The sequence below is a fragment of the Culex quinquefasciatus genome, chromosome 1, assembly GCF_015732765.1.
Source record: "Culex quinquefasciatus strain JHB chromosome 1, VPISU_Cqui_1.0_pri_paternal, whole genome shotgun sequence".
In the NCBI taxonomy this organism is placed as follows: domain Eukaryota; kingdom Metazoa; phylum Arthropoda; class Insecta; order Diptera; family Culicidae; genus Culex; species Culex quinquefasciatus.
The window spans coordinates 95,192,424-95,402,186 of NC_051861.1; the positions used below are offsets into that span (position 1 = coordinate 95,192,424).

A 209,763-nucleotide genomic window follows, 5' to 3' on the forward strand; every position below is an offset into this window, starting at 1 on the left:
CGATCAACGATGATAAAAGAAGGACTGAAAAATAAAATATCAAATAAAAGGCTCAGAAAAACACGATGCAAAGTAACCGCGAGGTCCCACTTCTCACAATCGAATCTAAACAGCGATACAACGAAAATGAAATGAAAAATTACAAAAAGACAAAAGCATGAAACGAACTCACCAAATTGCAGCGATGAAGATGACAGCGACGTCGACTTTCGTGGGGCATTGCAACCCTGTGTCGGTGCTTTAAAAGCAGAAAACCGCCCTCCCCCTATGAACTTAACTTTTATTCAAATAAACTCAGCCGCCTTCGAAAATCCATACGCGCAAAATCCACTTGTTTTCCACTCAAATCACATGAACAAACCAAACCAGCCCGTAAATTGTACAATATTCAATATATCGAGACCAAAACTACTTCCGATTGTCTGTGTCATCTCAATCACACTTCACCCCATGCTGAATGGCTGGCTTTCATCTTGCCCCCTTGCCAACCATTCCAAATCCGCTCTCGATTTCTCTTTTGCTCTCCGTTTTTTGTTCCTCTTCGCCAAATATTTCTCAGCCTCTCTCTCCTTTTTCGCTTCTCTTATTTTCTCTTCTGCGAGCATTTTACACTCTCACACCACTCAGCCTACAGATCGAACCCCGAGTCACCATAACTCTCCCTCTATTTTAGTGCTTTCCCGCTCTTTTTTCTCAAACCTCACAAAATACTTGCGTCTTCAACGCTCTCCCGCTCTTTTTAATTTCTCGCCCACATTAATACGGATCTCCCTCTCTTTGAATGCTCTTGCTCTCACGCTCTTCGTTTCTTCTGGCCGTTCGACTTTTTTCCTATGAAGGCTGCCATCTTGGATTTTTGAATGGATTTCACAAAATTACAAATCTAGCATCCATTCTACGTTATCACCACTAAGCACATTAATTTCCCCACACTTCACAGCCCCTTCCTTCCAGCCAGATCTGAAACAGCTCAGGAAACACCGCTAAAATCCGGCTACGGCCGAATAATTGTCGTGGACCTGTGCTCTACGACGCCTCCCTAAAAACTAAAAACTAAAAACTAAAAACTAAAAACTAAAAACTAAAAACTAAAAACTAAAAACTAAAAACTAAAAACTAAAAACTAAAAACTAAAAACTAAAAACTAAAAACTAAAAACTAAAAACTAAAAACTAAAAACTAAAAACTAAAAACTAAAAACTAAAAACTAAAACTAAAAACTAAAAACTAAAAACTAAAAACTAAAAACTAAAAACTAAAAACTAAAAACTAAAAACTAAAAACTAAAAACTAAAAACTAAAAACTAAAAACTAAAAACTAAAAACTAAAAACTAAAAACTAAAAACTAAAAACTAAAAACTAAAAACTAAAAACTAAAAACTAAAAACTAAAAACTAAAAACTAAAAACTAAAAAATTTAAAACTAAAAAATTGAAAACTAAAAACAAAACAACAAAACAACAAAACAACAAAACAACAAAACAACAAAACAACAAAACAACAAAACAACAAAACAACAAAACAACAAAACAACAAAACAACAAAACAACAAAACAACAAAACAACAAAACAACAAAACAACAAAACAACAAAACAACAAAACAACAAAACAACAAAACAACAAAACAACAAAACAACAAAACAACAAAACAACAAAACAATAAAACAACAAAACAACAAAACAACAAAACAACAAAACAACAAAACAACAAAACAACAAAACAACAAAACAACAAAACAACAAAACAGTAAAACAACAAAACAACAAAACAACAAAACAACAAAACAACAAAACAACAAAACAACAAAACAACAAAACAACAAAACAACAAAACAACAAAACAACAAAACAACAAAACAACAAAACAAGGATAAAAAAATAAGAAACAATAATTAATAAACACGGATAAATTAACAAGAAACAAGAAACAAGAAACAAGAAACAAGAAACAAGAAACAAGAAACAAGAAACAAGAAACAAGAAACAAGAAACAAGAAACAAGAAACAAGAAACAAGAAACAAGAAACAAGAAACAAGAAACAAGAAACAAGAAACAAGAAACAAGAAACAAGAAACAAGAAACAAGAAACAAGAAACAAGAAACAAGAAACAAGAAACAAGAAACAAGAAACAAGAAACAAGAAACAAGAAACAAGAAACAAGAAACAAGAAACAAGAAACAAGAAACAAGAAACAAGAAACAAGAAACAAGAAACAAGAAACAAGAAACAAGAAACAAACAGACAGATTTTTCCGTGCAATTTCAGAGCAACCATCTTCCTTGCATCAGGATGAATTTCAGCGATGCGGAAGGTGAGCAGATTTTCACCTCGTGTTTTGAATGAAGAAGGATCCAATTTTGTTGAAAACTTTAACAACAGTTCTTAGAATGTCAAAGTTTCGCAAAGTTTCCAGTAAATAAAACTTTAAATATCTTCGTTTCCACATAATCCTTTAAAATGTACAATTTAATTCGCTACACTAAAAAGCATCCTTTATCGCTCGCAACAACGTACTTCATTGTGCAACAAATGGTTGATTATCTTCGGGCCCTTTCCCACTTCTTTCGAGTTCCAACTCGAACGCTTCTTTTGTTCTCAACTTTTCTACTAGGAAAAGCTCCACTTAAGTTCCGATAATGAGTTTGCTTTGCTCATTTCCGGCCAGATTTATCGCGAAAAATCGCGCTCGGGCCAAAAGTTTATCAACGATTCGCGAGTCTGAAAATCTTTTTTTTATTTTTCTTTGCAGCGAATTGATACGAGTTTTGCAAATTGAGATTTTTTGTTGTTTCTTTGTAATCAATCGGAATTGGCTGTTTTGTTTGACTCGGTTTCTTTGGAATTTTGTAGCAGTTTTTTCAAACTAATTTGTATCTTTTGCGGTTGTTCTCTTGTTCTATTGTTCTGTTGTTCTGTTGTTCTGTTCTTCTGTTGATTTGCTGTTCTATTGTTTTGTTGTTTTCATGTTTTGTTCCTAATTTTGTTCTACTTTTTCTTTTCAACTGATTTTTTTTTCTTTGCTCCTTAATAAAACACATAAACGTACATGAATATAAATATCCAAGAGACCAGCAATCAACGCCAATACAGTATGCATGAAGCAATTTCATCACACGCCGTCATCCCCTTCCCAGTCTAGACCCGCCTCTTCCCCCTGCGGCAACCCGTTGATGAAATTTATTAATAAATATTTATACATCCCCCCCCCTCCAGATTCAAATCAATTTCGATCATCCCGGTTTATTCCGGAGCCGCGCCAAAATCCCGTTCATCAATCCGGAGTGGCCCCCTCGGGCCAGGATTTAACACTCCCACGCACGGCTGGATATCCTAATTTGCCTGCCCAATAGCGGCAAAAAAGTTGCGCCCCAAAATAGGCAACACCGCGTCGCGTCACATTGTTCCGGAGAGCCAATCGCTGGAGGCCATTTTCGGTCACGCGTTCCGGCAGTCGGGGGTTTTTTTTTTCGTAAAGTGGGCCGATAACGAAATTGGCGGGTAATGAAAGGGAAAATTGGAAAATATTTGCATGCTCTGTTACATTACTGGGAGTCCCATCGATTTCCCTGCCTCAGAATGTCTGGGTTATGTGGGAAAGGGGTGGCTGCTCAAAATCATAAAAAATAATTGTTCAAAAATGTTTTCATTGCACGATATTACAACGATCCCTTCAACACAGATCATTCCTTTAGTTTTAGTTTCAAATTTAATACCAACTTTTTAATTGTTTCGATTTCAAGAACTTTGTTGACACCCTGTTACAGGTTTGACAGTTAACATTATCATGTTTTTTCTTCAATTTCACAACTAGCAACCAGAATGAAACCATTTTCGGAGGGTGGAAAACTCACACTCGGTTCCACCCAATTGGAAACTATTGCTTCATTATGGAAATTGAATTGCACCGTTCAAATGAGGGGCTTCCTACCCACAGTGGGGTGATTAGTTTCCATCTGGTGTGCAAAACTCCGGCCAATTCGAGTCCCCGAGCTCGAAATGATAACTTACTGTCTCGGATAATTCACCCACCCTATCGATTACTATCACGACTTCCGGTAGTCCATACTAATGAATTGCAATGCACACTGGCTATTAGGAAGAGCGAAGAAAAGAAGAAGAAAAAAACCTCAGCCTGGGGAAAGGTTACACCATTTTAGAGCAATTTTCCCGTCGTAAGTTCTGGCACCAAGAAAAAAGAGAGCTCCACATTATCCTGGCACGTTCGAGGTCCCCACATGGTCGTACGTGCGACAACTGACAAAATAGTTGGGTTCCACCGGGTCATTTTTGACCGAATTGTTTGGGAGTATGTTTTGTGTTCCGCTTTGTTCAACCCCGAGGGAGGAAAGCTTCTTCATGTTTTGCAAACAAGCTTTCCTGGATTATGCTGAGAAATGCCTGTTTTGGACCGTTTTCAGATTGGGGCTTGATTTGGAACAGCATAAATCATTGCAAAGAAGGGTGTTTTTATATTGGGATGATTTGAATAATGAGGTTGTACTGAACTGGTGAGTTGTTTGTTTAAGTCTTGAATCTTGAAGAATCTTGAAGAATCTTGAAGAATCTTGAAGAATCTTGAAGAATCTTGAAGAATCTTGAAGAATCTTGAAGAATCTTGAAGAATCTTGAAGAATCTTGAAGAATCTTGAAGAATCTTGAAGAATCTTGAAGAATCTTGAAGAATCTTGAAGAATCTTGAAGAATCTTGAAGAATCTTGAAGAATCTTGAAGAATCTTGAAGAATCTTGAAGAATCTTGAAGAATCTTGAAGTATCTTGAAGAATCTTGAAGAATCTTGAAGAATCTTGAAGAATCTTGAATTTTGAATCTTGAATTTTGAATCTTGAATCTTGAATCTTGAATCTTGAATCTTGAATCTTGAATCTTGAATCTTGAATCTTGAATCTTGAATCTTGAATCTTGAATCTTGAATCTTGAATCTTGAATCTTGAATCTTGAATCTTGAATCTTGAATCTTGAATCTTGAATCTTGAATCTTGAATCTTGAATCTTGAATCTTGAATCTTGAATCTTGAATCTTGAATCTTGAATCTTGAATCTTGAATCTTGAATCTTGAATCTTGAATCTTGAATCTTGAATCTTGAATCTTGAATCTTGAATCTTGAATCTTGAATCTTGAATCCACCTTCATATATACATATCGACTCAGAATCGAAAAATGAACAAATGTCTGTGTGTGCGTATGTGTGTGTGTGTGTGTATGTGTGTGTGTGTGTATGTATGTATGTGTTCAAAAATCTTGCCAAGTTTTCTCAGCACTGGCTGAACCGATTTTGATCGAACCAATTGCATTCGACTTGGTTCAGGGTCCCATACATCGCTATTGAATTGTTTGAAGTTTCGATAAGTAGTTCAAAAGTTATGTATAAAAATGTGTTTTTACATATATCCGGATCTCAATTATATGCATGTAAACGATGTCCGGATCCATCATCCAACCCATCGTTGGTTAGGTAATCAAGAGAACTTTTCAACAAGTCCACAACATCGAAGATCTGGCAACCCTGTCTCGAGTTATGACCACTTAAGTGATATTTATGTACTTTTTTGAAGCCGGATCTCACTTAAATGCATGTAAACGATGTCCGGATCCATCATCCGACCCATCGTTGGTTAGATAATCGAGAGACCTTTCCAACGAGTCCACAACATTGAAGATCTGGCAACCCTGTCTCGAGTTATGACCACTTAAGTGATATTTATGTACTTTTTTGAAGCCGGATCTCACTTAAATGCATGTAAACGATGTCCGGATCCATCATCCGACCCATCGTTGGTTAGATAATCGAGAGACCTTTCCAACGAGTCCACAACATTGAAGATCTGGCAACCCTGTCTCGAGTTATGACCACTTAAGTGATATTTATGTACTTTTTTGAAGCCGGATCTCACTTAAATGCATGTAAACGATGTCCGGATCCATCATCCGACCCATCGTTGGTTAGGTAATCGAGAGACCTTTCCAACGAGACCACAACATTGAAGATCTGGCAACCCTGTCTCGAGTCATGACCACTTAAGTGATATTGATGTACTATTTTGAAGCCGGATCTCACTTAAATGCATGTAAACGATGTCCGGATCCATAATCCGACCCATCGTTGATTAGATTATCGAGAGACCTTTCCAACGAGTCTACAACATCGAAGATCTGGCAACCCTGTCTCGAGTTATGACCACTTAAGTGATATTTATGTACTTTTTTGAAGCCGGATCTCACTTAAATGCATGTAAACGATGTCCGGATCCATCATCCGACCCTTAGTTGGTTAGATAATCGAGAGACCTTTCCAAAGAGTCCACAACATTGAAGACCTGGCAACCCTGTCTCGAGTTATGACCACTTAAGTGATATTTATGTACTTTTTTGAAGCCGGATCTCACTTAAATGTATGTAAACGATGTCCGGAACCATCATCCGACCCATCGTTGGTTAGGTAATCAAGAGACCTTTCCAACGAGTCCACATAATTGAAAATCTGGCAACCCTGTCTCGAGTTATGACAACTTAAGTTATATCTGTGTACTTATTTTTCTGGACCTAAAAAAAATAGCTGAAATATGTGTCCAAACCACTCATATTACCCATTGTTGGTAAAAGTGAGGAAGGCATCAACCACATAGGTGGATTAAGTTAGTTTTTTTAATCAATACTGATTTTTTCAAAAAATCGAAATATTGGTCGCAAAATTTTTTCAACTTCATTTTTCGATGTAAAATCATATTTGCAATCAAAAAGTACTTCAGTAAAATTTTGATAAAGTGCACCGTTTTCAAGTTAAATCCATGTTTAGGTGACTTTTTTGAAAATAGTCGCAGTTTTTCATTTTTTTAAATTAGTGCACATGTTTGCACACTTTTGGAAAAAATATTTTTGAAAAGCTGAGAAAATTCTCTATATTTTGCTTCTAAGGACTTTGTTGATACCACCTTTAGTCGCTGAGATATTGCAATGCAAAGGTTTAAAAACAGGAAAATTGATGTTTTTTAAGTCTCACCCAAACAGCCCACCATTTTTTAATGTCGATATCTCAGCAACTAATGGTCCGATTTTCAGTGTTAGTATATGAAACATTTGTGAAATTTTGCGATCATTTCGAAAACATTATTTTCAAAATTTTCAAATCAAGACTAACATTTCAAAAGGGCCAAACATTCAATATTACGCCCTTTTAAAATGTTAGTCTTGATTTGAAAATTTTGAAAATAATGTTTTCGAAAAAATCGGAAAATTTCACAAATGTTTCATATATTAACATTGAAAATCAGACCATTAGTTGCTGAGATATCGACATTAAAAAATGGTGGGCTGTTTGGGTGAGACTTGAAAAACATCAATTTTCCTGTTTTTAAACCTTTGCATTGCAATATCTCAGCAACTAAAGGTCGTATCAACAAAGTCCTTAGAAGCAAAATATAGAGCTCAGCTTTTCAAAAATATTTTTTCCAAAAGTGTGCAAACATGTGCACTTATTTAAAAAAAAATTAAAAACTACGACTATTTTCAAAAAAGTAACCTAAACATGGATTTAACTTGAAAACGGTGCACTTTATCAAAATTTTACTGAAGTACTTTTTGATTGCAAATATGATTTTACATCGAAAAATGAAGTTGAAAAAATTTTGCGACCAATATTTCGATTTTTTGAAAAAATCAGTATTGATTAAAAAAATCATAACTCGGACAATGATTTTTTGCACAACCTGGAAATTTCTGAAAAGTTGGCATTTGATGTCCTCTAAAACATATCAAAAAATAAAAAAAATTAAAAATATCGTTTTTTTGCAAATCAAATTTTAGTGATAAAAAGTTAAATAAAAAAATCACCAATTTTTTTTTACCGTTTATCATTTTTTTCCAGTGTAGTCCGTATCCATATCTACAACTTTGCCGAAGACACCAAATCGATCAACAAATTCCTTCAAAAGAAACAGATTTTTGAAGTTTTCATACATCATTTTTGTATGGCCAGCTGCCAAATTTGTATAGAAAATTATATGGACAAACTAATGATGCAAAATGGCTTCTTTGGGCATACCGAAGGCACTAAAAGAGTTTCAGTCAGATTAAAAAATATAAAAATTAAAATTGAAGATAAAAGACCGATTTCGTAGATAATTGCTCATTTATTTCGGTCTATGATTGATTCTCAAACATATTTTTATGCTGATGATTAGTCGGCAACTATTGGATTGATTTTAATGAAATATTTTTGAAATTTGTCAATCGAAAAAACATATTTTCATAATTTCTTAATCAAGGCTTGCATTTCAAAAGAAGCAGCATTTTTGTTTGGAATCGCTTAGAAAATTGCATTTGATTTTAATTACACTCTTTGCAATGGTTTTTCTCAGCAATTAGTTGGCAGTTTTTTTTATGTTTTTAGAATAAAATGAACGAAATTAATGTTCACTACATTTACCCAAAATTAAAAGATTATAATTTGATAACGGTTGTTTCATTTTGGTACTTATATTTCAAATATTTCAAAAATACGGAATTTATGGTTCCGTAGACCGGGGTAGTGCGTCCATCCCGGGAATTTCCGGAACAAAATTCCCGGGATTTTTCCAAAACCGGGAATTTCCGGATCCCGGGATTTTTAAAAATTTGTCCCGGGAATTCCCGAAATTGAAAAAAAATATAATCAAATTTTGGTCTGGAAATTCAGATTTTGTCGTGGAAAAAGATGACAAGGTGAATAATCGATATTTAAAGCATAACAAAATTGTGTTTGGCATGTATCAACATTAATTTGACTTTTTATAGAAAATTGTTAAAATTTTAGTTGTATATCACAAAATGCCAAACGCTTTCAATATTTTCTATTTAAATTTTCTTTATTTTTTAAAAACTGTACTTTGTTTACGTAAATTCATAATTTTTAATTTTGAAAAAAACATATTAAATTATGCTTCTTCAAACACCGGAATCTGAGGCCAATCACGGCAAATGTAACGAAATAAGCCATTTTTTTGCATAATCTTTTGAATGATTTTGGTAAAAACAGGAACAGAACAAAACTATTAGTACACCAATTTTCAAACTTATAGATAATTTGTAAAATATGTTCAATACAAAACGTGAAATTTAAAAATTATCTAAAACTTAACATTGCCTGGTATCATTTTATTTGTTGTCGTTTCTTGTTTTTAAATTATTAAAAAAATCAAGCTTTTCTAGTCATGTCATTAAAAAATTATATAAAATAAACATACTTATAAAAGAGTTATTACATTTCAATCACATTGTATTTTTTTTTTCATTTAAAATCTAAAAAAAAGATCAATTTTTAATTTGTTTTAAGTTTGAAAAACATAACAAATAAAATAAAAACATAGATTTTATGACTGTTTCAAAAAAATCCCGGGATCCCGGGAATTCCCGGGATTTGAAAAAAAGTAGTATACTATAATTAAGAAAATGTTTGTTAATAGCATTATTTTAATATTTTCAAAGTGTTCAAAGTGAGGGTAAAATAAATTTGTATATAATAAATATTATGTCTTTTTGAAACTTGATTTAAATAAAATTATTTATTAATAGGCATTTTCAGCAGAACAAATTTAATATAAAATGTGAAAACTTTTGATAAGTGCTTCGAACTCAGTTCAAAATTTAATATAAATTGATATTTTCGTAAACACAACAAATTTTGAAATTTTTTTTTTAAAATTCGGAAAAAAATATTTAGAATTCCGGAAATCGTTTAAATTTGTATTCATAACTTTGGATCAGACTACGTGGAGCCATCCCTATGATCAAAGAAGTCGTTTTGTGTCATTGGTTCGCCCATACACGTCTCTATGCAATTTGATATTTTGGAAAATCTCAAGAGAAACCCCCTTGCTCGATTGTTTAGGTAAATATAAGTAACTGTGCCAATTTTGAGCCAAATCGGTTAAGGTGTAAGGGTCGCTAATGATCAGTCAGTGAAATCGAACCCTGGTGACGAGTTCGCTGGCACACTTGGTTTGCTTTCGAATCTTCTTTCGTGTTTGACCATTTGTCATTTGAACATTAATGAGCCATTACACTACCGCAAACAAACAAACAAACTTGCACTTTTTCGTGTTTGACAATTTGCCAAACTCGCAAACAAGGGAAAATGTATGCAGGCTGACGTTTGAACAAACAAATCCAGGCAAACTGTCAATAAGAGCGAGTTTGTTTGTTTGCCGTAGTGTAATAGCTCCTTTAGCCTTAAACAAAAAGTTTAAGCAAAACATGAGGTTTTACAAACGATAGTTAGTTATTTTATTAGAATTTATGTCATTTTTGAGACCAAAAATCATTTTCAGCAAGGAAAACCAAACAAAAAGCAAACCCAAGTTTGAAACTCAGCGTGCACTTGGATTTGTGTTCAAACATCCGCACAAAACGGAACCTGAAAAACGTAGCAGTTTGGACGCGGGTGACAAAATGTGGACAGAATTGTTGTTGTTAATTAGTTTATTTCCGACAGTTTCAACCTCTCGGTCATTCTCTGCCCATTTGGACAGAGGCTCAAACAATTAACGGTTCGGCCCAAGGTTCGGCCAATGACTGCTAACGAATTCCCGGAGGCTTCGAAACTCGTACACTTCATCTTGTTTTATCAAATATTTGGATATATGTTCGCAGTATGGACCTTGAGGTTATTTGATGAATTCATTAAACATCATTTGGGTGAGACTTGGAAAACATCAATTTTCCTGTTTTAAAACCTTAGCATGGCAATTTCTCAGCAGCTAGGGGACATATCAACAAAGTTCAAAAAAGCAAAACATACAGAATTTTCTCAGCTTTTCAAAAATATTTTTTCAAGAGTGGGTAAACACGGGCACAAATTATTAAAAATAAATAACTGCGACTATTTCCAAAGAAGTTACCATAAAATGGCTATAACTTGAAAACGGTGCACATTATCAAAATATTACTCAAGTACTTTTTGATTTTACATCAAAAAATGAAATTGAAACATTTCTGCGACCAATATTTAGATTTTTTGAAAAAATCTGTATTGATTCAAAAATGTAAAACTCGGTCAAAGATTTTTTGCACAACCTGGAAATTTCAGAAAAGTTGGCATTTGATGTACTCTAAAACATATCAAAATACGAAATAGTGTTTTTTTTGCAAATAAAGGTTTAATTACAAAAAGTTTAATAAAAAATCACCAAAAAAATTTTACCGCGTATCATTTTTTTCAGTGTAGTCCATATGAAGTCCAAACACCAAATCGATCAAAAAATTCCCTCAAAAGAAACAGATTTTTGAATTTTCAAACATCATTTTTGTATGGACAGCTGCCAAATTTGTATGGAAAATTATATGGACAAACTAATGATGCAAAATGGCTTCTTTGGGCATACCGAAGGCACCAAAAAAGTTTCAGCCGGATTAAAGAATACAAAAAGACGTTACTTAATCCACCTTTAGGTGGTAGGTGCCTACCTCACATTAATAAAGTCAATACATTCAGTAAAAATAACAACATTTCCCCTTAACATGTTTAACAAATCAACTTTATCACTAATTTCTTTTGATAGGGTTTGCAGACCTTCAATATTTCTGGCTCATCGGCAAGATCTGATAAAAAACGTTACTTAATCCACCCTCAGGTGGTTGGCGCCTTCCTCACATTTAAAGGGTGCCATCCAAAATGCAAAAAGTGCGTAAATAACAATTAAGTGCTTATAACTTTTTATGTTTTGGACGCGTTAGAAAGGTCTTTTGAATACCTATCCAACGATAGGTTGCATGAGAGATCCGGACAACGTTTTCATCAACATATCTGAGATCCGGCCTCCAAAAAGCGTATAAATAACACTTAAGTGCTTATAACTTTTGATAGAATTATCAGATCTTCAATGTCTTAGACGCGTTGGAAAGGTCTTTTAAATACCTTTCTGAAAATGTATAACATGACGGGTTTTCTTACAAAAACCACCCTTTTTACAATCTTCCGGACTTTTGTTAAAATCATTTTTTAAGCATAACTTTTGAAGTACTTAACTAAGCTGCATAATTTTTGATAGCGACTTATGGGACCCCAAGACGGATCGAATGACGCCAAAACGGCCAAAATCGGTTCAGCCAATGTTGAGATAATCGAGTGACAATTTTTTTTATCAACATCCCACCACACACACAGACATTTGCTCAGAATTTGATTCTGAGTCGATAGGTATACATGAAGGTGGGTCTAGGAGGTCTAATTGAGAAGTTCATTTTTCGAGTGATTTTATAGCCTTTACTCAGTAACGTGAGGAAGGCAAAACCTATCCAACGATACTTCGCATGGAAGATTCAGACAAAATTTCTATCACAATATCTGAAATCCGTCCTCCAAAGAGTGTATAAACAACACTGAAGTGCTAATAACTTTTGATAGGGTTGTCAGATCCTCGATGTTTTAGGCTCATTTGGAAGGTCTTTTGATTATCCAACTAACGACAGGTCGTATGATGAACCCGGACATCATTTTTATTGAAATATCTGAGATCCGCCCTCCAAAAAGTGTATAAGTAACACTTAAGTGCTGATAACTTTTGATAGGGTTGTCAGATCTTCAATGTTTTGGGCTCGTTGGAAACGTATTTTTAATACCTTTCTGAAAATGTATAACATGATAGGTTTTCTTGCAAAACCACCCTTTTTACAATCTTCCGGACATACGCCAAAATCGTTTTTTTACCATAACTTTTGAAGTACTTAACTAAACTTGCTGATTTTAAATAGAGACCTATGGGACCCCAAGACGGATCGAATGAGACTAATACGGTCAAAATCCGTTCATCCAGTCCGGAGATAATCGAGTGACAATTTTTTGTCCACCCACCTACACACATCCACACAGACATTTGCTCACAACATGATTCTGAGTCGATATGTATACGTGAAGGTGGGTCTACAAGGTCAAATTAATAAGTTCATTTTTTGAGTGGCAAAATTCGAATGACCGAAATCTGAGAGAACTGCTCAGATCTGTTAAACCTAGCAAAATTAAGAGCACTCGACTTGTAGTCTGATCACAATGTTTACCGGTTTTGGCAGGTATTGTTTATCAGATTTTCGAATTTTTATTTACCATTTTGACAAGGAGACTTGTGTGGACAATTCAACGATGAGGAATTCCCTTTTTTGCTTAAATCGAATCTCCCGGAAAATTTGCAGCTTCATACAAAAATACAATTTATGTCTGGTTATTTTTGAGAATTGAGTTCTATAAGATTTTTTTTTGAAAAAAATGATATTTTACAGAATAAAGAGAAATATAATCAGTTTTTTTTTCCGAATTCCGAAAATTAATTTCACAGGTATTCACTAAAGAAAACAAAAAAATACGTATATTATAAAAAGCGGTAAAAAATTAAGCAAAATTATAAAATTATGCTCTCTTTTTAGGCCGAGTGCCATCAATATTTATAAACGTGGATACATGTTTTGAAAGAAACAAACTGAGGTTTTATTTTGTTTCTCGTTTTGCCTTTCTCAATGAAAATGAACTTCTCTATTAGAGCTTCTTGACCCATCTTACGAAAACAGACGGAGATTCGAAAACCAAACCATTCTGTGTTTGTGTGACAGTTGCACTTGATTTTCCAAGCACAATTTGAGCTTATGGTTGATAAAAATATATATATTCGCATCAAACTTATGACTCATCGTTGGATTTGTTATCGAAAGCCCTTCATGGTGGGTTGCACAGTGCAATATATGGAAAATTTGAAGGCCAAGTTTTAATATTTTGGATTAATAAATGTGAAAAAAACCATGTTAATGAAGAACCTTTGGTATCAAGTCATCAACCAGCTGATACTCAACAACACTCACTCCAGCAAATCGTCGCCATCGTGCTAACTTGTCGTACGTGCATTTTGGGCCAAATTGAGTTAAGAACGCCATTTTGTGCAGCTCACAATGCCTCACCTTTTGACCTTCATAGATCCCCAAAATTCGATTTCAATCCTGAGATATTCAACAAAAACCGAAAAAACTCCGTGCATTTTTGTCACATTACATATGAAAGTAGTTTCAATCTTGTCGTGCTATCTTGTCACTCCATGAAAATTGATGTAAGTGCGAAAAAAGGCCAAAGGCATTTCAGGCCAGGAAAGTCAGGATGCGTTTGTCGCACGTACAAGCTAGACTACCGTAAACATTTGTAATTATAACTCGGGACTCCAGCAACCAACTTCAACCAAACTTTGGGACAATGCCAATGCACGTGTTTGTTATTGTTTACATGCGTGCTCTCGTTTTTGAATATTCAAGGTCAAACATTAAAACGCGTTTTTATCGGAACGTCAAAATGGCGGGTGCGACAAGATAACACGACGACGTCGAAATCCAACCTAAAAGCATGGTTATGTCATTCGAGGATTGCTTGCGTCAACTTGTGTGTAAATCTGCTTGTGAAAGTGGTATGTGCATGTGTGTGCGTGTGCTGTTGACCCAATCGTAATGAAACAATAATCGTATTCACTGGTACTGTTCGCAACCAGCTGTCGCCCATTCCAGCAGTGCAACAACCCTTCGCCCTTGTTGTTGCACCATACACTCGCTGTCTTAGCGATGTACAAACATGTGACTCCATGCAGCTTTCACTGAGCATGGTTCCTTCCTTCACGTTGGCAGCTATCGGAGTTGCCCGGCCGCAATGTCAAGTTGTGTTTCGTGTGGTCAATTCATATGACCTAAAATGTGTGTGTGTGTGTGTGCCCTCTCCATTTGGCATCCATCTTCAACACAGGACTAAAAGACCGACAATCTGCCATCGTCAGACACTCGGCATGCAGTTGGGGAAATGTCAATGTAATGCGCTTTGGATTGGTGGTCCTCGGCTCGGAGGAACCTTAGGCTTAGGTCCTTACTGCCAGCTGTCGGTACAGCTTCCTAGGAGGATGCACTAACGATTTTCGCACCTTTTTTTTCCTACGATTATGCTTTTCAGACACGTTTTCCGATGTGGCACAGTTTCAGAGCCGACAGGGAACAAATAGGGTGGAAGGTTAGATTAAGGACCTCGCAAATTTTTGGGTTTTTCAATCATTGAAGATTTGTACAAAATAATTTATTTATTTTATATTTTTTAAAAAACTTTCTTTTAAAGGCTACTGTAAACATAACCTCGAAAAACGAAGGAACCAAGGTACACTTCCTTACTCTATCATACGGACACCCAGAATAAAATATGTCATCCGTTCCGTAGGGTTTCCCACCAACAGCAACAAACGTCAAAAGTCGACACCGAAAGTGATTTCGAGGCTGTAGAGTGTGGCTCCAGCACTAGGTATATGTACGATGGTGGTGAAGAGTGTCCCTAAGAGCAAGTTGGTCCCCGTGCACGGGAACCGAAAAAAGGTAACAGTCATGTTGTGTAAGGACCTTGGCATGGCTTCTCATGGAACGCGACGACGACACGATGATGGGGCTAGGTCATGGCAGCTTATCGTGAGCAGGGTATTTAATGTCCTCATGATGGCCTTGAGGAAAAGTAAGTAGTGGACACAGTTTCCACTGAAAACAGTTTTGTTAAAATGTTTATTTTTTGAAGGAATTTCGTGTGTCAAATTTGATGAAATTGTTTCAAAAATCATTCTGTGCATCGTTTGACAGCTGATCTAGCTACAAATTTGGGTTTGGGTTTGGGTTTGGTTTTGGATTTGGACTTGTTTTTCGCGAACTCTAGATCCCAAGCGTCTGAATAAACTTGTTGCATTGCCAATTGTAAATATCAACAGATTTTCACCTTAAACTCCACCCAATCCATAATCATAACAGTCATCCACATAGTACGTGTCCCGTTGAACAATTTTGCAGCATTTATTGGAACTCTAAATCCCCAAGTGATAACAAACAGCGATACGCACTCACAAGTGGGACTACCACCCACAACTCTGTCATCATCATCTACATTCAGGCGGGCGCGCGCTCGCCAATGTTCCGTAATGTTCCGCAAATAGCTTCGGGAGCAAATTAAACATGCACTGCGACGAAAAGTGGTTGGCTGGTTATATTCAGAGGTGCTGAAGGTGGTGCAAGTGCATTTTCAAACTCCCAGAGGAAAGGTGACGATGCTTTGGTGCAGGATTAGGATCGCCGGGTAGCTTCCGGGCAATCTGGACGAATTTGTTGTTCGCGTCAGAGCTCGATTGCTTTCCCTGGCGAATTGATGGCAAGAAGCACAGACAAGTGGTTTTAGGAGTTTGCAGAATTTACATTTATTTTTAGCTGACTTACTAACTGTTTAAAATAAAAAAAAATAATTCGAATTAACATTGAAAATCGGACCATTAGTTGCTGAGATATCGACATTAGAAAATAATGCCTCTTACACAATTTTATAAAAAAAAATCTGAACTTTAAAAAAAAAATTAGAAATGGTCATTCATGGTCACTATTTTTAAAAATCAAAAAACTGCAAATATTTCGCTAAAATTGAACTTTCGGTGGCTATATCTTGAAAACGGAGCCCTTTATCAAAAATCTGTAAAGTACTTTTCGATTGCATATTTAAATTTGCTTCAAAAAATAAGATCAAATTTGTTTTTGCATAAAACTTCGATTTTTTTCCAAAAATCACTTTTTTTTCAAAAAATCATAACTCGGCAGCAGATTTTTTGACCATGTTTCTCTATGGCTCAAAAGTTGCGGATTTTTGTCCCCTAAAACATATCAAAAAATCTCGAAAATCAAAAAATATGTATTTTGGGAAATTGAGTTTTAGTGAAAAAAAAAGTTGATTAAAAAATCTGCAAATTTTACCTATTTACCGTGTACCTATTTTTTTTCTCAAAAGTCCTCAACAATACCTACAACTTTGCCTAAGACACCAATTTGATCAGAAAATTCACTCAAAAGTTACAGTTGTTTGAATATTTACATACAGTTTTTGCATGGACAGCAGCCAAAATTGTATGGAGACTTGTATCGGTGAACCAATGACGCAAAATAGCTTATTTGGTCATAGGGAAGGCCCCCACAAAGTTTGAGCCAAATCAAAAAATACAAAAAATTAAAATGGTCGAAAACGCCCGACTTCGTAGAGAGTTGCTCATATGGGACATTTATGCTTTGTGTAAAAGTGACCCGATTGGATGGCGTACTCAAAATTCGAAATTATTTTTTGAATCGGAAATAATCCAGAAGGGTAATTATTTCATTTAGAACAAAATTTTTCATTTGGAAATCACGTGTTTTTTTTAACTGTGCATGGCTATGTTTTAGAATGTAACAATATTCTACAAAGTTGTAAAGCAGATAAAAACAGATAAATATACACATGGAATTTGTAAGTATATTCCACGAGTTATCAAAATTTTACAAAAAAGTTTTTTGGAGAAATGAAGATTTTGACCATTGTTTTCAAGTTTTTCGAATTTTTAACTGATAAAATTCAATTGTCTGCTTTTGAAAGCATTTTTTTAGAAAATTTCAGGTAATTTTGTATAAAAATGACCGACGATAATTGGACGATTGTTGTGACCCGTGTGACTTTTAAAAAAAATATGATGAGCGGCAGTATCCACTTTGGTTATTTTATTTTAAGAAAAAAAAATCCCTCATCAAGCAACATGTACTTTTTCAGAGCAATTTCAATTTTTTTAAGGTTCATTGTAAAACTTAGCAACATTTTGATTTCGTCTATCATCCATACCTACAACTTTGCCGATGGCACCAAATCGATTAATTTTTTTCATGAGGTACAGATTTTTGAATTTTACATACCATTTTGTATGTATAGCTGCCAAATTTGTATGGAGAATGATATGTACGAAATTATTCTGCAAAATGGGTTCCTTTCAGCCGGTTTAAGAATAACCAAAAATATAATTTGACTCCAACTCCACAGCTCTGATTAACCCTGGACCAAGAACCTTGAACAAGTTCCTGTGAACCTGGACCTGGGACATGCTGAAGATAAACGTGAAAAATTGACAATAGGGTGAAATGTCTTAAAAGTCCAAGTGTGTAACATTAGAATCAAGCAGGGCTGTGGAGTCGGAGTCGGAGTCGGAATAATAAAAAAATATTGGTTATGTAGTCAGACTATATTTATGTTCCCTTTCAATTCAAATTTGACCAAATTTCATCCAGTTATTTCTGAAAAAAGTACACACAAAGTCATCTTTTACCCCGATAGCGAATGTCTTAGAGGTTTTCAGCTTAATTATTTTTTTTGCAGATCGAAAAAGAGTCACTGACAGTTTAACTTTTGTAACAAATAATCAACGATAATAACAATCTCTTACTTGGAACTCAACATGCGCATTTTGTTCATAACTGAGTACAAGAAAATCAAAGTGTTAACAAAAAATGTCAAAAGAAGTTGCAACAAATTTGAAATAATCATTAATTGTTGATATTGATGTTGATTTTAGGTAAACTATTTTGATATCGTTGCAAATTATCGTTGAACAAATCTCAAGAATTCAGTACAAAAATTAACTAATAAAAAAATGTATAGAACAAATTATAGGATTTTAATTTATTTGCCAAATATTATAAATAAAAAACACAGAATCAAAAATATTATCAACTGGTACGAATTTTCTCACACTGTATGTCTTACGCCAATATGACGGAAGGGGACTATCCATAAACCACGTGGACACTTTGTGGGGGGGGGGGGGTATGTCGATTGTCCACGCTCCATACAAAAAGTCCACAAGCGGGGGAGGGGGTTGAGATATCCAAAAAGTGTCCACTTGTTTTTGAATGGTCCCAAGGTCATTGCAAATCAATGTACCTAGAAAATATTTTACTTGTGGATATTTGTTTTTTATTTTATTTTAAGTTTTTTCATATATTTTGATGGAAGCGCATGATCATCCATAAAGCTTCGTTTTAGGTGAAGATTCACAAAGTATCGTGCTCCTCCTTTTTAAAGTATATAACATTTTAAAATTAAAATAAATTAAGAATTTCCAGGTTAAAATATTTTCCATGTCACAGATATTTGAAAAGGACATCTTAAGCGTCCTTTCCACGAAGAATTTGTTTAGGTACATTGATTTGCAATAATAATCTACTTCAGCCATGGCGTGATGTCCATGTACGTCTTAACAAAAAAAAAAAAAACAAAAAAAGTTTCGTTTAAAATTGTCATTTAAAAAACAAGGTGCCTGTCACTGTGCTTCTTACAAATGTCAACCTGCAAGTGAGCAAATTGAATTTTTATGTTCAATAGACCGATTCTTCGGCAAAAATTCCCAAGTTTTTTTCAGCGTTTTGGCTGCAGTGGCACAATTAAAGAAGAAACCCCCCAATGTTATTACACGCAGAAAAATAAGGCATATTTGAATCAACAAACCGTTTTGTTGATTTGAAAATCATAATTTTTGTTGAATCAACGCTAAACGTCAAAGCAGCTTTTTCAAAACAACAAAAGACTTTCGTGGAATCGAGAAAATCAAGGTTTGTTTCAACGCAAAATCAGCGTTGATTATATTCAACAAAAATTTTGTTGATTCAAACCTCGTACAGGCTGATTCTACAAAACTTTTTTCTGCGTGTACATATTTGAAAAGATAATTGATTTTCCAACATAGAAATGACATGCATAATGAACAATAGTATACCTGTGCTTCTCCTGAAATGAAAATGTAGCGTGACGGGACAACATCGTAAAACTGGAATTTTAAAAGGCACACCAAAAAAATCGACACAGTTTTGCCAGATTGATTTTTTAAAACTTTTGCTCTTCTACACATTATCACAAATTGAAAAACGAATCTTTTGCTCCTTGAACTGAAAGATTTGGTTGAGATTTGAGTTTTTGCCAGCCATTTCTTCTCGTGACGGGACAACGAAAGGAGCAGATTTATGAAAAAACTCCTCTCCCATTCAATGACTTGCAGACCTTATTTGGTCAATATTTTTGGCATTTCAGATAAGAAAACGCATTTAAAGCATATTGCAATTATTAGATCATAATTAAAATGAAATTTTTCATATAAAAAATCACATTGAAAATTGAAAAAAGTGACATTTTAGTGTAGCTTCGCTAAGAATCGGTCAATAGATCATTAAGGCCAGATTTCTTTTAGTTATTCATTCAAAAATGACAATTTAATATTTAAAATTATTAGCTTTGAAAAAAATATTTTCAAATTTTAGGTTAAGCAAGTAAATCCAACTTTACTTACAAAACTGTTCTTCTCAAAATGCCTCTAAAACTGAAGATATTTTTTGATTTCTGTTTCCATAACGTATAAAACTTGTTACCTAGAAACTTTTTTCCGTTTATTTACTTTATTTTACTTTTACTTAACTTATTTTTCTTGAGAAAAACTTGACGCTTAGAGAGTATTTAACACTTGTAGCCCCAACGGGGTCAAAAAAGTTGGAAATGCATTTTCACCGGCTCATACAACCATCGAAAAAAAAGTTAGAAATGCCTTTTTTATTATAACTTAAGATAGGCGCATCTGTTTGGGATCTACCTTGTTGGAAGTGATTCTTGACATTCTTCCGGATCGAATGCAATAAGAATAATCCAAATCGGTTGAGTTTTCGCCGAGATACAGCCGGATGAAGTTGCATTTCCAACTTTTTTGACCTCCTTGGTGCTTCGCGTAAGTTTTGACCCCGTTGATGCTACAAGTGTTAAATAATCCTATTTATCAATTCTTTTAAAAATCATTAACTATTAATAGTTAACTAACTTTTGAAACATTTAAAACATGTGGAGTCGGAGTCGGAGCCAACCATTTGTTGAAAGCTGGAGTCGGAGTCGGATTCGGAGTCGGCTAGAGTTGATAGGCCGGAGTCGGAGTCGGAGTCGGAGCCAACCATTTGTTCAAAGCCGGAGCCGGAGTCGGAGTCGGAGGCAGCTAATCTGAGAAAGCCGGAGTCGGAGTCGGAGTCGTTTGAAATATGACCCGACTCCGCAGCCCTGGAATAAAGAACCTCGGCTTTGAACGTTAAGATAAAAGGTCCTTCTGTTGGTTATTAAGATAATGAACTCTAGTCATGAATATTAGGATAAAGGAGGGTAAAGGTTCATGTGTTGGAAATCAGGATGACGAACCCTGGTTAGGACTCTAGTTCGATTTCGAACCAAGTTTTAGTTTTTTTATTGAAATTATTTTAACTTAAATTTCAATGTTACAAAAACATCCCCTTATCTCTGTCCGCTCGACCCCGTGAACCCAGGTCACGCATGAAGGATTTGCATGTCGGACTGGTCGTTGTGCTCGATGTTCCCTCTCTCGCACTCCAGAATGTCGAGCATTTCTGCGAACCAAACATTCCACGCCCACGCTCCACGCCGTGCGTCCATTATGTCATCGGGACGTGGCCTAATTGTTATTGAATCAGTTCGCTTTTGGACTTCGGACAGTCAAGTCAAGTTCTCGAAGTGCGCGCGAAGAAGCTGTAAACGTTTTGTCGCACTCTGTGCGACCCACAGCTAGCTTTATTTTTTTCAAGCGGAATCTAATCTACGGATAGATAAAAAATGGAAACCCGAAAGAACACGTTGAAGCTGCAGTTTGTGACCAGTGCCAAAGTTCCGTCGCATCTAGATGTGCTAAAGTTTATGGCCAAGGGAGTGAAAATTCCAGCAGCCGACGTCCATTCCGTTTACAAGGACGAAAATGACCAGAAATTTTACGTGAAGTTCATCGATGAAACCAGCTACAACCGATTCTGTAACACCGTGGAAGACCAGTACTGGTTTCATTACGAGGATGGTTCGAGGACACCGGTTCAACTCGAGTTGGCAAGCCGGCAGTTCAAGTATGTCCGTTTGTTCAACTTGCCACCGGAGACGGAGGAGAAAGAAATCGCAGCAGCGTTGGCGAAATTTGGGAAAATCCGACAGCACGTGCGGGAAAAGTACCCCGCGGACCTAGGCTACCACGTGTTCAGCGGCATCCGCGGCGTGTACATGGAGGTGGAAAAGGAGATACCGGCCAACTTGTACATCGCTCATTTCCGTGCCCGGGTGTATTACGAAGGACTGAAGAATAAATGCTTCTTCTGCAAAGCAGAAGGGCACATGAAGGTCGATTGCCCCAAGCTGGCCAGTCTCAGGAGCAGTGCTGAAACTGGTGGTCAGCCTTCGTACAGCAGCGTTACAGCGAATCTGAAGATTGCCACCGGCAGTGCGAAAGAGACAGCAAGCCCGTTACTCAACATGACCTTGATCCCAGTTCCAGCTCAACGCACCAAGACCAAAGAACAAGCTCAGCAAGAAGAAGCCGGCGTGGTACCAAGTACGAGCACTGTGCAGCCGCCAGTACAAGCGAACCCGGATCTGGCGTTGCCTCAAGCGAAACCAGCGGAGGGACAAGGAGAGGAGCAGAAGGAAGCTTCGCCGATCGACGCGATCGTCGCGAACGACCCGAGCGACCCGAGCGCCGAGCAGACCGACGCCGAAACGGATGACGAAACCGAGAAGTGCAACGATGGGCAAGGCGAGGCGGGGGGATCCGCCAGCGACGCGATGATCGTCGACGGAGATCAGCAGAACGCGAATGATACGAAGCAGGAGGAGGCGATAGATCGGGAGGAGTGGAGACTTCAACAGAAGCAGCAGTTGAAACGGCCGATTGCGGAATCGCTGTCGACTGATTCGAACGCAGGGCAAGGTAAGGGACTTTTGAAAAAGAAACCACGTGGCGGTAAGGGAAAGCGAGGTAGTAAGGGCAAGTAGAAACCAATTGAAGTTTTTTTTTCTCTTTTCTTTCTAATTTTCTTCTAAATTTTATTTCTAATTTTATTTTATTATTTATTCATTTTATTTTGATTCCATTTTTATTCAATTTTTTTTTTGTTCTCAAACTTTAGTTTCAAGAAATGTTTTTTTTTAATAACTCGATATGGAATTGTTGAATATTATATTCGTGACTTTGGCTTTGATTTCTTTGATATTCTAAAGGTATAATGGCATACATACGCAAGTGTTCGACAGTTAATCTTAATGCAATCAGCTCAACTTTAAAACTCTCGTTACTAAAGGACTATGTGTGGAACAACGATTTAGATTTTGTGTTTTTGCAAGAAGTTGCAACCGAAAATTTTCGTTTTTTACCGTCTCATAATGCTTTAATCAACATTAGCAGTGATGGAAAAGGAACTGGTGTTTTGATAAGGAACTCTATTGAATTTTCAAACGTTTGCATGAATCCTAATGGAAGAATTATCTCAGTTGTAATTGATGACATAAATTTCATTAATATTTATGCACATTCTGGTTCAAAATATAAAAAAGAAAGAGATCTGCTTTTTTCGGAAGATCTGCTTATCCATTTGTCAGAACATAAGGAAAACGTTATTTTAGGTGATTTTAACTGCATAATTGATAAAAATGATTCGAACGGATTGAATAAAAATATAAGTAACGGATTGAAAACTTTAGTAACATCATTAGGACTGATTGATATTGAATTAAGGAAAAATAACACAAGAACTTTCACTTTTATGAGATGTAATTCAAAATCCAGGCTGGATAGAGTGTACAGCTCAATTGATTTTTTAGAAAAAGTTAGATCTTTAGAAACGATACCCGTACCGTTTTCGGATCATCATAGTATTATTATAAAATTTGAAATAAATCGACAGTTTATGTTTTTCACGGAAGAGGTTATTGGAAGATGAATTCATCACTTTTATATGATCTAGACATTTTAAATAAATTCAAAAACTTGTATAGTAATTTAAAACAAAGAAATTCGTTCCAAAACTTAAGTTATTGGTGGAACAATGATGTGAAAACCAGCATCAAAAAATTTTTCAAAACGGAAAACTTTTTAACCAACCAGCAGTCGCACCGTGAAAAAAGTTTTTATTACAACTGTCTAAAAGAGATTATTGAAAAACAAAGAGCTAATATTGATTGCTCTCAGGAATTAGCGTTAGTCAAATCAAAGTTAATTGAACTAGAACAACAAAGATTGAATAAAATCAAATGTAGAATCAAACCAGAATCACTTCAAAATGACGAGAAACTATCACTTTATCAAATAACATCTTTTATCAATCGCAATACATCCTCCAAGCAATTGAAACTTCGAATTGACGGCAGAGAAACATCAGATTATAACTTACTTAGAAATGAAATATTCAATAATTTTTCTCAGAAGTTCAAAAACAGCCAGTAAATAACGATAACACCGATGAAATTTTAAACACTTTAACTGCGCATTTAGATGATCACGAAAAACATAATTTAGCTAAACCGATAGAAATGTCTGAATTAGAAACTGCTTTAAGATTTTCATCCAAACGTTCCTCTCCAGGACCAGACGGAATTAGTTATGAGTTTTATACTCATTGTTTTGATATTATTAAAAATGACTTACTGAAATTATTTAACACTTATTACATCAACGAAGAGTACCCTCCAGGATTATTTACGTCGGGAATTATTACATTAATTCCTAAGAAAGGTGATAAATTAGACTTGCAAAATAAAAGACCAATTAGTATGCTTAACACAGATTATAAATTATTCACAAAAATTCTATGGAATCGTATACAACCCATTCTAGAAAAGTTAATTGGGCCAGGCCAAGCAGCATGTGTTAAAGATAGTTCTTGTATTCATAATTTAAAATTATTGAGAAATGTTTTGATAAAAGCAAATAAATCGAAAAAGTTTAAAGGAGCGATTTTAAGTCTTGATTTGGAAAAAGCCTTTGATCGTGTTGATCATGAGTTCCTGTGGAAAATTTTGAAAAAATTCAATTTTCCTGACAATTTTATTAGTTGTTTACGCAAACTGTATAAAAACGCGACATCATCCGTATTATTTAATGGTTTCCTGACTTCACCCTTTGCTATTCTTAGTTCTGTAAGGCAAGGTTGTCCCCTTAGCATGGTTTTATTTATCTTATATTTAGAACCACTTATTCGATTAATTGATAGAAATTTAAAAGGTGTTTTAATTGATAACAATTTTGTTAAAGTAGTAGCTTTTGCGGATGATATAAACATTTTTATAAGAGATGATAGTGAATTTGATATGACTTTACAGTTAATACACTACTACAGTGTATATTCTAAAATTAAATTAAATTCTAAGAAATCACAGTTTTAAGATTTAACAGCTGTCGGTTGGGTCCCCAACAAGTTAAAGAGGTGGAAGAAATGAAAATTTTAGGAATAACTTTTAAAAGGACTATGTTGAAACCATTGAAAAAAATTATAAAGATTTGATTCAAAGCATCATTGTAAGTTTAATTCTACAACAATCTCGACGGTTAAATTTATTTCAAAAAGTAACAATTTTAAACACTTTTATTCTTTCAAAGTTGTGGTATGTAGCTCAGATTTTTCCACCGGAAAATAAACATATTTGCACATTACGATCTATTTGTGGAAAATTCATTTGGAAAGGACAATTTTATAAAGTAGAAAGGAAGGAACTCTACCTTCCAGTATTGGAGGGAGGGCTATCGCTTATAGACGTTGAAGCAAAATGTAAAGCTCTTTTTGTAAAAATATTTTATTTTCGCGTAGTAATGATGTTGTTAATATCGATAAATTTATGCTGGAGCAAATTCATACTAAAACTATCTCAAGAAATACTAGGAATGGTTGAAGGATGCAGATTTATTTATGAATGAAACTCATTTAAATACCTGCAAAAAATTTATGATACAATTTTGTCAAGAATGAAAATAACAGTTAAAAAGCGAATTGAGTTACCGAATAAGAACTGGCAAAACCTTTTGAAAATACGAACAAAAATTTTCTTACATCTGATAGCAAATCTGTTTTATTCATGATTCTCCGGGACATTATTCCATGCAATGCTAAAATGTTTCGACACGGTGTAAGGGGAGTTGAATCTCCGAACTGTGACTGCTGCGGTGTGCCAGACAGTGTGGAACACAGAATTAAGAGTTGTTGCTCCTCGAACAAAGTTTGGTCCTGGCTTAACGAAATTTTGAAAACAAGATTCAAATTAACTTTATGTGACGCTGATGAGCTTTTATCTTGTAATATAAGCGAAACGAATAGTAAAGAAAAAGCAGCATTGTGGTTGACTATCGAATCGATGTGTTATTGTTTGCAAAATAGTAAAAGCGGAAGTATTGAAGAATTGAAAAGTCACATTCGCGAATCGCGGTGGAATAAAAGAAAATTGTTTAAAAAACATTTCAAACATTTCTTGAATCTATGGTGAAGAGGTTTTGTTGGAGGATTAGGATTTGTTAGGAGGTTTTGTTTTTTTCTTTGCTTTCTGTACAGTAAATTAAAGTAAAGTGCCACGTGGTTAGGAGTTGGAAGTAAATTGTATTTCTAGTTTGATTAGACGTCAATAAAATGTTTATTAAATTAAAAAATGCGTTGATTGTGTGCGTTGCGTGTGTGTCTGCTGGTATTGAGTGCAGTGATGAAGAAAATACACTTTGCCAAAGTGGATAAGCGAGCATTCTCCGTTGTGGGCCCCTAAGATGATAATCCTCCAGAGAACGCATGATTATTGCGAAAATGGACTAGATTGGATTATGATTACGTCGGCGGACCTAAATGTTGGTCGGCTGATCGGCTTTTGTGAGTTATCCCATGGGGATTAGGTATATTGGAAATTGCATGTTCTGATTATGGAATTTAGCTTGATGCAAGATTTGAATCCTGAACAAATTGATTGAACATTTCTCGGGAATAACTTGAACATAACCTCCTTCAAAACACAACAACCAGCAAGTTGAACTTCACCATCAATCTCATTTGATTAGTGGCTGTTCACAGTGTTGCTGTCACGTCCACTCCGAGCCCCTGGACCAATGACGACGACAGATTATTACGGTGCGGTGTCCCACGGGGGAGAAAAGGTCAACGAAGTCGTGCTGATGGACCATAAAATCCTTCCGGTTAAATCCGGTGCCCGGCACACGAAGGCCATCAAATATCGCACAACCGACACGGTGCAGGGATCCGAACCTGGATTGCGATTACGGACGGTCCCCAGTCACACAGCGACTGCATACTTCGGACTTGACGAAAGCTTTCATCATCCCAGTGACACGTGGATTGGGTGTGGATGGGCTTTTGCTCGGGGAGAAGAGGATTGATGGGATGGGAAAGTGAAGCCCATCAATATCGTTAAATGGATATCAAACTTACTAGGCTTGACTGAGCGACCGCTGTGATTCCGTTCAAAGTGCTTTGAGATCAGTTGCAGCTATATTTATGAGAGTGATTGAACTACCATTGGCCATTGGGTGGGATTTTCAAACATGGTATGTTTTTGACAACAACAAAATACGGAAGTGTATGCTATATTTTTACCTTCCCCTTGGTTAGTGCCTTCCTCAGTAATTACAAATAATTAGTGGAATAATGGGTTCGGAGACAAATTTCACCATGGGATGAAAGTAGTGGGGAACAATGAGACAGCCCTGAATTCTGAGTATATTTGTAATTTTGGTCAAACCTAATGAAAAGACATTGTAGCCCAACTCATTCCCTACGGGATGTCGAAAGAAATCTGAAGAAATATTAATTTTGGTGTCAATGGCAGCCTACGAGCGAAAATAGTAGTTTATGTAACAAGTTGCAAAAAGAGGATTTTTTCAGCACGAGTCGTACATTTATCCAACGAGGTTCACCGAGTTGGATAAATACGAAGAATGCTGAAAAAATCAAGTTTTGCAACGAGTTCCATACAACATTTTTTGCAATTTCGAAAACACCTATTGAGTGAAATTTTATGTCAAATTTTCATGTATTTTGTCAATAAATCGTTTAAATCAAAAAAATGTTGAAAAGTGTTACTTTTCGAAACAAGTGCTGAAAATTTCAACTTTTCAGCACCCATTTTAGTGCTGAAAAGTAGAACTTTTCAGCATTTATTTTGAAAAGTGTTTCTATTCGATTCTGTTATTTTTGGTACAGAAAAGTAGGCTATTTCGTCATTCAAGAATGACAGGAAAAGTAAGTAGTTTCACGACGGAATTGCAAAAAGTAATTTTTGTTCATAAATTACTTTTACACCCCAGAATCAAACAGTTATGAATAACTTTTCAAGGGAGCGTCCATAACCAAAGCCCCTACTATGGCAGACGTGTATCCAGTAGATATACCTTTTCCCCAAATAACGTCAGGATTCGAATTCCCGGACGCTTCGAAACCTGGTCACTTCAACTTGTTTTATCATTTATTTGGATATAAGTTCGCATTATGAATGTCAAAACTGTGTTATTTGATGAATAATAACATCAACTTTCATTCAAAGTTTGTTTGAACGCAGTAGTTAATGCCAAAACAATAAAATAAAATTATAGGTTTACCATAAATGCGAAACATTTCAATTGAAATATTTCATAGGCGTCCGAAGCATCGAGAAGGCAAAGCAGAAATTTATGTTTTTGATTTCCTTAAATTCTAGCAAATTTTCATATAAACTATCGATTGTTTTGATGTAAACAGCTTATTTGAGACCTAAAGAATGCCATTCAGTAACATTTCAGTCCAAATTTGAGCGATTCATATGCAAAATCGAGTGTCCGGAATTCGAAGCAAAAGTGTCCGGATTTCGAATGAGCTTTTAATAGTGTCCGGGATTCGAAGCACAACAAGTCATTTTAATTTTCAAATTCTGATGAAAAATTGTAAGAAAAGACATATTTTGCATGCATTCACTTAAAACTGACTGTTTATACTAAATCCTTATGATATTTCTACATTTCCAACTTATTACATGATTTTTTGCCAGCTTTAACAAAAATAATATGGTACTAAGTGTCCAGATTTCGAATCATGGTGTTATGAGCTACGATTTGTGAGAGCCATTTTATCATTATTCCCCGTGTCTCATTGAAAATTTTCACAAAATACGTTTCCTGTATTTTGGAAAAAAAATTACACTAAAAAAACTCAAACTATTAGTTATTGCAAAATGGGAATCAAATGATCGTGTTTTTGTCATACATTTCGAATGTCTTACATTTTTTTTTTTTTGAAAATTCTGAACATTTTCACACATTTCGAATGTAATAACAACATTTTCTGAAAATACTCAACATTTTTACAAAACACGTATTTTCGAAAAAGTGCTCAAAGTTTCAGTTTGGGTAACAAAGGATCGATACTTATTCATACATTTGGAATGTAATAACAACATTTTTTGAAAACACTAAAAATTTTCACAAAACTACGTAAGTTAAAATACTCAAAATTTAGGTTTTTCACAACATGGGTATCAGATGATTGGAATTTTTTCATACATTTTAACAAACCTGTTTTGAAAATACTCAAAATTTTCACAAAACTACGTATTTTTAATAAAAAAACACTCAAAATTTAAGTTGGGAGACAAATGATCGGAATTTTTTCAATTATTTTGAATGTAATTCGATACTTAAAATTTTTGAGTTTTTTTTTTAAACGTAGTTTTGATTTTTTTGAGTATATTAAAAAAAAAATGCTAAAACTTTCGAAATATATTAAAATATCTCGTTCATTTGATACCCATATTGTGTAGCCGGGAACGTGGTGTAGGGGTAAGCGTGATTGCCTCTCACCCAGTCGGCCTGGGTTTGATCCCAGAAGGTCCCGGTGTCAAATTTTGAGACGAGATTTGTCTGATCACGCCTTCCGTCGGACAGGGAAGTAAAAGTCAGTCCAGGTGTAGGAGTCGTCTCCCTGGGTCCTGCTTCGGTGGAGTCGCTGGTAGGCAGTTGGACTCACAATCCAAAGGTCTTTGGTGTAAAAGGAGATTTGCAATTGCCTCAACAATCAAGCCTTCGGACACCTAGTTTCGAGAAGGAATCTCGTGATCGAGAATGCCAGGGCAATGCTGTAGAGCGAATAATTTGATTTGATTGTGTAAAACTGAAATTTTGAGCATTTTTTCGAAAATATATAGTTTTGTGAAAATTTTCAGTACCTTCAAAAAGTTGTGTTACAACTTTTGAAATATATGAAAAATCCCGATCATTTGATATACAATATCCATATTGTAAAAAAAAAAATTGAGTGCTTTCAAAAAAATTATACTGTATTCGAAATGTATGGATATTACAAATAATTTGATATCCAAATTGAAAAAAATAATACTTTGTGTATTTTTTCGAAACTAGGGGAATTATACCCATTTTAATCACCCTAAGCCGTTCGACCAATTCTCATCACTTTTGCAGTTTTCCGCTATTGAATCAACATTTTTTGAAACATCAACAATGGAGAGTTGCTTGCTCACTTTTATTCGAGTTATTTGTTTCTTTGGAACAGTCCAAAACATCTTATGAAAGCTGTAATTCATGATTAAAGTGCTGATAAGCCGATAATAGAAATAGGCTGAGAAAGGGCATATTTCCCTTACGTTACTTTGTGATTTTTTCGATCATTTGATTCCCATATTGTAAAAAAAAAGAAATTTTGTTTTTTTTAATTACGTAGTTTTGTGAAAAGAATTGAGTAATTTCAAAAAATATGTTATAAATTTCGAAATGAATGTTTTGTGATTTTTTTGTATTTTCAAAAAATAAATTATCACATTCGAAATGTATGAAAAATGTCGATCATTTGATACCCATATGCAATAACAATAATGTTGAGTATTTTATCGAGAATCATTGCATTTTCAAAATAATGTTGTGAAAGTTTTCATGTAATTATAAGAGAAATTGATAGGTGGCATCATCCCGATTCTAAAACACTTTAATTTTTTGATGTTAGTATGATTTTTCATACGATTATTGCCAATGTCTCCCATTTAGCCCAAATCCCATAAGCTTTGTGCTTCAGTTAAGCACTGGGCCATTATTAACCAAAGCAGCTGAATGGATCAAAACCGGGGCATGACTGTATTCCGAAAGTGGCCCAAGGCAACCAGTAACCGGTTCTAGATTGGCCAGGATGGGTCAGCGAACAACGGCATGACCGTAGATTGACATATTTTTCAACTTCATGATGGGTTTACACCAAAAAAGCCAAGTTGGCCGTTCATCGGGTACCCGGGAACCGGTTCCAGGTTATCCGGAAGAAGTCATTAACACTCCAGAGTGGTTCTGGCAATTGTGCTTTTAATAAGTTTTAAGGGTCAATTTCAACTATCATGAGTGTAACACGGAGAAAAAAGAGTTCTCAAAATCGTGAACAAGCGCTCATGAAAATGGGAACCACGAACAAAATGTTCAAATCCCATGATACGATTTTGAAAAACGTACCATGGAATTTGAATACCATATCACATATACGTGAAAAACAGTAAAACATGAACTTTTCGGATGTTCCGGTTATCCTGTCGAATGCAACTCGGAGCATCCTAATTGGTTGAAATTTGCCGAAGATACAGGTCGTCAAAGTTGGGGTCTCAAAAAGGTCTTTTTTGGTTGTATCAGATTTCCGATGGCCACAGTGACCAAATCCGGTAACAGCTTTTGAAAAGAGGATATCCTAAATTTTCATTTCAGATCAGGAGAATTGGTCAAAACTGGATTTTTTGCGATTTTTTAAAGTTTGAGGTCGAAAAGGACCCCTACACCTTTAATGCAACTTTTTAATGGACGCTCCCCTAGGGGTCGTCCAAGGTTTATTTGTTTTGTAAAATGTGTATTTATACTATAAATTTAATGTCAATACCGTAGGATGGTTAATTCAACAATTTGAATAATTTAGAATAGAAAATGAGCCAATGGATTAAATAAGATTCGATAATTTTTTTTTTATTTAAAAACAGATTGTTGAATAAAACCTTAGCAACTATTTCAATATTGTTTTATGATTCGATCTCTTACGTTTTTAATTAACAATTTGTTCAGATTTATTTATCAAAGTTTAAAGAAGATCAATGTATTGAAAAAAATATAAATAATTATTTTTTCCATAAATTTAAGATTCAATTAAAGTATTTGTCAACTCATGGCTCTGTTATGTTATGGTTTGTATTAATTTGAATAATGTTATTCAATCAAATTGAAATCCATTAATTTCTAGACTTCTAATCGTACATCCCGCAGTCGAATGTAGGCCAATAAATCCATCATTTAGCACCTAATCAATTGCCACGCTTCACAAAACGCACCCGAACAAACTGCCTCATTACATAATAATTAACCACGTTGGTTGAAGCTGCTGCTGCTGCTGCTGCAAACCCCCAAAATCCGCAACAGTTTAGCGGGTGCGGCTCAAATTATACGGGGATTAGCACCTCAACCCTTTCCTACCACCCCCACCCCCCCTCTCCCCCCCAAATCGAAGAGCTTTCAGCCTCAAATCAAGCTCTCTATCTAGCTAGAGCTGCGAGTCTGCACACCTAAGCTATGCCAAATATTTGCCTAATGAACCGCTTGCGAAAGCCAAAGTCAGACCTCAAATTGAACTCATTATCCTCATTCCTCCGTGAGAGGGAGTTTGGCGGGATGGGGGGGGAGTCGATAATGTACCTCCACCCCCTCGTACCAGTTGGTCGAATCCTTTACCCTAATTCCCCACCAAATGAACGCCAATTATTGTAAAGGCTTTTCAATTTGGACCAACTGGAGCGTTAAATTTCCAGCAGACACTGCTGTGGAGGTCTTCACGCAAATCGTTAAATAATTAAAATTAATCCAAAATTTACGTACACTGATGAACTAAAAGCCTCCCCATAAAAATCAATCATCAAAAGCTCCTTCGAGGTCCTTCCGAGAATCGCACTTCAAAGGAAGGCCCCGGCCCGAGAAAATCGATAAGGAAATTGTTATCCCACCAAAGAGCCCTGCTTTAAAGTGCGGAAATCATTTCCTTCGAAAGCTTCCCTTGCGGTGCGAGGGATAATAGAAGAAAAGCTCTCATCTCCACGAGAAAAGACGCTGCATAATGAAGCATGAGAAATGCATTTGAAGTGAGATTGACGGCGGGATTTGAGAGACATTTAGATCAAACTCAGCACTCTTATGGGCTCAAAAACATGGAAATATATTTAAAACAACAAAAAGAAACTTTAACTACGAAAAAACGGTTGTCATTACAGCTTTTTGAAATTGCTTACAAAAATTGTTTGACATATTTAGTGCTTCGCGTAAGTTCCGACCCCGTTGGTGCAGCAATTGTTAATTTAAAATTGAGTTATTCTCTGTGCCTTAGGTAAGACTGATTTTCAATTAAAAAACATAGGGGAGAGTGGGGAGACTTGATCCCAAGCCTGTATCTCGTCAGCATGTGGGTAAAACAATTAGCTTTGTTCTAGAAAGATGTGCGAAATTAACTAAAACTCACTGTAGAAAACAAAGAAAAAAATGTGTAGATTGAGTTACACACATTTTTCTAAAACGAGCTGCAAAAAACTTCCAAGATATCTTTTTTTCTTTGTTTTGATTTGTATAGAAAATACTCAAAAATTATTCAAAAAAATATTTTTATACATGAATTGTTTGATAAACTTATCAACTCCAAAACCCTTACGCATTTGATGTTAAATTTATCGTCATACTATTTTTACAATCAATTGTTTAAACAATTGCGTTTAGGGAGACTTGATCCCTGCATTTTTACAGTCACTGGAATCAGCCTCAAGATTAATTAATTGGGCTGGGTTTTCATACATAGTTTCCTTTAGTATACTTGTACATAACTTCCTGCTGTTTGAACATTTTTTCAAAAGTTTTGTAAACAAGAATTTCCAGCTTTTGTAAACATGCTTAATTTTGGTCTAAAAAACAATATTTTTAGTGTAACTTATAGAAAATTAAAAGTTTGAATGAATAAGAAACATTTTGCTTAAGAATTTTTCAAAATGTTGCGATCAAGTTACCCCTAACATTTTTAAAATGCCGGTTTAAAATATATTTTTAAAACGCTTGGCATGATTCGAAGAGTTCATCTGATGAAATACCCTTATAAGCCAAACATAGATGAATGTTTTGTTTAAGCTTTCAATTCATGCAAAAAGTTTATAACGTCATGATTCGAATTCCCGGACGCTTCGAAACCCGGACACTTCAACTTGTTTTATCAATTATTTTGATATAAGTTCGCATTATGAATGTCAAAACTGTGTTATTTGATGAATTCTAACATCAAGTTTCATTTAAAGTTTGTTTGAACGCTGTAGTTAATGCCAAAACAATTAAATAAAATAAATTATAAGTTTACCAAAAATGCGAAACATTTCAACGGAAATATTTCATAGGCGTCCGTAGCACCGGGAAGGCAAAGCACAAATTTATGTTTTTGATTTTCTTAAATTCTAGCCATTTTTGATATAAACTATCGATTGTTTTGATGTTAATAGCTTATTTGAGACCTAAAAAATGCCATTCACTAACATTTCAGTCCAAATTTGTGCGATTTATAAGCAAAATCGAGTGTCCGGAATTCGAAGCAAAAGTGTCCGGATTTCGAATCAGCTTTTAACAGTGTCCGGGATTCGAAGCACAACAATTCATTTTAATATTCAAATTCTGATGAAAAACTGTTAGAAAAAACATATTTTGCATGCATTCTCTTAAAACTGACTGTTTATACTAAATCCTGATGATATTTATACATTTCCAACTTTGAATACAAAGAGACGAGTTGTTCCTTTTAATTCCGCTATATATTTTTAATATCTTGACAGATACGTATTTCGTCTACTACTTGCAGACTTCATCAGTGTTCTGTTCTCGTTCTCGGAGTCGAGAACAGAACACTGATGAAGTCTGCAAGTAGTAGACGAAATACGTATCTGTCAAGATATTAAAAATATATAGCGGAATTAAAAGGAACAACTCGTCTCTTTGTATTCATAGTAATGCATTCTGCTAAAACGCTCAACCAAACCACAATTTCCAACTTATTACGTGATTTTTTGCCACACCCAGAACTGGGCATCGGCATACGAGAGGATAAAGAGCACGATTCGGTAGTAAAATGGTACTGTGTGCGGACGGAGAGGATAAATCCCGAAATTACCGAAAGTACTTTACTCATGGTTCATTTTCCAAAAAAGTTCATCTATCAAAAAAAAAAGTACCGGTACCGAGACTCGAACCCAAGACCTTCGGCATATTGAACCGTGCCTTTGCCGTATAGGCCACCATGGTTTGGTGACTAAGTGGCGATCGTTTGTTCATAGAAGCCACTCATAGGATGAACTGTTCCAATGAACGAATGAACACGCGAGAGGACTATACTCTCGCAATATAGCACTTTCCTCACGTTTCTTTTCGTGAGGACTATCCCCTCGTTCTTTAACTTTGGGTGCAGCTATAACAAAAATAATATGGTACTAAGTGTCCGGATTTCGAATCATGACGTTAATTTTTGTGAGAAATTGACAGAGTTATGTGCGATACAAAAAAGGGGATCAAGTCTCCCCACTCTCCCCTAAGTGGTGATCTTTCGACCAAAGTTATAGCCGATTCAGAGAAAAATGTCCGCACTCTGCTAAGAAATCAAGGGTTGACTTGAGACATTTTGCTCTGAAATGGCAGTAACATTTGATTGGACCATTTAAAATGTTAACTTAACTGTTAACACTCTTTTATAACTTTTTAATTGTTTTATTTGGTTTGCATTGAGCATTTATCTGAGTCATCTGAGAACGCTTTTGTCTTTCTCACTGAGGTAAGGCTATAATCCTGCCCGAAAAATGAACTTTTCATATGAAGTTCGTAGACCCACCTTCATGTATACTTATCGACTCAGAATCGAAAACGAATGTGCGACAAAAGGTCGAAAGACATAAGGTCGAATGTGAAAAATGAAACAAATAATTTTAATTAAAAACTTCTTGATAAAATCACATTTTTTTCTGATCTGATTTTTTCTGTGAATTTATCTTTGATTTATCCATCCATTAAGTTATGATCTGAGTGAGTTTTTTCCATTCTTTCAAACATGAGCAGTTCTTCAAAAAAAAGTTTGACTTCTAAAATAATTTGAAAGTTTATTTTTATTTTTAACAACACCCTATTTTTGATTCTTTTTTAATGTTTTTGTGAATGTTTCCATTCTTTCAAATATTAGCGGTTATGTTTTTAAATACTACATCTTAAATATTGTTGCAAGTTTTCTGTTCTTTTTAACCTCTCCTCTACTGGCATTCTTTAAGTCTTAAATTTGCTGTTAACATCAAAACAATCGATATTTTATATTAAAAATTTGCTAGAATTAAAGGAAATCAAAACCATGAATTTCTGCCTTGCCTTCCCGGTGCTTCGGATGTCTATGAAATATTTAAAGTGAAATGTTTCGCATTTTTGGTTATCTTAAAATTTTAATTATTGAATTGTTTTGACATTTACTATAGCGTTCAAACAAGCTTTAAATGCAAGTTGATATAAGAAATCATCAAATAACACAGTTTTGGCATTCATACTGCGAACTTATATCCAAATAATTGATAAAACAAGATGAGGTGTCCAGGTATCGAAGCGTCAAGGAATTCGAATCATGACGTTATAAACGGGAATATATTACTCCGTGGTTCGCAAATTCATGAACACAATTCACGATTTTCGGAAATTACTTTTTTCCGTGTAAAAAAAAATACAGAAATAAAATTATAGGATGCGTTCAAATCACGTTTTCAGAGCTGCTTTTCAATATTTGTGTATTTAGGCTCACATAAAAAGTCGACCTTTTGTCCACTTTCGACCTTTTGTACATTCGACCATTTTTCCATTCGACCTTTTGGCAAACATTCCAGGCTGAACCGATTTGACTCAAACAAGTTGCATTCGACTTGGTTTAGGGTCCCATAGATCGAATTTCATACAAATTGAAGTTTCGATAAGTAGTTCAAAAGTTATTTATAAAAATGTGTTTTTTAATATATCCGAAAGTTAAATAAATGGCCAGAAGTTGATTCAGATACCATCATGTTATACAATATTGGTTAGGCAATCAAAAGACCTTTCCAACGCACAGTGTTCTGAAACCGAAATCTAGCGTGACAAAATTGATAGCGGCCACACATTAGGATTTGGAGCTTTGGTGTCTTCGGGACAAATGATCAGAGTTAAAAGGGGCATCTTTTGGTATGGTCATTAGGGTGGTCCAAATTTTAGAGTGGTTCAGAATTTTTAATTTAGAGAGATGACGAGATAACGCTTTGGTGTCTTCAGACAAGTTGTAGGGAACATCATTTTGAGCAACTTTGCTAAAAAGCACAAAGCTCTATCTTAAAACGGGAAGTTTCAAGAGCCATTTTTGTAATTAAGGTTGAGGTGTTAATGAAAAACCGAGATTTTTGAATTTATCAACTCAAGCTTATCGAAATGGTGTCTTCTATACATTTGTAGAGCTTATTAAAACACACATTTATCTTCCAAAAGAGCGAAAATCGGACCTTCTAAGCGAAAGTTATAGCCAAAATACGACGGAAAAGACGCCATTTTGAAATGTGAAAAACTTGAAAAGGTGGTCGAGTTTGACCTCGCTCTTAGAAGCATCTGAAAGTACACATTCTAGAGTACATTTGCTGAAAATGTCTTGGAGGTATTTTTTGTTTAACTCATTTAATGTCAATTTGAAAATGAACATTTTTAAAACGTTTTTTGCTTATAACTTTTGATAGATTTGACCAAAATTCGTTTTTCAAGAATAAAAATGTTCGTTTTGACAAGCTCTACATTTGTCTAGCAGGGACCAAAAATATACAAAATGATCTGGTGGTTGTAAAATAAGAAACAAGTTTTAGCTGAAATATTTCAGGAATAAATTTAATTATTTTGTGGATTCCTGAAATATTTCTGCTACGAAAAAACAGTTTTCTGCTTGTGGAGCAGGTAGGCACCATAACATGTATTCGCTAAAACAAAATTCTTGGTACAAAATTGGTTTCAAACATTGCACTGTTTTCCACTTTAATTTTTGTTTTTTGATTGTTAACAAGCCTTTTTTTACTTGTAAAAATCATGACCATCTTTGGAAAAAAATATTTTCGAAAAATTTCCAGCATTTGATGAATCAAAATTTGAATGTTCATTCTAAAAGCAATATCAAATTTTTAAACGAAAATAACTCAACAATTTGTTCAACAAAGTCCAAAGAACTTTCGAAAATACTCATGTTTATGCAACTTAGAAATATTTAATGAAGAAAATTCTTCTTAAAAAAAGGATTTTAGTAAAGCTAAAAAAAAATCTAAAAAATCAGTTTGCTGATTGTTGAGAAAAAGCCTCTTAAATTAAGTAAAAAAATTATACAGTCGACTCTCTGGCTGTCGATCTTCTCGATAGCAATATTGCTCCATCTATCGATGAATTCTTCAGTCCCTTCAAACTGCATAGTTCGATTGGCTTTATTCCTCGATATTTTCTCTTGCTTGAAGGATCTCTTTCTCGACGGTCCCTTGGATTCTGTTTGGTTTAAAAATCTCTTCCGGTTGTCAATATTGTCACTATCTCATGGCTTGCATAGACATTTTTCTTTGCGAAACGAAGCATTGAAGGGTGTTTGACATTAGTTTGTTTTTGTTTGCTGGACGTTGCCATGATTCTCTCCCATAGCTGGGTACCAAGAAAAACATATTTTCAATCGAGTTTCTCTTGATGATTCTCTTCCTCGACGTCCCTTGGATATTGACAACCAGAGAGTCAATGTATTCTCAATGTCATCTTGGATATTGTTTCAAGCATAACATTTGAAATGTGCTGGAAACCCGTATTTTGGACTTATTTTGAAAGAAATTTTGAGTTCAATCGCCAGTAAACTATTTCAAAAGCATTCCTTTAGGTTTATTATCATTTTTAACCTTTTTTTGCTTTGTTAATTAAAAATAAAATTGCTTGTAATTATTTTTTGTGATTTATTTCGAAAAATGTACATATTTTCGTCAATACTTAGATTTTTTGAAGACTAATGATTGCAAACCAACTGAACTAGTCTGAAATGCATTTGCCATTAACTTTTTTATTGAAATGTTAAAAATCTGGTTTGTTATTTCAATTTATTTATTTCGATTAAGTTTGCCTTAATTTTTCTTTTTTTTTATTTACAATTAGTAACTACTTTCTTTTTTGCTTGTTATCAATCCTCAATGTTGATATTACACTCTATTTGTTAAGTAACATGAACCTTGTTTCACTAGAAAGCTTCACAAAATGAGCTTTCAGCACAACAAACAACATTTAATAATCCAACTCAGCAAACGATGCCGACGACAACCGGCAAACACGATCCACCAATTTAAAAAAAATCTAATTCAAGTTTCTTAGAACGCGCAATACCATACTGTCGCTGAAGGCCTCCCTCCTTCAGATAGTCTGGTTGCGAAAAAAAAGCCCACCCCGAAAATGTATTCCCAGCGGCACCAAAAGATGAATGTGAAGCGAAAAAAAAGAGACTTTTCCGATTTTCATCCTTCAGAGAGGGGTGAATTTATTTGCCTTCATCCTGCGTCGCAGTGTAAATGTCTGTCTGTCTGTGTGTGTGTGTTTAGTGCCGCCAATTTGGCGCCAAAAAATCTGGAGTAAATATCGGAAATGGAAAATGGGGGGAACGTGCTTTGTTGAATGAACGGTGGGAAACTGGCTTCCAAGCACGTGTGTGTTATTATTTCATGAATAGAAACGTGAGTTGTTTTTTTTACTGAAGTCTAACTAGAGTAGACAATGTTTGCTTTTTCTATGATTGGTATTATGGATTGTTTTCAATAATTGAAGATAATTTGGTAACGAGAAATATCGTTACTTAGTAATTGGAAGCATACCCAATTCATCAACCAAGCATATCGGGCCGACTAGCATCATAAAAGCATTATATCCAATTAGTGCCACTCCCAACAAGCCTGTGTTAAGCTTAAAAATAACCTTTAAACATAGCAACAACAAACCGGCCAATAAGATTGATTTTTCCCCGGCAAACTACAGTCAGTCAGTCAGGCAGTGTAACTTGAGAGTTTGGCCCACAAAAAAGGCAAAAGGAAAATAATTGGTCACGAGACGTGACAGGACACCGGAAGAAAACAGCAGCAGCAGCGTGTTTGCAAACATTTTCCTTTGAGCACTAAGAACGGTTGGAGTTTCCTCACCGAGGCGAAACACGAGGTGACGTCATGCGAGAGGAGTGAAAAGTGAGTGAAATGAAGTGAGTGAGATGGAAAAGATGGTGAGAGAGAATAAAAAAAATGAGAGCGAAGTGAAATTGAGAGCACTCTAACGTTTGCTATAAAATTCTTTTTGATTTCTCTCTGGGATAGGAAATGAACTTTTTTCTACCTCCCAGCTGATTTGAAATGGTTTGTTGTTTTTCTTAATAATATGGGAATATGATTTAGATAAACCTAATTAGGCCGATGCAAATATTTAAAAAAGTTTTTGTCCCTCGGCCCTGGCCGAGGTCAAGAGGGGGCAAAAAATAAAAAAATATAAAAATTTAAATAACAAGCCATAATCTTCACATTTAAATGAAAAAAGTGTTTTAAAATGCATTTTACACTAGTTCAGTTGTTTTGCAATCATTAGTTTTCAAAAAATCTAAGATCTGACAAAAACAAAAATTGTACTGAAAAAAAAAAGATTTTGCATCGAAAATTTTCAAAAAATCTGAAGATTTTTCAATTAACCCAAACATGCTAAAAATGATTTTAATCGCAGGAGAATGTATTTTAATTTGATTTCAGCTGGTTGCACTTGAATTTTCATTGAAATTTTGAAGTTTATTGTAAAAATATTTTTTTGCCCCCTGATTTTTCGGGCCAATTTTGAAGGGGGGGGAGGGGGTGACAAAAATTTTTAAAAATATTTGTACCAGCCTTATTGAAAAAGATAAACATAATTAAGTTTAATAAAATGAGATTTTATTGTTTCTTGTTTCTTGTTTCTTGTTTCTTGTTTCTTGTTTCTTGTTTCTTGTTTCTTGTTTCTTGTTTTTTGTTTCTTGTTTCTTGTTTCTTGTTTCTTGTTTCTTGTTTCTTGTTTCTTGTTTCTTGTTTCTTGTTTCTTGTTTCTTGTTTCTTGTTTCTTGTTTCTTGTTTCTTGTTTCTTGTTTCTTGTTTCTTGTTTCTTGTTTCTTGTTTCTTGTTTCTTGTTTCTTGTTTCTTGTTTCTTGTTTCTTGTTTCTTGTTTCTTGTTTCTTGTTTCTTGTTTCTTGTTTCTTGTTTCTTGTTTCTTGTTTCTTGTTTCTTGTTTCTTGTTTCTTGTTTCTTGTTTCTTGTTTCTTGTTTCTTGTTTCTTGTTTCCTGTTTTTCTTTTTAAATCCCATTGTTTGTATTTACTACTTCCCTTTGACTGTGGTTAGAGTCGAGGGATATAAACTATAAAAAACATGTTTGCAACGGCCTTAGTAGTGAAAAAAGAGGCGAAATTACATCAAAAGTTCTTATATTGAATTATTTGAATAAAATTCCTTAAAATCGTTCACATTGCCCTTCCAACACTTTACATATTTCGCAAGGCAGCAAATAAAACCTTCCAGATAATTAAGACTGCATTTCAAAGTCTGGAAAAGTTCATCACCTCATGAATGCAGAATGCTTGCTCCTTTCCTAGATTGTTCCCGATAAGCTGCAGCAGATCCAGTTGTGAACAAGTGAAGAGGATTTAAAATCCTAAGTTAACCAGAGCTCGCTTTACAACTGTTAGAATCCATTCTGGGGATTACATTTCAGTTAGCAGTAAAATTTAGTAAACGCCACTCGACCGACGGGATTCTAGCCAAATCAAAGCAATTACGAACCGTCCTGACTGATTTGTGAATCGTTTACCTTTTGAAAGCTGCTTGTAAAAGATTTCGCGAAAAGCTCCCCGAAAATCCGATGCCAATTCCCACAACCTCAGCTCTCTTAAAGTTCGCCGTTTAATCTCCCCCTCTCCTAATTTCCACACCAAAGGAACTGCTGGGGGGTTTCCACTTCTTGGGAAAGCGCTGGCATCACCATCTCTTCATGCAACATTAATCAGCAAATTGCATAACTAATGCACTGAAATAATCTTGCTTCCGAAATCATCACCCCACTCCCGCACGAATGTCGTCGTCACCGTTTTCTACAAATGTGTTCCCGATCAGACACTCAGTTGCATTTTTTTAATATGCTGGTTCTGTCCCTACTTTATCAAAAAAAGTTCTCAAAAAAAAACTTTTATTTCAAAAAAATCTAATATTGTCATAACAAATAAAAGTTCAAAATTTAAATTTGCCTTCATCTTAATCTTCAAACTGAATGTAGCAAAAGATTAGCTCCTTCCGATAACTCTCCCACCACGAGCACTAAGTACCCGTTCCAACTTGCTGAAAGCTAATTGCCACAAGTGCATGTAACCGGTTTGCCAAAATGCTTCTGCCACCCTTTTCTAGTTCTAGTCCCTCGACACCATCCACACGAACGGAACTGCACCCTTTTGGCTGCTAATCTCTTCCCAATAATCTTCACTTCCCATGCTTGCTTTCGGCGCAAAATTTACTCTTTTCAAATGTTTAATCACCGTCCTCTTTTCCGGACTGGGGAATCGATTGAACCCGAGGTGGATTGAATAACAAGATTTTATTGATATTTTCCAAACATTTTAATAAATAAAAAGATCAGGAAGAGACATAATTTTCTTTCTCTCCTCCAAAATTTGGTATGTGATAGACGTGTTAGCAATTCTCTGAGATTTCAATCGTTCGATTATTTTTTTGTATTTTTTAATCCGACTGAAACTTTTTTGGTGCCTTCGGTATGCCCAAAGAAGCCATTTTGCATCATTAGTTTGTCCATATAATTTTCCATAAAAATTTGGCAGCTGGCCATACAAAAATGATGTATGAAAATTCAAAAATCTGTATCTTTTGAAGGAATTTTTTGATTGATTTGGTGTCTTCGACAAAGTTGAAGGTACGGATATGGACTACACTGAAAAAAAATTATACAAGGTAAAAAATTTTGGTGTTTTTTTATTCACTCTTTTAGTCACTAAAACTTGATTTGCAAAAAAAAACACAATTTTTATTATTTTTTTATATGTTTTAGAGGACATCAAATGCCAATTTTTCAAAAATTTTCAGATTGTGCAAAAAATCTTTGACCAAGTTAAGAGGCAGTATTTGTAAATATTGCTCGGTTTGTTCTAGAGGTCGTATCGAGGTGCTCCGATTTGGATGAAACTTTCAGCGTCTGTTTGTCTTTACATGAGATGAACTCATGCCAAATATGAGCCCTCTACGACAAAGGAAAGTGGGGTAAAACGGGCATTGAAGTTTATGGTCCAAAAAACATAAAAAATCTTAAAATTGCTCGCATTTCAGTAAAACTTCATCATTTCCAACTCTCTTAGAAGCATACTTAAACTAACGTGAAATTTTCCGAGTATTCCGATTATGACAAAATTGAGACCAAAAAGTGCAGTTATTGGAGCCTACAGGGCAAAAACTAACGTTGTAAAAAGTTTGTTATAGAAAAATCGAAAAACTATGAGAAAAACTGCGATTGGCCAAAAAGTTAATACCGTAGGCTCATATTCCATGAAATTTCCTAACTTTTGACCTATAAGAGTATGGGTGTTGGAGGCTGTTGCAAAAAGATATTAAGGTTTTAAAAAAATCCATTTTTAACAAAAGCTATGAGAAAAAGTTAAACCAATCCTGGATGTCTATGGCTCATTTTGAAGTGCTTCAAAAGACCTTTCGAATGCATCTAAGAGAGTTGGAAATTATGAAGTTTTACTGAATTGCGAGCAATTTTAAGATTTTTTTTAATGTTTTTTGGACCACAAACTTCAATGCCCCTTTACCCCACGTCTCTCTGTCGTAGAAGGCTCATATTTGGCATGAGTTCATCTCATGTATAGACAAATAAACGCTGAAAGTTTCATCCAAATCAGAGCACCTCGATACGACCTGTTACACATTGGTGAAAAACTCACTCTTAAACATTTTTGAATCCATACAGATTTTTTCAAAAGATCTAAATATTGGTCGCAAACATGTTTTAACTTAATTTTTCAATGTAAAATCAAATTTGAAATCAAAACGTGCTTAAGTAAAATTTTGATAAAGAGCACCGTTTTCAATTTATAGCAATTTTTAGGTAACTTTTTGGAAATAGTCGCAGTTATTTATTTTTATAATTGGTGCCCATTTCAAGAGTAGGTAAAACTTCTGAAAAAAATATTTTTGAAAAACTGAGCAAATTCTCTACATTTTGCTTCTTTGAACTTTATTGATACGACCCATAATTGCTGAGATATTGCCATGCAAAGATTAAAAAACAGGAAAATTGATGCCAACTTTGCCGAAGACGCCAAATAGATCAAAAAATTCTTTCAAAAGATACAGATTTTTGAACTTTCATATATGGGTAATTCTCTACCAACTCACACGAAATCGGGAAAAGTTGCCCCGACCCCTCTTCGATTTGCGTGAAACTTTGTCCTAAGGGGTAACTTTTGTCCCTGATCACGAATCCGAGGTCCGTTTTTTGATATCTCGTGACGGAGGGGCGACCCCTTCCATTTTGAACATGCGAAAAAGAGGTGTTTTTCAATAATTTGCAGCCTGAAACGGTGATGAGATAGAAATTTGGCATCAAAGGGACTTTTATGTAAAATTAGACGCCCGATTTGATGACGTACTCAGAATTCCGAAAAAACGTATTTTCATCGAAAAACAATAAAAGTTTTAAAATTCTCCCATTTTCCGTTACTCGACTGTAAAAAATTTTGGAACATGTCATTTTATGGGAAATTTAATGTACTTCTCGAATCTACATTGACCCAGAAGGGTCATTTTTTCATAAAGAACAAAATTTTTCATTTTAAAATTTCGTGTTTTTTCTGACAGGGTTATTTTTTAGGAGAGTTACAAGCGTCTACAAAGTTGTAGAGCAGACAATTCCAAAAATTTGGATTTATGAACACAAGGGGTTTGCTTATGAATATCACGAGTTATCGTGAATTTTAAAAAAAATGTTTTGAAAATGTTACATTTTGAATTTCTCTTTGTTTCGCCGTCCGTGCCTGTCGCGAGTGACGATGAACGGCCATGATCGATGACGACCAACTTTTTTAAAACTTTTTTTCGTAAAATCGTGATAACTTGTGATGTTTATAAGCAAACCCCTTATGTATATATATCAAAATTTTTGTAATTGTCTGCTCTACAACTTTGTAGAACATTGTTACACTCTAAAAAATAACCCTGCAAAGTTAGAAAAAACACGAAATTTAAAATGAAAAATTTTGTTCTAAATGAAAAAATGACCCTTCTGGGACAATGTAGATTCGAAAAGTACATTAAATTTCCCATAAAATGACATGTTCCAAAATTTTTTACAGTCGAGTAACGGAAAATGGGAGAATTTTTAAACTTTTTTAGTGTTTTTTCGATGAAAATACGTTTTTCGGAATTTGATTACGCCATCAAATCGGGCGTCTAATTTTACATAAAAGTCCCTTTGACACCAAATTTCTATCTCATCACCGTTTCAGGCTGCAAATTATTGAAAACACCTTTTTTTCGCATGTGCAAAATGGAAGGGTCGTACCGCCCCTCCGTCACGAGATATCAAAAAACGGACCTCGGATTCGTGATCAGGGACAAAAGTTACCCCTTAGGACAAAGTTTCACGCAAATCGAAGAGGGGTCGGGGCAACTGCTGTGTGAGTTGGCGGAGAATTACCCATATCATTTTGGTATGAACAGCTGCAAAATTTGTGTGGAAAAGTATATGGACAAACTAATGATGCAAGATGGCTCCTTTGGGCATACCGAAGGCACCAAAAAAGTTTCAGCCGGATTAAAAAATAAATTAAAAAAAATCGAATGACCGAAATCTCAGAGAATTGCTCTATAGCAAAGTATGGTGTTCTTTGACATATATTGCAAGATTTTTCATTTTATGCCCATTTTGAACAACTTTTTGATTAAATTGTTAGATTTTCTTCTGCCAGATTTTTGCAGATTTGTATTCAATACTTTGCACGGTTTTTTTCAAATTTTGACCTGGTAACCCTGCATGTTGGCCACTTCGGAACCCTTGCAATGTGAAAAATGTCATAATCTCAATTGGTAAATTTAATTTTCAAGATGGCCGAAAAGGACCCCAATACCGTAGGAAGGTTAAATATTTTCTGAAGCTTCCATATTTTTTTCTAGAATACGGTTTACCTATCCTTAATTTGAACAATTAGAAAGTTTCCCCTTTATTTTGTTCATTTTCTTAGCACGTTTGTCCGTTTTGAATTTTGAAATTTTTTTTGATAATATTTTAGGTACAGATCTTCAAAAATCATGGAAACACAATTATCTTTTAAGTATGCAACTATATTCAAATTGTGTTGTTTAAAACTCGGAAACAGAGGAAATGTGCAACAACTACTGTATTGTGGCTAGCCGAAGATTGCCGGGACAACTAGTTTTTCATAATTTTGTGAATTCCTCTTGAACCAAAAAAAAAACAATCTTTAAAAATCGTTTAAAAGCTTGTTTTTTAAATTAATTTTTAAAAGTTGAAAAACACGAGTAATCACGACAAATCAGGAAGTTACCAAACGTAACGGCTTAACATTTTTTTTTTGCTGAAGTAGGGTATCATGTGAAACTGTTTCGTTATCCAAGGGACGCAAATTTGAAAAATGAATGAAAACTTATTATTCCATAATAATCCGAAGGCCTCGAAAATTTTACTAAGGATAATCGAACCATGAAAAAACCATTTTTTTCTTTGTCTGATTTTTTATTGTCGAGCTTACGCATGACCCCTAACCAACTCTAAAATAGTTCAGAATTTTTCAATCCAAGATGGCGGCCACAAAGACGTCGATGAAATACTGAAAAATGCCTAATTTATAAGGCAATCAACAACTCAATGTTGACTTAAATTGGGTTGAAGAACTCGAATTTGGTGTACAGGAAGGAAATAAAAAAAATTAGGAAAAATAAATGTTCATAATTCGATTATCGGAAGTCCCATACAAACCTTTGAATAATCGAACATAAGATAAACGAAACTTTTGATAAATTTTCATCAGGTTCACATTTTTCACATTTTTAAGTAAAATTAATCATAAAAAGAGGTAATAACCAGGGCTGCGAAGTCGGGTCATATTTCAAGCGACTCCGACTCCAAATCCTACTCTGGCTTTCGGAGCTTAGCTGACTCCGACTCCGACTCCGGCTCTGGCTTTCAGCTTCAACCAACTCCGACTCTGACTCCAACTCCGGCCTACCAATTCTAGCCGACTTCGACTCCAGCTTTCAACAAATGGTTGGCTCCGACTCCGCCTTTTTTTTAATAGTTTCAAAAATTAGTTAAGTAATATTATGGTAATTACTCTCTAAATGTCAAGTTTTTCTTAAGGAAAATAAGTTCGAATCACAAAACGGAAAAAAAGTTTCTAGGTTTCACGTTGTATACGTTATTAAAACAGAAATTCAAAAATAATCCAGTTTTGAAGGCATTTATAATAATATTTACATTTAGTTCAATTAAAAGTTCGAAAATTAAGTTAAGATAAATTTTATGTGAAATTTCCAGAGTTATATAAACTTTTATACTAAGTAGTTAGTAAACTTTATATTCAATCCAAATTATTTTTCAATCAGTCAAGGATGCTTATTTGGAGTTGGAAGACTGGATTCATCGTGATTTGTATATAAAATAAAATAAAAGTTTGTACACCTTTCGAAAAATTAACATTAACAAAGTTATGTTAATGTTAATTTTTCGAAAGGTGTACAAACTTTTATTGCACCTTTTTTATTTTTGTGGTAGAGCAATTCTCTACCAAAACCGGAAATGGATTTTATTTGTATTTTTTGATTTGGCTCAAATTTTGTGGGGGCCTTTCCTATACCCAAATATGCTATTTTGTGTCATTGGTTCACCCATACAAGTCTCCATACAATTTTGGCAGCTGTCCATACAAAAATGGTATGTAAATATTCAAACAGCTGTAACTTTTGAGTGAATTTTCTGATCAATTTGGTGTCTTCGGCAAAGTTGTAGGTATTGTTGAGGACTTTTGAGAAAAAAATAGGTACACGGAAAAAAAAATTTGAGGATTTTTTTATCAACTTTTTTTTTACTAAAACTCAATTTCCCAAAATACTTTTTTTTTTATTTTCGAGATTTTTTGATATGTTTTAGAAGACAAAAATCCGCAACTTTTAAGCCATATAGAAACATGGTCAAAAAATCTGCCGCTGAGTTATGAATTTTTGAAAAAATAGTGATTTTTGGAAAAAATCGAAGTTTCATGCAAAAACAAGTTTGACATTATTTTTTAATGCAAAATTGAATTTGCAATCGAAAAGTACTTCATATTTTTGATAAAGGGCTCCGTTTTCTTGATTTAGCGAAATATTTGCAGTTTTTCAATTTTTTAAAATAGTGACCATGAGTGACCATTTCTAAAAATATATTTTTTGAAAAGTTCAGAAAATTTGCTATAAAATTGTCTGAGAGACATTGAAGATTGGACCTCTGGTTGTTGAGATACAGCGGCTAAAGAAACACGAAAATTGATGTTTTCTAAGTCTCACCCAAACAGCCCACCATTTTCTAATGACGATATCTCAGCAATTAATGGTCCGATTTTCAATGTTAATACATGAAACAATCGTGAAATTTTCCGATCTCTTCGAAAAAAATATTTTGAAAATTTTAAAATCAAGACTAACATTTTAAAAGGGCCAAACATTGAATATTACGCCCATTTAAAATGCTAGTCTTGATTTAAAAATTTTCATAATATTTTTTTCGAAAAGATCGGAAAATTTCACGAATGTTTCATATATTAACATTGAAAATTGAACCATTAATTGCTGAGATATCGTCATTTGAAAATCGTGGGCTGTTTGGGTGAGACTTAGAAAACATCAATTTTCGTGTTTCTTTTTCTTTAAGCCGCTGTATCTCAACAACCAGAGGTCCAATCTTCAATGTCTCTCAGACAATTTTATAGCAAATTTTCTGAACTTTTCAAAAAATATATTTTTGAAATGGTCACTCTTGGTCACTATTTTTAAAAATTGAAAAACTGCAAATATTTCGCTAAAATCAAACTTTCGGTGGCTATATCTAGAAAACGGAGCCCTTTATCAAAAAATATGAAAAGTACTTTTCGATTGCAAATTCAATTTTGCATTGAAAAATAATGTCAAACTTGTTTTTGCATGAAACTTCGATTTTTTCCAAAAATCACTATTTTTTCAAAAATTCATAACTCAGCGGCAGATTTTTTGACCATGTTTCTATATGGCTCAAAAGTTGCGGATTTTTGTCTCCTAAAACATATCAAAAAATCTCGAAAATCAAAAAATACGTATTTTGGGAAATTGAGTTTTAGTGAAAAAAGTTGATAAAAAAATCCTCAAATTTTTTTTTCCGTGTACCTACAACTTTGCCGAAGACACCAAATTGATCAGAAAATTCACTCAAAAGTTACAGCTGTTTGAATATTTACATACCATTTTTGTATGGACAGCTGCCAAAATTGTATGGAGACTTGTATGGGTGAACCAATGACACAAAATAGCATATTTGGTCATAGGGAAGGCCCCCACAAAGTTTGAGTCAAATAAAAAAATACAAAAAATAAAAATGGTCGAAATCGGCCGATTTCGTAGAGAGTTGCTCAGTAGTATTTGTTTTATATCTTTTTATAGGAATTATCTTTTCATGAGCTTTTTGTAGCAAGATGTTCGGCATGAGTTTCTGAACAAAACGTAGTACTAGGTTTTTGCCAAACTTTAAATTGTTTACATGTTTCATCACAAAATGTGCATTGTGCTCAAGGGGTGTAAATACTTTTTTTACATACTGTACCTGAAAAATTTCTTTGTGGAAAGGACGCTTTAAAGTCCTTTTCATATATTTTTGACTTATAAAATATTTTACCAGGATTTTTTTTTATTTATTTTAATTTTATTTTTTTTTTTTGATATATTTTAAAGGAGGCGCGCGATACTTCTTGAATCTTCTCCTCAAACGAAGCTTTATGAATGGTTGTGTGCCTCCGGTAAAATATTTTCTAAGTCATTGAATATAATATTTTACCGGAGGCGCACGATCATTCATAAAGCTTCGTTTGAGGTGAAGAAGGAATTTTAGGTACATTGATTTGCAACGATTAAAACGAACCGTCATATTTGCCGACCATATAAATTTCGAAAAAAATCTTACCGGTTGAATAATAATTGGAAAATAAATTAAAATCCTATGATTTTCATTATACTTTTTTTTATTATGTCCTTTGGAACAGAAATCTTGACATTCGTTCAACGATAATTTGCACTGATATTAAAATATTTTGCCCAAGGATCGACACTTTCAGATTTCAGTAGAGAAATAGTGAACATTGAATTAATGAATATATTTATCATATTCAATGAGAATTTCAAAATTAGTTGCAAAACAGTTTCAAAAATTTAAACGTGAAACTTTGTTTTTTTGTGCTCAGGTATAAACAAAATGCGCATGTTTAGTTCCAAGTAATAGATTGTTATAAACGTTGGAAGAGTTCAGATTGCCAAAAACAGTGATTATTATTTTTTAATGTTTTTATGTACCTCGTTACTTATTTTCCTGAAAAATGATTTACATAAAACCTCCAAGACATTCGCTATCGGGGTAAAAAAGACATGATCTGTGTGCTTTTTTCAGAATGAACTGGATTAAATTTGGTCAAATTTGAATTGAAAAGGTACATAAATATAGGCAAAAGGATGCACAATATTGTCTATTATTTTTAAAGTTATGATACTACATACTTGGGTTAGAGAGGGTTAAAAGGTTATACTTTAGTGATAATAACGAAATTAAACAATTAGAGCATTCAAATCATACTAAATACGCTTCAAAATATAATGGCATCTGATAAATCTCTTTAAAAAAAATGAAAAAAAGCAACGTAGTGCATGCGACTTAAAACAATAAAAATATAAGAAGTTTTGTGAATAAACCTTTATTGTAATAAACTATGAACAATAATAAAACAAATTTTTTTTGTTGAATTTTAGATAACTCCGACTCCGACTCCAGGTTATCTAAAATTGTCGGCTCCGACTCCAGCTCATAAAATTTAGTCGACTCCGGCTCCGACTCCGACTCCAGCTGTTTGAGGTTAGACGACTCCAACTCCGACTCCGACTCCGGGTCCCCAAAAAGACCCGACTCCACCGACACCGGCTCCAACTCCGACTCCGACTCCTCAGCCCTGGTAATAACCACCCAACCAAAATTTCAACCTTTTTTCATAAAATTAAATTTATTATCTCATTTTCGGTACTGGGACATGGTAAGAACCGAATCGGCTTTTGTAATTCCAGTTTTCTTAAAGCTAAGAATAATTACAGAGGATCCTGTGTGTAAATGTTAGTGGGAGGAAAGTAAAATTTCAACTTTCCAAAGTTATACTTTTTTTGTAATTTACATTTGTCACTAACTCGGAAAAATCTTTCGCAATTCGACATCTGGAAGTAAACTGGCAGATTCCCGTATCCAGAAGAATTCCTGAATTTTACACACACACACACACACACACACACACACACACACACACACACACACTTAATTACCGCACTTGAGAGTGCCTTCCTTCCCTCATCCAAGCCCAGCCCTATGGGATGGATTTACCTTCAAAGTTGGCAGCTTATTGAGGAAGCGTCCTGGACTGCAATAGGGTTGTTTTCACAACTTCATCCCGCTCCGGTTTGACTTATCCCGGGGAGGGGCTGCCTTGTCAGGAGTAACTTCTCGAGGAGTGAAATAATTTTCCGCCTCGGCGAGCAAATCCCTTAAACAAATCTGGACCCAGGGTCAGGGTTTGCCGCATTACGGTTTAATAGATTTCGGCTCGGCCCGGACTGACGGATGACAAAGAGCCTCCCCCAAAACCGAAAGACCGTTGAAGGGTCACGAAAAAGCGGAGGGGAAAGTAAGGACTAATTTTCTTTGGAGCATATTTTCCTTTTTCTCGAATTTCTTTTTCTGCTTCTTGGATGGTGAGGTGATTTCATGGCGTGGTGGGTGACCTTCAACCTACCGGAAAGTGCCAAGTGAAATTTAATGAGAACATCGGAGATGAGAAGGTTGGTGCTGGTGAGAACTTTTTGGAATTTGGATAATATCATGCAATTTTTTGATTTCGTTTTCAACATTACTCCAGATTCCTGTCGTTTAAATTCTTCATTTCATTATGATTTCTAATCTGAACCCCCTAACGAAACCAAAACTCCCAACACTTCTAAGTGCCTTCTGGCTCGGTCCAGGAAATCCCTACTGACGAAATATTTTGCCTCCATTGAAAATAATTCATCCAAAAGGCAAAGTCCGTAAAGATTCCCACAAAAGATTCTCCCCGACCCAGGTCGATTCCCGGGGTGCATCCAGGAGGAAAACTTTACGATTTTATAAAAAAAAGCTTATCGCCCAACTGTGAGGAATCATCATCAGCATTTGAAACGAACAGCTTCACCCCCTCACTCCAAAGGAGAAAAGCTCTGTGGGCCACTTTACGGTGTGCTCCCTTTTTTGCCGGGAGTAGGTAAATGCGGGTGCCTCCAACTCTCCTAAGGGAATCACTATCCGTTTGCATATTTTACCATGCCAAAGTTCCATTTGCGTAAGGATTCCTTTGAATATTTATTGATTCTTGCGAGCGAGTTAACAATAGCCTCGATGATTGAGAAATTTCCACTCTAATTGATTTCTGAATGATTTAACATCGCTGCAGCACCCACCTTCACCATTCATAGTTTAGTTTTAGTACCTTCTACACTACCAGTGAAAAGCAGTGAGAGAGAGATAGATATTAAATTTGCCAACATGGGAAACTTGCTCTCGGTGATGAGGGCAAACTGAAAGTTTTTCATTGAATTCCCGGGTCTCTTGAAACGGAAAAGCAGCTCTTCAAGTTGCAAGAGGGGAAAGTTTAGTATCACCGGAAAGTATGCGAGCACTGTACCAGCTTAGATGCCGCTCTAATGCCGATGAGAACTTCTGATTCAAAAGTGCAGCTTTTACTGCAGGAGCAAGTTTTGCAAGCCATACACGAGGGCCACGTAACTGCTTGGGAATTTTGAAAGCTTATACCGTTTGGCCGCTGTCATTAGAGGGATTGGGTGACACCACATCATAAAAGTGTGCAATTTAATCTGTTGATTGACTAGCAATACTGTTTAAGCCACTTAAAAAACTTATTTAATAAAAAACTTGAATAAATCACATGAAATTAGATAAAGTTCCTCCGACCCCTCAGCGATTTGTGTGAAACTATCTGGGGTCCATTTTCCATATCTCGTGTCGAGGGCGCAGTTTAACTATTCCAAACTGCTTAGGTTTTCTTTGAATCATTCTATGAAACATGCGACACTCGAAACCGGCAAGAGACTGTTGGTGCTAAAAACCAGGTAAAGGACCATCCACAAACCACGTTGACACTTTTTTGGAAATCTCCACTCCCCCCGCGGATTTGGGTTTTATTTCTAATGACTTCGACTCTGGCTTTCTGGAGTTAGCCGACACCGGCTCCGGCCATCAGCTCCAAACGACTTCGACTCTAACCCTCCAGCTCTGGCCGACTCAGTATTAAGAATATCTAAGAATTGAAAAATGAAAATCTGCGTGACATTTGCGTGAATATATTTTTTTACCATCAGATTTACTTCAAAGAAATCAAATTAATGTGTCCAAGGATCACTTACACATTTTTGTAGAGCAATAGTATACAATAAATTTCAAATTTATTGTTTTTTGACTGTTTTAACAAGTGTTATTTAAATTATTTTCATATTATTTTATTGCTGCCTACCTGGGTGTAGAATAGTGGTCCGCAAAGCGGCCTTAATTTAGAACTGTCAAAGCGGAACCAATTTACTGTTTGAAAAATGTTGCCAAGAAGTGGCAAGTATTGTAATCGATCTATAGATTATTTTGTCAAAAAAGTCAATGGCGAGAAAGGGATGAAATCGAGATTGTCATAATTCGTCGCTAGCATTTCAATAAGCGCCATGTCTCACGCAAAACCTATGTTTACGAATTGTTTACGACGAATTATCAGTAACTGTGGATGACACTTGCGAAAAAACATTGAATAATCTTACTCCTGTATTATCGCTGCGCTTCAAAGATCCATAATCTCGTAACTTCCATCTGGTTGCTCTTCTGATTCACAAAATTCCCCCAATTCTGACGTAATTTTTCATCACGTTGAAAACAAAGAAGGCCTCTTTTGGCCACCCATTGTTTAGTCTACGAACAAAAAAAGCACGAAGAACTTAATTTTTCAGCGTAAACTATTAAAGTTTCATCAGATCCAAAATGTTTCAAAACGAGTCACTGCAGCAGCAAAAATATGTCACGCTTGAGCTTGAACAAAGCCTTCTACTTTGTTTATGATTACAGCTGTAGTGCAGTTGTATTAGTGAGGAGCAGAGGGGATCATTCGGAAATCACGTTACGCATTCTGTCTTTTCAGCACCCAGCTGCCTACTATGCTGAATCTTTACACAAGTTTTTTTTTTGCTATTCTAGCTAGTCTTCATACTTTAAGAATCTATTTTGAGGTAATGAACTTATTATTCAAAGACCCACCTTAATGTACACTTATCGATTCAGAATCGAAAACTGAACAAATGTCTTGTGTGTATATGTGTGTATGTGTGTTTGTATGTGACCAAAATTGTTACTCACTTTTCTCAATACTGACTGCACCAACTTTGCTTAAATTTTGGAATTCGATTCTGTTTAGGTTCTCATACGTACCTATTGATTTTTTGAAGTAAGTAGTAGTTATGTATAAAAATGTGTTTTTCGCATAAATCCGGATCTCAATTACATGTATGTAAAACGATGTCTGGATCTATCATTCGACCCATCGTTAGTTAGGTTATCAGAAGACCTTTCTAAAAAGTCCAAAACATTGGAGATCTGGCAACCCTGTCTTAAGTTATGACCACTTATGTGATATTTATGTACTTTTTAAAGCCGGATCTCACTTCAATGTATGTGAACTATGTCCGGATCCATCATCCGATCCATCGTTGGTTGGATAATCGAAAGACCTTTAAAATGAGCCCAAAACGTTGAAGATCTGGCAACCCTGTCTAAAGATATGGCCACTTAAGTGATATTTGTGAACTTTTTTATTCCGGATTTTAAAAAAATAGATGATTTTTTTGTCCAAACCAAGGTAAGGCGAAAAGAAGGGTCCAACCACATAGGTGGATTAAGTTGGTTTTTATTTATTTTATTTCGACAATTTTTTTCAATGCTGGTTCTGTTGATTCTGCCTTCGGTCGTATTTAATTTGATTTCAAGTTGTTTTTTCTAGGTTTTATATATTAGTCCAGTTAGTTTTTCAATCATTTCAGAAAGTTTTGCTAATCTTGTTTTTTTAGCTGTTTTTGCTGAGTAAATTTTATGGTTACTTTACCATTATTCCAAAAATATAATAGAATAAAGTTAAAAAACAAATATACAACAATTACAATAAAACAAAACAAAATCATCGAAGAATCACCTGAATGCCATATTTTGTGCCAGAAAAAATGTGCATTGTGAACGTCATAAATAATATCCATAAAGAGTTAAGAGAGTTTGAGAAAACTTTCAATCAAAGCGGAACTAATCCACCTGGGAGAAGCCAAAAGCTAAATTTATAACGCCCTTTTAAAATGTTAGTCTTGATTTGAAAATTTTGAAAATATTGTTTTCGAAAAGATCGGAAAATTTTCCAAATATGTCATATTTTAACATTGAAAATCGGACCATTAGTTGCTGAGATATCGACATTGAAAAATTGTGGGCTGTTTGGGTGAGACTTAGAAAACATCAATTTTCCTGTTTTTAAATTCAGCAACTAAAGGTCGTATCAACAAAGTCCGAATAAGCAAAATATAGAGAATTTTTTCAGCTTTTCAAATTTTTTTTTATTCCAGAGGTGGGCAAACATGTACACTAATTTTAAAAAATGGAAAACTTCGACTATTTTCAAAAAAGTCACCTAAATATGGATTTATTTTGAAAACGGCGCAATTTATCAAAATTTCAGTAAGGTACTTTTTGATTGCAAATTTGATTTTACATCGAAAAATGAAGTTGAAAAATTTTTGCGACCAGAATTTCGATTTTTTGAACAAATCTGTATTGATTCAAAAAATCATAACTTGGTTAATGATTTTTTGCACAACCTGGAAATTTCTGAAAAGTTGGCATTTTATGTCTTCTAAAACATATCAAAAAATAAAAATAGTGTTTTTTTGCAAATTAAGTTTTGGTGATAAAAAGTTAAATAAAAAAATCACCAATTTTTTTACCGTGTATTATTTTTTTTCAGTGTAGTCCGTATCCATACCTACAACTCTGCCGAAGACACCAAATCGATCAAAAAATTTCTTCAAAAGATACAGATTTTTGAATTTTCATACATCATTTTTTTATGGACAGCTGCCAAATTTGTATGGAAAATTATATGGACAAACTAATGATGCAAAATGGCTTCTTTGGGCATACCGAAGGCACCAAAAAAGTTTCAGTTGGATTAAAAAATAAAAAAATTAAAATTGAAGAAAAAAGACCGATTTCGTAGAGAATTGCTCTATGGTCAAATAATAATACACTTAAACCCCGATAGTTTGACACCAAAACGAAACTATTGGCACTACGCCCCCCGGGGCATGGCCTTCCTCTAACGTGGGATTTCTGCTCCAGCGCCTCTGACGAGACAGGAGAAACCGGGACCGACGTTTTACTTCACCATCCGATAGAAGCTCAGTGGATAAGGCGGGAATCGAACCCGCGTCTCATAGCATCATCGGGATCGGCAGCCGAAGCCGCTACCCCTGCGCCACGAGACCCACCAATTGGTGTCGAATGAACGAGTCACTTTTTAGTTTGAGCTTACACCTACTATCAAACGGTTGGCTTTATAGTAAGTGCCACGTGTAAAAAGTGATAGTTCGTCAGTTATGCCTTTCTTACAAAAGGTTTGCTTTTGAAAAAACGCTTTTTTCAGAAATCTTAGAAAAAATCGTGCACGGTTACTAATTTGAAGGTTATGATGCGCACTTTCGATTGAAATCCACAATTTTTATATTACAGAATTGTAGCCGTGGGGTCGGAGACGAACATTTTTTTCGATTCACAATTTTCGACCAGGAAATGTGGTCAAAGACATTTTCAGAGGTATTTTTTGGAGTATTTTACAGATAACACTATAAAATTTAAAGAATTCAGTTTCAAACAAAAAGCCATTCGAAAACATGCGCCATAAACCACTTGGGCCAAAAATTTGAAGCATTACCAAAATGTAATTCCAGAGATATAGCAATATTAGTGTTTTTCGTATTTTTTTCCTATTAATTTCTTGGTTTTATACAGAATTATGAACTGAACATCATATTTGAAGTCCCGGCTCGTTCTCGCTCGAAAGATCGATAAGTCGTCAAGTCGAAGCATGAACGCCAGCACATTTACGCTTGCGCGTTTTACGCTGCACGTGAAAGTGTTCTTTCTAGCTTCTCATAATAGATCGACAAAGTGCAATATCGATACATATGTTTTTAAGTTAATCATAGACTAACATTTAAGACTGAGTAGTTTTCAGTGAGTACCCTTTATTTTTTCTAATATTGTTAATCCAATAAGTTTTTCTTAGAGCAATTCCATGTCAAATAGGGAATCGGTTGTACCCGACCCTCTCCGATTTCAATGAAACTTTGTAGACATGTTATCCTAGGCATATACAAGACATTTTTGTGTATATGGAGCCAGTTACACTCGATAATGACATTTGAGAAGAGCGTAAGTGTTTTAAATATTTTTGTATTTCGTAATTTAAATATTTCTGTATCTCAAAGCCGTTGCATCGTATCAAAAAGTGGTCAAAGACAAACTTGTAGGAAATTTGACGGGTTTTCCGAAAAAAATACACTGAAATAAAAATACCCAATTTTTTTCGTTCAATTTTTTTGTGAAAATAGCCTAAGATGTTACAAAAAGACTCACGAAAAATGCAGGATGGAGCAACTCACCTAAAAAAATACAAAAATCATTAACTGAAACTGTTTTTTTTTTTTTCAAAAGTGCTCTGAACATCAAAATTTGCAAAAACCGATAATGGGAATCGATTCTCCAGACTGAAAAATCAAGTCTGTCATATAGAAATTTCCAGAAACCATCAAAAAACCTATTTTTTCAACATTTTTATTTTAAAAACCGCTTTAACTTCACAAGAATTGGACTTAGAACCATGGTCAATATGGAGACTTTTATGTAAAATTGTCTGGAAAATCGACTCTCGAGTTCGGTTTTTGAAAATTTTGACGTTTAGAGTACTTTTCAAAAAAAAACAGTAAAGGATTTTTGTAATTTTTTAGGTGAATTGCTCCATCCTGCATTTTACGTGAGTCTTTTTGTTACATCTTAGGCTATTTTCACAAAAAATTTGAACGAAAAAAAATCGTGGGCTCACCTTCAAATTTGACTTTTATACTAAAAAATTAAAAAATCTCATAAAAATGGCGTGTATTTATCTTTCAGTGTGTTTTTTTCGGAAAGCCCGTCAAATTTCCTACAAGTTTGTCTTTGACCACTTTTTGATACGAAGCAACGACTTCGAGATACAGAAATATTTATATTACGAAATACAAACTATTTAAAACACTTACGCTCTTCTCAAATGTCATTATCGAGTGTAACTGGCTCCATATACACAAAAATGGCTTATATATGCCTAGGATAACATGTCTACAAAGTTTCATTGAAATCAGAGAGGGTCAAGAAAAAAGTACCTAAAAAATTCCTGTTTTGGGCTGGAATTGCTCCTTAATTAAATATAATTATCTTGCGACCCAATGTACCTCTGAAATTCAAAAAATGCATTCGAGGTTTAGTCTAAAACGATTCGAAGGTTTTGTTCAAATTCTCACTGGGTGGTATCATTATGTTTCTGAAAAATTAATTGCACCAATATATTTTTTCGGAGTTTCATCATTTTGTAGGAAAGGCTCTATTTCACATTTGGTGATATTGAATAGGGTTTTAAGTTTGACTTTGTCCAACCACCGGGGATTGAGTGAAGTGTATCTTAATCTATGTACAAAAATCGATCCCTTAAAACAAAAAAAAAATACAGTTTGCGTATCGATTTGAGGAAATTTGTTTTAAAAAGTTAGGGGGTGTGAGAAAGTATTTTGTTATTGTTTTGTGAGTAAGGAAATATTATTCTTAACATGATAATTTATCATTTGAGAAGTAAACGCTGCCGTGCTAACTAGTTGCAAGTGCATTTTAGGTAAAATTAAGATATTTAATAAAACCCGAAAAAACTCCTTGCATTTTTGTCACTTTTCATATGAAAGAAGTTTCAATCTTGGGCTCTAAAGCTCTAAGTCAGTGTTTATGCACATCAGTATAAACCACTGTTTAAAACCATGTGTGATCACTTTTTTCATTTTAATGTAAAAAATAAATTGACAAGACATTTTTTTTATTGATCACCATAGTCCCCTTGATTTGGTCTCTTGGGAAAGGTTGTAGGTTTGGATACGGACTACACTGAAAAAATGATACTCGGTAGAATTTTTTTTGGTGATTTTTAATTAACTTTTTGTCACTAAAACTTGATTTGCAAAAAAAAAACACTATTTTTATTTTTTGATATGTTTTAGAGGGCATCAAATGCCAACTTTTCAGAAATTTACAGGTTGTGCAAAAAATCTTTGACCGAGTTATACATTTTTGAATCCATATTGTTTTTTTTCATAAAATCGAAAAATTGGATGCAAAAAAAATTTCAACTTCATTTTTTGATAATATATCAAATTTGCAATCAAAAAGTACTTTAGTGAATTTTTGATGAAAGGCACCATTTTCAAGTAAAGGTTATTTTTAGGTGACTTTTTTTGAAAATAGTCGCTGTTTTTCATTTTTACAAATTAGTGCACATGTCTGCCCACCTATGAAAAAAATATTTTTGAAAAGCTGAGAAAATTCTCTATATTTTGTTTATTTTTAAATTTTTTTGATACGACCCTTAGTTACTGAGATATTGCCATGCAAAGTTTGAAAAAACAGAAAAATTGATGTTTTCCCAGTCTCACTCAAAAAAAATCGAAAAAATCATTCGTAAAATTTTCCGATTTTTTCGAAAACATTTTTTTTTAAATTTTAAATCAGGATTAACATTTCAAAAGGGCCAAATATTCAATATTACGCAGTGTAGTCCGTACCCATACCTACAACTTTGCCGAAGACACCAAATCGATCAAAAAATTCCTTCAAAAGATACAGATTTTTGAATTTTCATACATCATTTTTGTATGGACAGCTGCCAAATTTGTATGGAAAATAATATGGACAAACTAATGATGCAAAATGGCTTCTTTGGGCATACCGAGGGCACCAAAAAAGTTTCAGTCGGATTAAAAATTACAAAAAAAAATCGAATGACCGAAATCTGAGAGAACTGCTCCGCAATTAAATAAACATTTTTAGACACATCATGGAGAGTTGCTTGCTCACTTTTATTTGAGATATTTGTTATTTTTAAAACAGTCAAAAAAACCTTATGAAAGTAATTCATGATCAAAGTGTTGATAGGCTGATAATATAAATAGCCAAAATATCTTGAAACAAGTCAGAAAAAGCAAAGTGCAACTTCCACTACCCTCTCGTTTACATTACCAACATGGGGTGACAATGCTGTGCCAACTCTCTGCCCCCATAACCACCCAAAAAACGGACCACCTCCGGAAGCAGCAGCAATGTTGTGAATAATTTACGAACGAAAGTTCTCCGTTTCAACATCTTCATCTTCCATCTTCCGAGATGCAATGTGGCCTTATTGCTTGCGCAAGGCGGTTTTTCCTGATGTTTCGAGCTGGAACTAGGAACTCCCAGGAGGAAAAAGCACTAACAATCCAGTACGTCGGGATGTCTGTTTGCTGGAAGACGTTCTCAGCAAAAATAAATAAAATAAAAAAGGATTACCTTCTGGGCATCACCGTCTGTTGTGGGACGGAGCATTTCTTGGTGTCTTAGGTCACAACAGAACTTCAAAGAGCATGAAACTTCCCATACAGAACTCGAAAGGGAAGCCGGAGCACCACTTCCCACCCCAGAAATGAAGCAATAAACGTCATAAATCGCTTGATTAAGTGTCCCTTGAAGTCACGCATCGTACCTTTGACACAGAACCAGCGCCAGGAGCCAGCAGTGTGTGGTGAATCGTAAATCAGGCCCGCCACAAACGGCACTGGACACGAGAGAAAGCGATTGTTCCACGTGGTAACACGTGGCCAGATTTTGGCACGTGGTACTGTGACATGTTGGAGGAGGGTGTCTAAGGAGAGGACTCAATTTGACGCCAAAGAGTAAAGAGTAAAGAGTAAAGAGTAAAGAGTAAAGAGTAAAGAGTAAAGAGTAAAGAGTAAAGAGTAAAGAGTAAAGAGTAAAGAGTAAAGAGTAAAGAGTAAAGAGTAAAGTAAAGTAAAGAGTAAAGAGTAAAGGTAAAGGTAAAGGTAAAGAGTAAAGAGTAAAGGTAAAGAGTAAAGAGTAAAGAGTAAAGGTAAAGAAAAGGTAAAGAGTAAAGTAAAGAGTAAAGTAGAAAAGGTAAAGAGTAAAGGTAAAGAGTAAAGGTAAAAGTAAAGTAAAGAGTAAAGAGTAAGGAGTAAAATTAAAGAGTAAAGAAAAGGTAAAAATAAAGGTAAAGAGTAAAAGAAAAAAGTAAAGAGTAAAGGTAAAGAGTAAAAAAGTAAAGTAAAGTAAAAGTAAAGAGTAAAGTAAAGTAAAGAGTAAAGTAAAGTAAAGAGTAAAGAGTAAAGAGTAAAGAGTAAAGAGTAAAGAGTAAAGAGTAAATTCTCTATATGAAAAAAAAATCAAATTACATTTTTCAAAGAAGAACGTGTAATCTGATTAACCCACAACAGGATCAACTAGTAGATTCGACGGATCTATTCTGCGACTACCATAGCAAATTACGTGCTCCAGTGAGTCCACGAAGCACCATCAAAGGAATTTCTCCACCGTTTTGAAACCAATTTAATCTGCAGTACGCGTTCCAGAAATATCACCTTCCATCGAGTCGTAAAACCGCGCCTTTCCCGGTTCTGTCGCAAACTCTCGATAGCTTGTACCGGACCTAGCTAATCGACTGGAAAATCATACCTTCCTGAGGTTCGGTTAGTCCTAAATCAGCCCCATTATACACACTCGACTAAACGGACGAAATACTCCACTCTAACCTACTTTCAAGCTAATCAAGTCGAAGCTGACCCTAAACTTGTGGAATGTTTCCGCGGTTCGATTGTTTGACATTCCACGTGGACAGTGATTATCCCGGGTTATAAACTTCCACCGTGTAGAGTTGGCGATGCATAACGGTGAAATTTTTTGCTCCATTCAAATCGCCTGCAACGCGGCAACCTGTAGCGCACAAGTTCCCATCATGTTCAAACAAACTGCACAAATTTGCCCTCACCGTGCGCCGTTCATCAGTCCTTCAACGGGATTCTAGTGAAGTTGATGGTGTGTGCACCCAAAATTGCCATCCGACCCGTCAAACGAAAGTTTCTTCCAATCAAGCCCCAGCCGGGATGCTGCTTGTTCTGTCATTTTGGCATTAGGCTAACGAGCAGGAAATGCATCACACGGTTGTGGGTGAACGGATGAGATGCTAGAACCATAACTTGGAACATGGATTTTTTTGATAGTTTTTTACAGAAATTTGATAGAACTTTAAAATACCATATTCCAACCCTTGAATTTGTTTTTTTTTTTCAACAAGATTCCCAGAGTGCTTTTACTTGAAATTGAGTGATTTCTTCGTAGCAAAAAAAAAAACAAAGAACCAACAAGAGTTTGATGGAATAACTGATAAGGTACCACAAGCAGCTGTTAAGGTGTGGTGTATCAGAACGGGACAATCTTGTCCGGACAACACCCCGGTGAATTCAGGAAGCTTGATGAGTTCTGTTCCTCACTTATCACGTCGTGTTCTCGAGGAGGGTGATTTTTATTTGAAACAGTGTTGAGGGTAGCATTATAGTGCTAAATTTTTGAATAAAGTTTACGTAGGTACATTATAAAACGCGTTTTTGAAAGAACGATTTAATAAAAACGGCCTGAAAAAAGAAAAAAAAAACAAATAATATTTTTTCCAAGAACTTCAAAATCTTCATGCGAATAGAAGTCTAGAATCAACAAAAACAATCAAAACTGCATTTGCGATGAAGATCATGTTTAGCGTGTTTGGATTCGTTAAAAATTTGTTTTTTTTTTTGTAAAATTCCGATGCACCTTTTCAGGATTTTTTTCATCAAAACTGGAACACTAGTAATTGAAACATAAAACATAAAACATAAAACATAAAACATAAAACATAAAACATAAAACATAAAACATAAAACATAAAACATAAAACATAAAACATAAGACATAACAACATAAACATAAAGACATAAAACATAAAACATAAAACATAAAACATAAAACATAAAACATAAAACATAAGACATAAAACATAAAACATAAGACATAAGACATAAAGACATAAAGCATAAAACATAAGACATAAAACATAAAACATAAAACATAAGACATAAGACATAAGACATAAAGACATAAGACATAAAGCATAAGACATAAAGCATAAAGACATAAGACATAAGACATAAGACATAAAGACATAAGACATAAAACATAAGACATAAAGCATAAGACATAAAACATAAAACATAAAACATAAGACATAAAACATAAAACATAAAACATAAAACATAAAACATAAAACATAAAACATAAAACATAAAACATAAAACATAAAACATAAAACATAAAACATAAAACATAAAACATAAAACATAAAACATAAAACATAAAACATAAAACATAAAACATACCATTTTAATTAAGTTTTTTATTTAATTTAAATTTTTGTATTTTTGTGTTTTTATATTTTTGTATTTTTGTATTTTTGTATTTTTGTATTTTTGTATTTTTGTATTTTTGTATTTTTGTATTTTTGTATTTTTGTATTTTTGTATTTTTGTATTTTTGTATTTTTGTATTTTTTTGTATTTTTTGTATTTTTGTATTTTTGTATTTTTGTATTTTTGTATTTTGTATTTTTGTATTTTTGTATTTTTGTATTTTTGTTTTTGTATTTTTGTATTTTGTATTTTGTATTTTGTATTTTGTATTTTGTATTTTTGTATTTTGTATTTTTGTATTTTTGTATTTTTGTATTTTTGTATTTTTGTATTTTTGTATTTTTGTATTTTTGTATTTTTGTATTTTTGTATTTTTGTATTTTTGTATTTTTGTATTTTTGTATTTTGTATTTTTGTATTTTTGTATTTTTGTATTTTTGTATTTTTGTATTTTTGTATTTTGTATTTTTGTATTTTGTATTTTTATTTTTGTATTTTTGTATTTTTGTATTTTGTATTTTTGTATTTTTGTATTTTTGTATTTTTGTATTTTTGTATTTTGTATATTTTGTATTTTTGTATTTTTGTATTTTTATTTTTGTATTTTTGTATTTTTGTATTTTTGTATTTTTGTATTTTTGTATTTTTGTATTTTTGTATTTTTGTATTTTTGTATTTTTGTATTTTTGTATTTTTGTATTTTTGTATTTTGTATTTTTGTATTTTTGTATTTTTGTATTTTTGTATTTTTGTATTTTTGTATTTTTGTATTTTTGTATTTTTGTATTTTTGTATTTTTGTTTTTCATTTTGTATTTTTGTATTTTTGTATTTTTGTATTTTTGTATTTTTGTATTTTTGTATTTTTGTATTTTGTATTTTTATTTTTGTATTTTGTATTTTTGTATTTTTGTATTTTTGTATTTTTGTATTTTTGTATTTTTGTATTTTTGTATTTTTGTATTTTTGTATTTTTGTATTTTTGTATTTTTGTATTTTTGTATTTTTGTATTTTTGTATTTTTGTATTTTTGTATTTTGTATTTTTGTATTTTTGTATTTTTGTATTTTTGTATTTTTGTATTTTTGTATTTTTGTATTTTTGTATTTTTGTATTTTTGTATTTTTGTATTTTTGTATTTTTGTATTTTTGTATTTTTGTATTTTTGTATTTTTGTATTTTTGTATTTTAGTATTTTTGTATTTTTGTATTTTTGTATTTTTGTATTTTTGTATTTTTGTATTTTTGTATTTTTGTATGTTTGGATTTTAACATTATTGTGTGTTTTTGTAATTTCGTAATTTTTAGCTTCTTCCCAACTCTCAAGCTCTTACCAGTAGTTGATCGAATTCTGCCAAAATTGGCAGTGTGATTTTCGCACATTAAGGAGTAAATTCCTCCCGGTCTAACAAGTGAGTACAAAGTTTGCATTTCAATGATTCCTTGTATGTACACCCGAACAAAAATAAACAGTCAAACCCCCGCCACGTGCTCCAGCTGCAAACCACGTTCACCTCGTTCCGACGCAGCTGCGATGCTGCTTTCAGAAGTTCTTGCGGAGTGGAATGCATTTTGGCACGGTGAAAAATCGTGAATTGATTGTGCAATTTTCGAACCGGAATCAATTACCTCGAAAATCATGTTCGACAAATATCGAACGAATAAGTTGAACACTTTTGCTCGTGAACTTTCCGCCTTTTTTTTTGAAGCATTCCCAGTTTTCGGGGAAGTTTATAAAGATTTTCCAAGAAGCATCTGCTGCGGGAAATTGAAAATAAATCCAATTGCTGCCGCTGGAGGAGCTGGAAAATAAACAGCATTTTCGGTCGGAGGTTCTTCTATAGGGTGAAGCTTTTTGTCGAAAGTGAAAATTCGTAACTTGCTCGAGCGCAGACCGAGCAGAATGGTTCGACGGAACGTGTTTATTGGCCATTGAGGTGGTATTTGGTGAGTAAAGATGGTGAATTCCTAGTGGATGGTGAGAATGTAAGGGGGGAAGTGTCCGGATGATGGTCATCAAACTTTGACATCGTTGTGGGACATCAAGATGGGATGATGTTAGACCACTAATTGCAGCAAATTGATTGGGGCTTTAGGCACGTACTTTGGATGAGGAGGGATTATAGTTTTATCTTTAAATTGATTTGCCGTTATTGAGGTGAGATGGAACTGGTTTTACTTTGGAGTCTTTGGAAAGGTGTTCGCCAAAGGATTTTTGAGTCTCCCTACAAGCACTTGTGCCAAAATTTCTATAAAGATTTCGATGCTGTCGTCGCGTGTCGTTTCAACGTTTGACCTTGAATTAACGTGAAGACTTCCATCATTGTCATGATTTTTCCTTCAAAGATATAAATTTTGCGTCGCATTCAATATTTTGACAAAATTCCTTCAACAAGTTGTTTAGAAAAGTGCCCTACACATGCTGATTCCGATTCCGATTATCCCATTCCTTGTTAAGTTATGGAAATCGTCATTAATCAATGATTGCCAACTAGGACGTCAATGACCGTGCCACAAAATTATATAAATTTTGAAGCACAATTGATTTAGATCAAAAATTCCTTCAGTGGCTTCAAGAAGGCAACAACCGGCACATGCTGATTCCTTTTGGTGCTGAAATTCGTAAAATTGAATTTAATACACAATTTTTTATAGTGATGATTAATTTTCTTTGAAAATGATCAACGGCTTCACCTTAACAAATAAAATAGAACACGGTAAACATTAACAAACAAGTTTTGTTCGGTGGACCGTTCAGTGCAATGTCCCGAAGTTTGGTTGATTTTGGTTGCCAGAGTCCCGAGTTATAATTACAAATATTTACGGTAGTCGGGCATGTACGTGTGTCAAACGCGTTTGACCTGAAATCCCTTTGGAAATTTGTCGCACTTACATCAATTTTCAGAGTGTGTCAAGACAGCACGAAATGATTGAAGCTTCTGCAAAAAAAATGACGTTCTTAACTCAATTTGGCTTAAAATGCACGTGATAGCACGACTGCTCCAGGAATTCGCCACTATGACGCTTTCACGGGAACGTTCCCTGTTGTGAATGTTTTGATAAATGATAACAATACTTATCTAGATTGGCACGAGTAGCGGACCCCCATCGATTGCAGTCGTTTGGGTTTTCACGACCCCCTACGGCAGGGGTGACCAAAGTATGGCCCGCGGGCCAAACGTGGCCCGCGAGGTGATATTTTATGGCCCGCGGACTCATTTTGAATGATCCAGTAAAATGGCTCGTTGGCCATTTGTAAAATGTTTTTTTTAAATGAAACTTTATTTTAAAATTTTAATTGTTAATATAAAACTAATAATTTATTCTTTTTTTTTTGTTTTTATTTAACGATACAAATATGTTGTTCAAAAATCTTTCTAATTGAAACATTTTCACACGTTTCAATGTGTGTGAAACTAGTAAATATTGTCAAAATGCTCAAACATTTTGGAAATGTTTATGAAACTTTCAAATTTGACTTAGGTATAAAACTGTAATAAAAGAAAAAATATAAGCGTTCCATATTAATTTCAAAGTTATTATGACCAATAATCTGGGCCTCAAACTCACTTTGCACTTAGAAACATTCCACCTTGGGATTCGAACTCATGACAGTTGGATAACGAATCTTATTGACTACCATCTCATTCAGACAGACTAAATTTTGAAATCGGAGGAATAAAGCGGTTGCAAATATAGTTCAAAGCTTTTGTTATTTAAGTGCAATCAGCTGAAATCCATTTTAAATACATTCCTCTGCGTTTTTTAATAATTTTGGGCATGCTTAGGGTTTATTGAAAAAAGCTGTGAATTTAATGAACTCTGAATGAACAACAAAAAGTGTTTTTCGCTAAAATGTTTTTTTTTCGTCGAATCTTACATATTTTAAAAATTATGGTTGCAAATCAAAATGTTTTTTTTTTTTTCATTTTTCAACAACTTTTTTCATTGAAATATTGAATATCCTGGCATACATAATCAATTTTATGTATTTCTTTTATTTTTTTGCCTCTCCTCGACCATGGCCAGAGTTGAGGAACAGAATCTTTTTTTAAATGTTTGCATCGGCCTAATTGTTAAATAAAAATCTAACAAATTTCTTTTGTTACAGTCAATTTAAAGATAAAATTATGCCTTAACATAAATTGTTCCAATTTGATGTTCCCATTTTCAAAATATAGAAAAGAAAACATTAAATTTCAATGAAAACACAAGTATATTCAAATAAATACCTTTTTTCAAATACCGAAAACAATAATAATATCAACAAAACTGGAGGAAAACTGTCATTTTCCGTTTTCTATTATTTTTCAATTACGAAAATGTTAAAAAAAGATAAATTTTAAGAATAAATGTAACATTAGTCTTTTAAATTTATAAATCTTTTTTTTTTTCATTATTTAAAAAACAAATTTTGTACATATGGCCCGCAAGCTCATTTGAGCTTCAAATTTGGCCCGGCATCCAAAAACTTTGAGCACCCCTGCCCTACGGGGTATCGAAATATAAATATCAGGCTCAGGAAAACCCAACGCAATCGACACGGATCAGGTGATTAGCTTTAGTTAGAGTATAAATACAGCAAACGAGACCTCAAACTGCAGTTTCTGTCGAAGATCCAACCATGAAGAAGTTCGCAGCCGTGCTCGCAATCGCCCTGGCCTCGTTGTCCACCGTGTCGGCCCAGTGCCCACGGATCATTACCCGTGCCGGATGGGGTGCCCGTGCCGCCAACACGGCCATTCTGCCAACTCAGCCTGCCCCGTGGGTCGTGATGCACCACACCGCCGGAGCTCACTGCACTACGGATGCCGCTTGTGCCCAGCAGATGAGGAACATCCAGAACATGCACATGGACACCAACGGATGGGCTGACATCGGGTACAACTGGTGCGTCGGAGAGAACGGAGCCGCGTACGAGGGCCGTGGCTGGGGACGTCAGGGCGCGCATGCCCCGAACCACAACAGCCGCTCAGTCGGAATGTGTATCTTCGGTAACTTTACCAACGTGCTCCCCAATCTGGCTGCCCGTAACGCCGCCCAGGCGCTGATCAACTGCGGAGTCTCGCTGGGACACATTGCCAGCAACTACTGGCTCATTGGACACCGTCAGTCGAACGCCACCGCTTGCCCCGGAAATGCGTTCTTCGAGAACCTGCGTACCTGGCCGCGTTTCAACCCGAACCCTTAAGTGGTTTACTTGTTGGTTCTTACGAGTTTGTTTAATAAAGTCTGATATTTGTTTTTGATACAATGGAACCTCTTTTCATGCCCATCTAAGTATCAACATCAAAATTCAAATCTATTTAATTTTATCAAACATAACCTCAAAATGTTTTGTTCTGAAAACTTTGTTAAAGCAAGGGCATAAAATGAGGCTCCACTGTATCTGCTGGTGATTTTTATCTACAGTAGAAACCCAATGTCTCGACAGGGCTCACACAAACGACTTGAGAATTGTTATTAAAGTGACTTTTTTTTGTAAACAATCAGCGCTCGTCGAGCTCGGGGCTCGAACTCATGGCCAAAATGCTCAATTCAAACTAACACCATAATTTGTATGAGTAAGCAAAATAATGTAGACACATTGACCAGACAACCCAGAGACGAAATGTAAACAAACAGTGCATCTTGCATATCATCAACTGACGTGGAAAGGATGCAATGTTTTTTTACAGGTCCCTGCAATGGCGGCCATCTTTTTGTAACCAAAGCTTCTGACGAGTACGAGAAGATAAAGAAGACAACAACAACAAAAACAGGTTGTCAAATTGTATCAACAAACCTAACCGCGTGCATTGATCCACTTGGAAAAATGACAATTTTGATTGAAATGAGAATTTCGAAGAACGGGGTCTCCTCGGAGCCAATCCGTCACCGAATCTGGATCACCGCAAAAAAACGGCTTACCAACACCTCACCGAGGAATTCGTTTCAGCAAGCTTACTGCAGCGGATGGCGGAACCGTACTGCTCCAAACAGCTCCACTGAATGCAACGTTGATTAGCTCAAACCCGGCCATTCCGGTGCAAACAGTCGGGCAGGTGCATATTGAGCAGGTTGAGGTTTTATGTTTGCTTTCAAAAAAATCCAGGGTGCTCCTTTTTCAACAGAAAAACGAAACTATTGGCACTACGCCCCCCGGGGCATGGCCTTCCTCTAACGTGGGATTTCTGCTCCAGCGCCTCTGACGAGACAGGAGAAACCGGGACCGACGTTTTACTTCACGCTTCACGATAGAAGCTCAGTGGATAAGGCGGGAATCGAACCCGCGTCTCATAGCATCATCGGGATCGGCAGCCGAAGCCGCTACCCCTGCGCCACGAGACCCCTTTTTCAACAGGTCCACCGTTATTTTTCGGCCAGTGATTTAGACCACGACGGATATTCGGTGGTAGCCGCAACACTTAATTACGAAAGTTACTCTCTGATAACGCAAACATCAAAATAACATATTTTAAAGCCACATTTTCGCGAAAAAAAATTGTGGGGTTCGATCGCTTTGAATGTAAACAGTAGACGCCATCTACCACTACATCAGCAGCCGATTTCAGATAGGGGCTACTCACAAACACTTATGCGTGGGCTAGTTTTCAGACAGGGGCTACTCACTAATACTAATGCAAGATTATGGTGATGGACGAGTAGAGTATCCCTTTACTCTGATACCACCCCCTTGTTTTTTTAACATTTCGTTTTTCGCCACGTGCTCGGAAGTTGAAACGTCAACCTCAGATTGACAGCTGAATGACAACCGCGTGAACTGTCACTCAAGGTTGGCTTTGCTGAATATAAGTGCGTGCAATGCAAATAAATAAGATAGTATGGGATAATCGGTGTTTACACTGACACCCCGATGGTTTGACATCAACTGGTGTCAGACTAACGCGCTCACTTTTTAGTTTGACACACTCTTTACACAGAGCTCACAATTACTACCAAACGTTTGGCTTGATAGCTAGTGTGAGTCCCATGTAAAAATGACAGTTCGTCCCTTTTAAGTCTGACTTTGTCAAAGCACGGGTTACACACTAAAAAGTGTCAAACCGCCCAGAGTTTGCTGTATTTTTAAAGTAAATCTGGTCATCTTTCATTAAAAATTATTAACAAAACAATTTTCTAAACAAAAATCAGCCTTTAATACAACACAATCATCCTATCCGTCAACAACTTAAGGGTTCGGGTTGAAGCGCGGCCAGGTACGCAGATTCTCGAAGAACGCATTTCCGGGGCAAGCGGTGGCGTTCGACTGACGGTGTCCAATGAGCCAGTAGTTGCTGGCAATGTGTCCCAACGACACTCCACAGTTGATCAGCGCCTGGGCGGCGTTACGGGCGGCCAGATTCGGGAGCACGCTGGTGAAGTTACCGAAGATGCACACTCCGACCGACCGGCTGTTGTGGTTCGGGGCATGCGCTCCCTGACGTCCCCAGCCACGGCCCTCGTACGCGGCTCCGTTCTCTCCGACGCACCAGTTGTACCCGATGTCAGCCCATCCGTTGGTGTCCATGTGCATGTTCTGGATGTTACGCATCTGCTGGGCACAAGCAGCGTCCGTAGTGCAGTGAGCTCCGGCGGTGTGGTGCATCACGACCCACGGGGCAGGTCGGGTCGGCAGGACGGCCGTGTTGGCGGCACGGGCACCCCATCCGGCACGGGTGATGATCCGTGGGCACTGGGCCGACACGGTCGACAGCGAGGCCAGGGCAATTGCGAGCACAGCTGCGAACTTCTTCATGGTTGGATCTTCGACAGAAACTGCCGACTGAACTCCGGTCAGCCCTACTTATACCACTCGGGGTGAAGCTTATCACCTCAGTTCCTAAATACACTTATCGACTAATTGTGTTCAGTTCTTTTTTTTTACAGAAATTGATAATCAGAATTCGGTAGCACGGGTAGGCCCACGCAGGAGGTCGTAAATAACCCAAACAACCGATTCTTGCGCGGCGGACCCCGATAAGGTTCCAAAACATTGATCAGTGACGATGTTGGGTGCCAATGTTCAACCGGTGTTGTCTGATATGGTATTATCAGAGCGCGAAATCTTGTCATACCAGAAAAAAACTCCAGAATACAGCTGATGCAAATGCTGTTGAGGTTCTTTGAAGAGGTAAGAAATGTTGTGTTTGTTTTCTTTTGGCAAAAATTGTTTTATTTGGTCAAACATAATCAGTTTTGTTCTAACTTATATTTACGGATCTTGGTGAATTTGACAGTTAAAAGCTGGTATGCAGATCGAAAGGAAAGGGGTCAATAAACAGCTTTAAGAACAGCAGAACAAAGGAGAGGGAACGATTTCTTGGGGATTTTCTTCACCCTCTCTGGCTTGCTGTCGCAGCCGCTGCTGCCCATTTGAATTTTTTTTTCTTGACCGATTCCTTCCGAAGTGCGTATACCGCTTAAAGAGGCAAACTTACAGCGTTTGTTATTGGATTTACGTTTGGCATATGTACTGATGCACGAAGTGATTTGTTTACCTTTTTTATACCCTCCGCAAACGTCAAACCATACAAAATTGTTTCCAAATCTTTTCCGGAAGAGATCCGGAAAATAATCCGGCAGCAATTTGTATTGATTTGACGTTTGCTGAGGGTGCCGAAAAGTTTGGTTATGTTTTGCAACAATAGATGCGTAAAATTAACACCTAAACCAGGCATTTAAAAGGTTATCGAAATGCCTGCCCTTATCTCCACTGCAAAAACAAACCAAACAAATATAAACTCCATCTTTCGGTTTGAATAATCTACTCATTGTTTACTTCAACGAATTTATTCGCGTACTTCCCCAGAGTCTTGAGCAGCCCTCAATCTTAAGGTATCGATTACCGAATTTAGCACTGTCTTATCAGAGATTGACGTCAAACGCAAACATGCGTTTGTTCCACCGCACTAGTTAGACAATCAACGAATTACGTTAGAAAAAAAAAATACTATTTTAGATAAGACCCGTAGACTACCATTCACGTACATCCATTAACTGAGTAATGTTTTATGAGCTCCATAAATTGTCAACGGTGTGTTATCTTGACCACTCGATCATATAAATTTTCGTAAACGTGCTGCAAGATAGCATACCGGCTACGAAACACCATCATCATTAACCAATCTGATAACCCTATCGTAATGTTGGAGCATTTAAGTATATTATACACAAATCAATCAAACATGACATTGTGGGAAATTTATTTGAAAAATGTTTACAAGTACCTAGTGCAAAATAATATTGAAATCAGAAAGATTTCAACCAAATATTTTGGGTTTAGCTTTTGGCGAAAAGAGAAATAATACTTTTTTTTTCGAGATCAATAAAAAAACTAATCACCCTGTAATACATTCAAATGTTTATGATGTACCCGAAAACATGCACAACAGATAATTGCACTAAATAAAACAAAGCCAGTTAAATGGCTCGCAGTGTTTACGATAGCTTCTCGTCCGTTAAAATCCCACCTGTTGCGACTAATGTTAGTCATTCAGGCGCCATTACCGGGCTGATGTTTGGTGTTTTGGCCGTGGTGGTACTTGAACGAACTATCACACAAGGTTCAGGTGGTTCCCGCTATTTCTGAAAGCCACTCGAAACTGTCGATGGGTGGATTCCCTCTGGAAAGAGCTTTGGCAATTAGCCCACAGGCATTCTCCATTAATTCTTTAAGGGGATACGCACCTACTCAAATACTCAATTTGTTTGAGTTCAATTTTGCGGAATTGATTTTTTTAAGTTTACTTCTACTGACGTTATGATTCAACTATCGCAATTTTAAGAGATTTTGAGAAATTAAAATTTAAGAATAATTTGCTGAACGATCACATAGTTTTGAGAATGGAAATTGAGTATTTCGTAAATACGTAAGTTTTGGCAACTCGACTGCTTCTTAAAAAGAAATTGAACGCTGAATTGATCAGCTTCATCAGATTTTCGATTGGAATCAAACTTTTATGCATTTTGCGCTATTGATTGCGAATCAATTTTTTCTTGTTATGCGAATTTAAATCTCTTTGGATAATGAATTTTTAAACTTGCAGGTGCAGAATTTTTGGCAAAGGCCGATCTACAAAAAGTTTATTTTAATATAATGGCATCATCCATAAAGTATGTCACGCTAAAATCGGCCAAAATTAATCGCCGCCTGATCATTCTTAAGTTACAGAATCCCAAAATTCCAAAATTCCAGTCGTCTAAAATTGGTCAATTTGGAAACTTTTTAATTCCAATATTTGAATACAGTGGGCTCTCTGGCTGACCATCTTCTCAATATCAATATTGCTCGAGCTGTCAATAAATTTTCCAGTCCCTTCAAATAGATTGCTTTGATTTTGCGTTCTATAATTTGATAACTCTCGTTCTTTGCCGTCCCTTCAATATCGACAACGAGAGAGTCCACTGTACTCCTCTAACATCATAATTTCAATACACATAAACTTTAAAATTATTATTTTTTTAATCCAAAAAATTTTAATCTTCATAATTGCTAACTTCCAAAACTGCATTACACCAATTCTAATCTAATCTAGTCTAATCGAACACTGGAAGCACGGGAGTTAACAAATTATAGAACGAAAAATCAAAGCAATCTTTTTGAAGGGACTGAAAAATTTATTGACAGCTGGAGCAATATTGATATCGAGAAGATCGACAACCAGAGAATAATTGCAGTACATCCGAGTCACCCCGAAAATGTACATCAAAAATTGAAGCGGCCAGGCCTACTGCGTTGCATTTGCAGATATAAATTCTGTGAAAGGATCACATTTCACAGAATCAACTGGGGAGGAAGGTTACGTGGACATACCGTACCGAACGCTCCGAATCAGTTAGGTGTGGGATGTTAATGGCGTTACATTGTGCTGCCATCTGTTTTTTTATGTGGAAAAGTGGAAAAGTGCTGAGTCATCGTCTAAAAATAGACGGCGTCCTATCGCGCCCTGCAAAATGAAGTCGATTAAGTAGTTGGTTTCGATGGAGAAAGAGTGGAAAACGTGGTCTAAATATAACGGCGCCGTCCCTCTACTATAGAGTTATCTAAGTGCGCATGTATTGCGTGTACGTACACGAAACAGATTGAGGTTAAATTTTTAACAGCCCAGCAAAACAAATGGTGTGCTAGTGTGCGTGAACTCGGCCTTAGATAACTCTATATGTGTTGTTGAGAACTGCCGATCGCTGACATGTTTACACATGGGCAAAAGTCAAGGCTTAAAACCCAAATATAGCATGTCTAACGGCAAATCGTGTAACAGGCCAGATTTTGATGGATCTAAACTAAATCGACCCTGCGAGTCCGAATATCGCGGACACGAAGCCGGAATTCTTAAAGGACGCGAGATATTCAAGATGGCGGCTATATAGAGAAGACAACAATATCACAGTATGAAGGTTGTTGACGTGTCGATTTTAACTAACTTCGGGCCAAACAAAAATCAAACCATCCACATTAACGACCCCCGGGTCTTTTCTGCCCATCATTGAAAAAGTGGCTAATATGCCATTTTTTCAAAATTGAGATTTTTGCGCCAACATGTAGATAATTAACGAATTAGTACGCTGAAACTCGTTTTTTCAAAAAAAAATGTATGCAGCCTTCTGCGGATTCAAAAAACAAAACGGCTATTATGCCAAATAAATGAAAATTTGGCTATTATCCATTTATTGGCTGTTATCTTTATTTTAACCCTTTATAACGCTTATATTTTAAAGTGGGTTTAGTTGGACATGACTTAAGGTCATCTGGGGTAAATTGTGTTTCATGGGGCATGTAGGGACATCTGTTTTATACTTAGTTTTGCATAATGTTTTGATTTACATATTTTTTGGTTTCGTTAAATCGAGAACAGAAACAGAACAACAAAATTAAACTTTTAGTGCTCTCGAACTGCTTTCACTACTCAGTTTGTAGTCCCAATTCACCCTAGTTGACGGTAATAACTTGTGATTTTGATAAACTTATATCATTGCTTTAAAAGCTTGATATTTAAATCAATTTAAAATTTGAATGCATATTTAAAACGCATAGAAAAATTTACTTATTTAAAACAAGCTTTAAATGATTGAATTTTGAAAAAGTGTAACGGATGAAGGAACATTTTTAGAAATAGATCATATAAAAACACATAAATATAAGTGTAATTCAGGAATAGGTTTTTATTAATGAACAAAATAACAGAATCATAACAGAATTCAGAACAAAATTAACTTAGTTCGACGTACGCTCGGGCAACGTGTACCAGAACATTTTCTTCTCTGGAGGGAGCAGAGGAACAATTTTTTCCTTAATGGCTTGCAGTCGGGTCGATTCAATTCCACACGGTGTCGAACGGTAATGAAGTTTCTCAGCAAAATCAAAGTTCGGTGACTTAATCGTTCGGAGCTGATCGCGCGTAAACAGATTGCAGGTAGCAGTTTGGCCGGAAAAGTCTTCGCCGTAGATGAAATCGTATGACCCTCTAACGAACTTCACGTATTTGACCGTGTTCAGCAACGGACGCGGACGCTTCTTCGTTGGTTGCTTGCATTCCAATTCGCAAAAGCAAAAGTCGGCAGGATCCATCCGCACGGCAACCGCGTTCTGCTGGGCTGTGTTCACACATTCAAAGAAATCGTCCGTCGTCAGCACGTGTCCTCGCTCCGCCGCCTTCATCCGTCGTTCCACCGAATGATGGAAAGAGTCGGCGGACATGAAGGTGTGCCCTGGTTCAAAGAACTTGAATTCAACGACGTTCGTTTGAACCAGGGCAGAGTTCACGAGCAGTATCATGACTAAGAACAATGTCCAGTTCTTATTTTGACTAGAACAGTTGTCTAGCCACAACACGACATGCTTCTTCTCTTTTTCCATCCGAAGGTAGCGGATGTAACAGCTCATAATGTCCTCCGACTTACGGCCGCACGTAGCATCGTCCCAAATGAATCCATAAACCGAGCCGTTTATGGCACCGCCGACTGGAGCAAACGTTTGGTTGAACACATTCATCCGCGTCGTGAAAAGCACAGCTTTGAAACCCTCCATCCTTGGAATTTGAATGACCTGTTCGAGTAAATTTCAAAATAAATATATAATCAAAGGAGTGGGTAATATATATACCTTCTGCAGATCAACGGACATGACATGTGCCTTCTGGTTGGTCTTGTCGCGGTTGTACTCTTCACGAGACGTCCGAGAGCGCACTTTGTGCAGGATCCACGAACGGCACTTGATACACTCGATCGTATTCGCTTCTGTCGACTCGTCACATTCGTGGCCAGACTCGGTTTCGTGTTGGGACTGCTCTTCACAAACCTCGCATTCTTCTTGCCCCAGTTTGGTGAACTTGATGTGCATTGCTTTCAGTTTTGCGCAATAGAACTGGTACGTGCACCTGCCGGACTCGTCCGTTGTTTGAGCGATGTAGGAAGTGTACATTGACTTGGCAGATAAATCCGATGGCAAGTATTTCACGTTGGGCGCATGTTCCCGGCGATGGTGGGACACATCCGGATTGTACGCTGCAATATCAGCCTCTACCAACTCGTGAAGCTTCGTGTACTTGCTGCGTCTCCAGGTTCCTCGCTGTTCCAGAGTCTCCTCAGCTGTTACATCTTTGGAGAGAGCTCGAGTTATGATGTTACTGTAAGTTTAAAAAAAAAATGTGATACGCTGCACACGGTGTATTATTCCATAAATTACCTGCTCTGCTTACCATACCCAATGGTGTTCAAGAAAAATCCCGCACAGACCTGCTGCTCGGTGAACTGGGAGTCGCTCAACATATATTTGTAAGAAAAAATCTTACGGGGAGCAGCATCATGCACCCTTCGGCGTTTAGTGTCGAGACGTGTAACGCATTTTTTGATAAAATGCTTCTGCCCACTCGGCGTCAGAGCCCAGAAACTCTCGTTCAAAAGCTGCCGCCGCTCGAGATCGATCTTGGTCCGGCAACTGTAGAGGCAATCATCGCAGCTGTTTTGGATTACATGATGCTTCTTCCGCTTCCTGTCTTTGGAATCCGCTGTCGCCCGCTGCCGCTTTGTCAACTTGCTCCCTTCTGCCACGTTTGGAGGGCCGCGGGGAACCTCTTCTTCAGAATCCGGATCCGATCCTGAACCGTACTGCTGAAGCTGCTGCAACGCGTTGGCCATCGCTCACAAACTGTCACACATTAGCCAAAATGTTTTGCCAACTGGCAGATTTGAACGAAGGAATAAACGAAAAACCGGCTACTATGATTAAATAGCGTTTTTAACAACACACACCTCAAATAAACAAAATCTTTGTCATCGGCCAAACATACGAGTACTACACGAATGGTTTTACGTGATTACTTCTTAAATTTATGTGAATTTGAAGTAATTATACACCAAAACACTAAACCGTGTTTTTCTCGAAACAGCAGTCATGGCATAATAGCCAAATTTTCAATGATGGGCAGTTTTGTGGTCTCTATTGCAAGTTTCTGCTCGAACCTAGGAGTCCGAAGGCTTGAATGGGGAGAGCACCCAAACCTCTTTCTACTCCTAAGAACCTTCCACCCCAGTGTTTGAACTGACGACCTTTGGATTGCGAGTCCAACCGCCGCCAGCGATTCCACCGGAGTAGGCTTGGTTTGGTGTGTTGTTTGTACTTATGGCATGGAGACGACTCCTACACCTGGAATGACTTAACGGCCTAACAACAACCAAGGCCGGGACCGACATTTTACTTCCTCATCCGATGGAAGGTTGCAGCAGATGGGAATCGAACCCAAAATCATCCGCTTACAAAGCGGACAGCGAAACCATTCGGCCACGCACTGCCACAACTTCGGGCCGCTGAACCCGAATATGACCATGAAAATCGGTCACGGCGACCCAGGAGCGTGTTATCCAAGATGGCGTCCAATATGGCGAAGAGAGAATCTTCAAGTATTCAAAAAAAACTGTAACAGGCTTGGATCCTTAGTTGAATTGTTAACAGCAGAATAAAGTATTAAACTTCATTGCCCTACAATTTAAGCAATTGTTCCCAAAAGGACTGACTAACAAAACGAACAAACCTACTCCTGTAACATCTGCGTGCAGTGGTGCACTCACTGATGAGCGCAAACAAGTGTGTTTAATCAAGCCCAGCTGCAAAAGTGGAGCATACACTGCTACGGCTGCGGTGACGTTTTGTGTTTCCAGAAAGCCAGGAAGAGTTATGAGTTAGTCACCAGTTCGGGAGATTCTCAACCCAATTCACCACACTCTACTATAGAAAACACTCTCATGAATAAATCCTTCTAGACGAAAGCTCGGGTTGATATTTACACATTTGCAGATGATTTTGGTCCCCATAAAGCTTCCAGTGGTTGATGTTATGATCTCTTGACAAAATGAAGATAATTTGACTCCTAAATTTTTCAAAAATCGAACTATAAAGCCAATTGCGTCAAGAGAGCACATCACCGACGCAGTACCCACCACGTCTGTCCCTTTTTCGGGTAATAAGTCATGTGCAGCATATTTCTGTGGCTTTGATATGTTTTTGGGTGGCTCAGCGGCAGAGGTTGCTCACAGCCGCCCCAGTCGACCGAAATGAAAATGGAGACAAATGGGAAATTTGCAGAATTTAGACAATTGTTTGCCTCTCGAGACGGTTGACACACGCGCGGAGCCTAAGTTGAACGTCGTCACAGCGGATTAGAATTTATGTTGAGTTTGGCAGCACAAAAAACGTGGAAATTTCAAAACTATTTCCACACAGTAAAAAATAATGTAAATTTGGAAGCTGTAATTTTGGATGGTTAAATATTACCACTTTTATGATGTAATTTTACCTCAATTTAGATTGAAAAAGTGACATTACACCAGAAAAGTGGTAAAATTACACATTTCCAGAGGTAAAATTACACCTTTTTGTGACAGATACCATAATGCGAGAATTATTTAAAATTGGTGTTCTTTTCATTTGAATTCGTATTGCTTTGTAATGTTTAAACTCTGAAATTCTGCTATTTTCGAATTGCCATTTGGAAATCAATCTGAAATGGAATTACCACTGTTTTCGGAGCAACCCATCACTTGAGAGGTGCGAGTTTTATAATTAAACTTTAATTAATTGCAACAATCATCACCACTTTTGACAGTATCACGTCGGCACACACACACACCGCACACACGTGAACACCGTTTAATTACAATCACGTAAAACTTATCAATCACACTCGTCTGACTGACGATGAGCACTCACTGACCGGGACGAGGGAAAAACTGGAAAACTCAATTAGGGACAGTACACACATACACACACACACCGAGATGCACAGTGGGGATGAATGCAAATGATTGGGTTTCCGTCCGCCCTTTGCTTTTCGGAGGTAAATTTGTCCACTTTAGCTTAATTAGCGTTATTATAGACACCACGAGTATAGTGTGGGTGGGGCTCACCAGTGGTCAGAAGGAGAGGTTCTTTTTCCTGGTTCACCGGATGATGGATCCGAATAAAGTGTTGAAGGATTGTGTCCAAATTGATTCAACGTTGCAATTTCCTGTCGTATAACTGTGACTGGCGCGAAATCATGGGGTTTGCATGGGCTGCAACGTGATTGACTTTTTCTTTTAAAAGTCGGATGAAATAATTCGACGCTAACTACTCATACTGTGCTATGTTTCACACAAAGCCTATGAACATGAGACTTTTTTAAAAGGTTTGGTTGGGTTGATGAAATCGTTGCATTTTTTTTTTGAGAGGAATACACATCAAAACATGTTCGTAGGGCCGTCTGGGCCATGGCAAAAACTATTATTTAATTTAAAAATGAATAAATCCCCATTACAGTGTACTAATGCTAACAAAGATCAAACTCGAGCTGTCACAATCCCTGTGAAATATTAACATCGGGCGAACATCATCTAGGAGTCGCAATTCAAAATCCAAAAATCATAATTTAAAATTTTGTTTAAGGTTTTCAAACTTTTCCTAAATCCTTCTTATGACGTATTTTCGGTTATTTTCATTGCATTTATTCATGAAAATCCTGCAAATAGGCATGACAACTTGTAAGGAAAACTCACTTATGCAAAATTGCTTGTTTAGAAACAAAGAATCAATGGACACAGCTTCTAATAAAATAAACAATGAAAAGCCGATTTGAGAATGAGCATGAGCATGGTTGACTGCCAATGAGCTGCTACTCCGTTATTGACAGATCAGCTGAAGTTAAACAATGAATCAAAAATGATCAGTGGGAGCCAACCATCCGTTCACTGTTTAACCTCTGAAGATCTCTACTTTATTAGTCAATACCGGCGCCCTCCCAAGAAGCATGCAGTTCAACGAAAGGGAGGAATGTTAGTCCGATAGTTGAAGTTGCAGACTCATCAAGCACACAGTTTTTCGCTATATACTTGTTGATACCGCTTGAGACCGTTGAATCCACAGCATCTCCTTCAAGCATCACGTGATTATAATTTTTTTGGGTTAGTAGGATAAGGTATTGGCTTTTCGATGCCTCCCGAGCTACGATGCTGTGGGGAGGACTTTCATAACAGACCCGTCGGCGAGCCTTCCGAGCAACGATGCTATGGGAAGGTCTTTTTGGTTAACACACAAAGTCACTCACACACAATTATTTCACTCCACTATTAATTAATCCATAATGTCAGTGCATCTTTCGATCATTATATAGAAATGGCTTTTTTACAATAAAAAATAAAACCTTATTCAAAACATTATACACAATTTACCCGACGCCGTGCCTTCCGATCAACGATGATATAGGAAGGGCTTTGAAAATCACAAAACAATTAATTAAGGTCTCAAAAAAAATCACAAGAAAACACCAATTACTCAACGAAAATTACGCTCAAGACACAAATAATTCAGTAAGTCATGCTATTATTCGATCACCACAATCACTCACCCCTAACGAACAGCGACACAAAAGCACACAAAAAAAATGAACCTGCATAATCACGATTTCGCGTCCCCACTTCCAGCGCAACAATGATGCTATTATTCGATTACCACAATCACTCACTCCATACGAATTACAGCGACACAAAAGAAATGAAAATGAGCATGTTAAAACAAGACAACGCGTCCCCGTGGTCAGTGCACTAATGATGCCATTAGGCTGGTACAAATATTTTTAAAAGTTTTTGTCACCCCCCCCCCCCCCCCCTTCAAAATTAGCCCGAAAAATCAGGGGGCAAAAAAAATATTTTTACAATAAACTTCAAAATTTCAAAGAAAATTCAAGGGCAACCAGCTGAAATCAAATCAAAATACATTCTCCTGCGTTTAAAATCATTTTTAGCATGTTTGGGTTTATAAAAAAATCTTAAGATTTTTTGAAAATTTTCGATGCAAAATCTTTTTTTTCGATACAATTTTTGTTTTTGTCAGATCTTAGATTTTTTGAAAACTAATGATTGTAAAACAACTGAACTAGTGTAAAATGCATTTTAAAACACTTTTTTCATTTAAATGTGAAGATTTTGGCTTGTTATTTAAATTTTTATATTTTTTTATTTTTTTGCCCCCCCCCCTTGACCTCGGCCAGGGCCGAGGGACAAAAACTTTTTTAAATATTTGCATCGGCCTTATTTAATTATAATAACCACTAACCCAAGCACACAAACAGCGACACAAAAAAAATGAAAATGAGCATGTAAAAACAAAACAAAGCGTCCCCGTGGTCAGCGCACTAATGATCATGAAAAGCCGATTTGAGAATACGTTGAAAACTACTCTAGTGCAGTTTTTTATTTCCAGTTGCTTTTCTCATTTAGGGGAAATCTACCCATTTTAATCCTAATAAGCGGTCGTGTTTGTATGATGCTGGATAATCTAGAGTCTCCCTTGAATTTTACTAAAACCAAGTACACCAACGAGTAGAGCAAGTTTTTGTGAACATTTCTGTTTATTTTCACTTTCACTAAAAGTTATTCTATTTCTTTACCAAGCATTTAACAAAAAAATCCCAAGGGTATTCTAATCGAGGCGAATGCATTGGGCCACGCCCATTTTTCTAATATCGGCTTAGTTCTTTTTCTTCCAACACTCTGTCGAGTGTTGCCATTTGCGCTGACAGTTCAAACGAACACTCACGAAAAGTGGCATTTATAGGGAAAGTTTCCTGGCATCGCTGGCTGTGCTGCTGGTGGTGTTGACGGCCAGCCTTTGTTCTTTTTTGCCTTCGTCTCTCGCTCGGTTTTCTTCAGCCTTCGTTTGGAATGCAAAGTGAAAATTGAAACGTCAAACGACTTGGCGCGTTTGTTTTTTGGTGGCGCTTGCTAATTTATTACATTTTCGGGATTATTCTTCAAGTGAGTGCCTTACTAATGATCAAAAGAACATGTTGCCGGTAGTTGGAAGCAATTTCATATCTTAAGCGCCGTGAAAAAGTAAGCGAAAGTGAAAAGTTAATTTTGGCGATATTCATTAAGCGTTTGAGGGATTCTCGTGTGTGTCACTGTGTGTGCCAACAAAATGATGAGAAGTGGTCTCGCAAAATACAAATTATGATCAAAAGTGCATTAAATGTGATCTTTTTGGCCAGTGAGTGGCATACATTTGCGTGCTTACTCGAGGCGGTGCTGTTGCTGGTAAGTTTAAAGCCCAAATAGTATTTTTGGAGCTTTAATCGAGCATCAAACTCTCCATATGACGAAGATAGGTGTTTGATTGGAAAGGGTAGATTTCCCCTATAATCGCATTTAAAATGTAAATGGCTTATGCTGTTCTAGTTTTCGTCCAATTGACCTCATATTCGTGGTTTTAAATAACTTTTCTGCCAATAAGGCTTTCTAGTCAGAAATTTGCTTACACTTTTAAAGTATGTTTACATGGCAGCTGGACGTTTATTTGCATAAGATTTCCTATCTCTTTCTAGCAAAAGTTTTTTTTTGTCAGGCGACTTCTAGCTAGTTTTTTTGACTGACCGCCCTATATGTCAGCCAACATACTGCGCAGGGCTGTGACAGCTCGAGCTCGATCATTCACGGTCAAAATCAAGTTCGATTCACTCATTTTGGACCTTGCGTGGAGGAATTCATTTATGAGATCAATGTTGAAACTTATAAATAAGTTTAGCAGGGAAAAAGATGACTGAACAGCGAGCAAGCAACCGCTTTTTTTTTTCGCCAAGTCCAAACTACTCAAACGCCAGTTCAGCTTTTGAACTGTCGTTTGAGTGAAAAATCCACTCAAAATTAAGTTCAGAAAACCACTCATTATCAGTTCGAGATCCGAACTTGATTTTGAGTGGATTTGAACTTGATTTTGAGTACCTCCAGCTGACCGTGTTGTTTGCATCTGGGCACTGTGACGAGAAGCTCGTCATTTTTGGGTTATACATATTATATTTTTTTCAATGGCTATAGAAAGCCTTATTAGATCTAAAATTGGTTATATTCATCTAAAAACTTGAAACATGAATAATGGTATAGTTTTCATTGAAAAAACTGGTTGTTTGTTCTAATCTTTAAGACATGTCAAGGTAGATTCTTAAATCCAATTTTAGAGGGAAATGGATTTTAAACTGGTTTTTTTTCTGATTGATACATACTATAATTTAACGATCTATCCTGAATTTTTTTTGTTTTTCTTTTGATTGACTAAAACTATTTTTTTATAATTACATTTTTCTGATTCAGGAGCGAAGTGTAAAATAGTTTCAATCACTTTAATTTTTTAAATAGTTTTCCTTCAGACATGGTCATCTTTTTATCGAGCTGTCAAATCCTCAACATGGAGTTAAACTTTCTGTGAAGTTGCTGTAAAATTTCACATGAGCAGTTCTCTCCGATATCGGTCATTTTTTGTATTTTTTAAATCGACTGAAACTTTTTTGGTGCCTTCAGTATGCCCAAAGAAGCCATTTTGCATCATTAGTTTGTCCATAAAATTTTCCATACAAATTTGGCAGCTGTCCATGCAAAAATGATGCATGAAAATTCAAAAATCTTTATCTTTTGAAGGACTTTTTTGATCGATTTGGTATCTTCGGCAAAGTTGTAGGTATGGATATTGGATAAGGACTACAATGGAAAAAAATGATACACGGTAAAAAAAATTTTTTGGTGATTTTTTATTTAACTTTTTGTCACTTAAACTTGATTTGTAAAAAACACAATATTTATTTAATGATATATTTTAGAGGAGGGGAACAGCATCTAATTCCAGCGTGCCTCTAATGTTGGCAGGTCAGAACTTTTACATTCAATTAAAGCTAATTAAAAGCGTTTTCAACTGAAATCAAGAGATAAATAGCTCAATGAGAAGTGAAGTTGAGAAGTGAAGCAAGTTTTTTTAAAAGTTTTGCAAAAATAATTGTTTAAATAGTGAAAAATTTTCACTATTTAAACAATTATTTTAATCAGCAAATTGGATGGAGTTAGGAGCGAGTAATTAACCTGCCAAACATACTAGAATTTCCCCGACATCAAATGCCAACTTTTTAGAAATTTGCACACCCAAAGGAAAAATATAGCTCAAAATCTGCAACAGTGGATTTGCTGCAGAAAATGTCACAATTTATAACATTTTTTGCAGCAAGCCCGTAGATCATTTTTGCCCGCGTGTACACATTACAGCGATCTCCAGTTCTCACCAACACATATAATGCTGGCCCGTCCCCGAGCAACACTCCAAAGAGAAGAATATGTTGATGCTCTTTCACTCTCATTTCATCGAGCGTTCATGGCGCGGTGGTAGCGTGTCGGATCATTAATCAAGAAGTGTGTGGTTCAATCCTCGTTCTGATAAGAGTTTTTTTTTGTGAAATACAACCAAAAAGCCGTCGGTAATGTCGATAATTGTCGGTAACGGGCAAAAATGTCATACTCCTATATCGCAAAAAATGCATGAGGACAGATTTCATGCAGAATCTGATATACTTTCATGCCACCATGCATCACAATCATGCGACCGCCGGTTGGGTGCAGAATGGACAAAAAATCTTCGACCGAGTTATGAATTTTTGAATCAACACTAATTTTTGAAAAATCGAATTACTGATCGCAAAAAAAAATTCAGCCTAATTTTTCCATGTAAAAAGGAATGTTAGCCCACCATTGAAAAAATATTATTGAAAAGCTCAGAAAATTCTGAACATTTTGCTTGCATCTAAAAAAAAAGCTGTCTCAACTATCCCAAAACGGGTGTTCAAATTACTTCACAAAGTATTAGAAAAAAATTTATGAGAGTCATTTGGTCAGCTTTAAAAAATTTAGTTTAAAAATGAGTTTCATCAAACTTCTTCCATTAATTTTGATAATGAGATGATAGTACATTAAATTTACAAATTTTGTTCATCGAACTAGGCATGTCATATTCATATTTATTTTTTTCTTCACTAGAAAAATAAAAAAAAAGAGTGTTTAAATTAATTACCACACACTCTCCTGTATGTATAATATAAACTGAGAATATATCATTATCTCGTCGCTGTCGTGCTAGCTTCAATGTAAACCGGAAAAACTCCGTGCATTGTTGTCACTTTACATATGAAAGTAGTTTCAATCTTGTCGTGCTATCTTGATACAGATTGAAAATTGATGTAAGTGCGACACCTGGCCAAAGGGATTTTAGGTAAGAACGCGTTTGACGCACGTACAAGTTATTCAAGATCAAACATAAGAACGACGTACGACAAGTTAGCACGACGGCGTCGATCTGTAAACTCACACGAAATGGGAGAAAAAGTTGCACCGACCCAACCAAATAAATAAAATAAAGAGAATGAAAATTTCAAGAAAGAACCAAGGATTCAACACGTTAATGAACTAATTGTTATTTTGCTATCACTAGTTTTCAAAAATCTAAGTTTATAGAACAAAAACTTTTGGCGGTGAAAAACTAAAATTTTTGGAATTTAAGTATGTATTTTTTTTAAATTGAAAATTTTGAGATCTAGAAATTCAGTGTTTAAGGGTTTGGTAGTTCTCGGAATAATGAATATATTGAGTTTTGAAAATTGGAATAAAAAAATGGATTTTTGGAGTTCCGATCTTCTGAAATAAGAAAAATGTCAGTATGAAATTTCAGAATATTGGAATTATATAATTTAAATTTGAGTTGTGTGTGTGGTTCTACACAAATTTGAATCAGACGCAAAACACACAGTATAGAAGAATAATTGTAAAATTGTTTGATACTTGAACACACATTTTGTGTTAAATTTTCTTTAAAAATTTTAAAGTTGAGCAAAAAATTAAAAAAACATATATTTTTCATCTTAAAGATATCGAGCAGATCCCGATTTGATGACGTACAGCAAATTTATAAAATTGTTGGTTTCATTCAAAACTGTTAGAAAGTTGTCTTAAAAACTTAGCCAATTTTCATAACTCAACTGTAAACAAATTTCATGATTTTTTTTTAAATTGGCAGCATATCGAAATTTATTTTGAAAAAGGTGACACTGATGATAATTGAAACATTTTAGAAAATTATTATTATGTGTGTGAAAAAAGCAAAAATAACAATCGTTGAGCAAACCTTTCTTAGCATTTTCATAAATTTTGTTACATGAACAGCTATCAGAATTGATAAAAAAGTTTTATGGACGAAATAAGAATATCACGTTGCTATTGTGGCCAAAGAGATAGTGCTTTCGGATATAGATTAAATCAAAACACGCTCACATTAATTTGTCTTAAATATTTTATTTTATTTTTCCACAGTTTCGCAAACATATTCAGCGTTGCTTGTTTCTTTTGTGATGATGGGCTAGGCGATGAAGGATGAAATAAAGCTTCACTACGGAGGAAAAATTACACCTTTTTTATGGTTGTATGTCGTTCCGCTCAATCAAGCCGAAAAGTGATCACAATGGTCAAGGTTCTTCTTTTTTAATCTAATTTTGCAATAATTTAGAAGCTTTTCTAGCGACTTTTCGAGGCAGTGTGTTTCTTTCAACGTTAAAATTCAAATGGTACGCGCAGTGATGAATACATTTTCTTTTGTTTTCTTTCTCTTGGTTTCCTTGTTCTTCTTCTTCTCTATCATAGTTTACAATGAAATTAACCAACTAATTAAAAGTGTTGCTTTTTTTGTTGATGTTTTGTTTAAAAGTAAAAGTTTGTTTTTTTCTGTTTGATTTAAAAGTTAGAATATTCGTTTATATACGTATAAATAAAAGAGTTTAGGTAATCATCGTGTGTGTGTGTTTGTGTTTGAATTTTTTTTTCGTCCTCTCAATAAACATCTTAAATGGTAAGCATTCTTCTTCACTAAACACTAATAGGGAGGGGGCGCATTTGATAAACTAAAATAAACGTGTGTTTGTGAGGTTTGATCCGCCCCAAATCGTTGTTCGAATCTGCGCTGGCTTGGCTCAGGCGGGAACAAAGTCTCTTTTTGTTTAAATAAAATAATAACAAAAAATAAAAAGAAAAAAATACTCGTCTGTCAAATGTGTGATAAAATTATTCAATACTCTCTCTTCTTCTTTTTTCTCTTTCTCTTGCTGCACTGGGACACAAAAAGCACCGATTTTTTTTACTTTGCTAGAAATATGTCCTGCGTGTGTGTGTGTGAGTGTGTGATGGTTGCCAGCTTACGTTTTTACCTAGCCACGGATGAATCCGCCAGTGTTGCCACCACGGCCGGTGCGACGCTCACGGCAATCTGCGATTTGAGGGAAAACAAAAAAAAAATAGAAAGATTTGATTAGTTTTAAAATCTCTGTTGACAGTGAAGGTGAACAGAAACCGATTAGAGTGTACCGTGAGCATTGTGCAAACTGCGTTGAAAAAAGGAAGAGTGTTGTTTGGTGTGTAAATAATCGTTTGTCAATAAAAGTTTTTGCTGTCAATTTTTCAAACCGATTTAAAATGCGCTCAACAAAAAGGTCAATTTATTGAAACGAGCCTGCGTTTCAACACTTCAGGAAGAGAAAGAAGGATTTGGTTATTTGTTGAACGTGTGCGTTGATGGTTCATGCAAAATGCATGAAGCAAAAATATAGCTATCGAATAGCTCTAGAGAAACCTGTTGCGTTGTGCAGAAAAAATATCAAAAATCAATAAAATATGCAACTTGCATGGTTTGATGCAGAATTGCACTGCCTTCTTTTTTTGTTTTACAGATAAAAAAACGTCAAGTTTCTAGTCTTGACAGAGGTTTGAACACAACATTACATGAATTTATCAAAACAATTTTTTTTCAGCGTGTGATGATTTCGAATTGAAAACATCACCGAAACCAAAGTTTACTTGTGATGGAAATTATTGAAGCTATCCTCAAGAATATTTTATGAAATTGTGGTACTTTCCTCTTTACAGTTATTTCATCGGAAATATTAATTTTACGATTTCATTGCAGACTTTTTTTAAAAGAAGTACAGACATAGTCTTTCGAGAAAATGGCAACCCTTTCCACAGCTCAGTTATTTTGAAAATCATATTTTTTTGTGATCGTGTACCACAGTAAAGAAAAAGACGAAAAACTTTAATGATGTTTGAAGTAGGAACTTACATAGGGAAATTAAATGTTTTGGGAGAAATTTCAAACACCCAAAGTCATTCAAATATAAGGTTGAAAAACTTGTAGTTTTTCTTTGGTGCTGGCACTTTTCTTGTACCGAACTAGCACAAACATAACAAAAACTACCAGATTATTATCAACGACAGTTTTACAATACTTGTGATTGTTATAAGTCTCGTTTTTGCCAAAATTATTTGATTCCAACCTTGTTCTTGCATAATCTTGTTGCTCGATTGGAACCCCGATTGACAGTTCGATTGGAACCCTGAGAGTGACATTTCGCCTCTCCATATAGGCTCTCTAGTTTGAAGCTTTTTGTGATACTATTTGTTTCAAAATTTTGAAAATCTGGCATAAAATTTGCAATTATAAAATTGAAATAAAGCATCAAAGTCTTAATGATTTAAGAATAATATAGTTTTAAAATTATGAAAACTATCATTATCAGTATTTCGGGATTTTGAACAGTTGGGAAAAATTTAGAGTTTTGAAATTTTTGAGTTCGAAAGCATAAAAATTACGAACTTCTGGAAATAATTTAAAAATTTCGTAGTTCTGAAATTTCTGAATATTAAAAATTTTGAGTTTAAGAGAATTGGAGTTTGAGTGTTTTGGAATAATGCTTTGACAATTTCGAACGTTGAGTTTTTTTATTATGGTATTTTGGAATTTAATAGTTTTGGATCGATGAATATTGGAGTTTCAGTATTTTTGATTTTTTGAGTGAATTTGAATAAACTCCATGTTTTGAAATTTAAGCATTTGAGAGACTTTTCTTAGAGTTTAGGAATTGGAGCTCTTAAAGTTTAGAAATTAAAAAAATATATTTTGGATTTTTGAAATTTATGTTTTGGAATTTTTGAATTTGTAAGATTTGGAATTTTAAATTTGAAGTGATCGAAATAGTGAGTTAAAAAACATAAAAGTTTTCTAATTTTGCAATTTGCTTAACTTTAAATTAGAAATTTAGAATTTGTATTTTGGAATTCAAAATTAAGGTGTTTTGCAATTTCAAAATTTAAATTTTATAAGTTTAAAATTTTGAAATTTCAGAATTTAAATATTTTGTAATTTGATTGCATTCAAATTTTAAAATTATGGAACTGGAGATATAGCCTTATGCTGCATACAAGTAATTGATTTTAGGAATATTAGAGTATTCACATTATGGATAACAATATTAGAATCTCGGAATTTTGAAATTTTGGAATATGAAACATTAAAATTTAAGAGTTTTTAGAATTTTGGAGTAAAAAAGTTTTAGAATTATGAAATTTAAGAGAGATTTGGATTTTGAGTGTTTAGGAATAATGATGCTTTGACATTTTGAGTTTTACAATTACAGATTTTTTTTTAAATTTTGTTATTTAAAATTTGAAGGTTTGGAACATTAAATATTGGAGTTTTAATATTTTGGAAATTTTGAGTTATCAAGTTTTGAAATTTTAGCATTTGAGAGATCTGTCTTGAAATTTTGAAATTAGAATTTAAAATTTGAGTGTTTTGAAATTTTAAAATTTGATTTTAAATGTTTTAAATTTTGAACTTCGGAGTTTTAGTATTTTGGAATTTTTGAATAATGGAATTGAAGTTAGAGAGTTTTGATTTTGCATGTTATACCTGGGATTAAACATTTTAATTGTAAAAATAAAGCATTCTATTTCTGCAATTCATGAGATAAGAATGGTTGACTATTAATTTTAAATAAAAAAAATAAGGGTGTTTAGGGGTTTTACAAATTTGAGATTTTGAAGTTGTGCAATTAAAAATTTCGGTGTTAATCCATTTTTAAATCACTCTTTTAAAAAAATTTATACTACAAAATTGGGTGTTTTCTTATTTCGAAATTTAAGTTTCAAATGTTTTGAATTATAAAATATCAGATATTTTTATATTCTGGATTTTGTTTTTTTTTTTATTTGCTAGGTTTGGAATTTAAAAATTTAAAGTTTTGGAAATAGCGAGTTATTTTTTTTATTTTCATGATTTTAAGACTGTTTAATTAAAAATTTACAAATCCGGAGTTTTTTTTTTTGAAAAGGTCCAATAAACCAAATTTCCAGTTTTTGATTTTTGGGTGTTTTTGAAACCGCCTTGAGTCACCCAAAAAGCAAAAACTGAAAATTTGGTTTATTGGACCTTTTAAAAAAAACTCCAGAAATGTTCGCATTTGATAGTCCTAGATTATTCTTAATTGTTGGACTTCTGTAAATTTTGGTTATCTTAAATTTTAAGAATATTGAAATGTTCAAGTTGGGACTTTCGAATTGGATGTTTTTTAATTTGGAAGTTTTGGAGTTTGAGTGATTTAGATTTATGATACTTTAGATATATGTTTTGAATAAGTTGGTTATAAATTTAAACAGATTTAAAATTTAGAAATTTTGATTTTTTTATTAATTAAGAATTTTGGATTTGCATCTGTGTTTCTTTGCGATTTCCGAATCGATCATTATTGTATTTTTTTAAATTTTGATTAAACTTAGTCCAATCATTTCCTATGTCAAAAAAAGCCATGCAACTATCCAGGTCATCCCATTTCAAAATTCAATAGAACTACTTTTCACCTTTTTGCATAAATGTCCTATCACTTTTGAGTAATTAATGCAGTTTGGTTCAAAATCAAGTGCTCTTTCAGAAGACCGAAAATATCCAGTAATTTGTTTTGGAATTCTGGAAGAAATCCAGTTTTTTCGTGAAAACTTAACACGTACTCTCAACTTGCTGTTTTTGCATATTAGACATTTATGCAAACGTTGGCAGTATTCTAGTTTAAACTTCAATTGAGTTTCGATGAAACTCCTTCCAAACTGTTGTTGATGCGATCAAAACAATTTCGTAAATAGATTTAGTTTTGACGAAATCTGAGTTAAAAATTTTAAATGGGAAAAAAAACACTGGCAACACTGGCAAATGTCATACACGAAAAAAAGTCCATTCCCGAAATCGTGAATTGTGCAAATGCACTATACTCAATCATTGATTCCTGTGTGGTTCTTAAATTCACGAGCACAATTCACGATTTTTCTGTGCCTTTGACATCTCGAAAATCTCCTTTTAAACCCCTTTCAAGTATCCACCCTATTCTGCGTCAAATTGTGTGCGTGTTGTGAAGACCCACTGAGAATTTTGGCTCGAGCCTCGACTCGATTCAGGCTCGATCTCGAGCCAGATCGACTCGAGGCTCGAGCCAAAATTCTTAGTGGGGAGTTATTTGTTTACCAAAAACCATAGAAAAGAGAGTAAATAAAAGCCCCCTTACACACACACACTTACTTCTCAACGCCAACTACGATTTCCGTTGCTCCAAACGACGACGACGACGACGATAAACAATAGCAGCGTAGCGACGATTGCGGTTTTTTTTTTGGTGACAGGATTTGACAGGAGAGTAGGAGTGTGGAGTGGTTGTGTAAGTGTTTGTTGTTGTTGTTTACATTCCACACTCGCTCACAGCTGGTGTCACACACACACATTCGTACAGGATGCAGGACAAACTTACGTACGCGCACACACATACAAGCAAATTTTGTTGTTTTCGTACGAGCAGGGCAAACAATGTGTGAGTGTTTTGTTTTTGTATGAATTAGCTTTGTTTTTGTTTTTTTTTTTTTTTTTTTTTTTTTGTTAATTTAAAGTTTGAACAAAGTCGGCGGCGCGTCGCCGCTCCGTCGACGGCAGTGTGGCCAGATTTACTTGCGCTGGTTCAGACGAGACTGACGTACTGTGGAGAGAGAAACGTAGGATGCATTAGTGACGGCGGCGTTTGACAGCTCGCTGATTTATGGTTAGCCTGGGAGGGTGAGTACTCAAATTCCACAATCATTTCGCTGTTAGGTGTTAGAATCATCATTCCAATCGATCAAATCAAAGGTTAGTGGAGGCACAAATCATCAAAACATGTTAAATTCTTTTTGAGGTTATTTGTCAAAAGAAACTGCAGCAAACGTCATTAGACAACGAGAAACGTCAAACAAGGAACGGGAGGGGATCCGCAGTTAGTTGCTACTTTCGGTTTATCATACACAGTATGTTCAACAAGAGTTTTACTTAGGTTACGAACTTTCTTCTGCAACCTTTGTGAAACTAAGAAATGCAACTACGATTCTACAAGCGCAGTTCGTAGAAACAAACGGACCACTCGCGGCAGGGGGGAAAACAAAGCGAAACGTCAAAACAAACAAGACTTTCGAGAGAAAGGTACCAACTTTTTGCGGGTTCTGTTGAGTTCGGCGTCGCTGGCAACACTGACACATTTTGACAGCTCCGATGATTGCCTAAACTCTATCATTTCGCGCCAACACAGAAAACAGGACAAGATGTATGTGTATATGTTTACAAAACAAACTTGAGAACGAGATTAGCTGATCCGGACGAAACAAAATGGCGGCGGTCGAAATGGTCACGTCGCTCCTCCAGCAGTAGATTGATGCGATGGTTGAGATTCAGTGATGACTTCTTAACCTAACAATTTTTAAGCTCCGTTCTCCCTCCTCTTTTGGCTAACTAACTCTTTTACAACTCTGGTAGTGTGTTTTTGTAACGCAAATAAAAAAAAGAAAGTTTTAATTGCAGCAATTTTTTACTCCTCGTTGTTTGACTTTTATTACTTCTACACTGTGTTTACACGCACACAAAGAAGGTATCAACATTGAAATTAAAGAAACACTTTTTTTTCTTCCTTCCTCCTTCGATCAATTAATAAAACTTCTGTCTCGCCCTACCTCTCAACAAAACTCTAGAAAATATTTATCCTCTCTCGTACTTCCTCCGTAAAACTTTTGCTGCACGGGCTCAAAAAAAGTACGGCTTCAGAAATACGTAGAAAAAAAACTCTTCACCCAACGCATTTCTTCTTTTATTTTACACTTAGTTTATATTTAAACCGTCTTCCTTTTTTAATCTGTTCCTCCCAAGATAGAAAAGAGTTCAGCCCTAAAAACAATTACTTTCAACACTGCTGCTGTGACTTTACAAAGTTAGTTTAAAGTGATATCATAGTTTAAAAAAAACACGACCTCTTTTTTTTCTCTCCTTAAATAACGTTCTTAGCCACTCGGTAAGGTGATCTACGAGCTGCGAGTTGGTGGTGATCGTGGGTAGAAAAGGATGAAAGAAAAGATAAACAAAAATTACCGTGTAAGATTGACAGCTGGATGTCAACGGAGCAGTTAATGCAAAGAAGAAAAAACAAATTAATACACGTTCGGTTGGAATTGTTCTTTTTTTTGGGGATTCTTGTTTCTTCAAGAATTTGTGAATTTGATTCAAAGTTTGACAGAAGATGTTTTAAACAAAAATAAACATTTAGATTCACAATGGAGCAGTCGAGCAGTTTTTGACAGTTCGCTCCATAAGAAATACATTGTAAAAAAAGCAAAAACTACTCGAATGAAAATGATCCATTGTTGATTTTTTTTGAAAATGCTCCATTGTCATTTCGGTACTGTTAGGAATTTATTTTTCTATTTTTTTTTCAAATTACTTGCATGGAGAATTTAAATTTTTAATTGTTTCTAATTTAAATACATTTGTTTTACTATTCAGTGAGTTTTACGCAATGTAATTTTTGTAATTTTTGTAATTTTTGTAATTTTTGTAATTTTTGTAATTTTTGTAATTTTTGTAATTTTTGTAATTTTTGTAATTTTTGTAATTTTTGTAATTTTTGTAATTTTTGTAATTTTTGTAATTTTGTAATTTTGTAATTTTGTAATTTTGTAATTTTTGTAATTTTTGTAATTTTTGTAATTTTTGTAATTTTTGTAATTTTTGTAATTTTTGTAATTTTTGTAATTTTTGTAATTTTTGTAATTTTTGTAATTTTTGTAATTTTTGTAATTTTTGTTATTTTTGTAATTTTTGTAATTTTTGTAATTTTTGTAATTTTTGTAATTTTTGTAATTTTTGTAATTTTGTAATTTTGTAATTTTGTAATTTTGTAATTTTGTAATTTTTGTAATTTTTGTAATTTTTGTAATTTTTGTAATTTTTGTAATTTTTGTAATTTTTGTAATTTTTGTAATTTTTGTAATTTTTGTAATTTTTGTAATTTTTGTAATTTTAGTAATTTTTGTAATTTTTGTAATTTTTGTAATTTTGTAATTTTGTAATTTTGTAATTTTGTAATTTTTGTAATTTTGTAATTTTTGTAATTTTTGTAATTTTGTAATTTTGTAATTTTTGTAATTTTTGTAATTTTGTAATTTTGTAATTTTTGTAATTTTGTAATTTTGTAATTTTGTAATTTTTGTAATTTTTGTAATTTTTGTAATTTTTGTAATTTTTGTAATTTTTGTAATTTTTGTAATTTTTGTAATTTTTGTAATTTTTGTAATTTTTGTAATTTTTGTAATTTTTGTAATTTTTGTTCATTTTTTCATTGTTGTTCAGCATTGTTAATTTTTTAAAGGTTTTATTGAACAAACTCCAACCGACCTTAAAACTAAACAAAAGCAAATAAAAAACGGGAAAATAATTAAGGTAAGAAGGGAACAAACGAAGGATAAAGACAACACACATAGAATCAGACTCACTTATGAAATCGATAGAGCGGAAAAAAAAAGATTCACAAAAGAGAGTAGAAGAGGAAATCAAAACACTAGTTGGCTGACAGAAAGGATGAAATCGCGGCAAAGATGGATCGATCCAAGGGCAACGCAACTTGACACTCTTTGCACAATGGGTTTCCCATTGTCACAGCAAGATAAACAAAACATTTTGACAGCTCGCTTACACTGTTTGGTGAATTTGGGGACAAATCGGTTTATGTCAAACTCATGTTCTTTTTGGAAAACTGATTTGAGGCAAACTTACACGCAAATTGCAAATTACTCAGATTGCGTCAGAACCTCAGAAATGAGTAAGTGTGGCAGACGTCAAATTTGAGTGAATTTTACTCAATTTTGAGTAAACTTTACTTCAATAAAATTTGGTATTTACCACACCGACTCATTTCTGAGTAGGATCGGTTTCGAAAAAATCCGCGCGATTTTGACGATTTGTGCAAGTTTGTTTTTGTCAAACAGGGCGAGCAAGCTGTCAAAATGATTTACACACAATTTGTGACTATGGATAACCTTTGATTGTTTATGGAATGAACGAAACAAAAGTCTGTTGAAGGATTAGGAGAATTTTTGCTTTCTGTAAACTGTCAGAAGTCTGATGTGAGGATGTTGTCATTGTTTGGTGTGAATTTAACACAATTAACACTACGTGACAAGTGTAAAACTTACACAGAGTTATGTTGTGAATGACAGTTAGTTTATACATTCAGTGAAATGTGTGTAAATCGTGTTATTTGAGATACCTTAATCAAAGTTGTTAAATTTTCGGTGATGAAACACTCTATTTATAAAATATTTACAAAACAACTCAAAGAGACAGATTTAGGTGATTAAGGAAAGTTAAACGATTCGGAAAAGAAATTAACTTTGCCATCGAATTTTGTTTACTGCAAAAGGTCCTGGGCAAAAATTGAACAATTATTAAAAATAGTTTTTTTTTTTTGCATAGAGAAAGAAAGAGAGAGAAAGTCAAACTAGAGAGCGTAGGAAATTAGTTCAACAAAATTTAATTGATTTAAACTGGCATTAGAGTTTGCATTAAAGTTCGATCAAAGTGCACAGCGTCAAAGCGAACTCAGTACCTTTCGCGCGATTCACTGTATCATAGTCGCTTGCTTTCTGTGAATATTTTGGAAAAATCTAAACTGCAGACGCTGCGTCAAATCTTTTCTTACTGCGCGCGCCAACAAAAAGTAAACAAAAGAAACAAAATAAACAGAGAAGATTCGTTTAAAGTGTGTTTGTTTTTGGGGGTGAACATATTCGTTGTTTTTTTTATTGTGGGGTGTTGGTGTAGTTATTGACATATGTGGTCAAATGATTTTTTGAGAAATAATGAATTTCTGGCAGCACTGGTGCTTAACACTACTGGATTAAATTGATCTGTTTGATGTTTTGGTTAAACTTCTTTCAAATTTCAATGATTTTAGTAATCATATTTAACCTCATTACAAATCATTAATCTTCGCCAAAACCGCACCTACTCAAAAATGAGTAACCTGAGGTGTGTCCTCACTTCAGAGAAAACTTCATTCAAAGCTGGATAAATTTCACTTTTTTTATTTGAGTGAAGTTCATCCTACTTTGACAGAAACCCCATTTACTCATTTCTGAGTAGGTGTGGTATTGACAAAAAACAATCTGTCAAAAGCCAAAAGTAGACCTACCCAAAAGTGGGTAGCTTTGAAAAAATTGTTTTTTTGTAACACTAAAATGATCAAAAACGTCAAAATAATAAAACAGTGCTGCCAAAAATATCCTTCTTCCTTTCACTAATATCATTCGATTAGTTACCAATTATTCGACATTCCCAAAATGAACAAGTTTTCTCAAAACAATGAAAAATACACAATAATTACAGGCACGGAGCGGTGTGTTGCATTTCACAGAGAGAGACGGCGAGGTAAAACGTGGCAGACATTTATAAACAATCAGTGTGTAAGTTGAAGTGTACGCCATCTTGTTTTTTTATGTCAACAATGAGCAGCCATTTTGTGGACCTTTTGACATTTGTCTAGAAACAAGCGACAGTTGGGAGTACGTGTGTGTGTTTGTGTTCTGACGACAAGCGCGTTGATGATGGGAGAAAACGTAAACAAACCACAAACACGAAAGAAAAATAAATACAAACGTCACCGCAGGTGACTAGATTGACTCTAAATCGGCCAGATTTTGGTCTTGTAAGTGACGTTGGTGCTGATTTAGTGCCACGCAGTCACGCAGAGGTGATGGAATGATCTTGCATTTTGATGGTAAACAGTGTTTACATGTGTTTGAGTGTATGTTTTGAAACGTCGCCGTACGGAGTGTGGTTTACTTCTTGTGGACAACAAAGGGAGGACAGGGGTGGACGATTTTGACGATGTCTATCTGTATATGTTTCATCGGGTGTTATTGTTTGTGTTAAAAGAAAGAGTGTTGACAAGTTAGGAAGCGAACGCATGCGGGCCGATCGCCTTCTTGTTGTACTCTCTGTTGTTGTTGATGTGGTTGTTGTCGCCGACGACGCGTCGTGATGGTTGTATTGGTGAGATGTCGGGCTCGTTTTTTTTTGACAGGCGGGCAAAATGGCGGGCAAACGCTTGCAAAATTTACACAAACAAAGCAGACTGGTTTGGCGGCTAAACATATTAACAACTCACTATATCAATGCTAAATTACAGAACTCCGGATTGCTATCAGCCTTGCTTCTTCTTTGGTATTGATTTTTGTTAGAGTCTAGTGTTTTAGTGGTGAGCAAACTGCCAGGCCTTAATCATGTGTGTGTGTGTGCGTGTTTTTGTAAGTGTGTGAGCTTGGCGCGCAGCGGCTAAGCGGCAGATCGATTGATTATTTTGTTTGTAGTGGTGGTGGCAAAATCAAAACAAGGCTTGTGTGGTTGTGGCAAAGGGGGTGTGGCCAACATCATTACATATCCTCGTCGTCGGACGGCGGCGGGCGGATCACGATGTTGTCCGGATCTTCCTCCACGTCGTAGTCCTGCGGGACCTCGTGGATCTCCTCCTCTTCCTCTTCCTCTTCCTCCTCCTCGACCTCGTCCAGTTCCTCCATCCGTTCCTCAACGCGTGACGTCGGCCGGTAGAAGCTGCCACGTGACGATCGACCGTCCTTCTTGTCGACACGGACTGCGATTGGTTGCGAGTTGCGCGTGTGTTTGGTGTTAAAATGTGCGTGAGTTTCGTTTTATTTACGTGTTTTTTTGGTTGTGTAAGTGTAAACAAACGCGGGCACGCGCGCGGATGAGAGCGTAACAGAATGGGTTACCAAAAAGAAAAGAAAGAGGTAAAACACATATACAGATAGATGCACATGAGGGAAGAGACGCGCGTCGTTTTGACAGAGAGGGAGGACGGGGTAGATGAGAACAATAGGGCTATCTGCGAGGGTGAGAGCGAAGAGATGACACTCAAATGCGCTGAGACGGCGATGGAGCGGGGTTTGAAACGTCAAATTTTGTTTATTTTAACAACTGTAACATTCTAAAACTTATTTGTTGACACTTCAATAAAAGTCAGATAGGTCAAAAGCAAAACAATCACATTTACTAGTAGGTTTTTCATTCTTTTCGTCTTGTAATCTGATCATAATATTTACTGTTTTTGACAGCCATTGTTTTTTGCAAGCAATTGCATAACCAAACATTCCGGCAACCTCAGCAAACGTCAAATCAGTACAAATTGAAGCCGGATATTTTTCCGAATCTTTTAAATTAAAAAAACAACAAACAGTGGTCGTGATAGCTGTCAAACTGTTTAAGTCACTCAAATAATGAACAGTTTGACAGCTGTCACAAGCTCTTTTTCGGTGTCAAAGTAAAGATGAGATCACCTGTCAGAATTCATACCCTACAAACATGTTCAGTGAGTTGGCATAACATGAGAAAGATTTGTTTATTTTGACAGTTGATAGTGCCCACTGGTAGCTGTCAAATTTCCTAACCTCTTCGATTGTTTATTTCTTACTTTTTTGAAATCTAGTTTGACAGTTTTCGAAACAGAATTCCCACAGATAGCCTCAACACGGAACGATAAAAGGGTAACATTTGAGTGAACACTTCAGGGGGTCCGCGAACACCGCGAACGCTCCTACAAAAAGAGGAGTTACCACCGTTTTGACACGTAGGTTTAGCAACCTCAAACTTGCGCGAGGACAACGAAGAAAACATGAAGACCTTAGTGTGGACAACGAACCTTAACCTGAGGTAAAACAACCTTACGACTCAACCACCGTGGAGTTGCTGTCAATTTCCAGATAGATTTCCGACTTTTGAATGACCTGCTCGTCGTCGTCCTGCGTCGCCGAGTCGACGCCATTCTTGGGTGACGACTCTTGCGAGGCAAGACCGACGACGCGTTCCTTGGACTTGGACCGTGACTTGTCGCGCACCGGCAATGGGACGTGCAGCCAGCGGAAGTAAGGCATCGGGTGACACTTTTGGGGATCATCTGCGGACGGGGGAGTTGCGTCAGATTATCGCGCCGCTGAAAAGAGGATTAGAAGCCCGACCCCCGAAACCTACAGAGGAATGCCGAAACCTGCCACCGTGAACCCGGAACGGGCGGAAATTTTGATAAATCCGGCTTCGCCGGCGTAAGACCTGAAAAGAGACCACTCACTTCTGTCGATGTTGCGCTGCAGATGGGCGGCCACCCGATGGCGGGCGTCGTTGAACTCCAGATGCAGACCTAGCCGCAGCAGAGTGGTGTTCTTCTCCACCAGGTCCGTGATCTCCATCTCGATCTTGTTGCCCAGCACTTGTGATCGCTGAAAAGTTTGAGGTTATATGACTTCACGATCTGCAAGCTGCAGCTCAAGTTCAAGTTCTATACCTGATTCGAGGCCCGGAACTCCTCGATCGTCATCTGGGTGAGCAGGGACTTGACCAGCGTCACGATCACCGGCGGGCTGATGAAGTTCGTCTCGACGTTCAGCACGCGCAGCGTGTGGTTGCGCTCGATGGCGGCCGCGAGCAGCAGAGCGGTCCGGTCGGTGAGGTTCACGTTGGTCAGCGAGAGCACCTCCAGGTGGGTGTTGGCGGCGAGCGCGTCGAACAGCTTCTCAAAGTTCTCGTCGGAGATGTTCTGCGGGGAAGGGGGATGGGAAGCGAAATTAGTCTTGAGTTGTGCAAAGACCCTGTGGGTCTACCGTTGTAACAAGCAAGAGGTTGGCGGTTTTTGACCCCGGATCGTACCCGCATAGCTTCAGTGAGTACGGTAGATTACTTTGCTGTCATGTTTGGGTATCCTGAAGTCTCTCAAGTTAAGATCTGCACGTCTACCGACGTAACAAGCAAGAGGTCACCGGTTTTTGACCCCAGATCATACCCGCAAAGGTTCTTTGAGCATAAGAGACTACTTTACTGTTATGTTTGGATATCCTGGAGTCTCTTGGATTAAGATCTGTAAGTCTACCGCCGTAATAAGTAAGAGGTTGACGGTTTTCAACCCCGGATCATACCCGCAAAGCTTCAGTTAGTATGACTGATTATTTTGCCGTTATGTTTGGGTGTCCCGGAGTGTCTAGAGTACGTCTACCGACGTAACAAGCAAGAGGTCTACGGGTTTTGACCCCGGATCATACTCGCATAGCTTCAGTTAGTATGGTAGATGACTTTTGCTGTTATGTTTGGGTATCCTGGATTCTCTCAAGTTAAGATCTGTAGGTCTACCGCCGTAACAAGGTAGAGGTTGGCGGGTTTTGACCCCGCATCATACCCACAAAGCTTTGGTTATTATGACTGATTACTTTGCCGTTATGTTTGGGTGTTCTGGAGTCTCTAGAATGAAGATCTGTAGATCTACCGACGTTACAAGGCAGAGTTCTACGGTTTTTGACCCCGGATTTTACTCGCATAGCTTCAGTAAGTATGGTAGATTACTTTTGCTGTTATGTTTGGGTATCCTGGGGTCTCTCAAGTTAAGATCTGTGCGTCTACCGACGTAACAAGCAAGAGTTCGACGGTTTTTGACCCCAGATCATACCCGCAAAGTTTCAGTGAGTATAAGAGACTACTTTGCTGTTACGTTAGGGTTTTCTAGAGTCTCTGGGGCTGAGATCTGTAGGTCTACCGCCGTAACAAACAAGAGGTCGACGGTTTCTGAGCCAGGATCAAACCCGCATAGCTTCAGTGAGTATGGTAGATTACTTTTCTGTCATAATTGGATATCCTGGAGTCTCTGAAGTTAAGATCAGTGCGTCTACCGACGTAACAAGCAAGAGGTTGGCCGATTTTTACCCCAGATCATACCCGCATACCTTCGGTTAATATGATTTATTACTTTGCCGTTATGTTTGGGTGTCCTGGAGTCTCTAGAGTGAAATAACAAGCAAGAGGTCGACGGTATTTGACCCCGGGTCATACCCGCATAGCATCAGTGAGTGTAGTATATTACTTTGCTGTTATGTTTAGGTCTACTGGAGTCTCTGAAGTTAAGATCTGTGAGTCTACCGCCGTAACAAGCAAGAGATCGACAGTTTACGACCTCGGATCAAACCGCCCCGCTTCCCCAAGAACGCCAGCGTACCCACCTTAATATTGTTCAGGTTCACATCGACCAGCTTGCTGTCGTCGTCCTTGATCCGCTTGATCATCTCCTCCGGGTTCGTCTGGTTGGGCGCCTCCGCCGGGAACACCTTCTGGATCGACGACTTGGTGATGCCGTCCCAGCCGAGCCCCACCGGCTGGCCCTTGTTCAGCAGCGACGCGTGGTACTGGTCCTGATTCATCATCGAGTGGAAGCCCAGGATGGCGGCCAGATCGATGATCTCCTCCTGGGTGGCGTCCGACAGCGCCTGCTCGTACTCGTCGCCCATGTCGATCGCGATCTGATCCTCCGCCTCCTGCATGCGCTTCTCCTGCGGCGGCGGAATCCACTGAAATTTGATCGAATGGTTAGCTTGAAACTTCTAGGTTAGGTTAGGCGTCCGACGTTACCTTCTTGCCGCGCACCAAACCAGGCACGTACGGTTCCAGCTCGGGCCTATCCGGCGTCTCCATGGCCTGTTTGTTGATGTGTTCGATCAGCTTCTTCCGGTCCAGCGGTCCGGTTGGCTCTTTCTCGCACTCGTAGTTGGTGCGCTGGCTCGGTGGCAGGAAGGAATCCTGGAAAGGCGTTTGTTTTGGTTAGTTTGACAGTTGAAGGTCGCCAAAAAAGCGCGCCTTTTATGGCAAAGCTACTCACATCCGGATCGACCTCCTTGGCCAGCATGGTGATCTCCTCCGGCGACAGCTGCGCCAGCAGCTCGTCCACGTCGACATCGTCGTACGCGCCGATGTCTTTGCCGTACAGCTTGGCGGGTGTGGTGATGGTTTTGGTAGTGGTCGAGGAGGAAGTCTGTGAAGTGGGAAAAAAAGTGAGATTATGAGTGATTTTGGTTTGCATCAGATTAGATCATTAGAGCGTGTGCCTCGAAAAAGTCACGAGGCGTTACATAACGGAAGGGCCCTCCAAGTAGGCACTGGACCGTTAAAAACACACCGAGTAGCAGTGTTACCACATGCTCGTCTGTATCAGAGGGTCCAAAAATCTGTCTTATCTGCACCAAGCATGGCGAATATCTGTACCATTATCTGTACGGTACATTTTTGTAAAAAACTTTTTTACATGCATTTTGAACAATCTTATGACAACACTAAACGCTGATATGCAGCTCGGAAGGAACGCAAAACTCCATGTAAAAAACACCCAAGAAACGGCCAAGGAAAGACGTTTCTTCGCGTGACGTTACTTCGCGCGATGTTTGTTTGCAAAAGTTCTAGTGAAAAAACTTAAATATTCAGAATTTGTTTATTTTATTGCAACTGAAAGTCATAAATGTATCAATAATTTTGTAATCGATATTATAATATTGAAAATTCCGAATTGCCTTTTGATGCCGAATCTCACAAAGCAGAATCTTGAAATTAAAAGGAATGATTTTGTATTTTGCGTGAAAAGAAGTAAACCAAAGAGAAAATCCATAAACACACAGATTCAAAAATACAAATATTAAAACTAAAAAAATCTAAGATTAAAAAAATAAAAAGAAATATATATACAAAACAAAATTTAAAAATAACAAATTCAAAGCTTTAAAATTCTAATAATTAAAAATTAATAAAATTAAAATAATATAATTCAATAATTCATATATTCATAATCCTTCAAATTCAAAATTATAATCCAAAAAATTTAAAATTCTAAATTAAAATCTAGAATTTCAAATCATACCCAGATTTAAAATTTAAAAAATATCAAAGAATTTAAGAATTCAAGAATAAAAGCATTTATGACTTTAAGAACTTAAGAACTTAAGAATTTAAGAATTTAAGAATTTAAGAATTTAAGAATTTAAAAATTTTAGAATTCAAGAATTCAAGAATTTAAGAATTTAAGAATTTAAGAATTTAAGAATTTAAGAATTTAATAATTTAAGAATTTAAGAATTTAAGAATTTAAGAATTTAAGAATTTAAGAATTTAAGAATTTAAGAATTTAAGAATTTAAGAATTTAAGAATTTAAGAATTTAAGAATTTAAGAATTTAAGAATTTAAGAATTTAAGAATTTAAGAATTTAAGAATTTAAGAATTTAGGAATTTAAGAATTTAGGAATTTAAGAATTTAAGAATTTAAGAACTTAAGAATTTAAGAATTTAAGAATTTAAGAATTTAAGAATTTAAGAATTTAAGAATTTAAGAATTTAAGAATTTAAGAATTTAAGAATTTAAGAATTTAAGAATTTAAGAATTTAAGAATTTAAGAATTTAAGAATTTAAGAATTTAAGAATTTAAGAATTTAAGAATTTAGGAATTTAAGAATTTAAGAATTTAAGAATTTAAGAACTTAAGAATTTAAGAATTTAAGAATTTAAGAATTTAAGAATTTAAGAATTCAAGAATTTAGGAATTTAGGAATTTAAGAATTTAAGAATTTAAGAATTTAAGAATTTAAGAATTTAAGAATTTAAGAATTTAAGAATTTAAGAATTTAAGAATTTAAGAATTTAAGAATTTAAGAATTTAAGAATTTAAGAATTTAAGAATTTAAGAATTTAAGAATTTAAGAATTTAAGAATTTAAGAATTCAAGAATTTAGGAATTTAGGAATTTAAGAATTTAAGAATTTAAGAATTTAAGAATTTAAGAATTTAAGAATTTAAGAATTTAAGAATTTAAGAATTTAAGAATTTAAGAATTTAAGAATTTAAGAATTTAAGAATTTAAGAATTTAAGAATTTAAGAATTTAAGAATTTAAGAATTTAAGAATTTAAGAATTTAAGAATTTAAGAATTTAAGAATTTAAGAATTTAAGAATTTAAGAATTTAAGAATTTAAGAATTTAAGAATTTAAGAATTTAAGAATTTAAGAATTTAAGAATTTAAGAATTTAAGAATTTAAGAATTTAAGAATTTGAGAATTTTAGAATTTTAGAATTTTAGAATTTTAGAATTTTAGAATTTCAGAATTTCAGAATTTCAGAATTTCAGAATTTCAGAATTCAGTTAGGTCCTTGTCGGGACTGAAACCTGGTTAGCAATGAGTCTGCTTTTGTAAATGCAGTTTTCTTAAACCTAAGAAAAACCTAAAACTACAGAGGATCTTGTGTGTAAATGTTAGTGGGAGGGAGCCAATTACCCGCGGCGTACTGGGGTTAGTATTAAGAGAAAATATTCTAGCATAAATGGATCTAAGATCGTTAAAAAATATAAGCTTGATCCATTTCTAAATGTTTCAAAAGTTAAACTAGATTTAATCAATGAAAAGTTTTTAAATGTTGAGATAATTGCAATAACTTAACTATTCAATAAAATCATTTTGAGAAAGAATCTGTTTTATCTGAAAATCTGTACAAATCAGTACGGTGACCCAAATATCTGTCATCTGTACGTACAGATTCTGCACTCAAATCTTTGCTGAAAATCTGTACCATGACAGATAAATCTGTACATGTGGCAACGCTGCCGAGTAGGGTTGCTTTGTTCACGCCTTACGGCGCAAGGCACCCCAAGTGCGCGCAAATCGAAGAAATGGGCGGTTGCTTAAAACCCTAATCGAAGCATGCGGGTTCAATTTATTTTAATTAAAACATATCGCAACATTGAGGTTATGTCACGCGGCATTGAAGGTGTGATACGCCATAAATGCAGAAACGTCAAGAATTTTTTTTCTCATGCCATAAAAAAAAACCCGAAACCGGTCGGATATTAACAAAACGGCAATTAATTTTAAACAAAAACGCCTTAAATAGTCATAACGCCATCGTGCCGCAATTTCCTTATACAATTTCCACCAAATGCAACCCAACTGTCAGAGAGCTGCAAACCGAAACGAGAAGAGGTAAACAAAAATGGCAACGGCCTTCAGAGTGGCCATTCACACGGCGAGAGGCACTTTTTTGCTGCCATTTTTTTTACAACTACACACGATTTAAAATCCAGCTGGGCCAGCAAACGGTATCGGTTGTGTGGAGAGTTATCTGCGGAAGTGGTTGCAGGAAAATGAAATAATTTATGGGAAGAGCACTTACAAACAATACGGAATTTATAAATTTTAAGTTTGTGTTGGAAATTTAGCTTAAACTTAAAATTGGGTAAGATTTCTTAAGCGTGCAGCTTTGACAGTTCAACCAAACCAAACCAACTTGTAACACAAAACTAGATTAATCTTCGCGAACGTGTAGTTTTGACAGTTCACTGTCACACTTTCAAAAATGCTTTTGCTGCATGGGATTAGAAAGTCGCGACCTATTGTTTACATTTTCAACCACCATCATTGCAGTTCAAACAACTTTCATCATCGTGCACATTAATTAAGATGATCACAATCAGTGCAAGAAACTCCAAAGTCCCCTCCCATTTCTTAACACAGCATGAGAAATTCACACCAATCATAATTAGTGCCATAATGTTGTGGCTATCACCGCCAGGTGAAAACAACAACAGAAACAAACACCGACCTCTCAAGACACACTCACGCAACCGCGGCCAAAACAAATGAACGCTTCCGTTTCTGGTACAGGTCTTCTTAGCTGATGCGAGGGTCTTTGGGAAATTTTGCCCCCTGCAGCTAAAACAAATCCCATTTGAGTGAAACGAGCACCCAAATTATCACGCAGCTTGATAATTATCAGTTTTAGTAATGAAGTGAGATTTAATTTTGATAACAAACAGAAATAAGGGATTTAAGTTTATCCCATGCAGCAAAAAGGTGGGATTGAACTCAACATTGGGTTCGTTTTTGTCAGCGTGTAGTTGAGTGTCAACAAATTTCTGACAGAGTTCTAATTTGACAACTTGGAAAGCATTGCTGCCAGTTGTGGAATACAAATCAAGCTCGTCTCAACTTCCTGCACTAATTTCTGCTTGTAAGTGTTGTTGTTGTTATTGCCGGTGTGCTCGCCGAAATCGCACCTGTAACACACGTTAACAGCTGTCTTGCGCACACTCGCGCGCAATGCTTTTCACTTTCATCTCGTCGAACAAGGTGTGTGTGCGTGAGAGGTGCCGTTTTGGGGCACACCTGTAAGTATAGCTTGACCAATCCAGGCAAGTGCGCGCGCGCGTGCGGGTTTTGTTTACATCTGCGATTACGAAATCGGAACGCGCACGTGGCGAGCTTGAAGTGTTGGGAGCACTGTTAGAATTACACTCTTCAGGTAGGTTAGTCACCTTTTGCAGGATGGAAATCTGCCCAGGGCAGCTGTCAAAATTACACACTCAATTAAGGTTAGTCACTTTGCGCAAAGATAAATTCTTATCCAAACCACGTTACTTGTGTAATTTATGGCATCCTGGGTGCCCAATGAAACCAGTTACCGATCCCAAGCTCGAATCTAACCTCCTCTTAATTAACATAATGGCAGCTACAAGTTACCACTTTCGATTTCGGTAGCACTAAACGGGCTCTTTATCCGCGACGGGAGTGCCAATTACGGCGGGCTCTCTTAAATGTCAACGTTACAGCGCAGCCAGGCCTGCGAGGGGCCGTCATTAGCCGGCGTTACTGGATGGCTTAAGTGGTAGCGTGGTACGACAAGATCTAGTTAAAACGGCAAAACTAGATTAAGACATTTGAAGTAGACGGCGTCACCATTTTTTTCCCCTCTCCTCTTGCTTCGCTGCAAAACTGGATCGTGTGACTTACAGTGGAATTCAGCACACCTCTTTTTTATTGGATCAGATTGTTTACCACCTGTAAAATGGTATGACAGCTAGTGCATTGCACGTTGAACAAATCGCACCCAATTTTGAGTACAAACAGATACTTTTTGCTGCATGGGCTTTGCTATGCTTCGCATCTCAATCGCCAAATGTCAACAAACATCAACAAACACTTGCAACATCTGTCACGCTTCAGCTCGCACGTCACCGAGCAAACATAACCTCTTCGCGTCTGGACCTGATGACGCAACGCTCGACGAGCGATGTAGCAGACACAGTTTATGTTTCGAGAAGCGCACGCATTAAACAAGGCGCTATTTTTACCCACGTGACCTTGACACTTCTTTGCGCAGGAGGGTTAAAAATAAAAACTCCGAAGGCGTGACGTCATCGACCTAACCTCACAAACTACTCGGATTGAGCCGAAGTGGTATTCATTACATCCGGAGTTGCGCTCGGGGGGTAATTGAATATGCGGCGCTCAAAGATCCATAAATCGGAAGCAGATCATTGCCAAACTCATAATTTCCACTTTGATGAACGCGTTTTGAGTGACCTTGGGCACTTTGCGGGCAGCATCCGCAGAAGCGGATGACGTTTCTCTTTCAAATGACTCTAATTAAGCAGATGGTCAATGTCGGAGAAACGTCCAGCAGATCGTGTAAGGTTGCTTTCTGCTTCGAAATTGCCCAGTTGAAGCAATGGGCTCAGGAAAACAAATTTTCTTTGTGAGTTTACTTACACGTAAACAAAAGCATTTCGTAAATAAATCGCCAAGAATATCGACAATTCCATGCAGCAAAAGCTATTTAAACCAAGGGCTTGCTGAATCGATGGAATGCACGCGATCGGTATAGAAAACGTCAAAGTTGTTTTCTTCTTTTTTTGCTCTTGTTCAACTGGTTCAACTGCTTTGTTTTGTTTATCGCAGGCGCCCGGTGCGCGAACATGCTGTATTTTTCTATCGTTTTTTTGTTTTTTGGGAATATTTTTACAAAAAATGAGGTGTTGTGTACCAAATTGCCGGATTCCGCTTCACACATCGGGTTTGAAAAAGGGCATTTCTTCACACAGGTAAATACAAAAAAATACACGACCATCTAAATTGAACATTACAACGTTTTGCAGACTGCCAGGGTCTAAAACCCGACTAAATCTGTGGGCAAACGCCATCGTCGCCTACGGTGGCGGTGATATTTGGAAGGTCCTCAGGGAAGATCCGAATCAAAACCTGAGAATATGTTCCCGGCATTTCATGTCGACGGATTTTTACATAATCAACAGCACACGTCGCGTACACCGAGAGGCATGTCCTTCTATTTTCTCGTACGACCCCGGCGGTACGCTGCATTCCGGAAATCCTCCGAGCTACGATCCGGGTGAAGGTTTCTCTGGCGGCTCGCGGCGCTCTGGAAGTAGTGCTGGCTTCCGGCAAAACCTCGTGGGTTGCGTTGCTGGTGAAGGTCACCCCAGCGGTTCGCTGCATTCCGGAAATCCTCCGAGCTACGATCCGGGTGAAGGTTTCTCTGGCGGCTCGCGGCGCTCTGGAAGTAGTGCTGGCTTCCGGCAAAACCTCGTGGGTTGCGTTGCTGGTGAAGGTCACACCGGCGGTTCGCTGCATTCCGGAAATCCTCCGAGCTACGATCCGGGTGAAGGATTCTCTGGCGCCCGCGGCGCTCTGGAAGTAGTGCTGGCTTCCGGCAAAACCTCGTGGGTTGCGTTGCTGGTGAAGGTCACCCCAGCGGTTCGCTGCATTCCGGAAATCCTCCGAGCTACGATCCGGGTGAAGGTTTCTCTGGCGGCTCGCGGCGCTCTGGAAGTAGTGCTGGCTTCCGGCAAAACCTCGTGGGTTGCGTTGCTGGTGAAGGTCACACCGGCGGTTCGCTGCATTCCGGAAATCCTCCGAGCTACGATCCGGGTGAAGGATTCTCTGGCGGCCCGCGGCGCTCTGGAAGTAGTGCTGGCTTCCGACAAAACCTCGTGGGTTGCGTTGCTGGTGAAGGTCACCCCGACGGTCTCCTGCTTCCCGGATGTAACACCCGTTCGCAAGGAAGCATTACTAGTTGCGATGCTGGTGGAGGTCACACCGATGGACGATCGCGTACCGGATATTTGAAACGAAATCTAGCAGGCAGCGATACCGGCAGTGGAGATTTTGAAAAAGACTCGTCCGGTTCTGGGTCCAAGCGAAGACGGCTTGCTTGTGATGATGCTGATGGTGTAACTTTTCGTACCGGAATTGGCGCTGTTGATCTGAATGTTTTGGAAACAGGATTTCTTGTATCCGAATCAAAGGCTGAAGTGAACGATCTGAACGATTCTAGTTTAGAAGAACGGGAAAATTGCGGCGGCAAGCAAAAGTATGTATCTTCTGTATGATTAAGTTAAATAATAAAAAACTAATTTTGATAACTTCAGGCTCAGGTATTCCGGGGACATCCATGATTGCAGTTTGCTCTCTGATGCTGAAGCTAAAGTGATGCTCCCGAAAGTGCAAAGCAACTGGAGCAGACCAGAAAACTCTGAAGCGGGCTCAAGGTCAAAATCACCGCCTGCGCAAGCAAGTATCTAGTCTGAAAGCGGTTGTAGATTCGTTGAAAGAGCAACAACTGATTTCTGAATCAGCCGAAAAGGCTTTGCAGGTAACCTTATATTTGCAATCCTTTTGCATGGTTCGTAAATGTGTTTAATTTATTTTTTACAATTTTAGGTTTACTTGAACCAGCCCGCATTGTTCACCGAACTTTGCTCAGGTCGATCGGAGAGAGGATACAGCGCAGAATTGAAGAAGTTCGCCACTACTCTTCATTTCTATTCGGCGAAAGCATACCGATACGTTAGGCAAACGTTTCAAAAACATTTGCCCCACCCCAGGACCATAGTGAAGTGGTACGAGAGCGTCGAAGGTGAACCTGGAATAACGACGGAAACGCTTGCTGCTCTGAGAATCAAAGCTGACGAGTACCGAGCACGAGGCATCCCGCTACTAGGCTGTTTGATGATGGATAGTGAGGCAGCAAGCAAGTTGAGTGGAATCATCACCAAAAACACATGGACGGTTCGATAAACCACGGCTCGATGGTGGAGGGCAAGGAATCTGACCTACAAGATCACATCACACCCGCCAAGGAGGCTCTGGTCTTTATGGTGACAGGCATCCAGGAACAGTGGAAGGTTCCTGTTGCTTATTTTCTCAGCAGTGGCCTCACCGCAAGTGAGAAGGCCAACATCGTGCAGATGATGCTACAAGCCTTAAGTGAAGCCGGTGTGCAAATCGTTGCTTTAACCTTCGACGGTACCAGCACAAACATTGCTATGGCAAACAACCTCGGCTGTAACCTTAAGCCGGATGATCCATCGTTTTCCACAAGCTTCAGACATCCATGCGAAGATCGTAACGTGTACGTGTTACTGGACGCATGCCATATGCTGAAGCTGGTGAGAAATACGTTCGCGTCTCAAGGCACACTGACTACGGACACCGGCGAGGTTAGATGGGACTTCGTCGAAATGCTGCACAACAAGCAAAAACTCCACGACCAAAAGTTGGCCCCAAAGCTGACGGAAAAGCATGTAAAATTTGAGAACACAAAAATGAGGGTCAACCTTGCGGCACAGGTTCTGAGCAACAGCGTTGCAGAGGCTCTGCAGACCTTGAAGGCGCTCGACGATTCCTTTGCTGGTGCGGATGCGACGATCGAATTCATCTCCTTCTTCAATGACCTGTTTGATTATTTCAATTCGATGTCCGTCGACGATGAAGGGATGAAAAGACCGCTCGGCAAAGACAACTTCCACGACGAGATCTTTGAAGCAGCAGAAAACTACATTTGTAGTATTCGAAATGCGGCAGGTGTCAGCATTTTGCGCACACAACAGAAAACCGGCTATCTGGGGTTTATAATCCTTATGCGTAGCTTCAGGGCCTTGTTCAAGGAGTTCGTCGCAACCCCAACAGATGATGAGTGCGGCAATGTACTTACGCATCTTTTTACGTACCGCTTTTCCCAGGACCACCTAGAATCGTTTTTTGGAGCTATCCGAGCCAAGGGGGGTTGCAACAACAACCCAAATTCGGTCCAGTTTCGCGCATGCTACAAACGAATGATTCACAACAACGACATCACTGCATCCGCGAAAGCCAACTGTAAGGAATTTGATCAGACCAAGCTGCTCCTCGGACGCCAAGAACAAGCAACTACTTCATCCAGCAAGAACACCAGCCGAGCACTTGAAACCGACGTAGCGTTTGAAGACACCAAGAACCGGCTGATGGAAGCGGTTTCCCATCCGTATTCAGCACCGATGATTTTCTTGACGAGTGTGTCTCACGAGATGCACTCGATGTGCAACATAGATTGCTGCAAAAGCTCAACTTTAAGCACAGCATCACTGATCTTTTGATGGAGGAAGTTGTCGACGGGAGTAGTGTTTGTGGTAGCGTTACAATCATTTGTAAGGTAGCCGACTTGGCCTTCACCGGTCTCGTGAATGGAAAAACCAACTTTAACGTTGGAAAATACTACGCGTTATTGGCAAACACAATTTTCCTCAGGCTGCAGAACGAGCAAACCCCAATATTACCAGGCCTTCCTAATCAAATTGATGAAAACTGCAAAGAGCGTCCCCGTGAATCAATTATGAAGTTGATAATCGGAGTGTATTTGGACATTCGCAGTAAACGCTACAGCAAATCGATTATCCCACCCAAGGAATACAAGCGAAACGTGTCGAATAAAGTCATTTTGTTCCTCGGCCAGTAATTTAACCCTTGATCCTGTACCAGAACTATCTACTCGAACAATCTTCATCATAATCTCTTGAATAAAAACATCCCTGCTCTAAGTTGTTTTTATTGTCTTTATTTCAAATTTCACTACAACTTTTTTACTATTTTGTTTATAACTGGCAAAAGTGTTGGAAATCAAACTTGGACGCAAACCATTCAAATATACGTACTTTCCCCCTAGATTGAACACTGTTTGCAAAGTCAAAACGACAAAAAGTTTATCAGTTTACACAGCACACTGACTCAGCATCGATCCGGGGAGAGCATATCCGGCACGATCACGCTGTGGATAAATCAGCTACTAAACTTTTTCCGGAATCCGACGGTCCATTTCAAGGTTTCGTAGAGAACCTGTGCCACATCCGGAACGAGGGCCCACCGGTAACAATTAATGTTCTTTCAAAGGTTATTCACTACGGTTGATTCCACGATGATACCACGAAACAAACACCTTTTACAGACAGCATCGATTCTCCCTCGCATTTCTTCGATGGTCAGCAAAACGGAATGCCGTAACCGTCACCGTAACTTCATCCGATTAATGTTGAGAACCAATAAGCCGCCCAAAATCATTTTATTTTGATTCACCAGATAAACAGCAAAACTCAATTTTGGTCTGCCCGGTCGGGTACGAAACAGATGACAGCGAGAAATGTCAGATTGTTGTTGTTTTTTTTCGCAAACGTCAGACCAAGAACGTCAGACCAAAATCAATGTTGGATTTTGGTCTGGACAAGGCGAGGGATAGGACACAGCACCTTCCTGATTTAAACTCAGGCTTGTTTATGTTCGATTCAGCGTGTATTCGTCTCACAAGATACACGCTTATCCAAAATAGCTAATATTCAAGTTATTTTGCATCAGATTGAATGAAAAAAGGTACTCTCGATTGAGCGTGTAGTCGTGCAGTTGACTCTGTCACTCCAGAAGAAGCTAACTTTGTTTATGTTTTGGTTTTCCTGGAACAACCTTTTGTTTTTCTGTTTTTGTTTTGGTTTTCGTAGCATTGAGTGATGCACTCTTACTAATTCAAACCTAGGTGACGCATACCTATGATATACAGCCATGAGTGTCATTGAATCACCAATTGTCATAATAAAATGTAAACAAAAACAAAGAAAAACAGAAAATATCCGCAGTGAATTTTCAATAGGGCGTAACCTTGGATATAAACAAGACGCCAACTCCACTCACACTCAACGTGAACCGTCATTAGAGAAGAAAAGAACTGTCGCCCTTTTGAGAAGTTACTATGGAAATGTCAAAATTAAGTAAATAAAAACACTCAAGCATCGCGAGGGGAGACAGAGACAACGATAGAGATGTTCATAACCGCATTCATTTCCCGTTTCGGACATTTCCAGACACTTTTTAAAAGTCATTTTGATTTTATTTCTCCAAGGTTTTTCGTGCTAACTTTTATGTAAGTACTTGGTTAGTATTGTCAAATCCATGGTAATTTCACACACGTTCAAAACACTCAGTTTTCGTTAAAACCGCATCTACTCAAAAATGAGGACATGGGGCATCTGTCAGATTTGAGTGGATTTAACTCAGAGTTCAACAAAAACTAGGTTATATTTACCCGAATCGGAGTAGAATTTACTCAAATCTGACAGTTGACCCATTTCTTTATTTTTGAGTAGGTTCAGTTTTGACGAAAACTGAATGTTTTTTAATATGCGTGTAGAGATTAGTAACGGAATAAACCCAAATCGGCGTAAAATTAAGCTGGATTAAGAGAACAATTCACTGAAATATGAATAAATGTTACCCAAAACTGGGTGATAGTGAAACATATAATTTTTGATATTGACAAAATTGGGTACTAAAGCCCTATGTAAATTTTTATGTACAACGGTAAATAACACGATTAAAAACCATTTCTGATCACTTTTTTTCATAAAGTCATAAGTTGACAAGAAAACATTTTTTCGATGGATCAACTATGGTCCCCTTGGAACGAGCTGTCAAGAAGGAGCTTTTCTGTCAAGAAGGACCGCGAGGTTAATTTTTCAAAATTGATTTAAAAATCCATTTTAAACTCTTTGTGGTCGTACAAAGTGTCATTGTACTCAGAAAAATAAGCTTTATCGCTGTAAACAATAATATCAGCAATCTAAGCTTCATTTTAGGACCCAATTGGAGTTGAATGACTCAGAAATGAATTTTTAGGCAGTGTATTTAGAGGAACTTCCTTTGTTCAAAACTGGGATATACTCAATAAGTGTGTAGAAGAGTTTTGACAGTTGAATTACCGTTTGCACGAAGAATTTTAAATAGTGACAGTTTACCTGATTTTCAGTATTACTTTGACAGCGGGATTACTTTAAAAATGTGTCAAATAATCCAGGATAATTTAAACGTCAATACCAAAGCTGCAGAGTCGAGTAATTTAGAAGCTCCAACTCCATTCTTGACAATTTAGCGACTGCGACCAAACTGCGACTCTGGCTTCTGGAGGTTCAACAACTCCGACTCCAACTCCAGCTTTTCCAAAAAGACTCGACTTGAACAACGAATCCCACACAAAGTGGTTGAAGATAAGCCAAATCCGACTCCGGTTGCTGAAGATTTAGCGGCACAACTCTGGCTTCTCAGAATGTTTCGACTCTGACTCCGACTTCAACCCTAAAAAAACCCGACTCCACCAACTCTAACACCGCAGCCCTGTTCAAAACATTGCACGCTGATCGAAACGCTACCATATTTTGAGTTTAAGCTGTGTCCAAAAATTTTGGCTACAAGCTAATTTAAAACAAATGAAACTTTTCTTTTTTAACTGCTGGTCATTAGACCGGATCATTCCAGGGTTCAGACAGTAACCCAGTTTGCGGTAGGTTGACAGCTAAAACTTACAGTAGCCTCGGTTTAAACCACTATAAATTGCAGTCATAACACAATTTGAGCGGTAACTCTACCAACTCCATATTGGTCTAAGGTTCCGTAGATCACGACGACGACGACGACGATATCCACGGTCATTTTCTTACGCTGTCTCACACGGTTGTCCACCGCGAAGGGATTGGTCGGGCCGTTTGTTTTGCATCGTTAAACCAAATCACGGCGACATTTTTATGACTCTACCGCGCGGAAACTCCACCAAAAACATAACCTAATCAAGTTACTTTCTAAATCTGCGATCTAATTGCACGCCGTTTGAAGGGAAATGTCAAAGCGCCATAATGGCGCTCGCTATAAAATGTTGACAGCTGCGGTTTAAATTAAGAAACAACCGAATGAAATCAGTTCTTTCTTAGCGCCAAGCACCTACATTGTAATGACAATCACTCGGCGAATAGCACACACATTGAAATGCAAATCTTAGGTTGCCATAATTGCAAGCATGATGGGAAATTGTTGCGCAAGCAACGTTTTGAATAAAGAGAGCTAAATTGTTTTGCAACCACATAGCGGTCCCGCTGGTCAGGTTGAGTTAGGCAAATGGAGCGTAACTTCTGAGCTTGAGCTAAGATGTTGGGTAAAAAAAACAGTTAATATACCTAGCATATTATTCAACGCTGAAGGTTGCAAATGTCACAAACTGTATCGAGTTGGCCGCGAGTTGGCGAAAGATTTGTTCTGTCAAGCTACACGATCATGCAAAATAACTCAGATTTTGGTAAAATCAGGTTTGTTTAAGCAGAAACTTCAGCTGGCAACACTGGAGAAATGTCATAAATGTCAAAATACATATTAACTCTTAATGACCCAAAGTTTGGGTAAAATTTCACGTAATAAACCCTAAACAATTCCCAGATTGCGAAACCTTCTTCTTCCCGCAAGAGTCCATAATCTGTCTCATTTATCAGCCGCGGCGCGGCAATAACTCTCGATTTCTCGACGCCCGGTTCCCAAACCAGTTGTTAGCGAAAACAAATGTCTTTATTTTGGAATCACACGGCTTCGTCGCGCCGCCGCCGGCGTTGCCAGTTTAACGATCTCCCTCGTGAGATACAACTCATAATTTTTCGCACCACAGTCGATTGTTAAGAAGACAGAGGGCGCATAAATCGGCGACGAGAATAGCTTTTATTTCACTTTCACTTCTTTGTTGAACAAAAGTGACACTTTGCGAACCAATTTCGTTTGTTACCGACTTAAGTTAGAAGAATTTGCTGTCACACGCTCATACAAATCTGCCACCTTTTTGAGTTTAAACGTCAAACTTTTGCTGCATGGGCCTGCATCGCCACACCGCCGGTCGCAAAGAGATAACCCCATGCTAGGTTCACCGAGATCAAATGTCAAAACATGCCGCCGCCATCGAAGCCGACGAAACGTCTAAATTACAGTCCTCGCCGTTTCGGCGGTGAAAAATGATGACGGATGAAAGTGAGCTGCGAGCAGCAATCAGCACAAATTACACGTTACCAGAGGAGTCTTGCGCCATTGCGCAACTGTCACTGCGCGAAACGTCAAACGGGGTTAGGAAGCTTCCAGAGCTCCGTGTCAAACGATCGTGACCCTTTGCAAATCTTTTCCCGTCGAAGGTTACGCAATTTGTGCTGCATGTCAAACGTCAAGGATTTTGACAGCTCGCCGCGGCCGCTGCGGCATGTTTTGACAGGAACCGGTTTCTCCAAACGAGTGCGCGAAAAAAGTGCACCAGATCGAAGGTTGTAAATCAGTCGTCTCGCGGAAAAGGTGAGACACGATTTGTGCCGAATGCTGCTGCTGGACGGCGAATGTTTTGTTTAGCGCACGTAAACTTTCACTTAATTATCGACCAGTTGTGTGTTCGACTCATTTGAAGATGTTTGACCTTGTGTTTGACAGTTTAATTTGCGACTTTGAGGAGGACCTTGCAGCAAAAGCTGCGGTCTGAACTGAATAATGAGTAAACTACTTTGAGCGTGTAACGTTTTCTCGATGTAAACATTAGATTTGACGATTCAACGACGACTGTTGCTTTCTAGCCCATGCAGCAATTCATAATAAAAAAAATTGATCATTTTTATGTGGCCACGAATCTCCCACAAACTAGTTTGACCTAACCTCAAATTAGAAGGATGCCATTCGACTGATTCCCTTCAAGTACCGATCTGGCCTTGATCTTATTCCTCTCCATCGAGCAATAGGCCATCTCCTCGATCAAATGCAGATCGAACGGCATTTAAAAGTACTTCCATCCTTTCGCCTTTTATGAAATGCGATGATCTGCTCGAAACTAAAAATTGAGATGAGCCGAGCAGTGCTGCCAGCCCAACAGCGGGGTCATTAAGTACTTCCCCCCTCAAAAATGCGATGGTTGCGATCGTTGTCCTATTTTCTTTATTAGTTTCGGTTGGTTTTGCGCGCGAAACCGGTGGTTCAGGTTCTAAGCCGAAAAGATTTAAGTGAACATTTGTCGATATCTTTGACGAAAAATGACAGAAGATGAAACATAGACAGCTCCAACTCTGAGTTTAACGACTTGGCTTCGACTCCAGTTGGCTTCGCTTAGAGACGGAGATTTTAGTCTAGGAATTCTCAACACCATGATGACCGTCCATTGCCGACCGCTCCCATCTCCATCGCACACCAAGGGACAAGAATTTGGAAGACAGAAATGGTTGATACTCCGCTTTTTTAAGAGGATAAGGAAAATTCTCCACGGTAAAGTCAAGGAAAATTCTTTTGGCGCATTTGATTATGTCTATTAACTCATTTCTGAGCTTCAAGTAGAGAGTCTATACAGAGAGCAAGGTTGCCAGGTTGCCAGATAAATCTGGGAATGCCAGATTTTTCAAGTGTCAGCCAGAATAAAGATTCATCCTTCTTAGTGCTAGATTTTGACAAATTTTTCATTTCATGCCAATTTCGAACAATTTTTTGATTAAAATTAACAAATTTCATTGAAATTTAAAAAAAATACAATGAGTTTTTCTTAAAGGAAATGTTAATAAAATATTTTTGACGTCATAAAATCAATTAAACAATCTGAAATCTACAATTTTTTGAATTAATCCATATCCTCCCTCCCCTTCACCATAGAGAATGGTTAAATTTTCGTCTTTCAGATTTATTATCGATACTTTGCCAGATTATTCCAATTTTGACCTTTTAACACTGATAGAGAGGCGAAATGTTACTCGCTACGTTCACATTCTAGACCAGGGGTGCCCAACCTTTTGGCCCTGCGGGAGAGCTTTGATATTTCTGAAGTTGTGGCGGGCTGGAACTAATGTTCAATAAAAGTTAAAAAAGTAAACTTTTGTTTCATAGAACTTATTTTATCATGTTGTTTCAATTAAACAAACAAAAAAAATAAAATTGCAAATATCTTAATTATTGACGTTTATGACATATTTTATTTGTCTTTGATGTGTTGACTCATTATGATATATTTTTTATATCTTAAAAAAAATTGCAGAGATTTTTATTTTTAAGTTTTCTTCCAGCAGAACTTTATCACTGAATAGTTGTTCTGAAAAAATAAACTATTTTTCCATTTATGAAAATCCAATTTTTATAAAAAAAATCAAATTATTCGCTCTACAGCATTGCCTTGGCATTCTCGATTACGAGATTCCTACTCGAAACTAGGTGTCCGAAGGCTTGATTGTTGAGGCAATTGCAAACCTCTTTTTACACCTAAGCTTCCATCCACCCCGGGATTCGAACTGACGACCTTTGGATTGTTAGTCCAACTGCCTACCAGCGACTCCACCGAGGCAGGACCCAGGGAGACGACTCCTACACCTGGACTGAGCTAACGACCTAACCTTTTTATGTTAGTCCGGAGACAACATTTACTTCCCGTCCGACGGAAGGCGTGGTCAGACAAATTTCGTCTCAAAATTTGCCACCGGGACCTTCTGGGATCAAACCCAGGCCGACTGGGTGAGAGGCAACCACGCTTACCCCTACACCACGGTCCCGGCACAATTTTAATCAAAAACCTCAAAAAGTAATAATTTAATTAGAAGTAAAATCAGCCAAAACTTTAAGAAATTTTAATTCTGTATTTTTTTGCAATCTTTTTGCAAGGGTGACAAGAATAAAATTGAAAGAATGTTGTGGAATAAAATTATAAAAAAAGGCAAAATCCAAACAAAACTTTGAATTGGCAATCAAACAAGTAAATGTTTTGCTCTATTATAATATCTAAAGGATAGACCTCAAGATTATTTTAAAAAATTTGACACTCAATTCATTTATTGAGTATTTCATGAAAAGCCTTAAAGGCCGGTCATAGAACTATTTTGAAAAGCCGTCATTGGCCGGATGATGAATTTTTTTTGAAGATGAACCCATGAGTAAAGTACTCTCGGTAATTTCGAAGTTTATCCTCTCAGTCCGCAAACAGAACCATATTCTACCGAATCGTGCTCTTTATTCTCTCGTATGTCGATGTCCAGTTCTGGGTGTATATGTGTACAAATGAGGTGGAATGACCAAAATACAAAAACAAAAATTAGTTCAAAAATTCAAAACATAAAATTTCCAAAATAGAATAAAATCAGCAACATGAAAAATAAAAGAATTATAAATATATTTTTTAACTTTTCAATATGGCTTAATTTTTTAAAAGTTCCTATAGTCATAAGAAGCCGTAGGCGCATATGCCCTATTGAAAAAGTTCTTTAATTTTTATTTTTTTTATTTAGCAATTCAAAATCGAAAAAAATCACATCAAATTCAAGAACTAAAATTCAAAAATTAAGAAATTAAAAGCACCAAAGTGTAGGGTAGAGTAGTCATCAATGAGACACGGGGAACAATGATAAAATGGCTCTCACAAGTCGTAGTTTCAACCAATCAGGCTCATATTTGGGGGAAAGGTGTATCTACTGGATACACGTCTGCTATAATAGTGGCTTTGGTTAAGGACGCTCCCTTGAAAAGTTATTCATAAATGTTTGATTCTGGGGTGTAAAAGTAAATTATGGACAAAAAATACTTTTTCGCGCGTAGGCTGCCATTTACACAAAAACTAATATTTCTTCAAATTTCTTTCGACGTTCCATAGGGATTGAGTTGGGCTACAATGTCCTTTCATTAGGTTTGACCAAAATTTAGAATATACCCAGAATCCAGGGCTGTCTCATAGCCCATGGGTAACAATGAGACACTTCGATTTTTCTTCATTAAACTTTTCAAAATCCATTTAAATCTTTCAAAACATGAATTGGAAGTGATTTTTGGCATATTTATAGAGTTTTAACTTCATTTAACCAAACATACAAAGTTATTTGGTATAAATATATGAATTTTACAAAATTTAAATACTTTTTAGTATAACTTTTGTTAATTAAAGTTTCATGTTGGCAAAAATTGCTTAAACATGTTCAAGGCGAGTCACCTGCAAAGGAACAATACAAAAACATGATGTTTTACTAGAAAAGTATTGATTTTCGTAGAGTTCCTGCCAAGTGCGCCTACAATGAGACAGTTGAATAACCCTGGCCGTAGATGTCGGATCGATCTCAAATTTTGGTCAATGTTAGAACACACTAAAAAAAAGAAAATGCATTAAAAAGCTCATTAAAACATGCTAATGAAAAAATTAGAAAAATCGTTGAAAGTTGAAAACCAAAAGTGTCTCATTGATGACTACCCTACCCTAATTATTCAAAATCTGAAAAAAATATTCAAAAATTTTAAATTTTAAATCTAACTCTTTAAAAGATTTCAAAACTTTAGAATTTCAAATTGATCAATTAAAAACTTCAACACAATCAAGATTTTCTAAAAAATGTTCGGGAAGCTAAATATTTCAAAAAATTAACCTCGAAATGTAGTAGGTATTGGAAAAATTCGCCCTTTTCGACAGTTTTTCTGCATTGTTTGTTAGGAAAAACATCAGCCAGCATATCTTTTGCTTTGTTTGAGCGACTGCCACAAACAAATCAGCGAGTTTGACAAACTGTCAATCACGAAAAAATAAGAATTTCTCATAGTCTAATACCTCCTTAAGGATTCAAGTTCAAATAGAGTCGCTTCTCGTTTATTGGAAGTCTTCGAGAAAATTCACTCATTCACGTTATTCATTTTCTTTTTCTGTCAAAAGTCAAAGACCTTACCGTAACATTTTTAGTTATCAGGTATTCACCACGAAAATATCCCGATTTTGTTAGATTATTTGGGTGACCTGTAATTTTCGTTGATTTTCGCAACAAAAACACATTTTTGTTTCACTAGAACTGCGATAAACCCTTGAATAATCGAAGCTTCGAATAATGATTTATAACATAGATCAACAAAAATTTATATACACCTCTTTTGCAGTTTTTTTTTTCACTTTTCAGAAAACATTTTCAGATACATAAAGAATAGAGCGTTGCTTGCTATTTTTTCTGAGCTTTCAACTTTTTTTTAAATAATGAAAAACACGTTATGAAAGCTGTTATTCATGAACAAAGTTCCGTAAAGCCGATAATAGAATTGGGCTGAAAAAGGCTTCATTTTCCCTATTTTTTAAAATTTCTCGATTCATTGAATTGTTTTTTTATTTCATTTATTGAGCGCTTTTTCGTGTTTGACAGTTTGCCAAAAAACTGACGTTTCGTTAAACAAATCAGGTAAACTTACAAACTGTAAAAAAGTGCGAGTTTGTTTACTTGTTTGTCACAGGCTAATACCTGTTTTAGCGCTCAGTGAAACTCGTTTGATGAAAAACCCTTCATCGCTGGTGTAAACATTGTCAGTTTTCTTCTCGGTTTTCTTGGTCGTGCAGGTTTGCATTATATCTTGATAAAGACTACAGAAAACATATGTGTGTAAAACCCAAAACTTCCACCAAGGACCTCATCTTGAGTATAGCCCAACTCCTTTCCTTCCGTCAAAAAAGTGCACCATTATATAACCTCCTTCTCTGCTCTGGGGGTCCACGCATGTAACCACGGAGCGCATTACCGCGATATGGTTAAAGGCGCGGCGTGTTCGTGTGTCGGCTCGTTATAAAGATGGCGCAATTTCCGACAATTGCCAATACATTACAGCTTACTTCTTTTTTTTTTCGAGCAAAACTCTCGCCGCAGCCATGCTGGCTGGCGGCGGCACCACCTCGACGATCGATTGCACATTTATGATGGCGACGGAGTCGCGTGAGCCAGGTAATCGACCATATTTTTTAAAACAATTTTTAAAGTTTCCGGCACTTCCACAAGCTTCGCTTATGGGCATTGGACGTTCTTGCTAGCAGACTCGGAGATGCAGACAACCTTTCTGCCATTCAATCACATAAAACGGTCATGTTCTTCTGGGCTTTTACAACTCCCTCGGAAAGGAGCGTCGAAGGCAGCGTAGACACGGAGTCACGTTTTAATTGTCACTGGTCTCGAGTCGTTGATGTCGTGCTCTGTTGACTTGAGTTGCATATTGAAAATTGCAAAAAATAAAGCCTTGCGATTTTGGTTAAGTCGTCGTGGTATCTGGCAACACTGCATTTGACATTTACAACAAATCAAAACAAACAAATGTAAACAAAAAGTGCAGTGCTGCCAGTTTGCCAGCAAACCTGCGTCAAGCCATCACTCCAGCGACCAAATGCAATTAGCGGGTCGAGTCCATAAGCCACGACGGCGACTCTCTGTTGACGACATGGTCACGTTCTTGGGACTGCATCGCCCCGGATGACTCATCCTCCCGGCTACTTTGTCTCGCGAAGCGGAAGATGGCCGATAACCTCCGCCGCCGGTACCTTCTTCAATTTATAAACATTCCATGTACCGTCAGCAAACGTTGCTCATGGAAGCGAAACGTTGAGAAATTCGCAAGCCCGTCAACACCTACGAACTCCAAGCAAAAAACAAGACAGCTGCGCAGCTTCTTGTCTTGGGAGCCCTGCCGGGAATTTGCATATTTCAACATCTGTACACGGCCGGAAGATACGGAGTGGCTCAACACAATGAGCCATGTGGCGCGGAACAATGCCAAGACTTTGGTCGATGAACCGGCTTTGAGATTTTTACGCCGTTTTGGCGGATTTTACGGACTGATAAACACAAAAATGGCGAAAGACATAAAAAGCTGCTGGCATTGTTTCAGAATTCAGTGCACCTTTAATTGTCTAGGCCCTTTGTTAATCTGTCAAAAGCGATCAAACAATGTTAAAAGATTGACGTGGAATTATAAACAAACATTGCTCACGTTTTTTATAGCTCAACCCCATTTGATTCTGACAAGATTGACAAGAACACTGGCAACACTGCCATCAAAGTTTCATTCTGTCAAACTGTCAAAGTTGTCAGTTTTACCTTTTCAGAAAAAAAACATCTGCCAACTGGATGTAAACAAGCAGTTCTCCCAGCCAAAGACTCAATGTAAACAATCAATAGGGGAGTTTGAGTTCATTAACAGTGTTAATATTGTTAACAAATCCAAGAAAAAGCTGCAACAACAATAAGTCCATCCTGCTCAAACTCGTTTTCGCTCATTCGAAAGGGCACGCAAGTTTTGTAAACAAAGAGTGTGCTCTTTTTAAAAAGTTACGCTTCAACTGTTTGTTTACACTACGACGTCAAATCACGATGAAATTATGAATATTCTTCCTCGAGCTGTCAAACTGACAGTTCATAATTTAAGCAGCTGTTGTTGTGCATCGTGATCGCAATCGAATTGCATCGCCGAAACTACAATTTATCCGCGCTCCAAACCGGCTTTCCCGCAGGGAACCTCCTCCAAAGCCCACCTCCAGCCGGACCCTCAACTCGGCGCAAGCCAATTTGTTTTGTTTTATGTAATATTCCTGTCGCGTCGCGTTTCGCGTTTCGGAAACCCGTGGTGGCCGGAACAACCGTCCCCCAGCATGGCGGTGAATACCAAAAATGGAGAAATCGGGAGAAATGTTGTCTTGAAGCGGTCGCAAAACGCCTGCTACAGGTTAGGTGCAGCAACTTTTCTCAATGAAAGTGACATGACAGCGCATCGCGAATGTCGCCGCAATCGCAGCAGCATCGCGTGAAAAAACGCATTTGCGATTGAAATTGACCGGGTTGGGGAGGTTTGGCAGGTGCGAGGAACTTTAGTTAGATGGTTTTGAGTGGAATTTGGAGAGCGTGTGACACTTTCGACGATTTAGGCAGATTGACAAGTCACTCATGATTTCAAGCAAAACAACGTGATTCGGAATGCCGAATGTAAGCAAACAATGGGCAAACAAACAAAAGATAAAATGTGTGTTTACATTTCGTACTTCGCCCATTTACATTGTTTTGCTCGAACTGTCATATTTGGTTATTGAGAAAATATACACGCTCAACAGAAAATAAATTTTGGGCCATTTTTCTGATTTGAGGAAATTTCACTAATTTTTAATAGAAATATCCACGCGCGAATATGAGTCAGATCGTTTACAAATTTGAATCACCTATTTTACCACGTGTAGGAAGTCGGACTGAAACGTCAAAACCAGCTCTGCCGTTTTACGGCGATATGATGTATACGCCATTGAGGTGATTTTGCTGTAGACACGATTTTCTGATTTTGTTCATATTTTCAATTTTAAATGACTAATTTAAGGTCTGCTCTGTAGAAACTGTTAAAAAGTACAATAAAAATGTGGCCCCTACAAAATTTCTTGTTTTTTCCTATTCTCTACGATGTTAAACCACAAACATCATTTGGCCGTAAAAATAGCAATAAAAAATCACTACTTTTCCTTCCCAGTGATGTATGTATACATTGCTCGATCAAAGCTGCCTATATTTTTTGGTCCAGCTATTTTGACAGCTGAGCGGATCCCTTAATGAATTGCCCACGTGGATACTATGGGAGGGTACGTTCTTTTATTACGTAACTCAGCTGGAGGAGGGGAGTGGTTAGTGTTACGTAATAAAGAACGCTCCTTAGAGATTGTCTACGCTCCATAAACACATTTTTGCATGCACAATTGTAAGGTGGGTGGATCTAGAATTTTCAAAAAGTGTCTACGTAGATGTGGATAAGTTGTCATCCATTAAGTACGTCACACATTTACTTCGATTTTACATGTCACGATTTCGTATGGATGACGCCTTATGGACGTCCCCTTAATAATTAAGTCGAAATAATGTAATAAAATATTGCCCAGTCTTGATTTGGTCCAACAATTCAACATTCAAACAGTATTGAGTTTGACTTCTATCAATTCTCAATGTATACATCATGGTGAGTAAAATTGGCGTATACATCATTGTTTGTTTGCTTAATAAAATGGGCCCCAGAGCAGTTATTTGAAAAATTCTTTCGTCAGAAGGTAGCTTTTAAGATTATTTATCAGACTGTACAATAAAATTGAAAATGTCCAAAATGGCGTATACATCATATCGCCGTAAAACGGCAGAGCTGCTTGGAGTTAAGCTTTTCACAATCGATCAAAAAGTCTCATAAGCTATTGTGTTTTATATGTTCAAAGAACTTTAAAAAACTCTGGATTGAATCTGTGTTTTAATATATTTATTTTCTATTATTTTTTTTATTTAAATCACAATAGCTTTTAAAATTTTTCAAAAGGTTACGCCCTTTTGAACAAAATAATAAAAAAATGCTAACATTATTGGCAACCTAATCCCATAAGAAACTTATCGTTTCCCTCTTGGTAAATAAAAACAAAACAACAAAAAATAAAAAAAAACCTATGAAACCCACACACACTCGAATAGGGTAAACCCAACCAACCCTGAAGAGTCACAGCCGAGGAAAGCAGTGGTGCTCGATATAATTGAATAGTGGTGCTCAAGTACGCACAAACACTCACACGAACTCATCCTCTCCCAATCGCGTGATGCAAATTTCGTAAAGTAGAGGAAAAAACAACAAAACTTAAAGAGAGAAAAAAAAGATGCACAATCATTGAAGTAAAAACTTAAAGAAGAAGGAGCAAACCGTTAGGCGTTCTGGCCGAATAGGGTTGGCCACCGGGCAAGTGGTGTGTGGAAAGTTTTCGTTACTTTGAGTTTGCTTTGTAAATGTGTGTGTGTGTGTTCTACTTATTTTTGTTTTGTGTAATTAAGAGTGCTTTGTTTTAGATTCTCCTTTTAAGCCTTTTTTTTCGGGGGGATTTTATTGCACGTGGAAAGAGCTAATGCGATTTGCGATTTGAGAGCCGGTTTTTTGTTTCGCAAACTCTATTAGTCGCTGATCGATTGATGGCGTCTAACCTTGCTTCAGATTTGATTCGTCTTTGTTTTGTTTGGTTAAGTGCACTCTAGATTGAGTTTCTATTTTTGCAGTTGGACCCAAGGATGACTCCATTTTTGGCAACGGAAATCATAACATTACACGCTGGTGAAATATTATTCAAATTTTAGTAAATTTAGAAATTTACTGAGAGTCCATTAACTGGCAACCCTGGCGACAAACGTCAAAAATGTTGAAATCGTGTTTATGCTATAGTTTAGTTATTTTCTAATGATATTTGTAAAAATTACTAAAATTATTTGTTTACAAATTTAATAAAAGAAAAAAATGTTTACACCTAAGATACAATTTCACTAATAAAAGTGATATTCTGTCGTTAAACTTAATACCAATTTCAATTTCAATGGGAGCCTTTTTTAGGACAAGTCGCTTTTTTAAAAAATTCAATATCTTCATTTATTTTTCGTTTTTTTTTTTTAATATTTGATAATATAAACTCATGGATGATTTTGATTAAATTTGTTTTGTTGAAAAGGTTCATAACCATAACATAACGTTTTTTCGAACAAATTCATTAAAGCAACTGGCAACCCTGGCATCAAATGTCAAAAACGTTTTGAGTTTGAACCAGGGGGATGCTTGCACGTGCAAACTGCGCACAGTGGAGACAAACATATTTTTTTATTTATATTTATTTATTTTTTTCATTACATAAATTTCAATTTACTGTAGTAAAAGTCAAAACACACAGTACTTCAGTTAAATGTTTCATGTGATAGAAGTACAACTTTAAATGATATATTTTCCACATAAATTGAGATTAAATCACCTCAAAACATACACTACCTTTTAAACTTGAATTGCGGTATAACTTTACATGAAAATAATAATGATAATAATAATAATTTATGCAAATATTGCGCAGTTGATTTGTTTTGGTTCCGTAATGAACAGCTGTTATTTTGTTCTAGCTATGTTTTGGTGCCGTAAATGACAGTTCCCTTTTGTTCTGGTGCCGTAATTGACAGCTGGTGATGGCTGCAGTCGAGCTGCTTGTAGTGAGATAAAGAGTTCACCCCCCTGGTTTGAACACGTTATGTCGAATTTGTAACCTCTGAAATTATATGGTCATAACTGATTAATAAATGTTTTCTTTTTTAAAATTTTTATAAGCTGGCATCCCTGGTGTCAAAGTCGAAAATTTTTGTTCTTTAAAATTTTATCGAATACGTTATGAATGTATAAAAATAAGTCTTTGATTTAAGCCTTCGGTAAACTTTTCTAAAGAAATTTGTTAGTTGTCAATCCAGAAATCAATAGTGACAATTGTTGCTCACGTGTTAGAAAATTAGTCGAAACTGTTTTTTCACATTTTGCAAACGTGCCCAATATATTCAAGTTCAAGTGTCAAGGTGGAAACCTCACACAGGGAACTAGTCCGCCATAATCCTTTTAAGGACCAAATTACACCCTCAAGTGGCAGCAGAAGCCTAACGAGTGCCTCTTCCTCCTTTCCATTTTCCTTAAAGAGTAAGTGACCAATTATTCGGTCAGTACGGCACGTCGAAGACTTACGAGTGCCTTATTTAGCTTTTTTTTCACGCCTCCACAAGAGTTCTCAAAAAATTGTGTCGATCAACAACAACTAAAAGCTAGCCAAATTGCAACCACAAAAAAAGAAGCAAGTTCGCTCCAAACTATAACTGATTATTGTTACTCGCACGCGATTGTGAGCGATCCAAATCAAGTTACGAACCGCTTGGATTATTCCTGCACTGAAAAAAATCGATCCACTTGATCTATTTTTGTTTTTGACAGATCGATCAAACTTCAACATAATCTAACGAGCAAGCAAGTTGAACAGTTGTTTTCTTTAACTGCTGTCCAACCTAAATAGAAACTCATATTTTTTGCAACCGCAGTACAGCAAATTTGGTTTTCTCGGGATTTTGAAGGCATTGTTGACAACAAAACGATGCTACTTTTTTGATATTTTGACAACTTTTCAAAAAGTCACGACGAAACATAAATTTGACAGCTCGCTAAATCGTTAAGCGGCTCCACCAGAATCAAAACAATCTTTCCGTGCATCGGTAAATCGTGCACGCGCACACACAATTCGCAAAAACCGGATTCGTTCCGCTCGTTTGCCAATTTATTGGGACCGCGCGCGGCTTCAACTATCCATCACACCAAGAGTGTGAGTACCCGCTTTTTGCTTATTGGATTTGCCAACGTTGAGTCCAGCCCGGTAACAACAACATCAACAACAAAAGAAGAAAACAGTGTACGGTTACGAGCAGTATAGGGTATAACTGTCAATAGTTGACCTAGTTGCCAAGCTTCAAGAACGCATATTGGGAACAGTTCTTGACAGGTTTTGAACGCAAAACCTCAAAATTTGATCGCTCATAAAATCGTAAAAACCCGCAAACTGTACGCATCTACGGATCAGGGTCAAACCGAAAACGTCACACTTCAATTCAATTCGCGGCATTATCTGGAATTCTGCCGGAACCCAAACAATTACCCATCGTGATGTGCTGGGCCATTGTTGTGGGTGCAACAATTGACAATCGTTTGTGCGAGGGTCTCCCAACGGCAGACGTCCACTTCAATTAGCGTCGCGGAACCGGTTTGTTGTGGGTAGGGAACCTTCGCTTTTTGCGACGTAAGCGCAGCGTTACCCCGAGCTGTCACGTGGTGACAGCTGTCAAATACCACCAACATTGCTTAATGTCATTATTTTGAATAATTTTGAGAGATTTCACTTCGCTCAAACGATAGAGGTTCTTTAGTTCGTAGAACTTATAGCATCGCACGTAACACAGGACGACCATAAACTGGTCTGATGCCGGGAGGTCAATCAATCTTCTTCCCGACGGCGACGATGGCGCTGCCAAAAAACAATAACAACAACCGGATCGCCGGGTCAAGGATGGAAAGATTTAGAAGTGCACGAGAACGGATCGAAATAAAAGTTCTTGACGGCCAAAACAAAAGGTCGAGTTGGGACAAAGAAAGGGTCATGGGGGGAGGGAGAATAGTCCGTCATTGCCAGCGTTGCTCGTGTAATCGCCTGTGGAGACTATGTTTTCAAGTTTTTTACGTTTCTTCAGCTTTGGGTGATGAAGTCATACCTTTCGCACGAATTATATGATTTTTTTTCTGGATGAAGGAGGCAGTGTTGCCAGCACATTGGGTTTTAAACCTTGTAGATAAACATAATAAATAAATTTGTATTCTCACGATAAAAAGAATAAACAAATTTTTGATTGCTTCAAAAGATACTTTTGCCAGAAGAAGTCATAATCACACTAGACCAACACTGTGAAAATTCCTATTAGATGTATAATTTAAGATGAGAAAATTTTACTATTGTTATATTTATTGACATTGAAATCAATATAATGACCACGTAATAAAAGATATTTTATGGTCCTCAACAGCTATTCAAAAATATCCTTTCAATTTTTCAAAATATTAAGCTAAAAATACTCTATTTATTTTCAATACAATGAATACAATATTCATATGGAGCAAATGTATTTCTTCTCATTAATCATAATCATCTACAATTTTGCTGAAAACACTAAATCGATCTGGAAATCCGTTTTCAAGATACGGTTTTTTTACATTTACATAGCATTTCTGTGTGGAAACCCCCTAAACATGTATGGATACTGGTTTGAAGAAAGCTCTGTGTAAAAAATTCTAAATTTCAAATTTCAAGCCCATTTCTCTTTATTTTTAAGCAAACACTATCACATAAAACACAGAAAAAATTATGAAAATAATAATAATAATAATAACGTTAAAAACACGATTTAAAACCATTTCTGATCACTTTTTTCATTTTAATTGAAAAAAATGAAAAAAAAACTCCTTGGAACGAGCTGTCAAGTAAGACCTTTTCTGTCAAGAAGGGCCGTGAAGTTAATTTTTAAAAATTAAATTGAAAAATCTTTTTAAATCCTTTGCGGTCGTTCAAAGGGTCATTGTATTTAGATAAATAAGTTTTATCGTTGTGAACAATAATATCACAAATTCAAGCTTCATTTTGGGACCCAATTGTGCAATTTTTTAAGGTAAAATTACTCAAAAAAGAGATAATAATCAGATTTTCAACCATCCAAAATTCAACTTTTTTTTTCAAAATATCAAAGAATTAATGAAAAAAAAATCTTATTATTTTGTCTTTTTCCTGAACTGCGGTCCCAAAATTGAAAATTTTGCAAAAAGGTCGAAAGAATCCTGGATTTAAAAACAAAAAAATATACAATGTAACTAATTCAAATAGTTTACAATCTACCCCATCATTTTTGTTTAGAAAATTTTGAAGGAGGAGAGGACAAAATCTTGAAATAAAATTTGCAATGGCCTTATTTTAAGCCGTTGCTAATAATTTTCAAAGCTCCCTTTCTCCCCTAATTATATTTAGCAGGTTGGGCTCGTTAAAAATATTTCGAATTTTAGTGAAATTAGGGTGTATTATACCGAAATTTTTATTTTCTACGATATCTCGTAACAGAGCTGCCAGAACATCAAACTCTATAACTAATTAAAGATGCCTTTCAAATGTGTTTTTAGCGATGCAAAGAAATGTATTTTTAGACAACATTTCTATGGAGAGTTATGAGATAATGTAAATTTTGTTAAGTGCACACAACTTTGGACAGGGTTGCCAGATTAGAACAATCGCCCCCAAGATGTCTTCCACAAATGACGTAGCATTTTTTTGTAATTTTTAACTAGATTTTTTTTTTCAAAATAATTTATTAACCTCCAAAACTGGTCTTCCCCAACCGCCTTCTAGTTGATCTGGCACCACTTACGAACGCCGCACACTTTCAAAAGCTTACATTTAATTCGATTCCCGCATGCGACACACCACACTCTTGATACGCGCGCATGAGTGTGTGCGTTCACGACCACCATGACATCACGGGGTGTGCGTTTATTATTTGACAACCAATGACTCTGTCTGTCCCACACACAGTTTCAGCTCCTCGCAAAATAAAATTCTGAATCAAGACTTATCAATTAGCGGACCGGGTTTGGCCAAGGGGCCACCACGGGAATGACCTCATCCGTACTCTTAAGCTGACGGGCACTTGACACATTTTGTTTGTTTGTTTAGCGAATTGAAAAGATAGACTGTGCCTGCAAGTATTTACCATTTTTTAAGTATCGATTTTTATCTACTTGATGCGGTTTGAGGACGAATCTTTTTTGCAGGTTGACTTATCCAATGGTTTGGGCTCCGACACTTGTCAATTTGCAATAAAAACACTATTTGTCAAGCACTTAAAACTTAATTTCTAACACGACACAGAACGCGCACTACAAATGGGGCTGGGTTTTTGCCACTATTGCCTAATGAACTGTCACACGAACGGACTGTCACGCACTCACACGAACGCACGCAACCAAATTTATCACAACAACAGCAAAGCAAATTATGACAGAATTCTTCCTCTAAACGTCACCCGAGGTGCCGAATTAGAGCCGATTAAAAGCTTGATTGAAGTAGGCGACGCGTCTCCGAAAACTCCCCGATGTCCGGTCGACTCGATTGACAGATAAACACTGAACGCGGAGTTGCACTCTGTCACGGGCTGAAGCCTTCCGTCAAACACTGGTGCAACATAAAGCACGAGTGAAACAAAAAACAACAACCACTTGGCTCTAAAACACACACAGTTACCGACAAGATTGCAATGAGAGTCGCACTTAACAGTATCGATTAATTGAGAGCCCAGTCGCCGCGATTCATGTCAGAAATAGCTGGGCTCACTAATACAGGCTAGCGAGCTGAATGGGCTCTCAGCAGTGTGAAAAGTGGCGTCATTTTGCGGCACAGGTTGTCGGTTTCTTATTGGAATGATTTTCTGTTTAAAAGATAATTTTAGTTGTTTTAATTGACGCTTACGAATAATCTCAAATTAAAAATAATTATCAGGTATAATTGTAATGACGCACCCCTCGAAAATTTGTAGTGGCGAACCCCTCGGAAAATGTTTGTTTACGTGAATTAAGTAATGCCATTTGACAGGTGTATAAACTGTCGCTCCTGGGACGGGACGGCTGGATAGAGTCTTCTTATTGAGTGTTTACGTTTGTATTCTTCTTCTGTTTTTTGCAAGAAAATTCGTGTTCGAAAACAAATATCAAGCAATCTGTGATTCAGATAGCTTGACAATTCAAATTTTCTTGATGATGTTTTTCAACTCAGTGCTCAAGCATGTGGATGACTTGTTGTTTAGTTTCTCCTCGCAGATTTTGTTTTTTGAATTTGGCTGATAAAATTTGCGGTTGGACGTGGGTGGAGAATCCTGAGTTTATATTCCATCGTTTTACGGTGGATCCGTTCATAAGGAGCTGCCGGATACAAATTACTTGAAATGGTTGGCAAATCAAAGAAGAGTCAAAAAATGTTCATTTCTTCAATTTTTAATGTGTTTTTTATATGAAAGATTTTTCATTTTCATTTGGATGTGAAAAATGCAATACGATTTCAATGCGTTTTCTTACATCAATCTAAAAAAATCCTAAAAAGCCTGCAAGCGAGCCTGCAAGTCATTAAATGGGAGGGGAGATTTTTTTTTTATCTGCTCCTGTCGTTGTCCCGTTACGCAAAGAAAGTAAACAAATCTTTCCCAGTTCCCCAAAGAGGAGCACATCGAATTCAACGGCAATTTTTACTCAACTTTAAAGAAAGTTAACATTCCTTAGGTCGCACGCCCTAAGGTGTCAGAATCGAAAGAAATGGCTGGCAAAAATTCAAATTTGTACCAATTCATTCACTTCAAAGAGCATAAAAGTTTGTTTTTCAATTTGTGGCAATGTGTTGAAATAAAAAAGTGCGAAAAAAAATCAAATAGGCTAAACTGTGGCCATTATTTTTGTTTGCTTTTTAAATCCAGTTCTACAATGTTGTTTCTTCACGCCACATTTTAATTTCATGGGAAGCACAGGTTTAATATTGTTCAATCTAGATGACATTTCTATGTAACGTGCAAAAAAATAACAAGTGATTTAAATGGGCAAAAGAATAGTCGGTTCATGAAATTTATTGTTTTTTCAAATGAAAATGCTGATAAGTCAACATTCGGTGTACGATAGAAAAAAATGCCTTTCAATTGAAAATATTTTAATCAATCTATTAATGCAATTAACAATTATTTGTGAAATTGATTTAAATTCGTTTTATTTTTTTTCAACTCAAATTACAATACTTCTCATTTTCTCCTCATAAGAAAGGACTGGTTTAGGTTGACAGAAGCGGCCATGTTGAAAGTGGTTTAGTTTGACTATAGGTTTTTTTTTCTTTGTTTATCCCATCCCAGTGTCGCTCTTATCGCTCTAATAGACACACATACGTAGGGGAGCTGGGGGTAAGACGGCCACCCCACTGTTTTAATAAGTAAACTAATGAATATTACTAAAAATGTTCAGCAATACTGTTCCTCATGCTAAATAATGCATATGGAGTAGTGGTGGGCAAAACCGCTCATTTCTGTGAGCCGCTCATTTTCGTTCGCTCATTTAAATGAGCGGCTCTTTTGAACGGCTCATCCGCTCATTTCGCTCAAAGTCAGAAAATAGGCTGGAATGAACTAAAACATCTGCTCAAAATATTTCAAACGACCAATGGAGTGTCCATGAGTGTCACACTTCGTATGATTTTTGTTGATTGATAATTCAAAAATATATGTTTTCATCGCACATATTCTGAACAGATTGGAGATCGTCCACAAAACATAGAAAACCGTCGATTTGCTTTATCCTTTTTTGGAAAGCATTTCAAATATAAACGTTTTATATGAAAAAGGAGAAAAACATTGATCTCTGAAATCCACAAATATCGAAAACTTTTTGCATAGAGAGGTAAACAAACAGAAGTGAATATTTTCAACCAAATTATTGCTTTCAATCGTAAAAAGTAATGAAAAGTTAGCTGAATTATCGTTTCGATAATTATCTTTCCATTATTTTGTGAAACAAAAGATTTAATTTGGTGTTCAGTAACATGCATATTTGAGGTAGCGTTTTGCTGCACTTAATAAATTAGTCTTGAAATGCAGTTTTTTGATTAATAAGAACAACTTTTATTCATGACAGCAAATGAATGATCAAAACAAGCGTCAAAAAAGAAGATCTGAAAAAATGCCTTAATAAATCTATTGAACAATTACCACAAAAGAGTACCAAGTTTGTGTGATGTGCTGTGGTAAAATACATTTTAAATCATAAACGGTCCAATACATGGATTAAAACCTTAAACTAGCATACTAATTATGTTCGAATGCGTATAACAACTTCATGTACATAACATTTGAGAAATCTATCGATATTAACATAATGAGATCATGCAACATCTGGCGACAGTCAGCTGATTCAAAATCACAGGCGCCCCGACACTGGCTAGCAACAAGCATAAAGTGCGCCATAATGTTGGAACCGGTGAGAACCTAGTTTCCCCTCTTTTCTCCACAGCACCGTCACCACCAGCGCGTGGAAGTACGAACCGAACGAGAGCGAATGAGCGAGAGCGAAATAACGAAAGAGTGAGCGAAAACGACGCCGTTCGACGACAGCGCGAGCGACGCTTATCAAGCGCTCCGTTCGTTCTTTCCGTTCATTCGCTCTCGCTCATTCGCTCTCGCTCATTCGCTCTCGTTCGGTTCGTTCTTCGACTCGCTCTTTGATTTGACGGTTCTTTGAAAAGAACCGGTTCACAAAATGAACCGCCGCTCATTTTTTCTGAGCGGTCGCTCATTCGTTCTTTAGCTTGAGCCGGTTCATAAGAACGGTTCGCTCAAAAAAGCCCATCTCTAATATGGAGTCACCTTTGCCAGAAATATTGTTTGAAATAGTATAAAAATAGCTCAAAATAAACAAATAATTTTTGAACTTGAAACTGGATGTAATTTTCGTAATTCATGAACTTAGGCATTTTTGTTAAATAACAATATGTTTTTCTGTCTTCAAATATTTTTTCATGTTAAATTGAAGTTTTCCCTAGATTATGTCCCTCGAAAAAGTTCAAAAAATGCGATGAACTGTTTACAAAAAATGTAAAAAAAATTTTTTTTGGCGGCAAGACGGCCACCTCTTCCGGGGGTAAGACGGCCATCCGTAATTTGTAGCTTTTATTTGATATAGGTTATATTTTTGACGGTTTTTGACAATTAAGACATATTTGTAGATAAAGGAAAAGCATTTTCAATATAACTATCCATATTTAATCAAAATGCTGTTAACTACCGTTTCGACAACATTCTTTACTGTGATATAGCAAAACTCATTGAATAGTATGAAATCCTATCAAACTTTTCATAAAAATCGCTAATTTAATATTTTTTACATAATTTTGATTTACTTATTCTAATCGAAATACACAAACTAATTTTTTTTTTGTTTCAAATTGTGTTTGTTTTGTAGTAAAAATTCATAGTTTTTCATGAAATGTGGTCGCAATAATATGAAATTCACTGAGCCAAAATATGAAATTTTTTGAACAGCATTTTTCTTCACATTTGAAACCTGATTTTTTTCAGAAGTCTGTTGAACCAACCATGTAGGTGTTTGGGTGTATTAAGCATAGATATTAAGTTAATTTATAGCATTGGCCGTCTTACCCACATGGGTGGCCGTCTTACCCCACGTTTTTCATATATATACGATTTCAATTATTTTTTTTAAATTGCTGAAATGTATTGAAAATTGGTTTTTAGACCAACTAATTTATGTCATTTCTATAATGGACTAGTAGTAGAACAATATGTACGTAATTTGAGATCAAAATAATCAGTTGTGTAAATGTTATTAGACTTCTCCCTTAGGGTGGGCGTCTTACCCCCATCTCCCCTAAATCGCTTTTCAGATTCGTCAATCAACAATTTAACGATCAGTTAGAAACTCAAGCAAAACAATGTAAAAGGACCTAAGTCGAAAATCAAAACAAACGAGATTTTTCATGCAAATGATGCACTAAGTCTTCAACTATCGCTATATATCGAGAAAAGTTCAAAAAGTTGATTTTTTTATTAATAAATCCTAATTTTACTAAGGGCCAAAGTAATTTAGATTGGGTTTGTTTTCAACATGCACATAGCTCCTTTACTATAAAGGACCAATGTGAAAACTGGAGGTGTTTTGTTTTGAAATCGTGTTAGCTCAAGGGACAAACAAGATGTTGTTTATAAACAAAATTGAAATCAATTTGGCCCTTTGCTGCAAATTATGTTTTTTATATCGATTTCTGCTTCAAATAAAAGAAAATCCCGGTCATTTTTACAAATCACGTTAATTTACACGGTACGAATCAGCTCCGACGTGATGCGACTTGCAGCGATAAAGTGGCGGAGAGCGTTCGGCGGCGGTGAGAAGTCTGCTGTAGGAACGAGCTCATTGGTACCTGTGTCGGGAGTGTCCGCTCCAGGAAAGGGAGCGGCTTGGAGTAATGGCCATTCGCGGAAGAGACACTTCATACAACATAAGACGTGATAATAGTAATATTCGTTATAATTGAAATAAACGTAACCCAACAATGTTTGCAAATAGATTTTATTTATTCTGTAACTTCATTTTTCCTTCGATCTGCAGTCTTCGGATCCAATCTTCGGTTGGATAATGATAGAAACTCCATCGTGGAACATTGGCCATCGGATTTTCGATCTTTCCTGAAGCCATTTCTCAACTTAGTTTGCATTCCCGTGTCTTACTGTCGCCATCTCGTTCCGATGAAACTCTCCGTTGCTAGTGATCCGCTTTTTTCTTGGGAGTTGCTCATGACCGTCCACCGACCCAGTAGCTTTTTACGAACGGCCTAGCGATATTGTGGCCTGGTTCCAGCGACAATTTCAGCAGCTTGATTCACACAAGTTCGTCCACGATAAGTATATGAAAATCCAGAGAATGCTAGAAGCACCAGCCGAAGCGATCATCTGGATTATGAACACTAAGGGAATTTGTCTTTAAAATAGAAACTTATCTAAGTATTATCATTTTAAAAACCTTAAAAAGTTACTGACCTTGACAAATGCAGAAGGAACATAACACGGCAGCCACGGCAACTTCCCAACCTTATTGCAGAATAAACAACTTTTTCCACTGTAAAATTCTATTTTTCACATCACAATATCACGATTTGCCCTCAATTACTCAAAATTCTGTCGAATTGGCCGCGAAAATAAAATAAAAAACCCCTTTCAAAATTAAAACAAAAGTTTGATTGAAAAGGCCCCAACACGAAAGCAGACTCTGTTTTGGTTTGGCCTGCCAGGCCAAAACAAAAGAACAACATAAACAAACCGTCATCGTGTTTGGCCTAGGGTCCAACTGGAAAACGAAACTGTCACTGTTTACAAAGGTGCTTTCACGCAAAGGGCCCAGCTCGATCCCGCACTGGTAAAACTTTCGCACGAGGCCTAATTATTTTTTTCATTGATTTTCTTGGGGAAAAAAACTTTTCCCGTAAATTTGAATTTAGCGAAGCTTAAGCACACTAGTTTTACGCTCTTTGAGTGAATAATCATAGTAAATTGCTCATTTTTTCTTAAAATTGGAATTGAATTACTAGTTGCAAATTTCATTCTCGTTTTTCTCAATGTTTTGAAAAATGACAAAGGCCGTTTTACAATGTTTTGCTTGAACTAGTCTTTTGACAAATATATGAACCTTGCTTGTTTGCTCTGGTATTATTGTTGTTATTGTTTTTGACAGTGTCATGAAAAATGACAATTTCGCCTTAAATAACATTTTGTTTAGTCAACAGTACAGTTACAAAGTGTAATACTGTCGAAGTTTAGTCATCTTTATTATTCTATTTATTGTAAACATTTTACAAAAGATGTGCCCATCACATCCGACACATCCCACAAAATTACGCTCTACATCGTACGTTTAACCTCTTCTTCTGTTTTCTTCTCTTAGCTCCTTCATCGTACGATTCCTTCTCTCATTGCTCGTTTCTCTCTCTCTCTTTCTCATTCGTTGGCTGCGCCTTGATGGCTGCTGCCACCGAATCATGCAGTCTCATGTTGCCCAAGTAACAGTTGGCCTTTTGTTTGCTGAGCTCATTCCCAAGCATAGAGTTATCTACGTGCGCATGTATTGTGTATACGTACACGAAAAAGATTGAGGTTAAATTTTGTACCGGTCAGCAAAACAAATGGCGTGCAAGTGTGCGTGAGAGCGGGCTTAGATAACTCTATAGCGGTACTTTATGCTCCGGTGACTCACACATATGCTCACTCTCTCCCCTTCCTTCTCTCTCTTTCTCTATGCTGCACGGTAGAAAATGTATCGTTTCATGGACTAGGCCAACATCATCAAGTTTCTGCGTGCGTTTTGTGGGTGTGTGAGTGAATGTTTTGACAACTGATCGAGGGAAAATATCCACCACGAAACGATGAAACTTGTTGTGGTGGATTGGTGACATTTGGGGAAAACGATGTTTTTCGTCCATTTTTAATATGGCGGTTTGTTCGTACAAAAAATGCAAGTTTGTATTCTTCATCATCAATTTTTAAAATGTTACAATGTTACAATCTTTTTAAAACATTAGATCAGAGCGAAGTTTGGTAGCTTACTCCGATTCCGACTCCTGTTGCGATTCCGACTTCGATTCCAATTCTCCGACATCATGGACTCCGACTCCGCCTCCAACAACTCCTATACACATTTTCTGATGACTCCAACTCCGACGTTGGCTTCTCGAAAATAATCAAATCCGACTCCTGGTCTTCAAAATTATCCATCTCAACCGACTCTGACTCTAACTTAGTATCAAATCCCTGCTGAGTAATTCTCCAGAAATCGTAATATTTTATATTATGGTTAGTACCGTCATCTGGGGTGAATCGGGACTAAAGAGTCTGGATAGGGACAGCACGTTTTAGAGCAGTTTCAAATGCTTAAAATTTGGAAATGGTTGAACACATTCTGTTGCTCTGAATCTGGTCTACCCAAAACCTTTAAAAAATATTAAATTATTAGGCTGCAATATTGCTAAATCAGCTGTCCCAATTCGCCCCATGTGTCCCGATTCCTTACCTTAAGTTATTTAAAAAAAATCAAATTATTCGCTCTACAGCATTGCCTTGGCGTTCTCGATTGTGAGATTCCTACTCGAAACTAGGTGGCTTGATTGTTGAGGCAATCGCAAACCTCTTTTTACACTTAAGCTTCCATCCACCCCGGAATTCGAACTGAAGACGTTTGGATTGTTAGTCCAACTGCCTACCAGCGACTCCACCGAGGCAGGACCCAAGGAGACGACTCCTACACCTGGACTGAGCTAACGACCTAACCTTTTTAGGTTAGTCCGGGGCCAACATTTACTTCCCTATCCGACGGAAGGCGTGGTCAGACAAATCTCGTCTCGAAAAATGCCACCGGGACCGTCTGGGATCGAACCCAAGCCGACTGGGTGAGAGGCAACCACGGTTACCCCTACACCACGGTCCCGGACAATCAAGCCTTCGGACACTTAGTTTCGAGTAGGAATCTCGCAATCGAGAACGCCAAGGCAATGCTGTAGAGCGAATAATTTGATTTTTGATTTTTGACACATCAGAAAATTACTAAAATAAATAAGTTATATGTACATTCAACTTTTAGTGGTCAAGAGTCAAATAAAAAATCTGGATTTTTCCTTATCCAATCCAGACTCGATTATCCGAAGTTCGATTATCCAAAGGTTTGTATGGGACTTCGAGTAATCGAATCATGAACAAAAAATATGTTTTTCGTATATGTTATTTTCTTAATTATAACATAAAATTCGAGTTCTGCGACCTCATTTAAGTCAAATTTGAATGGTAGATTGCCTATAAAATTAAATATTGCGATTTTTTTTCAACATTTCACCACCGCCATTTGGTTTTTAATATTCTCAATCACTTTAGAGTAGTTTAGGGGGGGTGTACCCCATTTGGCATAATGGACATTTGGCATAATGGGTTTTCAAGAAGGCCATTTGGCATAATTGGTCCAAGACATCAGGGACGTTTGCCATAATGGACATTTGGCATAATGGACGTTTGGCATAACTCTTTCAAAAACCATCAAGGAAGTTTGGCATAATGGACGTTGGGCATAAGTAGTACTTGATTTTATTTTTGTTTTATTTTATAAGTATTTCTCAATTTCACGAATGAAAATGTATTGTTAATTTAACTTTTTTTAATAACTTTAAGAGATTATTACTATTATTTTTTTTCCGAAAAATTCTTTATATTTTTCCCCCAAATTGTAAATTGTTTCCTTTTTGAAAAAATCACAAGAAATCTTTTTAATGAAATTTTGATATTTTTATTGAAAATTTAATTGAAAGAAAGAAAATATCTCTTGTTAGCTTTACATTTTTCCCCTTTCAATATAATTAGCAATAATATCTTTTTGAATAAAATTTTTCCTTCTTTTATATGAAATTCCCCTTAAAGATGAAAAAACCTCTTCAAATCTTCGACAATTGAGCTGTTGTATTTTTTTTTTTGTTTTGATCATAATTTATCTCGAAGAAGGAAAAATCTCTAAATAAATCATCATTTTTTTCCTTCTTTTTTTTGAATTCAATCTAAAGAACATGCAGAACTGGGCAGCACTCGTCCGACACGAGAGTAGCGGTAAGATTACCCAAGTAACAATTTACGTTTTAATTCACTCTGGAAGAATATTTTAAGAGTCTCTGGAAAGATTCGAGCAAAAAACCGCTTTATCCTGAAAGCAGCAATAAAGAAGAGTTAAAGCAGCAATAAGTGTAAAATGGACCATTTTAGGAGGTTGTCAAGAGCGTATTTCAGGAGAGTTCTAGAGCCAAACAGTATTGCTGTTGATTTTTAACGGACTCTCAGATACTCTCAAGAGATCTAATAGAACTTATTCTAAAGCTAATCAAATTTGTAGCTTTATTGAAGATCTCTTGGTAGCCGCAATAAAACATGATTTAAACTTTTTTATTCTTGATTAGGATAAATTATATTTTATCAAGCAAATATGGGTGCAAGATTTACTTTATTAAATCCAACTATTCTTTGAAACTTTTAACGACAAATGGTTAACTTTATTCGGTGACATGAATATAATAATTATATAAATAAGTGTTTGATTATCGATTCAATCATATTGCGAAACCCATGCCATTAAAATTTCACCAATCAATTTCTAGAGATACCTCGAAAAATAGACACCGAATACATTATTCTGTCAGAATAACTCTCATTTTTCATAAAATTTAAGCAAACTTTTCTTGTTTAGCTGTAATCATCATCATGGCGTCCATCTAGGTCGCTATTTTTCATTTAAACATGGCGAAATTCGTTAAATCTATTTGTTCTGACTTAAAGCTATTAGAAAAACATCTTTTCTTGAGATGCTCTTGATCAAGAACAACGTTTCTTGAAAAGCTCTTGTTTAAGATTAAGCAAGGGGTTCTAGACTGGAGTGAGCTTTGACATAGTTTTAACCCAGAGTAAAATGCACAATACTGCGACCTTAGCGCATGCAAGTTTTAGCCCACTGGAGATAGATCCAAAAATCATGTGTTGGCACATTTTCGTCATTTTCGTGAATTACGAATAACGAGTTTTCGTCAAATTTGAATGAAACTAGGATTTCGTTCAGTTCACCGTTTTTATTTATTTATTACAACAGAAAAGAATACTTGTCACTTTTTTCACTTGATGATTCGGAAACGCCTTCCAATGTTCAATGCCGGAAGCTCAGAAAGATGCACAACACTTGTTTCTTCACCTCACGAATCTAAATTTGACACAATTGAATCACTAACTCACATAACAATTACGAATGCAGTATGATCTTTTTTAATTTAATAAAAGAGCTTGCCCGGCATTTTAGAAACGTCTGATCTTCTTGCTGCTAAAAGTAGACTGAGTTTGACATTTGAAAGGTCAAGACAAAAAGATTTCGAATAAAGCTTTCCCTAAACAACTTGGTTTTAATACTGATTTGGTGAAGTCAATTTGATCTGGGAATATCTTCTTCAAGATAACTGTAAGTACATAAAGAGATTAATAAAACTTTGCTCCATGTTCTTCGAGAACATTTCAAGATTTTTTCAAGATAATTCTAGAACAGTATTTTGCTAAGCCCAAAAAGACTTGATAAAAGCTTTTATAAAAGCAAGACGCTTTTTTCAAATGTTTTATAAAAACTGATAAAACTTAGGAGCATTTGGATTGCTACTTGGGTTTACAGATACAGAGAACACAGTTTTAGATGACCGAGAGAATTATGCCCTCGAGTCCATTAAAAGAAAAAGTTCATCCTTCAAAAAAAAAAAAAATGTGTTGTCTACGGGAATTGAACGAGGGACCTTTAATAGAATAACTCAATGACTAAACTGCCTTGGCCACAACAGCTTGGTGACACAAGAGTAGTCAGATGGCGATGACCCTTGTTGAAGATTTACTGTTTTAATTCATTAATGAAATTAATTGTTTTGCAGATTTCGATTTAACTTTTCTTTAAATATTTTGCAATCAACTTTTTTATGCAATTTTCCCATATTTTTTATACACAACTTAAGAAGGGAAATTCTCTTATAGATGTTCTCTTTAAACATTTCTATCATTTTTGCAAATTTTTTCTCTGTTGTATTATTTTTTGCAATAAAGTTGTTTATGTAATTTTCCCTTTTTGTATTTATTTAAAACAGACAGTTGTTACAAAAAATATTGCTAGTTAAATTGATTTTTTGAATAGAGGTAGGTGAAAAACAAAAAAAAATAATGCGATTGTCAAATATTTAAAGAGTGGAAAAATGTGAATCTTTAAAGAGACTTTTACTTCCAAAAGTTGAATTTTATGTAAAAGAAGGTAAAATTTCATAAACAAACTCAATTGTCGAATATTCATTTCATTTCATTTCGTTTAATTTCATTTCATTTATTGGATTGTTTTGGCAAAAACATCAGTGCAGTAATTATCCTAAGCTGAGATATGGGGTACCTTTCAACAGCTGACTAATTCAAACGGTGTTAGAGTTTACTGGTACACGGGAGAAAATTTGAGCAGGGGAAGGAAAAAAGTTACAAAATAACCTTCGAAATTGCTAATAGATAGGGGATAGTTAGAAGAAAGGAGGGTCAAATATTCAAAAAGTTTTTTTTTTGGATTTTCCCTTCTAAAAGTTGAATTTAAAATAAAAGAAGGGAAAATTTCATGACAACACATTTGCCAAATATTTAATGAAAAAAAAGTACATTCCTTATAAAGGTTCAATATTAAAGATATTAAAGAATAAAAACGTTACTTAATTTACCTTAAGGTAGTTGGTGCCTTCCTCGCATTCATGTTTTATTTTAGGTGGTATTTACAAATTAATTAAACGTGAAGACTTCCATCATTGCCATGATTTTTCATTAAATATAAATTTTGCGTTGCTTTCAATATTTTGACAAAATTCCTTCTACAAGTTGTGCTGATTCCTTTTGGAAACGATTATCCTATTCCTTGCGAAGTTATGGAAATCGTCATTAATCAATGATTGCCAACTAGGACGTCAATGATTGTTCCACAAAATTATATAAATTTTGAGACACATTTGATTTAGATCAAAAATTCCTTCAGTGGCTTCAAGAGGGCAACAACCGGTACATGCTGATTCATTTTGGTGGAGAAATTCGTTAAATTGAATTTTGTACAGAATATTTTAGAGTGATCATCAATTATCTCCCAAAATGATCAACGGCTTCACCTTAAGAGTTTTTTTTTTATATTTTTTTTATTTTTTTTCAATTGTTTTTTTTTAATTATTGATTTTACTAGAACAGCAATTTTCAATTCTTTTTTTTACCAACTCTTCAAAATAAAGGTGAAAAGTCTCATGAGTTATATATTTCAGTAAAAAGTTCGTGTAAATCTTTGTCGAGACAAAATGATGCAGCAACATAATTAATACAGATTTTTTCCAGAAGAGACGCAGACACTGCTTAAGCGATGTGGCAACCGGGCGATACGCATGCAAGGGGGTCGTGTTTTTAAATACCTAGTCAAAAAAATTGTTATGGTTTCATTTGAGCAACCTGCCAAAAATGTATGGAATTTCGTAATTTTTGTTTTCATGGAACAAACATACTTTTTGCCCAGGTATTCAAAAACGTGGGTTTTATAGAAAATCTAGATGTATGGGTATCAAAAGATCGGAAATTTTATGCCCTTTCCAATGCCACATAGGTTGACTTGTGAATTGTGGACCGGTTCGGATGCCGGCGGATTTTCCGACGACGTAATTCCGGGTTGGTACGAAAATCCAACGAAAAACCTATTCTATCGATACAAAGACCACCAAAACGGTGTTATACCCACTCCAAAATATTTATTTAGCAATTTTATTGTCATATATTGACATTTAGATAAATTTAAAGTTTGCAAAATTAAGTTTAGATGAGTTTCATATAAAATATCCAGAGTTATACAAACTTTTATACTAAGTATTTATTTTACTTTATATTCAATCCAAATTATTTTTTAATCAGTCAAGGATGCCTATTTGGAGTTGAGAGACTGGATTTATGGTGATTTGTCAACAAATAACTTTATTTATGTAAATTTTTCGAAAGGTGTACAAACTTTTTTTTGCACCCTTTTTGATTTCTGTAATAGTATTTGTTATATAACTTTTTTTTTATAGAAATCATCTTTTCATGAGCTTTTTGCAACAAAATGTTCGGCATGAGTTTTTGAACAAAACGTAGTACTAGTTTCTGTTAAATTTTAAATTGTTCACATGTTTCATCACAAAATGTGCATAGTGCCCAAAGGGTGTAAATACTTTTTTTACATACTGTAACACAAGACATCATTTTCTTAATTCAACAAACCATGTGTCTAAATCATTGGACAGGATTAACAGATCATCAAACTTATACCTGTCTAACGATGCTCACAACTGTTGTGCTGGACATCACTTTCAACGAGTAAATGACATCTAATCTTTTGAAGTTTTGAAAATTGATATAAAGTGCCCATAACATTAGACAGTAATGGCAATATTAATAAACAGAATGACAAGTTTTTTAGAACCTTTTGAGCATTTTTACTAACTAACCCAAAAACGATGTTTGCATTTCTTTTTATGAACTGGAAAGAACTTCTTATTTTTAGTTTTCGAGTCACTCAAACCAGCATGACATACCGAAATTTGTTTTAGGATTTTAAAAAGATTGATGTTTTGATCAAACAATCAAAATAATACAATTTTAGAGCCAGTAACATCAGCAACATTGAAATTTGATTTGCTCAAGCATTGATTGCAAATAAACCAAACATTTGTGAAATTTTAGTTCTGCAACAGACTCTAATAAAACATTCCGGAAGTCACCAACTTTAACAGCTCTAAAATCCACCTTCAACTTTAACGACTTCAGCGCGCATTTCGTCAGTCCATCGTACAAAGTGACGTTTCAGCAACATTGTAATCACATTGTAGTGCGCTTGCCCGCGTTTGACTTATTGAACAATTTCCGGCTAAAAATAGTTCCTCCGTTCGACGACGTTAAAGTTTAAATAGCTCACGCCTTCGCTTGTGTGTGTGTGTTTTTGGGGGTGCTAAATGTGCAGCAATTTGTTTTATATTTACGCTAATCGCTCATTTTACTCCTGTTTGAGAAGTCCAAGCGAAGGAGAGAAAAAACGCACTAAAATGAATCGAATTAATTGTTAGCGTAAAGTTAAAAGCCTTAACGAAAACAATTGTCAGATGTTTGTCTAAAAATAAAACGACGAAAGCTGCAGCAGACAAGTCGGACGAAGAAACGCCACACGAGAAACAGAAGAAAAAAAAACAAAATAAACAAAGGTTAAATAACAGCGTCTAACCACATCACGACACTACAAAGTTAGAAAGAGAGCAAGAGGAGATCGTTTTACGTATTCGGTTTGGGGGGAAAATTGCGATGCTCAGTTCGTCAGAAAACGTCACTGAAAACATCACAATTGACAGCTAAAATTAGAACATGTTAAGTCAGTGTGCAGTGGCCGTGTGAAAATTGTTTTGATGTTTTAAAGCTTCTTCGCAAAATTTTGAATATCCAACAAACTTTAAATTTTATGGTTCAACAGCGAAATTTCACATATTTATTTCAATAAAAGATAGCATTGAACGAAGCTTTTTTAAAAGTATTTAAATTAATTTGAAAATTTGATATAACAACACTAAACCAGAAAAAAGGGAACTTGAAGGGCCACTATTACCACATTGCCCACCCACCCACATCAAAAGTCAGTCCGCTAGAGTCGTGGAGGTCAGCCGATTAGCGAAGATCGAGCAGCCATTAAAATTAGTGAGGACGAAAGGTTAGGAAACTATTTCTGCCTGGGCGGCATTCTGCTGAGCGAAACGATCGGTCAAGTGCACCGGCAAATATTGCGATTTCGATTTCGTAATCGCAAATAGTCGAAATTGTGTAGTAAATAACTGCTGGGTGTGGGAAGAAGGTGGCTAAGATGGGAAATTTGGGAAAACAAATATCACCGATTTTGAAATGGAACAAAGCATGGCTTACGTAAATCTGGAACGTTTATTTGGTGAAACTCACCTGAAATGGTAGAGAGAGAAAAATAGTTAGAATAGATAAAAGTTAATGATAATTAAAAATGCACAGGGTTTAAAACCATGAAAACATATTTTCAATGATTTTTTATTCTTTCAAAATTTGTTCATAATCCAGTGAAATTTTTGTGAGTTTATTGATTTTTACAAACATGAAGAGTTTTGTCAATAGTTAAAAAAAAATGATTCAAGCATATTCATACAATAATTTATTCTTGTGTCAATAGTACTTTTATGAGATTTTCTATTCGTTCATAGTTGCGCATACAAGCGAAAATATTAAAATTCTTTGTTTATTTGAAAAATCAAATTTCAAAACACATCAGAAACGAAAATTAAGATGCGATAATTGTTAAAATAGTAGTTTATGCAACAAGTTGCAAAAAGAGGATTTTTCAGCACGAGTCGTACATTTATCCAACGAGGTTCACCGAGTTGGATAAATACGAAGAGTACTGAAAAAATCAAGTTTTGCAACGAGTTCCATACAACATTTTTTGCAATTCCAAAAAACACACACTGAGTGAAATTTTATGTCAAATTTTCATGTATTTTGTCAATAAATCGTTTAAATCAAAAAAATGTTGAAAAGTGTTACTTTACAAAACAAATGCTGAAAAGTTCAACTTTTCAGCACCCATTTGAGTGCTGAAAAGTAGAACTTTTCAGCATTTATTTTGAAAAGTGTTGCTATTCGATTCTTTTATTTTTGGTACAGAAAAGTAGGCTATTTCGTCGTTCAAGAATGACAGGAAAAGTAAGTAGTTTCACGACGGAATTGCAAAAAAAATGTTTCGTTATGAAAGAAAGTATTTTTATACGAACACATATGCCTTTTTTGTATCTTGAATATTTGTTTTAAAGATTTATCAACTTATTTTTTTTTTGCTTTTTACACACTCTTGACTCATTAATTTTCCCAATGAATTATGTTTATTTTCAAAATTTCAAATTTTTGTTTTTTTCTGTGTTTTGATTTTAGGAAAAGATTGAAGGAAAAAGTTTTAATTTTTTTTGTTTTATTCTTTGTTTTGATTTCATTGGATTATTTCACAAAGATGGCCTTTAGTTTAATGGCATTTCTTGAATTAAATTTTGTAAAAAGCTTAAGAAACTTTTTTAATTTGTTATTAAAATGTTGATACAAACATAGTACGTGGTTTAAAAATTATGTGTGTTTTGAATATTTGAAAACTTTCACAGTAGTTAAGCTAGAAGGAATTTCCAATAAAATTAATATTGGCTATAATTTAAAAAAAAAATCAAATCAAATTAATCGCTCTACAGCATTGCCTTGTTCTCGATTGCGAGATTCCTACTCGAAACTAGGTGTCCGAAAGCTTGATTGTTGAGGCAATTGTGAACCTCTTTTTACGCCTTAGCTTCCATCCACCCCGGGATTCGAACTGACGACCTTTGGATTGTTAGTCCAACTGCCTACCAGCGACTCCACCGAGACAGAGCCCAGGGAGACGACTCCTACACCTGGATTGAGCTATTGACAATTTCAAAAAATTGATTATCATGATCTTAATCAGCGGAAATAATTTATAAATGTGTCGAATTAAGTGAAATTTAACATGACTCACGAAATTTCTCGAAAAGACTCAAATTTTATAGATTTCATGCGTTCCTTGAAATCGTAAAAATTATTTGAAAGAAAGTTTTTCGATTTTTAGTTTCATAAGGGGTCATCCATAAACCAAACTGACACTCTCTCTAGGGAGAAAATGGATGGGTTATTAAAAATTAAAATTAAAATAACAAAATCGAGATCAAAAAACATTAGGTCTAATTTCACTTCTAAGGCCCTCAATGTTACCTACACGGAGAAAAAAGAGTTCCCAAAATCGTGAACACCCGTTCATGAAATTGGGAACCACGAACAAAGTGTTCAAATGCCATGGTACGATTTTCAAAAACGTACCATGGAATTTGAACACTTTGTTCGTGGTTCTCAATTTCGTGAACGGGTGTTCACGATTTTGGGAACTCTTTTTTCTCCGTGTACACTTAGGCTGTTCAAATCATCATTTCGATGCCTCGGTGCTCTCTTAAATAAATAAGATAGAAATCCCCGCAAGCTTAGTACGAGAGAGCAAAGCGGCATCGATTTGAAGAAAAAATTCTCCACAAATTCCGATTTATAAAATCTGAACAAACTGACAAGCGAAATACAGAAAAACAAATTGGAGGCAGAAGTAAAAAATTTTTTTTTTTTGCTAAATATCAATACCAAATCTGCTAATTATTAAAATCTGGCAAAATCAATCAAAATTCAAAACAGAGCAGTTCTCTACGGAATCGGTCTTTTTTTCTTAAATTTTATTTTTTGTATTTTTTAATCCGGCTGAAACTTTTTTGGTGCCTTCCGTATGCCCAAAGAAGCCATTTTGCATCATTAGTTTGTCCACATAATTTCCCATACAAATTTGGTAGCTGTTCATACAAAAATGATATGTGAAAATTCAAAAATCTGTATCTTTTGAAGGAATTTTTTGATCGATTTGGTGTCTTCGGCAAAGTTGTAGGTATGGATATGGACTACACTGAAAAAAATGATACACGGTAAAAAAATTGTGATTTTTAATTTAACTTTTTGTCACTGAAACTTGATTTGCAAAAAAACACTATTTTTATTTTTTGATGTGTTTTAGAGGACATAAAATGCCAACTTTTCAGAAATTTCCAGAATCGGCAAAAAATCATTGACCGAGTTATGATTTTTTGAATCAATACAGATTTTTTCAAAAAATCGAATATTGGTCGCAAAAAATTTTCAACTTCATTTTTCGATGTAAAATCGAATTTGCAATCAAAAAGTACTTCAGTAAATTTTTAATAAAGTGCACCGTTTTCAAGTTATAACCATTTTTAGGTAACTTTTTTGAAAATAGTCGCAGTTTTTCATTTTTTTAAATTAGTGCCCATGTTTGCCCACCTTTGAAAAAAATATTTTTGAAAAGCTGAAAAAATTCTCTATATTTTGCTTTATTGAACTTTGTTGATACGACCCATAGTTGCTGAGATATTGCCATGCAAAGGTTAAAAAACAGGAAAATTGATGTTTTCTAAGTCTTACCCAAACAACCCACCATTTTCAATATTTCGCCCATTTTAAATGTTAGTCTTGATTTAATTTTTTTTTAAATATTGTATTCGAAAAGATCGGAAAATTTGACGAATGTTTCGTGTTTTAACATTGTAAATCGGATTTATAGTTGCTGAGATATCGACATTAGAAAATGGTGGGTTGTTTGGGTGAGACTTAGAAAACAACAATTCAGCTTTTCAAAAAAAAATTTTTTAAGGTTGGCAAACATGGGCACTAATTTAAAAAAAAATGAAAAACTGCGACTATTTTGAAAAAAGTTACCTAAAAATGGCTTTTGTATGGACAGCTGCCAAATTAGTATGGAAAATTATATGGATAAACTAATGATGCAAAATGGCTTTTTCGGGCATACCGAAGGCGCCAAAAAAGTTTCAGGCGAATTAAAAAATACAAAAAAAAAATCGAAGTTTATCTAAATCTTGATCAACACTTGGAAAAACCTAAAAAAAACTGATCTGGAAGCTTTGCCTTTACTAACAAGTGACGATATTAATTTTAATCCAATAAAACCATAACTTCTTGCAACTCGTCGTTTATTAGGAATTTTGTTTAAAAAAATACTGAATTATATTTGTTCAAAAGATAAAATAATTTTTTTTTGCAATTCCGTCGTGAAACTATTTCCTTTTCCTGTCATTCTTGAACGACGAAATAGCCGACTTTTCTGTACCAAAAATAATAGAATCTAATAGTAACCCTTTTAAAAACAAATGCTGAAAAGTTCTACTTTGCAGCACTAAAATGGATGCTGAAAAGTTGATCTTTTCAGCACTTGGTTGGAAAAGATATACTTTTCAACATTTTTTTTAATGATTCATTGACTCATTGCATAGACACTCGGTGAACCTCGTTGGATAAATATACGACTCGTTCTGAAAAAGTCCTCTTTTGCAACTTGTTGCATAAACTGCTATTTTTAAACAGTCGGTTATCAGTTATCTAGTGGATTTTCAGTTTTTAAGGACATCAACTAATTTAGTCAAAGAAATGTATATGATGAAAGTTTAAAATTTCTTCTAACTCTTTTCAGAAATGTTTTCCAGCTCTGAGATTACAACCATAAATTTCAAAACCTCAGAGTGGGCTTAAATAAAAAAAAACACCACGAGGCACACATCAAACCAACACAATTAGCACCCAATTTGCGAGTACACGAAAGCATTTCATTCATTTTTTACAACTTGTACCACCGAAATGAAAATATCAACGGAAGCCAAGCCAAGAGAACGGGATAAACCTGATTCCCGTGACTCTGCCAAATATTGTCAACCAAGATGTCAACTTCGGAAAAGGTTGTGTCCGTTTGGGGAGGAAGAAAACCCGAAATCACAACAAGGGGTAAAAACACGTAACGTTTCTACCTGTTCTCATTTTAATTCATAAAATTTGGACCCGAAATTGAGAGGAAATTGCCAGAAGAAAGGAGAACTTGTTGTTTCTCAATTTCTCGACGGATTGAGATTTTTTTCTTTTTGCTTTTATTTTCCAATTCTACCTGGATTTGTTTCAAATTCGACAATTTGCGACATTTGTTTCAGTAATTAACGCTGCATCGTTGACTTTCGTCGGATTCGTCCCAAATCGCGGAAACGGCCCCGAACCAGATCTCTTGCCGCGGCGGCCATAAATCTTGCTTTTCCTCGCCCATAAATATAAACCCTGTGCCGCGCTCCGTAGTTCACTAATATTTATTAATTTTATTCTTCACGGGACTATATTTTCGCATTTGCGCATTTTACAAACGTATACGTGGGGATCAACCCGGAACGAGAGGGCGATCTATTTTCGTCCGACGACGATCTTGAACAGAGTCGGGCCTTTATTTGGTCTTTGTTCCGGGGACGCGCTGGCAACACTGGCACCTTGCCAAGGGCAGTGGACTGGAGCAGAAGAAGAAGAAAAAACTGAGCGCGCAATAACTGCAGCGTTATTGCAGATCACGGGGGTTGTTTTGGGGGAAAAACTTGGAATCAGGAACAAGGAAATTTGTCATATTTACGCGAGGAGAGGGCATTACGCCGCAGCTGAGAATGAATTATGGGCGCACACGTTTTGTACATTCAAGAGGAAGTTCGACCGAAGTTGAACGATCGCGGGGGTCGGCTAACATAGACCTGAAAGTTTTCCGTAGATGAATAGAGTTGCAATTTTCACAGATCTCCAAAATTCGATTTCAATCCTGAGATATTCAACGAAATCCGAAAAAACTCCGTGCATTTTTGTCACTTTACATATAAGGGTAGTTTAAATATTGTCGTGCCATCTTATCACTCGATGAAAGTTGATGTAAGTGCGACAACTGGCCAAAGGGATTTCAGGTCAGAACGCGTTTGACGCACGTACAGGTTAGACTACCGTAAACATTTGTAATTATAACTCGTGACTACAGCAACCAACTTCAACCAAACTTCGGGACAATGCACAGAATGGTCAGCCAAACAAAACGTGTTTGTTATTGCTTACATTGCGTGCTCTCATTTTTGTTTATTCAAGGTCAAACATTGAAACGCCTTTTTCTCGGAACGTCGAAATGGCGGGTGCGACAAAATAGCACGATGACGTTGAAATAATTATTTTTTTTAAAACTCTTAAAAATCAATTTCTAAATGTGTTGTGTTTGATTTTGATATTTTATGGTGATCTTTATCAATAAAGGTAAGAAACATATGACAAACAAATACTAACTAGAATTTTGTTTTTTTCAAGGTTTGAAAGATTGCCCAATTCATCAATTTCAAGGGGTAAATTTTTAAGGCATGATTTGAGAAATACATGTACGAAATTAATGTGAAAAATAATTGTTTGTATTCAAAAACAATAAATAATGACAGCAAAATAAAATCGTGATAACTGAGAAAACATGTCGTGTAGTGCTTTCTTGAGACACCCTCGAAATTTGCTGCAAGAATGACAAAGCCAAAGGGTTTTCAGATCAGAACGCGTTTGACACACGTACTTGCCCAACTACCATATACATCTGTAATTATAGCTCAGGACTCCGGCAACCAAATTCAACCAAACATCCGGACAATGCACAAAATGTCAACCAAACAAAACGTGTTCTATAGTGTTTGTAATTGTTTACATTGTGTTGTCTTTTTTTGTTTACTCAAGGTCAAACGTTAATAAGCGTTTTGCCTTCCTCACTGAGGTTAGGCTATAATCCTGCTATAAAAATGAACTTTGTATAAAAACGTCGTAGACCCACCTTCATGTATACATATTGAGTCAGAATCGATAACTGAACAAATGTCTGTGTGTATGTGTGTGTGTGTGTATGTATGTATGTGACCAACAAACTAGCTCATGTTTCTCGGCACTGGCTGCACCGATTTGACCCGAACCTGTTGCATTCAACTTGGTTTAGAGTCCCATAAATCGAGTTTTATACAGATTGAAGTTTAGATAAGTAGTAATGTAAAAAAATGTGTTATCACATATAACCGGATCTCACTTAAATATATGTAAACTATGTCCGGATCCACCATCCGACCCATCGCTGGTTAGGTTATCAAAAGACCTTTCCAACAAGTCCAAAACATTGAAGATCTGGCAACCCTGTCTCGAAATATGTACACTTAAGTGATATTGATGTACTTTTTGGATGCCGGATCTCACCTAAATGTATGTAAACTATGTCCGGATCCACCATCCGACACATCGTTGGTTAGGTTATCAAAAGACCTTTCCAACGAGTCCAAAACATTGATGATCTGGCAACTCTGTCTCGAGGTATGGCCACTTAAGTGATATTTATGTGCTTTTTTATTCCGGATCTAAAAAATAGATGAAAATGTTGTACAATTCCATCATATCAGCCGATGTTGGTAATTTGTGAGGAAGGCTCCAACCACATAGATGGATTAAGCTAGTTTTTCTCAGAACGTCAAACAACGACGAGCGTCAAGAAAGCACGACAGCGTCGAATTGATCTGTCAAATTGACAGTAGAATATTAGCGAAACTGACGTTCCTCTCGCTGAAATTTTAGTTGTTTTGACAATCGTTTTATTGAAATGTCAGTTGGGGAGCATCCATAAACCAAGTGGATACCTTAGAGAGGGGGGGGGGGTGTATGGCAATTTTCCAAAGATTTTTTATGTCCACAAAATTGTTTTTTTTTTTTGAAAAAATTAATAAGGTTTGGCTTTTGAGGACGAGGAGTTCAAGCCAAGAAATCCTAAAAAAGTTGAAGGCGAGATTTTCATTATTTTTTTATAATAATGAATGGAAGTTGTTTATGGAGTCGATGCGGTTGTATCTTTCCGGAAGCTGTCTTCATTGTTGGATTCCGTTTGAAAATCTGGTTTAGTTAAAATTGTAACAGCTCTCTTTGTTTGTTGGATCAGCTTCGCTAGAATTAGCGATGTTTTTTTCAGAATGACACTCTCGCTGCAGTTCTTCGTCACCCGTAAAAAATTAAAATCTCTTCTAACCGATCGAAACGCGACAATTTTGCAGCAAAAATGTTAAAAACTAGACAAAATAAAACACATACTACTGGTTATAAAACAGTTCATTTACCAGTAAGAAAAAAGTCATGCTCTTGCTTGAACAGCCTCCTACTTTGTAAATGTAAACAAAGCAGGATCATTCGAAAATCACGTTACGCATTCTCTCTATTCATCACCCAGCTTTACAGCATATAGTGAAGGAAAAAGAAAAGGGTAGGAAAAATGGATGAACTTAGAACAAAATGCCTTCGAATGAGCGAATCCAAATTCGTCAATTGGAACAACTGACAGCGGGTAAAAGCACAAAATTAGTTTGAAATCTCAGTTTGGACGTTTGAGAGCTTTCTAATTCAAATACGATCAAATAAATGAGCATTCGAATGTAGGTTTCATTCATAAAGTACATCATGTAAAATCAGCCAAATTTACCCCCTCCCCCCCCCTTTGTCACGCATTTCCTATACTTATAACACGCAATGTCACACTTACTCATACCTTCTTTGTATGGAGCTTGGACAATCGCCATAGCCCCCCCCCCCTCATAAAGTGTTCACGTGGTTTATGGATGGTCCCTTACTGTGGATCATGCTAGAGAAACAATACTGGAACCGTAAAATATGAACCAACCATGGAGACGCACGATGGGTCAAAATACGACAAACCACAATGCGTCTCCATGAAATTGATGATCAAATGTATGATCAACACTCAGCCAACGCAATTCTATAGATAACATTCTTCGAAAAGAGTCATCCACCTGCGTAAGTTCAGCCAATCCCCCAACCTGAACACGTGTTACTTGCATTCCATTTCGCGACCAAGTTTGACCAACAATTCAAAGCAAAAAAAAAAAACGAAAAGTGTGAGAGAATTGAGGGCTGCTCTATAAATATTACATAAACAAACCGCACCTAAGCTGTGTAGACCTGGGTACGCACAAACAATCCAGAGGCGTGCGCGTGGGAGGGGGGCAAGACCCAGGTCCAGAAATAACCGCGCAACAGTTCTCAGTTCCGTAGTAACATTTCAATAGGGCGAATCTGCATTTGTAAACAAGCAGGCTATCCCTTTCGCTCAAGTGACAGTTCACGTCAAGTAAGAGGGGGATAGACTGATTGTTTACAAATGCAGATTCGCCCTATTGAAATGTTACTACGGAGTTCTCCAAAGTCGTTGTCCTCTCGCGGATCGGTCACATATGGCGGATGCAGATCGAAATCGGAAAATTAGAAGAATGCCTTTCGGCTCAGTTGGATCGTGGCAGACGCCGGCGAGGAGAATCGACGTGACCCTATTTCGATCCATTACTGCGGGTGATCGACACGTGTTTAGTTGGGGCGCGATGGGAATCGATTCCAAATTTGAATTAATTTATTCTTAATTGAATCAACGCTGTGGGTCTAGGAAAAATATCTTCTTGGAGGTGGAGACAAAAACCTGAAATAAAATTTGCATTTGACTATCTTTAATTTCTACAGGTTATTCAATGACGTCACTTTAAAAAAAAGCAGCTGATACGAACAACGTTTCAAAACTGACAGTGTCTAATTTCGAAAAAAACGCATAGTTGCGACAAGTGTGAGTGCCTCTTCGCCAAGTGAGCAAAGTCATTAATTTTAATGGCATTTTCCCGCAGCGCGTATAAATTGTTTTCTTACCACCCATCGAGGGGAGGGGGGAAGATTGCGTGTTCCCGGCTTAGAAACCAAAATTGTGAACACGATCAGTTGAACAGATGACGACACACTACGAGTTTTGACGGTGGTGAGTTCAATGCACTTGGGGGTCGGTTTTACATTTTCGTTAGATTTGATGAGTGTTTGTATCTTGAAGAGACAGTCTTGAAATAGCTTTTGAACTATGAAATTGCAGATTGTTTTAATTTCTATTTCCAAAGATATATCTATTTAAAAAAAACTTCAACCAGCAAACCTACCGTGACGATTTCCGTCCTGCTCCACTCTTCCTCGTACATGCTCATTCCGGCCAACATTTGCACCTCTCAGGAACTTGATCTATCACAGTTTGACTCCACCTTGCATAAATATTTATCTCACCCCCTCTTAACAGAAACAAACATTTGACTCCTTGTTTTTTCTTCTTTGTCTTGGTGCAATATTTCCACAAAAAATCACTCACTTAAAATTATTTTTTCCGCTGATTTTCCAGCATTCAACACAAAAAAAAAATGAACACCAAAATAACCGACACTCTCCAACTTGTCTCCCGTGCTAAAGATTAATCACTTTTGGCTGACGTCGTCGTCGTCGTCGTCTTCAGGATGGAAATTTATGACACCACTTTTGCCGACTTAATCACTCCGGGTTTGATGTTGTGAAAATTTTGGTTCATTTTTGTTTTTTTTATAACCACTTTTATTTAGCACAAATGATTTACGACAATCCTAAAAATGGGTTTCAGACTGTTCTGAGAGGATTTAAACAATTAAAGGTAAATGCAACAAGAATTAAATGTCAAAATAAATAATTTAAAGTTTTTGACGAAAGATTTCAAAAACATTCTTCTTTATCCATCTCCATTCTTGCTATCAAAGCTGATTATGGTGATATCATGGAAAAACAATTATGATAAACATAATATTCACAGCATTTTATCTTGATGAATAAATAAGCGAAATTTTTTTTTTTTCAAAGATTATGTTTTTTTTTAACACTCCCGTTGCATTTATTGTCGTCTAAAACTTCTACAAAAATGTGTTTTTTTTTTCAAAAATGATTATTTGGCGCAATCAACTTTTTTGTGTAAAAATTCAATAAAAACCGCGTAATTTGTTCTGGGTATTCTATAACTTTGATCAGAAAATCGTTCTCAATATACAGATATTTTGAATGTTATAATATTAAAAATTGTATGGAGACAATTATGGACGAATTAATGAGGCAAAATATATTTTTTGCAATTCCGTCGTGAAACTACTTACTTTTCTTGTCATTCTTGAACGACGAAATAGCCTACTTTTCTGTACCAAAAATAACGAATCGAATAGCAACACTTTTCAAAATAAATGCTGAAAAGTTCTACTTTTCAGCACTCAAATGGGTGCTGAAAAGTTGAACTTTTCAGCACTTGTTTCGAAAAGTAATACTTTTCAACATTTTTTTGATTTAAACGATTTATTGACAAAAAAAATTTGAAAATTTGACATAAAATTTCACTCAGTGTGTGTTTTTTGGAATTGCAAAAAATGTTGTATGGAACTCGTTGCAAAACTTGATTTTTTCAGCACTCTTCGTATTTATCCAACTCGGTGAACCTCGTTGGATAAATGTACGACTCGTGCTGAAAAAATCCTCTTTGTGCAACTTGTTGCATAAACTACTACTTTGGTCAAATAAAAGGATCACACAAAGTTTCATTCAAATGATTCAAGTAATGTAAGGCCGTTGCAAATATTTTTTGAAGTTTATGTCCCTTGAATCTTACCAAAGTCGAAGGAGGAGGGGAGGGGGGATACTTTGAAAACAGTTGCTTACCAATAATTAATTTTCAAAATATCGGATATCGACTGATTTTTTTTTGCGGGAAAAATAACTTTTCGTTGGACTGTACAGTGTACATTGATATTTCATGGAAATTTAAAATATTTTCAAAGGAGTTGAACATGCTAAATATTATTTTAAACGCAGGAAAATGCATTTCAACTGGTTTTTAGTTAAAAAAAAACTTTAATTTTCATTAAAACTTTAAAGTTTTCCGAAAAAAAAAATATTTTTTTGCCTCTTGATTATTCAGGAAAACTGTTAAGGGTGGAGAAAGGGCGGGGGGGGGGGGGGGGTTGGCATAAACTTTGAAAAATATTTGAAACGGCCTAACAAAAAAAAAAACAAAGAAAAACTATTTCAAACCTAATACAGTCCAGGTTCGAATAACTGGTTATCTGAAGTTTCGAAACTTAGGATAATCAAATTAGGATTTACATCTCTATTTTTTTCTTATTTTAAACATGAAATTTGAGTTCAGCAACCCGTTGATAAAATAAAAACTGCATATTCTTAAAATTTCATTACCGCTTTATTATATAAATTCCACATAACTTTGAAGCCTTTTTTCAAAGCGAGATTATTTTCGGATGAAATGACGCGGAGATATGATTTTTTTTTGAAAAAAGTGGTTTTTGCGAAAAATGACGAAAAATGACGAAAATTGCCATTTTTTGAACTACCCTATCACTAGGGTTAGTGAAATTTCACGATTTCGCGGACAGCGTGAAATCCGCGAAATTTGTCTTTTTCCGCGAAATCCCGTGAAATTTTATGTTTGTGTGAAACTGTAACGATTTTTTTAAAATATTTTATCAAACTCAAACAGGAATAAAAATAATTCAAAGATCTACTGTAGAATTAAGTAAATGAAAATATCCTTGTTCAATTACTAATATAGGGTTAGTGAAATTTGAAGACCGTCCGCGAACAGTGTGAAATTCTTGATATTTATAAATTTTCTCAGATCATTTTTTTCTTCAAACAATTTCAATGTTTCAGCTATAAAGTCTTTTTAAGTATATTTTATAAGTTTTCACTTGAAAAGCTTGATATGAACCATTTGAAGAATTGTTTAAATTTATCAGTTTTTAGAAACTAACAAAATTTAGTAATATTTTTTCACTTCAGTAAAAAATTTAGTTTGAAAATTAAAATTTCAAAAAGAAATAAGCTTTGTCTTATCCAAAATTAAGTGAAGAGTATTTATTATCTTCGAAATCTCATTTTAAAAACATGTCAGATTTTTCTCTAAGTTCTGTTTAATTTTAACGATTTTTTTTGTTTTCTGATCTCATTTTAAATAAAAATTTTGATTTTGTTACAAATTACATTATTTTTGCCTATTGATTTAAAATTTAGTTTTTGAAAATAGAAAGGAAATCCTTAAAAAATATTTTGAATGGGCTAAATGTTGCAAAAAATTCAAACTATGTCACTCATTTTGGGTGGACAAGATTGTTGAATCTTGCTTTGATATGAAAAATGCAATAAAATGTAAACTGCTAAAACAAATGTAAATCATGCTTTTGAAAACGTTTTTGCGTTTAGTGAAGATAGTTTATTGAAGAATAATATATAAAAGCATGTAGATTTAAAAGATTTTCAGAGTTATTTTAAACATTTAAAAAATTCGTGAAATTTTGTAAGGTCAAATTTGCTATTTTCGATGAGCCACCTAATGGCCAAACAAAAAAAAAAGTATATTTATCAATACTAAATTTAGCTCCGGGTATGTGTAATGTAATCTATATCTTAAGAATTGTCCGATTGATTTAGTGTCTCCAGAAAAGTTATTGGCACTAATTAAGACTATTAAAAAACAAGTTCATGTAAAACATTTGTGAACACCCGTTTTTAATTTTGAGACAATTTTTGGGTTTAATTTGGAAATCAAACACGAGACTTATGGTTTATTATGAAAAAAAAAATATTTTTTTGAATACTATCGGAAACATACATGGGTCTCGTGGCGCAGGGGTAGCGGCTTCGGCTGCCGATCCCGATGATGCTATGAGACGCGGGTTCGATTCCTGCCTTATCCACAGAGCTTCTATCGGATGGTGAAGTAAAACGTCGGTCCCGGTTTCTCCTGTCTCGTCAGAGGCGCTGGAGCAGAAATCCCACGTTAGAGGAAGGCCATGCCCCGGGGGGCGTAGTGCCAATAGTTTCGTTTTTTTTTTTTCGGAAACATATTCAAAAAAAATTTAAATTACTTTTTTATGCAAAATTTAGTTTGCATTTTTCCGTGTGTATTAATTTATATCATTCATAAATTACTAAACATTTTGAAGGATTCCCATGCCAAATCCAATATTTTTGTTCTATAAATTGTTTTTTTTTTTGTAAATTTGTTATTTTCAAGTTTATAACTCTGCTTTGCACAAAATAAATTTATATAGCATTTTTAAAGTGTTGGTCAATGCGCCCACATTTTTTAATTGATGATATATCGGAAAATATTGATCATGTAGAACGTACAATATATTTAAATCTGCTACTTTCGATGTTTTGAAAGAAATGAAAAAGAAAAACAAGTTAAAATTATTTGAAAATAGCTTCAACTAAAAACGGTGAGCATTATCAAAATATCAAAAAGCACTTTCAAAAAGTATTCAAAAAAGGATTAGAAAATCTTTAAAAAAAGTATTTTTGGTAGAATCAAAAAATCTCTCTTACAAAAATATTGTAGTAAACGCCAAAAACAAGCAGATCATCAACCTTCCGGCATACATTGTTGAAAATAAGTTTTCACTTTAGGAGATAAAAAAATAAAAATAAAAATGTTGTAAAAAAAAATATTTTGATTATTTGGTTTTGATGCCAATCATAATTTATATTTTTATGAAATATCTTGTTCTAATTATTTTTTAGCAAAATTTAAGCTACTAGAACAAACATTCAGTTGAGAATGTCTGCATAAAACATTAAACGAAATATTACCCGAAATATCTTAAGGGGTTACATACATGTAAATCGGCAAAAATGTCAGAGGTTGATTTAACACACATTTGAACTTTTTTTTTAATCTAATAAATATACATTTTCATCTCCTAGCAAAACAAATTTAAAGCCACTTGGTTGTACCGTTGTCGAGATATAGCTATTTGAAGTTAGCAGTTTAAAAAAACGTGTGCCACGATATCTCGATTTTTAAAAAGTTTATTTAAAAAAAATAAAAATACTTTTATGTTTTTCATATAAAAAATCGTCAGCATTTGATTTTTGTATTTTTCAAAAGAGCAAAATTTCAAAATCGGGCTTCCTCATGCACACGGGATATGCCTTGAGAGTCATCACCTCAAATTTTAGCCATTTTGGTCCATCCCATCTCGAGATATCGTGACACCCGTAAATCGGTGTTTTGAGAAAAACGCTCACAAAGTTTGACAGTCCATTTTGCGCATGGCAAAATTTTGATCTTAAATCATTTCTTACTCAGTTTAATCAGGTAACATCTTCATAAAACTTTCAGGAGTGATTGAAAATTATCTTTTCAGTGGTTTCAATAAATTATCTGTAACATGAAATTTTGTGATTTTCTTCATGTATGTTAAAAAATACATTAAAATTTTGATTAAGAATGTATCAATTAAAAACTGGCTTTATTCATTTTGTTTGTAGATTTTTAATTTCAATTTACTATTTCTAGACCCTGAGATTAAAATTAGCATTGACTGGCATTGTTTCAGGAGTGAATTACACTATCTACAACCTTAATCTGAAATTTGGAAAAAAACATAGTGTGCACAATGTCTGTCCAAATTGAATTTTTTCAACGCAACGTGTTAAAAAAAATTAATTCGTAAAAAATACATTGACATTCAAAAGTAAATAAAAATATATTTAAATTCTATAAATTCCAGCTCGGTTTACGCTAATAGAGCCTTAAACAAATTTTAAACGACTTTTTTAATGAAATTTCAAGTTTTTAATATAAATCTCCCAAATATTCCAATGTTAAAAAAATTATATTTAAACAAAACAATTCATGTAAATTGGATTTTCCGAACTTAGTCACTCAGTTGGGAAAATCTTCCCTCACATTTCACCAATACTAAGCCACAACCCCCATAAAGAAACCCCACCCAAACAGTGAAAGCACTCAGTTCAACGTCCCAAATCCACAGAAAGAGAGTTCAATCTCAAGGCGATCTCCAACCGGCCAGACTCCAACACAAAACTTCTTCTTCATCTACTTCTTCTTTCTCTTCCTGTCACTACACTACAATTTCCGATAAATCTTTCGTCAAACAACGAAATTACTACCACCGCCGCAGCAACTCGCGCAAAAGCCGGCCTTTCTTCACAGCCCATCTGTTACAGCACTTCCTCGATCGGGACTTCTTCTCTTCTTAGTCGAACCTCCCCCTGGAACTCAAAACATCAAGAGGACAACGATTCTTGATCTTCGTCGCTTCGCGACCTCGACGCCATTTTTTTCTTGTTTATTTGTGTGTTAAAAAATGCGTGAATTTTGAAAGGATCTACTTGATTTGAAAGCCGATTTGTCACTTCCTAGTTGGAATTAGACGATCTTTCATTTCTTGCGATCGTACGATCATGCTATCTTGTCACAACTCTTTGATTAATTTGATCAAAAATGGTCATGAAAGCATTTAAATTTTAATTTTACCACATCCGAATTGGTCAAGTAAACAATCGAAGTATGTTTGGTCATTTGACAGGTACAAATTGATTACTATATTTTAATATCACACAAAAATCAAAATTCTACTGGTAGCTGCCAAACGGATAAATGACGCTCACAAACCAGTTTTGAGTTCTCTTAATTATCTTTGAACAAGGAAATCGCGACATCTGGAACAATTTCTAATAAAGATGGACAATGTTTTGACAGCTGTCAGTGATTTGTTTTGGCAAGATTCATGGAGAAGAAACTTCAAATAGACGATGATATCTGTCAGATTTCCTAACCTCTTCGATTGTTTACTTTGACGTTCTTTTGTTTATTGCAGACCTATTTATCAAAATGGCTCAAATTGACGCAAGATAACACAACCGCGACGACGCTGGCGGTCATTAAAACTAAATCCGTGTCAAACGCAACTCGCGCTACGATCCGTAATCCACTTTGTTATGATCCGCGTAGTTTCGGACCTGCAGCTGTTCCACCATTAATTCTCCCATAAAAACACGTGTCTTGCTACCTCCTCTCGATCTCCGCTGCTTCCAATGTGACAACTCGCGAGCAATCCGCGCGACACAGAATCTTCCGTAACGGATCGGCGGCGACTACCCGACTGTAGAGGTCTTCACGGGACCATACTCCGACGGCGACTAAAGTGGGGTTCCAAAAATCCTCTTTTCATAAAACGGGGGCCGCCTTCCTCTCCTAGGGAGGAGGGGCTGGACTCAGAGAGGGGGAGGGGGTTTGATATACGGAAAAAGAGCTGAGAACGCTTTTCCAACGACCAGCAAATTTTCACAGCTTCTCACCGCAAGGTGCGGGCGTTCACCGCCAGGGGGGAAAGGTATTGTGATTTGAGGAAATTTACCTCACAGTTTGTTTTAAATTGATGTCATAATAACTCAAAAATGTCACAATTCCTTGAATCGTTATATTTTCAAAAATTAAAATTACTAAAAAAAGTAAGTCCTGCTAGGTGACCAAATCTTACCACTTTCTTGTTCTTTAGCGTCGGCTCTCATATTTATAATTTCCCCTTCACCCTCGCACAACCTCGTAACCACCTTTGGTAAGTCTGTGTTTGTTTTCCCTAGACTTAACCCCAGCGCAGGAGGGTATCCTCCTTGGGCGATAAAAACCAACACTCTTATTTTCACACTTCTCTCACTACACTTCTGGTGGAGAATTTCCTGAGAGACACACACACGCAACCGTCGCTCAAGACGGCTCGGATAAGTGTGTCATGTTGAAGTTTCCACTTCCACTCCAGCATAGGCTTTGGAAAGCACCAATACACGTGCTCTTCAAGTTGATCAAGTGATTGAAGAAGTTTATCTGATTTCCTACTTAACTAGATCTTTGTAATAATTTATTATTTTTTATAACAGACTTTTCTATCCAAGATATCCAATCCTGAAAATCCCTCTCACACTAAGAAAAAACCCTTCCCAAAATCGTGAACGAGTGTTCATTGAATTCAGAGTCACGAACCAAGTGTTCAAATTGCATAATAAGTTTTTTAAAACGAACCATGGAATTTGAACACTTTGCTCTTGGATACAAACAAGTTACAAATTTCATGAACGCTTGTTCATTTGGAGACCTGATTTATCTCCGTGCAGCCATTTTTTCTCGAATATAGATGGTCTAGATTTGGATTGAGAAAATTATGGTGACTGCGGAAGTTTTTCAACTGATTCATTACTCAGTTCATCGCAACTGAGATGCGTTTTTGGGCGTCGTTTTAAACTTACGTTCATGCACGGAACCACAATCATTAGCAATAAGAAAATATTCCTGAACTAACTATAACCTATAACCGTTTATTTTATAAAGAATCCTTTGTTGAATTTTACCTAAAAAAAACTTCAGAAAGTTTACGATAATCATTCCCTCGTGGATAAATGTCCATAGAAAAAAAAAACTTTTTTTTGTATGAAGCGTGGATTTTACTGCATTTTTAACAGCAAAATTACCGAAATATTTTTTAGTTATCGTACCTTTTCTCAGATTTCTAAAATGGAAAACATTTCCTAAACGACATATTTGCCAAAATATCAGCGAAATGGCTTTTTTCTCGGATTTGTAAAAATGCATTCCGAAACAATGTAAGTTGTATATGTAATATCCCTCGGTACTATAAAATAGTACCAACTTGCAGAAGTGTAATCTGAAGTAGGTAGTCGAAATTGTAGTGCTAGATTATAGCAAAGACTCAGTCGAACAACTCAAGTGAAGAGTCGCTCTCTTCTGTCGTCGTCCGTCGTCGAGTCAAGACGTCCTGTGTAAACTTATACCTAGATTTAATAAAGTTTTAACCTATTACTAAACGCGTGTTTAATTAGTCATATCGGACACTTCAGTATATTAGTTCAACAAACTGAAAACATAAATACACATGAATTGAATGGATTGTGAAAAAAACATAGATACAGAACATTTGAAGCTTTGTTTAATTTTGCTGATTTCAAATTTGATTTAACCCTCTACAACCCAACCCCGCCTCTAGACGGGCTTCGATTTAAAAAATCGCCAAAAATCCATTTTTCAACCAATTTTTGATCTTCAAAAAGCATTGGAAAGAAGAACTTTTAAAATTTTGGAAAATTTTAGGGTTGGAAGTTTGACTTATTTTATGTGACTTTGCCAATGTTTTTAAAAATGTAATTTTTTTAGGGGTCAACTTTGGCTGTGTTTCTTACTAACATTTTCTATATTTTTTGTAAAAAGAAGTATGCAGTAATTTTTCTAGTGCCCTAGACTATGCCTCTACGCATTTATTTACAATTTAAATGATAATGGTTCCATTCTATAGCAAAAAATGTGAAAAACATGCAAAAAATTGAAAAAGTTACTGTTAAAACATGAAACAATTAGATAGGCAAAATGTAATGATAAGAGGTGGTAGAGAAGGCCAAATACTACCTAAAACAAACATAAATTAAACAAGATAAATGCAAATAAAATACTAAAAATGAAACAAGAAAAACATAAAACAAGAGAAGTAAAGTTTTTCGTAGAACAAAACTTGCTCAAAATGACCTCCTGAACACGGGAAAAATAAAAAATTTCGAAAAAAAATTTGGGCAGTAGAGGGTTAACACTAAATTTAACATAGGATTGAAAATAAATTTGAATATTATTCAGCAATAGTTTGTTTTCAATTTGGCAAGGATATATTTTCACAAATTTTAAACTTCTAATAAACTGGATCTCGAAAACAATTCAATACAAATTTCAAGGATCTCACTACTTCAGTGAAATTCAGGGTAAATTCCCAAGTAGCAAGACAAATGCCTTTGATTCATAAGCATTTTGTCTTACTCACTGAGGTAAGGCTATAATCCTGCTCTAAAAATGAACTTTGTATAAAAACGTCGTAGACCCACCTTCATGTATACATATCGACTCAGAATCTAAAACTGAACAAATGTCTGTATGTATGTTGGTGTGTATGTGTGTGTATGTGTGTATGTAACCAACAAACTAGCTCATGTTTCTCGGCACTGGCTGAACCGATTTGACCCGAACCTGTTGCATTTGACTTGGTTTAGGATCCCATAGATCGAGTTTTATAAAGATTGAAGTTTCGATAAGTAGTTCAAAAGTTATGTATAAAAATGTGTTTTCACATGTATCCGGATCTCACTTAAACGTATGTAAACTATGTCCGGATCCACCATCCCACCCATCGTTGGTTAGTTTATCAAAAGAACTTTCCAACGAGTCCAAAACATTGATATTCTGGCAACTCTGTCTCGAGGTATGGTCACTTAAGTGATATTTATGTACTTTTTTATTCCGGATCTAAACAATAGATGAAATTTTTGTACAATTCCATCATATCAGTCATTGTTGGCAATAAGTGAGGAAGGTTCCAACCACATAGGTGGATTGAGTTAGTTTTTTTTTATTGAATTATTGCCCGCTTGCGCTACGTTCCCAGCCGTGTGCTATTTAATCTTGGTCAAGACCACCATAAAGCATTGTGAGCCTGTTTTAAGCCCTAATAAATCCTTTTTAAATCAAGTTATTCCTAGCGAGTTTCGGGAAAGAGTCTTTGAAGAAGCATTGAATTTAAAATAGACTTAAAAAAGAATATCAATTTTCATAAATGATCGCCATATTCGATAACAGTTTAGTTTTTTTGTGATGATTCTAAAGGCGCGTTCCATTTTTACGAGTTATCTTGAAAAAATGTTCGGTCATTTTTTTGGCACTACTGTTACGGTACATTGATTTGGGTAAAGTTACATGCAAAAAATCATGTTAACCATCCCATTTTTTAACCTTCCAAATTCTAAGACAATTCTAAGAGTCCACTGTGCCCGGAAAAGCGATTTATTTCAAAATTGTGATATAACATGCTGAAAAAAACCTTTTATTTCCTTAAGTTTCACCTCTATGACATAAATGACCACTAACTCAGCGAACAGTCGACGGCTTAAAAAATATACTGAAGCGGCAAAAAATGGCCAAAACATGCAACTCACCTCTCAGTGTACAATCAAGCAATGATCAAGTTTTTGAGCAGCAATGATATTTTCAAAGCAGCAAATTCTTCTGTAGAGCAGCAAATTTTTAACTCTTTGATTTTTGAAAAGTAGTTCATATAAAAATAGTTGCAAAATATGTAAAAGGATCGCAGTGTATTTAATATCAAATACATTGTTCAAATCAAACAAACATCTACAATTAGTGGCGTCTAATCATGCCCATCTAATAGAGTTATCTAAGCCCGAGCTCACGCTCACTAGCACACCATTTGTTTTGCTGGTCGGTATAAAATTTAACCTCAATCTTTTTCGTGTACGTACACGCAATACATGCGCACGTAGATAACTCTATTCTGCACGACATGACTCTGAACTTTGGCACCCACTTTTCCCCTCAAACAAAAAAAAACGCAATCGCAAACTGTTTATCTTACCTTGAAGTAGATTTCTCAAAAACAGACCAAAATCCCTTGACTTTGAAGTGAGAGAGCTGCTGTGTGTGCGTGTGCGTGTGCCCCACGTAAATATGTTGTTTTTGATCATCCCACCATCAAGCCACTTCCCAAATACATCGAAATGACCGCCACAGGAAAATCCCAACCGGCTTTTCCGAAATACTTCGAGAAGGAACATCTCACGCCAAGTGGCCGAAACAGATTTTTTTTCTCTTCTTTTTTCAATCCGGTCTGGTAATCCATGTCGAGTTTGTGCCAGACTTGCACCAACACACTGACGCGGCACCGAAATAGATCCGGATTACGATTTTATGTAATCTGTAGGAAAAGGAGAATGGGCAAATTTGTATGGGAGCTGGTCCAAGGATGTACACGAACGGGACCAACGTTTTTCGAAACATCTCGCCGAGACATGAAAAAAGTCTTCTGGACCAACTCTCTAAACCCCGGGGTTCAAAAGTTACATGCTGTTGAAGTTTGAGCATTTTGAGTAAAAATATACAAAAAAATTATATTTTTGCTATTTCTAAAATCATTTATAAAATCTCTGTTTCATTATGGATTTCGATTTTCTTGACTTCATTCGACGCGTATCAGCAAAAACTATGAATTCTGATATATCTTAGCATGATTGAAACATGATTTCTCTTGTTTTTATCCGTTTGAACCGTTTGTACAAGAGGCATCCCATAGATAAAAGTCGAAACTTCATGGTATTGAAACCGCCTTAACAAGCAAGAGGTCGACGGTTTTTGACCCCGGAACATACCCGCATAGCTTCAGTCAGTATGGTAGACTGCTTTCTTAATGTGTTAAGATGTCTTTGGTCATCCTAAGACTCCCTGGAGTTAAGATATTTGGGTCACTGTAACAAGAAAAAGGTCGACGATTTTTAACCGCGCATCATAACCGCAAAGATTCAGTGAGTATGGCAGACTATATTGCTGTTATGTTGGGATGTTCTGGACCATTCCAGGGAGTCCTTGTAACAGCCCTGTAGACCTACAGATCATAACTCCAGGGAGTCCTAGGATGACCAAAGACATCCCAACACATTAACAAAGCAGTCTACCATACTGACTGAAGCTATGCGGGTATGTTCCGGGGTCAAAAACCGTCGACCTCTTGCTTGTTAAGGCTGTAGCTCCACAGATCATAACTCCAGGGAGTCCATGGATGACCCAGGACATCCTAACACATTAGCAAAGTAGTCTACCACACTCACTGAAGCTATGCGGGTATGATCAGTGGTCAAAAACCGCCGACATCTTGCTTGTTACGGCGGTAGACTCGCCGGTCTTAACTCCAAGGAGTTCTCGGATGACTCAGACCATCCCAATAAGTTGTTACAACATTGCACTGAAGCCTTCCATACTCACTGAAGCAGTCTGGGTCGGATCCGGTTTCAATACCATGAAGTTTCGACTTTTATCTATGGGATGCCTCTTGTACAAACGGTTCAAACGGATAAAAACAAGAGAAATCATGTTTCAATCATGCTAAGATATATCAGAATTCATAGTTTTTGCTGATACGCGTCGAATGAAGTCAAGAAAATCGAAATCCATAATGAAACAGAGATTTTATAAATGATTTTAGAAATAGCAAAAATATAATTTTTTGTATATTTTTACTCAAAATGCTCAAACTTCAACAGCATGTAACTTTTGAACCCCGGGGTTTAGAGAGTTGGTCCAAAAGACTTTTTTTCATGTCTCGGCGAGATGTTTCGAAAAATGTTGGTCCCGTTCGTGTACATCCTTGGACCGAATTCGCCCATTCTCCTTTGTAAAAACTTGCTCATGGCTTGGTATTTGTGTTTTTCTAACGCTGACGTTTTGAAATGTAAATAAACGTGACTTTCTGTCAAAAATTTCGCCTGTTGGTATTGCGAATCGCAAATTTCATCGGTAGTGGTGAGACTTTTCCGGCCTCCGCCAAAAATCTGAACAAATGCGTGCACTAAGCTCAAGTTTGTGTTTTCATCCATCGGAAAGCAAATAAATACAGCGGCAGCGGTTCTGTTTTATCGCACCAATACAGTGATGAGCGGTGTGTTTAAGGCGGAAAATCTCGCATTTGAGCGCTGCTGCTCTCTTTCTCACTGTTTTCACAGTTGGTGTGTTAATACATTATTTTGGATTTTCAACGCGCACTAGAGAAGCGTGTTGTGGGTCGAAAGGGGTTCTGTTAACCGAGGAAATATAGCCAAAACAAAGAAACTAAAGATTAAGTTTAAGAAAATATCAACATGAACACAACACCATTACATGAATAAAAAACAAAACAAAGTGCAAAAACCTAAACTTGAATTGAACTGTAAAAAAATATTTAAAAATAAATTGAAAACACACCGTTGCGTTCGTTCTCTATTGTCGCAAGTGACTAAGTTGAATTTAGGATGCCATTTTGTGCAGCTTTCAATACCTCTCTAGCCTTCCACAAAACTGGATATCCTGAAACATACACCAAAACCGTAGAAACTTAGTGCAACGTTGACACACTTAACCTTTTTTTGTATGGGAATTTTTCATGAGTTTATAACACTCACATGCCCTCCCACTGTTCACATTTTTATTCGACAATTCAACCAAATTTTGAGACAATCCACCGTGTAAGAACAACTAAACAGTTCTTGTTTGTTATTGTTTACATTTTCTGCTCTTGTTTTGCCTTTATTCAAGGTCAAACGGTGGCGGTTTGTATGCACCAGATTTGCTATCTCTCTCTAGCAAAAGTTTTTTGTCTGGCGACTTCTAGCTAATTTTTGTTGACTGGCCACCCGATATGTCAACCAACATATTTCGCAGGGCTGTGACAGCTCGAGCTCGATCATACCCAAGTGACATTTTTAAACCAACTAGCCACCACTTAGTTTTATTAGGGTTTTATGGTAGCATCTTGATTGCTTGATAGTTTTATTTGGGCATTCACCGCAACCAATAAGCAAGGTTCTAACAGGGTTTTATGCCTCGGACATAAAACCTTATGACAGTAAAAGCTAAATGGCTTTCAATAAGGTTTAAGTTTTAAGAGAGTCTTGAAAACCCAATGACAATGACATGCCAAACGGTTTTATCGCATGCTTCCTTAAAACCAATGGTGTTTTAGCTGTCAAGTGCCATTAGGCATGCAAAAGCTAATTAAAACCACAAGCTCCTGAAAAAGCTTTTGTCGCGGCCAATTATCAGTGCATAAATATGGCGCTAAACGCGTGTTCTGATTGAATGTGATTGACCGCCATCTTGGTTGAAAAAAAAAGAGAACTGAGAAATTTGATTTAAATTTGACGAAAACACTCATGTATGCTGAATTTCTGATATAATTAATGCGATTGATGTTTATAAATAGTTTGAATTTTTTTTCAAAGAATTGCAATAAAATATAATTTTAACATTAAAAACTTTGATTACAAATAATGATTTTTTATGAAGCGAGTTGTTTTTTTTGGCTCTGTCTCCCCTACATTTACCAAAAAAATTCAACCGCAGCTGAATTTGACCCACCAACTGCGAGAAATAATCTTTCAAATAATATTGATTACCTCCAATATCGATTATTTATCATCGCCATTTTTGCAAACCATCTCCATTTTATCATTTGGCAAGGCAAAGACTTAGTTTTTGCCAAAATAAAACATGTTTGGCATAAGACGTTTGAAGCCGTACGAAATGTCATTTTTCGTTAACTCCTGACTAGGTTTTAACAAAGGTTTTATCAAGGCTTTGAGGATGTTGTTAGGATTCAGTTGTAAAGCTTGGAACTCTTATGTAGGTTTTATAAATAGGCCGTGACAAGCTTTTGCGGCGGTCCTTTTTGGTTTTAACAGAGGATTATCGGGGTTCTGGGGAGGTTGTTTCGACTTAGTGGTTTTAATTTTGGTTTTGGCTGATTGGTTTTATAGCGGTTGTGACAGCTTGGATAAAGCTTAAAATGTTACTTGGGTAGAGCTTTATGACGTTTCGCGTAGGCACACTAGCGCACCATTTGAATTTGCTGGCCGGACAAAATTTAACCTCACTTTTTTTCGTGTACGTACACGCAATAAATGCGCACGTAAACAACTCTATTGTTTGCGGGGGATGTCAACCCTATTCCGATCAAAGCATACTGACAGCAGTCGACATAATCACGGTTTTCAAATGAGAGCCCACAACAAAAGCACTAGCTGTCAAATGGTAGCCCATAACAAATCAATGTTTGGGTTTTTGATATTAATTTGTTTCGCAATTTAAACGATAACGTCCTGAAAAAGCACGTGAATTGTGTTGCTGATTCAAATTCTATCATATTAATGGAGATTCTATCCCAATAATGGCTGAAAATTCATATCGAAAAAAGTGACTGTTTGATTTCGATCAAACAGTGCGCGCGTACACTGAGAATCGGCATTACACATTTTTCAGTTTGCTTTTACACATTCGCATCGGATTTTTGAGTTCAAGCAGGACAAGACACTTCGTGTTACCATAGTAATATGTATAATACTGATTCTCAGTGTTTGTTATCCGAACTTCCAAGATGGCGGCTTCTTCGCAACCCCCTGATTGTTTGCATTTGAAGACTTTGACGAAAAGTTAGTCATTTTTGGGTTAAATTATATTTAGGATTTATTAGGACACGTTTTTTTTTTCTTTCAAAGCGTTAAAGCGATAGATAGCGGTTACATTGAAATATCCACTAACATTATTTAATATTATCAAGGGCAATTTAGATATCTATTCTTAAGAATAAACCATTTCCCAGAAATTATTTTAATTTTAATAAAACTGCGAAGATTGGATTTTTCTGGTAGACAATTGGAAATCTGGTCTTATTTTTTATTAGGTCAATGTCCATCGAAGTAAGCGGGACACACTCAATGTTTACATTTGATCATAGGAGCTAATAAAAAAAAGTCTGGAAATTCAATAATTGAATGTCTTCAGTTTCAAAAACACAAAATTACATTAAAATTGTCCCTGCTACGTTCTGCGAGATGATTTTTGACGCTTATCACACATGTTGAGACGAAAATCCCATTTTGTTGAAAACCCATAAAAGATAAGAGATTAACTCAGACAGGGAATTCGAAATTTGAAAGTAAAAATCATTTGGAAACATTTTTTGTAAACATGTTTATTGGAAAACAACGAATCTTCAAAATGCATTCAAAATCTGTTGATAAATTTTTATGTGTTTTTTCATGTTTTTATGAATATATCTAAATTGAAAACTCATAAAAATAAGGACTTATAATGACTAACTAATAACTGTTAACTTTTTTTGATGATTTTTTACTTTACAACTTTTTACTCTGTGTAGCCTTCCAAACATTCTTCTTTAAATGGAAAAAATATATCAAAAGTCTGTTCTCAATGGTAAACAATTGGATTTTCAGTTTCCATTAGGTTTATTTTCCATAACTAAGTTAATATTTGTCAAAATACTGTCAGCTCATAACAATTTTTAGTCTAAAATAAAGGATAAACACCTCGATGAACACTAAGTGTGACCATGACTAACTTACTTTGTGTGATTTGGGTGATTTAGAATGCATTGCATTGCAATTTCGTAATTTCGCTCTTCTTTATCATTGGATAAACATGCCCAAAAACTTTCTAGATGGTTTTATAAGTCACTCTAATCACGAACCACCCTAATTTTCAACCAAGCTAAAAATTGCACCTTTCCAGTTTCCAACAACTCGAATTTTTTTGAAGAATAAATTTTCCAATTTCCCACTTTATTTTGTCATCTGGACAACTATGCCATTACACAATATTTTCAAAAAATATGAATATTTTTAAAATTGCTATAAAGAGTCTTGTTTGATTAAAAAATGGCAATAAATGCAATAAGTGTCGGAAAGAAACCAGAGACATAAACTTTATACAAAAGTTTTGTTGACCTTATTGGTCAAAATATTATGCAAAAAGTGCTTGAAAACTTCAAAATTGGTCACTGGAAAATTATTTTTTGCTGATTTTACTTTTTTCAAAAATATGAAATGTCGAATCAAAAAATGACAGGCTAACAGCCAATGACAAAACGAAACTATTCAATGAACGTGCTGCTCCAGCGCTCTGACGAGACAGGAGAAACCGGGACCGACGTTTTACTTCACCATCCGATAGAAGCTCAGTGGATAAGGCGGGAATCGAACCCGCGTCTCATAGCATCATCGGGATCGGCAGCCGAAGCCGCTACCCCTGCGCCACGAGACCCAATCTTTAACAAATTCAGGCAACAGACAACTTTACAGTCAAATGTTTAATCCAACTTACTTGTCACCTCGATTTGTTAATGCAGGACAGTGATTAGCGCGGTGGTTCAGTTTGCTGCATGTTTTGTTTATTTTTTCCCACCCCTGCGCGTCAGTTGGTGCTAGTTTTCCATCGGCTGATTTTCGCACACTCCGAAATGGCACACATACACAATGGTTAAGATTGGAGAGGACTTGGAGGAAAATGGCGCGGTAAAGGGGTGCTGAAAATTCGCAAAACATTTCCAAATTTAGTATCCGCGCGGATAATTTTAGCTTCCACGGGGTAGAGTCGAATACAGGCGCGGAAAGCGCACGCACACAGTTATAGGAGGAAATTTTGTTGTTGTTGTTGTGTTGTTGATCGTTTGAATTACATGGTTAAGAAAATGCTTAGCTGCTTTCCCCTGGCTTTGCAATTTATTAAAACGGATTTTCCAACTGATTGATTTTATCAAAGTAATATCAAGTAGACTCAAAGTTATGAGGTACATATTGAAAAGTGTTGTTCTATCGAGATGTTACTGTAATAAGCCAAACTGTTCACATGATCTGATCAATTCAGATCTGTGTCAAGAATCGTATAAAAATCAGCAAAATCCCAAAAGCTTCCCTGTCGATTGTCTATTTTCAGCAATCATTGTGATGTGCATCGCGGCGCACCACCTTGGAGTGTTGCTCCTTGCGAGACAGAAATTGGGTTAAGCCAGCAGTCAACAGTCAAAACCCGCGCCGTTTGTTTACAGTTGGCCACACCGAGCATCCTCGGCGCTTTTGTTGCTGTATAAACATCTCGTAAACAATTTGACTCAAAATGCTCTGCGACGACCCCCTTCTGTTTGACATCGAAGTTATGGTGATCCGTTAGAAAGGAAGTTGTCTTTTCCTTGAAAATTGTACCTTCTGGTTTTGTATAATGTACTATTCCTGAACCACCCTATTTTTCATACAATAACCGTCAAAGTTGTTGAAAATAGTTATGATTTTCGTAATTTTTATGACAATTTATGATTCCACTTCTGGCCAGTTCCCGTGTTTATTAAAACCATCATGAAATGTGACGACGCAACTGTCTCGAAACTTCTATTAGTAGAATTGCATCAGGGCGTTCCCATGTTTTGGTGGCTTGCTCAACGAAGAAGGGCCCATTATTTGTCTGGGCCATCTGGCGATCGTAAATCGAGGCAGAGATTGCCCACCACCGACCACCGGATTACCGTTATGAATCATGCGTGTCGGGCTGGTCTGGTGAGGATCGTTTGGGAATTTCCCACCGAAGTGAGACGGGATTTCTCAATAAGACTTGCTTTTTTTCTTGGGGACAGTTGGTTAGAGGCTTTGAAAAGGTGCCGACAGCACACCGATTGGTCGTAAATTTTACGCGCATTTTAAGCAATCTGAATGACACGCGAGTTTAGTGCAAATAGGTGTCGATGAGAAAGAAACTAATTTTGAATGGTTCGATGGTTGGTTTCTGTCACCTAGAAGTTACTCGTTCCTGAGCAGTGCTAGTAATCAACTACCCAACATATTCTTAAAAATTAAGAGTTTTTTTTTAATGGTTTTTGAAGTTCACATTTTTTTCCAAGAAGTAATGGTTTTTGATGCCATAAATTTTGTTCAAGATTTCTACGGTAAATTCACTTTTCGAAATATACTAAATAGGGAGTTTGATGTTTTTTGTTTGGATGAAGCTTTGTCCTTAAACTTCCATGCAAGGGTCCTGATTGCTCAAAATCAATCACTCCATTCGCGAGCACAAATAGCAGGCGACGCGATACTGCCCTGATGAATTCCTACTGTTTGTCACTTTGAAACCATTCGCTCCCGACCACTCTCTTTTCTACTCTCCTTCTCTCTCTGATCGGCTCAGTCTCCGAACGGCTCAGACAGGCCAAACGTCGCCGATCACTCTAAAATGAAAACATTTTTTCTCTGATGCGCTGCGTTATACTCATTGATTTGGGTTGCCTAAAATCAATGTTATCAATTAAATTGTGCATTTATTTTGATTTCATAACATTATAGACAACATTCAAAGAAACATCCACCAAGAAAAAATCAAATTGATGGCAAACTGAGGGCGGGAAAACAAAAAGACTGCCGCGTTGGCATTTTGTGAGATTGGCTCTTTGCTGAGCATGGTAGTGTGTGAGTGTCGTCGAGCGACGGAGTAGGCAAAAAATTCACGATGTATTTGTTCGCTGAGTGAACAGTTCGGGCCACTCACTGGCTGCTTGCGAGTATCATTCGCTCATGAATGCTAGTGGGTTAGAATAGGCGACGAATGGATAGGCGATGAGTGAGTGGTTTCTGTTCATTGAACCGAAAATCAGGACCCTTGCTTCCATGCGAAAGACTTTTAAAATATGTAAAAATCTGTAACTTGAGAACGGATTTTCTGATCGATTTGATGTCATCGGCAAAGTTTTAGGTATTGTTTAGAACTTTGCTGAAAAAATAGTTACAATCTTTAAAAAATTGGGATACGAGAAGGTCCACCATATTGATTCCTCGAATCGAGTTTCCAAAAGCAGTTAAAAAATCCGTGACGCAAAAGTGTTCTGTTTGTTCGGACGAAAAAAAAGACAAAAACAAGTAAACTGTGGAGTTAAGAAATCTAATTAATTTGATCAGGACTTTGTTATCGCGAAAAAATGTATTTCCTGACTCACGGTTTTGAAGCATTTTTAACAAAAACATCGTATCTTAGAAAATTTTCTGTTTGGCAGAAGGTAAAACCAAAAAAACTCCGTGCATTGTTGTCACTTTTCATATGAAACAAGTTTCAATCTTGTCGTGCTATCTTGACACAGCCTGAAAATTGATGTTAGTGCGACAATTGGCCAAAGGAATTTCAGGTCAGAAAGCGTTTTGTCACGGGTTTGACTACCGTAAACATTTTCAAATATATTTCGGAAGTCTGGCAACCAAATTCAACAAAAATTCGGGGCAATGCACATACTGGTCAGCTAAACAAAAGTGACTATCCATAAACCACGTGGACACTTTAGGGGGTATGGCGATTGTCCACTTCCATAAAAAAGATTTTTTGTATGGACAATTGTCCACGAGGGGGGGGGGGGTTCGAGATTACTAAAAAAGTGTCCACGTGGTTTATGGATGGTCCCCAAACGTGTTTGTGCTTTCGTTTTTGTTTATTCAAGGTCAAACATTGAAACACGTTTTTCAAGAAACGTCAGAAAGCGACGTACGACATGATAGGACGACGGCGTCGACCTGTAAAAGTCATGACCAATTTTGAACACCACTGATATAAATTTTTTTTTTTCAAAGAGATCAGAAAATTTTCGGTAAAAAAACTTTTATGCCATTGCAAATTAGTCGAAAAAAAAATATAAGGGTAATTCTCCGCCAACTCACACGAAATCGGGAAAAGTTGCCCCGACCCCTCTTCGATTTTCGTGAAACTTTGTCCTAAGGGGTAACTTTTGTCCCTGATCACGAATCCGAGGTCCGTTTTTTGAGGCCTCGTGACGGAGGGGCGGTACGACCCCTTCAATTTTGGAACATGCGAAAAAGAGGTGTTTTTCAATAATTTGAAGCCTGAAACGTTGATGAGATAGAAATTTGGTGTCAAAGGGAAATTCAATGTACTTTTCGAATCTTCATTGACCCAGAAGTGTCATTTTTTCATTTACAACAATATTTTTCATTTTAAAATTTCGTGTTTTTTCTAACTTTGCAGGGTTATTTTTTAGAGTGTAGCAATGTTCTACAAAGTTGTAGAGCCGACAAATACAAAAAATAGATGTATAATTATAAGGGGTTTGCTTAGAAACATCACGAGTTATCGCGGATTTTCAAAAGTAAGTTTTGAAAAAATTGGTCGTCGTCGATCATGACCGTTCATCGTCACCCGTGACAGACACGGACGACGAAACAAAGAGAAACGCAAAAAGTAACTTTTTCAAAACTTTTTTTCGTAAAATCGCGATAACTCGTGATGTTTAGAGCAAACCCCTTATGTCTTTATATCAAAATTGTCTGCTCTACAACTTTGTAGAACATTGTTACACTTTAAAAAATAACCCTGCAAAGTTAGAAAAAAACACGAAATTGTAAAATGAAAATTTTTGTTCTAAATGAAAAAATTACCCTTCTGGGACAATGTAGATTCGAAAAGTACATTGAATTTCCCTTAAAATGACATGTTCCACAAAATTTTATAGTCGAGTAACGGAAAATGGCAGAGTCTTTAAAACTTTTTTAGTGTTTTTTTTTTCAATGAAAAATACGACTTTTCGGAATTCTGAGTACGCCATCAAATCGGGGGTACAATTTTACATAGAAGTCCCTTTGACACCAAATTTCTATCTCATCACCGTTTCAGGCTGCAAATTATTGAATAATACCTCATTTTTCGCATGTTCAAAAATTTAAGTGGTCGTAACGCCCCTCCGTCACGAGGTATCAAAAAACGGACCACGGATTCGTGATCAGGGACAAAAGTTACCCCTTAGGACAAAGTTTCACGCAAATCGAAGAGGGGTCGAGGCAACTTTTTCCGATTTCGTGTGAATTGGTAGAGAATTACCCATAGACATAAAACAAAGTGATTTTTTATGTTTTTTTCACTTTTATTAAAGTTTTTTTTAAATACTACAAGTTACGTAAATACAAGTTACGCCATTTTTCAAAATCACTCAAATTTTAAATATTTTTGATTAAAATAACAAATATTAAATTTTAATATGGATATGCAAAATTTTGAATGTTTTTTTTGGTTTTAAAATTTTTAGATCATACCTTATATTTCAAATTCTGTATTTATCACTTAAATTTGAGTTTTTTTAATATTGTTCAATTCAATTCAATTCATGTTTATTTGTACTAATCAGAATACAATTTGCTTAACTAATAACAGAATGCAGAGTTTTGGAGATCCTCACAACTACAAATAAATTCAAATATAATCAATTGGATGAAATAAATTCAGTTTCAGTCGGTTAAGCGAGAGCAGAAAAAACTTTCTAAAATAACTGCTACTATTACTATGGAAGAGAAGGAGGATAGGAAAGCTTAAATATATATCACAGAAAAAAATCAGTTCTTTACTGAAGGCGAAGACTGTTCCACAGTGTGTGAGCTTGCAATTATGCTGGGCATAGGTACTTCATCATCAGCTCTTGCAGCGCGAAGAACTGCTCCAGCTTGTTTCGGCAAGTGTTGAGTCGCGTAAACATGTCCCTCGCAAGGGAGAGGAATTCAGTGAGGGTGAATAAATCACCATCACTGTTGCTGTCCGGGGTTGGACCGTTTGCGGTAGCCGCCACGCTGGCGTAATTACGCCCGAATCCAGGAGGATTCGTTTGACGGGGTTCGGTCGAGGGTTGACCTGTCATTCCTTGAGCAATTTGGTGCTGGCTTTTTCCTTCTCCAGCGCCTAAAGGTAGGTCTTCCTATTTATGCACCCGCTTTAATTGGCAGTGTGGTTACCGTCACAGTTAGCACACTTCACGTTCCGCTTGTTCTGCTCGGCTTGGTTGTCCTTTCCCAGGGATGCTTTCTTGGGCAGCGTACATGCAGCCGTGAGGTGGGCTGCGCTGCACTTGACACACTTCGGCGCCAAAGTGCAGTTCCGGGAACTGTGTCCAAAACGTTGGCATCGGTGACATTGGGCAGCATCGGAAGGCCGATTACTGAAGTATCTCCAGCTCACAATGAATCCTTCCAGTGATTTAACTTTGCGCAGGTCCTGGATCTTAACGGAACCGCGTTCGAAGTACAGCAGCCAGAGAATCTGGTCTCCGACCTCGGTTACCTTATGCGAGAGTACTTTAGCTTCTAGCGGATAAATACTTTTTTTCGCGAGAATTACATCCACGAATTCCTTGGGTGGTACTAGGATGGAGAACCCAGTCACCACTACCTTTACCGGAAGGTTTTCCGGCGAATCATGCGTGTAGTACTGAATGTTTGCATCTTTCAGCGTTTCAGCACTTTCTCGAAACGCGGGCGATCTCGTGTGATGATGTTTACGGACGACTTGTTAATACGCATCAGGTATTGACAGTCGGCATCCGCCAATGCTCCCTCGATTTCAACAGCTGGGCGACTAGGCACTGTAATTGATGGCATTTTTTTGTTAAGATTTTTTTGACTCTTGCTCCCCGCGGTGGAGGTGATAATTGTCGGTAACGGTGTAAAAGTAACACCATCGCCAAAACTGAGGTCGTCGTCGTCGTCTTCTTTGTTGTCATCAGACAACGCATGCGACCGCCGTTTGGGTGAACCGCCGTCGAGGAAGTTCCCGGCTTGTTGGTGGACAATCCACTGGTTCCGGGTTGATCCGGGTTGGCAAGTGCCGCTAGTCCACGCGTACGTATGGGGCTACGTGCAGGAACGTAGTTGGATGGCAGCTTCAGCAGGTTTATTGACCGTTTGGAGCCAGACGAGGAGGTTTTTCCGATGCTGCAGGAACTGGCCCGGCCACGTCCTCGAGGTGCACTCGAGCTGCCACGGCCGCGGGTGTTCCTGCCCATCGTGCGGGGAAGAACTCGCGATTAATACAACGCACTTTCACCGTTAATCGAAAAAAATTCGCGGAGCATCAACACAGGCGATGTTGCTGCGAACAGGGTAACGACCCCAATGTTTTTAATATTGTGTTTTGTAAAAATTTGATTATTTTACAAAAACAACTTTAAAGCGTTGAAAATGCCTAACAGATTTTGCTTTGCTTGATACCCAAATTGAAAATTTTAAAAATTCGAGTATTTTCAAAAATTACGGTACGTTATTAGAATATGAGTACTTTAAACTTAAAATTTGCATCGTTTGATACCAATGTTGCAATATATAGAAATGTGAGTATTTTCAAAAAATACGAAATTTTATGAAAATATAAGTATTTTATTAGTTTTGCCTTCCTCACCTTACTGAGGGAAAAAAATCACTTGAAAAATGAACTTTTTAGTTAGACCTCCTAGACCTACCTTCATTTGCACATATCGACTCAGAATCACCAGCTGAGCAAATGTCTGTGTGTTAGGCTGTACGTAGACATGTGTACCGTATCAATGTCACTAGAATATCTCGTCTCTGACTGAGCCGATTTTGATCGTATTAGCCTCATTCGATTCGTCTTGGGATCCCATAAGTCCCTATTGAAATTTAAAAGATTTAGTAAAGCACATCAAAAGTTATTCTTAAAAAACTGCAGCATATAAATTTCACAATTTGCAGAAAGGGTGGTTTTTGCATGAAAACCTGCCATATTATATATTTTTATAAAGGTTCTGAATTGACCTTTCTTATAGATTTAGAATTTTCAAGATCTGACTTACCTATCTAAAATTACAAGCAGTTTAAAAATGGTCTGAATTGACATAACCTCAAATGGTCGGGTCTGATCGCCATGAAAAAGCCGTGTAGAGGGATGCCATTTTCCTCAAAGGCGATGTCTGTATGATCTTATCAAAAAGTCTGTAGGTAGTATGTTTTTTTTTACTCATCACTTATTTTTATTAGCACCTCTTAAGTGCTGCGATCACGTTAGGGGAGCTTCATAAACCATGTGGACACTTTGGGTGGTTGGAATCACTCTATAAATGAGAGGGAGGCACCAACCACCTAAAGGTGGATAAAGTAACGTTTTTTAAAATGAAATGCAAAAAACCCGTTACGCAAAATATGAAAATTTGAGTATTTTCGAAAAAACGGCACCATTGTACATTGGGTGACTTTGGGTCGGGGGTGAGATTCGGTCATTTCAGCATTTTTGTTTTAACCAATCTCACGCCCTAGATTCAGTTATACCCCTGATAACGGTATTAAAAAATGTATTCTTAGTTAAAGTTATGAAGTCAAATAAAGTCAATTTCACAAATATATTAAAAATTAGTTATCGTCGAAAAGTATTATCGAAATAATGAAAGATTATCGTTTTAGTCCCAACAATAACTTTTTTTCTTTTAAAATGCTATTTTCTGGTTCTCAAAGTTTGCTTAAACACCAAATCGATCGGAATTTGGTTTGGTTTCCTACACGACGCGCCCTTACCCGATGTCATCACCGGTGGGATGCGATCAGATGATGCAGACAATCCACCGCGGTTAACCAACTCAAATTAACAAAAGCCCTCCGATGTCATTCCGGGGGGTGATAGATCACCGGATGAAACCCATGGCCCCAGCCATGGCAAATATCAATACACTGGGGCACATTTCCAACGCGTCGTCGTCGTAATATGGCCCAACATCTCAACTATTTTCTTTCAGCGACCTACTTGGGATTCGGCCGGGGAAAAGGTGGTATATTGAGCGCGTGAAAGAATTATAGCGACCTTCATCATTCAGACTAAGTATAACGGCCACGACGACAGATGGCGCCACTCCACACAACTGCTGACGACGAATTGTTTACCGCCTCGGTCATGATCTTGTCCTGGACGTGCCGATAGTCCCCCGGAACCTTGGTCAGTGTCTTTTTTTTTTAGCGAAAAAAAAATATTGCAGATTTAATTTGACTCAAGGGAAAAGTCATAAGATTTATTTATTTGTTCATTATTTGCACAAATTGACATATAATTTTGCACTCTACCTTACATTTTGAACAGAAAGAAAATCTTAACATAACAACCCAAGGTCTGTCAGCTCACGACGAGAGACAATCCACCTACGCACTCAAGCTGATCTCTCCGAGTCCAAGCTCGACTCTGCTGAGCAGGTCAAACAATGTTTGTCGCCAAAATTGTTCACCCCGTCAAGCAAACACCTGTCGCATCATTCTTTGCTCACGCTCACCTTCTCCCTCTCACTCACTCACGCTTGATCATTAATTCACAACAATCACACTTTCACTGACAGCTGTGTATCACGAAGGTGAGGTTGTGATCAAAACAGAGCGATCGCACACCAACACAATCACAACGCCACAAAGCATGCGCCAAGGTGTGACGCTCTGACGTCACCAATCGGTGAGCAACCAAAAGGTGAGAATCTCACCGCTCACGACTCACGCGGTAAATTAAAAAAGGTGAATGAAACCACGACAAGTGTCTAGTCAAAGTCGAGTAATTGAGGATTTTCAAGAAAGATTTTCTACGAAGCCGACGACAGACGCACTTGGCGGTGTATTTCACTTTTTTTCTCTCTAAATTTTGTTTTGCCGGAGAGGGTGGAAAGGAAATGACGCGTCCATTTGGGTCAGTTGGAAAGGAAAGTCGCCGTCGTCGTCGGCAGAGTTTGGCTAATTGGACACGGTTGCGGCCGAAATTAATACTGTGCCAAAACGTGCAATTTGTGAACATGCGTCTTTTTGCATGAGCAATCGGAGACAGCGACAGGTTGTTTTGCACGTCCAGTGCGCTGTCGGTAACGGGACGATGTGACGTTTGCGTCAAACGTCATTTTTATTGGAATAACTTAATGGAAAATTCTGAAAACAGGGGGCGAAAACAAAAAAAAACTCAAAAAACTTATTTATTTTTTTCAAAAGAAGCCTTATCAACTGTAAATCACTCTTGTTTCTTGTTTCTTGTTTCTTGTTTCTTGTTTCTTGTTTCTTGTTTCTTGTTTCTTGTTTCTTGTTTCTTGTTTCTTGTTTCTTGTTTCTTGTTTCTTGTTTCTTGTTTCTTGTTTCTTGTTTCTTGTTTCTTGTTTCTTGTTTCTTGTTTCTTGTTTCTTGTTTCTTGTTTCTTGTTTCTTGTTTCTTGTTTCTTGTTTCTTGTTTCTTGTTTCTTGTTTCTTGTTTCTTGTTTCTTGTTTCTTGTTTCTTGTTTCTTGTTTCTTGTTTCTTGTTTCTTGTTTCTTGTTTCTTGTTTCTTGTTTCTTGTTTCTTGTTTCTTGTTTCTTGTTTCTTGTTTCTTGTTTCTTGTTTCTTGTTTCTTGTTTCTTGTTTCTTGTTTCTTGTTTCTTGTTTCTTGTTTCTTGTTTCTTGTTTCTTGTTTCTTGTTTCTTGTTTCTTGTTTCTTGTTTCTTGTTTCTTGTTTCTTGTTTCTTGTTTCTTGTTTCTTGTTTCTTGTTTCTTGTTTCTTGTTTCTTGTTTCTTGTTTCTTGTTTCTTGTTTCTTGTTTCTTGTTTCTTGTTTCTTGTTTCTTGTTTCTTGTTTCTTGTTTCTTGTTTCTTGTTTCTTGTTTCTTGTTTCTTGTTTCTTGTTTCTTGTTTCTTGTTTCTTGTTTCTTGTTTCTTGTTTCTTGTTTCTTGTTTCTTGTTTCTTGTTTCTTGTTTCTTGTTTCTTGTTTCTTGTTTCTTGTTTCTTGTTTCTTGTTTCTTGTTTCTTGTTTCTTGTTTCTTGTTTCTTGTTTCTTGTTTCTTGTTTCTTGTTTCTTGTTTCTTGTTTCTTGTTTCTTGTTTCTTGTTTCTTGTTTCTTGTTTCTTGTTTCTTGTTTCTTGTTTCTTGTTTCTTGTTTCTTGTTTCTTGTTTCTTGTTTCTTGTTTCTTGTTTTTGTTTCTTGTTTCTTGTTTCTTGTTTCTTGTTTCTTGTTTTTGTTTCTTGTTTCTTGTTTTTGTTTCTTGTTTCTTGTTTCTTGTTTCTTGTTTCTTGTTTCTTGTTTCTTGTTTCTTGTTTCTTGTTTCTTGTTTCTTGTTTCTTTTTTCTTGTTTCTTGTTTCTTGTTTCTTTTTTCTTGTTTCTTGTGTCTTGTTTCTTTTTTCTTGTTTTTAGTTTTTAGTTTTTAGTTTTTAGTTTTTAGTTTTTAGTTTTTAGTTTTTATTTTTTAGTTTTTAGTTTTTAGTTTTTAGTTTTTAGTTTTTAGTTTTTAGTTTTTAGTTTTTAGTTTTTAGTTTTTAGTTTTTAGTTTTTAGTTTTTAGTTTTTAGTTTTTAGTTTTTAGTTTTTAGTTTTTAGTTTTTAGTTTTTAGTTTTTAGTTTTTAGTTTTTAGTTTTTAGTTTTTAGTTTTTAGTTTTTAGTTTTTAGTTTTTAGTTTTTAGTTTTTAGTTTTTAGTTTTTAGTTTTTAGTTTTTAGTTTTTAGTTTTTAGTTTTTAGTTTTTAGTTTTTAGTTTTTAGTTTTTAGTTTTTAGTTTTTAGTTTTTAGTTTTTAGTTTTTAGTTTTTAGTTTTTAGTTTTTAGTTTTTAGTTTTTAGTTTTTAGTTTTTAGTTTTTAGTTTTTAGTTTTTAGTTTTTAGTTTTTAGTTTTTAGTTTTTAGTTTTTAGTTTTTAGTTTTTAGTTTTTAGTTTTTAGTTTTTAGTTTTTAGTTTTTAGTTTTTAGTTTTTAGTTTTTAGTTTTTAGTTTTTAGTTTTTAGTTTTTAGTTTTTAGTTTTTAGTTTTTAGTTTTTAGTTTTTAGTTTTTAGTTTTTAGTTTTTAGTTTTAGTTTTTAGTTTTTAGTTTTTAGTTTTTAGTTTTTAGTTTTTAGTTTTTAGTTTTTAGTTTTTAGTTTTTAGTTTTTAGTTTTTAGTTTTTAGTTTTTAGTTTTTAGTTTTTAGTTTTTAGTTTCTAGTTTTTAGTTTTTAGTTTTTAGTTTTTAGTTTTTAGTTTTTAGTTTTTAGTTTCAGTTTTTTATGACAAATAAGACGTTCAAAAGCATAAAATTAGCTTTTTTATTTTCTTTGGAAAATTTTTTAAAGCTGAAAAAAAAACTAAATTTAAAGAGATATTAAACATTGAATAGGTAAATTCACATACTTTTTATTTGAAATTTTTTAAGCGCATAAACATACTTTCGATAAGGTATAATGTTACCATGTTTTGGTTGACATAAACAACAATAATTAAATAAATAAAATAGTTTTCATCTCAATTTTTTGTTCGATATTAAAAGGGTCAGCAACCAGGAAGCAACTATTTTGTTAAGAGAACACAAAAATTGGGTCAAGTTCATTAATCAAAAGTTAATTCCACTGGTTTTGAAAAAGCTAGATTTATAAAAACACACATTGCAGTGTGGCCATCTCTTCTCAAAACACGCCGTTTCCTTAATTTATTTTATTTCATTCAAACAAGACTTACTCGTCTCCTCTCTGCAGCTGAACCAGCAGCAGCTTGCTTGAAGACTCGAATGTTTTTGCGAGAGCAGCAAATTTTAAAAATAGTTACAAAACGCCGTTTTCGTTGCCATTTATATTTGTTGCTGCCGTCTTCAACGGTCATTTCACTGCTGGTCAGTGCAAACTCGTTTCGTTTTTCGACAAATTTTTGCTTGTTCAGCTGGCGTAAAAAAAAAAGAAGTTTCGGCGAACTGGCAGCACTGCCAGCGAAAATTAGCAATTAATTAGCGCAGTGTACTTACTTCCTCGATCTTGAAGGTGGTCACCGACTTCCGCGTGACGGTGTGCGTCTCCTCGTACTCCTCATCGTAGGTGTCCGACATGGCGCCTAAATCCTTCCCTTTATTGCTCACTGCTCACCAATGAAGACTTTCTCACTGCTCACGCGTACTTTTTTTTGTGAGATCACACTTTTTTTCGCGCAATTTCCCTCTTTTCTTCGAGCCACTAGGCAAACACCTACTTTTTATTTGGGTGACGCTCTGCACTCTTGAAAAATTGAAGCTATTCGCCTTTGCTGCAAAAAGAAACAAACCAACTACATACGATTTTAATGATTTTATTCACTGTTTTCAAACCCGCCTCCCCTCTTTTTCTTATTTTGTGTTACATAAATATAACTCGTAAATTTTTAGCCACGTCCCTCACTCCCCCCTTTCACTTCACCCCGTTTCACACTCACTGTCACCGTCACCGTCCTGAGAAAATGCTTCCTTTCTTTCTTTTCAGGGGAAAATTTTCACCAAACGACCCTTTTTGCTCACTCCATTGACCACCTGTCGTCTCACGGCAGCGCCGGAAAATCTTCTCCAACAGCCCCTTACTTTTTGGTTCACTCTCACTTTTTTTCCTGACAGCTCCGAACCGCTGTCACGCGATGGTCAAAAAGTTCCCCGAAAATATTTGAAAAATAAAAAAAAATAAAACTTTTCTCCCCAAAACTGTCACACCAACGGTGAAGCGCGTACTCACTTGGTCGTGTACTTTTTACTCACTGTGCGCGGGCAGATTTTCTGTGTCGGTCGGTCGGTCGTCGGACGCAGTAAGCGCTGAGCTGTGCGAGAGAAAGAGAGTGGCGAGCGATGAAAATCCTGGGAAAAACGCACCTTCCAACCCACTCCCCGTCCCCTCTGACGACAATTTTCTCTCTCACTCTTTAGGGGGAGGAAAACAAGCACATTTTTGCTAAACCTAAAGAGGATCTTGGGTGAAATCAGGTTTTGAAGAGATCACGTGCAAATAAGTAAAAATCAAAGTAACTCTCAACTACCCAATATGTCTTATTTTTGTTTTTAATTTTTCTCTCGATTTTCCCCACTCTCCATTTTTTTTTAGAAAAAAAAAAATCAGTCCAGAAATAAAAAGTAGCTATTGTTTTACAAAAAAAAATCTCCTGTTTTATTCTATCCGCCTGCATTTTTTTTTAATTTTATCGAGAAATTAAAAGTGAGAGTGTGTGCAACATGTAGTTAAACTTTCTGTGAAGTTGCCGTGAAGATTACCATTCAGCATCATTTAAAACAATGTTGACTGACATTGAATTGTCCTTTTCGCCAAAATAAGTGTTTTGAGTTCGACATCTGAAATCAGCCATGGCCACTAGCATTTTCACAACAAAACTGCATTTATATTTTATGATTGAATTGACCATCCAATCAATTTTTGACTGATTATTTAACTTCAGCAAGTCGAAATAATGTAAATTTAAGGATCTTTACTAAAATAAAGCGAAGAACTGCCATTTTCGAGCAAAAATTAGGGGGGTCCAATATAGGACAACGAAAATCCAAACTTTTCCAAAAGTGGACCCCTGTTAATTAAACCTTCAAAAATGATGAAAACTGTGAATTCAAGCAAAAGTTTCTCTAAAACATACAATAAATGCTTGTTGTTATCAACCTAAACGCATATTTTTTCAATTATGAGTATAAATAATAGAGTGTAACAAAAATGACTTTTTGGCGGGCATTCATTTATGTAATTAATATGGAAAAATTTGCATCAAGATTACTTTTTTTTAATTATTTTTATGTTTATAGTGGTTTTTGAAACGTTTTCTCTGATTTTTTTTTCGGAAATAAATGTTTTTAAATGTCTGTTAGGTTTTTTGTTGTTTAAAGCCAAATTTGTTAACAAAACATATTTGTTTTATAACGAAAAGTGAGCAAAATTCATCTTTTATTCATTATATCTATCATTAGACCTACACCATGCATCAAAACATCAAATATCGGTTAAATTTGGTATAAAAATAACAGTTTGCCTATAGTGGACCCGGGTCCACAATTGGATTATGGACCCGGGTCCACTATAGGAAAAGGGGGTCCATAACAAGGCAAAAAAACTTTTTTTTCAAATGGCTATTTTTCTGCTCAAAAACAAATAACTCATGAAACAAATAGTCAAAATTGTTCAAAAAACTTCAGATTTCATTGTTTTGTACAAAGGGTTATGAAAAAGTGCTTAAAATATTGAAAATTTGTGAAAAATGTGCATCGGCTCTACTAGGGGGTCCACTAATGGTTAAAATACCCTAATAAGGTTTCCTTCTTTTTTTTTTATTTATTTATTCATTTATTTATTTTTTTCAATTTCTGGAGCTTGCGGGTCGTTTGTGGAAAAGCGTTTATTCAAAAAATTGAATTAATAAAACACATTTATCAACGTTTTTTTTTATTTCAGGTATTTTTTGACAATTTCGTCATTAGAGTATAAAAATATCAGTTTTCCAGCATTTTATTGAGAAAAGCTTTCAATCATAGTTGAAATGTAGTCAAACCAAAACAATATAAGTAAATATTATTCAAAAGGGTTCATCCATGAAGCACGTGGATTGTTTTTTATTCCAGAACCCAGAACACGTATGGAAATCCTGCAAGCTAGGGGAAATATGCTCATTTTAAGCCTAATAAGCGGTCGTGTTTGAATAATGCTGAATAATCTGGATTGTTCCTTGAATTTCACTAAAACCAAGTACACCAACGAGTAGAGCAACTTTTTGTGAACATTTCTATTTATTTTCACTTTTATTAAAAGTTATGCTTTTTCTTTTACAAGCATTTAAAAAAAATATTTCAAAAATGCATTCTAATCAGTCGAGTGCATTGGGCCACGCCCATTTTTCTATTTTCAGCTTAGTTCTTTTTTTCTTCCAGCGCTCTTTTGGGTTTGCTTAGTGCTGCCAAAATTGATAAAATTTTAAGCGAACACTCACGAAAAGTAGCATTTATAGCGAAAGTTTCCTGGCAGCACTTGCTCACTCCAACAGGTACTGCACCAGCACCCTTTGTTCTTTATTTGCCTTCGATCCTCGCTCGGTTTTCTTCAGCCTTCGATTAGAATCGGTAAAATCAAAAAAATCACAGGCAATAGCCTCAACATTTGAACGCAAAAAGTGTTTTAAAATGCAATTATCAGTTTTCAAAAAAAGTATGATATGACGAAAAAAAAACTTTTTGCGATATTAACATTTTCAAAAATTCAAAAGATTTTTAGATCAACCCAAACATGCTAAAAATCATCCTAAACGCAAGGGAATGCATTTTTAATTGATTTGAGCTGATTGCACTTCAATTTCCAATGACATTTTGAAGTTTTTTGAATAAAATTTCAACCTCTGCCGAGACCCTTGGTGTAGAGGTAAGCGTGGTTGCCGCTCACCTAGTCGGCCTGGGTTCGATCCCAGAAGGTCCCGGTGGCATTTTTCGAGACTAGAGGTTTGATCACGCCTTCCGTCGGACGGGGAAGTAAATGGTGGCCCCGGTCTAACATAGGTCGTTAGCTCAGTTCAGATGTGGGAGTCGTCTGCCTCGGTGGAGTCGCTGGTAGGTACAGTAGTTGTTCGGTAACTGGGCTGAGAACGTAGCCCAGTCACCGAATGTTGCTCGCTGACTGGGCTGGACAAAAAATAACGAGGGGACCACCGATGCATAATATTTTCCAGATGAAATATAAAAATAAAAGTTACTCAAATTTTTATTTACAATGCTGATAATGATTTTTGCATCCAAAAGCCCCTCGGTCATTTCGGTTTGTTTTGGTTTTTTGAAGTTTGTCTGCTTTTTAACTGGGCCACGGCCCAGTTATCGAGCGCCCAGCTAAAAAGCAGCCGAGTTAAACAACGCCCAGTTACCGAACAACTACTGTACTTGAACTCACAATCCAAAGATCGTTAGTTCGAATCCCGGGGTGGATGAAAGCTTTGGTGTAAAAAGAGGTTTGAAATTGCATCAACAATCAAGCCTTCGGACACCTAGTTTCGAGTAGGAATTTCGCAATTGAGAACTAGATTTTTAGGTTAGAATATTCGAAAATTTTATCATTCTCTTTTCATCAACAAATTTGAAAGAGAACAACTAGTTTCTGAGATACAGCCTAACAAAGAATGTGAATCTAAGTCTCAGCAAACTAGCCTGTAGAGACGTTTTCTCGAAAACTGTTGGTTGATTTTCAAAGTTAAAAAATGAAACTTCTGTGAAGTTCTCGGATCTTTTCTACAAAAATAATTTCAAAATTTTAAAATCTTGGTAAAACCTATTTATAAAAGTTGTGCTTGATTTTAAAATGCTGAAATTATTTTTACTCAGGATAAATTTTACAAAGGTTTCATTTACAGTGCCATCCCGTTTTTGGCAACACGACATTTCGACACATTTCTTCTTGTGAAAAATGCCTGATGAATGAGACTAACTTCATTTTTCTTCAATGTTGTTGAAAAACCTGAAACTTCACACAATAATGATCAATCCAAAAAAATGATTAAAAATCCATGATGCCAAAAACGGTTTTAAAAAGTTAAAACTAATTGTAGTCGCTCATCAAAAGTCTCCATTATTCCATGTTTCAATCAACCGGAGTTCGATTATTTGAAGGTTTTAGGAATGGAAAATCGAATCATAGGCAGATTTTTTGGAATGTTTTGGGCATCGCAAATTTTACTACAAATGATTCAAGTTATCCTGCGTTATCAATTGACCTTTTAAAAAATTCTCAATTCAATTAGGATCTCTAAAAATATTTAACTCGTAAATCATCATAAATAAATTCAAAACCATTTTTTCAATAAAAGGTTAACTGTTGAGTTCAAAAAAAGAGCTAAGTGTATTCAAAGTAAATTATTAAAAGACGTCAATTCAAAATACGAAAAAAAAAGAAAAGTTTGGAGTCGACGAGAAAACGGAAGGCTTGGGGGAAGGCATCTGCTAATGGTAACAAACGTCAGTTGAACAACTTGAACCAGACGTAGCAGGCGTCGCGACGCAAACCACCCACCTACCACGTCAGAGTGGCGTCGCTGCGAAACAAAATTACTTCGGAGATTCGTTTGTTTTTAAGAATGTGAATTCAGGTTTGCTTTTTTTTAATTTTCCATTCAAATTTCTATATTTTATATTCAAATTTCATTGCAATTGGAAACAGACGTGATTTGATCGAAAAGTCGTATCGAGTTGCTTCAATTTGACCTGAACCTGAAAATGATAAAGGTGGGGTAACCGGATGTTGAAATTTGAGGCCAGAAAAAATATTAAAAATCTTGTAATAGAATCTTAAAGCCTTATGTTAACTTTAACATATAACGATAAAAGGCATGCAAAAAAACCGATCCTGATTACTATGCAAAAAAATCAAGTTGACAGGTTAATTTTTTTAGATGAATCATTATAGTCCCCTTGGAAAAAAATAATACAAATAATATGTGATGCCCAAATAAATCATGGCATGGTTGTTTTTGATACGAGGAAATAATAATATAAATATTTTTGCTGATTTTTCAAACAGAATGTAGATTTCAATATTTTTTTTTTGTTTTTCTCTGTGAGTGCATCACGATCTCAATACCCTAACTAATGCCCTTTCCCTCTCCGATCCCTCGACCTCCACATCTTGAAGTAGTTGTAGCCAAGGGGGAGGCAATCTGTTTAATTAATTATTAAATATTTTATTAATAAACTATCACGCTTCATTTCGATCCACCCATACAGCGACGAGCGTCGCAAAATTCAAGAGCTTGTCTACACGAGTCTGTGTGCGTGTACAATATTTGTCTAATTTGCTCATCACTCACGCTCACGACTCGGCTTAAGCCAGCACTGCTCACGACGACGAAGTTCGGACAGTTTAACGGCGAAAACGACGATCACATCACATCCGCTCGCGCAAGCGTGTATTATCGTGTCACTTTTTTTGAAGATCTTTTTTTTCTCTCTCTCAAAAGAAAAACACCAGAAAAAAAGCATTTCTCTCACTCAAAAAAAAAGATCGATTTTTCGTTCGTTTTCCCCCCAGAGCAGATTTCCTCACGATTGATGGACAGTTTGGTGTTGCTCAAACCGGATGGCGCCACTGTGGCCAGTGTTGCCAGCGCCAAAGAACTGCCTACTGCTGTCACCTAGCGTCGATTGTCACACAGCCTACTCTGCGGTTGCACGAACGCGCACCAACTTTCACGATGATGAGCCGATGAGTGACTGATCGTCTTCGGCCTGCTGCGATGAGAACAGCCGCGGCGGCGAAGACAACTTCGTGAGACAGATTTATTTACCCGGCCGCGCGGCCTTCTTTGTTCTGGAAAATTTATTTACATAAAGGCACCACCAGCGGACAGACAAAGCTCTAACCTTCGCTGGAAACGAGGATCGCGGAAATGATTCGAGTTTTCCAGACGGTTTTTCTTTCTTGTTGGCTGGTCGACGAAATGACACGGGCGAGGATCCCGAACACGAGGTGACGAGCGAAGACCGAAGCGCGCGAGGACCGAACTCGGAATGAAAAGGAGATGACAAAAGAGAACAGATGGTCATCGGTTCATTCATTCTCTCTTTAGCTCGCATTTTCCTAAGGTTTATTGTCGTGATTATATTTTTTTTCGGGAAATTGTCTTTCTGAATGTGCGTATGGGTGTGGTATGGTAATGAAACAATGGAGGAAACGAACGTCGAAAAAATTACTACACACAATAAAATGATTATTGGGAAGAAGATGGTCGTTACGTGCGAGAGTTGGGAAATTCAACGAGTCGCGAGGGGTCCTTCAATTTAAAAAAAAACGTCATCTAAAACGAAAATATTGTTTATGACTAGGCTTAGTGATTTTTCACGCTCGAAAATAGCTAATTTCACGGGGACCTCAATTTCAAAACACTAAATTTCACGGAACGTGAAAAATGCTAAAATAACTCTGAAAATCTTTTGTTTTAATCACAGAAATTACTATTTATACTTCATTCAATAAACTAAATAAATCTTCACTAAATTTGAACCTGACACAAACAAAATTAGTAATTTTCAAAAATATTTCCACCTGGTCAATAGATGAGCTTTATTTATATTTTCAAACAAAATGTCATTTAATGAACTACTTTTTTAATATTCGACTAATAAAGCAAAAACGTTTTCGCTGATTTGCTTCTGTTTTATCAGTTTACAGTTTATTGAATTTCATATCACAGCAAGATTCAACAATCTTGTCCAGCCAAAATGAGTAAAATAGTTTGAATTTTCTGCGACATTCAGCCCATTCAAAATAATTTTTAAGGATTTCACCTCTCTCTTCAAAAAATAAATTTAACATCAATAGGCAAAAAAATATAATTTGTAAATGAGAACAGAAAACAAATAACAGGTGGCATATTGAACATTCACGGGAATTATCCACCAAAATAATCAAATATCGTTAAAATTAAACAGGGCTTCGAAAAAAAATCTGAAATGCTTCCAAAAATAAAAAATACTCTTCCTATAATTTTGGATAAAACAAAGCTTATTTCTTCTAATTTTTTTATGAAATTTTACATTTTAAATAAAATTGTAGTAAAATTTTACTAAAGCGAAAAAATATTACTATATTTTGTTTGTTTCTAAAAAACTGAAAAATCTAAACAATTCTTCAAATGGTTCATATTAAGCTTTTCAATTGAAAACTTATAAAATTTACAGAAATAGTCTTTATGGATGAAATATTGAAAATGATTTGAAATTTTTTATAAATTCATCGAAATTCACTAACCCTGTATTAGAAATTGAACAAGGGTATTCGCTCGCTCAATTCTACAGTAGTTCTTAAAATTATGTTTATTCCTATTTAAGTATAATAATTTATTTTATAGGGGGATCGTTACAGTTTCACACAAACATAAAATTTCACGGGATTTCGCGGAAAAAGACTAATTTCACGGATTTCACGCTGTCCGCGAAATCGTGAAATTTCACTAACCCTATTTATGACCTAATCACATTTTAAAAACGCTCGAGTTTGTCTACGGTAGTTGAAAAATCGGTAAAGTTTAGAACGGTAAACCATCTGGCAAAATGAACTAAATTTTACTCAATTTCAATAGTACGAAGAACAGCAATGAACTACATTACCGAATTTCGGTAGGTTTTTACCGAACTGTTCAGCAGTTGAAATTTCTGTAATTTTACCGAATTCGGTAAAAGCATCAAAGTTTGTAGTTCTTAATTAAATTATATTCAATTGACTCCACAAATAAATGTCTAAGGAACGGCAATAAACCACGTGACCTTTAATTAAAGTTAAATTCAATCCTACACGGAGAAAAAAGAGTTCCCAAAATCGTGAGCGCTTGTCACGATTTTGGGAGCTCTTTTTTCTCCGTGTAAAGATTCCTGTTTGAAAAAAATATGCTTCTGTCATTTTTCACCAGATTTTCGAGAATTCCTCTTCCACAACGATAAACCTTGTTTGTCAGAGCGCAATGACCATTTGTACAACCACAAAGGGTTTGTAATTAATTTTTGAATCAATTAATAAAATAAAACTTTGTGGCCTTTCTTCACAGAAAGTATTTAACTTGCGGCTCATTCTAAGGGGATCTTCATTAAAATAAAAAAAAATATCAAAAAATGTTTTTAGAATTTTCTTTCCCCCAGAATCGGTGGGGGTTCCTTAAATATCCCTTTTTTTGTTCAGGCTCTTTTCAAATGGAATGGCTTTATACAGTATGGGTCATTCCATCTCAACTGTGCACGAAAAAATGCAAATTTGAAAACTACCCTCTCCGATCCTGCTCAAATTTGGCAGAGCTGTTGATACTATCAAAACATGCAAGAATCCCAAATTTCATCCAAATCGGACCACCCCCTCCATTTTTGTACCTCCCCAAAAAATCGACTTTTTGGCGATTTTTTACCAAACCTCCTAGTTTCAAACGGCGATAGCTCAGGAACCACAAATCTTAGAAGGTCGGTCTTAGACTCAATTTTGAAGGAAATTGGACGTAGAATCCATTTCCGTGATCAAAATATTGATTTATTTATTTTTTCTACCTGTATTGCGCAATTGAAAACTTGAAACGGCCGTATCTCAAAACACCCCAACTTATTTTTTTTATTTGACCTCGCCATCGTGTTCCCCGGCCAATTTTACATAAGAATCACTTATCGACAGAAATGAATATGTTTCGTTCCAGAGATATCGAATTTTAAAGTTTTGTGTTTTAGAGATTACCTACATCAGCTTCATTTGCCGCATCTGCTAGAAGCACACAGGCGGGCTGATCAATAACTGCTACCTGGTGTTCTGGGAGATGATTGATTTAATTTTTTTAAATTTTACGCAAATATTTATTCAAATGGCTCATAGGGGAAATACTCGTATGTTTGGCAAATTAAGTCCTCGCTCCTAGTTTCGTCCAATTTGCTCATTTTCACTATTTAAACAACAAATTTTGCAAAACTTTCGATAGAAACTTGCTTGTTCACTTCTTATTGAGCTATTTATCACTCGATTTCAGTTGAAAACGCTTGACGGCTGTAATTGAATGCCAAAGCGCTGATATGGCAACATTAGAGGAACGCTGGAATTAGATGCTGTTCCCCTTGATCAATCTTTTTTGTGAAAGGAATATTTATTGGGTTATTTTGAATTCACCGTTTTTTACGTGCCGTCATCTGGGACGAATCGGGACTACAGTCTGAATAGGGACAGCAGTGATTAGAGCACTTAAAGGTTTTAAATTTGGAAATGGGTGAAGACATTTTGTTGGTCTGAGTCTGTTCTATCTGAAACCTACCAGAAAAATCAAAATATTGTGCTCTAACATGGTTAAAATGCTGTCCCAATTCGCCCCATGTGTCCCAATTCGCCCCAGTTGACGGTGTTGCTAACCGTTTTAGAGTACCTCCTAGGCCATGACTAGGGCCTTTATCATGGGCGGTAGCAAAATAGTGTCATTTAGCAAAAACCCCAAAACCTGCTTTATTATTATTATTATTATTATTATAGTTTATTATTGACACTTTACCATAATTTGGCAAATCTGATTTATGGTTCAAAATATTGATCATATTAAATCAATTTTTATATTGTGAGCCAGCTCCATTTGATTTAAAGATGATTTTGGTCAAGTTACATTTAATTAAAAAACCTTATACGTGAGGACAGCAGTTGTATTGTGTTCCAAGAATCCAAGAATGATAGAAGAAAAAAAAACACTGTTGTTCGGAGGGTGTCGAAATCATCGCAACTAAATTTGGGGAATTAGCCGCTTCGCAGCAGATCAAACATTGTGATTTTCTTACATTTTTCAGTTTTGTACTTTCCAGAAATCCTTTTTCTACTCCTTGTGATCGTCCTTCATTAGAGTACAACGTATCAACAAATTTTATTAATTTTAATTCATATGTTTTACTCAATTATGTATCGTGCACTTATTGTTCAGTGTTACTAACAAGATTAATTGCATTTTCCTGCTCGCTCCGTCGGAGGTTAATTAATTTTTGCCCAATTTGATAAAGATTATTTATGATGAAATATTATTTCAATAAATGACCAGGTAGCAGTTATTGATCAGCCCACCTGTGTACTTCTAGCAGATGCAGCGAATGAAGCTCATGTAGGCAATCTCGAAAACACACAACTTTAAAATTCGATATCTCTGGAACGAAACATATTCATTTCTGTCGATAAGTGATTCTTATGTAAAATTGGCCAGGGAACACGATGGTGAGGTCAAATAAAAAAAATAAGTTGGGGTGTTTTGAGATACGACCGTTTAAAGTTTTCAATTGCGCAATACAGGTAGAAAAATAAATTAATCAAAATTTTGATCACGGAAATGGATTATACGTCCAATTTCCTTCAAAATTGAGTCTAAGACCGACCTACTAAGATTTGTGGTTCCTGAGCTATCGCCGTTTGAAACTAGGAGGTTTGGTCAAAAATCGCCAAAAAGTCGATTTTTTGGGGAGGTACAAAAATGGAGGGGGTGGTCCGATTTGGATGAAATTTGGGATTCTTGCATGTTTTGATAGTATCAACAGCTCTGCCAAATTTGAGCAGGATCGGAGAGGGTAATTTTCAAATGCTGTTCCGCTTCAGATGGAATGACCCGTATGTAAAAAAAGTATTTACACCCCTTGGGCACTATGCACATTTTGTGATGAAACATGTCAAAAATTAAAGTTTGGCAGGAACCTAGTACTACGTTTTGTTCAGAAACTCATGCCAAATATTTTGCTACAAAAAGCTCATGAAAAGATGATTTCTATAAAAAGTTATATAACAAATACTATTACGAAAATAAAAAAGATGCAAAAAAAGTTTGTACATCTTTCGAAAAATTAACATAAAAAATGTTATTTATTGACAAATCACCATAAATCCAGTCTCCCAACTCCAAATAGGCATCCTTGACCGATTAAAAAAATAATTTGGATTGAATATAAAGTTTACTAACTACTTAATATAAAAGTTTATATAACTTTGGAAATTCTATATAATACTTATCTAAACTTAATTTTGCAAACTTTTAATTCAAATAAATGTCAACATATTACCATAGAATTGCTTAATAAACATTTTGGAGGGGTTAAAACACCGTTTTGGGGATATTTGTATCGATAGAATAGAGTTTTCGTTGGAATTTCGTACCAACCCGGAATTACGTCGTCGGAAAATCCGCCGGCATCTGAACCGGTCCATGATTCACAAGTCAATTTATGTGACATCAGAAAGGGCATAAAATTTCCGATCTTTTGATACCCATACATTCAGGTTTTCTATAAAACCCACGTTGTTAAATACCTGGGCAAAAAAAAAGTTTGATCCACGAGAACAAAAATTACGAAATTCCATACATTTTTGGCAGGTTGCTCAAACGATACCATAACAACGTTTTTGCTTAGGTATTTAAAAGCGTGGGTTTTATAGAAAACCTGGTACCAAAAGATCGGAAATTTTATGCCGTTTCTGATGCCACATAGGTTGACTTGTGAATTGTACCGTTTTTTCCTATTTCTATCGTTTTCCTTAGCAAATTTCGAAGATTTTTTTTTAAATATTTTTTCCTTCTCTTGGCAAATCCAATGTTAGAATATTCAATTACATCAAAATGAACTATACACGGCAAAAAGTAGTAATCCAGTTGCGTGTAAAAGGCCTTGGTGTAAAATATTTCATGAAATTTTATAGGGGGATGGCGTCGCCATTTTTAGACCACGTTTTCCACTTTTTCTCCATCGAAACCGACTACTTTATCGACTTCATTATGCTGGGCGAGATAGGACGGCGTCTATTTTTAAGACGATGACTCAGCATTTTTCCACTCTTGCACTTAAAAAACCAGATTTTTTTTCCAAAAACCAGATGGCAACTTATTGAATTGAAATGAATAATCAAGTTGATTCATACAACTCCTTTTTTTGACATTTTGAAAAATGTAGAAGCAAAAGTATAACATGTATCAAAATTAAATTATGTTAAAATGTCATGGCACTCAGATTTATTTTTGATGTTAAATGGCTCCGCGGCCCAATCGTAACGGGCTTCTGTCTCACAAGCAGAAGGTTCAGGGATCAAATCCCGGTCAGTGCCTTTGAAATTTAAAATCAGAAATTTAAACTGTGAATATGAACAAAAACGAATATGAATCAGGTGGGATTCGAACTCTTACCTTTTGGATTGATGGTCTGGGATTCTAACCAGTCGGACATCTGAAGGTTATAAAACAATCTTCACGGTGCTCAAAATACCGTTATTATGAAAAAAAATATGCACTCCAAGATTTTGGGGTCTATCCATTCCTTACACCATAGCGCATCTCTGTGCAAAAAATAAAAACATTCGCTGATGTAGTTTTCGAGATACAGCCCTTTTAAGATGTTACATCCGATTTTTAATAAGAAAACCAAAACAATCAATACAATTTCAGCACTTTAAAGAATATGCATTTCGAGATAATGATGTTTTTTGCTTCATATGACTGTCAAGTATCTCTGGGCCAAGTTTCAGAAGGTTTGCTGATGTAGTTCTCTAGATACAGCCATTTTAAAATGTTATTTCCGATTTTTTCAAAGAAAATCCATGAAATCAATTTAATTTCAGCATTTTAAAGAATATGCATTTCGAGATAATGATGTTTTTTGCTTCATATCACTGTCAAGTAACTTTGGGCCAAGTTTCAGAAACATCATTATCTCGAAATGCATATTCTTTAAAGTGCTGAAATTGTATTGATTTTATGGATTTTCTTTGAAAAAATCGGAAATAACATTTTAAAATGGCTGTATCTCAAGAACTACATCAGCAAACCTTCTGAAACTTGGCCCAGAGATACTTGACAGTCATATGAAGCAAAAAACATCATTATCTCTAAATGCATATTTTTTAAAGTGCTGAAATTGTATTGATTTTATGGATTTTCTTTGAAAAAATCGGAAATAACATTTTAAAATGGCTGTATCTCGAGAACTACATCAGCAAACCTTCTGAAACTTGGCCCAGAGATACTTGACAGTCATATGAAGCAATAAACATCATTATTTCGAAATGCATATTCTTTAAAATGCTGAAATTAAATTGATTTCATGGATTTACTTTGAAAAAATCGGAAATAACATTTTAAAATGGCTGTATCTCGAGAACTACATCAGCAAACCTTCTTAAACTTGGCCCAGAGATACTTGACAGTCATATGAAGCAAAAAAAATAATTATCTCTAAATGCATATTTTTTAAAGTGCTGAAATTGTATTGATTTTATGGATTTTCTTTGAAAAAATCGGAAATAACATTTTAAAATGGCTGTATCTCGAGAACTACATCAGCAAACCTTCTGAAACTTGGCCCAGAGATACTTGACAGTCATATGAAGCAATAAACATCATTATTTCGAAATGCATATTCTTTAAAATGCTGAAATTAAATTGATTTCATGGATTTACTTTGAAAAAATCGGAAATAACATTTTAAAATGGCTGTATCTCGAGAACTACATCAGCAAACCTTCTGAAACTTGGCCCAGAGATACTTGACAGTCATATGAAGCAAAAAAACACCTTTATCTCGAAATGCATATTCTTTAAAGTGCTGAAATTGTATTGATTGTTTTGGTTTTCTTATTAAAAATAGGATGTAACATCTTAAAAGGGCTGTATCTCGAAAACTACATCAGCGAATGTTTTTATTTATTGCACAGAGATGCGCTATGGTGTAAGGAATCGATAGACCCCAAAATCTCGGAGTGCATATTTTTTTCATAATAACGGTATTTTGAGCACCGTGATCTTCTCATATTAAATACGCTCTGATCCCTGATTTGCCTGAAGGTATTGGGAGTCACGAAATAGATTAGGGATCCGTCCGGTACTTGCTTGTTAAGGCGGGAACGTACAACGCCCAACGACATCAGAATTGGGTCCTAAAATGAAGCTTAGATTGCTGATATTATTGTGTACAGCGATAAAGCTTATTTTTCTGAGTACAATGACCCTTTGTACGACCACAAAGAGTTTAAAATGGGTTTTTAAATCAATTTTGAAAAATTAACCTCGCGGTCCTTCTTGACAGAAAAGTTCCTACTTGACAGCTCGTTCCAAGGGGACCATAGTTGATCCATCGAAAAAAATGTTGCCTTGTCAATATTTTTTTGCATTAAAATGAAAAAAAGTGATCAGAAATGATTTTTAATCGTGTTTTTTTACCGTTGTACATAAAAATTGACATAGGGCTTTAGTACCCAATTGAAGCCCTACGCATAGTTTATTCCCAAAAAAATAAAATAATAATAATTTCATATCCGATTCCATTCTTAAATAATTAACTTCTAGAGAAAAAAAAACTTAACGCTTACTTAACAAAGATTTCTGAAATTCGCAAAATTTTAGTATCGTTTTTAAATCGGCCCCTCACACAAAAAAAATAAAAGCACGTTTGTAAAAAAAAGTTGCCGCAAAGATTTCCCACCCTCTCTTCTCATGTGTTGCTAAATTTGCTGTCCGTAAAATTTATGTCTATTCTTATCTACTACTTCACTTTTCGTGTGTGTTGTTGTTGCTGTAGTTTGTATGGACGTGGCCTGCAATATTTTCGCTTTTTTTTGTTTACCGTTTTTCGAAATCGACCAAAAGTGATTTTATTTGTCTCGTTTTTTTTCGTTTTCGCTCGCCTGCTGTTTGACTTTTCAAGTGCCGGATTTTGACTCTGCCAGGCGCGTATTACGAGGGTGGTGATCTCAGAGCATTGGCTCCTGAGGAACTTCCGGTGAGGGGCTAGGTGGGGAAAGATTGTCATTGATTCAAATTTAATGGAGGCGTGTATTTACTCAATTGGATATTGGATATTTTGTATGAAAAGTTTAAAAAAGGATTGTTTGACGCTTCTTTAGACTGCAATTTAAAACAAACTGCACACAGTACCACGACAGCTGATTTGATTGATTTGCGTCTCGACTTTCGAAGATTTCTCGGTATTCATTCATTTGCCCCAAAACCAATGATCGTTTTGTTCCCAAGTCACTCATCGCGCTGCGAGCCGTCGTGTCCTCCCCCGAGAAAATGCAAAACAGAGGCAACCCTTTACAGCATTTACAGATCTTTCTAGCGTGCCTGTTGTTGTTGTCCAACTGACGGTCGATTGCTCATCGTCACTCAACAGCAGTGCGCACAGCGTGGGGTTAATAACGTTTGCGCACGTGCACTGGAAATAAGGAAAGTTTTGCTTAAATACATTGTAAAAATACCAAATCTAGAGTTTTTTTTATGTAAGGTCTTATAAGCTATTGTGTTTTATATGGTTATAGGACCCTCCAGAAATGAAACAAACAAACTCATGTAACTTTTTTTTATTTATTTTTTACACTTTCCATATTTTTTATGTATTAAATATAAACTTAAATGCTATCACAATTTTACATTTAAAAAATTCTGGCTCAATGTTTTACTTTAAAAAAACCCGATTTAATGTCACCAGAGGTGAAATAGAGCCTTTCTTACAAAATGATGAAACTCCGACAACTATATTTTTTTTCATAAAATTATTTTTATTAGGTCCTTTTCGGTGATGGGACCTGGTTAGCACCGAGTCGGAAACTCCGACAACTATATTGGTGCAATTAATTTTTCAGAAACAAAATGATACCACCCAGTGAGAATTTGACCTAAAGCATCGAATATTTTTAGACTAAACTGTGACTAAACCTTGAATACCATTTTTTTTATTTCAGAGGTACATTATGGGCTGCAAGGTATTAAAATTTAATTAAGAAAAACATATTGGATTAACATTATTAGATAAATATAAAGGGTACTCAGTCTTTAATGCTAGTCTATGATTAACTTAAAAAAATATGTATCGCTATTGCACTTTGTCAATCTATTATGAAAAGCCAAAAAGAACACTTTCACGCGCAGCGTAAAACGCGCAAGCGTAAATGTGCTGGCGTTTATGCTTCGACTTGACGACAGTTTATGGCACATGTTTTCGAATGGCTTTTTGTTTGAAACTGAATTCTTTTTATTTGATAGTGTTATCTGTAAAGTAGTCTAAAAAATACCTCTAAAAATGGCTTTGACCACATTTATTGGTCGCAAGTTGTGAATCGAAAAATAAAATGTTCGTCTCCAAATCTGAAATATAAAAATTGTGGGTTTTACGAGCGGTTTTCCAATGATGGAAGACACAAATTTTTAAGAGCGGATACAGACATCGCTCATGTATTTCAGAAAAAGAGCTCTCAAAAATCAAACTTTGAGTTCCGGGTTTCGGGCCAAAATTCAATCGAAAGAGCGCATTTAAACCATCAATTTAGTAATAGGTTTTTTTCTGAGACGACTCCTCGCCGCGCACGATTTTTTTTAAAGATTTCTGAGAAAAGTGTTTTTCCTAAAGCAAACCTTTCTTTTGTAAGAAAGAAAAATAATACATTAGTTTGAATCACAGATAAAATCTATTATTCAGAAAAAAACCTAATAACACTTGCATTTACAAAAAAATAAATGCATAACTTATTCAACCGCGTACACTTTTGAAAATTTCAAATTCCAAAACATGTTTAGCTAGTTTATTTTACATTGTGATTTAAACCAACTTAACCTTCCTACGGTATTGGGGTCCTTTTCGGCCTTTTTGAAAATTAAATTTGCCATAACTTTTGCTATATACATACTAGAGCCTTGAAATTTTCTGACATTAAATTTATAGTTTAAATACACATTTCACAAAACAAACAAACCTTGGACGACCCTTAGGGGAGCGTCCATAAAAAAAGTTACTTTAAAGGTATTGGGGTCCTTTTCGACCCCAAACTTTAAAAAATCGTCAAAAATCCAGTTTTTGACCGATTCCGGTTCTTTTGGTCACAAACGAAAGCTTAGAACGTCCCCTTTCCGAAACCGACCTGGAAAACCGGATTTGGTCACTGTGGCCACCGGGAATCGGCTACAACCGAAAAAGGACCTTTTTGAGACACCAACTTTGACGACCTGTATCTCCGGTAAATTTCAACCAATCAGGATGCTCCGGGTTGCATTCGACAGGTATTTACCTGTACTTTGACCACAAATATTAATATCAGGGCCAGGTGACCTACCGGTTCCGGAAATCCGGAACATCCGAAAAGTTCATAATTTACTGTTTTTAACTTATATGTGATACCAATACTCTCATGATAGTTGAAATTGATCCATAAAACTTACTAAAAACACAATACACGATTGCCAGAACCACTCTGGAGTGTTAGTGGCCACTTCCGGGTAACCTGGAACCGGTTCCCGGGTACCCGATGAACGGCCAATTTGATTTTTTGTTGAAAACCCATCATGTTGCATATCAAACTTCATGAAATTGAAAGATATGTCCATCTTTGATAATGCCGTTAATCGCTGAGCCATCCTGGCCAATCTGGAACCGGTTACCGGTGGCCCCTTGGGGACACTCCCGGAATATGAGAGAAACCCTATCATCCGACGTATCAAACTTCATGAAATTGAAAGATATGTCAATCTACGGTTATGACGTTGTTCGTTGACCCATTGTGACCAATCTGGAACCGGTTACCGGTGGCCCCTTGGGGACACTCCCGGAATATGAGAGTAACCCTATCATCCGACGTATCAAACTTCATGTAATTGAAAGATATGTCAATCTACGGTCATGCCGTTGTTCGTTGACCCATTGTGACCAATCTGGAACCGGTTACCGGTGGCCCCTTGGGGACACTCCCGTAATATGAGAGAAACCCTATCATCCGACGTATAAAACTTCATGAAATTGAAAGATATGTCATGCCGTTGTTCGTTGATCCATTGTGACCAATCTGGAACCGGTTACCGGTGGCCCGTTGGGTACACTCCCGGAATATGAGAGAAACCCTATCATCCGACGTATCAAACATCATGAAATTGAAAGATATGTCAATCTACGGTCATGCCGTTGTTCGTTGACCCATTGTGACCAATCTGGAACCGGTTACCGGTGGCCCCTTGGGGACACTCCCGGAATATGAGAGAAACCCTATCATCCGACGTATCAAACTTCATGTAATTGAAAGATATGTCAATCTACGGTCATGCCGTTGTTCGTTGACCCATTGTGACCAATCTGGAACCGGTTACCGGTGGCCCCTTGGGTACACTCCCGGAATATGAGAGAAACCCTATCATCCGACGTATCAAACATCATGAAATTGAAAGATATGTCCATCTTTGATAATGCCGTTAATCGCTGAGCCATCCTGGCCAATCTGGAACCGGTTACCGGTGGCCCCTTGGGGACACTCCCGGAATATGAGAGAAACCCTATCATCCGACGTATCAAACTTCATGAAATTGAAAGATATGTCAATCTACGGTTATGCCGTTGTTCGTTGACCCATTGTGACCAATCTGGAACCGGTTACCGGTGGCCCCTTGGGGACACTCCCGGAATATGAGAGAAACCCTATCATCCGACGTATCAAACTTCATGTAATTGAAAGATATATCAATCTACGGTCATGCCGTTGTTCGTTGACCCATTGTGACCAATCTGGAACCGGTTACCGGTGGCCCCTTGGGGACACTCCCGTAATATGAGAGAAACCCTATCATCCGACGTATACAACTTCATAAAATTGAAAGATATGTCATGCCGTTGTTCGTTGATCCATTGTGACCAATCTGGAACCGGTTACCGGTGGCCCGTTGGGGACACTCCCGGAATATGAGAGAAATCCTATCATCCGACATATCGGACTGAGCAAACGACCTAACCTTTAGGTTAGTTCGGGGCCAACATTTACTTCCCTTCCGACGGAAGGCGTGATCAGACAAATCTCGTCTCGAAAAACGCCACCGGGACCGTCTGGGATCGAACCCAGGGCGACTGGGTGAGAGGCAATCACGCTTATCCCTACACCACGGTTCCCGGTTACCGTTGGTTGACATATCATTCAATTTCATGAAGTTTGATGCGTCGGATGATAGGGTTTCTCTCATATTCCTGGAATGTCCCCAAGGGTCCACCGGGAACCAGTTCCAAAATTCCCAGAATGGATCAGCGAATAACGGCATGACCGTAGATTGACGTATTTTTCAATTTCATAAAGTTTGATATGTCGGAAGATAGGGTTTCTCTCATATTCCAGAAGTGTCCCCAAGAGGCCACCAGTAACCGGTTCCAAATTGGCCAGGATAGGTCAGCGAACATTGACATAACCGTAGATTGACATATCTTTCAATTTCATGAATTTTCATATGTCGGATGATAGGGTTTATCTCATATTCCGAGAGTGTTCCCAAGGGGCCACCGGTAACCGGTTCTTAATTGGCCTGAATGGGTCAACGAACAACGGCATGACCATAGATTGAAATATCTTTCAATTTCATGAAGTTTGATATGTCGGATGATAGGGATTCTCTCATATTGCGGAAGTGTCCCCAAGGGGCCACCGGTAACCGGTTCCAGATTGGTCACAATGGGTCAACGAACAACGGCATGACATATCTTTCAATTTCATGAAGTTTGATACGTCGGATGATAGGGTTTCTCTCATATTCCGGGAGTGTACCCAAGGGGCCACCGGTAACCGGTTCCAGATTGGTCACAATGGGTCAACGAACAACGGCATGACCGTAGATTGACATATCTTTCAATTTCATGAAGTTTGATACGTCGGATGATAGGGTTTCTCTCATATTCCGGAAGTGTCCCCAAGGGGCCACCGGTAACCGGTTCCAGATTGGTCACAATGGGTCAACGAACAACGGCATTACCGTAGATTGACATATCTTTCAATTTCATGAAGTTTGATACGTCGGATGATAGGGTTACTCTCATATTCCGGGAGTGTCCCCAAGGGGCCACCGGTAACCGGTTCCAAATTAGTCACAATGGGTCAACGAACAACGGCATGACCGTAGATTGACATATCTTTCAATTTCATGATGTTTGATATGTCGGATGATAGGGTTTCTCTCATATTCCGGGAGTGTCCCCAAGGGGCCACCGGTAACCGGTTCCAGATTAGCCAGGATGGCTCAGCGATTAACGGCATTATCAAAGATGGACATATCTTTCAATTTCATGAAGTTTGATATGCAACATGATGGGTTTTCAATAAAAAATCAAATTGGCCGTTCATCGGGTACCCGGGAACCGGTTCCAAGTTACCCGGAAGTGGCCACTAACACTCCAGAGTGGTTCTGGCAATCGTGTATTGTGTTTTTAGTAAGTTTTATGGATCAATTTCAACTATCATGAGAGTATTGGTATCACATATACGTGAAAAACAGTAAATTATGAACTTTTCGGATGTTCCGGATTTCCGGAACCGGTAGGTCACCTGGCCCTGATATTAATATTTGTGGTCAAAGTACACGTATACACCTGTCGAATGCAATCCGGAGCATCCTGATTTGTTGAAATTTACCGGAGATACAGGTCGTCAAAGTTGAGGTCTCAAAAAGGCCTTTTTCCGGTTGTAGCCGATTCCCAGTGGCCACAGTGACCAAATCCGGTTTTCCAGGTCGGTATCGGAAAGGGGACGTTCTAAGCTTTCATTTGTGACCAAAAAAACCGGAATCGGTCAAAAACTGGATTTTTGTCGATTTTTTAAAGTTTGGGGTCGAAAAGGACCCCAATACCTTATGTGTGATTTTTTTTTTAATACCAAGGGAAGGTTAACTTTAAATTGACTGTTTTGCCCAATTAGGCACTTAGTCACTTTCTGATTAAAAGCAAAACATGCAAATCTTAAATTGCCAAAAGTTCCGTAATTCAATTAATTATTGAAACCCAAAAAGGTAAAAGTCATCGCTAAAATTTTAAATTTATTTTAGTTGTAGTGAAAAAAATAGATTTTTTTCGTTTTCTCATTTTCCAGCCACGTGAAAATCAACATTGATTGCATGTTAATTTGAGTTTGAAAATTATGATTTTTTTTCACTAAAATGCCAAAAGTTCCCTTCAGATTACACTAATTCGAGTGCTTCACCAAAGAGTATTCCCTTCTCTCTGGCTTCACCCTTTGTTATGTTGCATTTTTTAATTCCTTTCAGATGTATTATAAATTTTGAAATTTAGCTAAATTTTGCCTCAGTTCCAGCTTTTTAATTTTTTTTTTTTTTCAAACTTTGTGTCCCAATTTAAAAAAAAAAACCTGAAAATTTCAGGCAGATTTATGCAAGATTTATGAGTCTCCAAACGACGTTCCATTCAAAGGAGTATGTCCAATTGGGTCCTAAAATAAAGCTTAGATTGCTGATATTATTGTTTACAGCGATAAAGCTTATTTTTCTGAGTACAATGACCTTTTGTACGACCACAAAGAGTTTAAAATTGATTTTTAAATCAATTTTGAAAAATTTTCCTCGCGGTCCTTCTTGACAGAAAAGCTCCTACTTGACAGCTCGTTCCAAGGGGACCATAGTTGATCCATCTAAAAAATGTTGTCTTGTCAATATTTTTTTTTTGCATTAAAATGAAAAAAAGTGATCAGAAATGGTTTTTAATCGTGTTTTTTACCGTTGTACATAAATATTGACATAGGACTTTAGTACCCAATTTGTGGACTCGCACTGATTATTGAAACATCAAAGCAATCTTCCCTCAAGTTGACAGTTGGGTTGATCATCAAAAATCCCTTACTGTCAGGAAATTTTGTGCAAAAAAAAAAACCCCAGAAAAAAATGTCCGGCAAAACCATTTCAGCACGGATTGACAGCAGAATGCCCAAGACGGTTCTCACAATCAAGTGCCACGTGTTCTCTTCGTCTATAACGCCTCTTCCACCCTTTAACAGTTCCGCCCGCGTGCCGTCCCGCAAAAACCGCCCGCCGCCCGCTGCCATTCGGCCGAGGTCAGCTGGACGAACAGCACCGCCGTGGACCACCGTCGACCTCGGACGGCAGCGCCCGGTGAAACGTCGGCGTCTCCGCCGAAGCATTGCCACCGGTTGGGCCACGTTCCGGCGTATCTGCGCCGGAGTCAAGCCTCGTCGATGGACGGGTCAATGACCAAGCTGGCAGGGAAAGAGCAGGAACGGAAGCCGACGGTGATACCGCTGGTTCACAAGCTGGGGTCGATTCCGGCGTATTTGAGGACGAATCGGTCGTCTTCGGCTGGCGAAGATCGTGAGACTAAACCAGATCAGAGGAAAAGAGCTATGGATGACAAGAAGGCCTCGGGCAGTAGTTCTGAGTGGAGTCTGATTTTGGAAGAGATCAGGTGTTTGCGACAGGACCTACGGCGCTGTAGTAACATTGGACTCTTCATAAGTCCGCTGAACCAATCCAACGTGATAATTCGACTACAGCAAAAGTTGCTCAAATGTAGGACGACCATTCAATCTTTAGAGAAGACCATCAAAGTTCTGCAAGAAGAAAACAAAAAACTAAATTTTATTGTGTAAGGCTTCTTCAAGTTGAAATTGCTATTTGTTGAATAAGATTTATTGATTTTTTTTTAGCAATCAGAAGCATCATGTTGAAGGATCTGTCGATCTAACCTTGAACTCGCATGACGCCGAATTGGATGGAGATGCTCGAAGAAAAAGGAACTCCAATTGAAAATTGTACTGTTTGAAGTGAACTTTATTTATTACAATATATTACTTGATATATTATTAATAATATTCAAATATTTAAAGCATTTCCCTTGAAACTGGAACTATTCCAGAAGCGGAAGCTGATTTGGCGTCGTGACGTCTGTCAATCGAATTCAATGACACTTGCGCCATCAGTAACCCTCGCGCGCGGCCTGAAACAACAGAGATTTGCCCCAAAGACTCACAAACTGGACAGAGAGTGAAAAGTTTGGAGCGATATTGCGAAAAAAAAAGACTAAAAACATAAACAATTTTCGAACAGGACTGTTATGCCAGAAAAATGTTTAATT

General features: G+C 36.2%; 4 protein-coding genes and 1 long non-coding RNA gene across 15 annotated transcripts; 2 read left to right on the forward strand and 3 right to left on the reverse strand.

The window, feature by feature from the left end:
* The first annotated feature begins 68,317 nt into the window (after positions 1–68,317).
* LOC6050383 (peptidoglycan-recognition protein SC2) lies at positions 68,318–68,988 on the forward strand. The gene has a single exon (XM_001866967.2). It carries the CDS (start codon positions 68,359–68,361, stop codon positions 68,923–68,925), a length of 567 nt encoding a protein of 188 aa, XP_001867002.2. The 5' UTR covers positions 68,318–68,358; the 3' UTR covers positions 68,926–68,988.
* A 1,861-nt stretch (positions 68,989–70,849) lies between these two features.
* LOC6050381 (peptidoglycan-recognition protein SC2) lies at positions 70,850–71,505 on the reverse strand. The gene has a single exon (XM_001866966.2). It carries the CDS (start codon positions 71,470–71,472, stop codon positions 70,906–70,908), a length of 567 nt encoding a protein of 188 aa, XP_001867001.1. The 5' UTR covers positions 71,473–71,505; the 3' UTR covers positions 70,850–70,905.
* Positions 71,506–87,536: 16,031 nt separating this feature from the next.
* LOC6050384 (tropomodulin) lies at positions 87,537–192,894 on the reverse strand. Of its 11 annotated transcripts, none has more exons than XM_038250002.1 (12): positions 192,775–192,893; positions 186,400–186,695; positions 102,911–103,063; positions 102,664–102,831; positions 102,258–102,602; positions 100,559–100,810; positions 100,346–100,493; positions 98,641–98,854; positions 96,812–96,903; positions 93,372–94,239; positions 92,440–92,887; positions 87,537–88,305 (listed from the first exon to the last, which is right to left on the reverse strand). In XM_038250002.1, the coding sequence occupies exons 2-9, from the start codon at positions 186,478–186,480 to the stop codon at positions 96,870–96,872; spliced, it is 1,395 nt and encodes a 464-aa protein (XP_038105930.1). In that variant the 5' UTR covers positions 186,481–186,695; positions 192,775–192,893; the 3' UTR covers positions 87,537–88,305; positions 92,440–92,887; positions 93,372–94,239; positions 96,812–96,869. The 11 variants fall into 11 exon arrangements, with proteins under 11 accessions (XP_038105930.1, XP_038105931.1, XP_038105933.1 ...); XM_038250003.1 differs by lacking the exon at positions 192,775–192,893 and adding an exon at positions 192,546–192,605; XM_038250005.1 differs by lacking the exon at positions 192,775–192,893 and adding an exon at positions 192,458–192,512.
* LOC119765658 lies at positions 137,260–138,073 on the reverse strand. Its single transcript, XR_005276884.1, has 2 exons — positions 137,748–138,073; positions 137,260–137,688 (listed from the first exon to the last, which is right to left on the reverse strand). It is a non-coding gene; the product is annotated as an uncharacterized LOC119765658 (long non-coding RNA).
* A 15,662-nt stretch (positions 192,895–208,556) lies between the features above and the next one.
* On the forward strand, positions 208,557–209,373 carry LOC119770714. The gene is made up of 3 exons (XM_038266079.1): positions 208,557–208,607; positions 208,670–209,198; positions 209,336–209,373. The coding sequence occupies exons 1-3, from the start codon at positions 208,557–208,559 to the stop codon at positions 209,371–209,373; spliced, it is 618 nt and encodes a 205-aa protein (XP_038122007.1).
* The last annotated feature ends 390 nt before the right edge of the window (positions 209,374–209,763 follow it).

What these genes read in the sequence shown, in the direction of transcription:
- LOC6050383 (XM_001866967.2), top strand. Translation starts at nt 68,359, where the DNA reads ATGAAGAAGTTCGCAGCCGTGCTCGCAATCGCCCTGGCCTCGTTGTCC.
- LOC6050381 (XM_001866966.2), bottom strand. Translation starts at nt 71,472, where the DNA reads ATGAAGAAGTTCGCAGCTGTGCTCGCAATTGCCCTGGCCTCGCTGTCG.
- LOC6050384 (XM_038250002.1), bottom strand. Translation starts at nt 186,480, where the DNA reads ATGTCGGACACCTACGATGAGGAGTACGAGGAGACGCACACCGTCACG. An exon ending in CCAAGGAGGTCGATCCGGAT is followed by an intron (nt 102,832 to 102,910) that starts GTGAGTAGCTTT and finishes ACGCCTTTCCAG; the next exon opens with GATTCCTTCCTGCCACCGAG. An exon ending in GCAGCGCAACATCGACAGAA is followed by an intron (nt 98,855 to 100,345) that starts GTGAGTGGTCTC and finishes AACCAATCGCAG; the next exon opens with TCCGTGTCGACAAGAAGGAC.
- LOC119770714 (XM_038266079.1), top strand. Translation starts at nt 208,557, where the DNA reads ATGTCCGGCAAAACCATTTCAGCACGGATTGACAGCAGAATGCCCAAG. An exon ending in ACAGCAGAATGCCCAAGACG is followed by an intron (nt 208,608 to 208,669) that starts GTTCTCACAATC and finishes ACCCTTTAACAG; the next exon opens with TTCCGCCCGCGTGCCGTCCC. An exon ending in ACAGCAAAAGTTGCTCAAAT is followed by an intron (nt 209,199 to 209,335) that starts GTAGGACGACCA and finishes ATTTTTTTTTAG; the next exon opens with CAATCAGAAGCATCATGTTG.